General features: G+C 48.9%; 4 protein-coding genes and 1 long non-coding RNA gene across 8 annotated transcripts in view; 4 read left to right on the top strand and 1 right to left on the bottom strand.

The window, feature by feature from the left end:
• Positions 1-27770, top strand: part of LOC138800552 (C-X-C chemokine receptor type 2-like) — a 65002-nt gene extending 37232 nt beyond the window's left edge. The window contains exons 1-2 of one of the 4 annotated variants that reach the window (XM_069982311.1): positions 3077-3160; positions 26092-27770. In XM_069982311.1, coding sequence (XP_069838412.1) covers positions 26100-27143 — 1044 coding nt within the window. In that variant the 5' untranslated portion in view covers positions 3077-3160; positions 26092-26099 and the 3' untranslated portion in view covers positions 27144-27770. Of the gene's footprint in view, positions 1-3076; positions 3161-26091 lie in introns of those variants that run through there. The other 3 variants (XM_069982312.1, XM_069982314.1, XM_069982313.1) reach the window with 3 other exon arrangements.
• A 13247-nt stretch (positions 27771-41017) lies between these two features.
• LOC138801066 (tensin-1-like) lies at positions 41018-197924 on the top strand. Its single transcript, XM_069983506.1, has 4 exons — positions 41018-41282; positions 184266-184380; positions 196737-196774; positions 197886-197924. Exons 1-4 carry the CDS (start codon positions 41172-41174, stop codon positions 197922-197924), a joined length of 303 nt encoding a protein of 100 aa, XP_069839607.1. The 5' UTR covers positions 41018-41171.
• On the top strand, positions 149393-154965 carry LOC138800554 (uncharacterized). The gene is made up of 2 exons (XR_011364477.1): positions 149393-150366; positions 152581-154965. It is a non-coding gene; the product is annotated as an uncharacterized lncRNA (long non-coding RNA).
• A 26-nt stretch (positions 197925-197950) lies between the features above and the next one.
• On the bottom strand, positions 197951-199009 carry LOC138801067 (dentin sialophosphoprotein-like). The gene has a single exon (XM_069983507.1). It carries the CDS (start codon positions 199007-199009, stop codon positions 197951-197953), a length of 1059 nt encoding a protein of 352 aa, XP_069839608.1.
• A 31159-nt stretch (positions 199010-230168) lies between these two features.
• Positions 230169-288358, top strand: part of TNS1 (tensin 1) — a 362619-nt gene continuing 304429 nt past the window's right edge. The window contains exon 1 of the mRNA XM_069982318.1: positions 230169-230650. The gene's annotated coding sequence lies outside the window, so the exon portion shown is untranslated. The remainder of the gene's footprint in view (positions 230651-288358) is intronic.

Here is a 288358-nt window from a genome sequence, read left to right on the forward strand (position 1 = left end):
TATACTCTCCTCATAGGGTCCGTGGGGGGGGGGGGGGGTCACACTATACTCTCCTCACAGGGTCCGGGGGGTCACACTATACTCTCCTCATAGGGTCCGGGGGGGGTCACACTATACTCTCCTCACAGGGTCCGGGGGGTCACACTATACTCTCCTCATAGGGTCCGGGGTGCTCACACTATACTCTCCTCACAGGGTCCGGGGGGCTCACACTATACTCTCCTCATAGGGTCCGGGGGGTGTCACACTATACTCTCCTCACAGGGTCAGGGGGGTCACACTATACTCTCCTCACAGGGTCCGGGGGGTCACACTATACTCTCCTCATAGGGTCTGGGGGGGGGGGTCACACTATACTCTCCTCACAGGGTCGGGGGGGTCACACTATACTCTCCTCACAGGGTCCGGGGGATCATACTATACTCTCCTCACAGGGTCCGGGGGGCTCACACTATACTCTCCTCACAGGGTCAGGGGGTCTCACACTATACTCTCCTCATAGGGTCAGGGGGTCTCACACTATACTCTCCTCATAGGGTCAGGGGGTCTCACACTATACTCTCCTCATAGGGTCAGGGGGTCTCACACTATACTCTCCTCATAGGGTCCGGGGGGGGTCACACTATACTCTCCTCACAGGGTCCGGGGGATCACACTATACTCTCCTCACAGGGTCCGGGGGGTCACACTATACTCTCCTCATAGGGTCTGGGGGGGGGATCACACTATACTCTCCTCACAGGGTCCGGGGGGTCACACTATACTCTCCTCATAGGGTCCGGGGGGGGTCACACTATACTCTCCTCATAGGGTCCGGGGGGTCTCACTATACTTTCCTCACAGGGTCCGGGGGGTCTCACTATACTCTCCTCACAGGGTCCGGGGGGTCACACTATACTCTCCTCATAGGGTCATAGGGTCCGGGGGGTCACACTATACTCTCCTCACAGGGTCCGGGGGGTGTCACACTATACTCTCCTCACAGGGTCCGGGGGGGCTCACACTATACTCTCCTCACAGGGTTTGGGGGGTCACACTATACTCTCCTCACAGGGTCCGGGGGGTCACACTATACTCTCCTCACAGGGTCCGGGGGGGGTCACACCATACTCTCCTCACAGGGTCCGGGGGTCACACTATACTCTCCTCACAGGGTCCGGGGGTCACACTATACTCTCCTCACAGGGTCCGGGGGGTCACACTATACTCTCCTCACAGGGTCCGGGGGGGGGGGGTCACACTATACTCTCCTCACAGGGTCCGGGGGGCTCACACTATACTCTCCTCATAGGGTCTGGGGGGGGATCACACTATACTCTCCTCATAGAGTCCGGGGGGTCTCACACTGTACTCTCCTCACAGGGTCCGGGGGGCTCACACTATACTCTCCTCATAGGGTCCGGGGGGGGGGGGGTCACACTATACTCTCCTCACAGGGTCCGGGGGGTCTCACTATACTCTCCTCATTGGGTCCGGGGGGGTCACACTATACTCTCCTCACAGGGTCCGGGGGGGTCACACTATACTCTCCTCATAGGGTCCGGGGGGCTCACACTATACTCTCCTCACAGGGTCCGGGGGGGGTCACACTATACTCTCCTCACAGGGTCCGGGGGGTCACACTATACTCTCCTCACAGGGTCCAGGGGGGGGGGGTCACACTATACTCTCCTCACAGGGTCCGGGGGGTCACACTATACTCGCCTCACAGGGTCCGGGGGGTCTCACTATACTCTCCTCACAGGGTCCGGGGGGTCACACTATACTCTCCTCATAGGGTCCGGGGGGTCACACTATACTCTCCTCATAGGGTCCAGGGGGTCACACTATACTCTCCTCACAGGGTCCGGGGGGGGGGGGTCACACTATATTCTCCTCACAGGGTCCGGGGGGTCACACTATACTCTCCTCACAGGGTCCGGGGGGTCACACTATACTCTCCTCACAGGGTCCGGGGGGGGTCACACTATACTCTCCTCACAGGGTCCGGAGGGGTCACACTATACTCTCCTCACAGGGTCCGGGGGGGGTCACACTATACTCTCCTCACAGGGTCCGGGGGGGGGGGGTCACACTATACTCTCCTGACAGTGTCCAGGGGGTCACACTATACTCTCCTCATAGGGTCCAGGGGGTCACACTATACTCTCCTCATAGGGTCCGGGGGGTCCACACATAACTCTCCTCACAGGGTTCCGGGGGGCTCACACTATACTCTCCTCATAGGGGTCCGGGGGGGGGTCACACTATACTCTCCTCATAGGGTCCGGGGGGGTCACACTATACTCTCCTCATAGGGTCCGGGGGCTCACACTACTCTCCTCATAGGGTCCGGGGGGGTCACACTATACTCTCCCTCATAGGGTCCGGGGGCTCACACTATACTCTCCTCCTAGGTCCAGGGGGGCGGGTCACACTATACTCTCCTCACAGGGTCCGGGGGGTCACACTATACTCTCCTCACAGGGTTCCGGGGGGTCACACTATACTCTCCTCACAGGGTCCGGGGGGTCACACTATACTCTCCTCATAGGGTCCGGGGGGTCACACTATACTCTCCTCACAGGGTCCGGGGGGCTCACACTATACTCTCCTCATAGGGTCCGGGGGGGGGTCACACTATACTCTCCTCATAGGGTCCGGGGGGGTCACACTATACTCTCCTCACAGGGTCCGGGGGGTCACACTATACTCTCCTCACAGGGTCCGGGGGGTCACACTATACTCTCCTCATAGGGTCCGTGGGGGGGGGGGGGGGTCACACTATACTCTCCTCACAGGGTCCGGGGGGTCACACTATACTCTCCTCACAGGGTCCGGGGGGTCACACTATACTCTCCTCACAGGGTCCGGGGGGTCACACTATACTCTCCTCATAGGGTCCGGGGGGCTCACACACAGGATTACCCCATTACGTCACGGTTGTGGTCACCGTACTCTTCGGCCATGTTGGGCAATTTCCAGGAAATCAGTGATCTGACAGCACCTGGAGATGACGGCTGACGGGCGGTTACACAAGGTGCCCTGGACATGATAAGAGGCAGCACTTCTTAAAGGGATCCTCCAGCCTAGAGGACCAGGAGCAGCACTTCCTCTTCTCAGCATTTCTCCCCGCAGATCGCTGAGGATCAGCAACAGCCGGAGGTGGAGGAGCCATCAGGTGACTGAGACAGGACTGGTATATTCTATAGATTATACATGGTATACAGTACACAGTGTACGTTATATATGGTATATATATATATATATATATATATATAATACAGTGTACATTATATATGGTGTATATATTATTAAGTGTACATTATGTATGGTATATATATATATATTATACAGTGTACATTATGTATGGTATATATATTATACAGTGTACATTATGTAAGGTATATATTATACAGTGTACATTATATATGGTATATGTATTATACAGTGTACATTATATATGGTATATATCATACAGTGTACATTATATATGGTATATATTATACAGTGTACATTATATATGGTATATGTATTATACAGTGTACATTATGTAAGGTATATATATTATACAGTGTACATTATATATGGTGTATATTATACAGTGTATAATATACACCATATATAATGTACTGTATAATATACACCATATATAATGTACTGTATAATATACACCATATATAATGTAGTGTACATTATATATATATGGTGTATATTATACAGTGTACATTATATATGGCATATGTATTATACATGGTGTATGTTATATATGGTGTATATAATACAGTGTACATTATATATGGTATATGTATTATACATGGTGTATGTTATATATGGTGTATATAATACAGTGTACATGTATGGTATATTTTATATCATGTACATTATATATGGTATATATTATACAGTGTACATTGTATATGGTATATGTATTATACATTGTACATTATATATGGTATATATATCATACAGTGTACATTATATATGGTGTATATTATACAGTGTACATTATATATGGTGTATATTATACAGTGTACATTATATATGGTATATATCATACAGTGTACATTATATATGGTATATATCATACAGTGTACATTATATATGGTGTATATTATACAGTGTACATTATATATGCTATATATTATACAGTGTATATTATATATGTATATATATTATACAGTGTACATTATATATGGTATATATATATATATATATATATATATATATATATATATATATTATACAGTGTACATTATATATGGTATATTATAAAGTGTACATTATACATGGTATATATTATACAGTGTACATTATATATGGTATATATATTATAAAGTGTACATTATACATTATATATATATATATATATATATATATATATTATACAGTGTACATTATATATGGTATATATATTATAAAGTGTACATTATATATATATATATATATATATATATATATATATATATATATATATGTATATATATTATACAGTGTAGATTGTGTGGTATATATTATACATGATATATATTTTATACAGTGTACATTAGATATGCTACTAGAAAATGTACCCGGCGATGCCCGGGTATAAAGTGTCAGTGTGTTAATTAGATTTGTTCTAAGGTGCCCAGGAGGCCAAGCTAAAGGTATTGTTTCATCTGAGTTAATCAGTGGAATTAGTGTATACCTGTAGTGTATAGTTGGAGGGGTTCTGTATACCCACAATGTATAGTTTGTAGGGGTCTCGCATATCTGTAGTGCATAGTTGGGGCAGGGCTCCAGACTAAAAAATTTACCTAGGAGCCATTGGCTCCTAACCTGAAAAATTTAGGCGCCAAATAGAATATTTGGTTGCCAACATTTTAAACCATGTAAAATTAATGTTATGTTACATGGGACTTACTGTGTGCAGAGGCCACGGCAGCCTCCTCCTCCTCCTCCTCCTTTAGATTCTTTCTTTTCTTAGTTTGAAAACGTTCAACATGGAAACTTGCAACCTGACAACCATATACAGTCTGACAACCATATCCAGTCTGACTCAGTACTTCAGCCTCACTTGGCTAGCCTTTTAATGAGGCTTACTCTTCTGAACTTGAACTTAAAGGGAACCTGTCGACCCCCGTGCCGGGGTGACAGGCTCCCAACCCCCCGTTAGAGACCCCTATACTCACCTCATCTTCACCCCGCTTCTGAAGATGGCCGGGTCACGGAGATCTCAGCCGCTGCAGCCCGGCGTGCGCTGAGAGATGAGTCCAACGCTCATAGAGAATGACGGGAGAGTCCAGCGCTCCGTCATTCTCTATGAGTGTTGGACTCATCTCTCTGTGTGCGCGCCGGGCTGCAGCGGCTGAGATCTCCGTGACCTGACCACCTCCAGAAGCGGGACCCGGCGCGATGAGGTGAGTATAGGGGGTTCTAACGGGGGTTGGGAGCCTGTCACCCTGGCACGGGGGTCAACAGGTTCCCTTTAAAAGCTTGCAACAGTCTATACATACTGAGCTAGACTTATGACTGCAGCCATAGTGACCCCCCCACAAGATGTGTATATAGATAGATATATCTCTCACCTAGTGACTAATGCAAGTGACCCCCTACAATACAGACACCTGAGGGGCCCTGATAATAATTAATTGTGCATATATCTATCTCCCAGTGTCTGCAGCCAGTTTGCCCTTACACTATAGATTACCCCTCCCCTTATAGATGACCCCTCTCTACCCCCATTATAGATGCCCCCCTCTCCCCCCCATTATAGTTGCCCCCTCCTCCCCCCCATTATAGATGCCCACTCTTCTCCCCCCCTTATAGATACCCCCTCCCCTTATAGATGACCCTCTCTACCCACATTATAGATGCCCCCTCCTCCCCCCTCCATTATAGATGCCCCTCCTCCCCCCCATTATAGATGCCCCTCCTCCCCCCCCATTATAGATGCCCCCTATCTTCTCCCCCCCTTATATAGATACCCCCTCCCCTTATAGATGCCCCCTCTCCTCCCCCATTATAGATGCCCCCTCTCTCCCCCCCTTATAGATACCCCCTCCCCTTATAGATGCCCCCCTCCCCCCCCCATTATAGATGCCCCCTCTTCTCCCCCCCCTCCCCCCTCATAGATGCCCCCTCTCCTTATAGATGCCCCCTCTCCCCCCCATTATAGATGCCCCCTCTCCCCCCCCATTATAGATGCCCCCTCTTCTCCCCCCCTTATAGATACCCCCTCCCCTTATAGATGCCCCCTCTCCCCCCCCCATTATAGATGCCCCCTCTTCTCCCCCCTTATAGATACCCCCTCCCCTTATAGATGCCCCCCTCTCCCCTCCATTATAGATGCCCCCTCTTCTCCCCCCCTTATAGATACCCCCTCCCCTTATAGATGCCCCCTCTCCCCCCCCCCATTATAGATGCCCCCCTCTCCCCCCCATTATAGATGCCCCCTCTTCTCCCCCCCTTATAGATACCCCCTCCCCTTATAGATGGCCCCCTCTCCCCCCCTTGAAGATGGCCCCCCCCCCTTTCCTCTATGCTAAGCAATATTTAAAAAAAACAAACACACAAACTCACCTGACAACCCGCTCCCCCGGCGATCCTCTTCTTCGGACGCTGTCCCCGGCTGATGCGCGGCTGCCGGGGGTGTCCCGTCCTATCCCCGGCAGCGCGGCGCATCAGTGAGCTCCCTGTACGCCGGGGCTGTGACTTCTGACACAGGAAGCGTCTCTGACGTGCGCTTCCAGTGCCGGAAGTCAGGGCCCCAGGCAGCTCACTGATGCGCCGCGCTGCCGGGGATAGGACGGGACACCCCCGGCAGCCGCGCATCAGCCGCGCATCTTAAAGAGACAGCGCGCTGCCGCCGGGGCCAGTCGCAAATGGCGCCCAGATTAATAAATCTGGGCGCCATTTGCAAAACGTCAGTCGCATTGGCGACCATTTTGGTCGCCATCTGGAGCCCTGTGGGGGGGCTGTATACCTATAGTGTGTAGTTGGGGGGTCCTGTATACCTGTAGTGTGTAGTTGGGGGGGCTGTATACCTGCAGTGTTCAGTTGGTAAAGGTCCTGTATACCTGTACTGTATAATTCGGTGGTCCTGTATACCTGTAGTATATAGTTGGTGCTGTATACCTGTAATGTATAGTTGGTGGAGGTCTTGTATACCTGTAGTTTATAGTTTGAGGGTCCTGGATACCTGTAGTGTATAAAATTGGTGGAGGTCTTGTATACCTGTAGTATATAGTTCGGGGTGCCTGTATACCTGTAGTGCATAGTTTGAGGGTCCTGTATAACTGTAGTATAGAGTTGGTGGAGGTCCTTTATACCTGTAGTGTATAGTTTGGGGTCCTATATACCTGTAGTATATAGTTGGTGGAGTTCCTGTATGCCTGTAGTATATAGCTTTGGGGTCCTGTATACCTGTAGTATAGAGTTGGTGAAGGTGCTGTATACCTGTAGTATAGAGTTGGTGTAGGTCCTGTATACCTGTAGTGTATAGTTTTGAGGTCCTGTATACCTGTAGTATATAGTTGGTGGAGTTCCTGTATACCTGTAGTGTATAGTTTGGGGTCCTGTATACCTGTAGTGTAAAGTTTGGGGTCCTGTATACCTGTAGTATATAGTTGGTGTAGGTCCTGTATACCTGTAGTGTATAGTTTTGAGGTCCTGTATACCTGTAGTATATAGTTGGTGGAGGTCCCGTGCACCTGTAGTGTATAGTTTTGGGGTCCTGTATACCTGTAGTGTCCTGTATACCTGCAGGGTCTTATTTACCATTAGGCACCCATGGTCTGGTGCGTAGGGTAGCACCTTGCAGAGGGGCAGTACCCTCCCGTTCAGACTTGCCAGAAAATCTGGTGTCTTTTCGAGGGGGGTATGGCGGTATTGGTCATGTCTGGTATGGTGGTGTTATCCAGTCACAGTATGGCAGTATTGGTCAGGTCTGGTATGGCAGTGTTATCCAGTCACAGTATGGCGGTATTGGTCAGGTGTGGTATGACAGTGTTATCCAGTCACAGTATGGCGGTATTGGTCATGTCTGGTATGGCAGTGTTATCCAATCACAGTATGGCAGTATTGGTCAGGTCTGGTATGGCAGTGACATCCAGTCACAGTATGGCGGTATTGGTCAGGTGTGGTATGGCAGTGTTATCCAGTTACAGTATGGCGGTATTGGTCAGGTGTGGTATGAAAGTGTTATCCAGTCACAGTATGGCAGTATTGGTCAGGTCTAGTATAGCAGTTTTTTCCAGTCACAGTATGGTAGTATTGGTCAGGTGTGTTATGACAGGGTTACCCAGTCACAGTATGGTAGTGTTGGTCAGGTCTGGTGTGGCAGTGTTATCCAGTCACAGTATGGCAGTATTGGTCAGGTCTGATATGATGGTGTTATCCAGTCACAGTATGGCGGTATTGGTCAGGTCTGGTATGGCAGTGTTATTTAGTCACAGTGTGTCGGTATCGGTCATGTCTGGTATGGCGGTGTTATCCAGTCACAGTATGGCGGTATTGGTCAGGTCTGGTGTGGCGGTGTTCTCCAGTCACAGTATGGCGGTATTGGTCAGGTCTGGTGTGTCGGTGTTCTCCAGTTACAGTATGGCGGTATTGGTCAGGTCTGGTATGGCGGTGTTATCTAGTCACAGTATGGCGGTATTGGTAAGGTCTGGTGTGGCAGTGTTACCCAGTCACAGTTTGGTATACCTGTAGTGCCCTGTATATACATGTACTGTATAGATGGAGTAGGGGGTCCTGTATATACATGCAGTGGCGGTCTTTGGCACCAAGCACCCCAAGCGATCGCTTGGGGCCCCCAACATCCAGGGGGGCCCCCACGCCCCGCTGTTGTGCTCAAGACCGCTGGACAGGGCCACTGCCCCGCTCTCTGCTGCCATCTGAACTGTAACTATGAGCACTGATAATGAGCGCTCATAGTTACATGCAGCAGCACTGACAGGGCGGGAGTCATTGGCTCCCTTCCTGTTAGTCACTCGTGTGGCCGCAGGAAGGGTTTTCCCTGCGGTCACAAGTGGCAGGTTTGTCATTGTGGTGCCGGCGCTCCAGTGACATCACTGGAGCATCGGCGCCAGAACAAGGGGAGCGCGGCCTCTTGTGATCGCAGGGTAAAACCCTTCCTGCAGCCACAAGAGTGAAGAGAAGAGGAGACGCCCGGACCCAGGTGAGTATAAGTGTTTGTTTTATTGTGTTATATACTATATGGGAGGGGGAGCACACAGGGGTCTGTTTAACTGGGGGAGCGCACATCAGGGGTCTATTTAAATGGGGGGAGCACACAGGGGGGCTATATGACAGGGGGAGCACACAAGGGGGCTATAGACTACAGGTGCTTCACAGAGCGGTCTCTATACTACTGGGGGCAGCTTACAGGGGGTCTATATACTACTTGGGGCAGCAGAATGGGGTCTATATACAACTTGGATATAGACATCCTGTGTGCTCTTCAAGTGGGGGAGCACACAGGGGGGCTATATACTACTGGGGGAGCACACAGGGGTCTATATACTACTGGTGGGGCACTCAGGGGGTCTATTTACTACTGTGGGAACATACAGGGGGTCTATATACTACTTGCGAGGCACACAGGTGGTCTATATATAACTGGGGGAGCACACAGGGGTCTGTATACTACTGGGGCAGCACACAAGGGGTCTATATAATACTGGTGGGGCACACAGGGGGTCTATATACTACTGGAGGAGCACACAGGGGTCTATATCCAAGTGGGGGAGCACACAGGAGGTCTATATCCAAGTGGGGGAGCACACAGGGGGCTAAATACCCCTGAGGGAGCACACAGGGGGCCTATATACTTGTGGGGAAGCACACAGGGGGCTAAATACCCCTGAGGGAGCACACAGGGGGCCTATATACTTGTGGGGGAGCACACAGGGGGTATATACACAACTGGGGGCAGCACACAGGTGGTCTATATACAACTGGGGCAGCACACAGGGGGTCTATATACTTCTGGGGGTGCACATGGGGGGCTATATATAACTGGGGGAACACACAGGGGTCTATATACTACTGGGGGAAGCAAACAAGGGGTATATACTATTGGGGGCAGCACACAAGGAGTATATATTATTGGCGGTAGTGCACAAGGGGTATATACTACTGGGGGCAACACACAGCAGTCTATTGTTTTGGAACGCGTGTCGAGGGGGGGGGGGGCCCAGAAATAACTTCGCTTGGGGCCCCAGAAATGCTAAGACCGCCCCTGTATACATGTACTGTATAGATGGAGTAGGGGGTCCTGTATATACATGTACTGTATAGATGGAGTAGGGGGTCCTGTATACATGTACTGTATGGATGGAGTAGGGGGTCCTGTATATACATGTACTGTATAGATGGAGTAGGGGGTCCTGTATATACATGTACTGTATAGATGGAGTAGGGGGTCCTGTATATACATGTACTGTATAGATGGAGTAGGGGGTCCTGTATACATGTACTGTATAGATGGAGTAGGGGGTCCTGTATATACATGTACTGTATAGATGGAGTAGGGGGCCCTGTATATACATGTACTGTATAGATGGAGTAGGGGGCCCTGTATATACATGTACTGTATGGATGGAGTAGGGGGTTCTGTATATACATGTACTGTATAGATGGAGTAGGGGGTCCTGTATATACATGTACTGTATAGATGGAGTAGGGGGTCCTGTATATACATGTACTGTATAGATGGAGTAGGGGGTCCTGTATATACATGTACTGTATAGATGGAGTAGGGGGTCCTGTATATACATGTACTGTATAGATGGAGTAGGGGGTCCTGTATATACATGTACTGTATAGATGGAGTAGGGGGTCCTGTATATACATGTACTGTATAGATGGAGTAGGGGGCCCTGTAGATACATGTACTGTATAGATGGAGTAGGGGGTCCTGTATATACATGTACTGTATAGATGGAGTAGGGGGTCCTGTATACATGTACTGTATAGTTGGAGTAGCGGGTCCTGTATATACATGTACTGTATAGATGGAGTAGGGGGTCCTGTATATACATGTACTGTATAGATGGAGTAGGGGGTCCTGTATATACATGTACTGTATAGATGGAGTAGGGGGTCCTGTATATACATGTACTGTATAGATGGAGTAGGGGGTCCTGTATACATGTACTGTATAGATGGAGTAGGGGGTCCTGTATACATGTACTGTATAGATGGAGTAGGGGGCCCTGTATACATGTACTGTATAGATGGAGTAGGGGGTCCTGTATACATGTACTGTATAGATGGAGTAGGGGGCCCAGTATACCTGTACTGTATAGATGGAGTAATGGGTCCTGTATATACATGTACTATATAGATGGAGTAGGGGGTCCTGTATACATGTACTGTGTAGATGGAGTAGGGGGCCCTGTATATACATGTACTGTATAGATGGAGTAGGGGGTCCTGTATATACATGTACTGTATAGATGGAGTAGGGGGTCCTGTATACATGTACTGTATAGATGGAGTAGGGGGTCCTGTATATACATGTACTGTATAGATGGAGTAGGGGGTCCTATATACATGTACAGTATAGATGGAGTAGGGGGTCCTGTATATACATGTACTGTATAGATGGAGTAGGGGGCCCTGTATATACATGTACTGTATAGATGGAGTAGGGGGTCCTGTATACATGTACTGTATGGAGGGAGTAGGGGGTCCTGTATATACATGTACTGTATAGATGGAGTAGGGGGTCCTGTATATACATGTACTGTATAGATGGAGTAGGGGGTCCTGTATATACATGTACTGTATAGATGGAGTAGGGGTCCTGTATATACATATACTGTATAGATGGAGTAGGGGGTCCTGTATATACATGTACTGTATAGATGGAGTAGGGGGTCCTGTATATATATGTACTGTATAGATGGAGTAGGGGGTCCTGTATATACATGTACTGTATAGATGGAGTAGGGGGTCCTGTATATACATGTACTGTATAGATGGAGTAGGGGGTCCTGTATATACATGTACTGTATAGATGGAGTAGGGGGCCCTGTATATACATGTACTGTATAGATGGAGTAGGGGACCCTGTATATACATGTACTGTATAGATGGAGTAGGGGGTCCTGTATATATATGTACTGTATAGATGGAGTAGGGGGTCCTGTATATACATGTACTGTATAGATGGAGTAGGGTGTCCTGTATATACATGTACTGTATAGATGGAGTAGGGGGTCCTGTATATACATGTACTGTATAGATGGAGTAGGGGGTCCTGTATATATATGTACTGTATAGATGGAGTAGGGGGTCCTGTATATACATGTACTGTATAGATGGAGTAGGGGGTCCTGTATATACATGTACTGTATAGATGGAGTAGGGGGTCCTGTATATACATGTACTGTATAGATGGAGTAGGGGGCCCTGTATATACATGTACTGTATAGATGGAGTAGGGGGCCCTGTATATACATGTACTGTATAGATGGAGTAGGGGGTCCTGTATATACATGTACTGTATAGATGGAGTAGGGGGTCCTGTATATACATGTACTGTATAGATGGAGTAGGGGGTCCTGTATATACATGTACTGTATAGATGGAGTAGGGGGTCCTGTATATACATGTACTGTATAGATGGAGTAGGGGGTCCTGTATACCTGTACTGTATAGATGTAGTAGGGGGTCCTGTATATACATGTACTGTATAGATGGAGTAGGGGGTCCTGTATATACATGTACTGTATAGATGGAGTAGGGGGTCCTGTATATACATGTACTGTATAGATGGAGTAGGGGGTCCTGTATACCTGTACTGTATAGATGTAGTAGGGGGTCCTGTATATACATGTACTGTATAGATGGAGTAGGGGGTCCTGTATATACATGTACTGTATAGATGGAGTAGGGGGTCCTGTATATACATGTTCTGTATAGATGGAGTAGGGGGTCCTGTATACCTGTACTGTATAGATGGAGTAGGGGGTCCTGTATATACATGTACTGTATAGATGGAGTAGGGGGTCCTGTATACATGTACTGTATAGATGGAGTAGGGGGTCCTGTATACATGTACTGTATAGATGGAGTAGGGGGTCCTGTATACATGTACTGTATAGATGGAGTAGGGGGTCCTGTATACCTGTACTGTATAGATGGAGTAGGGGGTCCTGTATGTACATGTATTGTATAGATGGAGTAGGGGGCCCTGTATATACATGTACTGTATAGATGGAGTAGGGGGTCCTGTATACCTGTACTGTATAGATGGAGTAGGGGGTCCTGTATACATGTACTGTATAGATGGAGTAGGGGGTCCTGTATACATGTACTGTATAGATGGAGTAGGGGGTCCTGTATACATGTACTGTATAGATGGAGTAGGGGGCCCTGTATACATGTACTGTATAGATGGAGTAGGGGGTTCTGTATACATGTACTGTATGGATGGAGTAGGGGTCTACCAGTTATTACTGTGGATGTTGTGAGGCAGCTTCCCTAGCAACCATTGCTCCCTGTGAAAATGAAAGCAGTAATCCTATTGGTTGCTAAGGCTCCAGCTGCCGTGTCTGCTGCAGCTAATTATATCTCCTGTGTGTGCAGTGAGGAGATTTTCCCATTCATCTCTATGGGGCGCCTCTCTTCCCCCTCCCCCTCCCCTCCTGTACATCTGGCGGGGACGGGACCTTCGCTATAACCTTCCCGGGCACCCAATGTATCTGTGGGCCAAATTTGGGGTCAAACGGTTCAGGCGTTTGGAAGTCTATTTAGGACAGACAGACAGACAGACAGAAGGACAGACAGACTTTCATTTTTATTATATAGATAAATTATACAGTGTACATTATATATGGTGTATATTATACAGTGTACATTATATATGGTGTACATCATACAGTGTACATTATATATATGGTATATATTATACAGTGTACATTATATATGGTATATATTCTACAGTGTACATTATATATGGTATATATTATACAGTGTACATTATATATGGTATATCATACAGTGTACATTATATATGGTATTACAGTGTACATTATATATGGTGTATATTATACAGTGTACATTATATATGGTATATATATTTTACAGTGTACATTATATATGGTATATATCATACAGTGTACATTATATATGGTGTATAATATACAGTGTACATTATATATGGTGTATATCATACAGTGTACATTATATATGGTATATATCATACAGTGTACATTATATATGGTATATATCATACAGTGTACATTATATATGTATATATATTATACAGTGTGCATTATATATGGTATTACAGTGTACATTATATATGGTGTATATCATACAGTGTACATTATATATGGTGTATAATATACAGTGTACATTATATATGGTGTATATCATACAGTGTACATTATATATGGTATTATACAGTGTACATTATATATGGTATATATCATACAGTGTACATTATATATGTATATATATTATACAGTGTGCATTATATATGGTATTACAGTGTACATTATATATGGTGTATATCATACAGTGTACATTATGTATGGTATATATATTATACAGTGTACATTATATATGGTATATATTATACAGTGTACATTATGTATGGTATATATATTATACAGTGTACATTATATATGGTGTATATTATACAGTGTACATTATATATGGTATATATCATACAGTGTACATTATATATGGTGTATATCATACAGTGTACATTATATATGGTATATATCATAGTGTACATTATGTATGGTATATATATATATATATATATATATATATATATATCATACAGTGTACATTATATATGGTATATATCATACAGTGTACATTATATATGGTATTATACAGTGTACATTATATATGGTGTATATTATACAGTGTACATTATATATGGTATATATCATAGTGTACATTATGTATGGTATATATATATATCATACAGTGTACATTATATATATATATATATATATATATATGGTATATATTATACAGTGTACATTATGTATGGTGTATGTATTATACAGTGTACATTATATATGGTGTATATCATAGTGTACATTATGTATGGTATATATACATCATACAGTGTACATTATATATGGTATATATATCATACAGTGTACATTATGTATGGTATATATATATCATACAGTGTACATTATATATGGTATATATATCATACAGTGTACATTATATATGGTGTATTATACAGTGTACATTATATATGGTATATATTATACAGTGTACATTATATATATATATATATGGTGTATATTATACAGTGTACATTATATATGGTGTATATTATACAGTGTACATTATATATATATATGGTATATATTATACAGTGTACATTATGTATGGTATATATATTATACAGTGTACATTATATATGGTGTATGTATTATACAGTGTACATTATATATGGTGTATATCATAGTGTACATTATGTATGGTATATATATATATCATACAGTGTACATTATATATGGTATACAGTACCATACCAGAGATTTCTCGCCGCAGTCGCTCTGGGGGTCTCTCATCATGCTTTTCTTTTACCCCTGGTGAACCCTACACTTACAGATTGGGAAGTTATTTTCAGCAGTTCCCTAATAACGTCTGTTACCGGAATGACTCCTAATAGTCAGGGGGAATCCCACAGACGTCACTTGCTGCATGCTGGGAGTTGTAGTTATGCAGTTGTGGTGCACTGCTGTGAGGCTTGACCGGTCACTTGCTAGATAGTAACGTGGGATGCCACTACTGTAATGGTTGGTCGGAATACAGCTCAACCATAAAGTAGATTGTCGTGACGCCAGTGCCAGGTGGGCACACAGGTATGGGGGCACACCTGCTTTTAGTTTAGGGTGGCTGGCTATTCCCTTTCCCCTGTGGTCGGTGACCTGCCAGGCTGTGAGGGGTTCCCTTGGGTCCTTTTCACGGTGGTCCGGAGTGGAGTTGTGACCCTCCCGGAATATTGGTACCGCCACCCACAGTAAGGGGAGATGACCCAAGGATGGAACAGTGGCGGTGTAGGTGCCGGAACAATAATCACTCAATAATCATTCAATTCTGTGAGAATACTTTATACAACAGCTGATAGCGGACTGTAGACGTGACAGAACAGAATCTGCCCTAGGAGCCATTGGTGTAGAAGAGCTGAGCTGACTTAGTTGCTTGCTGAGAAGTAGAGTGAGCTGAGAACAGTAAAGGGGAGTTTGTGCTGAGAGTTCAGAGTAGTGGAGAGGAGTTTGTTCCGAGAGTCCCAACCCAGGGTACAAGTGTGCTTTGCCGGAACTTTAGAAGAAGAAAAAGAAGTAGAATACTGATAGATACTTGAGAGTAGAAGTATACTTGTGTTCTCGTTTCGACCTTTGTTATCGTGATACCACCTGTTGCCCTACAATGTTCGATAACCCGTCCTATTAGGGTGACACAAGCACCAGACCTTGTTACCTGTGTTGAGCAAGGTGGCCAGATTTACCTGTTAACACCTGCGCTGCGAGATAGAATACATAGGCTTCTCGCAATTTTGCTCTATCCAGATCAGTTCCTTTTGTTATCAGGATACTGTCCTTTCCTTTTAGAAGTGTTCATGGCGTGGGTTGGGGTGATCTCTGACTTGGCCTCTCCTAAGTAGCTTAGCACTGCATACTAGGAATAGGTGTAGCTTTTAAAGAAAATGTCTCATTGTCTCCCATGTGCATCTGTCCACTACCACACAATAGACTAGACTACACTGGACTGACTGGAGGGGGGACCTGGCAAAACCAGGACCCAGCTGGACTACAGCAGGGACCATATTGTCTTGCGTCCTCTCTCCACCAAGACTTGGGTAACACTAACTAAGTGTGGGTGTGTACTTCCTCTCCCCTTGTGACAACTTACTACAGGAGATGTAATGTCCCCTGTGAGTGGAAGAAAAGAAAGTGTAAAGAGAAAAGGAGCACAGAGATAGTTGAAGAGAAGAGAGCTCTCATTGGTGCTCGGATCATAAACAATAACCCCTTGTTCAGTACAGCTGTGCAATATACAAGTGCTTATACAGATAACAGCGACATCTTGTGGTGAAACTTAGGTACTACTTTATTACCACGTTTACATGAAGTACAGGCTTTTGCAAGGGGTGTAAAAACTAATAACACCCATAGTGTGACACCACATATGTAGCTGTCATGGATGTATAGGCTGCACATCGCACCCATGGTTGATACGAAAGCTTGTTCAGTTACATTAAAAACCAACATCAGGTATTTGGTCCTGTGACAGTGGGGTTGCAGGGCCATTCTATGCCCCCCTTCCTTGCTTGCGCTCGCTTTGCAGGGTTGGCGTTCGCTGACCGGCACAGTGTTGTTTAGCATAAGGTACATGAGGCAATGTGGTTTCATCAAATTATATTCTAACCTCTGATGTTTGTTTTTAATGTAGCTGAACAAGCTTTCATGTCAACCATGGGTGCGATGTGCAGTTATTTCTGTCCTCCAGGCTTGTGCATTATATGTATAACTACTATAATACTGCCCCCTATATACAGGAATATAACTACTATAATACTGCTCCTATATACAGGAATATAACTACTATAATACTGCCCCCTATATACAGGAATATACTAATATAATACTGCTCCTATATACAGGGATATAACTACTATAATACTGCTCCTATATACAGGAATATAACTACTATAATACTGCCCCCTATATACAGGAATATACTAATATAATACTGCTCCTATATACAGGGATATAACTACTATAATACTGCTCCTATATACAGGAATATAACTACTATAATACTGCTCCTATATACAGGGATATAACTACTATAATACTGCCCCCTATATACAGGAATATACTAATATAATACTGCTCCTATATACAGGAATATAACTACTATAATACTGCTCCTATATACAGGAATATAACTACTATAATACTGCCCCCTATATACAGGAATATACTACTATAATACTGCTCCTATATACAGGGATATACTACTATAATACTGCTCCTATATACAGTAATATAACTACTATAATACTGCCCCTATATACAGGAATATAACTACTATAATACTGCTCCTATATACAGGGATATAACTACTATAATACCGCCCCCTATATACTGTGATATAACTACTATAATACTGCTCCTATATACAGGAATATACTACTATAATACTGCTCCTATATACAGGAATATAACTACTATAATACGTCTCCTATATACAGGAATATAACTACTATAATACTGCTCCTATATACAGGAATATAACTACTATAATACTGCCCCTATATACAGGAATATACTACTATAATACTGCTCCTATATACAGGGATATAACTACTATAATACTGCTCCTATATACAGGAATATACTACTATAATACTGCCCCCTATATACAGGAATATAACTACTATAATACTGCCCCCTATATACAGGGATATAACTACTATAATACTGCTCCTATATACAGGGATATAACTACTATAATACTGCTCCTATATACAGGGATATAACTACTATAATACTGCTCCTATATACACTAATATAACTACTATAATACTGCTCCTATATACAAGAATATAACTACTATAATACTGCTCCTATATACAGGGATATAACTACTATAATACTGCTCCTATATACAGGAATATAACTACTATAATACTGCTCCTATATACAGGGATATAACTACTATAATACTGCCCCCTATATACAGGAATATAACTGCTATAATACTGCTCCTATATACAGGAATATACTACAATAATACTGCTCCTATATACAGGGATATACTACTATAATACTGCTCCTATATACAGGGATATACTACTATAATACTGCTCCTATATACAGGGATATAACTACTATAATACTGCTCCTATATACAGGAATATAACTACTATAATACTGCTCCTATATACAGGGATATAACTACTATAATACTGCCCCCTATATACAGGAATATAACTGCTATAATACTGCCCCCTATATACAGGGATATAACTACTATAATACTGCTCCTATATACAGGAATATACTACTATACTACTGCTCCTATATACAGGAATATACTACTATAATACTGCTCCTATATACAGGGATATACTACTATAATACTGCCCCCTATATACAGGAATATAACTACTATAATACTGCTCCTATATACAGGGATATACTATTATAATACTGCTCCTATATACAGGAATATAACTACTATAATACTGCCCCTATATACAGGGATATAACTACTATAATACTGCCCCTATATACAGGAATATAACTACTATAATACTGCCCCATATATACAGGGATATAACTACTATAATACTGCTCCTATATACAGGAATATAACTACTATAATACTGCTCCTATATACAGGAATATAACTACTATAATACTGCCCCCTATATACAGGGATATACTACTATAATACTGCTCCTATATACAGGAATATAACTACTATAATACTGCTCCTATATACAGGAATATAACTACTATAATACTGCCCCCTATATACAGGGATATAACTACTATAATACTGCTCCTATATACAGGAATATACTACTATACTACGACATGGAGTGAGAGAAGCTGTTGCACGTATGGCTGACACTAATGCCTCTTGGCTACATACAGTAGAGGATTATAATAGGGGCGTTTCGGGCGGTAACCCGGGGCCCTGAGCTCCTGGGGCCCATGGCCTCCCATAAGGACCTATTCTTTCAGTGGTGTACTGTCTCCTGGCTACATTTCTGCCATGATTTTTACCTGGACAGGTAATGTATATAGTTTAGGCATGGGCTGCAAGGAGATGGGTAACGATGTCCGTGCAGCCCTTGTTAAATGATTATCAGGCCGTGTAATAGGCCCAGTTAATGAGCGCTGATCTAGCTGATTGGCGCTCATTTACACGTATTATTGGGCCCCCATCGGCCCGTGTAATACCACCCTTAGAGTGGGGGTTGGGGGGCCCAGGCTTGGTGAACAGCCCGGGGGCCTATGGTAAAGTTACTCCGCCCCCGGCTACATTTAAAACCCAAGGCCAGGATGTTGGTATATAATTGATCAAACCATATTGCCCCATGTACCAGCGTGCCGGTCTCCTAATACACGAGTACTGGCTGTCAGGGCATGCTGGGAGTTGTAGTTCACTATTCTACTGCATTGATGCTGGGGGTCTATCACCCCTGGGGCAGCTCTGTGCTTTGTATATTGGCGGGTGTGGGGGTCAGCAGTCCCCTCCCCCCAGGACATCACATGACTGACGCTCAGCACAGGGGACTCTTATAAGTGGGAGATGTCAGTGATAAACAAGCTTCGCAATAGGGAAGGAGCCTTACTCCATCTCTGCGGGGGATTACTCCACCGCACTTCTCTATTCTCTCATGACCAGGATCTGCTGTCACGGCTCATTAGTGGGGTCCGACCTCTAATATTCCCAGGCCGCGGGTCCTCTGCATAGTGTGTGCCACAGGGGTCGCTTCTTCCACAGGATCGGTTGAGGATGTGACCTGTGGTCCCACTATCACAGCCTCATACTAAACTGCGGCTTTATGACAGAGCGCCCCCACTATTATATGGACATGCCTGGTACAGCACCCCCACTATTATATGGACATGCCTGGTACAGCACCCCCACTATTATATGGACATGCCTGGTACAGCACCCCCACTATTATATGGACATGCCAGGTACAGCACCCCCACTATTATATGGACATGCCTGGTACAGCACCCCCACTATTATATGGACATGCCAGGTACAGCACCCCCACTATTATATGGACATGCCAGGTGCAGCGCCCCCCACTGTTATATGGACATGCCAGGTGCAGCGCCCCCACTATTATATGGACATGCCAGGTACAGCACCCCCACTATTATATGGACATGCCAGGTACAGCGCCCCCACTGTTATATGGACGTGCCAGGTACAGCACCCCCACTATTATATGGACATGCCAGGTGCAGCGCCCCCACTATTATATGGACATGCCAGGTACAGCACCCCCACTATTATATGGACATGCCAGGTGCAGCGCCCCCACTATTATATGGACATGCCAGGTGCAGCGCCCCCACTATTATATGGACATGCCAGTTGCAGCGCCCCCACTATTATATGGACATGCCAGGTACAGTGCCCCCACTATTATATGGACATGCCAGGTACAGTGCCCCCACTATTATATGGACATGCCAGGTACAGCACCCCCACTATTATATGGACATGCCAGGTACAGCACCCCCACTATTATATGGACATGCCAGGTGCAGCGCCCCCACTATTATATGGACATGCCAGGTGCAGCGCCCCCACTATTATATGGACATGCCAGGTGCAGCGCCCCCACTATTATATGGACATGCCAGGTACAGTGCCCCCACTATTATATGGACATGCCAGGTACAGTGCCCCCACTATTATATGGACATGCCAGGTACAGCACCCCCACTATTATATGGACATGCCAGGTACAGCACCCCCACTATTATATGGACATGCCAGGTGCAGCGCCCCCACTATTATATGTTCAGATATTAGGAAGAGCCCGGCACTCACCAAGTAGATTATGCTTCTTTATTGTAGTGTAGCAAACATATGGTACAAGGACGCATTTCGGCCAAGCATGGCCTTCATCAGCTTAGGGGTGTACACCCCTAAGCTGATGAAGGCCATGCTTGGCCGAAACACGTCCTTGTACCATATGTTTGCTATACTACAATAAAGAAGCATAATCTACTTGGTGAGTGCTGGGCTCTTCCTAATATCTGAACATTTTTCTCACCTCGAGCACCACCGCCACGGAAGTGCCGTCTTCTACATATTTCCCCACTGTTATATGGACGTGCCAGGTACAGCGCCCCCACTGTTATATGGACATGCCAGGTACAGCGCCCCCACTGTTATATGGACATGCCAGGTACAGCACCCCCACTATTATATGGACATGCCAGGTACAGCGCCCCCACTGTTATATGGACATGCAAGGTACAGCGCCCCCCACTGTTATATGGACATGCCAGGTACAGCGCCCCCCACTGTTATATGGAGGTGCCAGGTACAGCGCCCCCACTGTTATATGGAGGTGCCAGGTACAGCGCCCCCACTGTTATATGGACATGCCAGGTACAGGGCCCCCACTATTATATGGACATGCCAGGTACAGATGGGAGAATACTTTACAGCAGGAGACATCAAAGAAAGATGGGAACCCCAGAACTTACCTGGTCGCTGACATCTAAGCCAGTCGTGTGATCGCCTCTGTCTTTCCTAACATACCTGTTAATCATGTCATCTACCAAAAATGGCTCCTAACCCCAGAAAACCTGCCGTAACATCTTTGCCACTAGGTGTCTCCCTTTTCTGCAGTCTGGTGTCCATTGCCTGTTATGAGAAATGTTTCCTTAGTAGCAGGTATGCCAGGACAGAAGAGGTGGTAGCAGGGCTTCTTGTTATATTCAGTAGAATGATAGAGTCTGGACTGGGTTCCTACTGTTCCTGTCATCTATAGTAGTAGAGCCAGTGCATCAGTAACCCCTTCTCCTCCATGTCATCTATAGTAGTAGAGCCAGTGCATCAGTAACCCCTTCTCCCCCATGTCATCTATAGTAGTAGAGCCAGTGCATCAGTAACCCCTTCTCCTCCCCACATGTCATCTATAGTAGTAGAGCCAGTGCATCAGTAACCCCTTCTCCTCCCCACATGTCATCTATAGTAGTAGAGCCAGTGCATCAGTAACCCCTTCTCCTCCCCCACATGTCATCTATAGTAGTAGAGCCAGTGCATCAGTAACCCTTTCTCCTCCCCCACATGTCATCTATAGTAGTAGAGCCAGTGCATCAGTAACCCCTTCTCCATGTCATCTATAGTAGTAGAGCCAGTGCATCAGTAACCCCTTCTCCTCCCACATGTCATCTATAGTAGTAGAGCCAGTACATTAGTAACCCCTTCTCCCCCCATGTCATCTATAGTAGTAGAGCCAGTGCATCAGTAACCCCTTCTCCTCCCCATGTCATCTATAGTAGTAGAGCCAGTGCATCAGTAACCCCTTCTCCATGTCATCTATAGTAGTAGAGCCAGTGCATCAGTAACCCCTTCTCCATGTCAACTATAGTAGTAGAGCCAGTGCATCAGTAACCCCTTCTCCATGTCATCTATAGTAGTAGAGCCAGTGCATCAGTAACCCCTTCTGCTCTATGTCATCTATAGTAGTAGAGCCAGTACATCAGTAACCCCTTCTCCCCCACATGTCATCTATAGTAGTAGAGCCAGTGCATCAGTAACCCCTTCTCCTCCCCATGTCATCTATAGTAGTAGAGCCAGTGCATCAGTAACCCCTTCTCCATGTCATCTATAGTAGTAGAGCCAGTGCATCAGTAACCCCTTCTCCCCCACATGTCATCTATAGTAGTAGAGCCAGTGCATCAGTAACCCCTTCTCCTCCCCCACATGTCATCTATAGTAGTAGAGCCAGTGCATCAGTAACCCCTTCTCTCCCACATGTCATCTATAGTAGTAGAGCCAGTACATCAGTAACCCCTTCTCCATGTCATCTATAGTAGTAAAGCCAGTGCATCAGTAACCCTTTTTCCCACATGTCATCTATAGTAGTAGAGCCAGTGCATCAGTAACCCCTTCTCCCCCACATGTCATCTATAGTAGTAGCGCCAGTGCATCAGTAACCCTTTCTCCTCCATGTCATCTATAGTAGTAGAGCCAGTACATCAGTAACCCCTTCTCCTCCCCCACATGTCATCTATAGTAGTAGAGCCAGTACATCAGTAACCCCTTCTCTCCCACATGTCATCTATAGTAGTAGAGCCAGTACATCAGTAACCCCTTCTCCATGTCATCTATAGTAGTAAAGCCAGTGCATCAGTAACCCTTTTTCCCACATGTCATCTATAGTAGTAGAGCCAGTGCATCAGTAACCCCTTCTTCTCCCCACATGTCATCTTTAGTAGTAGAGCCAGTGCATCAGTAACCCCTTCTCCTTCCCACATGTAACCTATAGTAGTAGAGCCAGTGCATCAGTTACTCCTTCTCCTCCATGTCGTCTATAGTAGTAGAGCCAGTGCATCAGTAACCCCTTCTTCTCCATGTCATCTATAGTAGTAGAGCCAGTACATCAGTAACCCCTTCTCCTCCCCATGTCATCTACAGTAGTAGAGCCAGTGCATCAGTAACCCCTTCTCCTCCCCCCATGTCATCTATAGTAGTAGAGCCAGTACATCAGTGACCCCTTCTCCTCCCCCACATGTCATCTATAGTAGTAGAGCCAGTGCATCAGTAACCCCTTCTCCTCCCCCACATGTCATCTATAGTAGTAGAGCCAGTACATCAGTAACCCCTTCTCCTCCCCCACATGTCATCTATAGTAGTAGAGCCAGTGCATCAGTAACCCCTTCTCCTCCCCCACATGTCATCTATAGTAGTAGAGCCAGTGCATCAGTAACCCCTTCTCCTCCATGTCATCTATAGTAGTAGAGCCAGTGCATCAGTAACCCCTTTTCCTCCCCCACATGTCATCTATAGTAGTAGAGCCAGTGCATCAGTAACCCCTTCTCCTCCATGTCATCTATAGTAGTAGAGCCAGTGCATCAGTAACCCCTTCTCCTCCCCCACATGTCATCTATAGTAGTAGAGCCAGTACATCAGTAACCCCTTTTCCTCCCCCACATGTCATCTATAGTAGTAGAGCCAGTGCATCAGTAACCCCTTTTTCCCCACATGTCATCTATAGTAGTAGAGCCAGTGCATCAGTAACCCCTTCTCCATGTCATCTATAGTAGTAGAGCCAGTGCATCAGTAACCCCTTCTCCTCCCCCATGTCATCTATAGTAGTAGAGCCAGTGCATCAGTAACCCCTTCTCCCCCACATGTCATCTATAGTAGTAGAGCCAGTACATCAGTAACCCCTTCTCCCCCACATGTCATCTATAGTAGTAGAGCCAGTGCATCAGTAACCCCTTCTCCTCCCCACATCTCATCTATATTAGTAGAGCCAGTGCATCAGTAACCCCTTCTCCTCCCCACATCTCATCTATAGTAGTAGAGCCAGTGCATCAGTAACCCCTTCTCCTCCATGTCATCTACAGTAGTAGAGCCAGTACGTCAGTAACCCCTTCTCCTCCATGTAATCTATAGTAGTAGAGCCAGTGCATCAGTAACCCCTTCTCCTCCATGTCATCTATAGTAGTAGAGCCAGTACATCAGTGACCCCTTCTCCCCCACATGTGTACAGTTGGTGAAGGTCCTGTATACCTGTACTGTATAGTTCGGGGGTCCTGTATACCTGTAGTATATAGTTGGTGCTGTATACCTGTGATGTATAGTTGGTGGAGGTCTTGTATACCTGTAGTTTATAGTTTGAGGGTCCTGGATACCTGTAGTGTATAATTGGTGGAGGTCTTGTATACCTGTACTATATAGTTCGGGGGTCCTGTATACCTGTAGTAAATAGTTTGAGGGTCCTGTGTAACTATAGTATAGAGTTGGTGGAGGTCCTGTATACCTGTAGTGTATAGTTTGGGGTCCTATATACCTGTAGTATATAGCTGGTGGAGTTCCTGTATACCTGTAGTATATTTGGGGTCCTGTATACCTGTAGTATAGAGTTGGTGGAAGTGCTGTATACCTGTAGTATAGAGTTTTGGGGTTCCCGTATACCTGTAGTGTATAGTTTTGGGGTCCTGTATACCTGTAGTATATAGTTGGTGGAGGTCCTGTATACATGTAGTGTATAGTTTTATGGTCTTATATACCTGTAGTGTATAGTTTTGGGGTCCCAAATTTGGGGTCAAACGGTTCAGGCGTTTGGAAGTCTATAGAGGACGGACGGACAGACAGACAGACAGACAGACTATATCATATTCTTTTTCTTAATATTACTATTATTATTATTTTATATTATTATTATTATTTATTATTATTAATATTATATGATACTGTTATTGTTATATTTATTATTATATCATATTCTCCTTCTTATTATTATTATTATATGATACTGTTTTTGTTATTATATTTATTATTATATCATATTCTTCGTTTTCTTATTGCTTCTCTTATAGTAGTAATTTTTACCTTGTTTTTCCGGATCAGCAGACAGGATGAGCTATCACGTTGACCTCAGTGGGTACACAGACTCCTCCGAAGCCACCTTCATCCCTGATATTGACACGGCCCCCTGCATGGTTTCGTCACCCATCAATAAGTACGTCATCATGGTGATTTACGCCTGTGTTTTTTTACTGAACATTGTGGGTAACAGCCTGGTGATCCTGGTCATCTGCTACAACAAGCTGAAGAGGTCGTCCACGGACATTTACCTGCTGAACCTGGCCATCGCCGACCTCCTGTTCTCCGTTACGTTGCCCTTCTGGGCGGCCTATCAAGTCAGCGAGTGGGAGTTCGGCATCACCGCCTGCAAGATGGTCTCCATCCTGCAAGAAGTCAACTTCTACAGTGGTATCCTCCTGCTGGCATGTATAAGCGTAGACCGCTACCTGGCCATCGTCCACGCTACAGAATTCTTCACCAAGAAGAGGCACTGGGTGAAGTTCATCGCCATCGCCATCTGGATGGTCTCCTTTGCTCTGTCCCTTCCCACCATTTGGTTTCGAGACGTGTTTCTGACCCCCAGGAGAGGACTTGCCTGTCACGAGAACCTGGAGGAGAACACGGAGAGCTGGTTGATTAACGTTCGGATCGGCCGCCACCTGATGGGCTTCTTCGTGCCGCTGCTGGTCATGCTCTTCTGTTACGGATTCGTCATTAAAACCCTTTTCCAGACCAGAAATAGTCAGAAGCATCGCGCCATGAAGGTCATTCTGGCCGTCTTTTTCGTTTTCCTGACCTGCTGGTTGCCCCACAACATCACTGTCATTGTGGACTCTCTCATGAGGACGAGACACATCAACGAAACCTGCGTCCTCAGGAACCAGCTGGACGCGGCGCTCTCTGTCACCGAGGTCTTCGGCTTCACACACAGCTGCATTAACCCCATCCTCTACGCCTTCATAGGACAGAAGTTTCGCCACAGTTTCCTGTCTATCCTCGCCAGTAAGGGATTTATCAGTAAGGACAGGCTGTCCAGCTATGGCCGGAGCCTCTCCGTCATGTCCTCGTCAGCCCACACATCCACCACCATCTAGAGCTGTCAGTGACAACAAGACTGACAGTCACTACTGAGAGAAAAGGACAAAAACTTACAAAAAACAATGTCACGTGATAGTCAGTCAGACATCAGAGTCGGGTCTATTATAGTCAGACATCAGAGTCGGGTCTATTATAGTCAGACATCCGAATTGGGTCTATAATAGTCAGACATCAGAGTCAGGTCTATTATAGTCAGACATCAGAGTCAGCTCTATTATAGTCAGAAATCAGAGTCAGGATTATTATAGTCAGAAATCAGAGTCGCGTCTATTATTAATAGGTTCCCCACCACTGGTGTAGAGGGCCTGGAGTAAGTAGGAAGGATGATGAAACAATAAGGATCCTAATACAAACATTGCAGATATGAGTTATATATTGAAGATGATGGTCTGGGTTAAACAGAGTAGAAAAGAGAATGGGAATGACTCTGATCAGAGAAGACACCTGTAAATCACTGGATGTAACTGCACTGTAATCACTGGATGTAACTGCACAGTAATGACTCGATGTAACTGCCTGCAATCACTGAATGTAACTGCACTATAATCACTGCATGTAACTGCACTGTAATCACTGCATATTAAGTCGCCATGTGGTAGTCATTTCTCAGACAGGTTGATAAATCTTGGCCTTTGTCTTGTAGCAGTGCTGTCTTTGGCATATATATATATAACAGAAAAAAAGGAAAAATTGGCCGCACATCTATGACTCTATTCACACTGCAGGTTGCACGCTGCTCGTGGCTTAAGTACAGACAAAAAACAGAAAGTGCAACAGCGACTGAAGGGAAGGGGTCAACCCCATGAATGAGGGCCCCCGGTGCTCCATTCTGACCCTGGGTGGGACCATACAGAATGGGGGCTGAGGAGGTTCCAGCCCTTGGACTCCGGTCACTGCTCATGTAAAAGCTCAGCGCTTCCCCCTCCTGTAATACTCTGTGCTGCTGTAGGATGATAATATTACCATACAGCTCTACAAAGACCCCGGGCTGCCGACTGCAGATGTCATCGCTTCTCTAATCATGCCGACTTGACCCCATTACAAACGCTATGTAATTCCCACGTAGACGCCGCCAGACGATCTCTCCGTGTTCTGGGAAGAGACGCTTTACAGAGTTTGGTAATTTTATCAGGGTTGAGGAGGAGGTCAGTCCAGAGCGCGGCGGGGGGCTGCGGCTGGGTGACTCCATCCTCCATACTGTATCTGAACCCCAGATCTGACTGGCCTCCCGCCATGAGCCAGAACGCCACCGTCATATGTAAAACAGTCAGAAGTGGCGGAGAAGCTGTAAGAAAATGCAGTGCTTGCTGCTGGGATAAGAACAGTGTCAGGAAGGAGCCGACCATGCAATAGACATGAAGGAAATGCATCAACTGAAGTTTGCTATGGGGCCCAGCCGTTTCTAGTTAGGCCTCTGATGCGGACACTTATACATCTTCAGCTCTGCTGCATGGGGGGCAGAGACTGCGGCCTAGGCCACATTCTGGACACCCACACCAGCTCCATTCATTTCAACGTCTACTAGTGAGTATATTGCGTCCATTTTAGGGTATGAAGGTTTGATGGGCCGCTCAGGATCAGCGTGTCACATGAGTATTGGTGCGGCTGTCACACACGCACACGTCTCAGGATCAGCGTGTCACATGAGTATTGGTGCGGATGTCACACATGCACACGTCTCAGGATCAGCGTGTCACATGAGTATTGGTGCAGCTGTCACACATGCACACGTCTCAGGATCAGCGTGTCACATGAGTATTGGTGTGACTGTCACACATGCACACGTCTCAGGATCAGCGTGTCACATGAGTATTGGTGCAGCTGCCATGCACACGTCTCAGGATCAGCGTGTCACATGAGTATTGGTGCGGCTGTCACACATGCACACGTCTCAGGATCAGCGTGTCACATGAGTATTGGTGCAGCTGTCACACATGCACACGTCTCAGGATCAGCGTGTCACATGAGTATTGGTGTGACTGTCACACATGCACACGTCTCAGGATCAGCGTGTCACATGAGTATTGGTGCAGCTGCCATGCACACGTCTCAGGATCAGCGTGTCACATGAGTATTGGTGCTGCTGTCACACATGCACACGTCTCAGGATCAGCGTGTCACATGAGTATTGGTACAGCTGTCACACACGCACACGTCTCAGGATCAGCGTGTCACATGAGTATTGGTGCGGCTGTCACACATGCACACGTCTCAGGATCAGTGTGTCACATGAGTATTGGTGCGGCTGTCACACATGCACACGTCTCAGGATCAGCATGTCACATGAGTATTGGTGAGGCTGTCACACACGCACACGTCTCAGGATCAGCGTGTCACATGAGTATTGGTGCGGCTGTCACACATGCACACGTCTCAGGATCAGCGTGTCACATGAGTATTGGTGCGGCTGTCACTCATGCACACGTCTCAGGATTAGCGTGTCACATGATTATTGGTGCGGCTGTCACACACGCACACGTCTCAGGATCAGCGTGTCACATGAGTATTGGTGCGGCTGTCACACACGCACACGTCTCAGGATCAGCGTGTCACATGAGTATTGGTGCGGCTGTCACACATGCACACGTCTCAGGATCAGCGTGTCACATGAGTATTGGTGCGGCTGTCACACACGCACACGTCTCAGGATCAGCGTGTCACATGAGTATTGGTGCGGCTGTCACACATGCAAACGTCTCAGGATCAGCGTGTCACATGAGTATTGGTGCGGCTGTCACACATGCACATGTCTCAGGATCAGCGTGTCACATGAGTATTGGTGCGGCTGTCACACACGCACACGTCTCAGGATCAGCGTGTCACATGAGTATTGGTGCGGCTGTCACACATGCACACGTCTCAGGAACAGTGTGTCACATGAGTATTGGGGCGGCTGTCACACATGCACACGTCTCAGGATCAGCGTGTCACATGAGTATTGGTACAGCTGTCACACATGCACATGTCTCAGGATCAGCGTGTCACATGAGTATTGGTGCGGCTGTCACACATGCACACGTCTCAGGATCAGCGTGTCACATGAGTATTGGTGCGGCTGTCACACATGCACATGTCTCAGGATCAGCGTGTCACATGAGTATTGGTGCGGCTGTCACACATGCACACGTCTCAGGATCAGCGTGTCACATGAGTATTGGTGAGGCTGTCACACATGCACACGTCTCAGGATCAGCGTGTCACATGAGTATTGGTGCGGCTGTCACACATGCACACGTCTCAGGATCAGCGTGTCACATGAGTATTGGTGCGGCTGTCACACATGCACACGTCTCAGGATTAGCGTGTCACATGATTATTGGTGCGGCTGTCACACATGCACATGTCTCAGGATCAGCGTGTCACATGAGTATTGGTGCGGCTGTCACACATGCACACGTCTCAGGATCAGCATGTCACATGAGTATTGGTGCGGCTGTCACACACGCACACGTCTCAGGATCAGCATGTCACATGAGTATTGGTGAGGCTGTCACACACGCACACGTCTCAGGATCAGCGTGTCACATGAGTATTGGTGCGGCTGTCACACATGCACACGTCTCAGGATCAGCATGTCACATGATTATTGGTGCGGCTGTCACACACGCACACGTCTCAGGATCAGCGTGTCACATGAGTATTGGTGCGGCTGTCACACACGCACACGTCTCAGGATCAGCGTGTCACATGAGTATTGGTGCGGCTGTCACACACGCACACGTCTCAGGATCAGCGTGTCACATGAGTATTGGTGCGGCTGTCACACATGCAAACGTCTCAGGATCAGCGTGTCACATGAGTATTGGTGCGGCTGTCACACATGCACATGTCTCAGGATCAGCGTGTCACATGAGTATTGGTGCGGCTGTCACACACGCACACGTCTCAGGATCAGCGTGTCACATGAGTATTGGTGCGGCTGTCACACATGCACACGTCTCAGGATCAGCGTGTCACATGAGTATTGGTGCGGCTGTCACACATGCACACGTCTCAGGATCAGCATGTCACATGAGTATTGGTGCGGCTGTCACACATGCACACGTCTCAGGATCACACACCCCTCATACATTGCACTTTTTCCCTTTGCAGAGGTTTTTTTCCTATATTAACCCTTTAAAGACAGAGCAAATTTCGATTTTTGCGTTTTCGGTTTTTCCTCCTTGTGCATAAAAGGCCATAGCACTTGCATTTTTCCACCTAGAGACCCACATGACCCCTTATTTTTTGCTCCACTAATTGTACTTTGCAATGACAGGCTGAATTTTTGCATAAAGTACACTGCGAAACCAGAAAAAAATTCAAAGTGTGATGAAATTGAAAAATAAAACGCATTTTGTTTATTTGGGGGAAATGTGTTTTTACGCCATTCGCCCTGGGGTAAAACTGACTTGTTATATATGTTCCTCAAGTCGTTACGATTAAAACGATATGTAACATGTATAACTTATATTGTATCGGATGGCCTGTAAAAAATTTAAACCATTGTCAACAAATATACGACACTTAAAACCGCTCCATTCCCAGGCTTATAGCGCTTTTATCCTTTGGTCTATGGGGCTGTGCGAGGTGTCATTTTTTGCGCCATGATGTGTTCTTTCTATCGGTACCTTGATTGCGCATATACGACTTTTTGATCGCTTTTTATTACAATTTTTCTGGATTTGATGCGACCAAAAATGCGCAATTTTGCACTTTGGGATTTTTTTGCGCTGACGCCATTTACCGTGCGAGATCAGGAATGTGATGAATTAATAGTTCGGGCGATTACGCACGCGGCGATAGCAAACATGTTTATTTATTTATTTATTTGTTTACTTTTATTTATAACCTGGGAAAAGGGGGGTGATTCAGACTTTTATTAGGGGAGGGGGATTTTTACTATTAACAACATTTTTTTTTTAACTTTTACACTTATACTAGAAGCCCCCCTAGGGGACTTCTAGTATAAGTGCTTTGATCTCTCATTGAGATCTCTGCAGCATAGATATGCTGCAGAGATCCATGAGATAGGCACTCGTTTACTTCCGGCTGCTGCAGCCGGAAGTAAACGAGTGCCGAGCCGGGGACGGCGCCATCTTGGAGCGGTCCCCGGCCGGCTTCATTTACGGAGATCGCTCCTCCGGGATAACATCCGCCGCCCCGCTCTGAACTCCCTTACCGGCATCAGGGCGTAAATTTACGCCCGATGTCGTTAAGGGGTTAAGAACTAGAAAATGTAGCCGGTGCTGCCCGGGTATAAAGTGTCAGTGTGTTAATTAGATTTGTTCCAAGGTGTCCAGGGGGCCAAGCTATACACTTGTTTGTTTTGTTTAAGGGGAAATTGCCAAGAGCCCTATATACCCCTATATACACTATATACCCCGACAGTTCTGCACTGTTTATGTATACACTGGAGGAAGCCTGCACCATCTAACAGCGGTCTGTGCGGGTGGGATGATGGCGGCCTTTGTCAGTGTGAGTTAGGTTCCTATTCCACGGGCCGAGCAGGGCCCAATCAATGATGTAAACGAGCGCCGCTCTGCTAGACTGGGCTTATTCCACGGCCCGACAATTGTTAGCGATGTCCTTGCAGCATCATACATTACCTGTCAGGACTTCTCCTCCGCTCCGTCTTCCTCCCCAGGTCCCGCAGCGCAGCATCAACTCCAGAGTGGCCTGACTGAGCTGTCAGACCGCTCAGCGAAATCACTGGCCGCGGTTGTCCCGATCTGTGATTGGCTGACGATCTGACAGCTCAGTCAGGCAGCACCAAAGCTGATGCTGCGCAGCGGGACCCCGGGAGGAAGACGGAGCGGAGGAGAAGTCCTGCAAGGTAATGTATGGTGCTTCTCAAATCGCCAGTCGCCCGCCGCGCACCGCTATTCCACAAAGCCATGCGCGGTGGGGGACCGATGATTTTAGGTTTGGGCCTAAATAAATGATCAGCCGATGACACGATCATCGGCTGATCGTCTTATTTATTCCACTGAGCGATAATCTTATTTCTCCGTGGAATAGGCCCCTTATACTCCGGCTGACGAGCTGTAGTGTAAAGCATGGAGGAGGAGGAGCAGAGCTCTAGTGTAAAGCATGGAGGAGGAGGAGCAGAGCTGTAGTGTAAAGCATGGAGGAGGAGGAGCAGAGCTGTAGTGTAAAGCATGGAGGAGGAGGAGCAGAGCTCTAGTGTAAAGCATGGAGGAGGAGGAGCAGAGCTGTAGAGTAAAGCATGGAGGAGGAGGAGCAGAGCTGTAGTGTAAAGCATGGAGGAGGAGGAGGAGCAGAGCTCTAGTGTAAAGCATGGAGGAGGAAGAGCAGAGCTATAGTGTAAAGCATGGAGGAGGAGGAGAAGCAGAGCTGTAGTGTAAAGCATGGAGGAGGGTAGAGTAAAGCATGGAGGAGGAGGAGCAGTGCTGTAGTGTAAAGCATGGAGGAGAAGCAGAGCTGTAGTGTAAAGCATGGAGGAGGAGGAGGAGTAGAGCTGTAGTGTAATATATGGAGGAGGAGAAGCAGAGCTGTAGTGTAAAGCATGGAGGAGGAGGAGCAGAACTGTAGAGTAAAGCATGGAGGAGGAGAAGCAGAGCTGTAGTGTAAAGCATGGAGGAGGAGGAGCAGAGCTGTAGAGTAAAGCATGGAGGAGGAGGAGGAGGAGGAGCAGAGCTGTAGTGTAAAGCATGGAGGAGGAGGAGCAGAGCTGTAGAGTAAAGCATGGAGGAGGAGGAGCAGAGCTCTAGTGTAAAGCATGGAGGAGGAGGAGGAGCAGAGCTGTAGAGTAAAGCATGGAGGAGGAGGAGCAGAGCTGTAGAGTAAAGCATGGAGGAGGAGGAGGAGCAGAGCTGTAGTGTAAAGCATGGAGGAGGAGGAGGAGCAGAGCTGTAGAGTAAAGCATGGAGGAGGAGAAGCAGAGCTGTAGTGTAAAGCATGGAGGAGGAGGAGCAGAGCTGTAGTGTAAAGCATGGAGGAGGAGGAGGAGGAGCAGAGCTGTAGAGTAAAGCATAGAGGAGGAGGAGCAGAGCTGTAGTGTAAAGCATGGAGGAGGAGGAGCAGAGCTCTAGTGTAAAGCATGGAGGAGGAGGAGGATTAGGAGCAGAGCTGTAGAGTAAAGCATGGAGGAGGAGGAGGAGCAGAGCTGTAGTGTAAAGCATGGAGGAGGGTAGAGTAAAGCATGGAGGAGGAGGAGCAGAGCTGTAGTGTAAAGCATGGAGGAGGAGGAGCAGAGCTGTAGTGTAAAGCATGGAGGAGGAGGAGAAGCAGAACTGTAGAGTAAAGCATGGAGGAGGAGGAGCAGTGCTGTAGTGTAAAGCATGGAGGAGGAGGAGCAGTGCTGTAGTGTAAAGCATGGAGGAGGAGGAGGAGAAGTAGAGCTGTAGTGTAATATATGGAGAAGGAAAAGCAGAGCTGTAGTGTAAAGCATGGAGGAGGAGGAGCAGAGCTGTAGAGTAGAGCATGGAGGAGGAGGAGCAGAGCTGTAGAGTAAAGCATGGAGGAGGAGAAGCAGAGCTGTAGAGTAAAGCATGGAGGAGGAGAAGCAGAGCTGTAGTGTAAAGCATGGAGGAGGAGGAGCAGAACTGTAGAGTAAAGCATGGAGGAGGAGAAGCAGAGCTGTAGTGTAAAGCATGGAGGAGGAGGAGCAGAGCTGTAGTGTAAAGCATGGAGGAGGAGAAGCAGGGCTGTAGTGTAAAGCATGGAGGAGGAGGAGGAGCAGAGCTGTAGAGTAAAGCATGGAGGAGGAGGAGAAGCAGAGCTGTAGTGTAAAGCATGGAGGAGGAGGAGCAGAGCTGTAGAGTAAAGCATGGAGGAGGAGGAGCAGAGCTGTAGTGTAAAGCATGGAGGAGGAGAAGCAGAGCTCTAGTGTAAAGCATGGAGGAGGAGGAGCAGAGCTGTAGAGTAAAGCATGGAGGAGGAGGAGCAGAGCTGTAGAGTAAAGCATGGAGGAGGAGGAGGAGGAGGAGCAGAGCTGTAGAGTAAAGCATGGAGGAGGAGAAGCAGAGCTGTAGTGTAAAGCATGGAGGAGGAGGAGCAGAACTGTAGAGTAAAGCATGGAGGAGGAGGAGCAGAGCTGTAGAGTAAAGCATGGAGGAGGAGGAGCAGAGCTGTAGAGTAAAGCATGGAGGAGGAGGATCAGAGCTGTAGAGTAAAGCATGGAGGAGGAGGAGGAGCAGAGCTGTAGTGTAAAGCATGGAGGAGGAGGAGCAGAGCTGTAGAGTAAAGCATGGAGGAGGAGGAGCAGAGCTGTAGTGTAAAGCATGGAGGAGGAGGAGGAGGAGCAGAACTGTAGAGTAAAGCATGGAGGAGGAGGAGCAGAGCTGTAGAGTAAAGCATGGAGGAGGAGGAGCAGAGCTGTAGAGTAAAGCATGAAGGAGGAGGAGCAGAGCTGTAGAGTAAAGCATGGAGGAGGAGAAGCAGAGCTGTAGTGTAAAGCATGGAGGAGGAGGAGGAGCAGAACTGTAGAGTAAAGCATGGAGGAGGAGCAGAGCTGTAGAGTAGAGCATGGAGGAGGAGGAGCAGAGCTGTAGAGTAAAGCATGGAGGAGGAGAAGCAGAGCTGTAGTGTAAAGCATGGAGGAGGAGAAGCAGAGCTGTAGTGTAAAGCATGGAGGAGGAGGAGGAGCAGAACTGTAGAGTAAAGCATGGAGGAGGAGGAGCAGAGCTGTAGAGTAGAGCATGGAGGAGGAGAAGCAGAGCTGTAGAGTAAAGCATGGAGGAGGAGGAGCAGAGCTGTAGAGTAAAGCATGGAGGAGGAGGAGCAGAGCTGTAGAGTAGAGCATGGAGGAGGAGGAGCAGAGCTGTAGAGTAAAGCATGGAGGAGGAGGAGCAGAGCTGTAGAGTAAAGCATGGAGGAGGAGGAGCAGAGCTGTAGAGTAAAGCATGGAGGAGGAGGAGCAGAACTGTAGTGTAAAGCATGGAGGAGGAGGAGCAGAACTGTAGAGTAAAGCATGGAGGAGGAGGAGCAGAACTGTAGAGTAAAGCATGGAGGAGGAGGAGGAGCAGAGCTGAAGTGTAAAGCATGGAGGAGGAGAAGCAGAACTGTAGAGTAAAGCATGGAGGAGGAGGAGCAGAGCTGTAGTGTAAAGCATGGAGGAGGAGGAGAAGCAGAGCTGTAGTGTAAAGCATGGAGGAGGAGAAGCAGAGCTGTAGTGTAAAGCATGGAGGAGGAGGAGGAGCAGAACTGTAGAGTAAAGCATGGAGGAGGAGGAGCAGAGCTGTAGAGTAGAGCATGGAGGAGGAGGAGCAGAGCTGTAGAGTAAAGCATGGAGGAGGAGCAGAGCTGTAGAGTAAAGCATGGAGGAGGAGGAGCAGAGCTGTAGAGTAAAGCATGGAGGAGGAGGAGCAGAACTGTAGTGTAAAGCATGGAGGAGGAGGAGCAGAACTGTAGTGTAAAGCATGGAGGAGGAGGAGGAGCAGAGCTGAAGTGTAAAGCATGGAGGAGGAGGAGAAGCAGAACTGTAGAGTAAAGCATGGAGGAGGAGGAGAAGCAGAACTGTAGAGTAAAGCATGGAGGAGGAGGAGAAGCAGAACTGTAGAGTAAAGCATGGAGGAGGAGAAGCAGAGCTGTAGTGTAAAGCATGGAGGAGGAGGAGCAGAGCTGTAGTGTAAAGCATGGAGGAGGAGGAGCAGAGCTGTAGTGTAAAGCATGGAGGAGGAGAAGCAGAGCTGTAGTGTAAAGCATGGAGGAGGAGGAGCAGAGCTGTAGTGTAAAGCATGGAGGAGGAGGAGGAGAAGCAGAGCTGTAGTGTAAAGCATGGAGGAGGAGGAGCAGAGCTGTAGAGTAAAGCATGGAGGAGGAGGAGGAGCAAAGCTGTAGAGTAAAGCATGGAGGAGGAGGAGCAGAGCTGTAGTGTAAAGCATGGAGGAGGAGGAGCAGAGCTGTAGAGTAAAGCATGGAGGAGGAGGAGAAGCAGAGCTGTAGTGTAAAGCATGGAGGAGGAGGAGCAGAGCTGTAGAGTAAAGCATGGAGGAGGAGAAGCAGAGCTGTAGAGTAAAGCATGGAGGAGGAGGAGCAGAGCTGTAGTGTAAAGCATGGAGGAGGAGGAGCAGAGCTGTAGTGTAAAGCATGGAGGAGGAGGAGGAGCAGAGCTGTAGTGTAAAGCATGGAGGAGGAGCAGAGCTGTAGAGTAAAGCATGGAGGAGGAGGAGGAGGAGGAGCAAAGCTGTAGAGTAAAGCATGGAGGAGGAGGAGCAGAGCTGTAGTGTAAAGCATGGAGGAGGAGGAGCAGAGCTGTAGAGTAAAGCATGGAGGAGGAGGAGCAGAACTGTAGAGTAAAGCATGGAGGAGGAGGAGCAGAACTGTAGAGTAAAGCATGGAGGAGGAGGAGGAGCAGAGCTGTAGTGTAAAGCATGGAGGAGGAGGAGGAGGAGAAGCAGAACTGTAGAGTAAAGCATGGAGGAGGAGGAGAAGCAGAACTGTAGAGTAAAGCATGGAGGAGGAGAAGCAGAGCTGTAGTGTAAAGCATGGAGGAGGAGAAGCAGAGCTGTAGTGTAAAGCATGGAGGAGGAGAAGCAGAACTGTAGAGTAAAGCATGGAGGAGGAGAAGCAGAGCTGTAGTGTAAAGCATGGAGGAGGAGAAGCAGAACTGTAGTGTAAAGCATGGAGGAGGAGAAGCAGAACTGTAGTGTAAAGCATGGAGGAGGAGAAGCAGAGCTGTAGTGTAAAGCATGGAGGAGGAGAAGCAGAACTGTAGTGTAAAGCATGGAGGAGGAGAAGCAGAACTGTAGTGTAAAGCATGGAGGAGGAGGAGCAGAACTGTAGAGTAAAGCATGGAGGAGGAGGAGCAGAACTGTAGAGTAAAGCATGGAGGAGGAGGAGGAGCAGAGCTGTAGTGTAAAGCATGGAGGAGGAGGAGGAGGAGAAGCAGAACTGTAGAGTAAAGCATGGAGGAGGAGGAGAAGCAGAACTGTAGAGTAAAGCATGGAGGAGGAGAAGCAGAGCTGTAGTGTAAAGCATGGAGGAGGAGAAGCAGAGCTGTAGTGTAAAGCATGGAGGAGGAGAAGCAGAACTGTAGTGTAAAGCATGGAGGAGGAGAAGCAGAGCTGTAGTGTAAAGCATGGAGGAGGAGAAGCAGAACTGTAGTGTAAAGCATGGAGGAGGAGAAGCAGAACTGTAGTGTAAAGCATGGAGGAGGAGAAGCAGAGCTGTAGTGTAAAGCATGGAGGAGGAGAAGGAGGAGCAGAACTGTAGAGTAAAGCATGGAGGAGGAGGAGGAGGAGGAGCAGAGCTGTAGTGTAAAGCATGGAGGAGGAGGAGCAGAGCTGTAGTGTAAAGCATGGAGGAGGAGGAGCAGAGCTGTAGTGTAAAGCATGGAGGAGGAGGAGCAGAGCTGTAGTGTAAAGCATGGAGGAGGAGGAGCAGAACTGTAGAGTAACGCATGGAGGAGGAGGAGCAGAGCTGTAGAGTAACGCATGGAGGAGGAGGAGCAGAGCTGTAGAGTAGAGCATGGAGGAGGAGGAGGAGGAGCAGAGCTGTAGTGTAAAGCATGGAGGAGGAGGAATAGCACAGAATAGTAGGATGAAGCAGAGCCGAGTGTGTGGTATAGCAGGATGAAGCAGAGCCGAGTGTGTGGTACAGCAGGATGAAGCAGAGCCGAGTGTGTGGTACAGCAGGATGAAGCAGAGCCGAGTGGTGTGTGGTATAGCAGGATGAAGCAGAGCCGAGTGTGTGATATAGCAGGATGAAGCAGAGCCGAGTGGTGTGTGGTATAGCAGGATGAAGCAGAGCCGAGTGTGTGATATAGCAGGATGAAGCAGAGCCGAGTGTGTGATATAGCAGGATGAAGCAGAGCCGAGTGTGTGATATAGCAGGATGAAGCAGAGCCGAGTGTGTGGTACAGCAGGATGAAGTAGAGCCGAGTGTGTGGTATAGCAGGATGAAGCAGAGCCGAGTGGTGTGTAGTATAGCAGGATGAAGCAGAGCCGAGTGGTGTGTGGTATAGCAGGATGAAGCAGAGCCGAGTGTGTGGTATAGCAGGATGAAGCAGAGCCGAGTGGTGTGTGGTAAAGCAGGATGAAGCAGAGCCGAGTGTGTGGTATAGCAGGATGAAGCAGAGCCGAGTGGTGTGTGGTATAGCAGGATGAAGCAGAGCCGAGTGTGTGGTATAGCAGGATGAAGCAGAGCCGAGTGGTGTGTAGTATAGCAGGATGAAGCAGAGCCGAGTGGTGTGTAGTATAGCAGGATGAAGCAGAGCCGAGTGTGTGGTATAGCAGGATGAAGCAGAGCCGAGTGTGTGGTATAGCAGGATGAAGCAGAGCCGAGTGGTGTGTGGTATAGCAGGATGAAGCAGAGCCGAGTGGTGTGTGGTATAGCAGGATGAAGCAGAGCCGAGTGGTGTGTGGTATAGCAGGATGAAGCAGAGCCGAGTGTGTGGTATAGCAGGATGAAGCAGAGCCGAGTGGGGTGTGGTAAAGCAGGATGAAGCAGAGCCGAGTGTGTGGTATAGCAGGATGAAGCAGAGCCGAGTGGTGTGTGGTATAGCAGGATGAAGCAGAGCCGAGTGGTGTGTGGTATAGCAGGATGAAGCAGAGCCGAGTGGTGTGTGGTATAGCAGGATGAAGCAGAGCCGAGTGTGTGGTATAGCAGGATGAAGCAGAGCCGAGTGGGGTGTGGTAAAGCAGGATGAAGCAGAGCCGAGTGTGTGGTATAGCAGGATGAAGCAGAGCCGAGTGGTGTGTGGTATAGCAGGATGAAGCAGAGCCGAGTGTGTGGTATAGCAGGATGAAGCAGAGCCGAGTGTGTGGTACAGCAGGATGAAGCAGAGCCGAGTGTGTGGTATAGCAGGATGAAGCAGAGCCGAGTGTGTGGTATAGCAGGATGAAGCAGAGCCGAGTGTGTGGTATAGCAGGATGAAGCAGAGCCGAGTGGTGTGTGGTATAGCAGGATGAAGCAGAGCCGAGTGGTGTGTGGTATAGCAGGATGAAGCAGAGCCGAGTGTGTGGTATAGCAGGATGAAGCAGAGCCGAGTGTGTGGTACAGCAGGATGAAGCAGAGCCGAGTGTGTGGTATAGCAGGATGAAGCAGAGCCGAGTGTGTGGTACAGCAGGATGAAGCAGAGCCGAGTGGTGTGTGGTATAGCAGGATGAAGCAGAGCCGAGTGTGTGGTATAGCAGGATGAAGCAGAGCCGAGTGTGTGGTACAGCAGGATGAAGCAGAGCCGAGTGTGTGGTACAGCAGGATGAAGCAGAGCCGAGTGGTGTGTGGTATAGCAGGATGAAGCAGAGCCGAGTGTGTGGTATAGCAGGATGAAGCAGAGCCGAGTGTGTGGTACAGCAGGATGAAGCAGAGCCGAGTGTGTGGTATAGCAGGATGAAGCAGAGCCGAGTGTGTGGTATAGCAGGATGAAGCAGAGCCGAGTGTGTGGTATAGCAGGATGAAGCAGAGCCGAGTGTGTGGTATAGCAGGATGAAGCAGAGCCGAGTGTGTGGTACAGCTCCATCCAGCAGGTGAACACAAAGGGGGAGATTTCTCAAAGGGTGTAAAATTTAGACTGGTGCAAACTGCCCACAGCAACCAATCACAGCTCAGCTCCCACAGCAACCAATCACAGCTCAGCTCCCACAGCAACCAATCACAGCTCAGCTCCCACAGCAACCAATCACAGCTCAGCTTTCCTTTCAGCACTGCCTAAAGCTGTGATTGGTTGCTGTGGGAGCTGAGCTGTGATTGGCTGCTGTGGGAGCTGAGCTGTGATTGGCTGCTGTGGGAGCTGAGCTGTGATTGGCTGCTGTGGGCAGTTTGCACCAGTCTAAATTTTACCCCCTTTGATAAATCTCCCCCAAAGGCTTCCCTGATTCCTGAGCAGGCGGCGGAGAGGTGTGTGACTGCCATGTCAGGTCTGGGAACATCTCTGCCCCCCTGTGACTTCCTGAAGGGAGAGGAGGAGGAGGAGCAGGGAGGAGAGGAAAACAAGTAACTTCCCAGCTGCGTCCCCTCCTATCCCGAGTGCAGCCAGTCTGGAGCAATGGGAAGCCCCCTGCACCCCCACCTGTGACCCCCTCACCTGGAGCCTGGTCACCGCTGAGGGGACAGGTGAGCCCCCCGGGGCAGGCGGCTGCATGGGATGCACTGTGAGCTTCATCTGCTGTGAAGAAGACCCCATCTACATGTCTGTGGACCCCAAAGATGAGCACCCCAGCATGGAGGAGACCACCAGGCTGCTTCCCAAGGTAACGCACAGTGAGCACCACCCTCCAAGGTGGATGTAGCAGAGCTGAGTCGTGTCATCATGACTTGTGCCCGGTGACTAATAAGGCTCCACTACATGAGACTAATGCTACGTTTACACAAAGCCATAATTCGCCCAATCAATCGTTTAACGATTTTGTAGCAACGATTTGGTTTTCATAACGATCAGCGTTTAGGCAAATAAATTGTTCGAAAATGTGTAAGAAAAATCGTTATTGCGATCGTTTTTAAGATCGTTTAAGCCCATCTTTTATATAGGGTGAATCTTTGAAAGACTGTCTACACAAAGCGATCTGCGAATTTTTAGCGAACGACAAACGATGATTTAAGAACATGTTAAAAGATCAAAATGAACGATTTTTCACTCATCGCTTGATCGTTTGCTGCGTTTACATGGAAATGGAACGATTATCGCTTAATGCGTTTTTGCGAAAATTCGCCTGATAATCGTTCCGTGTAAACGTAGCATAACTCACCTCGCTATGGCTTCAGATGTGGCGGCATTGATAACTGATTTAAGGTTTGGCTGCAGTCCTATGTAAATCATCAAACAACATCTTGATATCTCACAGAGTTGTTGGAAATGACTAACTCAGCTCCACTACGCACAGATCTAAGGATACCAGATCTGATACCGCTTTCTTTTTGAACATCCGATAGTGGACTGAGCTAAGCCGACCTGTGTACCTGCAGTCCTATGTAAAACCAGAGATAACACTATGCTAAACAGCAGGTCTCAGCTCTGCTTCATGTATGTAGTGTAGTCGTGTGGTATTGTGCTCTGTCTGACATCCTCACCTCACTGTTTAGGGGGGGGGGATGTCTTGTGAAGATTTCCTCAGGGCTGTGACTGTCAGTCTGTAACTATGTATCGGTTATGGAGCAGGTAGCTTTCTTGGAGGGGTCTGGAGCAGGTAGCTTCTCTTGGAGGGGTCTGGAGCAGTTTGGCGCTTTATTGGAGGGGTCTGGAGCAGTGCGGCGCTCTCTTGGAGGGGTCTGGAGCAGGTAGCTTCTCTTGGAGGGGTCTGGAGCAGGTAGCTTCTCTTGGAAGGGTCAGGAGCAGTATGACACTCTCTTGGAGGGGTCTGGAGCAGGTAGCTTCCAGTAACATAACCAAAATAACGTCCGTTTACTTAGGGCCCCTTTACACACAGTTATGCAATACACAAAAAATACATCTTCAGTGACAGCAGGTGCGGACAGGAGAGCGAAGAATTGGTTGTTGGTGAATCTGAAGAAAGTAGAGGAGCGTCTTCAGGGCCCTGCCCAATGTAGCTATTTACTCTGCCAGGATAGCGTTTAGAGACCGCTTAATGCCCAACAGTGTCGAGGCACCCGTCCTGGGAGGGTAGTACAAGGTCCCTGTGCTGGTTTGAGCTGACTTCCCGAACCTTTCCAGGATAGTCGTGCGTTACCCTGTACTGTGTAGAGAATATCCCTGGTGTGGGCAATGAGTCCTCAGAGGACAGAGCACTGCATGCTACTAGTGTTACTTACATATGGAAAAGAAGTTAAAGTGAATGTAGCATCAGGCCGGTGTCACGGCCGCGGCGGCGTCCCGTGCTCCGGGCCGCCGCCGCGACCTCCCTCCATCTCATGCAGCTGCCGGGGTCCCTGTGCAGGGACCCGGCGCTGCTACATGTTCGGCCCCGGGGGGCGCCTTACCTGGTCCCGCTCCTGCCTCCGTCTGTGCCGGCCGGCGCGCGCGTCCCCGCCTCCTAGGACGCGCGCGCGCCGGCTGTCTCAGGTTTAAAGGGCCAGTCCGCCCCTAATTGGCCAGTTGCACCAATCACTCCCTATTTATTCCAGCCCTGCCCCACCACAGGTGTTGGAGCCTCTACATGCTTCCTTAGCGTTTGGCCCAGCTCCCTGTTGTTCCTGATTCCCGTCCGCTACCTGGTTCCTAGTCCCTGTTCCTGATTCCTATCCGCCACCTGGTTCCTAGTCCTTATTCCTGGTCCCTGTTCCCCTGCGTCACCACTGTTCCGGTGTACAGTCTGTCACCTGCGGTTACGTCCACTGACCTCTGCAGCACCATCTCCTGCCTACTGCTCCTGCCACGCCTCGCCTGCCGTCACCAGCAACCAAGCCAGGGGTAGCGACCTGGGGGTCGCCTGCCGCAGCAAGTCCATCCCGCCTTGCGGCGGGCTCTGGTGAAAACCAGCGGCCCCTTAGACTCCGCTCCCTGGGGAGGTTAGTGCCATCGCTGGTGACGGTCCAATGGATCCACTACTCCAGGCGTTACAGTAGGCTCCAACCATGGATCCCGGCGAGGTGCCTGATATCCGCGAGGTAGCCCGAGTGGTCGCCCTACAGGCTCAACAGATCCAGCAACAGTCACAGCTGATCCAACAACTGACTGCAGCCGTACAGCAGCATACCACAGCTCAGCAGTCATCACCTCCGGCAGCCTCTTCAAAACTACGACTGGCTCTCCCAAGTAAATATGGAGGTGACCCCAAGTTGTGCAGAGGATTCCTGAACCAGTGCACTATGTATATCGAACTTTTAAGCAGTCAGTTTGCCACCGAGCGCTCTAAAGTGGCTTTCATTATCAGCCTATTGGAAGGTCGAGCTCTGGCCTGGGCCACACCACTGTGGGACCGTGATGATCCTGTTGCTGCCAATTACCGAATCTTCCTGGACGAGTTCCGCTCTGTCTTTGAGGAACCTGCCCGTGCGTCTTCAGCTGAGACTGCTCTTCTCAATCTATCCCAAGGTACTTCCTCCGTTGGTGATTACGCCATCCAGTTCCGCACCCTGGCTGCGGAACTAGACTGGAATGAGGCCGCTCTGATTGCCACCTTTAAAAAGGGCCTGTCCAGTCAAGTGAAGGATGTGCTCGCTGCCCGGGACCTGCCTACCTCTTTGAACGAACTTATCCTACTGGCTACCAGAGTCTACACCAGGTTCTCCGAGAGAGAGGAGGAGGTCCGGCAAGGACGGCGTCTGAGTCTGCCCCGTCGCCATCCCCGGCTGGCACCGGTGTTCCAGAATCCCGTGGCTCCTATGTCCCAGTCGCCTCCAGAGGTTCCTATGCAGGTGGAACGTGCTCGCCTGACGACTGATGAGAGGAACCGTCGACTGGACCAAAATCTCTGCCTCTATTGCGGTGGCGCGGATCACTATCGGCAGAGATGTCCCCAACGCCCTCAGCGTCCGGGAAACGCTCGCACCTAGGTCCGGTGGGAGAGGCCTCCCTAGGTGTGAATGCCACCTCTCCAAGGTTGACTATGCCCGTCTCCATCCAGACACCCTCAGGGCAAGTTTTCCAGACTACTGCCCTCATCGACTCTGGCTCTGCTGGCAGTTTCATCTCTGCTTCGTTGGTCCAAAGATGGCGGCTACCCGTTATCCAGCTAGCCCAACCCCGGTCTATCTCTTCGGTTACGGGGGAGATTCTTACCGAAGCTGTGTACAGCCAGACGGCACCCCTAGTCCTCCAGGTGGGCGCCTTACATCAGGAGAAGATCTCCTTCTATGTCTTGCGCCATTCCTCTTCCAACCTCCTGCTGGGTCTTCCTTGGCTGCAATTCCATACCCCTAAGCTGGACTGGAGAACTGGGGAGGTTCTCAGCTGGGGTCAGGACTGTCATAACCGGTGTCTGAGATCTCCTCAACCCAAGTGCTCTACAAGGTCACCTGCTTATGTCAAGCCTCTATCCGGGCTACCGGAGGACTACCAAGACTTTGTCGATGTTTTCTCGGCCAAGGAGGCGGACTCACTACCACCTCATCGAGCCTATGATTGCCCCATAGACCTTCTTCCAGGGGCTTCTCCTCCACGTGGTAGAGAATACCCTCTCTCTGTGCCCGAGACTGAAGCCATGTCCTCCTACATCCAGGAGAACTTACAAAAGGGCTTCATCCGTAAATCCACGTCTCCAGCTGGCGCCGGATTTTTCTTTGTTCAGAAGAAGGACGGTTCCCTCCGCCCATGCATAGACTATCGGGGCTTAAATAAGGTGACTGTTAAGAACCGCTATCCTCTTCCGCTTATTCCTGAACTATTCGACCGTCTTCGTGGAGCTAAGATCTTCTCCAAGCTGGATCTCAGGGGAGCGTATAACTTGGTCCGTATTCGTAAAGGAGACGAATGGAAGACTGCTTTCAACACCAGAGATGGGCACTACGAATATCTGGTCATGCCATTCGGCCTATGCAATGCCCCAGCGGTCTTCCAGGAATTCGTGAACGATATCTTCCGAGACCTCCTCTATGTCTGCGTCATTGTCTATTTGGACGACATTTTGGTCTTCTCCCCGGACCAGCAGACTCATGTGGCACAAGTGCGTCAGGTCCTACGAAGACTACGGCCCAATCATCTATATGCCAAGCTTGAGAAGTGTGTTTTCCATCAGCGCAGTCTTCCATTTCTTGGCTATATCGTCTCCGATCAGGGCCTACAAATGGATCCAGCCAAGCTCGCAGCTGTCCTTCAATGGCCACGCCCTGTGGGACTTAGAGCTATCCAACGTTTCCTGGGCTTCGCCAACTATTACTGGCAATTCATCCCTCACTTCTCTACCCTGGTCGCACCCATAGTGGCTCTCACTAAAAAGAAGGCGGACCCCAGACGTTGGCCTCCAGAGGCCGAACAAGCCTTCAATAGCCTCAAGTCTGCCTTTGCCTCTGCTCCTGCTCTAGTCCGCCCGGATGTCTCCAGGCCGTTTTCTCTCGAGGTCGATGCTTCTTCTGTGGGCGCAGGAGCCGTTCTCTCGCAAAGGGACACATCAGGCAAGACCAGAACCTGCGGGTTCTTTTCTAAGACTTTCTCCCCTGCCGAGAGGAACTATACCATTGGGGACCGTGAACTCCTGGCCATTAAGTTGGCACTGGAGGAGTGGCGTCATCTATTAGAGGGGGCTAAACACCCTGTTAACATCTACACGGACCACAAGAACCTCCTCTACCTCCAATCGGCTCAACGCCTCAATCCCAGGCAGGCTCGGTGGTCCCTCTACTTCTCTCGGTTCAACTATACCATCCACTTCCGTCCAGCCGAGAAGAATCTAAAGGCCGATGCATTATCCCGAGCATCCGATGTCATGGGGCAAGAGGAATCTCCTCGTCACATAATACCTCCCGACCGCCTAGTACCAGTTGCCACTTCTGCTCTGCAGAGACTGCCTCCCGGGAAGACTTATGTGCGCCCCGCACTCCGTAAACGCATCTTGAAGTGGGGGCATTCCTCCTTGGTAGCCGGGCATCCAGGAGCCCAAAAGACCGGGCAATTGATCTCCCGTCACTACTGGTGGCCCAATCTCCCCCAGGATGTCAAGGATTTTGTGGCTTCCTGTGCAGTTTGTGCCAGGAATAAGTCTCCCCGTCAAAGACCTGCCGGCCTACTATTGCCCTTGCCAGTCCCGGACCATCCCTGGCACCACATTGGGATGGATTTTATCACAGACCTACCTCCATCTGCGGGCAATACAGTCATTTGGGTGGTGACGGACCGCTTCTCCAAAATGGCTCACTTCGTGGCCCTTCCTGGTCTGCCCTCTGCTCCTCGTCTGGCTCAGTTGTTCTTCCGACACATCTTCCGCCTGCATGGACTTCCTCTTCACATTGTGTCCGACCGAGGCTCTCAATTTGTCTCTAAGTTTTGGCGTGCCCTCTGCTCGCAACTCCAAGTGAAGCTGGACTTCTCATCGGCCTATCATCCCCAGACCAACGGGCAAGTGGAGAGAGTCAATCAGATTCTGGGTAACTACCTACGTCATTTTGTTTCCAGCCGCCAAGACAACTGGTCCGATCTACTTCCATGGGCGGAATTCTCATATAACCATCTGGACTCGACTTCCACAGGCAAGTCCCCTTTCTATGTGGTCTACGGGCATCATCCTCGTCCTCCTCTGCCTCTCTCTCCATCCTCCGAAGTCCCAGCCGTGGAGGAGTTGTTATCTGACCTGCAATCGATCTGGGAACAAACTCGACAGTCATTACTCAAAGCCTCTGAACGCATGAAGGACCAGGCTGATAAGAGGAGGAGACCTGCCACGAATTTTCTTCCAGGTGACAAAGTCTGGCTCTCGGCCAAATATGTTCGACTCAAGATTCCCAGCTACAAGTTGGGCCCTCGATTCCTCGGTCCTTTCTCGGTGCTAAGACGCATCAACCCTGTCACCTACAAGCTCCGCCTACCCCCCACTATGCGGATTCCGAACTCCTTCCATGTTTCCCTCTTAAAACCAGTGGTCCTGAACCGGTTCTCCGATAAGTCTTCGTTCTCTGCTCCTCAAGCCGTCTCTGACGACGTCTATGCTGTTAAAGACATTCTGGCCATGAAGACTGTCAGAGGGAGAAGGTTCTTCCTGGTGGACTGGAGAGGATTTGGTCCTGAGGAGAGGTCCTGGGAACCTGAGGCTAACATCCTGGACCAAGATCTCATCAAGAGGTTCCTGCAGGCTAGAAAGAGGGGGAGGCCAAAGGGGGGGGGGTACTGTCATGGCCGCGGCGGCGTCCCGTGCTCCGGGCCGCCGCGGCGGCGTCCCGTGCTCTGTGCAGGGACCCGGCGCTGCTACATGTTCGGCCCCGGGGGGCGCCTTAACTGGTCCCGCTCCTGCCTCCGTCTGTGCCGGCCGGCGCGCGTGTCCCCGCGTCCTAGGGCGCGCGCGCGCCGGCTGTCTCAGGTTTAAAGGGCCAGTCCGCCCCTAATTGGCCAGTTGCACCAATCACTCCCTATTTATTCCAGCCCTGCCCCACCACAGGTGTTGGAGCCTCTACATGCTTCCTTAGCGTTTGGCCCAGCTCCCTGTTGTTCCTGATTCCCGTCCGCTACCTGGTTCCTAGTCCCTGTTCCTGATTCCTATCCGCCACCTGGTTCCTAGTCCTTATTCCTGGTCCCTGTCCCCCTGCGTCACCACTGTTCCGGTGTACTGTCTGTCACCTGCGGTTACGTCCACTGACCTCTGCAGCACCATCTCCTGCCTACTGCTCCTGCCACGCCTCGCCTGCCGTCACCAGCAACCAAGCCAGGGGTAGTGACCTGGGGGTCGCCTGCCGCAGCAAGTCCATCCCGCCTTGCGGCGGGCTCTGGTGAGATCCAGCGGCCCCTTAGACTCCGCTCCCTGGGGAGGTTAGTGCCATCGCTGGTGACGGTCCAGTGGATCCACTACTCCAGGCGTTACAGCCGGGCCGACCCACCCCCAGCGGGAGGAAACCCCTGGCCCTCTACGATACAGTTCTATTGATCGCAATGTAGTCGTGTCATATCCATTGCTTCCTTCAGCTGTGCTCAGAATAAAGCATAGAGAAACACAGCAGTGACACCTAGTGGGGAAAACACAGAATACACTCAGACTATATCCCTCTGTGTGAACCTGATAAAGTTACTTTGCACAGGTGCAATAGAAACTTGGTGGCACACCTGTGCTGGGACACTACATGTCCCTTGAGAAAGTCTCAGTGCTGAGACGGAACGCGTGGGGTTCAGCGGACCTTGACATGGACCTCCCTTTATGGTGATACAAACTCTTTTATGGTTAGTCATATATGGCTGAATTTACACTCTGCCACTTCTTGATTAGTACATCTTAGGATATAGGCTCACACATCATGCTTTGCATAGTTCACATTGGTTTTCTGACCTAGCAGCCTGTTCCATAATACCATTGGGGGGGGTCATTACAATTGTTCATGCCGGGGTATCTTTGGGTCTGTGTTCATCTTGCACAGTCCCTTATGTGTTGTGTGTGTTTTAAATGATTTTAATGTGTTTGTTTGGCACCAGTTGTTCTATTTATCAATAAAGATTTCTATATTTCTTAGGCCCCATTCACACGTCCGTGTCAGTTTTTACTGTCAGGAAATCCTGATCAGGAGAGCTCAAATGTCATCAGGATAGTATCAGGATTTCCTGACAGTAATCCGTTTTTACCATCAGGAAACCATCAGGAAAAACCTTCAGGATTTCCTGATGAGATAATATTGTCTAGTATGCCAACATAAATCACAGGTACCCGTGTACCTGGATGGCCACAGGCTGCAGAACTACAACTCCCATCATGGCCTGTCAGCAAGGCATGATGGGAGTTGTACGTCTGCAACCTGGATGGCCACAGACTGCAGAACTACAATTCCCATCATGGCCTGTCAGCAAGGCATGATGGGAGTTGTACGTCTGCAACCTGGATGGCCACAGGCTGCAGAACTACAACTCCCATCATGGCCTGCCAGCAGAGCCATGATGGGAGTTGTACTTCTGCAACCTGGATGGCCACAGGCTGCAGAACTACAACTCCCATCATGGCCTGCCAGCAGAGCCATGATGGGAGTTGTACTTCTGCAACCTGGATGGCCACAGGCTGCAGAACTACAACTCCCATCATGGCCTGCCAGCAGAGCCATGATGGGAGTTGTACTTCTGCAACCTGGATGGCCACAGGCTGCAGAACTACAACTCCCATCATGGCCTGTCAGCAGAGCATGGTGGGAGTAGTAGTCCTAAGGGGTAATCTCACCTGTCCCGGATCCTGCTCTGTCGGGGCCGCGAGGTTGGGGTCCGGGTCAGAGTGCAGTGCTGAGGTCCGGGCAGCGGCGGTGGTCGGAGGTGTGGAGCATCCGGCGGGCGGCCCGGTGGTGAGTTCCCGGTGGGGAGGGGGGAAGAGGGTCAGATGCAAGCCGGTGTTCCGGTGGTGAGCGGCGGCGGCGGGTATGGGGGCGCGGGTGGTTGTCGGGGGCTAGCGAGTACTGTGGGTTAGGCGGCGGCGGCGGCGGCGGGGGGTGGGGGGGTGGAAGGGATCTGCACCGCACTCTGGCCGGCCAGCCCTGTAGTGCCGGGCAGAGTGTGTGGTGCGGTGCGAGGGGGATGGGGGTGTGCGGGTGATCGGACGGCGGCCGGGGCTGGCTCTCTACCAGTCCGGAATCGCGGGCACTTTCCTGATATACATCAGGAAAATGCCCGTGATTCCGGCGCTCCCATAGACTTCTATGGGGGCGTCCGTGCCGGATTTCCGGACGAAAATAGGACAGGATCTAAAAAATCCGGTCCTATTTTCCGGAACGGACACCCTTCCGGAAAAATCCAGAAGGGTGTCCGTGTCTAATGTTAGTCTATGAGTCCGGAAATCCGTCCGGATTTCCTGATAGGAAATCCGGACAGATTTTCCGGACGTGTGAAGGGGGCCTTATACGTAATTTTTTTGATATAGTCTGTTTATTCTGGATGTGCCACCCTTTCTAGTTTATGGCATTCTTTTTCTTGTTTGTGTTGTATATGCTTCCATGCCATATTGGGTAGAGCACCTTCTGTTATCTTAATTAAAAAGGTAGTGCCTTCTCCTTCTGGTTTAAGTAAAGGGACACTACGTGTGTGGTGGGGGGTTCATCTGTTCCATTCTACATCTATCACCAGTCACTCAGCTTTCCCAGGATCCTGTGCGGTCATTCTCTGTTCTGTCCTTTATGCTATGTCCCCCCAATAGGTGTCACAGCTGAGGGTTCGTTATAATGTATCAGCCCAGGCAGTATCCTAGATTGACATAAATTTATCCAGAGCTGCATATTACACCAGCTATGAAGCTGCAGAGTGTGTGACGATGTTTTCATTATATCTGTGGAATTTGTCTGCAATGTCCTGAATACAAAGTCGTCACCCATAATCCTAACAATCATCTGATGTGTGACCCGTCCGCAATCAGGTCATGAGAACATCTAGTAATAATGGGCTGCCCGATCCTCCTCCCACTACAACCACTATAATACTGCCTCCTATATACAGGGATATAACTACTATAATACTGCTCCTATATACAGGGATATAACTACTATAATACTGCTCCTATATACAGGAATATACTACTATAATACTGCTCCTATATACAGGAATATAACTACTATAATACTGCCCCCTATATACAGGTATATACTACTATAATACTGCTCCTATATACAGGGATATACTACTATATACTCCGACACAGTCAGCGACTCTGACATGTGATGATGGCAGTCACTTATATGGTCTTCTTCTATTGTCTTCTCATGGCTGGGTTCTCATTAAACATCGTCTCCAGTAATGCCAACAGTATAAAAGTAAGAAGGACGAGACATGCAGTATACGACCATCTGAGACACCTGAATGCTGATGTCATCTTCTTACAAGAGACACGTCTAACGTCATCTGGACTGTTGTCTGAGGCCCAGAGAGATTGGACATCTGGTCCGTCATACTGGTCACTAGCTGTAGAGCCTTATGCTGGAGTAGCCATATTGTTTAACACCACTGACGTGACTGTACATAGGATGACAGAGGTTGTTATGGGGAGGTGTCTGGTCCTTGAGGTCACTGTCCATAGCAGACGGCTCAGGCTTATTAACATCTATGGCCCACAGACAGTGACTGAAAGGATCCATGTGTTTAATGAGGTGAAGCCATACCTGTTTACCTCTATTCCTGTAGTATTAGCTGGAGACTTTAACGTTGCCCGGTCAGCGGGTGACAGGTCCTCCGGCAGAGCTGTGGTCAGGGACTCTACAGTCTTTAATAACATCATTTTGCAGGCTGGTCTGAGTGATGTGTTTGCACAGGGTGGGAGGAAGCCGAAATTCACATACTGCTGTGGTAACAGGAGGAGTAGAATAGATCTGGCGTTTGTGAATCCTACAGAAACTGTTAGCGGGATGAGTGAGAAAGCCGTCCCATACTCCGACCACCTGGCCTTGTGTTTCTGTCTGGGAGTCGCTAAACGTCCAGATCTCGGTAGGGGGTTATGGAAACTTAATTCCAGCCTCCTGGATGACGTTTATGTCCAGCGTTGTGTTCACTCCCTCTTTCAGAACCAGCTAGAGCGAGTGGACTTCTATGACAACATGGCTGACTGGTGGGAGGATGTCAAGGAGAAGATCCGCTCCCTCTTGAAGAAACTGTCTATTAGGAGAGGGAAGCGTAAGTATGGCCAGTATCTAAGACTGCGCAAAGAATTGGAGTCACTCTATTCGGTGGGTGGGGGTGACCAACAAAGGATTGACCGGCTGAAATCTGAGATAAGGCAGTATCAGTATAGCAGGTATACCTCCCTGGTGGTTGAACGGGATTATGGGTCCTTAGGGTCTCCTGATCCCTATGAGAATTGCCGGGAGCGGGTGGCAAAGAAATTAATCTCTGGTCTCACTGACTCCCAGGGTGTTTTGCAGGAATCTCGGGAGGGTATCTTGGGGGTCGTGAGATCCTACTATACTGACTTGTTTCAGAGGAAGGCTTTGGATAAAGAAAAAGTGACCCAATTCTTGGAGGCAACTCCAGTGCCTGATACTAATAATTTGGACTTTTCTCCTTTGACAGCAGAATTATCGGTGGAGGAGGTCAAAGAGGCCATTGATAAGTTACATCTGAAGAAGGCACCAGGTCCAGATGGTATTACAGCTGAATTCTATAAGAAATTCAGAGACCTCTTGGCTCCAATCCTTGTGGATGTATATAGAAATTGTCTTGAAAATCACCTGATGCCTCCATCCATGAGGGTTTCATCGTTGATTCTGCTGTCTAAAGGTAAAGACCCTAGCAACATCAAGAACTGGAGGCCAATTGCCCTCTTGAATGTCGATAGGAAGATTCTGGCAAAAATTCTGTTTTCTAGATTAGTTTGTTTGTCCCCGGCACTGTTGGCAGGCTGTCAGTATGGCACGGTAAAAGGGCGGAACATCTCTGGAGCGGTGCTCTCCATCAGGGAGATGTTTGAGAGATGTAAAGCCCTTGGGTGTGGGAGATATGTTGTTGGTCTTGACCAGGCTAAAGCCTTTGACAGAGTAGATCATGCGTATCTATGGGCCACTTTATCAAAGTACGGTATTCCGGGACAATTCATAGATTGGCTGAGAACTTTGTACTGTGAGGCTGAGAGCTTTCCTCTGATCAATGGTTGGCAGGGTGGCACGTTCAGGGTAGAGGCAGGGGTGCGACAAGGTTGCCCACTGAGTCCACTGCTGTATGTGTTTGCTATCGATCCGTTCCTGAGATCACTGCAGCGGTGTGGTTTTCAGGGGGTACCGGTCCCCCATTGCTTGCCCCTGGATGTTGTTGCCTACGCGGATGATGTGACTGTAGTGATATCTGAGCCTCGTGAGGTGGAGATGTTGTCTGCAGCCATCAGAAGCTACTCGGAGGCCTCAGGGTCTCTGGTCAAGCTTTCTGGACATTGAATACAGACCCAGATTTTGATCTGCCGCAGTTTGCCAAGGCCTCCACCCATATTAAGATCCTTGGGGTTAAATTCGGGAGGGACGACAATTCCAGAATAAATTGGGAAGAGAAGTTGGATGCCGGAAATGTAAAGGTTCAGCGGTGGAAGAACTGGAGGCTGACCTATAGAGAGTGAATCTCAATGATGAAGACTTACCTGGTCCCCGTCTTCTTGTACGTCTCTGTCGTCTTTCCTTTGCCAGAATCTTTCTCGGCTAGGCTCTTTAGCCTGTTCTTTCAGCTCTTATGGGGGAACAGGTTGAACCCAGTAAAAAGAGGGATAACTTACCTGCAGAGGAGAGAGGGTGGGCTAGATATGTTAAATCCAAGGGTGTTCTTTGACTCCATGTTTCTAAAAGTAAATTTTGGGTCCCTGGACTCAAATAACAGTCCTCTGTGGGTGAATAGTATCAGGGACTGGATATTGCCTTTTGCAGAACCTTGGATGCGAGGCGGCAGTCTCAAGAGGGGCAGATCGACTTGTGGCTTCCTCCCCCAGTATCTGGAGTATGGTATACGATGTCTCAAGAAATGGGTTATAGATAAATCTTTCATAGAGAGTAAAACCAGGAGAGATCTATACTCCAGAGTGTGTAGGACTTTCTACAGTGTACAGCCTATACTTAGGGACTGTCCAACCACAACCCTGCAGGACAGTCTGAGGCTTCTCAATGGTCCGTGGCTCCCCCCTAAGTTCTGGGATATTGCTTGGTTATCATTACAGGGGAAGCTCTTTGTTAGGGGAAACCTAAAGTTCCTCAGTGTGTCAGATCGCATGTGTCCCTTGGGTTGTCAGCAGGAGGAGACTATGGATCACTTCATCTCAGAGTGTTGGGGTGGACGGAAAATCTGGTGTGACATATCCACCAAGCTACAGATCCCCACATTACAGTCACTGAAATACCCGGAAATCATCTATGGGGTCACATCTAATGGGAATAACATCAACCGAGGGACCCTGTATCTGATCATCTCTGTGACCAAGTATTACCACTGGCACACAAGAACGCGAGTCTCCATACATAGTGAGCCATTCAATCACAGCAAAGCCATATCCCTTATTATGTCAGAGCTCAGGTGGATCCTGTTTATGATTATTTATTTTTTCTGATGGAAAAGTATTTTTGTATTTATGTCTGTTTTATATCAATAAAAATTGCCCCCTATATACAGGAATATAACTACTATAATACTGCTCCTATATACAGGGATATACTACTATAATACTGCCCCCTATATACAGGGATATAACTACTATAATACTGCTCCTATATACAGGAATATACTACTATAATACTGCCCCTATATACAGGAATATAACTACTATAATACTGCTCCTATATACAGGAATATACTACTATAATACTGCCCCCTATATACAGGAATATACTACTATAATACTGCCTCCTATATACAGGAATATACTACTATAATACTGCTCCTATATACAGGAATATAACTACTATAATACTGCTCCTATATACAGGAATATACTACTATAATACTGCCCCCTATATACAGGGATATAACTACTATAATACTGCTCCTATATACAGGAATATACTACTATAATACTGCCCCCTATATACAGGAATATAACTACTATAATACTGCTCCTATATACAGGAATATACTACTATAATACTGCCCCCTATATACAGGAATATACTACTATAATACTGCTCCTATATACAGGAATATACTACTATAATACTGCTCCCTATATACAGGAATATACTACTATAATACTGCTCCCTATATACAGGGATATAACTACTATAATACTGCCCCCTATATACAGGAATATACTACTATAATACTGCTCCTATATACAGGGATATAACTACTATAATACTGCCCCTATATACAGGAATATACTACTATAATACTGCTCCTATATACAGGAATATACTACTATAATACTGCCCCTATATACAGGAATATACTACTATAATACTGCTCCTATATACAGGGATATACTACTATAATACTGCTATATACAGGAATATAACTACTATAATACTGCTCCTATATACAGGAATATACTACTATAATACTGCTCCTATATACAGGAATATACTACTATAATACTGCTCCCTATATACAGGGATATAACTACTATAATACTGCTCCTATATACAGGAATATACTACTATAATACTGCTCCTATATACAGGGATATAACTACTATAATACTGCCCCTATATACAGGAATATACTACTATAATACTGCTCCTATATACAGGAATATACTACTATAATACTGCCCCTATATACAGTAATATACTACTATAATACTGCTCCTATATACAGGGATATAACTACTATAATACTGCTCCTATATACAGGAATATAACTACTATAATACTGCTCCTATATACAGGAATATAACTACTATAATACTGCTCCTATATACAGGAATATAGTACTATAATACTGCTCCTATATACAGGAATATACTACTATAATACTGCTCCTATATACAGGGATATAACTACTATAATACTGCCCCTAAATACAGGAATATAACTACTATAATACTGCTCCTATATACAGGAATATAACTACTATAATACTGCTCCTATATACAGGAATATACTACTATAATACTGCTCCTATATACAGGAATATACTACTATAATACTGCTCCTATATACAGGAATATACTACTATAATACTACTGCTATATACAGGAATATACTACTATAATACTGCCCCTATATACAGGAATATACTACTATAATATCTAGCAGACGTATGGCGGTGTAGCAGACAGTATCTTGCAGACGTATGGCGGTGTAGCAGGCAGTATTTAGCAGACGTATGGCGGTGTAGCAGACAGTATCTAGCAGACGTATGGCGGTGTAGCAGACAGTATCTAGCAGACGTATGGCGGTGTAGCAGACAGTATCTAGCAGACGTATGGCGGTGTAGCAGACAGTATCTAGTAGACGTATGGCGGTGTAGCAGACACTATCTAGCAGACGTATGGCGGTGTAGTAGACAGTATCTAGCAGACGTATGGCGGTGTAGTAGACAGTATCTAGCAGACGTATGGCGGTGTAGTAGACAGTATCTAGCAGACGTATGGCGGTGTAGTAGACAGTATCTAGCAGACGTATGGCGGTGTAGTATACAGTATCTAGCAGACGTATGGCGGTGTAGTAGACAGTATCTAGCAGACGTATGGCGGTGTAGTAGACAGTATCTAGCAGACGTATGGCGGTGTAGTGCAAGGACTGGGTGCACTTGTCCTCTGTATTGCTGCAGTCGTCTGTGTAGCGGATGTAGCAGAGCTGAGCCATCGGGTGGGTGTATGTGGAGGCAGGTTGGTGTAACGCCCCTCCTTGCAGATAATATCAGAGAGTGCTTATAAATATTCCTGGCACACTCCTGAGCGGTGGTGGCTGCTGCTGCGGAGAGTCCCCGGGGAGATGCGGTGCACAGACTCCTGCCCTCCGCTTTCCTCCCTGTCTTCATTAGGATTGCTGCTCCTGTGGATGCGGAGCTGGCACTAGCTTGGCATGGCTGAGCACCAGACACTTGTTGGTGTATGGCGTGGCGGCAGCACTGTGGGTGTGCAGGCAGCGGGGGGCTCGGATTCGGCCGGGGCGCTTGGACTAGAGCGATGAGCCCCAGGGGGTCGCCGGATCAGGATCGATGAAGAGGATGAGATGGGATCATATGGCGGCACAGTCCTGTAGACTTGTCACAGTCCTGCCATAAAGTGCATGTGTCCTGGCGCAGTGTGGAGCGGATGGAACCCATGTGACCTCCTGCTCGGTGTCGGCGCAGTGTCGGTACTGGGGCCGCCGAGTCCAGAATGAGCCGCCTGGCACAGTGCTTCACCTGGCTCCTCCGATGGGGAAAATTCTTTTTTATTTGTCTGGTTCCCCTTCATCTGTGTGGGAGCAGTAAGGTGAGTGCTGCAGCATGGTGTCCTGCATAGTGTGGAGCAGAGGCGAGCGCGGGAGGTGTGGCAGAGGCGAGCGCGGGAGGTGTGGCAGAGGCGAGCGCGGGAGGTGTGGCAGAGGCGAGCGCGGGAGGTGTGGCAGAGGCGAGCGCGGGAGGTGTGGCAGGGGCGAGCGCGGGAGGTGTGGCAGAGGCGAGCGCGGGAGGTGTGGCAGAGGCGAGCGCGGGAGGTGTGGCAGAGGCGAGCGCGGGAGGTGTGGCAGAGGCGAGCGCGGGAGGTGTGGCAGAGGCGAGCGCGGAAGGTGTGGCAGAGGCGAGCGCGGGAGGTGTGGCAGAGGCGAGCGCGGGAGGTGTAGCAGAGGCGAGCGCGGGAGGTGTAGCAGAGGCGAGCGCGGGAGGTGTAGCAGAGGCGAGCGCGGGAGGTGTAGCAGAGGCGAGCGCGGGAGGTGTAGCAGAGGCGAGCGCGGGAGGTGTAGCAGAGCTGGTCGGATCACTTACCACAACTCGGAGGTTGTATGACAATGTGTTGTCTGTGTATCTGCCGATTCCCAATGGTTCTCAGGAGGCAATAGCCGGCAGCTATGTCATCTACTCAGCTCTGCTACACCTGCAGACATGCTGTCTTATCATCTGGTAACTGGGGATGGTGGTGCTGGGTCTTGTGGTTCATATACGACCATATATCCAAATTCATTCCTGACATCAATGATTGCTTTATCCTAAGAGGAAATGTAGACTTCAGCTGTCAGGGAATGCTGGGAGTTGTAGTAAACAGCTGCGGAGCCACGGGTTAGGGGACCAGTTGCCTAGAAGGATCCTGTGTGTCTAAGGTATACTGCCCCCTTCCTATGGCTTCATGTGGGGGAGGCTGCAGGAGACAATGGTCAGGCCCCCGCCTGTCCCCTCCTCCTCCCTTACTATATCCATCCCATCTAAACTACAACTCCCATCATAATACAGCAACGCCTGAGAGAGTAACCCTGAAAAACTGCAGGGGCCCAAACACAGGAAACTCTCTGCACCAATGATAATCTGTCCCTGATAAGCACGACCACAAGCTGCATTAACCAACTCCAGAGCCGCAAGCCCCAGCTCCATTCATGAAAATATGTCCTTACACAACATGGAATTTTATCATTCTAAATTCCTTTCTTTTAATTAGCTGGGAAATCGCAGATTATCCGGAGACAAATTCTGATGTTTGGTCAAAAAACTGTGATATCCCCAGATTCAGTAACATTGTAATGCGGCCTCCGAGTCTAATGCATCCTGATACTTCCCGAACCCAGTGACACAGTATAATAGAAGCCGCACCAAGGAGTCTTATGTCATAAAAGTATTACTAATATATAACTACTATAATACTGCTCCTATATACAGGGATATAACTACTATAATACTGCTCCCTATATACAGGGATATAACTACTATAATACTGCTCCTATATACAGGAATATAACTACTATACTACTGCTCCTATATACAGGAATATAACTACTATAATACTGCTCCTATATACAGGGATATAACTACTATAATACTGCTCCTATATACAGGGATATACTACTATAATACTGCTCCTATATACAGGAATATAACTACTATAATACTGCTCCTATATACAGGACTATAACTACTATAATACTGCTCCTATATACAGGAATATAACTACTATAACACTGCTCCTATATACAGGGATATAACTACTATAATACTGCTCCTATATACAGGGATATAACTACTATAATACTGCTCCTATATACAGGACTATAACTACTATAATACTGCTCCTATATACAGGAATATACTACTATAATACTGCTCCTATATACAGGAATATACTACTATAATACTGCTCCTATATACAGGAATATACTACTATAATACTGCTCCTATATACAGGAATATACTACTATAATACTGCTCCTATATACAGGAATATACTACTATAATACTGCTCCTATATACAGGAATATAACTACTATAATACTGCCCCTATATACAGGAATATACTACTATAATACTGCTCCTATATACAGGACTATACTACTATAATACTGCTCCTATATACAGAAATATACCTACTATAATACTGCTCCTATATACAGGAATATAACTACTATAACACTGCTCCTATATACAGGGATATAACTACTATAATACTGCTCCTATATACAGGACTATAACTACTATAATACTGCTCCTATATACAGGAATGTAGCTACTATAACACTGCTCCTATATACAGGGATATAACTACTATAATACTGCCCCCTATATACAGGAATATAACTACTATAATACTGCTCCTATATACAAGAATATAACTACTATAATACTGCTCCTATATACAGGAATATATATACAGGAATTTTGTGTATGAATTGATCAAGCCATACTGCCCCATGTACCTCGTGCCGGTATCTGATACACATGGGTCCCCACACTAAGTCCACACCGTGCCAGTCAGCGGCCACCAACCCCGCAGGCGTGCACAGCCAGGGAACGGGGGCCATGGGACGGCCCTGCGACCCCCATGCCACAGGACCAGACCCAAAAACACCACACCAGAACCCGGCCAGCATCCTGATACTTCCCGAACCCAGTGACACAGTATAATAGAAGCCGCACCAAGGAGTCTTATGTCATAAAAGTATTACTAATATATAACTACTATAATACTGCTCCTATATACAGGAATGTAGCTACTATAATACTGCCCCTATATACAGGAATATACTACTATAATACTGCTCCTATATACAGGGATATACTACTATAATACTGCTCCTATATACAGGGATATAACTACTATAATACTGCTCCTATATACAGGAATATAACTACTATAATACTGCTCCTATATACAGGGATATAACTACTATAATACTGCTCCTATATACAGGAATATACTACTATAATACTGCCCCTATATACAGGGATATAACTACTATAATACTGCTCCTATATACAGGGATATAACTACTATAATAATGCTCCTATATACAGGAATATAACTACTATAATACTGCTCCTATATACAGAAATATACTACTATAATACTGCTCCTATATACAGGAATATACTACTATAATACTTCTCCTATATACAGGAATATACTACTATAATACTGCTCCTATATACAGGGATATAACTACTATAATACTGCTCCTATATACAGGGATATACTACTATAATACTGCTCCTATATACAGGAATATAACTACTATAATACTGCTCCTATATACAGGAATATACTACTATAATACTGCTCCTATATACAGGAATATACGGATATAATACTGCTCCTATATACAGGAATATACTACTATAATACTGCTCCTATATACAGGAATATACGGATATAACTACTATAATACTGCTCCTATATACAGGGATATACTACTATAATACTGCTCCTATATACAGGGATATAACTACTATAATACTGCTCCTATATACAGGAATATACTACTATAATACTGCTCCTATATACAGGAATATAACTACTATAATACTGCTCCTATATACAGGGATATAACTACTATAATACTGCTCCTATATACAGGAATATAACTACTATAATACTGCCCCCTATATACAGGGATATACTACTATAATACGGCTCCTTATATACAGGAGTATAACTACTATAATACTGCTCCTATATACAGGAATATAACTACTATAATACTGCTCCTATATACAGGGATATAACTACTATAATACTGCTCCTATATACAGGGATATACTACTATAATACTGCTCCTATATACAGGAATATAACTACTATAATACTGCTCCTATATACAGGAATATACTACTATAATACTGCTCCTATATACAGGGATATAACTACTATAATACTGCTCCTATATACAGGGATATAACTACTATAATACTGTCCCTATATACAGGAATATACTACTATAATACTGCTCCTATATACAGGAATATAACTACTATAATACTGCTCCTATATACAGGGATATAACTACTATAATACTGCTCCTATATACAGTAATATACTACTATAATACTGCTCCTATATACAGGGATATAACTACTATAATACTGCTCCTATATACAGGAATATAACTACTATAATACTGTATAATACTATAATACAGTACATGTATACAGGGCCCCCTACTCCATCTATACAGTACATGTATATACAGGACCCCCTACTCCATCCATACAGTACAGGTATACAGGACCCCCTACTCCATCTATACAGCACATGTATATACAGGACCCCCTACTCCATCTATACAGTACATGTATACAGGACCCCCTACTCCATCTATACAGTACATGTATACAGGACCCCCTACTCCATCTATACAGTACATGTATATACAGGGCCCCCTACTCCAACTATACAGTACATGTATACAGGACCCCCTACTCCATCTATACAGTACATGTATATACAGGGCCCCCTACTCCATCTACACAGTAAATGTATACAGGACCCCCTACTCCATCTATACAGTACATGTATACAGGACCCCCTAGTCCATCTATACAGTACATGTATACAGGACCCCCTACTCCATCTATACAGTACATGTATATACAGGACCCCCTACTCCATCTATACAGTACATGTATATACAGGGCCCCCTACTCCAACTATACAGTACATGTATACAGGACCCCCTACTCCATCTATACAGTACATGTATATACAGGGCCCCCTACTCCATCTACACAGTACATGTATACAGGACCCCCTACTCCATCTATACAGTACATGTATACAGGACCCCCTACTCCATCTATACAGTACATGTATACAGGACCCCCTACTCCATCTATACAGTACATGTATATACAGGACCCCCTACTCCATCTATACAGTACATGTATATACAGGGCCCCCTACTCCATCTATACAGTACAGGTATACAGGACCCCCTACTCCATCTATACAGTACATGTATATACAGGACCCCCTACTCCATCTATACAGTACATGTATACAGGACCCCCTACTCCATCCATACAGTACATGTATATACAGGACCCCCTACTCCATCTATACAGTACATGTATACAGGGCCCCCTACTCCATCTATACAGTACATGTATATACAGGACCCCCTACTCCATCCATACAGTACATGTATACAGGACCCCCTACTCCATCTATACAGCACATGTATATACAGGACCTCCTACTCCATCTATACAGTACATGTATACAGGACCCCCTACTCCATCTATACAGTACATGTATACAGGACCCCCTACTCCATCTATACAGTACATGTATACAGGACCCCCTACTCCATCTATACAGTACATGTATACAGGACCCCCTACTCCATCTATACAGTACATGTATACAGGACCCCCTACTCCATCTATACAGTACATGTATATACAGGACCCCCTACTCCATCCATACAGTACATGTATATACAGGACCCCCTACTCCATCTATACAGTACATGTATATACAGGACCCCCTACTCCATCTATACAGTACATGTATACAGGACCCCCTACTCCATCTATACAGTACATGTATACAGGACCCCCTACTCCATCTATACAGTACATGTATACAGGACCCCCTACTCCATCTATACAGTACATGTATACAGGACCCCCTACTCCATCTATACAGTACATGTATATACAGGACCCCCTACTCCATCCATACAGTACATGTATATACAGGACCCCCTACTCCATCTATACAGTACATGTATATACAGGACCCCCTACTCCATCTATACAGTACATGTATATACAGGACCCCCTACTCCATCTATACAGTACATGTATACAGGACCCCCTACTCCATCTATACAGTACATGTATACAGGACCCCCTACTCCATCTATACAGTACATGTATACAGGACCCCCTACTCCATCTATACAGTACATGTATACAGGACCCCCTACTCCATCTATACAGTACATGTATACAGGACCCCCTACTCCATCTATACAGTACATGTATACAGGACCCCCTACTCCATCTATACAGTACATGTATACAGGACCCCCTACTCCATCTATACAGTACATGTATACAGGACCCCCTACTCCATCTATACAGTACATGTATACAGGACCCTCTACTCCATCTATACAGTACATGTATATACAGGACCCGCTACTCCATCCATACAGTACATGTATATACAGGACCCCCTACTCCATCTATACAGTACATGTATATACAGGACCCCCTACTCCATCTATACAGTACATGTATACAGGACCCCCTACTCCCATCTATGCAGTACATGTATACAGGACCCCCTACTCCATCTATACAGTACATGTATACAGGATCCCCTACTCCATCTATACAGTACATGTATACAGGACCCCCTACTCCATCTATACAGTACATGTATACAGGACCCTCTACTCCAACTATACAGTACATGTATATACAGGACCCCCTACTCCATCTATACAGTACATGTATACAGGACCCTCTACTCCAACTATACAGTACATGTATATACAGGGCACTACAGGTATACCAAACTGAGACTGGGTAACACTGCCACACCTGATCTGACCAATACCACCATACTGTGACTGGATAACACTGTCATACCAGACCTGACCAATACCGCCATACTGTGACTGGATAACACCGCCATACCAGACCTGACCAATACCGCCATACTGTGACTGGATAACACTGTCATACCAAACCTGACTAATACCGACACACTGTTACTGGATAACACTGCCATACCAGACCTGACCAATACCGCCATACCCCTTCTCGAAAAGACACCAGATTTCCCCCCCTACTCCATCTATACAGTACATGTATACAGGACCCCCTACTCCATCTATATACTACAGGTATACAGGACCCCAAACTATACACTACAGGTATACAGGACCCCAAACTATACACTACAGGTATACAGGACGTCCACCAACTATATACTTCAGGCATACAGGACCCCAAACTATACACTACAGTGTATACAGGACCTCCACCAACTCTATACTACAGTTATACAGGACCCTCAAACTATGCACTACAGGTATACTGGACCCCCGAATTATATACTACAGGTATACAAGACCTACACCAACTCTATACTACAGGTATACAGCACATTCACCAACTCTTTACTACAGGTATACAGGACCCCACAGCTATATACTACAGGTATACAGGACGCCAAACTATACACTACAGGTATACAGGACCCCAAAGCTATATACTACAGGTATACAGGAACTCCACCAACTATATACTTCAGGCATACAGGACCCCAAACTATACACTACAGTGTATACAGGACCTCCACCAACTCTATACTACAGTTATACAGGACCCTCAAACTATGCACTACAGGTATACTGGAACCCCGAATTATATACTACAGGTATACAAGACCTCCACCAATTATACACTACAGGTATCCAGGACCCTTAAACTATAAACTACAGCTATACTTGACCTCCACCAACTATACATTACAGGTATACAGCACCAACTATATACTACAGGTATACAGGACCCCCGAACTATACAGTACAGGTATACAGGACCTCCCTCAACTATACACTACAGGTATACAGCCCCCCCCCAACTACACACTACAGGTATACAGGACCCCCCAACTATACACTATAGGTTTACAGCCCCCCCAACTATGCACTACAGATATGCGAGACCCCTAAAAACTATACATTGTGGGTATACAGAACCCCTCCAACTATGCACTACAGGTATACACTAATTCCACTGATTAACTTAGATGAAACAATACCTTTAGCTTGGCCTCCTGGGCACCTTAGAACAAATCTAATTAACACATTGACAATTTATACCCGGGCAGTGCCGGCTACATTTTCTAGTGTGTGTGTATATATATATATATATATATATATCCCCTAATGTACACCAATATGTAATATATATACCCCAATGTACATCCATATGTAATATACACACACCCATATGTAATATATATATACACCCCAATCTACACCCATTTCAATTTAAGTAAAGTGATCACTTGGCTTATGCTGCACTTTTGGCCGGGTTGAAGATCTTAGACAGCGGCCGTTCTTTGATACATCTGTGTGTCAGAACAGCCGCCGTTTTGCCATGTTGGAGCATGGCCTTAAAGGGGAAATCCAGCCAAAAGGGATCAGCACCCAGTTGATGGATCTGTCGCGGGGGCCCCTATACTCCTAGACAGCTGTGCTCGTAGCGGCCATCTTGGCTGTCCCCCAGCTTCCCTTTGGGTCTGATGCAGATGGGGCTGTATAGAGGATGTTCAGCAGGACACTGCAGAGATCATTGTATGATGTATCTCAGTGTATCACAGCTTAGATACAGAGCAGGTCCTGGGATTCCAGCACCCACCTGGCGCCGACCATTCGCCCCGCAGCCATCTCTGGGAAGGTTCTGCTCTTCTATGGCGCCATGTGGGGCTCATTAGCTGATATCATCTGCAATCTCCCTGAGATCGCAGCTCTGAGGTCCCAACGCCCCTTAATGGTGCTGGAGGGTAAATCCAGCAACGTTCTGAATACAATGGAACCTCTTCTGCAGTGTAGACAATGCTCTGTGAGCTCCAGACTGATACATTGTACATAGCTAGTCCTGCTCTCAGCTGTATCCAGTGTAGACAATGCTCTGTGAGCTCCAGACTGATACATTGTACATAGCTAGTCCTGCTCTCAGCTGTATCCAGTGTAGACAATGCTCTGTGAGCTCCAGACTGATACATTGTACATAGCTAGTCCTGCTCTCAGCTGTATCCAGTGTAGACAATGCTCTGTGAGCTCCAGCCTGATACATTGTACATAGCTAGTCCTGCTCTGTGTCCAGTGTAGACAATGCTCTGTGAGCTCCAGACTGATACATTGTACATAGCTAGTCCTGCTCTGTATCCAGTGTAGACAATGCTCTGTGAGCTCCAGACTGATACATTGTACATAGCTAGTCCTGCTATCAGCTGTATCCAGTGTAGACAATGCTCTGTGAGCTCCAGACTGATACATTGTACATAGCTAGTCCTGCACTCAGCTGTATCCAGTGTAGACAATGCTCTGTGAGCTCCAGACTGATATATTGTACATAGCTAGTCCTGCTCCCAGCTGTTTCCAGTGTAGACAATGCTCTGTGAGCTCCAGCCTGATACATTGTACATAGCTAGTCCTGCTCTCAGCTGTATCCAGTGTAGACAATGCTCTGTGAGCTCCAGCCTGATACATTGTACATAGCTAGTCCTGCTCTGTGTCCAGTGTAGACAATGCTCTGTGAGCTCCAGACTGAAACATTGTACATAGCTAGTCCTGCTCTGTATCCAGTGTAGACAATGCTCTGTGAGCTCTAGACTGATACATTGTACATAGCTAGTCCTGCTCTCAGCTGTATCCAGTGTAGACAATGCTCTGTGAGCTCCAGACTGATACATTGTACATAGCTAGTCCTGCTCTCAGCTGTATCCAGTGTAGACAATGCTCTGTGAGCTCCAGACTGATACATTGTACATAGCTAGTCCAGCTCTGTATCCAGTGTAGACAATGCTCTGTGAGCTCCAGACTGATACATTGTACATAGCTAGTCCTGCTCTGTATCCAGTGTAGACAATGCTCTGTGAGTTCCGGACTGATACATTGTACATAGCTAGTCCTGCTCTGTATCCAGTGTAGACAATGCTCTGTGAGCTCCAGACTGATACATTGTAGATGGCTAGTCCGGCTCTCATCTCTATCCAGTGTAGACAATGCTCTGTGAGCTCTACAGCCTGGAGTGTGAGGGGTTACAGTCCCTTTAAGGGTTAATGCGGCCTCCTGTATATTTATTACCTTCCCGGTCATTGAGGCGACAGTCTCATTAAGGTAAAGTAGAGAGGGGGGGGGGGGGGGTGCGCTGAGTTATCGTCTCATCCGCCATGTCGGTGCCCATCAATCTCCGCTAATTTCCCCACAGGCAGCTTAAAGGGGCTCTCCGCTACATTACCTGATCACAGTGACCTCCTCCTGCTGATCCCAGCAGCACATCCCCTGCAGCGCCCCCACAGGTGAAGCTGAGTATTACACAAATAAGTGTGGAAGGGGTCAGGAGTCCAAAGGGGGGTGTATAAGCGGAGGTTACATTGGGGGAGGGGGGTGTATAAGCAGAGGTTACATTGGGGGAGGGGGTGTATAAGCAGAGGTTACATTGGGGAGGGGGGTGTATAAGCGGAGGTTACATTGGGGGAGGGGGGTGTATAAGCGGAGGTTACATTGAGGGAGGGGGTGTATAAGCGGAGGTTACATTGGGGGAGGGGGTGTGTATAAGCGGAGGTTACATTGGGGGAGGGGGGTGTATAAGCAGAGGTTACATTGGGGGAGGGGGGTGTATAAGCGGAGGTTACATTGGGGGAGGGGGGTGTATAAGCGGAGGTTACATTGGGGGAGGGGGGTGTATAAGCGGAGGTTACATTGGGGGAGGGGGGTGTATAAGCGGAGGTTACATTGGGGGAGGGGGTGTATAAGCGGAGGTTACATTGGGGGAGGGGGTGTATAAGCGGAGGTTACATTGGGGGAGGGGGGGTGTATAAGCGGAGGTTACATTGGGGGAGGGGGGTGTATAAGCGGAGGTTACATTGGGGGGGGTGTATAAGCGGAGGTTGCATTGGGGGAGGGGGGTGTATAAGCGGAGGTTACATTGGGGGAGGGGGGTGTATATAAGCAGAGGTTACATTGAGGGAGGGGGGTGTATATAAGCGGAGGTTACATTGGGGGAGGGGGGTGTATAAGCGGAGGTTACATTGGGGGAGGGGGGTGTATAAGCGGAGGTTACATTGGGGGAGGGGGTGTATAAGCGGAGGTTACATTGGGGGAGGGGGGTGTATAAGCGGAGGTTACATTGGGGGAGGGGGGTGTATATAAGCGGAGGTTACATTGGGGGAGGGGGGTGTATAAGCGGAGGTTACATTGGGGGAGGGGGGTGTATAAGCGGAGGTTACATTGGGGGAGGGGGATGTATAAGCGGAGGTTACATTGGGGAGGGGGTGTATAAGCGGAGGTTACATTGGGGGAGGGGGTGTATAAGCAGAGGTTACATTGGGGGAGGGGGTGTATAAGCGGAGGTTACATTGGGGGAGGGGGGGTGTATAAGCGGAGGTTACATTGGGGGAGGGGGGTGTATAAGCGGAGGTTACATTGGGGGAGGGGGGTGTATAAGCGGAGGTTACATTGGGGGGGTGTATAAGCGGAGGTTACATTGGGGGAGGGGGTGTATAAGCGGAGGTTACATTGGGGGGGTGTATAAGCGGAGGTTACATTGGGGGAGGGGGGTGTATAAGCGGAGGTTACATTGGGGGAGGGGGGTGTATAAGTGGAGGTTACATTGGGGGAGGGGGTGTATAAGCGGAGGTTACATTGGGGGAGGGGGGTGTATAAGCGGAGGTTACATTGGGGGAGGGGGGTGTATAAGCGGAGGTTACATTGGGGGAGGGGGGTGTATAAGCGGAGGTTACATTGGGGAGGGGGTGTATAAGCGGAGGTTACATTGGGGGAGGGGGTGTATAAGCGGAGGTTACATTGGGGGAGGGGGGGTGTATAAGCGGAGGTTACATTGGGGGAGGGGGGTGTATAAGCGGAGGTTACATTGGGGAGGGGGGTGTATAAGCGGAGGTTACATTGGGGGAGGGGGGTGTATAAGCGGAGGTTACATTGGGGGAGGGGGGTGTATAAGCGGAGGTTACATTGGGGAGGGGGTGTATAAGCGGAGGTTACATTGGGGGAGGGGGTGTATAAGCAGAGGTTACATTGGGGGAGGGGGGTGTATAAGCGGAGGTTACATTGGGGGAGGGGGTGTATAAGCGGAGGTTACATTGGGGGAGGGGGGTGTATAAGCGGAGGTTACATTGGGGGAGGGGGGTGTATAAGCGGAGGTTACATTGGGGGAGGGGGGTGTATAAGCAGAGGTTACATTGAGGGAGGGGGTGTATATATACATCTGCATTACTGGCTGTCACATCTGCAGTACTGGCTGTCACATCTGCCGTGTGGTGGCTGTCACATCTGCATTACTGGCTGTCACATCTGCAGTACTGGCTGTCACATCTGCATTACTGGCTGTCACATCTGCAGTACTGGCTGTCACATCTGCATTACTGGCTGTCACATCTGCCATGTTGGCTGTCACATCTGCATTACTGGCTGTCACATCTGCAGTACTGGCTGTCGCATCTGCAATACTGGCTGTCACATCTGTAGTGTGTGTGTGGGCTGTCACATCTGCATTACTGGCTGTCACATCTGCAGTACTGGCTGTCACATCTGCCATGTGTGTGGTGGCTGTCACATCTGCATTACTGGCTGTCACATCTGCCGTGTGGTGGCTGTCACATCTGCATTACTGGCTGTCACATCTGCCGTGGTGGCTGTCACATCTGCAGTACTGGCTGTCACATCTGCATTACTGGCTGTCACATCTGCATTACTGGCTGTCACATCTGCCGTGTGGTGGCTGTCACATCTGCATTACTGGCTGTCACATCTGCCGTGGTGGCTGTCACATCTGCAGTACTGGCTGTCACATCTGCATTACTGGCTGTCACATCTGCCATGTTGGCTGTCACATCTGCAATACTGGCTGTCACATCTGCATTACTGGCTGTCACATCTGCCATGTTGGCTGTCACATCTGCAATACTGGCTGTCACATCTGCAATACTGGCTGTCACATCTGCCGTGTGTGGTGGCTGTCACATCTGCCGTGTGTGTGGTGGCTGTCACATCTGCATTACTGGCTGTCACATCTGCCATGTTGGCTGTCACCAGTGGCTTAGCTATGGTGGTCGCAGCACCCAGCCCGCCAGCGAGGGGGGCCCGTGGCCCCCCTCCTTGCCACCGCACTGCCCTGCAACCTATCCCCTGCGCCCGCATGCGCCCCCGATCGCCTCTGCGCCATTGATTGATCACTCTTGTGAAGCAGTGTTCTCCTTGCGGTCACAAGAGTCGGTGTTGGACGGCCCCCGGCTGATCCTGGCTCCCTGGTGCGTGTGCTGCCCGGGAATCTCGGAGACCCCTCCAGGGAGCCAGGATCAGCCGGGGGCCTCTCCAAAACCACTGAAGAAGAGATGAGAGACGAGCTGCGACGGGAGAGCAAGGTCTTGGGTGAGTTGTGTGCTGATGTTTTTTTTTTTCTTTCTTTGTTTTTATTGGCTTTGTGGGGGACAAGATAAGGGCAAATATAAAAGGACAACACAGGGGGGCCATCCATAAGGGGGGGGGCAACATAAGAGGGGGCAGGTTTAAGGGGACACCAAGGGGGGGGGACAGCACAGAGGGGGCATCTATAAGAGGACAACACAGGGGCAACATATGGGGTAACCAAGGGGGGGGGGACAACACAGAGGGGGCATCTATAAGAGGACAACGCAGGGGCAACATATGGGGGACAACACGGGGGGGGGGCAATATAGGGTGGGATGACACAGACGGGCCATCTATAAGAGGGTGCATCTATATGGGGCACAACATAAGGGGGCAACACAGAGGGGCTATCTATAAGGGGGCAACATAAGGGGGACAACACAGAGGGGCTATCCATAAGGGGGGGCATCTATATGGGGGACAACATAAGCGGGGCATGTATAAGGGGACAACACGGGGGGGGCAACACAGAGGAGCCATCTATAAGGGAGACAACACAGGGGGCCATCTATAAAGGGGACAACATGGGGGGCCATCTATAAGGGAGTGGGGGCAACATAAGGTGGCCATCGATAAGGGAAGGCAACAAAAGGGGGGCATCTATAAGGGGGACAACACAGGGGAGCATCTATAACGGGAGGCAACATAAGGGGGCATCTATAAGGGGAACAACACAGGGACATCTATAAGGGAGTGGGGGCAACATAAGGTGGCCATCTATAAGGGAAGGCAACATAAGGGGGGCATCTATAAGGGGGACAACACAGGGGGCCATCTATAAAGGGGACAACAAAGGGGAGCATCTATAAGGGAAGGCAACATAAGGGGGCATCTTTAAGGGAGACAACCCAGGGCATCTGTAATGGGGACTAGACAGAGGGAGCCACCTATAAGAGGTAATACACAGAGATGGGCAATCTGTAAGGGGCACTACACAGATGGGGGCATCTATAAGGGGGACTACAGAGAGGGGGGCTTTATACTATAGGGGATAAACAGAGGGGACCATCTATAAGAAGGACTACATGGGGGGCATCTACTACAGAGGGACTACACAGAGAGGGGCTGTCAAGGAGATGCACTTGGGGCCATCTATATGGAAGACCAAGCAAGGGGCCATCTACACAGTGGTGGCATATACTATAAGGGGGTCACATACAGTCAGCCTACCCACTAAATGAGGGCACAAAGGGGCCAATACAGATGTGCAGTGTGTAGAGAGATGAGGATGGTGCCAGAGCGAGGAGCCTAATATGTCTGTCTGGCAGATTCTGTGGATTCGTGGCTCGGAGAAGTTCTCATAACGGCCCAGGACGGATGGAGAAGATGATGAAAAGGGAAGAACTCCGATCAGAGAAGACGTCCCCTGTGACTGCACTGTAATGTATATCGTGTACAGAACCTGTGTAGGGCTGGGTCAGCCTCTATATGACTGGATGAGGTGATTTTGGTCTTTGTACAGTGGATGTTATTCAGTAGCAGCGGTGGTGTTAATCAGTATGTGGTGGTATTAGTAAGTATGCAGTGGTATTAGTATGCGGTGGTATTAGTCAGTATGTGGTGGTATTAGTCAGTATGCAGTGGTATTAGTATGTGGTGGTGTTAGTCATTATGTGGTGGTATTAGTCAGTAGCAGCAGTGGTATGTCAGTAGCAGTGGTGGTGTTAGTCAGTATGTGGTGGTATTAGTCAGTAGCAGCAGTGGTATGTCAGTAGCAGTGGTGGTGTTAGTCAGTATGTGGTGGTATTTGTCAGTAGCAGTGGTGGTGTTAGTCAGTATGTGGAGGTAATATTTGTTGCTTAAAATCTGGTACTATGTTTTATTGGATTTGGTCAGTAACAATATGGTGGTGATGGTTGTGGTGTGGCAGTAATATGTCCCCTTGTATACTGGTAATATTGGTCAGTAATAGTATGATTATTTCCTATATACTCCTAAATAATCTTTTATCTATCTCCTATCTATCTATCTATCTATCTATCTATCTATATCTCTATCTATCTATCTCCTATCTATCTATCTATCTATCTATCTATCTATCTATCTATCTATCTCCTATCTATCTATCTATCTCCTATCTATCTATCTATCTCCTATCTCCTATCTATCTATCTCCTATCTATCTCCTATCTATCTATCTATCTATCTATCTATCTCCTATCTATCTATCTATCTATCTATCTATCTATCTATCTCCTATCTATCTATCTATCTCCTATCTATCTATCTATCTATCTATCTATCTATCTCCTATCTATCTATCTATCTATCTATCTATCTATCTATCTATCTATCTATCTATCTATCTATCTATCTCCTATCTCCTATCTATCTATCTATCTCCTATCTATCTCCTATCTATCTATCTATCTATCTATCTCCTATCTATCTATCTATCTATCTATCTATCTATCTATCTATCTCCTATCTATCTATCTATCTATCTATCTATCTATCTATCTATCCCCTATCTATCTATCTATCTATCTATCTATCTCCTATCTATCTCCTATCTATCTATCTATCTATCTATCTATCTATCTATCTATCTCCTATCTATCTATCTATCTATCTATCTATCTATCTCCTATCTATCTATCTATCTATCTATCTATCTATCTCCTATCTATCTATCTATCTATCTATCTATCTATCTATCTATCTATCTATCATCTATCTATCTCCTATCTATCTATCTCCTATCTATCTCCTATCTATCTATCTCCTATCTATCTATCTCCTATCTATCTATCTATCTATTATCTATCTATCTCCTATCTATCTATCTATCTATCTATCTATCTATCTATCTATCTATCTCCTATCTATCTCCTATCTATCTCCTATCTATCTATCTATCTATCTATCTATCTATCTATCTATCTATCTATCTATCTATCTATCTATCTCCTATCTATCTCCTATCTATTATCTATCTATCTCCTATCTATCTATCTATCTATCTATCTCCTATCTATCTATCTATCTATCTATCTATCTATCTATCTATCTATCTATCTATCTCCTATCTATCTCCTATCTATCTCCTATCTATCTATCTATCTATCTATCTATCTATCTATCTATCTATCTATCTATCTATCTATCTATCGTAAGGGATTAGGTAGCAGGAAAGGGTCTCCTGGGGTAGACCGGCACTCTGGCAGGGACACATGCAGGAGTCAGTCCACACCGAGGTTCGGTATAACTGACCGCAGTCAGTTTTATTTCTCAGGTTGTAGTAAAACAAAATAAAACAGCAAAATAAAAGCCTCTGCCTGTCCGGCTCTAAGTAACCATACGGGCTCCTGGCTAACCCAGTGCCGGCCTAGTACCTGGCACCAACAAAACACAATAGCACAGTCCATACAACCTGATGCAGTGTTAGTGCCGGGCTCTCACAGACACTTGGCCTTAGCTCTTTTCCCCAGGGAGAGAGAGAGATGTGAGCACCGAGCAGACTGTTATACGGCCATCACACCTGAGTCCTGATTACTCGGCCTCAGAGGTCTAAGACCCGGACTGTCTAGCTGTGGCCTGGACATCAGCCGCCATTACCAGGCTGCACACCAGACCTACTGCATACATTCTGCATATACATATATACCAGGCTGCACACCAGACCTACTGTATACATTCTGCATATACATATATACCAGGCTGCACACCAGACCTACTGCATACATTCTGCATATACATATATACCAGGCTGCACACCAGACCTACTGTATACATTCTGATAAAACTTGGGGAAATATACACTCACCGGCCACTTTATTAGGTACACCTGTCCAACTGCACGTTACCACTTAATTTCTAATCAGCCAATCACATGGCGGCAACTCAGTGCATTTAGGCATGTAGACATGGTCAAGACAATCTCCTGCAGTTCAAACCGAGCATCAGTATGGGGAAGAAAGGTGATCTGAGGGCCTTTGAACGTGGCATGGTTGTTGGTGCCAGAAGGGCTGGTCTGAGTATTTCAGAAACTGCTGATCTACTGGGATTTTCACGCACAACCATCTCTAGGGTTTACAGAGAATGGTCCGAAAAAGAAAAACCATCCAGTGAGCGGCCGTTCTGTGGGCGGAAATGCCTTGTTGATGCCAGAGGTCAGAGGAGAATGGGCAGACTGGTTCCAGCTGATAGAAAGGCAACAGTGACTCAAATAGCCAACCGTTACAGCCAAGGTAGGCAGAAGAGCATCTCTGAGCGCACAGTACGGCCAACTCTGAGGCAGATGGGCTACAGCAGCAGAAGACCACACCGGGGGCCACTCCGCTCAGCTAAGAACAGGAAACTGAGGCTACAATTTGCACAAGCTCATCGAAATTGGACAGTAGAAGATTGGAAAAACGTTGCCTGGTCTCATGAGTCTCGATTTCTGCTGCGACATTCGGATGGTAGGGTCAGAATTTGGCGTCAACAACATGAAAGCATGGATCCATCCTGCCTTGTATCAACGGTTCAGGCTGGTGGTGGTGGTGTCATGGTGTGGGGAATATTTTCTTGGCACTCTTTGGGCCCCTTGGTACCAATTGAGCATGGTTACAACGCCACAGCCTACCTGAGTATTGTTGCTGACCATGTCCATCCCTTTATGACCACAATGGACCCAACATCTGATGGCTACTTTCAGCAGGATAATGCGCCATGTCATAAAGCTAGAATCATCTCAGACTGGTTTCTTGAACATGACAATGAGGTCACTGTACTCCAATGGCCTCCACAGTCACCAGATCTCAATCCAATAGAGCATCTTTGTGGTGGAACGGGAGATTGGCATCATGGATGTGCAGCCGACAAATCTGCGGCAACTGTGTGATGTCATCATGTCACTATGGACCAAAACCTCTGAGGAAGCTTCCAGCACCTTGTTGTATCTATGCCACCAAGAATTGAGGCAGTTCTGAAGGCAAAATTGGGTCCGACCCGTTACTAGCATGGTGTACCTAATAAAGTGGCCGCTGAGTGTATGTAACGCCTGGAGTAGTGGATCCACTGGACCGTCACCAGCGATGGCACTAACCTCACCAGGGAGCGGAGTCTAAGGGGCCGCTGGTTTTCACCAGAGCCCGCCGCAAGGCGGGATGGACTTGCTGCGGCAGGCGACCCCCAGGTCACTACCCCTGGCTTGGTTGCTAATGACGGCAGGCGAGGCGTGGCAGGAGCAGTAGGCAGGAGATAGTGCAGACAGAGGATAGTAGACATGCTAGCAGGTGGCGGACAGGACTCAGGAACAATGGGAAGGCAGCGGGCAAGGACTAGGGACAAGGACTGGAGACAGGAACAAGGGACAAGGACTAAGGTCGGGAACAACAGGGAGCTGGGCCAAACGCTATGGGAAGCATATAGAGGCTCCAACACGAGGGGCAGGGTACGCTGGGATTTATAGGGAGTGATTGGGTGCAACTACCAATTAGGGGCGGACTGGCCCTTTAAATCTGAGACAGCCGGCGCGCGCGCGCCCTAGGAGGCGGGGGCGCGCGCTGGCCGGCACAGACGGAGACCGGAGCGGGACGAGGTGAGGCGCCCCCCGGGGCCGAACAGACAGCAACGCTGGGTCCCTGCACAAGGACCCCGGCAGCTGCGTGGGACTGAGGGAGGTCGCGGCGGCGGCCCGGAGCACGGGACGCCGCGGCCATGACAGTACCCCCCCCCCCCTTTGGCCTCCCCCTCTTTCTAGCCTGCAGGAACCTCTTGATGAGATCTTTGTCCAGGATGTTAGCCTCGGGTTCCCAGGACCTCTTCTCAGGACCAAATCCTTTCCAGTCCACCAGGAAGAACCTTCTCCCTCTGACAGTTTTCATGGCCAGAATGTCTTTAACAAGGTAGACGTCGTCAGAGACGGCTTGTGGAACAGAGAACGGAGACTTATCGGAGAACCGGTTGAGGACCACTGGCTACAAGAGGGAGACATGGAAGGTGTTCGGAATCCGCATAGTAGGGGGTAGGCGGAGTTTGTAGGTGACAGGGTTGATGCGTTTTAGCACCGAGAAAGGACCAAGGAATCGAGGACCCAACTTGTAGCTGGGAATCTTGAGTCGAATATATTTGGCCGAGAGCCAGACTTTGTCACCTGGAAGAAAATTCGTGGCAGGCCTCCTCTTCTTATCAGCCTGGTCCTTCATGCGTTCAGAGGCTTTGAGTAAGGACTGTCGTGTTTGTTCCCAGATTGCCTGCAGGTCAGATAACAACTCCTCCACGGCTGGGACCCCAGAGGATGGAGAGAGAGGCAGAGGAGGACGAGGGTGATGCCCGTAGACCACATAGAAAGGAGACTTGCCTGTGGAACTCGAGTCCAGATGGTTATAGGAGAATTCCGCCCATGGAAGTAGATCGGACCAGTTGTCTTGGCGGCTGGAAACAAAATGACGTAGGTAGTTACCCAGAATCTGATTGACTCTCTCCACTTGCCCGTTGGTCTGGGGATGATAGGCCGATGAGAAGTCCAGCTTCACTTGGAGTTGCGAGCAGAGGGCACGCCAAAACTTAGAGACAAATTGAGAGCCTCGGTCGAACACAATGTGAAGAGGAAGTCCATGCAGGCGGAAGATGTGTCGGAAGAACAACTGAGCCAGACGAGGAGCAGAGGGTAGTCCAGGAAGGGCCACGAAGTGAGCCATTTTAGAGAAGCGGTCCGTCACCACCCAAATAACTGTATTGCCCGCAGATGGAGGCAGGTCTGTGATGAAATCCATCCCAATGTGGTGCCAGGGATGGTCCGGGACTGGCAAGGGCAATAGTAGGCCGGCAGGTCTTTGACGGGGAGACTTATTCCTGGCACAGACTGCACAGGAAGCCACAAAGTCCTTGACATCCTGGGGGAGATTGGGCCACCAGTAGTGACAGGAGATCAATTGCCCGGTCTTTTGAGCTCCTGGATGCCCGGCCACCAAAGAGGAATGCCCCCACTTCAAGATGCGTTTACGGAGTGCGGGGCGCACATAAGTCTTACCGGGAGGCAGTCTCTGCAGAGCAGAAGTGGCAACTGGTACTAGGCGGTCGGGAGGTATTATGTGACGAGGAGATTCCTCTTGCCCCATGACATCGGATGCTCGGGATAATGCATCGGCCTTTATATTCTTCTCGGCTGGACGGAAATGAATGGTAAAGTTGAACCGAGAGAAGAAGAGGGACCACCTAGCCTGCCGGGGATTGAGGCGTTGGGCCGATTGGAGGTAGAGGAGGTTCTTGTGGTCCGTGTAGATGTTAACGGGATGTTTAGCCCCCTCTAGTAGATGACGCCACTCCTCCAGTGCCAACTTAATAGCCAGGAGTTCACGGTCCCCAATCGTATAGTTCCTCTCGGCCGGGGAGAAAGTCTTAGAAAAGAACCCGCAGGTTCTGGTCTTGCCTGATGTGTCCCTTTGCGAGAGGACGGCTCCTGCGCCCACAGAAGATGCATCGACTTCAAGAGAAAATGGCCTGGAGACATCCGGGCGGACTAGGGCAGGAGCAGAGGCAAAGGCAGACTTAAGGCTATTGAAGGCTTGTTCGGCCTCTGAAGGCCAACGTCTGGGATCCGCCTTCTTCTTAGTGAGAGCCACTATGGGTGCGATCAGGGTAGAGAAGTGAGGGATGAATTGCCGATAATAGTTGGCGAATCCAAGGAAACGTTGGATAGCTCTAAGTCCCACAGGGCGTGGCCACTGGAGGACAGCTGAGAGCTTGGCCGGATCCATTTGTAGACCCTGGTCGGACCCATAGTGGCTCTCACTAAGAAGAAGGCGGATCCCAGACGTTGGCCTTCAGAGGCCGAACAAGCCTTCAATAGCCTTAAGTCTGCCTTTGCCTCTGCTCCTGCCCTAGTCCGCCCGGATGTCTCCAGGCCGTTTTCTCTTGAAGTCGATGCATCTTCTGTGGGCGCAGGAGCCGTCCTCTCGCAAAGGGACACATCAGGCAAGACCAGAACCTGCGGGTTCTTTTCTAAGACTTTCTCCCCGGCCGAGAGGAACTATACGATTGGGGACCGTGAACTCCTGGCTATTAAGTTGGCACTGGAGGAGTGGCGTCATCTACTAGAGGGGGCTAAACATCCCGTTAACATCTACACGGACCACAAGAACCTCCTCTACCTCCAATCGGCCCAACGCCTCAATCCCCGACAGGCTAGGTGGTCCCTCTTCTTCTCTCGGTTCAACTTTACCATTCATTTCCGTCCAGCCGAGAATAATATAAAGGCCGATGCATTATCCCGAGCATCCGATGTCATGGGGCAAGAGGAATCTCCTCGTCACATAATACCTCCCGACCGCCTAGTACCAGTTGGCACTTGCATAGGAACCTCTGGAGACGACTGGGACATAGGAGCAACGGGATTCTGGAACACCGGTGCCAGCCGAGGATGTCGACGGGGCAGACTCAGATGCCGTTCTTGCCGGACCTCCTCCTCTCTCTCGGAAAACCTGGTGTAGACTCTGGTAGCCAGTAGAATGAGTTCATTCAAGGAGGTAGGCAGGTCTCGGGCAGCGAGCACATCTTTCACTCGACTGGACAGGCCCTTTTAAAAGGTGGCAATTAGAGCGGCCTCATTCCAGTCTAGTTCTGCAGCCAGGGTGCGGAACTGGATGGCATAATCACCAACGGAGGAAGTACCTTGGGATAGATTGAGGAGAGCAGTCTCAGCCGAAGACGCACGGGCAGGTTCCTCAAAGACAGAACGGAACTCGGCCAGGAAGATTCGGAGATTAGCAGCAACAGGATCATCACGGTCCCACAGTGGTGTGGCCCAGGCCAGAGCTCTACCTTCCAATAGGCTGATAATAAAAGCCACTTTAGAGCGCTCGGTGGCAAACTGACTGCTTAGAAGTTCGATATGCATGGTGCATTGGGTCAGGAATCCTCTGCACAACTTGGGGTCACCTCCATATTTACTCGGGAGAGCCAGTCGTAGCTTAGCAGAGGCTGCAGGAGGTGATGACTGCTGAGCGGTGGTATGCTGCTGTACGGCTGCAGTCAGTTGTTGGATCAGCTGTGACTGTTGCTGGATTTGTTGAGCCTGTAGGGCGACCACTCGGGCTACTTCGCGGATATCAGGCACCTCGCCGGGATCCATGGTTGGAGCCTACTGTAACGCCTGGAGTAGTGGATCCACTGGATCGTCACCAGCGATGGCACTAACCTCACCAGGGAGCGGAGTCTAAGGGGCCGCTGGTTGCGGCGGGCTGGACTTGCTGCGGCAGGCGACCCCCAGGTCGCTACCCCTGGCTTGGTTGCTAGTGACGGCAGGCGAGGCGTGGCAGGAGCAGTAGGCAGGAGATAGTGCAGACAGAGGATAGTAGACGTGCTAGCAGGTGGCGGACAGTACTCAGGAACAATGGGAAGGCAGTGGGCAAGGACTAGGGACAAGGACTGGAGACAGGAACAAGGGACAAGGACTAAGGTCAGGAACAACAGGGAGCTGGGCCAAACGCTATGGGAAGCATATAGAGGCTCCAACACGAGGGACAGGGTACGCTGGGATTTATAGGGAGTGATTGGGTGCAACTACCAATTAGGGGCGGACTGGCCCTTTAAATCTGAGACAGCCGGCGCGCGCGCGCCCTAGGAGGTGGGGACGCGCGCACCGGCCGGCACAGACGGAGACCGGAGCGGGACGAGGTGAGGCGCCCCCCGGGGCCGAACAGACAGCAGCACCGGGTCCCTGCACAAGGACCCCAGGAGCTGCGTGGGACAGAGGGAGGTCGCGGCGGTGGCCCGGAGCACGGGACGCCGCCGCGGCCATGACAGTATATACTCCATCTACAACCTCTCCACATTGTCTGTTACACTATCTTTCTATCTCCTATTTATCTATCTATCTATCTATCTATCTATCTATCTATCTATCTCCTATCTATCTATCTCCTATCTATCTATCTATCTATCTATCTATCTCCTATCTATCTATCTATCTATCTATCTCCTATCTATCTCCTATCTATCTATCTATCTATCTATCTATCTATCTATCTATCTATCTATTTATCTCCTATCTCCTATCTATCTATCTATCTATCTATCTATCTATCTATCTATCTCCTATCTATCTCCTATCTATCTCCTATCTATCTATCTCCTATCTCCTATCTATCTATCTATCTATCTATCTATCTATCTATCTATCTATCTATCTATCTATCTATCTCCTATCTATCTATCTATCTCCTATCTATCTATCTATCTATCTATCTATCTATCTATCTATCTCCTATCTATCTATCTATCTATCTATCTATCTATCTCCTATCTATCTATCTATCTATCTATCTATCTATCTCCTATCTATCTATCTATCTATCTATCTCCTATCTATCTCCTATCTATCTATCTCCTATCTATCTATCTCCTATCTATCTATCTATCTATCTATCTATCTATCTATCTATCTATCTATCTATCTCCTATCTATCTATCTATCTCCTATCTATCTATCTATCTATCTATCTATCTATCTATCTATCTATCTATCTATCTCCTATCTATCTATCTACCTATCTATCTCCTATCTATCTATCTCCTATCTATCTATCTCCTATCTATCTATCTATCTATCTATCTATCTATCTATCTATCTATCTATCTATCTATCTCCTATCTATCTATCTATCTATCTATCTATCTATCTCCTATCTATCTCCTATCTATCTCCTATCTATCTATCTATCTCCTATCTATCTATCTCCTATCTATCTATCTATCTCCTATCTATCTATCTATCTATCTAGAAACAGGAAAAAGCCGCACATCCAAATGTTCATAGAGCAGGTGCTGTACAGAGTCAGTCCCCTGGCTCGGGGGTCCCCAAAAATATGTAAAGATGTTCCGCAGCACACCAGCATACGTGTAAAAGGTGATTTATTCCAAAAAATACAGAGAAGTACAAAAGATGCTTGATAATGATCTCGTGAGGAGGTCGAAACGTCGCATCTTTTGTACTTCTCTGTATTTTTTGGAATAAATCACCTTTTACATGTATGCTGGTGTGCTGCGGAACATCTTTACATATCTATCTATCTCCTATCTATCTCCTATCTATCTCCTATCTATCTATCTATCTCCTATCTATCTCCTATCTATCTATCTATCTATCTATCTATCTATCTATCTCCTATCTATCTCCTATCTATCTCCTATCTATCTATCTCCTATCTATCTATCTATCTATCTATCTATCTATCTATCTATCTATCTATCTCCTATCTATCTCCTATCTATCTATCTCCTATCTATCTATCTATCTCCTATCTATCTATCTATCTATCTCCTATCTATCTATCTATCTATCTCCTATCTATCTATCTATCTATCTATCTATCTATCTATCTATCTATCATCTATCTATCTATCTATCTATCTATCTATCTATCTATCTCCTATCTATCTATCTCCTATCTATCTATCTATCTATCTATCTCCTATCTATCTATCTATCTATCTATCTATCTATCTATCTATCTATCTCCTATCTATCTCCTATCTATCTATCTATCTATCTATCTATCTATCTATCTATCTATCTATCTATCTATCTATCTCCTATCTATCTATCTCCTATCTATCTATCTATCTATCTCCTATCTATCTATCTATCTATCTATCTATCTATCTATCTATCTATCTATCTATCTATCTCCTATCTATCTATCTCCTACCTATCTCCTATCTCCTATCTATCTATCTATCTATCTATCTATCTATCTATCTATCTATCTATCTCCTATCTATCTATCTATCTCCTATCTATCTATCTATCTATCTCCTATCTATCTATCTATCTATCTATCTATCTATCTATCTATCTATCTATCTCCTATCTATCTCCTATCTATCTATCTATCTATCTATCTATCTCCTATCTATCTATCTATCTATCTCCTATCTATCTATCTCCTATCTATCTATCTATCTATCTCCTATCTATCTATCTATCTATCTATCTATCTATCTATCTATCTATCTATCTATCTATCTCCTATCTCCTATCTATCTATCTATCTCCTATCTATCTATCTATCTATCTATCTATCTATCTATCTATCTATCTCCTATCTATCTCCTATCTATCTCCTATCTATCTATCTATCTATCTATCTCCTCCCTCTGTATACACTGCGCTATTGGGGGTCATCTGCTGTATGTATATGGGCCATGATGTCCTCCCTGTATACTGCGCTATCGGAGGTCATCTGCTGTATGTATATGGGCCATGATGTCCTCCCTGTATACTGCGCTACCGGAGGTCATCTGCTGTATGTATATGGGCCATGATGTCCTCCCTGTATACTGCGCTATTGGGGGTCATCTGCTGTATGTATATGGGCCATGATGTCCTCCCTGTATACTGCGCTACCGCGGGTCATCTGCTGTATGTATATGGGCCATGATGTCCTCCCTGTATACTGCGCTATTGGGGGTCATCTGCTGTATGTATATGGGCCATGATGTCCTCCCTGTATACTGCGCTACCGCGGGTCATCTGCTGTATGTATATGGGCCATGATGTCCTCCCTGTATACTGCGCTACCGCGGGTCATCTGCTGTATGTATATGGGCCATGATGTCCTCCCTGTATACTGCGCTACTGGAGGTCATCTGCTGTATGTATATGGGCCATGATGTCCTCCCTGTATACTGCGCTATCGGAGGTCATCTGCTGTATGTATATGGGCCATGATGTCCTCCCTGTATACTGCGCTATCGGGGGTCATCAGCTGTATGTATATGGGCCATGATGTCCTCCCTGTATACTGCGCTATTGGGGGTCATCTGCTGTATGTATATGGGCCATGATGTCCTCCCTGTATACTGCGCTATCGGAGGTCATCTGCTGTATGTATATGGGCCATGATGTCCTCCCTGTATACTGCGCTACCGGAGGTCATCTGCTGTATGTATATGGGCCATGATGTCCTCCCTGTATACTGCGCTATTGGGGGTCATCTGCTGTATGTATATGGGCCATGATGTCCTCCCTGTATACTGCGCTATCGGAGGTCATCTGCTGTATGTATATGGGCCATGATGTCCTCCCTGTATACTGCGCTATTGGGGGTCATCTGCTGTATGTATATGGGCCATGATGTCCTCCCTGTATACTGTGCTATCGGAGGTCATCTGCTGTATGTATATGGGCCATGATGTCCTCCCTGTATACTGCGCTATTGGGGGTCATCTGCTGTATGTATATGGGCCATGATGTCCTCCCTGTATACTGCGCTATTGGGGGTCATCTGCTGTATGTATATGGGCCATGATGTCCTCCCTGTATACTGCGCTATCGGAGGTCATCTGCTGTATGTATATGGGCCATGATGTCCTCCCTGTATACTGCGCTATTGGGGGTCATCTGCTGTATGTATATGGGCCATGATGTCCTCCCTGTATACTGCGCTACCGGAGGTCATCTGCTGTATGTATATGGGCCATGATGTCCTCCTGTCTGTCTGGCCGTCTGTCTGGTGCACTGCTGTGAGGCTCGACCAGTCACTTGCCAGGTGGTGCTGTGTGACGCCACTGCTGTGGTGGTTGGTCGGGATATAGCTCAGCCAGGTGTTATGTTGTCGTGACGCCAGTGCCGGTTGGGCACACAGGTATTGGGGACACCCCTGCTTTTACTTTAGGACGGCTGGCTATACCCTTTCCTCTGCAGTCGGTGACCTGCCGGGCTGTGAGGGGGTCCCTTGGGTACTTATCACGGTTGTCCGGAGTGGAATTGTGACCCACTCGGATTGCTGGCACTGCCACCCACAGAAAGGGGAGATGACCCAAGGAAGATGCAATTGGTGTGCCGGTGTTAGAGTTCTGTTACCATAAATATACTCGTCTTTACTGCAGAAATACTTAAGGGGTACTCCAGCGTGGGGGCACTTTTCGCTGGGACCGGGGACGAGGTGGCCGAGAGAAAAGACGTCCACTCACCTCCCAGCGGTGGGTCCCATATTGCGGCGCTCCGGTTCCCGGCCGCTTCCGGGTGGATCCTGTCTCCTTGACTGACTGGCTGAGCGGACCTGAGACGTCACGTCTCGGGCAGACGTCAGACACTTGGAAGCGGACGGGAACCGGGCACCGCGATGTGGGACCCGCCGCTGGAATCAGGGAGGTGAGTGGACGTCTTTTCCCTCGGCCACCTCGGCCCCGGCCCCCACGCTGGAGTACCCCTTTAGTACAATAGTAGCCAATAGACATCTGACTTGACAATATACTTTGGACCTGACTGACTGACTTGCGCTGAGAGCTTGTAGAGTAGTACAGCCGTGCTGGCTGGGTTGTGTGCTAAGAAGTAGAGTGAGTACAGAGAAGAGGAGAGGAGGATGTCACAAGTCCCAACCCAAGTAGTACTGTGCTCTGCCGGAACTTCAGCAGAAGTAGTAGAATACTGAAGACATGAATATAGAAGTATACTTGTGCCTGTGTTTGGACCTTTGACGCTATACCACCTTTTGCCCTATAGTGTCGGGTGACCCGTCCTCCTAGGGTGACACAAGCCCTATGTCTCGTTACCTGGGTTGAGCAGAGTGGCCAAATTTACTTGATTACACCCGCGCTGCAAAAGCAAAGTTGCTACAAGCCTATGTACTCTGGATCAGTTCCTCTTGTTTCAGGATACTGTCCTGCACCTTTAGACTCGGCGTGGGCTGGGAGGATCTCTGACTTTGTCCTCTCTGAGAGTGTCTAGCACTGCATAGTGAGTAGAAGTGCTGCTTTCAAGAAAAGAGTGTCCGTGCTTCCCATGTGTGTCTGTCCACTATCACATTCTACACTGGACTCTTCGTCTAACAGGGGACCTGGCATAAGCCAGGGCCCAATGTGACTGCTGTAGGGACCATTCTGGCTTGTGTCCTCTCTGTACAGTGTCCTCTCTGTACAGGAACCATACTAAGACTGACTAAGTGTATGACTACACTTCCTCTCCCCATGTGACAACTTCCTACAGGGTATGTTATAGCTGCTGTGAGTGGGTGAGAAGAGAGTGTAAGAGAAAGAAGGAGAACAGAGATAGGTGGAGAAGAGGAAAGAGCTCTCATTGGTGCACAAATCACAAACAACAATACCCCTTGAGTACTACAGCTGTGCAATACATAGGTACAAGACATACATACTAGCGACATCTAGTGGAAAAACTAAGGTACTCTTGCAATCTGTCTGGTAATCTGGCAATCTGTCTGGTGATCTGTCTAGTGATCTGTCTGGCGATCTGTCTGGTAATCTGGCAATCTGTCTGGTGATCTGTCTAGTGATCTGCCTGGCGATCTGACTGGCAATCTGTCTAGTAATCTGTCTGGTGATCTGTCTAGTGATCTGTCTGGCGATCTGTCTGGTAATCTGGCAATCTGTCTAGTGATCTGTCTGGTAATCTGGCAATCTGTCTAGTGATCTGTCTGGCAATCTGTCTGGTAATCTGGCAATCTGTCTGGCAATCTGTCTAGTGATCTGTCTGGCGATCTGTCTGGCGATCTGTCTGGTAATCTGGCAATCTGTCTAGTGATCTGTCTGGCAATCTGTCTGGTAATCTGGCAATCTGTCTGGTAATCTGGCAATCTGTCTAGTGATCTGTCTGGCGATCTGTCTAGTGATCTGTCTGGCGATCTGTCTAGTGATCTGTCTGGCGATCTGTCTGGCAATCTGTCTGGTAATCTGGCAGTCTGTCTAGTGATCTGTCTGGCAATCTGTCTAGTGATCTGTCTGGCGATCTGTCTGGTGATCTGTCTGGCAATCTGTCTAGTGATCTGTCTGGCAATCTGTCTGGCGATCTGTCTGGTCACCGCTGGGGAAATGAAGGAACACATAGGGCCACATGTATCATCCGGCGGACGGATGATTTTTGGTGGAAAGTACCGATTTGCTTATTATTTTATACGCAAATGGCCGATTTGCAAATAAAATAATCGCAAATCGGCACTTTCCGCCGAGTACGCAAGGGGGCGGAAAGTAGGCGGGAAGTGGGCGGAACGGAGGGCGCGGACTCAGAGTCCGCGCGATTTATCATCCGTTCCGCCCAAATGTACGCCGAAAACCTACTCCAGTCCTCAGCTGGCGTAGGTTTTCGGCGGTGCGCACCGGCGCGCACAGGATTTATGTACAGGCAGTCCGCCTCTACATAAATCCCCTACCGCCGGAGCTGCGGGGGCATTTTTAAGTCCGGCGTAAAAAACGCCGGACTTAATAAATGCCTCCCTTAGTGTCTATAAACAGGAGCGTCGGTCTCCTCCAGAGGGAGAGACACTATAACCGTTGTACACTCCATGGCAGACAGGAGGGTCCTTAACTGGGATGGCACCTAACAACACCCATCTACTTAGAGGGCTGGGCTGTCCAGGCATGCTGGGAGTTTTGGACAGCCCCAGGGGAGCACTGTTATGTGGTATATATGGTCATTTGATGCTCCATGGGCCTCAGGGCAGAATCTATAGCGGGGTCCCTAATGACTCCATATATGAAGCAGAGGGCTATATGGACCCCCAAGTGTCCGGGGCACCAGTCCATAATGTCTGTCCCCCTTACAGTCACATCCATTGGGGGGCCATCATTGGCCTCATATACCTGAACACTCAGTCACCTGCCCCATTCAGGAGGGTGGGAGAGGTTAATGGCCGACCCCATGTGACCTCAGCGGCCATATTGGTTGGAGGGAAACATCCTGTAACTTTGTGACCTAGGAGAACGTCCTTTTTTTACTCCATCCTCAAAAACTGCCAATCTGTGGTTCTCCGGGGCCTCTCCTGGACTATCTCCTTGTGTGTGCTGTAACCACGCGGGTGAGTGGGCGGGCAGGCGGTCAGCAGCTGTGTAAGCATCCAGCGGCCTCTCCGGGAATCAATCTTATTGAGATGGATTTATAGGAATCTCATTTGGATAAAACCAGCACTTGGCACTTTGATGGATTGTTCCTGCGCTCGATGTTCGGGGTGGCACCACCTGTAGATCCTGCCCTGGACGGGTGAAAATCACACAGTGCAAGGCCTAGCAATAGCAGTCTGCTCATGTGCTATATAAAAAACGGGGGAAGAAATTAAAGAGGAACTCCGGCAAAATGGTTTTTCTTCTCAATCAACTGGTGTCAGAAAGTTAAATAGATTTGTAATATACTTCTTCCAGTCTTCCAGGACTTAGAAGCTGCTGTATGTTGTGCAGGAAGTGGTGGATTCTCTCCAGTCTTCCAGTACTTATCAGCTGCAGCATGTCCTGCAGGAAGTGGTGGATTCTCTCCACTCTTCCAGTACTTATCAGCTGCAGTATGTTATAATTGTAATTTACTTTTTCCAGTCTTCCAGTACTTATCAGCTGCTGGATGTTCTGCAGGAAGCGGTGTATTCTCTCCACTCTTCCAGTACTTATCAGCTGCTGTATGTCCTGCAGGAAGTGGTGTATTCTCTCCAGTTTCACACAGTGCTCTCTGCTGCCACCTCTGTCCATGTCAGGACCCGGCCCTTGCAGGAAAGGTTTTGCATGGGGATTTGCTGCTGCTCTGGACAGTTCCTCACATGGACAGAGGTGGCAGCAGAAAGCACTGTGTCAGACTGGAGAGAATACACCACTTCCTTCAGAACATACAGCAGCTGATAAGTACTGGAAGACTGGAGATTATTAAATAGAAGTAAATTACAAATTTATATAACTTTCTGACACCAGTTGATTTGAAAGAAAAAGATTTTTGCCGGAGAACCCCTTTAAAAGCCAATTCTATTAAAACTCATCCACGATAAACAAATAAAACCCAACAACTTAGACATAACAAGAAAGTCAAGTACAGTGGTACCTTGGTTTAAGAGTAACTTGGATTAAGAGCGTTTTGGTTTAAGAGCTCACAGTTTTTCAAAATTATGACTTGGTTTAAGAGCATTGCCTTGGTTTAAGAGCTCCCTGTACTGGGTCAGACTACAGCCCTGTACTCTGACCCAGGAAGTCTCCATCACCTTCCAAATCATAGCAGATCCACTTCAGGCTGGGGCTTACATCAGGGGACAGGACTGTGGAGGTAATCTCTTCATAGCTGTAACTCCTCTCTCTCCGGACAGAGAGTGCTGCATGTATGTGCCCACATCTGCCCTGCTCATTCCTTCCTGCTCCCTGCAGTCTCTTTCCGCACTTGTGTTTCCCATCCTCTCCATTACTGTACAGTCACTTATAATATCACAGATTCTGCTGTTTCTGAATGGTTTTTTTTTATCTATTTTACATGTTATTCAGAATAATAAATCATTATTTTTGGGGTGTGCAACCAATTGTTTGATTATCAATGATTTCTTATGGGAAAATTTGCTTTGGTTTAAGAGTGGATTTGGATTACAAGCATGGTCCCGGAACGAATTATGCTCGTAATCCAAGGCACCACTGTACTGTCATCTCTCAACTAACAAAGTGTAAAAACCCCAGCCCATTGACTGTTAGTGAAATTACATCTTTAGTAACAGACAGACCAAGATGGATGTTGGGGTGGAGCTTAATGCAGAACACCAGACAGTGGGGGTGGAGCCTAGATAGTGCAAAGTGGAAACACAGGTTCTGGGGGTCATCTATAGTAGTAGAGCCAGTGCATCAGTAACCCCTTCTCCCCCATATGTCATCTATAGTAGTAGAGCCAGTGCATCAGTAACCCCTTCTCTTCCATGTCATCTATAGTAGTAGAGCCAGTGCATCAGTAACCCCTTCTCCTCCATGTCATCTATAGTAGTAGAGCCAGTACATCAGTAACCCCTTCTCCTCCCCCACATGTGATCTATAGTAGTAGAGCCAGTGCATCAGTAACCCCTTCTCCTCCATGTCATCTATAGTAGTAGAGCCAGTGCATCAGTAACCACTTCTCCCCCACATGTCATCTATAGTAGTAGAGCCAGTGCATCAGTAACCCCTTCTCCTCCATGTCATCTATAGTAGTAGAGCCAGTGCATCAGTAACCCCTTCTCCTCCCCCCATGTCATCTATAGTAGTAGAGCCAGTGCATCAGTAACCCCTTCTCCTCCCCCACATGTGATCTATAGTAGTAGAGCCAGTACATCAGTAACCCCTTCTCCCCCACATGTCATCTATAGTAGTAGAGCCAGTGCATCAGTAACCCCTTCTCCTCCCCCACATGTGATCTATAGTAGTAGAGCCAGTACATCAGTAACCCCTTCTCCCCCACATGTCATCTATAGTAGTAGAGCCAGTACATCAGTAACCCCTTCTCCTCCCCCACATGTGATCTATAGTAGTAGAGCCAGTACATCAGTAACCCCTTCTCCACCATGACATCTATAGTAGTAGAGCCAGTGCATCAGTAACCCCTTCTCCCCCACATGTCATCTATAGTAGTAGAGCCAGTGCATCAGTAACCCCTTCTCCTCCCCACATGTCATCTATAGTAGTAGAGCCAGTGCATCAGTAACCCCTTCTCCCCACATGTCATCTATAGTAGTAGAGCCAGTACATCAGTAACCCCTTCTCCTCCATGTCATCTATAGTAGTAGAGCCAGTACATCAGTAACCCCTTCTCCTCCCCCACATGTCATCTATAGTAGTAGAGCCAGTGCATCAGTAACCCCTTCTCCTCCATGTCATCTATAGTAGTAGAGCCAGTGCATCAGTAACCCCTTCTCCATGTCATCTATAGTAGTAGAGCCAGTGCATCAGTAACCCCTTCTCCACCATGTCATCTATAGTAGTAGAGCCAGTGCATCAGTAACCCCTTCTCCTCCCCACATCTCATCTATAGTAGTAGAGCCAGTGCATCAGTAACCCCTTCTCCCCCACATGTCATCTATAGTAGTAGAGCCAGTGCATCAGTAACCCCTTCTCCTCCCCCACATGTCATCTATAGTAGTAGAGCCAGTGCATCAGTAACCCCTTCTCCTCCCCACATGTCATCTATAGTAGTAGAGCCAGTACATCAGTAACCCCTTCTGCTCCATGTCATCTATAGTAGTAGAGCCAGTGCATCAGTAACCCCTTCTGCTCCATGTCATCTATAGTAGTAGAGCCAGTGCATCAGTAACCCCTTCTCCTCCCCACATCTCATCTATAGTAGTAGAGCCAGTGCATCAGTAACCCCTTCTCCACCATGACATCTATAGTAGTAGAGCCAGTGCATCAGTAACCCCTTCTCCTCCCCCACATGTCATCTATAGTAGTAGAGCCAGTGCATCAGTAACCCCTTCTCCTCCCCCACATGTCATCTATAGTAGTAGAGCCAGTACATCAGTAACCCCTTCTCCACCACATGTCATCTATAGTAGTAGAGCCAGTGCATCAGTAACCCCTTCTCCTCCATGTCATCTATAGTAGTAGAGCCAGTACATCAGTAACCCCTTCACCTCCCCCCATGTCATCTATAGTAGTAGAGCCAGTGCATCAGTAACCCCTTCTCCTCCCCACATGTCATCTATAGTAGTAGAGCCAGTGCATCAGTAACCCCTTCTCCTCCATGTCATCTATAGTAGTAGAGCCAGTGCATCAGTAACCCCTTCTCCTCCCCACATGTCATCTATAGTAGTAGAGCCAGTGCATCAGTAACCCCTTCTCCCCCACATGTCATCTATAGTAGTAGAGCCAGTGCACCAGTAACCCCTTCTCCCCCACATGTCATCTATAGTAGTAGAGCCAGTGCATCAGTAACCCCTTCTCCCACATGTCATCTATAGTAGTAGAGCCAGTGCATCAGTAACCCCTTCTCCCACATGTCATCTATAGTAGTAGAGCCAGTGCATCAGTAACCCCTTCTCCTCCATGTCATCTATAGTAGTAGAGCCAGTGCATCAGTAACCCCTTCTCCTCCATGTCATCTATAGTAGTAGAGCCAGTGCATCAGTAACCCCTTCTCCTCCCCACATGTCATCTATAGTAGTAGAGCCAGTGCATCAGTAACCCCTTCTCCCACATGTCATCTATAGTAGTAGAGCCAGTGCATCAGTAACCCCTTCTCCACCATGACATCTATAGTAGTAGAGCCAGTGCATCAGTAACCCCTTCTCCTCCCCCACATGTCATCTATAGTAGTAGAGCCAGTACATCAGTAACCCCTTCTCCTCCCCACATGTCATCTATAGTAGTAGAGCCAGTGCATCAGTAACCCCTTCTCCACCATGACATCTATAGTAGTAGAGCCAGTGCATCAGTAACCCCTTCTCCTCCCCACATGTCATCTATAGTAGTAGAGCCAGTGCATCAGTAACCCCTTCTCCCACATGTCATCTATAGTAGTAGAGCCAGTGCATCAGTAACCCCTTCTCCACCATGACATCTATAGTAGTAGAGCCAGTGCATCAGTAACCCCTTCTCCTCCCCACATGTCATCTATAGTAGTAGAGCCAGTGCATCAGTAACCCCTTCTCCCACATGTCATCTATAGTAGTAGAGCCAGTACATCAGTAACCCCTTCTCCTCCCCACATGTCATCTATAGTAGTAGAGCCAGTGCATCAGTAACCCCTTCTCCACCATGACATCTATAGTAGTAGAGCCAGTGCATCAGTAACCCCTTCTCCTCCCCCACATGTCATCTATAGTAGTAGAGCCAGTACATCAGTAACCCCTTCTCCTCCCCACATGTCATCTATAGTAGTAGAGCCAGTGCATCAGTAACCCCTTCTCCTCCATGTCATCTATAGTAGTAGAGCCAGTGCATCAGTAACCCCTTCTCCTCCCCCACATGTAATCAATAGTAGTAGAGCCAGTGCATCAGTAACCCCTTCTCCCCACATGTCATCTATAGTAGTAGAGCCAGTGCATCAGTAACCCCTTCTCCTCCATGTCATCTATAGTAGTAGAGCAAGTGCATCAGTAACCCCTTCTCCTCCATGTCATCTATAGTAGTAGAGCCAGTACATCAGTAACCCCTTCTCCTCCCCACATCTCATCTATAGTAGTAGAGCCAGTGCATCAGTAACCCCTTCTCCTCCCCCACATGTCATCTATAGTAGTAGAGCCAGTACATCAGTAACCCCTTCTCCTCCCCCACATGTAATCAATAGTAGTAGAGCCAGTGCATCAGTAACCCCTTCTCCTCTCCATGTCATCTATAGTAGTAGAGCAAGTGCATCAGTAACCCCTTCTCCCCCACATGTCATCTATAGTAGTAGAGCCACTGCATCAGTAACCCCTCTATAGTTTCAGAGATATGCTGGAGCTCTACGTCTACGTCTATTAGGGTCCTAATACACGGAGCGATGTTTAACGATCAACGACTAACGATAAATGATTACAAACGAAAGTGTTTATCGTTTACCTGAAATCATTCACCATATTACACAGACGATGGTCGTTAGTTACTATCGTGTTTACGACCGTTATTGGGATCGTTACTATGATCGTTATTGGGATCGTTACTATGATCGTTATTGGGATCGTTACTATGATCGTTATTGGGATCGTTACTATGATCGTTATTGGGATCGTTACTATGATAGTTATTGGGATCGTTACTATGATAGTTATTGGGATCGTTACTATGATCGTTATTGGGATCGTTACTATGATCGTTATTGGGATCGTTACTATGATTGTTATTGGGATCGTTACTATGATCGTTATTGGGATCGTTACTATGATAGTTATTGGGATCGTTACTATGATTGTTATTGGGATCGTTACTATGATTGTTATTGGGATCGTTACTATGATCGTTATTGGGATCGTTACTATGATCGTTACTATGATTGTTATTGGGATCGTTACTATGATAGTTATTGGGATCGTTACTATGATTGTTATTGGGATCGTTACTATGATAGTTATTGGGATCGTTACTATGATAGTTATTGGGATCGTTACTATGATAGTTATTGGGATCGTTACTATGATCGTTATTGGGATCGTTACTATGATTGTTATTGGGATCGTTACTATGATAGTTATTGGGATCGTTACTATGATAGTTATTGGGATCGTTACTATGATAGTTATTGGGATCGTTACTATGATAGTTATTGGGATCGTTACTATGATCGTTACTATGATTGTTATTGGGATCGTTACTATGATAGTTATTGGGATCGTTACTATGATAGTTATTGGGATCGTTACTATGATAGTTATTGGGATTGTTACTATGATTGTTATTGGGATCGTTATTATGATAGTTATTGGGATCGTTACTATGATTGTTATTGGGATCGTTACTATGATCGTTATTGGGATCGTTACTATGATTGTTATTGGGATCGTTACTATGATCGTTATTGGGATCGTTACTATGATTGTTATTGGGATCGTTACTATGAACGTTATTGGGATCGTTACTATGAACGTTATTGGGATCGTTACTATGATTGTTATTGGGATCGTTACTATGATTGTTTTTTTGTTTTGTTTTTTTCAAACATGTGTTTATTGTTTTGACACGGGTAATCAGTGTAGACAAAGCATAAAAGTTGTATAGGTACATCAAGAGGAATTACAATCGGTAACAAAGCAATTGTACAGTGAGCATTAACCCAATTACCCCCTACTCCCTCAGCAGAGTCAGTAGATCTACAAAACATCAGCTGGATCCAGTTGTTCAAGCAAATCCGTGTGATATGCTATCGGCCGATGGGGCTAGAGTCTAGTGTATGTAGTAGAGCATTCAGGGTAGGTTAATAAAGACATAAGAATGTAGCACCTCTCTACCGCCTTCTGGTGACTGTGCAACCCAGTCAGAAATATAGGACATGCCTAAACAGATAAACCAAAGAACTATGATAAAAGTAAGTACCCGAACCTTCCCTCCCTCCCCCTCCCTGGCAGTCACCCCTCCCGTTGAAACGTTAGAACTCCCAATCTGCCTCGTAACGCTCCTGTATTATAACAACCAGTACTCCTGAAGTTAGACATCAAGTCATCTATTTCCGTGCGTTGAAAATGAAAGCCAATAAAAGCTCCCCATTTGGTAAAAAACTTCTTGGACTCCCTCTCTTTGTGTCTCAGTGCCTCAACCTTATCATATAATAGGAGTGTGTGGAGGATGGACACCAGTTCCCCCAGTGTGGGGACCTCAGGTTGTAACCAGTGGCGCAATAAGCATTTCTTCGCCGCTAGACCAACAATATGCATCATTTTGGGCCCAGTGGACCCTAAGGTAAGGTCTGGTTGATCCAGCGTGAAGTCATGGAAAATCATTGTGCGTAACTCTAGAGACTATGATTGTTATTGGGATCGTTACTATGATTGTTATTGGGATCGTTACTATGATTGTTATTGGGATCGTTACTATGATTGTTATTGGGATCGTTACTATGAATGTTAGTGGGATCGTTACTATGATCGTTATTGGGATCGTTACTATGATTGTTATTGGGATCGTTACTATGATTGTTATTGGGATCGTTACTATGATCGTTATTGGGATCGTTACTATGATCGTTATTGGGATCGTTACTATGATCGTTACTATGATTGTTATTGGGATCGTTACTATGATCGTTACTATGATCGTTATTGGGATCGTTACTATGATCGTTATTGGGATCGTTACTATGATCGTTATTGGGATCGTTACTATGATCGTTATTGGGATCGTTACTATGAATGTTATTGGGATCGTTACTATGATCGTTGTTGGGATCGTTACTATGAATGTTAGTGGGATCGTTACTATGATCGTTATTGGGATCGTTGCTATGATGGTTATTGGGATCGTTACTATGATCGTTACTATGAATGTTAGTGGGATCGTTACTATGATTGTTATTGGGATCGTTACTATGATTGTTATTGGGATCGTTACTATGATAGTTATTGGGATCGTTACTATGATCGTTACTATGATTGTTATTCGGATCGTTACTATGTTATTGGGATCGTTACTATGATCGTTATTGGGATCGTTACTATGATCGTTATTGGGATCGTTACTATGATCGTTATTGGGATCGTTACTATGATCGTTATTGGGATCGTTACTATGATCGTTATTGGGATCGTTACTATGATCGTTATTGGGATCGTTACTATGAATGTTATTGGGATCGTTACTATGATTGTTATTGGGATCCTTACTATGATTGTTATTGGGATCGTTACTATGATCGTTACTATGATTGTTATTGGGATCGTTACTATGATTGTTATTGCGATCGTTACTATGATCGTTATTGGGATCGTTACTATGATTGTTATTGGGATCGTTACTATGATCGTTTATTGCATCTGATCCCGGCAAAACAATGAACAATGTGCAATTACACTGAACGATTAGTGAACAAATGCGGAACTCGAGCGAACGAATGTGGAATTACAGCGTACGATTAACGATGATTTTAGGTTCAGATCTAAATCAACGATCAACGACATCCGAACCATTTTTCGATCGTTGCCTGCAATTACACAGAACGATTATCGTTTAAATTCGAACGATATAACGATTTTCTGCACGATAATCGTCCCGTGTAATAGGGCCCTTACTCTGTGGATTCCGTGTTTGTTTGACACCTCAGGATTATTGGATTTTTCAGTAATTTGGTAAATTTCCTGCAGTCATGTGATCGCGTTCTCCATTACACTAATGAACTGGTGATTGAATTTCTGAGCAACAGAAGCAGAAGAATCAATCAGCTGCCTGGAAGGTTTAGCTGAAGTTGTGGTATAGACTCGGGGTGTAGGGGCGCCCTCTCCTGCAGGGGATCCCCCATCATACAGATAAGGTATAGACTCGGGGTGTAGGGGCGCCCCCTCCTGCAGGGGATCCCCCATCATACAGATAGATGTGGTATAGACTCGGGGTGTAGGGCACCCCCCTCCTGCAGGGGATCCCCCATCATACAGATAGATGTGGTATAGACTCGGGGTGTAGGGCGCCCCCTCCTGCAGGGGATCCCCCATCATACAGATAGATGTGGTGTAGACTCGGGGTGTAGGGGCGCCCCCTCCTGCAGGGGAACCCCCATCATACAGATAAGGTATAGACTCGGTGTGTAGGGCCCCCCCCTCCTGCAGGGGATCCCCCATCATACAGATAGATGTGGTATAGACTCGGGGTGTAGGGCCCCCCCTCTCCTGCAGGGGATCCCCCATCATACAGATAGATGTGGTATAGACTCGGGGTGTAGGGGCGCCCCCCCTCCTGCAGGGGATCCCCCATCATACAGATAGATGTGGTATAGACTCGGGGTGTAGGGGCGCCCCCTCCTGCAGGGGATCCCCCATCATACAGATAGATAAGTTATAGACTCGGGGTGTAGGGGCGCCCTCTCCTGCAGGGGATCCCCCATCATACAGATAGATGTGGTATAGACTCGGGGTGTAGGGGTGCCCCCTCTCCTGCAGGGGATCCCCCATCATACAGATAGATGTGGTATAGACTCGGGGTGTAGGGGCGCCCCCTCCTGCAGGGGATCCCCCATCATACAGATAGATAAGTTATAGACTCGGGGTGTAGGGGCGCCCCCTCCTGCAGGGGATCCCCCATCATACAGATAAGGTATAGACTCGGGGTGTAGGGGCGCCCTCTCCTGCAGGGGATCCCCCATCATACAGATAGATGTGGTATAGACTCGGGGTGTAGGGCCCCCCTCTCCTGCAGGGGATCCCCCATCATACAGATAGATATGGTATAGACTCGGGGTGTAGGGCGCCCCCTCCTGCAGGGGATCCCCCATCATACAGATAGATGTGGTATAGACTCGGGGTGTAGGGCGCCCCCTCCTGCAGGGGATCCCCCATCATACAGATAGATGTGGTATAGACTCGGGGTGTAGGGCCCCCCCCTCCTGCAGGGGATCCCCCATCATACAGATAGATGTGGTATAGACTCGGGGTGTAGGGGCGCCCCCTCCTGCAGCGGATCCCCCATCATACAGATAGATGTGGTATAGACTCGGGGTGTAGGGCGCCCCCTCCTGCAGGGGATCCCCCATCATACAGATAGATGTGGTATAGACTCGGGGTGTAGGGCCCCCCTCTCCTGCAGGGGATCCCCCATCATACAGATAGATGTGGTATAGACTCGGGGTGTAGGGGCGCCCCCCCCCTCCTGCAGGGGATCCCCCATCATACAGATAGATGTGGTATAGACTCGGGGTGTAGGCGCCCCCCCTCCTGCAGGGGATCCCCCATCATACAGATAGATGTGATATAGACTCGGGGTGTAGGGGCGCCCCCTCCTGCAGGGGATCCCCCATCATACAGATAGATGTAGTATAGACTCGGGGTGTAGGGGCGCCCCCTCCTGCAGGGGATCCCCCATCATACAGATAGATGTGGTATAGACTCGGGGTGTAGAGGCGCCCCCCCCTCCTGCAGGGGATCCCCCATCATACAGATAGATGTGGTATAGACTCGGGGTGTAGGGCCCCCCCTCTCCTGCAGGGGATCCCCCATCATACAGATAGATGTGGTATAGACTCGGGGTGTAGGGGCGCCCCCCTCCTGCAGGGGATCCCCCATCATACAGATAGATGTGGTATAGACTCGGGGTGTAGGGGCGCCCCCCTCCTGCAGGGGATCCCCCATCATACAGATAGATGTGGTATAGACTCGGGGTGTAGGGGCGCCCCCCTCCTGCAGGGGATCCCCCATCATACAGATAGATGTGGTATAGACTCGGGGTGTAGGGGCGCCCCCTCCTGCAGGGGATCCCCCATCATACAGATAGATGTGGTATAGACTCGGGGTGTAGGGCGCCCCCTCCTGCAGGGGATCCCCCATCATACAGATAGATGTGGTATAGACTCGGGGTGTAGGGCGCCCCCTCCTGCAGGGGATCCCCCATCATACAGATAGATGTGGTATAGACTCGGGGTGTAGGCGCCCCCCCTCCTGCAGGGGATCCCCCATCATACAGATAGATGTGGTATAGACTCGGGGTGTAGGGGCGCCCCCCTCCTGCAGGGGAACCCCCATCATACAGATAGATGTGGTATAGACTCGGGGTGTAGGGCGCCCCCCTCCTGCAGGAGATCCCCCATCATACAGATAGATGTGGTATAGACTCGGGGTGTAGGGCACCCCCCTCCTGCAGGGGATCCCCCATCATACAGATAGATGTGGTATAGACTCGGGGTGTAGGGCACCCCCCTCCTGCAGGGGATCCCCCATCATACAGATAGATGTGATATAGACTCGGGGTGTAGGGCGCCCCCTCCTGCAGGGGATCCCCCATCATACAGATAGATGTGGTATAGACTCGGGGTGTAGGGCCCCCCTCCTGCAGGAGATCCCCCATCATACAGATAGATGTGGTATAGACTCGGGATGTAGGGGCGCCCCCTCCTGCAGGGGATCCCCCATCATACAGATAGATGTGGTATAGACTCGGGGTGTAGGGCGCCCCCTCCTGCAGGGGATCCCCCATCATACAGAAAGATGTGGTATAGACTCGGGGTGTAGGGGCACCCCCCCCCCTCCTGCAGGGGATCCCCCATCATACAGATAGATTTGGTATAGACTCGGGGTGTAGGGCCCCCCTCTCCTGCAGGGGATCCCCCATCATACAGATAGATGTGGTATAGACTCGGGGTGTAGGGGCACCCCCCTCCTGCAGGGGATCCCCCATCATACAGATAGATGTGGTATAGACTCGGGGTGTAGGGCCCCCCCTCTCCTGCAGGGGATCCCCCATCATACAGATAGATGTGGTATAGACTCGGGGTGTAGGGGCGCCCTCCTTCAGGGGATCCCCCATCATACAGATAGATGTGATATAGACTCGGGGTGTAGGGGCGCCCCCTCCTTCAGGGGAACCCCCATCATACAGATAGATAAGTTATAGACTCGGGGTGTAGGGGCGCCCCCTCCTGCAGCGGATCCCCCACCATACAGATAGATGTGGTATAGACTCGGGGTGTAGGGCGCCCCCTCCTGCAGGGGATCCCCCATCATACAGATAGATGTGGTATAGACTCGGGGTGTAGGGGCGCCCCCTCCTGCAGGGGATCCCCCATCATACAGATAGATGTGGTATAGACTCGGGGTGTAGGGGCGCCCCCTCCTGCAGGGGATCCCCCATCATACAGATAGATGTGGTATAGACTCGGGGTGTAGGGGCGCCCTCCTGCAGGGGATCCCCCATCATACAGATAGATGTGGTATAGACTCGGGGTGTAGGGGCGCCCCCTCCTGCAGGGGATCCCCCATCATACAGATAGATGTGGTATAGACTCGGGGTGTAGGGGCGCCCCCTCCTGCAGGGGATCCCCCATCATACAGATAGATGTGGTATAGACTCGGGGTGTAGGGGCGCCCCCTCCTGCAGGGGATCCCCCATCATACAGATAGATGTGGTATAGACTCGGGGTGTAGGGGCGCCCCCTCCTGCAGGGGATCCCCCATCATACAGATAGATGTGATATAGACTCGGGGTGTAGGGGCGCCCCCTCCTTCAGGGGAACCCCCATCATACAGATAGATAAGTTATAGACTCGGGGTGTAGGGGCGCCCCCTCCTGCAGCGGATCCCCCACCATACAGATAGATGTGGTATAGACTCGGGGTGTAGGGCGCCCCCTCCTGCAGGGGATCCCCCATCATACAGATAGATGTGGTATAGACTCGGGGTGTAGGGGCGCCCCCTCCTGCAGGGGATCCCCCATCATACAGATAGATGTGGTATAGACTCGGGGTGTAGGGGTGCCCCCTCCTGCAGGGGATCCCCCATCATACAGATAGATGTGGTATAGACTCGGGGTGTAGGGGCGCCCTCCTGCAGGGGATCCCCCATCATACAGATAGATGTGGTATAGACTCGGGGTGTAGGGGCGCCCTCCTGCAGGGGATCCCCCATCATACAGATAGATGTGGTATAGACTCGGGGTGTAGGGGCGCCCCCTCCTGCAGGGGATCCCCCATCATACAGATAGATGTGGTATAGACTCGGGGTGTAGGGGCGCCCCCTCCTGCAGGGGATCCCCCATCATACAGATAGATGTGGTATAGACTCGGGGTGTAGGGGCGCCCCCTCCTGCAGGGGATCCCCCATCATACAGATAGATGTGGTATAGACTCGGGGTGTAGGGGCGCCCCCTCCTGCAGGGGATCCCCCATCATACAGATAGATGTGGTATAGACTCGGGGTGTAGGGGCGCCCCCTCCTGCAGGGGATCCCCCATCATACAGATAGATGTGGTATAGACTTGGGGTGTAGGGACGCCCCCTCCTTCAGGGGAACCCCCATCATACAGATAGATAAGTTATAGACTCGGGGTGTAGGGGCGCCCCCTCCTGCAGGGGATCCCCCATCATACAGATAGAGTACTGCATTGAATCTGCTCCGGATCCCGGACATGTGAATGGACTCACAGCTGAGGGTTTGTTACAGTGTCTCTTGTCCAGGACGTCACTCTTGGGGTTTGATGTCACTGAATCCCAGCAGAGATGTTGGTAACGGAGAAAGCTTCATCAGTGCTGATCATTGTCAGGATCTGCGGGGTCCTAAGGCTGAGCCCCCCCCCCCCCCCCCCCCCCCCCCCCCAACATACAGCAGAGTGTATCAGTCACATACACTGCCTCCTCCTGGGGTTCTGTTACAGTGTATCAGTGAGGGGGTCCTGGGCCTCAGTCACATACACTGCCTCCTCCTGGGGTTCTGTTACAGTGTATCAGTGAGGGGAGTCCTGGGCCTCAGTCACATACACTGCCTCCTCCTGGGGTTCTGTTACAGTGTATCAGTGAGGGGGGTCCTGGGCCTCAGTCACATACACTGCCTCCTCCTTGGGTTCTGTTACAGTGTATCAGTGAGGGGGTCCTGGGCCTCAGTCACATACACTGCCTCCTCCTGGGGTTCTGTTACAGTGTATCAGTGAGGGGGGGTCCTGGGCCTCAGTCACACTGCCTCCTCCTGGGGTTCTGTTACAGTGTATCAGTGAGGGGAGTCCTGGGCCTCAGTCACATACACTGCCTCCTCCTGGGGTTCTGTTACAGTGTATCAGTGAGGGGGGTCCTGGGCCTCAGTCACATACACTGCCTCCTCCTTGGGTTCTGTTACAGTGTATCAGTGAGGGGGTCCTGGGCCTCAGTCACATACACTGCCTCCTCCTGGGGTTCTGTTACAGTGTATCAGTGAGGGGGGGTCCTGGGCCTCAGTCACACTGCCTCCTCCTGGGGTTCTGTTACAGTGTATCAGTGAGGGGAGTCCTGGGCCTCAGTCACACTGCCTCCTCCTGGGGTTCTGTTACAGTGTATCAGTGAGGGGAGTCCTGGGCCTCAGTCACACTGCCTCCTCCTGGGGTTCTGTTACAGTGTATCAGTGAGGGGAGTCCTGGGAGGGGGTGGGGGTCGGGGGTCTGAGGTGTGGGGAGGGGGAGGGGGTGGGGGTCGGGGGTCTGAGGTGTGGGGAGGGGGTGGGGGTCGGGGGTCTGAGGTGTGGGGGTCGGGGGTCTGAGGTGTGGGGAGGGGGAGGGGGTGGGGGTCTGAGGGAGGGGGAGGGGGTGGGGGTCAGGGGTCTGAGGTGTAGAGGAAATACCAGAGAATTACATTTTTTACTCTCTCCCCTAAAAAGTTGCCTGTGTCTGGCAGCAGGAGAGGAGAGGAGGGGAGGGAAGGATTTGGTGTCGCACCGCCCTCTCCTCAGGAGGTGTGAGCCCTCATCTATGTGAGGATGAGGAAAACTCTGAGAGACAGAGGAGGCTGGGGCTGTGATAGAGGAGGCTGGGGCTGTGATAGAGGAGGCTGGAGCTGTAAGGGAGGAGGCTGGAGCTGTGATAGAGGAGGCTGCAGCTGTAAGGGAGGAGGCTGTGATAGAGGAGGCTGGGGCTGTGATAGAGGAGGATGGGGCTGTGATAGAGGAGGATGGGGCTGTGATAGAGGAGGCTGGAGCTGTGATAGAGGAGGCTGGGGCTGTGATAGAGGAGGCTGGAGCTGTGACAGAGGAGGCTGGAGCTGTGATAGAGGAGGCTGGGGCTGTGATAGAGGAGGCTGGAGCTGTGATAGAGGAGGCTGGGGCTGTGATAGAGGAGGCTGGAGCTGTGACAGAGGTGGCTGGAGCTGTGACAGAGGAGGCTGGAGCTGTGATAGAGGAGGCTGGAGCTGTGATAGAGGAGGCTGGAGCTGTAAGGGAGGAGGCTGTGATAGAGGAGGCTGGAGCTGTGATAGAGGAGGCTGGGGCTGTGATAGAGGAGGCTGGAGCTGTGACAGAGGAGGCTGGAGCTGTGACAGAGGAGGCTGGAGCTGTGATAGAGGAGGATGGGACTGTGACAGAGGGGGCTGGGGCTGTGATAGAGGAGGCTGGGGCTGTGATAGAGGAAGATGGGGCTTTGACAGAGGAGGCTGGGGCTGTGATAGAGGAGGCTGGGGCTGTGACAGAGGAGGCTGGGGCTGTGATAAAGGAGGCTGGGACTGTGATAGAGGAGGCTGGGGCTGTGATAGAGGAGGCTGGAGCTGTGATAGAGGAGGCTGGGGCTGTGATAGAGGAGGCTGGAGCTGTGATAGAGGAGGCTGGGGCTGTGATAGAGGAGGCTGGAGCTGTGATAAAGGAGGCTGGGACTGTGATAGAGGAGGCTGGGGCTGTGATAGAGGAGGCTGGGGCTGTGATAGAGGAAGATGGGGCTGTGATAGAGGAGGCTGGGGCTGTGATAGAGGAGGATGGGGCTGTGATAGAGGAGGATGGGGCTGTGATAGAGGAGGCTGGAGCTGTGATAGAGGAGGCTGGGGCTGTGATAGAGGAGGCTGGAGCTGTGACAGAGGAGGCTGGAGCTGTGATAGAGGAGGCTGGGGCTGTGATAGAGGAGGCTGGAGCTGTGATAGAGGAGGCTGGGGCTGTGATAGAGGAGGCTGGAGCTGTGACAGAGGTGGCTGGAGCTGTGACAGAGGAGGCTGGAGCTGTGATAGAGGAGGCTGGAGCTGTGATAGAGGAGGCTGGAGCTGTAAGGGAGGAGGCTGTGATAGAGGAGGCTGGAGCTGTGATAGAGGAGGCTGGGGCTGTGATAGAGGAGGCTGGAGCTGTGACAGAGGAGGCTGGAGCTGTGACAGAGGAGGCTGGAGCTGTGATAGAGGAGGATGGGACTGTGACAGAGGGGGCTGGGGCTGTGATAGAGGAAGATGGGGCTTTGACAGAGGAGGCTGGGGCTGTGATAGAGGAGGCTGGGGCTGTGACAGAGGAGGCTGGGGCTGTGATAAAGGAGGCTGGGACTGTGATAGAGGAGGCTGGGGCTGTGATAGAGGAGGCTGGAGCTGTGATAGAGGAGGCTGGGGCTGTGATAGAGGAGGCTGGAGCTGTGATAGAGGAGGCTGGGGCTGTGATAGAGGAGGCTGGAGCTGTGATAAAGGAGGCTGGGACTGTGATAGAGGAGGCTGGGGCTGTGATAGAGGAGGCTGGGGCTGTGATAGAGGAAGATGGGGCTTTGACAGAGGAGGCTGGGGCTGTGATAGAGGAGGCTGGGACTGTGATAGAGGAGGCTGGAGCTGTGATAGAGGAGGCTGGAGCTGTGATAGAGGAGGCTGGGGCTGTGATAGAGGAGGCTGGAGCTGTGATAGAGGAGGCTGGGACTGTGATAGAGGAGGCTGGGACTGTGATAGAGGAGGCTGGAGCTGTGACAGAGGAGGCTGGGACTGTGATAGAGGAGGCTGGAGCTGTGACAGAGGAGGATGGGACTGTGATAGAGGAGGCTGGAGCTGTGACAGAGGAGGATGGGACTGTGACAGAGGAGGCTGGGGCTGTGACAGAGGAGGCTGGGGCTGTGACAGAAGAGGCTGGGGCTGTGACAGAGGAGGATGGGACTGTGACAGAGGAGGATGGGACTGGGACAGAGGAGGCTGGGGCTGTGACAAAGGAGACTGGGGCTGTGACAGAGGAGGCTGCGGCTGTGACAGAGGAGGCTGGGGCTGTGATAGAGGAGGCTGGAGCTGTGACAGAGGAGGCTGGGGCTGTGATAGAGGAGGCTGGAGCTGTGATAGAGGAGGATGGGGCTGTGATAGAGGAGGATGGGACTGTGACAGAGGAGGCTGCGGCTGTGACAGAAGAGGCTGGGGCTGTGACAGAGGAGGCTGTGACTGTGACAGGAGGATGGGACTGTGACAGAGGAGGCTGGGGCTATGACAGAAGAGGCTGGGACTGTGATAGAAGAGGCTGGGACTGTGATAGAGGAGGCTGGGACTGTGATAGAGGGGGCTGGAGCTGTAATAGAGGAGGCTGGGACTGTGACAGAGGAGGCTGGGACTGTGATAGAGGAGGATGGGACTGTGACAGAGGAGGCTGGAGCTGTGATAGAGGAGGCTGGGGCTGTAATAGAGGAGGCTGGAGCTGTAATAGAGGGGGCTGGGACTGTGATAGAGGGGGCTGGGGCTGTGATAGAGGAGGCTGGAGCTGTGATAGAGAAGGGAGACAGTGTCCACCTCCCTACGGCACTCAATGAGTTAACCCTATACGTTGTTACCTGACCACTATGGAATGGGGCCCCTGATGGATTAGTGTGAGGATCATTCGGCCGTCATGTCCAGCTCAGCATCCCTGTGTGTCCCCCGTCCACACTCGGACCCCAGGATGACCTGGCTCTGCCTGTCCTGTATACTCTGGGTACGTAGCTTCCATTCACTTTGTGCTGTGGTTATGTAGAGATGTGATGTGCACAGACGTAGCAGGGCTGAGTTTGTTATTTGGCTGTACCTGTGTGTTGTCTCTGGTTTTACATAGGACTGCAGGTAAGCTGTGGTATCTTAGCTGTGTAGCTTCAGCTGCTGCTCTGTGGCCACCAAACCCCTGGACGTCTGATGTCCGCCATAACAGGGGACCCTCGGGGGTTAGTCGTCCGCCATAACAGGGGACCCTCGGGGGTTAGTCGTCCGCCATAACAGGACCCTCGGGGGTTAGTCGTCTGCTATAACAGGACCCTCGGGGGTTAGTCGTACTCCATAACAGGGGACCCTCGGGGGTTAGTCGTCGGCTATAACAGGGGACCCTCGGGGGTTAGTCATGGGCTATAACAGGACCCTCGGGGGTTAGTCGTCCGCCATAACAGGGGACCCTCGGGGGTTAGTCGTCCGCCATAACAGGGGACCCTCGGGGGTTAGTCGTCCGCCATAACAGTACCCTCGGGGGTTAGTCGTCCGCTATAACAGGACCCTCGGGGGTTAGTCGTCGGCTATAACAGGACCCTCGGGGGTTAGTCGTCCGCTGTAACAGGACCCTCGGGGGTTAGTCATCCGCCATAACAGGGGACCCTCGGGGGTTAGTCGTCCGCTATAACAGGGGACCCTCGGGGGTTAGTCGTCCGCCATAACAGGGGACCCTCGGGGGTTAGTCGTCCACCATAACGGTACCCTCGGGGGTTAGTCGTCCGCCATAACAGGGGACCCTCGGGGGTTAGTAGTCCGCTATAACGGGAGCCTCGGGGGTTAGTCGTCCACCATAACAGGGGACCCTCGGGGGTTAGTCGTCCGCCATAACAGGGGACCCTCGGGGGTTAGTCGTCCGCCATAACAGGGGACCCTCGGGGGTTAGTAGTCCGCTATAACGGGAGCCTCGGGGGTTAGTCGTCTGCTATAACGGGACCCTCGGGGGTTAGTCGTCGGCTATAACAGGACCCTCGGGGGTTAGTCGTCCGCTATAACAGGACCCTCGGGGGTTAGTCGTCGGCTATAACAGGACCCTCAGGGGTTAGTCGTCCGCTATAACAGAACCCTCGGGGGTTAGTCGTCCGCCATAACAGGGGACCCTCGGGGGTTAGTCGTCCGCCATAACAGGGGACCCTCGGGGGTTAGTCGTCCGCCATAACAGGGGACCCTCGGGGGTTAGTCGTCCACCATAACGGTACCCTCGGGGGTTAGTCGTCCGCAATAACAGGGGACCCTCAGGGGTTAGTCGTCCACCATAACGGTACCCTCGGGGGTTAGTCGTCCGCCATAACAGGGGACCCTCGGGGGATCACTCAGTATGCTCTGGGACCCCGGGAAGGTTTGCCAATATTCATGCTAAAGATGCTGGGGACCCCCAGAAACTGTTGTGACCCTTGTAGCTTAGGTAGCTCTCGTTTTCACCCTTGTGAATGTTCACTAGTCACAAATCACCCGTGAGACCCCCAATGCCTGTTAGACCCCCAATGCCTGTTAGACCCCCTATCACCCGTGAGACCCCCAATGCCTGTTAGACCCCCAATGCCTGTTAGACCCCCTATCACCCGTGAGACCCCCAATGCCTGTTAGACCCCCAATGCCTGTTAGACCCCCTATCACCCGTGAGACCCCCAATGCCTGTTAGACCCCCTATCACCCGTGAGACCCCCAATGCCTGTTAGACCCCCTATCACCCGTGAGACCCCCAATGCCTGTTAGACCCCCAATGCCTGTTAGACCCCCCTATCACCCATGTGAGACCCCAAATGCCTGTTAGACCCCCCAATGCCTGTTAGACCCCCTATCACCCGTGAGACCCCCAATGCCTGTTAGACCCCCAATGCCTGTTAGACCCCCTATCACCCGTGAGACCCCGAATGCCTGTTAGACCCCCCAATGCCTGTTAGACGCCCTATCACCCGTGAGACCCCCAATGCCTGTTAGACCCCCAATGCCTGTTAGACCCCCTATCACCCGTGAGACCCCCAATGCCTGTTAGACCCCCCTATCACCCATGTGAGACCCCCAATGCCTGTTAGACCCCCAATGCCTGTTAGACCCCCCTATCACCCATGTGAGACCCCCAATGCCTGTTAGACCCCCTATCACCCATGTGAGACCCCCAATGCCTGTTAGACGCCCTATCACCCGTGAGACCCCCCAATGCCTGTTATAACCCTATTCCCTGTGAGAGCCCCCCATCGCCAATGACACCCTACCTGTTCACTATTTTCCCTTTATAAGAATAATTGATATTGCCATGCGGACCCCAAGAGAGACTCCCCCAGAACCCTGGTAGTACCCCACATTCACCTGGGCCCCTGATTATAAGCAGGCAGAACATCTGCAGGTGACGTTCTAGTGATGCATGCTCCGCAGTCTGTATCCGAGCTCTTGAGGGCCACTTGATGCTGAGGGGGTCTGAAAGGATGTACTGACCTGTGACCTTCTGGCTGATGAGATACTACAACTCTCAGAATGCCCTGACCTGTGACCGTCAGACTGATGAGATACTACAACTCTCAGAATGCCCTGACCTGTGACCGTCAGACTGATGAGATACTACAACTCTCAGAATGCCCTGACCTGTGACCGTCAGACTGATGAGATACTACAACTCTCAGCATGCCCTGACCTGTGACCTTCTGGCTGATGAGATACTACAACTCTCAGCATGCCCTGACCTGTGACCTTCTGGCTGATGAGATACTACAACTCTCAGCATGCCCTGACCTGTGACCGTCCATCAGATGAGATACTACAACTCTCAGCATGCCCTGACCTGTGACCGTCAGACTGATGAGATACTACAACTCTCAGCATGCCCTGACCTGTGACCTTCTGGCTGATGAGATACTACAACTCTCAGCATGCCCTGACCTGTGACCGTCAGACTGATGAGATACTACAACTCTCAGCATGCCCTGACCTGTGACCGTCCATCAGATGAGATACTACAACTCTCAGCATGCCCTGACCTGTGACCGTTTGACTGATGAGATACTACAACTCTCAGCATGCCCTGACCTGTGACCTTCTGGCTGAGGAGATACAACAACTCTCAGCATGCCCTGACCACTGACCGTCCATCAGATGAGATACTACAACTCTCAGCATGCCCTGACCTGTGACCGTTTGACTGATGAGATACTACAACTCTCAGCATGCCCTGACCTGTGACCTTCTGGCTGAGGAGATACAACAACTCTCAGCATGCCCTGACCACTGACCGTCCATCAGATGAGATACTACAACACCCAGCATGCCCTGAGAGCCACAGATGGGAGGTTACGCTGTATACTGTGCTGTAGGTGTTTATATACTGCCCACATCCTCCACCCTCACTAAAGTGAAATGTGACGGACACGTTGTTTCTTCAGGGGATGTGAGGTAACCACGTCCATTACTGTATCCACATACAGACCATAGGCTGACGCTAAGCTGTCATGGGGTGAATTAGTGGAGATATGGTCCCTATTATTACCCCCGGTTACTCTTACCCCAGTAATTGTTACCCCGGTTACTCTTACCCCAGTAATTGTTACCACGGTTACTCTTACCCCAGTAATTGTTACCACGGTTACTCTTACCCCAGTAATTGTTACCACGGTTACTCTTACCCCAGTAATTGTTACCACGGTTACTCTTACCCCAGTAATTGTTACCACGGTTACTCTTACCCCAGTAATTGTTACCACGGTTACTCTTACCCCCGTAATTGTTACTACGGTTACTCTTACCCCAGTAATTGTTACCCCGGTTACTCTTACCCCAGTAATTGTTACCACGGTTACTCTTACCCCCGTAATTGTTACCACGGTTACTCTTACCCCAGTAATTGTTACCCCCGGTTACTCTTACCCCAGTAATTGTTACTCCCTGTTACTGTTACCCCAGTAATTGTTACCCCGGTTACTGTTACCCCAGTAATTGTGACTCCCTGTTACTGTTACCCCAGTAATTGTTACCCCGGTTACTCTTACCCCAGTAATTGTTACTCCCTGTTACTGTTACCCCAGTTATTCTTACCCCAGTAATTGTTATCTCCGGTTACTGCTACCCCAGTAATTGTTACCCCCAGTTATTGTTACCCCAGTGTCCCACTTACTGTTACCCGATTACTGTTACCCTTGGTTATTGTTACTGTTACCCTGGTATCTCAGTTACTCTTACCCCTGTTACTCTCGGTTATTGTTACTGTTACCCAGGAATCTGTTACTGTTACCCTCGTTACTGTTACCCTCGGTTATTGTTACTGTTACCCTGGTATTTCAGTTACTGTTATCTCGGTTATTGTTACCCCGATTACTGTTACCCTGCCTACTGTTATTCTTGGTTATTATTACTGTTACCCTGGTATCTCAGTTACTGTTACCCCGGTTACTCTTACCCTCGGTTATTGTTACTGTTACCCTGGTATCTGTTACTGTTACCCCGGTTACTGTTATTCTTGGTTATTGTTACTGTTACCCTGGTATCTCAGTTACTGTTACTCTCTGTTATTGTTACCCTGGTATCTGTTACTGTTACCCTTGGTTATTGTTACTGTTACCCTGGTATCTGTTACTGTTACCCTGGTATCTGTTACTGTTACCCTGGTTACTGTTACCCTTGGTTATTGTTACTGTTACCCTGGTTACTGTTATACTTGGTTATTGTTAGTGTTATAAAATGTGGCTCAGGGAAGAAACAGAGTGCTGCACCTCACACCTATGGCTGATACTAGTGCCGCTTGGCTAAATAAAAAACACATCAGAATTTTGTGTATGAATTGATCAAGCCATACTGCCCCATGTACCTCGTGCCGGTATCTGATACACATGGGTCCCTACACTAAGTCCACACCGTGCCAGTCAGTGGCCACCAACCCCGCAGGCGTGCACAGCCAGGGAACGGGGGCCATGGGACGGCCCTGCGACCCCCATGCCACAGGACCAGACCCAAAAACACCACACCAGAACCCGGCCAGCACCGCCGGCGGAGAAGGTTGCCCCCAAGCAGCACAAGTCTGGATAAGGAATTACACTCACCATAACTGCAGCAAACAGAATGGGAAAAAACAGGAGGGATTAAAACCATGTGCACTCAGGTGTCTCCTGCTAATTGCGGTCATGTGGGTCTCACCAGGAGGAGTGCAATACACGGAGAAAAGAGAGAAACAAAATGCGGTTCAGGGAAGAAACAGAGTGCTGCACCTCCAGAGGACCTGCGCGGTGGTACACGGGGCAATATGGCTTGATCAATTCATATACAGACACTCTGGTGTTGATTTTTAATATAGGCCTAGCGGCATTAGTATCAGCCATAGATGGGATGTGCAGCCGTTCCACTCTCTCCAGTTCATGTTAGTGTTACCCTGGTGTGTCTCAGTAACTGTTACCCCAGTTACTGTTATTCTTGGTTACTGTTACCCTGGTGTCTCAGTTACTGTTACCCTCGGTTATTGTTACTGTTACCCTGGTTACTGTTACCCTGGTTACTGTTATTCTTGGTTATTGTTACTGTTACCCTGGTGTCTCAGTTACTGTTACTCTCGGTTATTGTTATTGTTAGTTACCCTGGTATCTGTTACTGTTACCAAGGTTACTGTTACCCTGGTTACTGTTATTCTTGGTTACTGTTACCCCGGTGTCTCAGTTACTGTTACCCTGGTTAGTGTTACCCTTGGTTATTGTTACTCTGTTACCCTGGTATCTGTTACTGTTACCCCGGTTACTGTTACCCTGGTATCTCAGTTACTGTTACCCCGGTTACTCTTACCCTAGGTTATTGTTACTGTTACCCTGGTATCTGTTACTGTTACCCCGGTATCTGTTACTGTTACCCCAGTATCTGTTACCCTGGTTACTGTTACTCCGGTGTCTCAGTTACTGTTACCCTGGTTACTGTTACCCTTGGTTATTGTTACTGTTACTCTTGGTTATTGTTAGTGTTACCTCGGTGTCTCAGTTACTGTTACCCCGGTATCTGTTACTGTTACCCCAGTATCTGTTACCCTGGTTACTGTTACTCCGGTGTCTCAGTTACTGTTACCCTTGGTTATTGTTACTGTTACTCTTGGTTATTGTTAGTGTTACCCCGGTATCTCAGTTACTGTTACCCCGGTATCTCAGTTACTGTTACCCCGGTATCTCAGTTACTGTTACCCTTGGCTCCTCCCCTCAATGTTCCAGAATGTTCCTATAAGTAATGGATGGATCGGTTGTATATTCGCTTCTTCCAGGTTTCCTGTTCCTTCTATATAGGTTTAGGGGGAGGTTCATCACACCTTTAACAGTGAAGCAGTTGCCCATAGCAACCAGTCAGAGCCAGAGTTTGACTTTCATTTTCAAAAAGTCCTCTGAAAGCTGGAGGCTGATTGGTTGCTATGGGCACTGGAATCTGGTTGCTATGGTACCTGCTCTCCCATAGTGTAGTCTCCTGTATCATCTCTACCAGCAGCCATCACTAAGGGGGCTGTGCTCTCTGTACCCCCATAGCAGTGTCCTCCAAACTACAACTCCCATCATGCTCAGGAGCCGGATCCTATAGTGCTGACTGTGTGCTCCCTGGCTTGTATCTAGTCCACAACGGCGGGGGGGGAGGGGAGTCAGTGGTCTCTAATCTGCCGCAGAACTTCAACCCCCATCATGTCTGATGCAGTGTTTCCCAATATGCCCTTGGCTGACAGTGCATGCTGGGAGTTGTAGTCTTTCAGTGGCTGGGGAGCTGCAGATTGGGGTACATTGCCCTTTAGTTACCCCACAGGTATGAGACTGATGTGTACCACCTTTATATGGAAGGGATAAAAGTAGGTGTATAGCGCCCCCATAGAAGATGAGGCCTCCTCTAGCGCCACCTCTATAGAGGTGAATAGTGTCTGTGCCCCAGGGGGGACACAAGGGATGTATACAGACTGCGGCCATGATGGAGGAAACTGGAGGAGGGTTATAAAGAGCGGTGTGTAGGGCGCATGCTGCTCCGGAGGCTGCTGGCCCTGTAAATCTCCCTGATCCTGCCTGTGGTTACAGTGAAAACCACACACTGCCACATTCTCCAGCTCACGTAGCAGCCATGTCTATAGGAAGAGCAGAAGGGCGCCCCCAGTGGTGATGTGACTGCGCTGCTGCTGGAGTGCTCTGTAGTCTTATCTGCAGACTATGAATACAGGCGGAGCGCTCTGCAGGGTCTCACCTCCACATCGGCAGACTATGGATACAGGCGGAGCGCTCTGCAGGGTCTCACCTCCACATCTGCAGACTATGAATACAGGCGGAGCTCTCTGCAGGGTCTCACCTCCACATCTGCAGACTATGGATACAGGCGGAGCGCTCTGCAGGGTCTCACCTCCACATCTGCAGACTATGAATACAGACGGAGCTCTCTGCAGAGTCTCACCTCCACATCTGCAAGCTGTGGATACAGGCGGAGCGCTCTGCAGGGTCTCGCCTCCACATCTGCAAGCTGTGGATACAGGCGGAGTGCTCTGCAGGGTCTCGCCTCCACATCTGCAGACTATGGATACAGGCGGAGCGCTCTGCAGGGTCTCACCTGCACATCTGCAGACTATGGATACAGGCGGAGCTCTCTGCAGGGTCTCACCTCCACATCTGCAAGCTGTGGATACAGGCGGAGCGCTCTGCAGGGTCTCACCTCCACATCTGCAAGCTGTGAATACAGGCGGAGCGCTCTGCAGGGTCTCACCTCCACATATGCAAGCTGTGGATACAGGCGGAGCTCTCTGCAGGGTCTCACCTCCACATCTGCAGACTATGGATACAGGCGGAGCGCTCTGCAGGGTCTCACCTCCACATCTGCAGACTATGGATACAGGCGGAGCGCTCTGCAGGGTCTCACCTGCACATCTGCAGACTATGGATACAGGCGGAGCGCTCTGCAGGGTCTCGCCTCCACATCTGCAAGCTGTCGATACAGGCGGAGTGCTCTGCAGGGTCTCGCCTCCACATCTGCAGACTATGGATACAGGCGGAGCGCTCTGCAGGGTCTCACCTGCACATCTGCAGACTATGGATACAAGCGGAGCTCTCTGCAGGGTCTCACCTCCACATCTGCAAGCTGTGGATACAGGCGGAGCGCTCTGCAGGGTCTCACCTCCACATCTGCAAGCTGTGAATACAGGCGGAGCGCTCTGCAGGGTCTCACCTCCACATATGCAAGCTGTGGATACAGGCGGAGCTCTCTGCAGGGTCTCACCTCCACATCTGCAGACTATGGATACAGGCGGAGCGCTCTGCAGGGTCTCACCTCCACATCTGCAGACTATGGATACAGGCGGAGCGCTCTGCAGGGTCTCACCTGCACATCTGCAGACTATGGATACAAGCGGAGCTCTCTGCAGGGTCTCACCTCCACATCTGCAAGCTGTGAATACAGGCGGAGCGCTCTGCAGGGTCTCACCTCCACATATGCAAGCTGTGGATACAGGCAGAGCGCTCTGCAGGGTCTCACCTCCACATCTGCAGACTATGGATACAGGCGGAGCGCTCTGCAGTATCTGCCCCATAAATGCCGCTATAAACCAGTCAAGCAGATGGAGCGCCTGCCTCGTAAATATATAGTCAGGACTACAAGTGTACATGGAGTGTTTTGTTCTGCCTGTCTTCTGAGTATCCTGTAATTCTTTTATTAGGAAAATATAAAAATTAACAAACAAGGCATATCTGGCCATAACTTAAACATATTAGTAAATTACTAAATTAAATAACAAATATTAATCATAATAAACTATTATTACAGTATAAAAGCAAAACAAAATCACCCTTAAATTTTTGCCACCAAGCCAGCCCAGCATTAATAGTAACTATTCACACACACACAAAAAAAAAAGTCAATCTAGACAATTTAAGCCATAAAACGTAAACTACAAAGCCATCCTCGGCTGTAATAAATAAAGAGAAGCCGCCCTGGCTAGAGAGAGAACAAAAAGAGACTCCCGAACCTGGGTTAAAAATACATATATACATACACACACAGACATCCTTAATACCACCACCTTTAGACCAACACACATGACCACCTAATACTACAAACAATAACCAAACATGAACAAAAAAAAAAAAAAAAAAGCCATCCAGGCGTAACCAAATAAAGCATATAACCACAAATATTGTAAAAACATAAATCAATAAATACTAACTAACTGGTTACTCCAGCACAACGCATAAGCCCGGCTGCCCTGAAAAATGAACACAGAACTTATACAACACCAATAACAGCAAAATAGAACACACAACTCTATCTATTACCCACGTGCCCCACTACCTACCCCTAGACCCCAGTGTGAGCTCAGTTCATGGACTCAAAGTTCAGTCCATTTTTGGTGTCAGCTCCATTCAGCCCACACCTTCCCACAGACCCCGCCCCCCATATCCCCCCTCCCAACCTATTCTGTATCCCCTCATATATACAATACATACAATGACTATAATGTCCATAAAGTTCATATGGCTTATTCAGCTATAACCCTGCCTACACTTATCACATAACATATATTAACATAGCACACCATAATAACATAACACAACAACATTATACAATATTATAATAAGGCCCAAGTTCGGTAGCCTGTAAGCCCTTTATACCTACTGCTGACCAGAAAAACAAAACAAAAATCTAAAGTGGCATGCACCAGCCCTCCACCAGGATTGGAGGATGGCAGACCGGGCACTAGAAATTTATAAACTATCCCTTACTATCTACCCTACTCTCCCCCCTATCTCTAACCCTAAGTTTAAACTGACCCTACAAGCTTTCCCTACCGCTGTCCCTACCTAATCTCTCCCTAACCAGAATTATGGTCTCTCACCCAGTGGGCTCAGTACCTAGGGCACAGCAAAAGAAAAACCTCTCCACAGGAGAGAAGCCCTACTGGTACCCAGCCTGCCATACTCCAAAGACCTGATCTTCCCAAGGTCACCAGTGATGTTCCTACAGATCTCCACCTCGGAGAGGACTCTACGCTGTGTAGATACTAGACACCACGTGTGGTACCTAACCACTAAGCTGACTAGAAATAACGTGCATTGATCTCAGCCACCCAGGTTCCTGAATGCCCCATAAGCCCACTCCAGATAGGTGAGCCTGACTAACTGACTCCAACCTATGGAGGCGCCCACCCTGGTGTAAACCCCTATATTGAAGGGACAATGAAGCAGGAAATAATCCATGCTTTCCAGCGTATTTCCACACTCCTCTCGGGGACACCCCCGATCATCGGAGCTCCTGCACTTCAAGTTGTCCCTTACATATAGCTTCCCCTGGAAGCAGCGCCAGGCCAAGTCCCAAAACTTCTGGGGGATCCTCTTTGAGTTCAAAAGATTTAACCCAACCCTCAGATCCCGACCTGGGCAGTCCCTGAGCGCCAGGGGCTTCTAGAAATGGGTCAACAGAACCCTTTGGTCAAGGAACTTCCTTGACTGAGTCCTGATCTCCCACATTCCCAGACCCCACTGACGTATCATCTTCAGAGTCGGGTTAGCGTAAGCCGGAAGATACTCATGGGGTGTACGAAGGTCCTTCACTCGCCCTCCTGTCTCCCATTCCTGGAAGAAAGGCCGAAACCATTCCCTGCAGGAGAGTACCCACGGAGGAGCCCTCTCTTTCCAGAGGTTTGCGATGTTAGCTTTCAAGAAGGTGTTCACTAAGAACACCACAGGGTTCACCATAGACAAACCCCCAAGTCTCCTTGTGCAGTAGGTAACCTCTCTCTTGACCAGGTTCAGCCTATTCCCCCATAACAGCTGGAAGAACAGGCTGTAGATCCTAGTATAGGAAGCCTCTGGCAAGATACATACACTGCCCAGGTAGATGAACAAAGGGAGCAGGCACGATTTGATCAGGTGTACCCTTTCCCTGAGGGTCAAAGACCAACCCTTCCACTGGTCCACCTTCTGAGCGGCATTCTGGAGCCTACCATCCCAGTTTTTAGTGGGGTAATTACCCTGGCCGAATGTAATGGCTAGGACTTTTGCCGAGTCTTGGGGCCCTGGAAGGGTGCCCAGGAGATCAAACTCGGGATCTCCCCCTCCCTGCCAGAGACTTTCACACTTATCCGGGTTGATGCTGGACCCAGATGCCTCTGAGTAGCGGTCCACCTCCGACATCACCATATCGACCTCCTCTCTCGAGGACACGAAGATAGTGACATCATCAGCGTACGCCACCACTCTCAGGGTGGCTTCTGGCTCCCCCAGGCTCATCCCGACCCCTGCCAATGGTCCACAACCAACCCTCCTAAGGAAAGGGTCGATCGCGAACATATACAACAGTGGGCTCAAGGGACAGCCCTGGCGAACACCAGACCCAACCTCAAAAGAGCGGCCAGACCAACCGTTCACCAGCGGGAAACTCTCTGCCCCTGCATATAACTTAAGCCAATTGACAAAAGTAGCTGGTAGGCCATATCTCCGAAGGACAGACCAGAGGTACTCGTGGTTCACCCGATCAAATGCTTTGGCCTGATCCAAGGACAGCAAGTACCCCTTCCAAAGACCCGCACTACTCCGCTCCACTGCCTCCCCGACACTAAGGACAGCACTTAAGGTGCTTCGGCCTGGAACAGAGCAGTGCTGAGCCTCCGAAAGGAGCCGGGGTGCAAACTTCACCAGCCGATTAAACAGTATCTTGGCCAGAATCTTCCTGTCCACATTGAGAAGAGCTATGGGCCTCCAATTCTCAATACGGCTCGAATCTTTACCTTTTGACAGAAGAATCAGGGCTGACCTCCTCATTGACCTCGGCAGAGTGCCCGAGGAAAGACACTCATTGAAGACCTCAGTCAAGAGGGGAACCAAGAGGTCCCTGAAGGTCTTATACCACTCAGATGTTAAGCCATCTGGACCTGGCGACTTCTTCAGGGCAAGCCCTTCAATCGCCAGTCTAACTTCCTCTTCCCTGATCTCTTCTGCCAAATCATCAAGAGAGGGGTCTACCCCTGGCTCAGGAATGGTTTCAGCCAGGAAACCCGACATCACGTCTCGATCTAGATCCTTCCTCCCCAAGAGGTGTGAGTAAAAGGATCTGACGACCTCCAGGATCCCTGATCTGGACCGGTTCAGAGATCCTGTACTATCAACCAGTCCAGTCACGATCTTACTATTCACTCGAGAGCTGGCGGAAGAACCTCGCAACCCGCTTCTTGAATATCTCCGACCACTCTGACTTACTGCTACATAGGCCCAGTAGAGGTACCTGACTCAGAAGAAAATCCTCAAAGGACTGTCTTACCTCTGCTTCTTCCAGGAGGGACGAATTCAGCCTCCAGTAGCCTCTACCCATCCGGGGGGTCTCTGAAACATTCAGGGAAAACAAAATTAGACAGTGGTCGGAGAACTCCACCTCAACCACGGACACTGCGGAAGAGACGGCTTCCTCCTTTAAATAAAACCTGTCTAATCTAGACCTGCAGCTACCTCGATGATAGGTGAAACCCGCGTGGCCTGAGGGGGTCCGGATGTGGGCATCCTCTAGGCGAGCTTCCCTAACTATGCTGATCAGGGCCATGCTATCATAAGCCAGCTTGTCTTTGGCGCCTCTCCTGTCCTGAGACCTCGTGATGAAGTCTCCACCAAAGACCACCTGCCGACTCGTAAAAAGAAAGGGCTTAAACCTCATAAAAAGGCTTTTACGGTCCCACTTAGTCTGTGGGGCATAGATGTTAATGAGCCGGAGCTCTTGCCCCTTCATGAGGACATCCAAGATCAGGCACCTCCCCATTTCCAACTCGATAACCCGTCTGCATTCTACAGGAGCGGTAAAAAGGACCGCCACCCCACTATACGGCTCAGCCGCAAGAGACCAGTGTGAAGGCCCATGCCTCCACTCTCGCTTGGCTTTTACTAGCAAGGCTTGGTCTGTCAACCTGGTCTCCTGCAAAAACAAAATGTCGGCGTTAATACGACCGAGAAAATCAAAGGCTGCAAATCTAGCCGTATCAGACTTAATGCTGGCACAGTTAATGGATGCCAGAGTCAATGGGGTGAGTGCCGCCATCATGGGTGATCGAGTTGGACAGCCTTGTCTCTTTATTTCCTACCCTTCTTTTTCCCACCTTCCCCATCAGAAGAAGATCCTTTTGCCTTCTCTTTAACCCGCTTTAAATATGCAGACATATCCATACCTAGATCCTCATCTCCTGACCCAGGGGCCACCTGGCCTCCCAAGGAAACTGCCTCAGAAGGAACAGGCTCGGCACCTCCTGGAGACCTCACCATCTCCAAAATCAGTCCCTCAACCTCGGCTTTGCCAAGGGCCGGATACCTATTGGACAGAACGATCAGAGGGGGGTCAGTCAGGCTTTCCTTTGGCACTTGGCCCGCAACACCGGAGGAGGAAGAAGAAGATGCCCAAGGCCCCTTCTGGCTTTGCCTCCTACTGTCGCACTTACGTTTTTCATTTTGCCCTTTCCCACCGTCCTCATCCAAACTTTCATATTGGGAGGAACTGGAGGAAATGGCTCTCTTTGCCTCCTCTTTACGAAGTCTCCTTATCTCTTCATCTAACTGGATATCCTCTAGAGCAGGCATGTCCAAACTTTTTTCGAAGAGTGCCAAATTTGATGAAGTGAACATGTGCGAGGGCCGACCATTTTACATGCTACATGCTATATGCTTTATAACACAGGCAGATAATAGCAAGCTGGATACCTGGGGGGCCGTAAAAGTTCGGAACGCGGGCCGCAAATGGCCCTCCGGCTGGACTTTGGACATGCCTGCTCTAGAGCCTCAGCTGTTCCGGCATCTGGAGCAGGGCCACTGACTACTCCTGCCACCAGGGAACTCCCCAGGTCCCTGCTCCTTCTGCGCTTCTCCTCTCGCCTTAGCTTAGAGGGGGTCTTGCTTTTTACCTTCTTCACTGGCACTAGTGCCCCTTCTCCTCTGCTGGTCCCCTCCCCAGGTGAGGCAACTACAAGGCTCTCCCCATCTTGGGCGGCCGCAGCATTGGAGAATGAGCGTGGACACCTGCTAAATGGGTGACCAAGGTCACCACACAGGTGACAGCGAATCTGGCCACAGGCGGCAGCCAGATGACCCTCCGCACCGCACAATGCACAAATCAGCTTAGTGTAGTTTGCACTAAAGTGGGTGGGATCACCACACCTGTGACACAGCTTCGGCTGCCCCTGGTAAAAGACTTGGATCCTATCGCGTCCGAGGAAGGCAGTGAATGGAATGTGTGCGACAGTGTTGCCTGAACGACGGAGGCGGACGGAAAACGTCCAGGCTCCGGACCAAATACCATGCTCATCCAGATTTTTCTTGGGGATGTCCATCACCTCCCCATACCTGCCTAGCCAGGTCATGATGTCATAGCAAGAAAGTGACTCGTTACGCGTCAGAACGGTCACTTTCTTGACAGAACTCTGACGGGATACCGCCTTTACAGCGAAATCCCGCCACACGGGCTCATCCTTCACCAGCTCGTGATTAGACCAGAAGAGCTCAAGTCCCTCTGGCTTCACAAAGCTGATGTCGAATTCAGAGGTACCGTAGGGGTGGATTAGAGCAAAGATGTCATTTGCCCTGAACCTCATCTGGAAGAGAAGCTCCACCACCTTTGCCCTGGATGGGCACACATCACTGCCTCTCCATACCAGAAGGGCCACGTTCCTACGGCCAACCTCCTGCCCGGGTGTCGGAAGGGACCAGACCACTTCCCCATTATGCTCTCGGAATGCCCCAAGCCCATGTCTTTCTACGTAGAAGGACAGGTCGGCCTCCCGGCCCTCTACTTGGAGCGTTCTGTCTCCTCTCCTCAACGCCTCCAGGAGACGTCGTTGCAAGTTACCTTCTCCTGGATTAAGAGATGAGGATCCCCTAGTTCCCCCAGCAGCGACGTTGGCATAGCTCCTTACTGGAGCTGTCACCACTGGGGGGGCAGCCGGACCATCCCCACTCCCCCCAGCAACCACAGAAGAAACAATAACATCAGCATTAAGTATACCCTGCCTAGCTGGGCTGGACTGGCCTACCTGTAGTCTGGCTGTCTTTATTACATTACCATGAGATATAGCAGATCTGGCATTAGCAGTGGCATCCTTGGCATCCCTGGGCACATTTGACTGGGCAACCGTCTTCCCCTTAACTTGGGGAGATGCAGCATTGCCACCTGTCCGGCCCTCAGCCTCAGCCAGCACTTCTGCCTCAATTTCCTGCACCGCCTGAAGCATGGCTTTATTAATGTCATGTCCATTGGTGTGTACCTGCGGCACCAGACAGGCACCTGACTTAGTGACAGTCTCTTTATCGCTGGCTCCTTCCCCAGCAGAAAGATCCACCAGAGATGTTTCCGCATTTCCGGGGGCACAGACGACCCCTGCTCCTACATAGGAGTTCCCCGTTACAGCAGACACACTCATCGAACTACCTACACCTCCTGGCGACTTAATGTCACTCTTCCCCTCGCCTGCAGAGGAGTGACCTGCAGCACTGCGACCACCGCGAGTGCTGCCCACCTCCATCTCATTGCTCTCGAAGCCTGGACACTCCTCCCCTTGCCTGCAGTCGTCGTCGTTGTCTTCTTTCTTCGCCACTTGTCCTGCAGGTAGACTCAGCTGGGACTCATCCACCCCTTGTGCACTGGGAGATTTTGTAACCAAGTCCTCCAGACTCGCTGTCACAGTGGTCTCTATCTTCATTGAGGAGCTTTTCCCTGAAGACATCGTTCCCCTCCAGGATAACCATCCTCTGCAGCTCCACATCTGTGATCTCCTGCTGCAGAGTCTTCACCTTGGCTGTGAGTCCAGGCTTCTGCTTCTTTGGGGCTGAGCTGGCTCTGTGTTTTGCAAAACTCAGGTCTTCTCTTAACCCCTTCAGTCTCTTTCCCAGCTGCTCATACTCTGCGAGCTTAGCTGAGATCCTGGAACCATAGGTGGCTGCAGACTCCCTGGGCCCCCTGAGACCCCACTGCTCCACCACCTGACTCTCCTGGGAGCCCCTCCGTGCAGCTGCACCTGCACCCCTTCTTGCTCTCACCTTGCTTGTAGGCTCTGTATCAGCAACCTTGCGGCTTCCACCCGTCGCTGGAAGGGCTGGGTCCACATTGCTGCGAACCCTACTGGATCTTCTTACCCCTCCAGCCGGAGCGCTGGCCGGTAACTTACTCTCTACACCCCCCGCCGGCCTTGACCGGGAGGTGGAGGTCAGGGGATCCATGCTGAAGACTCTCCCAGGAAGCTGCCACCTTCCTGGGGAAGCAGGTGGTAAATCAGCCTCTCTCCTCCTGGAAGTCTGGATGTGTGGAGCTCAGGAGCAAACGCAGGCACACCCAGTAATCACACCCTCCAGAGCTGCACTCACTATTCTGCTGGTGAGGTCACTGTGTACATACATTACATTACTGATCCTGAGTTACATCCTGTATTATACCCCAGAGCTGCACTCACTATTCTGCTGGTGGGGTCACTGTGTACATACATTACATTACTGATCCTGTATTATACTCCAGAGCTGCACACACTATTCAGCTGGTAGGGTCACTATGTAAATACATTACATTACTGATCCTGTATTATACTCCAGAGCTGCATTCACTATTCTGCTGGCGAGGTCACATGCGTAAATCATGATAAATGAGGCGCCGGAGGAGGCCAATCCTCCTCCCTGCCTTGCTTTCTCTTGTGGATCTTGTGGCTGTGAGTTTGGGTGATGCCCCCTCAGGGTTGTGTTTGGGATAAGTGAGGGGCACAGTCCGGGGTCTCCGACGCTCCACCTCCTCTTCATCTCTGTCCAGTCCTTGGAGTCAGGCTGGAAGGTGAAGGGTCACCAGTGAGTGACGGGTGGGTCCTGGGCACTGTGTATCTATAGGGTGAGGTCACATGACCACTGTCCCCTCCAGCACCTCCGGCACCTCTTCCTCCTCCTCTTCCTCCCCCTCCTCCTCCGGTCACCATTCTTTTCTGCAGGACTTGGTTTTCTTCCAGCCTTTTTGGGCTCCAAACAGCTAAAAAAAAGGTTGCCAAAGTACTAACAGATGTGAGACGTGAAGTCAGCGCAGGGCAGATCAGGCCGCGCTTACATGATCCCCCCCACCCCTGCCATCTCCATGATGCTGCTCTCCCACTCCCTGCCAACCCACCTGTACCTGACATCCCTCCTGTCCGTATCCCACTCTCTCACCCCCACCTGACATCCCTCCTGTCCGTATCCCACTCTGCCCCCCCACCTGATATCCCTCCTGTCCGTATCCCACTCTCTCACCCCCACCTGACATCCCTCCTGTCCGTATCCCACTCTGCCCCCCCACCTGATACCCCACCTGTCCGTATCCCACTCTCTCCCCCCCACCTGATATCCCTCCTGTCCGTATCCCACTCTCTCCCCCCCACCTGACATCCCTCCTGTCCGTATCCCTCTCTCCCCCCACCTGATATCCCTCCTGTCCGTATCCCTCTCTCTGCCTCCCCCACCTGTACCTGATATCCCTCCTGTCCGTATCCCACTCCCTGCCCCCCTCCCCCACCATTACCTGATATCCTTCCTTTCTGTATCCCACTCTCTGCCCCCCCCACCTGTACCTGATATCCCTCCTGTCCGTATCCCACTCCCCCCCACCTGATATCCCTCCTGTCCGTATCCCACTCTCTCCCCCCACCTGATATCCCTCCTGTCCGTATCCCTCTCTCCCCCCACCTGATATCCCTCCTGTCCGTATCCCTCTCTCCCCCCACCTGATATCCCTCCTGTCTGTATCCCACTCTCTCCCCCCCACCTGACATCCCTCCTGTCCGTATCCCACTCTGCCCCCCCACCTGATACCCCACCTGTCCGTATCCCACTCTCTCCCCCCCACCTGATATCCCTCCTGTCCGTATCCCACTCTCTCCCCCCCCACCTGACATCCCTCCTGTCCGTATCCCTCTCTCCCCCCACCTGATATCCCTCCTGTCCGTATCCCTCTCTCTGCCACCCCCACCTGTACCTGATATCCCTCCTGTCCGTATCCCACTCCCTGCCCCCCTCCCCCACCATTACCTGATATCCTTCCTTTCTGTATCCCACTCTCTGCCCCCCCACCTGATATCCCTCCTGTCCGTATCCCACTCCCCCCCACCTGATATCCCTCCTGTCCGTATCCCACTCTCTCCCCCCACCTGATATCCCTCCTGTCCGTATCCCTCTCTCCCCCCACCTGATATCCCTCCTGTCTGTATCCCACTCTCTCCCCCCACCTGACATCCCTCCTGTCCGTATCCCACTCTCTCCCCCCCACCTGATATCCCTCCTGTCCATATCCCTCTCTCTGCCTCCCCCACCTGTACCTGATATCCCTCCTGTCCGTATCCCACTCCCTGCCCCCCCTCCCCCACCATTACCTGATATCCTTCCTTTCTGTATCCCACTCTCTGCCCCCCCCACCTGATATCCCTCCTGTCCGTATCCCACTCCCCCCCCACCTGATATCCCTCCTGTCCGTATCCCACTCCCTGCCCCCCCTCCCCCACCATTACCTGATATCCTTCCTTTCTGTATCCCACTCTCTGCCCCCCCCACCTGATATCCCTCCTGTCCGTATCCCACTCCCCCCCCACCTGATATCCCTCCTGTCCGTATCCCACTCTGCCCCCCACCTGATATCCCTCCTGTCCGTATCCCTCTCTCCCCCCACCTGATATCCCTCCTGTCCGTATCCCTCTCTCCCCCCACCTGATATCCCTCCTGTCCGTATCCCTCTCTCCCCCCCACCTGATATCTCTCCTGTCCGTATCCCTCTCTGCCACCCCACCTGATATCCCTCCTGTCTGTATCCCACTCTCTGCCACCCCACCTGATATCCCTCCTGTCTGTATCCCACTCTCTGCCACCCCACCTGATATCCCTCCTGTCTGTATCCCACTCTCTCCCCCCACCTGATATCCCTCCTGTCTGTATCCCACTCTCTCCCCCCCACCTGATATCCCTCCTGTCCGTATCCCACTCTCTCCCTCCACCTGATATCCCTCCTGTCCGTATCCCACTCTCTCCCTCCACCTGATATCCCTCCTGTCCGTATCCCACTCCCCCCCCACCTGATATCCCTCCTTTCCGTATCCCACTCTGCCCCCCACCTGATACCCCACCTGTCCGTATCCCACTCCCCCCACCTGATATCCCTCCTATCCATATCCCTCTCTCCCCCCCACCTGATATCCCTCCTGTCCGTATCCCTCTCTCCCCGCACCTGATATCCCTCCTGTCCGTATCCCACTCTCTCCCCCCCACCTGATATCCCTCCTGTCCGTATCCCTCTCTCCCCCCACCTGATATCCCTCCTGTCCGTATCCCCCTCTCTCCCCCCACCTGATATCCCTCCTGTCCGTATCCCACTCTGCCCCCCCATCGGATATTCTTCCTGTCCGTATCCCACTCTCTGCCCCCCCACCTGATATCCCTCCTGTCCGTATCCCACTCCCCCCCACCTGATATCCCTCCTGTCCGTATCCCACTCTCTCCCCCCACCTGATATCCCTCCTGTCCGTATCCCACTCTCTGCCCCCCCCACCTGATATCCCTCCTGTCCGTATCCCACTCTGCCCCCCCATCGGATATTCCTCCTGTCCGTATCCCACTCTGCCCCCCCACCTGATATCCCTCCTTTCCGTATCCCACTCCCCCCCACCTGATATCCCTCCTTTCTGTATCCCACTCTGCCCCCCCCACCTGATATCCCTCCTGTCCGTATCCCACTCTGCCCCCCCCCCACCTGATATCCCTCCTGTCCGTATCCCACTCTCTCCCCCCCACCTGATATCCCTCCTGTCCGTATCCCACTCCCCCCCACCTGATATCCCTCCTGTCCATATCCCTCTCTCCCCCCCACCTGATATCCCTCCTGTCCGTATCCCTCTCTCCCCCCACCTGATATCCCTCCTGTCCGTATCCCACTCTCTGCCCCCCAACTGATATCCCTCCTGTCCGTATCCCACTCGCCCCCCCCACCTGATATCCCTCCTGTCTGTATCCCACTCTCTGCCCCCCCACCTGATATCCCTCCTGTCCGTATCCCACTCTGCCCCCCCCCCCCACCTGATATCCCTCCTATCCGTACCCCACTCTCTGGGCTCTTTTGTTACTCCATTCACTGATGTATTGGGGACAGGCCAGGATCCTCTAGATTTTCTAGACTGGATACAAGTGTAACAGACCCTCAGCAGTGAGTACTCCTAAATCAGCCCAGGGTTTTAACTTCAGGATCTTCCCATTCATTGCCAGTGATCAGAGATGAAGACTTTGTTGAGTAATTGAAGCACAGAGTCTCTGCGGAGGCTGCCAGACCTGTCACTTCATTGTCCCGGGGTTCTGGCACCTCCTCTGTGCCGCTATCTCCTGTGATAGTTGCTTAGTGCTGTAAGTGTGGCAATATATTTAACCCTGAGCCGTGTCCATTATTGGTCCGGGTCGCCGTCCGGATTACTCTCTTTATCTGCACTTTAATGCTTCTACCTGAAAGCTGATGCCGCGGCCTGGAAGGCGTCCAGTGGTCGCAGCCGAACGGCCAAGGGAGCTTCCTCTGCTCTGGAGAAATGTGGACCACATCCGGGCTTCAGCATAGAGAACAACGCACGCCATATGTTTATGTCTATTATACCCAATGATTTTACTACATGTAAAAAGGGCACTCCAGACCAAACTGGGGGGTGGAGCATGACACCATGACGCCAGCTGTGCCTCCTTTGACCCTGCACCAGATATAAGTGGATCAGTATGTGTGGAGTGCTCTTATAAACATATATACAATGCAGTAACCAGTTCAGCTGAGGCATGATGGCCCCATTACCGTGCCCATGGCAGTTCCACCCACCTTCCTGCAGGGTAAACGCCTAAACTGTATGTAATAGCACCAAAAATAACAGCTCAGGATGAGCAGTGACATCAAAGGATGGAGGAGCACGTCCGTCTCCATTGTTACTAAATCCCTGGTTACAGTCTGACACAGATATTTAAGGGGGTCCCAGGTGTATAATGTTAATGTGGGTGGATGCATTCAGATTGATATGTGGGAGAATGTCTCCTGAGAGTCCCCTAATGTAATTACTGGAGAATGACGCCATCTCCTGAGAGTCCCCTCATGTTATTGCTGGAGAATGACGCCGTCTCCTGAGAGTCCCCTCATGTTATTACTGGAGAATGACGCCATCTCCTGAGAGTCCCCTCATGTTATTACTGGAGAATGACGCCATCTCCTGAGAGTCCCCTAATGTAATTACTGGAGAATGACGCCATCTCCTGAGAGTCCCCTCATGTTATTACTGGAGAATGACGCCATCTCCTGAGAGTCCCCTAATGTAATTACTGGAGAATGACGCCATCTCCTGAGAGCCCCCTCATGTTATTACTGGAGAATGACACCGTCTCCTGAGAGCCCCCTCATGTTATTACTGGAGAATGACGCCGTCTCCTGAGAGTCCCCTCATGTAATTACTGGAGAATGACGCCATCTCCTGAGAGTCCCCTCATGTTATTGCTGGAGAATGACGCCATCTCCTGAGAGTCCCCTCATGTTATTACTGGAGAATGACGCCGTCTCCTGAGAGTCCCCTCATGTTATTACTGGAGAATGACGCCATCTCCTGAGAGTCCCCTCATGTTATTACTGGAGAATGACGCCATCTCCTGAGAGTCCCCTCATGTTATTACTGGAGAATGACGCCGTCTCCTGAGAGTCCCCTCATGTTATTACTGGAGAATGACGCCATCTCCTGAGAGTCCCCTCATGTTATTATTGGAGAATGACGCCATCTCCTGAGAGTCCCCTCATGTTATTACTGGAGAATGACGCCGTCTCCTGAGAGTCCCCTCATGTTATTACTGGAGAATAACGCCGTCTCCTGAGAGCCTCCTCATGTTATTGCTGGAGAATGACGCCATCTCCTGAGAGCCCCCTCATGTTATTACTGGAGAATGACGCCATCTCCTGAGAGTCCCCTCATGTTATTGCTGGAGAATGACGCCGTCTCCTGAGAGTCCCCTCATGTTATTACTGGAGAATGACGCCGTCTCCTGAGAGCCCCCTCATGTTATTACTGGAGAATGACGCCGTCTCCTGAGAGTCCCCTCATGTTATTACTGGAGAATGACACCGTCTCCTGAGAGCCCCCTCATGTTATTACTGGAGAATGACGCCGTCTCCTGAGAGTCCCCTCATGTAATTACTGGAGAATGACGCCGTCTCCTGAGAGTCCCCTCATGTAATTACTGGAGAATGACGCCATCTCCTGAGAGTCCCCTCATGTTATTGCTGGAGAATGACGCCATCTCCTGAGAGTCCCCTCATGTTATTACTGGAGAATGACGCCATCTCCTGAGAGTCCCCTCATGTTATTACTGGAGAATGACGCCATCTCCTGAGAGTCCCCTCATGTTATTACTGGAGAATGACGCCATCTCCTGAGAGTCCCCTCATGTTATTACTGGAGAATGACGCCGTCTCCTGAGAGTCCCCTCATGTTATTACTGGAGAATGACGCCATCTCCTGAGAGTCCCCTCATGTTATTATTGGAGAATGACGCCATCTCCTGAGAGTCCCCTCATGTTATTACTGGAGAATGACGCCGTCTCCTGAGAGTCCCCTCATGTTATTACTGGAGAATAACGCCGTCTCCTGAGAGCCTCCTCATGTTATTGCTGGAGAATGACGCCGTCTCCTGAGAGCCCCCTCATGTTATTACTGGTGAATGACGCCTTCTCCTGAGAGTCCCCTCATGTTATTGCTGGAGAATGACGCCGTCTCCTGAGAGTCCCCTCATGTTATTACTGGAGAATGACGCCGTCTCCTGAGAGCCCCCTCATGTTATACTGGAGAATGACGCCGTCTCCTGAGAGTCCCCTCATGTTATTACTGGAGAATGACGCCGTCTCCTGAGAGCCCCCTCATGTTATTACTGGAGAATGACGCCGTCTCCTGAGAGTCCCCTCATGTAATTACTGGAGAATGACGCCGTCTCCTGAGAGCCCCCTCATGTTATTACTGGAGAATGACGCCGTCTCCTGAGAGTCCCCTCATGTTATTGCTGGAGAATGACGCCGTCTCCTGAGAGTCCCCTCATGTTATTACTGGAGAATGACGCCGTCTCCTGAGAGTCCCCTCATGTAATTACTGGAGAATGACACCGTCTCCTGAGAGCCCCCTCATGTAATTACTGGAGAATGACACCGTCTCCTGAGAGCCCCCTCATGTTATTACTGGAGAATGACGCCGTCTCCTGAGAGTCCCCTCATGTAATTACTGGAGAATGACGCCGTCTCCTGAAAGTCCCCTCATGTAATTACTGGAGAATGACGCCATCTCCTGAGAGTCCCCTCATGTTATTGCTGGAGAATGACGCCATCTCCTGAGAGTCCCCTCATGTTATTACTGGAGAATGACGCCATCTCCTGAGAGTCCCCTCATGTTATTACTGGAGAATGACGCCATCTCCTGAGAGTCCCCTCATGTTATTACTGGAGAATGACGCCATCTCCTGAGAGTCCCCTCATGTTATTACTGGAGAATGACGCCGTCTCCTGAGAGTCCCCTCATGTTATTACTGGAGAATGACGCCATCTCCTGAGAGTCCCCTCATGTTATTATTGGAGAATGACGCCATCTCCTGAGAGTCCCCTCATGTTATTACTGGAGAATGACGCCGTCTCCTGAGAGTCCCCTCATGTTATTACTGGAGAATAACGCCGTCTCCTGAGAGCCTCCTCATGTTATTGCTGGAGAATGACGCCGTCTCCTGAGAGCCCCCTCATGTTATTACTGGAGAATGACGCCATCTCCTGAGAGTCCCCTCATGTTATTGCTGGAGAATGACGCCGTCTCCTGAGAGTCCCCTCATGTTATTACTGGAGAATGACGCCGTCTCCTGAGAGCCCCCTCATGTTATTACTGGAGAATGACGCCGTCTCCTGAGAGTCCCCTCATGTTATTACTGGAGAATGACACCGTCTCCTGAGAGTCCCCTCATGTTATTACTGGAGAATGACGCCATCTCCTGAGAGTCCCCTCATGTTATTGCTGGAGAATGACGCCATCTCCTGAGAGTCCCCTCATGTTATTACTGGAGAATGACACCGTCTCCTGAGAGTCCCCTCATGTAATTACTGGAGAATGACACTGTCTCCTGAGAGTCCCCTCATGTAATTACTGGACATTGACGCCATCTCCTGAGAGCCCCCTCATAAATCAGAACAGGACTTCGCTACCGAAGCCAAATCCGTCTCTGCCGCTAATCGCCGCTTAGCCGCTTCGGTGATTCTAGCTTTCCTCCTTCTCCGCTTCTCTGCCTTAGTAGGTGTTAAAGTAGCGCGACTCACCTCCCGGCAAGGAGCTTCAGGAGCGGGCACTGGGGGGTCCTCCCACGACCCCACAGCACTGGCTAGTATGGCATCAATAAGCGAGTTCGGGAGGGAGCCGGCGCCATCTTGAAAAGCCGGCGCTGCAGAAATCGAGGCCCTTGTCTTTTTCCTGGCGGCTGCCGATGCCTTTCTAGATGTGTGCCGCATCCCGGTATGTCGTGGAGGAGTTCCGGTGGTCTCCCGGTGTCAGTCCGGTAGGATAAGTAGAGTAGAAAGTGCTTAATTGTAGCTGAGGACGGAGCTCCGTAGGAACACGTCTGGTCTCCTCAGACGCAGGCCACGCCCCTCCCTGAGAGCCCCCTCATGTTATTACTGGAGAATAACGCCGTCTCCTGAGAGTCCCCTCATGTTATTACTGGAGAATGACGCCATCTCCTGAGAGCCCCCTCATGTTATTACTGGAGAATGACACAGTCTCCTGAGAGTCCCCTCATGTTATTACTGGAGAATAACGCCGTCTCCTGAGAGTCCCCTCATGTTATTACTAGAGAATGACACAGTCTCCTGAGAGCCCCCTCATGTTATTACTAGAGAATGACACCGTCTCCTGAGAGCCCCCTCATGTTATTACTAGAGAATGACTGGAGAATGACACCGTCTCCTGAGAGTCCCCTCATGTTATTACTGGAGAATAACGCCATCTCCTGAGAGTCCCCTCATGTTATTACTGGAGAATGACACTGTCTCCTGAGAACCCCCTCATGTTATTACTGGAGAATGACGCCATCTCCTGAGAACCCCCTCATGTAATTACTGGAGAATGACGCCATCTCCTGAGAGCCCCCTCATGTTATTACTGGAGAATGACGCCATCTCCTGAGAGTCCCCTCATGTAATTACTGGACATTGACGCCATCTCCTGAGAGTCCCCTCATGTTATTACTGGAGAATGACACCGTCTCCTGAGAGTCCCCTCATGTTATTACTGGAGAATGACGCCATCTCCTGAGAGTCCCCTCATGTTATTACTGGAGAATGACGCCATCTCCTGAGAGTCCCCTAATGTAATTACTGGAGAATGACGCCATCTCCTGAGAACCCCCTCATGTTATTACTGGAGAATGACGCCGTCTCCTGAGAGTCCCCTCATGTTATTACTGGAGAATGACGCCATCTCCTGAGAGTCCCCTCATGTTATTACTGGAGAATGACGCCATCTCCTGAGAACCCCCTCATGTTATTACTGGAGAATGACGCCGTCTCCTGAGAGTCCCCTCATGTTATTACTGGAGAATGACACCGTCTCCTGAGAGTCCCCTCATGTTATTACTGGAGAATGACGCCATCTCCTAAGAGTCCCCTCATGTTATTACTGGAGAATAATGCCATCTCCTGAGAGTCCCCTCATGTTATTATGGGCTGTCTCCTGAGAGTCCCCTCATGTTATTATGGGCTGTCTCCTGAGAGTCCCCTCATGTTATTATGGGCCGTCTCCTGAGAATCCCCTCATGTTATTATGGGCCATCTCCTGAGAGCCTCCTCATGTTATTACTGGAGAATGATGCCGTCTCCTGAGAGTCCCCTTATGTTATTACCCACCCACCATTATGCCCCCAGACCACTACAACACCCACCATTATGCCCCCAGACCACTACTACACCCACCATTATGCCCCCAGACCACTACTACACCCACCATTATGCCCCAGACCACTACTACACCCACCATTATGCCCCCAGACCACTACTACACCCACCATTAGGCCCCCAGACCACTACTACACCCACCATTATGCCCCCAGACCACTACTACACCCACCATTATGCCCCCAGACCACTACTACACCCACCATTATGCCCCAGACCACTACTACACCCACCATTATGCCCCCAGACCACTACTACACCCACCATTATGCCCCACACCACTACTACACCCACCATTATGCCCCCAGACCACTACTACACCCAACATTATGCCCCCAGACCACTACTACACCCACCATTATGCCCCCAGACCACTACTACACCCACCATTATGCCCCAGACCACTACTACACCCACCATTATGCCCCCAGACCACTACTACACCCACCATTATGCCCCACACCACTACTACACCCACCATTATGCCCCCAGACCACTACTACACCCACCATTATGCCCCCAGACCACTACTACACCCACCATTATGCCCCCAGACCACTACTACACCCACCATTATGCCCCCAGACGACTACTACACCCACCATTATGCCCCCAGACCACTACTACACCCACCATTATGCCCCCAGACCACTACTACAGTCACCATTATGCCCCAGACCACTACTACTCCCATTATTATGCCCCCAGACCACTACTACACCCACCATTATGCCCCCAGACCACTACTACACCCACCATTATGCCCCCAGACCACTACTACACCCACCATTATGCCCCCAGACCACTACTACACCCACCATTATCCCCCCAGACCACTACTACACCCACCATTATGCTCCTTAGACCACTACTACACCCACCATTATGCTCCAGACCACTACTACTCCCATTATTATGCCCCCAGACCACTACTACACCCACCATTATGTCCTGTACTACAAGGGGAATAATGTGGGCGCTGTAACAGTGTGGAACAATATAGATGGGGGGTTTGTATAGAGGGGATGATGGTGCTGGAGCTGTATAGAGGTGATGATGGTGCTGGAGCTGAGAGCCTATAAGGTTTGTCTGGTAGACGCTGCATAGATGATGCATAGACGACCCCGTACGGTAAGTGGGCCTGTGTGCTTTGAAATGCCAGGGCCGATTTTCAGTCCCAGTCCGGCCCTGCCCTCATGTTATTATGAGCCGTCTCCTGAGAGTCTCCTCATGTTATTATGGGCTGTCTCCTCATGTTATTATGGGCTGTCTCCTCATGTTATTATGGGCCGTCTCCTGAGAGTCTCCTCATGTTATTATGGGCTGTCTCCTCATGTTATTATGGGCTGTCTCCTCATGTTATTATGGGCTGTCTCCTCATGTTATTATGGGCTGTCTCCTGAGAGTCCCCTCATGTTATTATGGGCTGTCTCCTGAGAGTCCCCTCATGTTATTATGGGCTGTCTCCTCATATTAGTATGGGCTGTCTCCTGAGAGTCTCCTCATGTTATTATGGGCCGTCTCCTGAGAGTCCCCTCATGTTATTATGGGCTGTCTCCTGAGAGTCCCTTCATGTTATTATGGGCTGTCTCCTGAGAGTCCCTTCATGTTATTATGGGCTGTCTCCTGAGAGTCCAGTCATGTCTCCTGAGAGTCCTCTCATGTTATTATGGGCTGTCTCCTGAGAGTCCCCTCATGTTATTATGGGCTGTCTCCTCATGTTATTATGGGCTGTCTCCTGAGAGTCTCCTCATGTTATTATGGGCTGTCTCCTGAGAGTCCCCTCATGTTATTATGGGCTGTCTCCTCATGTTATTATGGGCTGTCTCCTGAGAGTCCCTTCATGTTATTATGGGCTGTCTCCTGAGAGTCCAGTCATGTCTCCTGAGAGTCCCCTCATGTTATTATGGGCTGTCTCCTGAGAGTCCCCTCATGTTATTATGGGCTGTCTCCTCATGTTATTATGGGCTGTCTCCTGAGAGTCTCCTCATGTTATTATGGGCTGTCTCCTGAGAGTCCCCTCATGTTATTATGGGCTGTCTCCTCATGTTATTATGGGCTGTCTCCTGAGAGTCCCTTCATGTTATTATGGGCTGTCTCCTGAGAGTCCAGTCATGTCTCCTGAGAGTCCCCTCATGTTATTATGGGCTGTTCCTGAGAGTCCCCTCATGTTATTATGGGCTGTCTCCTGAGAGTCCCCTCATGTTATTATGGGCTGTCTCCTCATGTTATTATGGGCTGTCTCCTGAGAGTCTCCTCATGTTATATGGGCTGTCTCCTGAGAGTCCCCTCATGTTATTATGGGCTGTCTCCTCATGTTATTATGGGCTGTCTCCTGAGAGTCCCTTCATGTTATTATGGGCTGTCTCCTGAGAGTCCAGTCATGTCTCCTGAGAGTCCCCTCATGTTATTATGGGCTGTCTCCTGAGAGTCTCCTCATGTTATTATGGGCTGTCTCCTGAGAGTCCCCTCATGTTATTATGGGCTGTCTCCTCATGTTATTATGGGCTGTCTCCTGAGAGTCCCTTCATGTTATTATGGGCTGTCTCCTGAGAGTCTCCTCATGTTATTATAGGCTGTCTCCTGAGAGTCCCCTCATGTTATTATGGGCTGTCTCCTCATGTTATTATGGGCTGTCTCCTGAGAGTCCCTTCATGTTATTATGGGCTGTCTCCTGAGAGTCCAGTCATGTCTCCTGAGAGTCCCCTCATGTTATTATGGGGCTGTCTCCTGAGAGTCTCCTCATGTTATTATGGGCTGTCTCCTGAGAGTCCCCTCATGTTATTATGGGCTGTCTCCTCATGTTATTATGGGCTGTCTCCTGAGAGTCCCTTCATGTTATTATGGGCTGTCTCCTGAGAGTCCCCTCATGTTATTATGGGCCGTCTCCTGAGAGTCTCCTCATGTTATTATGGGCTGTCTCCTCATGTTATTATGGGCTGTCTCCTCATGTTATTATGGGCTGTCTCCTCATGTTATTATGGGCTGTCTCCTGAGAGTCCCCTCATGTTATTATGGGCTGTCTCCTGAGAGTCCCCTCATGTTATTATGGGCTGTCTCCTCATATTAGTATGGGCTGTCTCCTGAGAGTCTCCTCATGTTATTATGGGCCGTCTCCTGAGAGTCCCCTCATGTTATTATGGGCTGTCTCCTGAGAGTCCCTTCATGTTATTATGGGCTGTCTCCTGAGAGTCCCCTTCATGTTATTATGGGCTGTCTCCTGAGAGTCCAGTCATGTCTCCTGAGAGTCCTCTCATGTTATTATGGCTGTCTCCTGAGAGTCCCCTCATGTTATTATGGGCTGTCTCCTCATGTTATTATGGGCTGTCTCCTGAGAGTCTCCTCATGTTATTATGGGCTGTCTCCTGAGAGTCCCCTCATGTTATTATGGGCTGTCTCCTCATGTTATTATGGGCTGTCTCCTGAGAGTCCCTTCATGTTATTATGGGCTGTCTCCTGAGAGTCCAGTCATGTCTCCTGAGAGTCCCCTCATGTTATTATGGGCTGTCTCCTGAGAGTCCCCTCATGTTATTATGGGCTGTCTCCTCATGTTATTATGGGCTGTCTCCTGAGAGTCTCCTCATGTTATTATGGGCTGTCTCCTGAGAGTCCCCTCATGTTATTATGGGCTGTCTCCTCATGTTATTATGGGCTGTCTCCTGAGAGTCCCTTCATGTTATTATGGGCTGTCTCCTGAGAGTCCAGTCATGTCTCCTGAGAGTCCCCTCATGTTATTATGGGCTGTCTCCTGAGAGTCCCCTCATGTTATTATGGGCTGTCTCCTGAGAGTCCCCTCATGTTATTATGGGCTGTCTCCTCATGTTATTATGGGCTGTCTCCTGAAAGTCTCCTCATGTTATTATGGGCTGTCTCCTGAGAGTCCCCTCATGTTATTATGGGCTGTCTCCTCATGTTATTATGGGCTGTCTCCTGAGAGTCCCTTCATGTTATTATGGGGCTGTCTCCTGAGAGTCCAGTCATGTCTCCTGAGAGTCCCCTCATGTTATTATGGGCTGTCTCTGAGAGTCTCCTCATGTTATTATGGGCTGTCTCCTGAGAGTCCCCTCATGTTATTATGGGCTGTCTCCTCATGTTATTATGGGCTGTCTCCTGAGAGTCCCTTCATGTTATTATGGGCTGTCTCCTGAGAGTCTCCTCATGTTATTATAGGCTGTCTCCTGAGAGTCCCCTCATGTTATTATGGGCTGTCTCCTCATGTTATTATGGGCTGTCTCCTGAGAGTCCCTTCATGTTATTATGGGCTGTCTCCTGAGAGTCCAGTCATGTCTCCTGAGAGTCCCCTCATGTTATTATGGGCTGTCTCCTGAGAGTCTCCTCATGTTATTATGGGCTGTCTCCTGAGAGTCCCCTCATGTTATTATGGGCTGTCTCCTCATGTTATTATGGGCTGTCTCCTGAGAGTCCCTTCATGTTATTATGGGCTGTCTCCTGAGAGTCCCCTCATGTTATTATGGGCTGTCTCCTCATGTTATTATGGGCTGTCTCCTGAGAGTCCCTTCATGTTATTATGGGCTGTCTCCTGAGAGTCCCCTCATGTTATTATGGGCTGTCTCCTCATGTTATTATGGGCTGTCTCCTGAGAGTCCCTTCATGTTATTATGGGCTGTCTCCTGAGAGTCCCTTCATGTTATTATGGGCTGTCTCCTGAGAGTCCCTTCATGTTATTATGGGCTGTCTCCTGAGAGTCTCCTCATGTTATTATGGGCTGTCTCCTGAGAGTCCCCTCATGTTATTATGGGCTGTCTCCTGAGAGTCCCCTCATGTTATTATGGGCTGTCTCCTGAGAGTCTCCTCATGTTATTATGGGCTGTCTCCTGAGAGTCTCCTCATGTTATTATGGGCTGTCTCCTGAGAGTCTCCTCATGTTATTATGGGCTGTCTCCTGAGAGTCCCCTCATGTTATTATGGGCTGTCTCCTCATGTTATTATGGGCTGTCTCCTGAGAGTCTCCTCATGTTATTATGGGCTGTCTCCTGAGAGTCCCCTCATGTTATTATGGGCTGTCTCCTGAGAGTCCCCTCATGTTATTATGGGCTGTCTCCTGAGAGTCCCCTCATGTTTCCGGGGTCCTGATTTCTAGTCTGGGGGTCACCCTGGCGGATTTTAGTTCTCTTTAATAGAAGATTTCCTCTTTGCTCCGCGTTAATGATTTCCTGCGATCACGAGCGATCATTGTAATAAGTCACCACCGCCCCGGGGGACTCAGGACCTTAAGGTGGAGGTGAGACGAGCCTGAGGTCACTGTGTATCCACCCAGGAAAAGCTTAGATACCGCAGCTCAGCTGACTGTATCGCACATTCCAGGCCTGAATCCACCATCTTAGTATCACACATGAGGAGACTTTTGCTGCTCTCCCTTTATCCTTGATTTTTTCCACCGTGTAATCTTCCCGTCCTGCGTCTGGATTTGTAATGAATTCTGCACAGACTGACAGCGCGTCCCATAGAGATCCAGGAATGGACGGCGCTCTTCCTCTCCCCCGGACACTTTATTGGACGGACACCAAGGGAAACAGTGTATGAGCCGAGGAATGGAGAGCCCATCAGATATCCCATGCCTGAGCCCCAGGAGGCTCCATCAGATGGGCTGGAACGATATAACCATATAATAGACAAGGTGACGGGATCCTGGTAAACAGGACTGCACCCCCTGCAGTGACAACTCCCATAGATGCCGCCCTCGTGTGGATCCAGAATCCACTAGAATTACCGGACTTACATGGAGAACAATCCGGATCATCACAGAAGACTCCACCCTGTTCTCAGAATCTCTGCTCCTCGCTGTCATTCTGTAGAAAGCTGCATTGTTTTTGCTGGAGTCATGTGATGATAGGTGCAGGGGCTGTGTCATGTCATGATAGGTGCGGGGGCTGTGTCATCTCATGATAGGTGCGGGGCCTGTGTCATCTCATGATATGTGCGGGGGTTGTGTCATCTCATGATAGGTGCAGGGGTTGTGTCATGTCATGATAGGTGCAGGGGCTGTGTCATGTCATGATAGGTGCGGGGCCTGTGTCATCTCATGATATGTGCGGGGGTTGTGTCATCTCATGATAGGTACAGGGGTTGTGTCATGTCATGATAGGTGCGGGGGTTGTGTCATCTCATGATATGTACAGGGGTTGTGTCATGTCATGATAGGTGCGGGGGTTGTATCATGTGATCATAGGTGCGGGGGCTGTTTCAAGTGATGATAGGTGCAGGGGTTGTGTCATGTGATGATAGGTGCGGGGGCTGTGTCCTCATTATGTATGACGTAACGCATGATGTGTGGGCCCAATCCCCCCCCCCCCCCCCCCCGTAATGTAGGATGTGTGTGCACGGCCCCCTGTAATGTAGGATGTGTGCACAGCCCCCTGTAATGTAGGATGTGTGTGCACGGCCCCCTGTAATGTAAGGTGTGTGTGCACGGCCCCCTGTAATGTAGGATGTGTGCACGGCCCCCTGTAATGTAGGATGTGTGCACGGCCCCCTGTAATGTAGGATGTGTGTGCACGGCCCCCTGTAATGTAAGGTGTGTGTGCACGGCCCCCTGTAATGTAGGATGTGTGCACGGCCCCCTGTAATGTAGGATGTGTGCACGGCCCCCTGTAATGTAGGATGTGTGTGCACGGCCCCCTGTAATGTAGGATGTGTGCACGGCCCCCTGTAACGTGGGATGTGTGTGCACGGCCCCCTGTAATGTAGGATGTGTGCACGGCCCCCTGTAATGTAGGATGTGTGTGCACGGCCCCCTGTAATGTAGGATGTGTGTGCACGGACCCCTGTAATGTAGGGTGTGTGCACGGCCCCCTGTAATGTAGGGTGTTTGCACGGCCCCCTGTAATGTAGGATGTGTGTGCACGGCCCCCTGTAATGTAGGATGTGTGTGCACGGCCCCCTGTAATGTAGGATGTGTGCACGGCCCCCTGTAATGTAGGATGTGTGTGCACGGCCCCCTGTAATGTAGGATGTGTGTGCACGGCCCCCTGTAATGTAGGATGTGTGTGCACGGACCCCTGTAATGTAGGATGTGTGCACGGCCCCCTGTAACGTGGGATGTGTGTGCACGGCCCCCTGTAATGTAGGATGTGTGCACGGACCCCTGTAATGTAGGATGTGTGCACGGACCCCTGTAATGTAGGATGTGTGCACGGCCCCCTGTAATGTAAGGTGTGTGTGCACGGCCCCCGTAATGTAGGATGTGTGCACGGCCCCCTGTAATGTAGGATGTGTGCACGGCCCCCTGTAATGTAGGATGTGTGCACGGCCCCCTGTAATGTAGGATGTGTGTGCACGGCTCCCTGTAACGTGGGATGTGTGTGCACGGCCCCCTGTAATGTAGGATGTGTGTGCACGGCCCCCTGTAATGTAGGATGTGTGTGCACAGCTCCCTGTAACGTGGGATGTGTGTGCACGGCCCCCTGTAATGTAGGATGTGTGCACGGCCCCCTGTAATGTAGGGTGTGTGTGCACGGCTCCCTGTAACGTGGGATGTGTGTGCACGGACCCCTGTAATGTAGGATGTGTGCACGGCCCCCTGTAATGTAGGGGGTGTGTGCACGGCCCCCTGTAATGTAGGATGTGTGCACGGCCCCCTGTAACGTGGGATGTGTGTGCACGGCCCCCTGTAATGTAGGATGTGTGCACGGCCCCCTGTAATGTAGGGGGTGTGTGCACGGCCCCCTGTAATGTAGGATGTGTGTGCACGGCCCCCTGTAATGTAGGATGTGTGCACGGCCCACTGTAATGTAGGATGTGTGTGCACGGCCCCCTGTAATGTAGGATGTGTGTGCACGGCCCCCTGTAATGTAGGGGGTGTGTGCACGGCCCCCTGTAATGTAGGATGTGTGCACGGCCCCCTGTAATGTAGTGGGTGTGTGCACGGCCCCCTGTAATGTAGGATGTGTGCACGGCCCCCTGTAACGTGGGATGTGTGTGCACGGCCCCCTGTAATGTAGGATGTGTGCACGGCCCCCTGTAATGTAGGGGGTGTGTGCACGGCCCCCTGTAATGTAGGATGTGTGCACGGCCCCCTGTAACGTGGGATGTGTGTGCACGGCCCTTGCTGATTTAAATTTTTTTACTTTCAGTTTTCTTTCATTTGTGCGTCTTGAGGCTGCGTTCACACTACGCATATTTCAGTCAGTATTGTGGTCCTCATATTGCAACCAAAACCAGGAGTGGATTAAAAACACAGGATCTGGTCACATAATGTTGTAATTGAGTGGATGGCCGCCATATAACGGTAAATATTTGCTGTTATTTTAGAACAACGGCTGTTATATTGAAATAATGGCCGTTATTTACTGTTATATGGCGGCCATCCACTCAATTTCATCAGTGTGTGAACAGAGCCTTTCTGTGTTTTTAATCCACTCCTGGTTTTGGTTGCAATACTGACTGAAATATACGTAGTGTGAACGCAGCCTCAACTTGTAAATTATTACTTTTTTCTATAGATTTTCTTCACATTTCTTTACTGTCACTTTTCTTGATAATTATTTTACTTGTTAATCTTTTTTTGTGTAGTTATTTAACCTATATTGTAGTTTTTATCTGTGTAGTGATATCCTTATTATTAGTATTATTTTTGTGTAGTCCTTTTACTTTTTAAGTACAATGTAGTAAATCTTCCTTGTTTTCCTATATTAGCCGTTTTTTCTGTTACCTTTTTATTCTTGATTTTTGCTGTTTGTCCTATTTCAAATACGGTAATGTTTGGAGTTTCTTTTGTATTGTGTTTTGTATTGTCTTTGTATTGTCTTTTGTATTGTCTTTTGTATTGTCTTTGTATTGTCTTTTGTATTGTCTTTTGTATTGTCTTTTATATTGTCTTTGTATTGTCTTTTGTATTGTCTTTATATTGCCTTTTGTATTGTCTTTTGTATTGTCTTTGTATTGCTTATTTTATTGTCTTTGTATTGTCTTTGTATTGTCTTTTGTATTGTCTTTGTATTGCCTTTTGTATTGCCTATTGTATTGTCTTTTGTATTGTCTTTGTATTGCCTATTTTATTGTCTTTGTATTGTCTTTTGTATTGCCTATTTTATTGTCTTTGTATTGTCTTTGTATTGCCTTTTGTATTGTCTTTGTATTGTCTTTTGTATTGCCTATTGTATTGTCTTTGTGTGTTTTTGGTGGCATCCGTCTTTAGAGGCAGTTGCGGTGCAGTCGCTGGTGATGATGTCACCGGGGTGTATATTTTTGCTGTTTGTCCTATTTCAAATACGGTAATGTTTGGAGTTTCTTTTGTATTGTCTTTTGTATTGTTTTTGTATTGCCTTTTGTATTGTCTTTTGTATTGTCTTTTGTATTGTCTTTTGTATTGCCTTTTGTATTGCCTTTTGTACTGTCTTTGTATTGTCTTTTGTATTGTCTTTGTATTGCCTATTTTATTGTCTTTGTATTGCCTATTTTATTGTCTTTTGTATTGTCTTTGTATTGTCTTTTGTATTGTCTTTGTATTGCCTTTTGTATTGTCTATTGTATTGTCTTTGTGTGTTTTTGGTGGCATCCGTCTTAAGAGGTAGTTGCGGTGCAGTCGCTGGTGATGATGTCACCTGGGTGTATTCCTTTTGGCTGCGGAGTCGCTCTTGGGCCCCTTCCTCACATCTCGGATTATTTTCCTTGGTTGGCTGATTGGATTTGCTGCTTCGCCGGTTCCTTCCCGGCACGTGAACCGTCCTGTTGCAGCTGCGAGGCGGCGGTGGGAAGGTCTCCTGTTTCTCCTATGGTCCCAGCGGTCTCTCTCTCCTGAGCTCGGTGGGGCTGAGTCGAGGAGTCACCCACATGAAGGTTAATGTGCTTCCTCCGCCAGGCAGCTGCGAGCAGCGAGGGGCGCCGCTAAGGCCAAAGGTGTGAGGAGACAACCAGTGACACTTTTACTGGGCAGCGGCGTCCTGTTAGCGCTATGGCCGCCCGTCTCTGAGGGCAGAACTCTTTCTGATTCCATATTAACCCCTGCTGCTCCAGGCACATAGCTTCTATCCGGGACAAATCCCTGGGCCCAGAGGATTATGCCACCTTTTACCTTCTCATTGTGGAGATCACCAGCTCATAGGCCACGCAATGCCTCCTGGGAGAAAAGTATGCAAATGAGCTCTCCCTTAGAGGGAAGGAAACGGCCTCTCTTGTGGGAATATCGGCCAGTCCAGACAGTATATGCGGTCAGGGCAGAGCGCCCCCTGGGTGTTGGGGGTCTCCACATGGCATGGTGTTATAGTGAGTGGAGGAATGGTCGGGGGGCCAGATCCCTCCAGTCCAGTGGTGGAGGAGCTGCTGCCACCCCAGGTGCGACCTCTGTGGTGTAAGCGGACACCAATCCTGTGACCACTCCATAGTCCGGGATCAGCATCCCAGGGGGAAGTTACTTCAATGGGAATTCCCCAATTATTGGCGTCATCGTGCCCAGGCTGTCATACAGCCAACCTCCTGCAGGGCGGCGCCCATCACAGCTGCCGTCTCATTGCCGCAGCAGCCTCTCCAGGCTCCTCCCCTGGTTAAGGCTCCACCCCCCTCCTTATCATTTATCCATGCAGTGACTCTCTGCAGTGTAAAGCATGGAGCACCCATCTAATCGGTATATATCACATAGCCCCCCGTATACAGCTCTGATATCGTAACAGTATGTCTATATAGTTACAGTATATACCTCTACTACGGGTCCATTTACACAGACAGATTATCTGCCAAAGATTTGAAGCCAAAACCAAGAATAGATTTGAAAAGAAGAGAAATCTCAGGCTTTCCTGTATGACATGATTCCTGTTTATAGTCTGTTCCTTGATTTGGCTTCAAATCTTTGGCAGATAATCTTTCTGTGTAAATGGACCCTTAGGGAGCAGTATTATAGTAGTATATTCCTGTATATAGGGGGCAGTATTATAGTAGTATATTCCTGTATATAGGAGCAGTATTATAGTAGTTATATCCATGTATATAGGGAGCAGTATTATAGTAGTTATATTCCTGTATATAGGAGCAGTATTATAGTAGTATATTCCTGTATATAGGGAGCAGTATTATAGTAGTTATATTCCTGTATATAGGGAGCAGTATTATAGTAGTATATTCCTGTATATAGGAGCGGTATTATAGTAGTTATATTCCTGTATATAGGAGCAGTATTATAGTAGTTATATCCCTGTATATAGGGGCAGTATTATAGTAGTTATATCCCTGTATATAGGGGCAGTATTATAGTAGTACATCCCTGTATATAGGAGGCAGTATTATAGTAGTTATATTCCTGTATATAGGAGCAGTATTATAGTAGTATATTCCTGTATATAGGGAGCAGTATTATAGTAGTATATTCCTGTATATAGGGGCAGTATTATAGTAGTTATATCCCTGTATATAGGAGCAGTATTATAGTAGTTATATCCCTGTATATAGGAGCAGTATTATAGTAGTTATATCCCTGTATATAGGAGCAGTATTATAGTAGTATATCCCTGTATATAGGAGCAGTATTATAGTAGTTATATTCCTGTATATAGGGAGCAGTATTATAGTAGTTATATCCCTGTATATAGGAGCAGTATTATAGTAGTTATATCCCTGTATATAGGAGTAGTATTATAGTAGTATATTCCTGTATATAGCAGCAGTATTATAGTAGTTATATTCCTGTATATAGAGGCAATTTTTATTGATATAAAACAAACATAAATACAGAAATACTTTTCCATCAGAATAAATAAATAAATGATCATACAGTATAACTTATACTTGTACAAAGGAAAATGAAATTATACTAATTGTACCTTAAGTCCATTTTAACTAAAGGGGAAAAGAAAAAGAAGTAAATAAATAAATAATAGCCTCCATGACAATATACAATATACAATACAATACATTAGTCCAGATGGACGTTCCTCCATAATCTGATGTTCTCCCCTTTTTTCCTGACCTCTAGTGCCTGGATCCACCTGAGCTCTGACATAATGAGGGATATGGCTTTGCTGTGATTGAATGGCTCACTATGTATGGAGACTCTTGTTCTTGTGTGCCAGTGGTAGTACTTGGTCACAGAGATGATCAGATACAGGGTCCCCTGGTTGATATTATTCCCATTAGATGTGACCCCATAGATGATTTCTGGGTATTTCAGGGACTGTAATGTGGGGATCTGTAGCTTGGTGGATATGTCACACCAGATTTTCCGTCCACCCCAACACTATGAGATGAAGTGATCCATAGTCTCCTCCTGCTGACAACCTAAGGGACACATGCGATCTGACACACTGAGGAACTTTAGATTTCCCCTAACAAAAAGCTTCCCCTGTAATGACAGCCAGGCGATATCCCAGAACTTAGGGGGGAGCCGCAGACCATTGAGAAGCCGCAGACTGTCCTGCAGGGTTGTGGTCGGACAGTCTCTAAGTACAGGCTGTACACTGTAGAACGTCCTACACACTCTGGAGTATAGCTCTTTCCTGGTTTTACTCTCTATGAAAGATTTATCAATACCCCATTTCTTCAGACATCGTATACCGTACTCCAGATACTGGGGAAGGTGGCCAGGAGTAAATCTCCCCCTCTTGAGACTGCCGCCTCGCATCCAAGGTTCTGCAAAAGGCAATATCCAATCCCTGATACTATTCACCCACAGAGGACTGTTATTTGAGTCCAGGCAACCAAAATTTACTTTAAGAAACATGGAGTCAAAGAACACCCTTGGATTTAACATATCTAGCCCACCCTCTCTCCTCTGCAGGTAGGTTATCCCTCTTTTTACTGGGTTCAACCTGTTCCCCCATAAGAGCTGGAAGAACAGGCTAAAGAGCCTTGCCGAGAAAGATTCTGGCAAAGGAAAGACGACAGAGACGTACAAGAAGACGGGGACCAGGTAAGTCTTCAACATTGAGATCCGCTCTCTATAGGTCAGCCTCCAGTTCTTCCACCGCTGAACCTTTACATTTCCGGCATCCAACTTCTCTTCCCAATTTAACCTGGAATTATCGTCCCTCCCGAATTTAACCCCAAGGATCTTAATATGGGTGGAGGCCTTGGCAAACTGCGGCAGATCAAAATCTGGGTCTGTATTCAATGTCCAGAAAGCTTGACTCTTCTCAAGGTTGACCAGAGACCCTGAGGCCTCCGAGTAACTTCTGATGGCTGCAGACAACATCTCCACCTCACGAGGCTCAGATATTACTACAGTCACATCATCCGCGTAGGCAACAACATCCAGGGGCAAGCAATGGGGGACTGGTACCCCCTGAAAACCACACCGCTGCAGTGATCTCAGGAACGGATCGATAGCAAACACATACAGCAGTGGACTCAGGGGACAGCCTTGTCGCACCCCTGCCTCAACCCTGAACGTGCCACCCTGCCAACCATTGATCAGAGGAAAGCTCTCAGTCTCACAGTACAAAGTTCTCAGCCAATCTATGAATTGTCCCGGAATACCGTACTTTGATAAAGTGGCCCATAGATAAACATGATCTACTCTGTCAAAGGCTTTAGCCTGGTCAAGACCAACAACATATCTCCCACACCCAAGGGCTTTACATCTCTCAAACATCTCCCTGATGGAGAGCACCGCTCCAGAGATGTTCCGCCCTCTTACCGTGCCATACTGACAGCCTGCCAACAGTGCCGGGGACAAACAAACTAATCTAGAGAACAGAATTTTTGCCAGAATCTTCCTGTCGACATTCAAGAGGGCAATTGGCCTCCAGTTCTTGATGTCGCTAGGGTCTTTACCTTTAGACAGCAGAATCAACGATGAGACCCTCATGGATGGAGGCATCAGGTGATTTTCTAGACAATTCCTATATACATCCACGAGGATTGGAGCCAAGAGGTCTCTGAATTTCTTATAAAATTCTGCTGTGATACCATCTGGACCTGGTGCCTTCTTCAGATGTAACTTATCAATGGCCTCTTTGACCTCCTCCACCGTTAACTCTGCTGTCAAAGGAGAAAAATCCAAATTATTAGTATCAGGCACTGGAGTTGCCTCCAAGAATTGGGTCACTTTTTCCTTATCCAAAGCCTTCCTCCGAAACAAGTCAGTATAGTACGATCTCACGACCCCCAGGATACCCTCCCGAGATTCCTGCAAAACACCCTGGGAGTCAGTGAGACCCGAGATTAATTTCTTTGCCACCCGCTCCCGGCAATTCTCAACCCATAATCCCGTTCAACCACCAGGGAGGTATACCTACTGTACTGATACTGCCTCATGTCAGATTTCAGCCGGTCAATCCTTTGTTGGTCATCCCCACCCACCGAATAGAGTGACTCCAATTCTTTACGCAGTCTTAGATACTGGCCATACTTACTCTTCCCTTTCTTAATAGACAGTTTCCTCAAGAGGGAGCGGATCTCCTCCTTGACATCCTCCCACCAGTCAGCCATGTTGTCATAGAAGTCCACTCTCTCAAGTTGGTTCTGAAGGAGGGAGTGAACACAACGCTGGACATAAACGTCATCCAGGAGGCTGGAATTAAGTTTCCATAACCCCCTACCAAGATCTGGACGTTTAGCAACTCCCAGGCAGAAACACAAGGCCAGGTGGTCGGAGTATGGGACGGCTTTCTCATTTATCCCGCTAACAGTTTCTGTAGGATTCACGAACACCAGATCTATTCTACTCCTCCTGTCACCACAGCAGTATGTGAATTTTGGCCTCCTTCCACCCTGTGCAAAGACGTCACTCAGACCAGCCTGCAAAATGATGTTATTAAGGACTGTAGAGTCCCTGACCACAGCTCTGCCGGAGGACCTGTCATCTGCTGACTGGGCAACGTTAAAGTCTCCAGCTAGTACAATGGGAATAGAGGTAAAGAGGTATGGCTTCACCTCATTAAAGACATGGATCCTTTCAGTCACTGTCTGTGGGCCATAGATGTTAATAAATCTGAGCCGTCTGCTATGGACAGTGACCTCAAGGACCAGACACCTCCCCATAACAACCTCTGTCATCCTATGTACAGTCACGTCAGTTGTAGTAAACAATATGGCTACTCCCGCATAAGGCTCTACAGCCAGCGACCAAAAGGACGGACCAGATGTCCAATCTCTCTGGGCCTCAGACAACAGTCCAGATGACGTCAGATGTGTCTCTTGTAAGAAGATGACATCAGCATTCAGGTGTCTCAGATGGTCGTATACCGCATGTCTCGTTTTTCTTACTTTTATACTGTTGGCATTACTGGAGACGATGTTTAATGAGAACCCAGCCATGAGAAGACAATAGAGGAATACCATATACGTGACTGCCATCATCACATGTCAGAGTCGCTGTCTCTACCGCCAGTCTCCATATCTGACTGTGTCGGAGTCTCTATAGTGGGGGTTTTCTTTTTTGTGCGGGGGAGCCCTGTGTCCTCTTCACTCTCTTTGTCAATCCTTTCTAATTCTTTCTCATAGTCACCATCTGATTCTGAGAGGACATCATATCTATTGGATAAGACCATGATTCCATCAATGGTAGTGACCTGTTTCTTGGCCCTCTGGCCTGCGCTGGGACTCTCCTCAGGTTTTCGGGAGGACGGGTCTTTTTTCTTCCTCTTATTGCACTTAATTTCCTCACATACAGATGGTGACATAGAGGAGACCGTCTGTGGCTGCTGTTGGTCTGAGGTGGCCTCTATGGGTGCTTGTACCCCCTCTGTGCGTCTCTGTACCCCCTGTGTGTGTCCCTGCACCCCCTCTGATGATGGACCTGGTGTTACATTATCTGACCCCTGCTGGACCTCCTGTCTGGTCAGTACTGTCCCTGATATTAGAGCCTCCTCCTCTGAGACGTCTGTCGCTGCCAGCAAGTCCTGGTCAGGGAGATCTCCACATATGTTGTGCCAGGCATCTGGGCATTCCCTGTGCGGGTGGCCAATCCTACCACATAGGTTACAGCGGATGTTCTTGCAGATAGAACTTGGATGGCCGACCTCCCCACACAGGTTGCACCTCAGCACCGTGCACACACTCGCCACATGACCCAGTTTACCACATTTGAAGCATTTCCTGGGCTGCCCCGGATAGAAACAGACCCCCTTCTCTCTCCCAATGAAGAAGGAATTGGGGAGATGCAGCGTGATGTTATTATGCTGTCGTAGTTTCACCAGTGCCCGCCACCCTTCAGTCCAGATACCATCATCATCACGGGCTTTGGTGAGGTCAGACATGAGGTCACAGTGTCGCCTGAGCCATACCACTATATCCTGGGGGGGAACAGACTCATTCCAGAAGATGATATTTACCGTGGCCGTATCGGGCTTAGAAATGGGAATGAGGATGAACTTATTCCAGCCCTCTGTGTCCCTAAACCTGGGAAACTGCGCCCAAAACCGATCCAGACTGGACATGAGCTTAAAGCTAACGTCATAGCCCTGTCTGTCTGGAAGGTTTATTACGGCCAGGATGTCGGCTGGTGAGAACCCCATCTGGTGGCACAGGAGCTACTGGATCACTAGTCTCCTAGCAGGGAGGTCTTCCATCTGGTGGCACAGGAGCTCCCGGATGACTAGTCTCCTGGCAGGGAGGTCTTCCATCTGGTGGTACAGGAGCCCCCGGATGACTAGTCTCCTGGCAGGGAGGTCTTCCATCTAGTGGTACAGGAGCCCCCGGATCACTAGTCTCCTGGCAGGGAGGTCTTCCATCTGGTGGTACAGGAGCCCCCGGATGACTAGTCTCCTGGCAGGGAGGTCTTCCTTGTTGCCCTTATGTTTGAACCTCACCACGTTCCTCCTCTTAAACGCCTGGCCGGTATAATGGGCATCGGGGGTGAATGATGGAGCACCCCGACTCCAGGCGTTTCTGGGGGGTTCCTGACGGGGGGCACTCTCAGGGGGTTTAGGGTGAGGATCTGTACTAGAGGGGGCAGCCTCAACATGTGGGGGTAATGGGGGGAAATCACATGCAACATTATTTTTAACCTCCTCCACCCCATCAACCATGGCATCATCAGATGGTTCCATCTCCCACACAGACTGCGTATCCCCTCCAACCCCTGACCCCTCAGGTACACCATGACCACCACTACTGTCCACAGTATGACACCCAGATAATTGTCCACTGTCCTGCTGCTGTGCAGTGTTGGCTGGGACTTGTGGTGCCAATGTTGCTTCTCCTGGGACTTGTAGTCCATGTGCTGCTGTCTGAGGGTTATGTACACCATGATTAACATTACTGTCCACAGTCTCACACACAGATGACTCTCCACACTCTCCAATGTCCTGCTGTTGTACAGTGTTGGCTGGGACTTGTAGTGCATGTGGTTGTCCCTGCTGGTCTTTTTTCTCCTTCTGGAACACAAAGCTTGGGGCCTGCAGGATGACACGGGGCCCTCGCTGGGACATAGACGCAGCGTCTGAGGGTCTGGACTGGGATGATACAGTCTGAGCTTGGGCAGCAAAGCGTTCCTGGTTATGATAAGTCTCAGCCAGAGGCCCCATCCTCTCCAGGACACAGTCCATCTCCCTCACCACATCAGCCAGCTCAACGCTCAGGGAGTGCAGCTTAGCATCATACAAGGTGTTACTCTCAGGGTGGACAGTTTTTAGATTGTATATACAGTCTATTTGTACTTGCAGCAGTTGCTTATGGTGTTTTAGCTCCCCCATCCTCCTTACCAGACCTGGGATCTCCTCCGCCATCTGCAGCTCAGGTGCTCTCTCTGGCTCCTTCTCTGCTGGTGCTGCTGGTCTCTCTGGCTCCTTCTCCTCAGGTGTAGGCCTCTGTGGTCTCTCTGTCTCCTTCTCCTCAGGTGTTGGCCTCTGTGGTCTCTCTGTCTCCTTCTCCTCAGGTGTAGGTCTCTGTGGTCTCTCTGTCTCCTTCTCCTCAGCTGTAGGTCTCTGTGGTCTCTCTGGCTCCTTCTCCTCAGGTGTAGGTCTCTGTGGTCTCTCTGGCTCCTTCTCCTCTGGTGTAGGTCTCTGTGGTCTCTCTGGCTCCTTCTCCTCAGGTGTAGGTCTCTGTGGTCTCTCAGGCTCCTTCTCCTCAGGTGTAGGTCTCTGTGCTCTCTCTGGCTCCTTCTCCTCAGGTGTAGGCCTCTGTGGTCTCTCTGGCTCCTTCTCCTCTGGTGTAGGTCTCTGTGCTCTCTCTGGCTCCTTCTCCTCAGGTGTAGGCCTCTGTGGTCTCTCAGGCTGTTTGCAGTCACCTGGTTCCTGCTTTGCTGCAGATCTGGTCTTGCTGTAAAGGGCCCCCCTTTATAAAAGGGGGACACACGGGATTGCGCCCCCACCCCCCTTTTTAGTACAAGTTTGGTTTTACATGTATGTGGTAGTTGTTCTCTCCCCCCCCCCCCTTCTTTCTATTCCTACAGGTACCACAAGCCTTGGAGATTCTGCTTAGCAACAGCCAGCGTTGTGATTGGTGATTACAGCTGTGTGGGAATACAGTGAGCTAAAAATAGAAAGGTGCCCTCTGTTTGGATTGGTCAGCTGGCTGAGAGCGGGAGATTTGGAATGGTATTTATAGGGGAGCCGGCTCTCAGCTGTGTCAGTCAGAGTAGCTGTACAGAAGAAGCTGCTCCCACCCGCCCTCCCTTATGTAAAGGGCCCCCCTTTATAAAAGGGGGACACACGGGATTGCGCCCCCACCCCCCTTTTTAGTACAAGTTTGGTTTTACATGTATGTGGTAGTTGTTCTCTCCCCCCCCCCCCTTCTTTCTATTCCTACAGGTACCACAAGTCTTGGAGATTCTGCTTAGCAACAGCCAGCGTTGTGATTGGTGATTACAGCTGTGTGGGAATACAGTGAGCTAAAAATAGAAAGGTGCCCTCTGTTTGGATTGGTCAGCTGGCTGAGAGCGGGAGATTTGGAATGGTATTTATAGGGGAGCCGGCTCTCAGCTGTGTCAGTCAGAGTAGCTGTACAGAAGAAGCTGCTGTGCTGTGTACTGCTGGTTTCTGTGAAAGAGCTAAGGGCACACTGGGCTAGAGCGGTGCTTGTAAGCATAGCAAGGCTGTTAGTGTGTCCCTGTAAAAGAGCTTCAGCAGTACCTGTCACATAGCTAACAGGTTTCAGCAGCTGCCATAGTCGGTATAGAGAGCCTTCTCACTGAGCTTATCCGGAGGGCAGAAGGAGCTGGAGGTGAAGCATGGCTGAGGCGGTGTCTAGCAGAGCCGGTGTCCGAGGAAGTTGCTCCCTAGCGTATGGAGGAAGAGGAGAATTGTGTGCCGTATACTGCCCCCTAGAGACCTGGAGGTATTACAAGAGGCGAGTGCTGCGGAAGACAGGAGGCATAGAGGAAGAAGCAGCCGGGGGGAGCGGCCATATAAGCGGAGTAGGAGCAGTAAGAGAGCTGATTCAGCTCCCCTCCCGCCGCCCCCTTCTGGCAGTACCCCCGGCACATCGCCATCATAGCCGAGGTTCCCATAGGAGCCGCGGTGCAGCCTCCCCACAGATGACCGCGCCCCCACCGGTGTCCGCAGCCCCGCAGGTGACCGCAGCCCCGCAGGTGTCCGCATCCCAGCAGAGTGCCGCAGAGGAGTTTACACCGCAGCAGATCCGTGGAGAGGAGTCAGCAGCTGTGGGTGAGAACATCAATGTGGGTCCTGTCCCTGATGTGAGCATGAGTGATTTGTTTGCCAATGATGCTGTGAAAAAGTTTTGTGCCCTGGTAGCTAAAGGGTTTAATAGCAGTCCATCGCTGGCTAATGTGTGGTCTCAGAGTACGATTGCTGTACCTAATGTGTCAGTTCCAGGTTCAGAGCGCTCTGCTTCTTGTAATACGCCAGTGATTGAGAAGTATGCTGGTGTGCCTGAGATTTGTGTTAAAGAGGCTCTAGCCTGTGAGCAGAGCGCTCTGCTTCTTGTAATACGCCAGTGATTGAGAAGTATGCTGGTGTGCCTGAGATTTGTGTTAAAGAGGCTCTAGCCTGGGAGCAGAGCGCTCTGCTTCTTGAGATTTGTGTTAAAGAGGCTCTAGCCTGGGAGCAGAGCGCTCTGCTTCTTGAGATTTGTGTTAAAGAGGCTCTAGCCTGGGAGCAGAGCGCTCTGCTTCTTGTAATACGCCAGTGATTGAGAAGGTGCTGATGTGCCTGAGATTTGTGTTAAAGAGGCTCTAGCCTGTGAGATGTCACCGCTTGGCTTCCACTTACAATTATGTGTGAAGGAAAAAATCTGGATGGGTGAATTTGTAGATGTGATGTCATTGCTACCTGCTAGTAAGGATGTGTTGGTGAAGCGTACAGATGATAAACCTGATGATGTTAAAAAGTCACCACCTCGTTCTATTTTTAACTGGTTACATGCTTATTAAACCATCTATTGTGCTGTAGTGGGAGAGAAGCGCCCTGAGCTGTGTTCCTCCTTATTTCAGCACATGGATAATATATTAGAGGCATACCGCAGTTTTGGCGGTATGGCCTGGTTTAACTATGATGAAATGTTTGAGCCTGGAAAGAATGTTGCTCATCTCGCCAGGTTCCCAGACAGGCAGAAAGCTGAATTGATTATTCATGGGTTCTCAATTGGCTTTGATGTTCCGCCTTAGGATGGTTTAGGATGCGTGGTGGTGGACAATTTAAAATCTGTGTCCTTGCATGAGGCCGTGGTTAGGGACAAAATAATGAAGGAAATTCGGGAAGGGAGGGTTGCGGGACCTTTTTCTGCACCCCCCTTTCCTAACTTTCGCATCTCCCCCTTAGGATTGGTCCCTAAAAAGGAGCCAGGGGAGTACAGGTTAATTCATCATTTATCTTACCCGTTGCACTCTTCCTTGAATGATAATGCAGATAAATCTTTGTCATCAGTTTCTTATGCTTCATTAAATGACGCTGTAAGAGTTATTCGTGTTTTTTGGTGTTCGGGCCCTGTTAGCTAAATGTGATATAAAGTCTGCATTCCGTTTGTTACTGGTTAATCCTGAAGGTTTTAGTTCACTTGGCTTTTGTTTTGATAATAATTATTACTTTTATCGTTGTTTACCAATGGGTTTTACTCTTTCATGCTATTACTTTGAGTTTTTTTTTTTTTTTTTGCAACGTTTCTGCACTGGATGGTGAATTATGGGGTACCGGATGGTGCCGTCGTTCACTACCTAGACGATTTTCGGTTTATTGGTTTATTGCCGTGTCACTGTTTAGAGTTTCTAGGTATCACATTGGATACAGTGAGAATGGAATTCAGTTTAAAAGTTATCCAGATTAAAATGCGCATTGAAGTGTATGTTACAGAAAGTTAAGGTGACTTTAAAGGAATTGCAATCAGTTTTAGGTTTGTTGGCTTTTATTATGCGTGTCATTCCTATGGGTCGTATATTTTCTAAGAGACTCTATGCAGCTACTGCTGGTTTAAAATCTCCCCGTGCTCACATCCGCCTTACCAAACCGGTTAAGGAGGATCTGAGCATGTGGTTGGAGTTTGTATCTACTTTGAATGGTCATTCTGTCTTTTTACCGGAGTTTGTAGAGTCTGATGCTATTGCTTTATATACTGATGCGGCGAGTGCTCACGGTTACGGGGCTTATTTTGCTGGACAGTGGTCAGCTGAGCCTTGGCCTGATACATGGGTCCAGGCTGGTGTATGGAAGAATATTGTTCTGTTAGAATTATTCCCGGTGTTATTAAGGTCTGATAATAAAGGAGTCATTTATGCAGTGAATTGCCTGTCTTCAAAATCAGCCATGGTTATAAAATTGTTACGCCACTTAGTATTGTACTGTATGTCTAATAAGATCTGGCTAAAGGCTGTACATTTACAGGGTAGTAAGAACACTATAGCTGATTCTTTATCTCGTGGTCAGTTTGCAGATTTCCGGCGTCTGGCTCCGGAGGCGGTGGCTGTGGGCACTGCTTGCCCAAATCACTTGTGGTCGCTGATCTGGGACTAACAGCGCAGCTAATTAGGAAGTCAGTGGCACCTCGTACTTGGACTGCCTATGCAGTTGCATGGTCCCAGTGGAAGTCTTTTGTTTTTCCTTACAGGAGCACCATCTACAACATGATGTGTGGTTGTCATTAGCTTTTGTAAATATGTTAATTGCTAAACAGCTTTCTCACTCTGCTATAGTGAAATCTTTGTATGGTGTTTCGTTCTTTTTTAAAATTCTGGGTCTGCATAGTATTTCTAGTTTTTTCCTTATTAAACAGGTTCTTAAAGGTTACAAAAAGGGACGTGTCTCTCCAGATGTGCGTGGCCCTATTACTATTGATCTGTTATTAAAGTTACATGAAGTTTTACATATTGTTTGTTGCTCTAGTTTTGAGGATGTTTTGTTTAAAGCATTATTTTCATTAGCTTTCTTTGGCGCTTTTCGCCTGGGTGAGTTAGTATCATTTAGTAAAACCTCTCCCTCGGGCTTGTTGTTTTCAGACATTTCTATTAGTTTTGGCGTTTTATGTGTTTTGTTAAGATATTCTAAAACTGATCAGCTGGGTAGGGGTTCGCTTGTAAAGTTAAATACATTTAGTGGCTCTGTAGTTTGTCCAGTACAGTGTATGGCGGCTTTTCTTGCTGTTAGACCTGCTATTGATGGTATTCTATTTATACAACAGGATTTGTCTTTTGTTACTAGGTACCAGTTTAACAGGGTTCTTAAGTTGCTTTGCGGAGCTAGGCCTCTCTGAATTGCGTTTTACCAGTCACTCTTTCAGGATTGGCGCGGCAACTGAGGCCGCTGCAGCAGGGTTGGACGAGCAGTTGATTAAGCGTTTGGGCAGATGGGACTCTGATCGCTTTAGATTATACATTTAGTCCTGGTTTAGTTCACTAGTAATTATCTTCTTTTCTTTCAGGTAAGAGTAGGCGTGTATGGATCCTAGGCCACTCATTTGTGGTATGGGCTTCCAAGAGAGCTGAGCGGCATAATTATGGGGTAAACCTGAGTTTTGACTTGGAGCAGTTTGAGGTGCAGTGGTTCGGGTATAGTGGTCTCCGGTGGAGGGAAATATATGCCATCCTGCATAGTCTAGCCTCAGCTCTGCCCCCCCCGGATATTTTAATTATACACGCCGGGGGCGATGACATAGGAAAATTAAAAACTCTGGACTTATTGTGGAGATCAAGAGGGATCTGTCGTTGTTTAAATGTATTTTTTCCTGAGTGTATTTTAGTTTTTTCTGAGATCATTCCTCGTCTCTCCTGGATGCGCAAAGGACTGTACTTCTACGAAAAAATTAGGAAGCGTATTAACTTTGCAGTGTCTAAATTTATCCCCTCTCTAGGTGGCCTATCATTTAGGCACCTGGACCTTGAGGGATATTTACCCGGCCTTTATTGGTCTGACCTCGTGCACCTATCCGACATTGGGTCAGACATTCTAAATGCCAATTTTCAGTCAATTATAGAATTGGGTGCCGTGGCACTGTTGGAGGTGGGGCCTGGTCAGCTTCTCTGACCAGGCAGGTGGGGTATTGTCGCCCTGCTCTCAGGGCGGGCATGTCCTTCTGTTAAGCTATGGCTCGGTTATTTATTTATTGATTTATTTATTGATTAAATTATTTGATTATTTATGATATTGGTGCTTAACAGTGTATTTGCTTACCCTTATTAAAGTGCCACGGCCTTTATATTCCAAATGCTTGTTAGTCTTATTTCAGGGGGGGTATTGGGGGCTGCATTTCCGTGTAAAGGGCCCCCCTTTATAAAAGGGGGACACACGGGATTGCGCCCCCACCCCCCTTTTTAGTACAAGTTTGGTTTTACATGTATGTGGTAGTTGTTCTCTCCCCCCCCCCCCCTTCTTTCTATTCCTACAGGTACCACAAGTCTTGGAGATTCTGCTTAGCAACAGCCAGCGTTGTGATTGGTGATTACAGCTGTGTGGGAATACAGTGAGCTAAAAATAGAAAGGTGCCCTCTGTTTGGATTGGTCAGCTGGCTGAGAGCGGGAGATTTGGAATGGTATTTATAGGGGAGCCGGCTCTCAGCTGTGTCAGTCAGAGTAGCTGTACAGAAGAAGCTGCTCCCACCCGCCCTCCCTTATGTTCAAGGACTTTGTCGTGGCACTTTGATAGAGGGGGTATTGTCGCCCTGCTCTCAGGGCGGGCATGTCCTTCTGTTAAGCTATGGCTCGGTTATTTATTTATTGATTTATTTATTGATTAAATTATTTGATTATTTATGATATTGGTGCTTAACAGTGTATTTGCTTACCCTTATTAAAGTGCCACGGCCTTTATATTCCAAATGCTTGTTAGTCTTATTTCAGGGGGGGTATTGGGGGCTGCATTTCCGTGTTCAAGGACTTTGTCGTGGCACTTTGATAGAGGGGGTATTGTCGCCCTGCTCTCAGGGCGGGCATGTCCTTCTGTTAAGCTATGGCTCGGTTATTTATTTATTGATTTATTTATTGATTAAATTATTTGATTATTTATGATATTGGTGCTTAACAGTGTATTTGCTTACCCTTATTAAAGTGCCACGGCCTTTATATTCCAAATGCTTGTTAGTCTTATTTCAGGGGGGGTATTGGGGGCTGCATTTCCGTGTGACCCACCATCCTGGAGACCATCACCTGCTGCCTGATGTTCTCCTGCAGGGTCTGTCTCTCCAGAGATGTCCTCTTCTGTCTGGGTGCAGGAGTGGGGGGCTGTGCACCTGCTGCTTCTCCTGTTTGTCTCACCATGCACTCACTTTGCTGACTTGGCCTTGGGCTTCCTGCTGCTGCTGCTGTTTTCTCACTGACTTCCATCTTGTTATCTTTCAGTTTACTTGTGCTGCTTACGTTCTTTTCATTACTGGAAACTTTGGGATTTTCATCCACCTTAGAATGCTGGGAGTTGTCTCCCAGTGTAGGCCTTGGAGCCTGGGCCTCGCTTGGGGAGCTTCCCCACCCAGGGTGGCCCCGCCCTGGGCTTTCTCCAGGCATGAGAGCAATGCAGGAGAGCTACCAACACACGTCCTCACAGGTAGGAGGCAGTATTATAGTAGTTATATCCCTGTATATAGGAGCAGTATTATAGTAGTATATTCCTGTATATAGGGGCAGTATTATAGTAGTAATATCCGTGTATATAGGAGCAGTATTATAGTAGTTATATTCCTGTATATAGGAGCAGTATTATAGTAGTTATATCCCTGTATATAGGGAGCAGTATTATAGTAGTTATATTCCTGTATATAGGAGCAGTATTATAGTAGTATATTCCTGTATATAGGAGCAGTGTTATAGTAGTTATATCCCTGTATATAGGAGCAGTATTATAGTAGTATATTCCTGTATATAGGAGCAGTATTATAGTAGTATATCCCTGTATATAGGAGCAGTATTATAGTAGTTATGGTGTATAAAATAGAAAATAAGTCCAAGCACTCACCGGATGAAGGGATCTCTTTGTGCGTTTATTCAGACATCACAGGGAGGGAGCGGTGGCAAGGGTGCGGGAGCGTGTAGCAGACAACTGTTTCGCGCCTCAGCGCTTTGTCAAGTCTTACATCACTACCGGGGGAGGGTAGTTTAAATAGGTTACATCATGCATATGCAAATAGTATTCAAAATAGGTGAAAACAAAAAATGTGTTACATACAAGTACAAATTATCTCACAAGAAAACACTCCAATCATTCCTCTCATTGAGGCCATTGGGACCGGTCGCATCTAGAGTGGCAATCCATGTTGCCTCTCTCCTGAGGAGGTACTGATGCCTGTCTCCTCCCCTATCAGGTTGATCCACCTTCTCTAAGCCCAGAAAACGCAGGGAGCTGGTGTCACCTTTGTGGACAGAATTCACATGCTCTATAAGGCGGGGAACGCCTTTCCCAGTCCTAACTGAATAGGCATGCTCTTTGTACCTGGTCCACATCGGGCGTTTAGTTTTGCCAATGTAGAAGCGGTGACACGAGCATACAAGCGCATAGACAGTGTAGGGGGTTCTACAGGTGATGAGGCTATCGATATAGCAGTCTACTCCATTAAGGTTAATATAAGCAGTAGGAATAAGCTGCGGGCAGTACTTACAGCTACCACATCTTTTATTTCCTGTCAGAGGAGCTCTGGTGAACCACTCATCTGCCGCTTTTTTCTTTTTGCACGTATTCACATTGAGCTTATCTCCAATGGTGCGGTTTTTGCGGTATGTGATGAGGGGTCCCTGAGCTGCAATCTCCTTCAGGTCATCGTCCTGTTCCAGGATGTGCCAATGTTTCCAGATGGCTTTAGTGATGCACTGATTCAGCGGTGAATTTTGAAAAACAAAAGAAAACCTATTTAACCCTTTCTGTTGTGTGGTCTTGGATCTCAGTAGGTCTGATCTGTTCAGCATATTGGCCCTGGTTCTAGCTTCACTAATAACCTGTTCTGGATATCCCCTTGCTGAGAGTCTTCTCTCCATATCTGCAGCCTGTACAGCAAATGATTGATCATTGCTATTGATACGTTTAAGCCTCACTAGCTGGCTGAATGGAATGGAGTCTTTAATGCGTGTGGGGTGAGAGCTAGAGTAGTGCAAGATGGAATTGCATGCGGTTTCTTTTCTAAACACTGAGGTGTGCAGTGTGTTATCCACTACGTCCACCTGGACGTCCAGAAACTCAAGGGATCGGTTCCCTATCTTATATGTGAAGACCATGTTCACACTATTCACTTCATTAAGGTAGGTGACAAAATCAATAAATTTACTTTCTTCTCCAACCCACACAACGAAGACATCATCCACAGCTGAAGTTAGTTGCCAGCTGAAGATTTTCAGCTGGCAACTAACTGTGCAAAAAAACAAAAAGAAACAACGCCCTAAAAAAAGATACTCGGAATATTGGACCACAGAATCTGACACCAGCGCGTCCGACGAGCCCACTACCAGCACGACAGCAGGAAGAACCAATACACCCCAGAACCCAAGAAGCGGCCCTTTAGGCGAAAAACACGGAGAGGAGGCAGGAAGGCACGATTCCAGAGAGAAAAAAGACAGCAGAAAAGAAGGCTACAGGAAGCAAGTAACCTGGAAACATTAAATGAAAAGCCGAATGTCATAAACATCTCTGGAGTACCCCTGCCCCCTGAATGTGAACAGCTACTTAGCAAGGGCCTTAATTATGGCCTCACAGAGGACTTTTCTCCTACAACATTTGATGTTGACATGTTCAAATGTGTACGCAAAGTCAATCTTACTAAACACTTCTCTGTTAATAAAAGTCACAATAAGCAGCAAACCAGAGGCGAGTCTCGCTGTACAGTGGGTCCTTTGGGATTCCAAGTCCCAGCAGAATTTAATGTGCAGGAGATTGAATGTACACGTTTTTTGGCCGGGTATGAAGAAGCAGTCAGCTCCACCACTGAAGCAGTGTTTATGGGGGGCAACAAATCTAAATTTTGTCCCCAGGTTACCCCAGGGGGAGCCATTGACACCTTTCATAAGTCGGTAGTACAGGAAGTAAAGGCTCTCGTGTACCCCAAGGCGACCAAAAACTTGTCTAAGGCGGAAGATAGAGCACTCAAGTGGCTCCGCAATCGCCCTGACCTTATAACAAAGAGGGCTGACAAAGGGGGGGCAGCTGTCGTAATGTCGCGCTCGTACTACATAGAGGAAGCTCAGAGGCAATTAGGCGATCGCCGTACATATAAACTCCTCACAAAAAATCCCATACCCAAGATCCATGAGCAATTACGTAGCCTCTTGCTCAAGCACAGCAGTACTGGAGCAATCGACAAAAAAACAGCTGAGAAGTTACTCCCCCCGACACCCCGAGCGCCCAGGTGGTATTTCTTACCAAAAGTCCACAAAAATCTGGACAAACCACCTGGGCGCCCAATCGTGTCCGCCATCGGGTCCCCTACCGAATTCCTGTCCCAATACCTGGACTGGTCTCTTAGACCCCTCCTAGCCGAAACACTTGGCTATTTAAAAGATTCCGGAGATTTCATAAACATGCTGGACTCAGTGCACTTCTCTGATGACTGTATCCTGGCCTCAGTCGATGTGGAAAGCCTCTACACCCGCATCCCTCATGATGCGGGTGTAGAGGCGATCGACTGGTTCCTATCTAGGACAGACCAGTCTCAAGCCTATAGAAATTTTGTGAAAGAAGGACTTTACTTTATTTTGCGTAACAATGTCTTTATGTTTGAGGACCAATGGTACGGGCAGGAGATCGGTACTGCTATGGGCACGCCGGTCTCCTGCACGTACGCAAACCTCTTTTTGGCCAAGCTGGAAAATGACTATGTATTTAACACTCGCAACCCACACATCGGAAGCATCAGGGCGTATTTTCGTTATGTGGATGATGTCTTCGTTGTGTGGGTTGGAGAAGAAAGTAAATTTATTGATTTTGTCACCTACCTTAATGAAGTGAATAGTGTGAACATGGTCTTCACATATAAGATAGGGAACCGATCCCTTGAGTTTCTGGACGTCCAGGTGGACGTAGTGGATAACACACTGCACACCTCAGTGTTTAGAAAAGAAACCGCATGCAATTCCATCTTGCACTACTCTAGCTCTCACCCCACACGCATTAAAGACTCCATTCCATTCAGCCAGCTAGTGAGGCTTAAACGTATCAATAGCAATGATCAATCATTTGCTGTACAGGCTGCAGATATGGAGAGAAGACTCTCAGCAAGGGGATATCCAGAACAGGTTATTAGTGAAGCTAGAACCAGGGCCAATATGCTGAACAGATCAGACCTACTGAGATCCAAGACCACACAACAGATAGGGTTAAATAGGTTTTCTTTTGTTTTTCAAAATTCACCGCTGAATCAGTGCATCACTAAAGCCATCTGGAAACATTGGCACATCCTGGAACAGGACGATGACCTGAAGGAGATTGCAGCTCAGGGACCCCTCATCACATACCGCAAAAACCGCACCATTGGAGATAAGCTCAATGTGAATACGTGCAAAAAGAAAAAAGCGGCAGATGAGTGGTTCACCAGAGCTCCTCTGACAGGAAATAAAAGATGTGGTAGCTGTAAGTACTGCCCGCAGCTTATTCCTACTGCTTATATTAACCTTAATGGAGTAGACTGCTATATCGATAGCCTCATCACCTGTAGAACCCCCTACACTGTCTATGCGCTTGTATGCTCGTGTCACCGCTTCTACATTGGCAAAACTAAACGCCCAATGTGGACCAGGTACAAAGAGCATGCCTATTCAGTTAGGACTGGGAAAGGCGTTCCCCGCCTTATAGAGCATGTGAATTCCGTCCACAAAGGTGACACCAGCTCCCTGCGTTTTCTGGGCTTAGAGAAGGTGGATCAACCTGATAGGGGAGGAGACAGGCATCAGTACCTCCTCAGGAGAGAGGCAACATGGATTGCCACTCTAGATGCGACCGGTCCCAATGGCCTCAATGAGAGGAATGATTGGAGTGTTTTCTTGTGAGATAATTTGTACTTGTATGTAACACATTTTTTGTTTTCACCTATTTTGAATACTATTTGCATATGCATGATGTAACCTATTTAAACTACCCTCCCCCGGTAGTGATGGAAGACTTGACAAAGCGCTGAGGCGCGAAACAGTTGTCTGCTACACGCTCCCGCACCCTTGCCACCGCTCCCTCCCTGTGATGTCTGAATAAACGCACAAAGAGATCCCTTCATCCGGTGAGTGCTTGGACTTATTTTCTATTTTATACACCGTACTGCCCTTGTCTCTGTTCGAGCACCGCGGCTACTTACCAGTGCAGTTTATTAGCCCTTAATCCGACTCCAGCGCACAGCTACTGATTGAGCAGTATTCAGACAGTGCCGGCACCTGTATCTTCCTGAAGCATTATAGTAGTTATATTCCTGTATATAGGAGCAGTATTATAGTAGTATATTCCTGTATATAGGAGCAGTATTATAGTAGTTATATTCCTGTATATAGGAGGCAGTATTATAGTAGTATATTCCTGTATATAGGAGCAGTATTATAGTAGTATATTCCTGTATATAGGAGCAGTATTATAGTAGTTATATTCCTGTATATAGGAGCAGTATTATAGTAGTTATATCCCTGTATATAGGAGGCAGTATTATAGTAGTAATATCCGTGTATATAGGAGCAGTATTATAGTAGTAATATCCCTGTATATAGGAGCAGTATTATAGTAGTTATATTCCTGTATATAGGAGCAGTATTATAGTAGTTATATTCCTGTATATAGGAGCAGTATATAGTAGTTATATCCCTGTATATAGGGAGCAGTATTATAGTAGTTATATCCCTGTATATAGGAGCAGTATTATAGTAGTATATTCCTGTATATAGGGAGCAGTAATATAGTAGTATATTCCTGTATATAGGGAGCAGTATTATAGTAGTTATATTCCTGTATATAGGAGCAGTATTATAGTAGTTATATCCCTGTATATAGGAGCAGTATTATAGTAGTAATATCCCTGTATATAGGAGCAGTATTATAGTAGTTATATTCCTGTATATAGGGGGCAGTATTATAGTAGTATATTCCTGTATATAGGAGCAGTATTATAGTAGTATATCCCTGTATATAGAAGGAGTATTATAGTAGTTATATCCCTGTATATAGGAGCAGTATTATAGTAGTATATTCCTGTATATAGGGGCAGTATTATAGTAGTATATTCCTGTATATAGGAGCAGTATTATAGTAGTATATTCCTGTATATAGGGGGCAGTATTATAGTAGTTATATCCCTGTATATAGGAGCAGTATTATAGTAGTTATATTCCTGTATATAGGAGCAGTATTATAGTAGTTATATCCCTGTATATAGGAGCAGTATTATAGTAGTTATATTCCTGTATATAGGAGCAGTATTATAGTAGTATATCCCTGTATATAGAAGGAGTATTATAGTAGTTATATCCCTGTATATAGGAGCAGTATTATAGTAGTATATTCCTGTATATAGGGGCAGTATTATAGTAGTATATTCCTGTATATAGGAGCAGTATTATAGTAGTTATATTCCTGTATATAGGAGCAGTATTATAGTAGTTATATTCCTGTATATAGGAGCAGTATTATAGTAGTTATATTCCTGTATATAGGAGCAGTATTATAGTAGTATATTCCTGTATATAGGAGCAGTATTATAGTAGTTATATTCCTGTATATAGGGAGCAGTATTATAGTATTATATTCCTGTATATAGGAGCAGTATTATAGTAGTTATATTCCTGTATATAGGAGCAGTATTATAGTAGTTATATCCCTGTATATAGGAGGCAGTATTATAGTAGTAATATCCCTGTATATAGGAGCAGTATTATAGTAGTAATATCCCTGTATATAGGAGCAGTATTATAGTAGTTATATTCCTGTATATAGGAGCAGTATTATAGTAGTTATATCCCTGTATATAGGAGCAGTATTATAGTAGTATATTCCTGTATATAGGAGCGGTATTATAGTAGTTATATTCCTGTATATAGGAGCAGTATTATAGTAGTTATATTCCTGTATATAGGAGCAGTATTATAGTAGTTATATCCTTGTATATAGGAGCAGTATTATAGTAGTTATATTCCTGTATATAGGGAGCAGTATTATAGTAGTTATATTCTTGTATATAGGAGCAGTATAATAGTAGTTATATCCCTGTATATAGGAGCAGTATTATAGTAGTATATTCCTGTATATAGGAGCAGTATTATAGTAGTATATTCCTGTATATAGGAGCGGTATTATAGTAGTTATATTCCTGTATATAGGGGCAGTATTATAGTAGTATATTTCTGTATATAGGAGCAGTATTATAGTAGTATATTCCTGTATATAGGAGCAGTATTATAGTAGTTATATTCCTGTATATAGGAGCGGTATTATAGTAGTTATATTCTTGTATATAGGAGCAGTATAATAGTAGTTATATCCCTGTATATAGGAGCAGTATTATAGTAGTTATATCCCTGTATATAGGAGCAGTATAATAGTAGTTATATCCCTGTATATAGGGAGCAGTATTATAGTAGTATATTCCTGTATATAGGAGCAGTATTATAGTAGTTATATTCCTGTATATAGGGAGCAGTATTATACTAGTATATTCCTGTATATAGGAGCAGTATTATAGTAGTTATATCCCTGTATATAGGGAGCAGTATTATAGTAGTTATATTCCTGTATATAGGAGCAGTATTATAGTAGTTATATTCCTGTATATAGGAGCAGTATTATAGTAGTTATATTCCTGTATATAGGGGCAGTATTATAGTAGTTATATTTCCGCATAGCAATGAAAGCTGTTAAACTGCTGGCCTTCAGGCTGCATTTAGGATGTACAGAGGTATCGGCTACAGGAATGTTCTTTTTTTAACATTGGGTGTGCAGGTACTGTCGGTTGTGCCTGCAAATCGATTAGCCTTTCACTTCAGTGTGTAGTACGGCCGCCGATGCACATTACATTGTGTGAACAGCTTTTATCTCTGGACGTTGTTCAATGAACAGCATCCGAAAGTAAAAGGCAGGTACATTATTCTTAAGAACGGGCATTGACATAACGCTGTGCGAACACAGCGAGCGGCAGTGCATTGAATTCAATACAATGCCACCACTGCAGTAAAGAACGGACGCTGATTCCATTGCAATCAGTGTCCGTTCTTTACTCAAAAATGACATTGTGTGAATATAGCCTATAAGAGTTATTGTATAAGTAATTGCCCCTGTACTAGTGTTTGCTCCCGCCGTGTGTACGGGGTAATTATATTGTTACAGCTGTGTATAATGCCTTTCTAGTTGTCCGCTGAGGAGTTTCCTCCCATGACACATCACTTTGTAGCGACGTTATAGACTTTGTTCCAGGGTTGTTCGCTCTTATATCAGTCGGCCATACTATTAGATGTTTGTTGGGTTAGAGGGATTTTCTGGCTGTCTCAGTGAGTCGCGTTATGCGCATTTATTAGATCATAGTAATAAGTGACAGGAAGCTCTTTTCCATCTATTATATTCTATATGTTTGCATATAAGTAACTAGACTCTTTTCTATCATGGGACTGATCCAAAGCTCCACAGTCCCCTCTCAGTCGTGTAAAGATCGGATACATTAGTGATCAGTCATCAGCAGCTTGTTGATGGTTTCCATGGTTTGCCATTTTATTTAGCCAATAATGCAATAAAGCCGCCCCAGGGATCAGTCAGTGTATGTGTGGTGTATGGAGAGTGGGGTCAGTGTGTGGTGTATGGAGAGTGGGGTCCGTGTGTGGTGTATGGAGAGTGTGGGGTCCGTGTGTGGTGTGTGGGGTCAGTGTGTGGTGTATGGAGAGTGGGGTCCGTGTGTGGTGTATGGAGAGTGGGGTCCGTGTGTGGTGTATGGAGAGAGTAGGGTCAGTGTGTGGTGTATGGAGAGTGTGGGGTCCGTGTGTGGTGTGTGGTGTATGGAGAGAGTAGGGTCAGTGTGTGGTGTATGGAGAGTGGGGTCCGTGTGTGGTGTATGGAGAGTGGGTCCGTGTATGGAGAGAGTGGGGTCAGTGTGTGGTGTATGGAGAGAGTGGGGTCCGTGTGTGGTGTATGGAGAGAGTGGGGTCCGTGTGTGGTGTGTGGTGTATGGAGAGTGGGTCCGTGTATGGAGAGAGTGGGGTCAGTGTGTGGTGTGTGGTGTATGGAGAGTGGGTCCGTGTATGGAGAGTGTGGGGTCAGTGTGTGGTGTATGGAGAGTGTGGGGTCAGTGTGTGGTGTATGGAGAGTGGGTCCGTGTATGGTTTATGGAGAGTGTGGGGGTCCGTGTGTGGTGTGTGGGGTCAGTGTATGGTGTATGAAGAGTGTGGGGTCAGTGTGTGGTGTATGGAGAGTGGGTCCGTGTATGGTTTATGGAGAGTGTGGGGTCCGTGTGTGGTGTGTGGGGTCAGTGTGTGGTGTATGGAGAGAGTAGGGTCAGTGTGTGGTGTATGGAGAGTGTGGGGTCCGTGTGTGGTGTATGGAGAGTGGGGTCCGTGTGTGGTGTATGGAGAGTGGGGTCAGTGTGTGGTGTATGGAGAGTGTGGGGTCCGTGTGTGGTGTGTGGGGTCAGTGTGTGGTGTATGGAGAGTGGGGTCCGTGTGTGGTGTATGGAGAGAGTGGGGTCCGTGTGTGGTGTGTGGTGTATGGAGAGTGGGTCCGTGTATGGAGAGAGTGGGGTCCGTGTGTGGTGTGTGGTGTATGGAGAGTGGGTCCGTGTATGGAGAGAGTGGGGTCAGTGTGTGGTGTGTGGTGTATGGAGAGTGGGTCCGTGTATGGAGAGTGTGGGGTCCGTGTGTGGTGTGGGGTCAGTGTGTGGTGTATGGAGAGTGTGGGGTCAGTGTGTGGTGTATGGAGAGTGGGTCCGTGTATGGTTTATGGAGAGTGTGGGGTCCGTGTGTGGTGTGTGGGGTCAGTGTATGGTGTATGAAGAGTGTGGGGTCAGTGTGTGGTGTATGGAGAGTGGGTCCGTGTATGGTTTATGGAGAGTGTGGGGTCCGTGTGTGGTGTGTGGGGTCAGTGTGTGGTGTATGGAGAGAGTAGGGTCAGTGTGTGGTGTATGGAGAGTGTGGGGTCCGTGTGTGGTGTATGGAGAGTGGGGTCCGTGTGTGGTGTATGGAGAGTGGGGTCAGTGTGTGGTGTATGGAGAGTGTGGGGTCCGTGTGTGGTGTGTGGGGTCAGTGTGTGGTGTATGGAGAGTGGGGTCCGTGTGTGGTGTATGGAGAGAGTGGGGTCCGTGTGTGGTGTGTGGTGTATGGAGAGTGGGTCCGTGTATGGAGAGAGTGGGGTCAGTGTGTGGTGTGTGGTGTATGGAGAGTGGGTCCGTGTATGGAGAGAGTGGGGTCAGTGTGTGGTGTGTGGTGTATGGAGAGTGGGTCCGTGTATGGAGAGTGTGGGGTCCGTGTGTGGTGTGGGGTCAGTGTGTGGTGTATGGAGAGTGTGGGGTCAGTGTGTGGTGTGTGGGGTCAGTGTATGGTGTATGAAGAGTGTGGGGTCAGTGTGTGGTGTATGGAGAGTGGGTCCGTGTATGGTTTATGGAGAGTGTGGGGTCCGTGTGTGGTGTGTGGGGTCAGTGTGTGGTGTATGGAGAGTGTGGGGTCCGTGTGTGGTGTGTGGGGTCAGTGTGTGGTGTATGGAGAGTGTGGGGTCCGTGTGTGGTGTGGGGTCAGTGTGTGGTGTATGGAGAGTGTGGGGTCAGTGTATGGTGTATGGAGAGTGGGTCCGTGTGTGGTGTATGGAGAGTGTGGGGTCAGTGTGTGGTGTATGGAGAGTGTGGGGTCAGTGTGTGGTGTATGGAGAGTGTGGGGTCAGTGTGTGGTGTATGGAGAGTGGGTCCGTGTATGGTGTATGGAGAGTGGGTCCGTGTATGGTGTATGGAGAGTGGGGTCAGTGTGTGGTGTATGGAGAGTGTGGGGTCCGTGTGTGGTGTGTGGAGTCGGTGTGTGGTGTATGGAGAGTGTGGGGTCAGTGTATGGTGTATGGAGAGTGGGGTCAGTGTGTGGTGTATGGAGAGTGTGGGGTCAGTGTGTGGTGTATGGAGAGTGTGGGGTCAGTGTGTGGTGTATGGAGAGTGGGGTCCGTGTGTGGTGTATGGAGAGTGTGGGGTCCGTGTGTGGTGTATGGAGAGTGTGGGGTCCGTGTGTGGTGTGTGGGGTCAGTGTGTGGTGTATGGAGAGTGGGGTCCAAGTGTGGTGTATGGAGAGAGTGGGGTCAGTGTGTGGTGTGTGGTGTATGGAGAGTGGGTCCGTGTATGGAGAGTGTGGGGTCCGTGTGTGGTGTGGGGTCAGTGTGTGGTGTATGGAGAGTGTGGGGTCAGTGTATGGTGTATGAAGAGTGTGGGGTCAGTGTGTGGTGTATGGAGAGTGGGTCCGTGTATGGTTTATGGAGAGTGTGGGGTCCGTGTGTGGTGTATGGAGAGTGGGGTCAGTGTGTGGTGTATGGAGAGTGTGGGGTCCGTGTGTGGTGTGGGGTCAGTGTGTGGTGTATGGAGAGTGTGGGGTCAGTGTATGGTGTATGGAGAGTGGGTCCGTGTGTGGTGTATGGAGAGTGTGGGGTCCGTGTGTGGTGTATGGAGAGTGTGGGGTCAGTGTGTGGTGTATGGAGAGTGTGGGGTCAGTGTGTGGTGTATGGAGAGTGTGGGGTCAGTGTGTGGTGTATGGAGAGTGGGTCCGTGTATGGTGTATGGAGAGTGGGTCCGTGTATGGTGTATGGAGAGTGGGGTCAGTGTGTGGTGTATGGAGAGTGTGGGGTCCGTGTGTGGTGTGTGGGGTCAGTGTGTGGTGTATGGAGAGTGTGGGGTCAGTGTATGGTGTATGGAGAGTGGGTCCGTGTGTGGTGTATGGAGAGTGTGGGGTCAGTGTATGGTGTGTGGGGTCAGTGTGTGGTGTATGGAGAGTGTGGGATCAGTGTGTGGTGTATGGAGAGTGGGGTCAGTGTGTGGTGTATGGAGAGTGTGGGGTCAGTGTATGGTGTATGGAGAGTGTAAGGTCCGTGTATGGTGTATGGAGAGTGTGGGGTCAGTGTGTGGTGTATGGAGAGTGTGGGGTCCGTGTATGGTGTATGGAGAGTGTGGAGTCAGTGTGTGGTGTATGGAGAGTGTGGTCCGTGTGTGGTGTATGGAGAGTGTGGGGTCAGTGTGTGGTGTATGGAGAGTGTGGGGTCAGTGTGTGGTGTATGGAGAGTGTGGGGTCCGTGTATGGTGTATGGAGAGTGTGGGGTCAGTGTGTGGTGTATGGAGAGTGTGGGGTCCGTGTATGGTGTATGGAGAGTGTGGAGTCAGTGTGTGGTGTATGGAGAGTGTGGTCCGTGTGTGGTGTATGGAGAGTGTGGGGTCAGTGTGTGGTGTATGGAGAGTGTGGGGTCAGTGTGTAGTGTATGGAGAGTGTGGTCCGTGTGTGGTGTATGGAGAGTGTGGGGTCAGTGTGTGGGGTCAGTGTGTGGTGTATGGAGAGTGTGGGGTCAGTGTGTGGTGTATGGAGAGTGTGGTCCGTGTGTGGTGTATGGAGAGTGTGGGGTCAGTGTGTGGTGTATGGAGAGTGTGGGGTCCGTGTGTGGTGTATGGAGAGTGTGGGGTCAGTGTGTGGTGTATGGAGAGTGGGGTCAGTGTGTGGTGTATGGAGAGTGTGGGGTCCGTGTGTGGTGTATGGAGAGTGTGGTCCGTGTATGGTGTATGGAGAGTGTGGAGTCAGTGTGTGGTGTATGGAGAGTGTGGTCCGTGTGTGGTGTATGGAGAGTGTGGGGTCAGTGTGTGGTGTATGGAGAGTGTGGGGTCCGTGTGTGGTGTATGGAGAGAGTGGGGTCCGTGTGTGGTGTATGGAGAGTGGGGTCCGTGTGTGGTGTCTTGAGAGTGTGGGGTCCGTGTGTGGTGTCTTGAGAGTGTGGGGTCCGTGTATGGTGTATGGAGAGTGTGGTCCGTGTGTGGTGTATGGAGAGTGGGGTCCGTGTGTGGTGTATGGAGAGTGGGGTCAGTGTATGGTGTATGGAGAGTGTGGGGTCCGTGTGTGGTGTGTGGGGTCAGTGTGTGGTGTATGGAGAGTGTGGGGTCCGTGTATGGTGTATGGAGAGTGTGGGGTCAGTGTGTGGTGTATGGAGAGTGTGGGGTCAGTGTGTGGTGTATGGAGAGTGTGGGGTCAGTGTGTGGTGTATGGAGAGTGTGGGGTCAGTGTGTGGTGTATGGAGAGTGTGGGGTCAGTGTGTGGTGTATGGAGAGTGGGGTCAGTGTGTGGTGTATGGAGAGTGTGGGGTCCGTGTATGGAGAGTGTGGGGTCCGTGTGTGGTGTATGGAGAGTGGGGTCCGTGTGTATTGTATGGAGAGTGGGGTCCGTGTGTATTGTATGGAGAGTGTGGTCCGTGTGTGGTGTATGGAGAGTGGGGTCCGTGTGTGGTGTATGGAGAGTGGGGTCAGTGTGTGGTGTATGTGGGTTGTATGGAGAGTGTGGTCAGTCAGTATGTGGGGTGTATGGAGTGTGGGGTGTATGGAGTGTGGGGTGTATGGAGCGTGGGGTGTATGGAGTGTGGGGTGTATGGAGCGTGGGGTCAGTCAGTATGTGGGGTGTATGGAGTGTGCGGTCAGTCAGTATGTGGGGTGTATGGAGTGTGGGGTGTATGGAGCATGGGGTCAGTTAGTATGTGGGTTGTGTTGAGTGGGGGGTCAGTCAGTATGTGGGGTGTATGGAGTGGGGTGTATGGAGAGTGGGGTCAGTCAGTATGTAGGGTGTAGGGAGAGTGGGGCCCCAAAGGGTCAGTCAGTATGTGGGGTGTATGGAGAGTGGGGCCCCATGGAGTCAGTATGTGGGGTGTATGGAGAGTGGGGCCCCCACATGCTCTGACTTTCCAGATGTCGGAAACATGACATATAATTCCTCCGCCAGGAACCAATCTGGGAGTTTCCTACAAGACACAATAGTCAGTAATGCCGCCCAGATGTTCCTGACGCATCGGAGATCAGCGCTGAGCGGAAAATCCTGCAATTCTGTCACATAATGTAATATGAGAGAAAGCATTGAACAAGCTGCTGATGGCTGATCACTAATGTAGCCGATTGGTTGCTATGGGAGCTGTGATTGGTTGCTATGGTAGTTGTGATTGGTTGCTATGGGAGCTGTGATTGTTTACTGTGGGAGCTGTAGTTGGTTGCTGTGGGAGCTGTGATTGGTTGCTATGGGAGCTGATTGGTTACTATGGTAGCTGTAGTTGGTTGCTATGGGAGCTGTAGTTGGTTGCTGTGGGAGCTGTGATTGGTTGCTATGGAAGCTGTAGTTGGTTGCTGTTGGAGCTGTGATTGGTTTCTGTGGAGCTGTGATTGGTTGCTATGGGAGCTGTAGTTGGTTGCTGTGGGAGCTGTGATTGGTTTCTGTGGAGCTGTAATTGGTTGCTATGGGAGCTGTGCTTGGTTTCTATGGGAGCTGTGATAGGTTGCTATGGAAGCTCTTCTTGGTTGCCATGGGAATCAGCAGTGGAAACCTCCCCGGCTGTTCAGGACCTTCACACTCACCTTCCCGGCACCTGGTGCCACATTTGGGGGCAGTGGTGAAGCGTTGGGGTCTGTAGAGGACGGTCGTGCATTGACTCCTCTCCCTTAGATATTCTTACATATAGAGAGTGATACACAACCATCACGGCCAAACGTCCGGCCCAGCTCTGCTACATCCCCATGTGTTACACCATATAACAGTGTGTAGTATAATAGCCCCCCCCCCCCCCCCCAACTCCGTCCAGATGTCATTAATAAGGGAAATCGCATCCAGAGCACTTGGGTGGGCGCAGACAAAGGAGCGGAAGAGGCGGCTGCGGGGGTCCGGGGGGAGGGGTCCTCCTCTGATGAATGAAACCACATGGCCACCATACTGGCTGATATACTCTTCACATTGTTACCATATATAACATCTCTAATTGCTGCCAGTGAATGGAAATCTCCTTCTCTATGTTCTAGTATCACCTGGTACAGACCTGACACCTTATTACAGCTGTGTCCAGTACAGACCTGACACCTTATTACAGCTGTGTACAGTACAGACCTGATACCTGACACCTTATTACAGCTGGGCCCAGTACAGACCTGATACCTGACACCTTATTACAGCTGGGCCCAGTACAGACCTGATACCTGACACCTTATTACAGCTGTGTCCAGTACAGACCTGATACCTGACACCTTATTACAGCTGTGTCCAGTACAGACCTGATACCTGACACCTTATTACAGCTGGGTCCAGTACAGACCTGATACCTGACACCTTATTACAGCTGTGTACAGTACAGACCTGATACCTGACACCTTATTACAGCTGTGTACAGTACAGACCTGATACCTAACACCGTATTACAGCTGTGTCCAGTACAGACCTGATACCTGACACCTTATTACAGCTGTGTCCAGTACAGACCTGATACCTGACACCTTATTACAGCTGTGTCCAGTACAGACCTGACACCGCTACCTGACACCTTATTACAGCTGTGTCCAGTACAGACCTGATACCTGACACCTTATTACAGCTGTGTACAGTACAGACCTGATACCTGACACCTTATTACAGCTGTGTCCAGTACAGACCTGATACCTGACACCGTATTACAGCTGTGTCCAGTACAGACCTGACACCTGACACCTTATTACAGCTGTGTCCAGTACAGACCTGACACCTGACACCTTATTACAGCTGTGTCCAGTACAGACCTGATACCTGACACCTTATTACAGCTGTGTACAGTACAGACCTGATACCTGACACCTTATTACAGCTGTGTCCAGTACAGACCTGACACCGCTACCTGACACCTTATTACAGCTGTGTACAGTACAGACCTGATACCTGACACCTTATTACAGCTGTGTCCAGTACAGACCTGATACCTGACACCTTATTACAGCTGTGTCCAGTACAGACCTGATACCTGACACCTTATTACAGCTGTGTACAGTACAGACCTGACACCTGACACCTTATTACAGCTGTGCCCAGTACAGACCTGACACCTGACACCTTATTACAGCTGTGTCCAGTACAGACCTGATACCTGACACCTTATTACAGCTGTGTACAGTACAGACCTGATACCTGACACCTTATTACAGCTGTGTCCAGTACAGACCTGATACCTGACACCTTATTACAGCTGTGTCCAGTACAGACCTGATACCTGACACCTTATTACAGCTGTGTCCAGTACAGACCTGATACCTGACACCTTATTACAGCTGTGTCCAGTACAGACCTGATACCTGACACCTTATTACAGCTGTGTCCAGTACAGACCTGACACCTGACACCTTATTACAGCTGTGTACAGTACAGACCTGATACCTGACACCTTATTACAGCTGTGTCCAGTACAGACCTGACACCGCTACCTGACACCTTATTACAGCTGGGCCCAGTACAGACCTGATACCTGACACCTTATTACAGCTGTGTCCAGTACAGACCTGATACCTGACACCTTATTACAGCAGTGTCCAGTACAGACCTGATACCTGACACCTTATTACAGCTGTGTCCAGTACAGACCTGATACCTGACACCTTATTACAGCTGTGTCCAGTACAGACCTGACACCTTATTACAGCTGTGTCCAGTACAGACCTGATACCTGACACCTTATTACAGCTGTGTCCAGTACAGACCTGATACCTGACACCTTATTACAGCTGTGTCCAGTACAGACCTGACACCTTATTACAGCTATGTCCAGTACAGACCTGATACCTGACACCTTATTACAGCTGTGCCCAGTACAGACCTGATACCTGACACCTTATTACAGCTGTGCCCAGTACAGACCTGATACCTGACACCTTATTACAGCTGTGTCCAGTACAGACCTGATACCTGACACCGTATTACAGCTGTGTCCAGTACAGACCTGATACCTGACACCTTATTACAGCTGTGCCCAGTACAGACCTGACACCTGACACCTTATTACAGCTGTGTCCAGTACAGACCTGACACCTGACACCTTATTACAGCTGTGTCCAGTACAGACCTGATACCTGACACCTTATTACAGCTGTGTCCAGTACAGACCTGATACCTGACACCTTATTACAGCTGTGTCCAGTACAGACCTGATACCTGACACCTTATTACAGCTGTGTCCAGTACAGACCTGACACCTTATTACAGCTGTGTCCAGTACAGACCTGATACCTGACACCTTATTACAGCTGTGTCCAGTACAGACCTGATACCTGACACCTTATTACAGCTGTGTACAGTACAGACCTGATACCTGACACCGTATTACAGCTGTGTCCAGTACAGACCTGACACCTTATTACAGCTGTGTCCAGTACAGACCTGATACCTGACACCTTATTACAGCTGTGCCCAGTACAGACCTGACACCTGACACCTTATTACAGCTGTGTCCAGTACAGACCTGATACCTGACACCTTATTACAGCTGTGTCCAGTACAGACCTGACACCGCTACCTGACACCTTATTACAGCTGTGTCCAGTACAGACCTGATACCTGACACCTTATTACAGCAGTGTCCAGTACAAACCTGATACCTGACACCTTATTACAGCTGTGTCCAGTACAGACCTGATACCTGACACCTTATTACAGCTGTGTCCAGTACAGACCTGACACCGCTACCTGACACCTTATTACAGCTGTGTCCAGTACAGACCTGATACCTGACACCTTATTACAGCTGTGTCCAGTACAGACCTGACACCGCTACCTGACACCTTATTACAGCTGTGTCAAGTACAGACCTGATACCTGACACCTTATTACAGCTGTGTCCAGTACAGACCTGATACCTGACACCTTATTACAGCTGGGCCCAGTACAGACCTGATACCTGACACCTTATTACAGCTGGGCCCAGTACAGACCTGATACCTGACACCTTATTACAGCTGTGTCCAGCACAGACCTGATACCTGACACCTTATTACAGCTGTGTCCAGTACAGACCTGATACCTGACACCTTATTACAGCTGTGTCCAGTACAGACCTGATACCTGACACCTTATTACAGCTGTGTCCAGTACAGACCTGACAGCGCTACCTGACACCTTATTACAGCTGTGTCCAGTACAGACCTGATACCTGACACCTTATTACAGCTGTGTCCAGTACAGACCTGACACCTTATTACAGCTGTGCCTAGTACAGACCTGACACCTGACACCTTATTACAGCTGTGTCCAGTACAGACCTGATACCTGACACCTTATTACAGCTGGGTCCAGTACAGACCTGACACCGCTACCTGACACCTTATTACAGCTGGGCCCAGTACAGACCTGACACCTGACACCTTATTACAGCTGTGTCCAGTACAGACCTGATACCTGACACCTTATTACAGCTGTGTCCAGTACAGACCTGATACCTGACACCTTATTACAGCTGTGTCCAGTACAGACCTGATACCTGACACCTTATTACAGCTGTGTCCAGTACAGACCTGATACCTGACACCGTATTACAGCTGTGTCCAGTACAGACCTGACACCTGACACCTTATTACAGCTGTGTCCAGTACAGACCTGATACCTGACACCTTATTACAGCTGTGCCCAGTACAGACCTGATACCTGACACCGTATTACAGCTGTGTCCAGTACAGACCTGATACCTGACACCTTATTACAGCTGTGTCCAGTACAGACCTGATACCTGACACCTTATTACAGCTGTGTCCAGTACAGACCTGATACCTGACACCTTATTACAGCTGTGCCCAGTACAGACCTGATACCTGACACCTTATTACAGCTGTGTACAGTACAGACCTGACACCTGACACCTTATTACAGCTGTGTCCAGTACAGACCTGATACCTGACACCTTATTACAGCTGTGTCCAGTACAGACCTGATACCTGACACCTTATTACAGCTGTGTACAGTACAGACCTGACACCTGACACCTTATTACAGCTGTGTCCAGTACAGACCTGATACCTGACACCTTATTACAGCTGGGTCCAGTACAGACCTGATACCTGACACCTTATTACAGCTGTGTCCAGTACAGACCTGATACCTGACACCTTATTACAGCTGTGTCCAGTACAGACCTGATACCTGACACCTTATTACAGCTGTGTCCAGTACAGACCTGATACCTGACACCGTATTACAGCTGTGTCCAGTACAGACCTGACACCTGACACCTTATTACAGCTGGGCCCAGTACAGACCTGATACCTGACACCTTATTACAGCTGTGTCCAGTACAGACCTGACACCTGACACCTTATTACAGCTGGGCCCAGTACAGACCTGATACCTGACACCTTATTACAGCTGTGTCCAGTACAGACCTGATACCTGACACCTTATTACAGCTGGGTCCAGTACAGACCTGATACCTGACACCTTATTACAGCTGTGTCCAGTACAGACCTGATACCTGACACCTTATTACAGCTATGTCCAGTACAGACCTGATACCTGACACCTTATTACAGCTGTGTACAGTACAGACCTGATACCTGACACCGTATTACAGCTGTGTCCAGTACAGACCTGATACCTGACACCTTATTACAGCTGTGTCCAGTACAGACCTGACACCGCTACCTGACACCTTATTACAGCTGTGCCCAGTACAGACCTGATACCTGACACCTTATTACAGCTGGGTCCAGTACAGACCTGATACCTGACACCTTATTACAGCTGTGTCCAGTACAGACCTGATACCTGACACCTTATTACAGCTGTGTCCAGTACAGACCTGATACCTGACACCTTATTACAGCTGTGTCCAGTACAGACCTGATACCTGACACCGTATTACAGCTGTGTCCAGTACAGACCTGATACCTGACACCTTATTACAGCTGTGCCCAGTACAGACCTGATACCTGACACCTTATTACATCTGTGCCCAGTACAGACCTGACACCTTATTACAGCTGGGTACAGTACAGACCTGATACCTGACACCTTATTACAGCTGTGTCCAGTACAGACCTGATACCTGACACCTTATTACAGCTGTGTCCAGTACAGACCTGACACCTGACACCTTATTACAGCTGGGCCCAGTACAGACCTGATACCTGACACCTTATTACAGCTGTGTCCAGTACAGACCTGATACCTGACACCTTATTACAGCTGGGTCCAGTACAGACCTGATACCTGACACCTTATTACAGCTGTGTCCAGTACAGACCTGATACCTGACACCTTATTACAGCTATGTCCAGTACAGACCTGATACCTGACACCTTATTACAGCTGTGTACAGTACAGACCTGATACCTGACACCGTATTACAGCTGTGTCCAGTACAGACCTGACACCTTATTACAGCTGTGTACAGTACAGACCTGATACCTGACACCTTATTACAGCTGTGTCCAGTACAGACCTGACACCTGACACCTTATTACAGCTGTGTCCAGTACAGACCTGACACCTGACACCTTATTACAGCTGTGTCCAGTACAGACCTGATACCTGACACCTTATTACAGCTGTGTCCAGTACAGACCTGATACCTGACACCTTATTACAGCTGTGTCCAGTACAGACCTGACACCGCTACCTGACACCTTATTACAGCTGTGTCCAGTACAGACCTGATACCTGACACCTTATTACAGCTGTGTACAGTACAGACCTGATACCTGACACCTTATTACAGCTGTGTCCAGTACAGACCTGATACCTGACACCTTATTACAGCTGTGTCCAGTACAGACCTGACACCGCTACCTGACACCTTATTACAGCTGTGTCCAGTACAGACCTGATACCTGACACCTTATTACAGCTGTGTCCAGTACAGACCTGATACCTGACACCTTATTACAGCTGTGTCCAGTACAGACCTGACACCGCTACCTGACACCTTATTACAGCTGTGTCCAGTACAGACCTGATACCTGACACCTTATTACAGCTGTGTCCAGTACAGACCTGATACCTGACACCTTATTACAGCTGTGTCCAGTACAGACCTGACACCTGACACCTTATTACAGCTGTGTCCAGTACAGACCTGACACCTGACACCTTATTACAGCTGTGTCCAGTACAAACCTGATACCTGACACCGTATTACAGCTGTGTCCAGTACAGACCTGATACCTGACACCGTATTACAGCTGTGTCCAGTACAGACCTGATACCTGACACCGTATTACAGCTGTGTCCAGTACAGACCTGACACCTGACACCTTCTTCCTACAGTATATAGCCATAGGGATTGGTGGATGTGTCATTTCATATCTTGGCCAGTCTGGATGTTTGGGAAAGCTGGGTGAGCTGCCTTGTCTTCCTGCAGAGCTGTAATCGTTGTGAATGTCACCCACATAGGCTGGGATGTCTGCAGGGAATCATGGTGGGGGTCATAGTCCTACATCTCTTCTCTCCTGAGCTCTGGTGGTGAAAACAAGAGCTGTTAATATGGAGGAGTGTGCTGCCCCCTCATGGTCATAGGTGGAGTAGCAGCTAGACTCAAAAGATGTGCCTGCTTTACGCCAAGGGAAAACCCCACACCCTGCTCACCTGATGGGTGGGCAGGGGGGCACGGCAAGGTGGGCATGGGCTGGGGCTTCCTCCTATGCCTGATTGTGTTCGTGGACTTGCTGGTGAGAATCGTTACAGCTTTGACCCCCATACAGCTTTGACCCCCCATACGGCGGTGACCCCCCATACACCAGTGACCCCCATACAGCTGTGACCCCCCATACAGCGGTGACCCCCCCCCCATACAGCTGTGACCCCCATACAGCTTTGACCCCCCATACGGCGGTGACCCCCCATACACCAGTGACCCCCATACAGCTGTGACCCCCCCATACAGCGGTGACCCCCCCATACAGCTGTGACCCCTATGCAGCGGTGACCCCCCCATACAGCTGTGACCCCTATGCAGCGGTGACCCCCCCATACAGCTGTGACCCCCATACAGCGGTGATCCCCATACAGGTGTGACCACCATACAGCTGTGACCCCCATACACCAGTGACCCCTATACAGCTGTGACCCCCATACAGCGGTGACCCCCCCCATACAGCTGTGACCCCCATACAGCTGTGACCCCGATACAGCGGTGACCCCCATACAGCGATGACCACCATACAGCTGTGACCCCCATACAGTGGTGACCCCCCTATACAGCGGTGACCCCCCATACAGCGGTGACCCCCCCATACAGCTGTGACCCCCCATACAGCGGTGACCTCTATACAGCGGTGACCCCCCATACAGCGATGACCCCCATACAGCGGTGACCCCCATACAGCTGTGACCCCCATACAGCGATGACCCCCATACACCTGTGACCCCCATACAGCTGTGACCCCCATACAGCTGTGACCCCCATACAGCGGTGACCCCCCTATACAGCGGTGACCCCCCCATACAGCTGTGACCCCCATACAGGTGTGACCCCCATACAGCTGTGACCCCCATACAGCGGTGACCACCATACACCAGTGACCCCCATACACCTGTGACCCCCATACAGCGGTCACCCCCCCATACAGCTGTGACCCCCATACAGCTGTGACCCCGATACAGCGGTGACCCCCCCATACAGCGGTGACCCCCATACAGCGATGACCACCATACAGCTGTGACCCCCATACAGCGGTGACCCCCCTATACAGCGGTGACCCCCCCATACAGCGGTGGACCCCCATACAGCTGTGACCTCTATACAGCTGTGACCCCCATACAGCGGTGACCCCCATACAGCTGTGACCCCCATACAGCTGTGACCCCCATACAGCGGTGACCCCCATACAGTGGTGACCCCCATACAGCTGTGACCGCCATACAGCTGTGACCCCCATACAGCTGTGACCCCCATACAGCGGTGACCCCCATACAGTGGTGACCCCCATACAGCTGTGACCCCCATACAGCTGTGACCCCCCATACAGCAGTGACCTCTATACAGCTGTGACCCCCATACAGCGGTGACCCCCATACAGCGGTGACCCCCATACAGCTGTGACCCCCATACAGCTGTGACCCCCATACAGGGGTGATCCCCCCATACAGTGGTGACCCCCATACAGCTGTGACCCCGATACAGGGGTGACCCCCCATACAGCTGTGGTGTGGCTGTAGATCCTGCAGGACTCCATTATTTACATCCCATCAGTCCTGCTGTAGTGCAGCCTGCTAGATGTGTAGATACAGAATGGCCCCCACATCTATCACATTGCCATACATTTACCTAAAGGGGAACTCTGGACAAAATCTTTTTCTTCACAATCAACTGGTGTCAGAAAGTCATACAAATTTGTAATTTACTTTTATTTAAAATTCTCCAGCCATCCAGTACTTATCAGCTGCTGTATGTGTGGTGCTGTATGGTGGATAGTCGGCTTCACTCTCCCCTGTGTGGGTGGCAGTGCCAATAGTCCGGGTGGGTCATCTCTCCACTCCGGACCACCGTGATAAGTGCCCAAGGGACCCATCACAGCCCGGCAGGTCACCGACCATTGTGGAGCAATACAGCCACACACTAAAAGCAGGTATACCACCACACCTGTGTGCTGAGTGTGTGTAGGTGCCGGTGTGTGTAGGTGCTGGTGTGTGTAGGTGCTGGTGTGTGTAGGTGGCGGTGTGTAGGTGCTGGTGTGTGTAGGTGCCGGTGTGTGTAGGTGCCGGTGTGTAGGTGCCGGTGTGTGTAGGTGCCGGTGTGTGTAGGTGCCGGTGTGTGTAGGTGCCGGTGTGTGTAGGTGTCGGTGTGTGTAGGTGTCGGTGTGTGTAGGTGCCGGTGTGTGTAGGTGCCGGTGTGTGTAGGTGTCGGTGTGTGTAGGTGTCGGTGTGTAGGTGTCGGTGTGTGTAGGTGCCGGTGTGTGTAGGTGCCGGTGTGTGTAGGTGTCGGTGTGTGTAGGTGCCGGTGTGTGTAGGTGCCGGTGTGTGTAGGTGCCGGTGTGTGTAGGTGCCGGTGTGTGTAGGTGTCGGTGTGTGTAGGTGTCGGTGTGTGTAGGTGTCGGTGTGTGTAGGTGTCGGTGTGTAGGTGCCGGTGTGTGTAGGTGCCGGTGTGTGTAGGTGCCGGTGTGTGTAGGTGTCGGTGTGTGTAGGTGTCGGTGTGTGTAGGTGCCGGTGTGTGTAGGTGCCGGTGTGTGTAGGTGCCGGTGTGTGTAGGTGCCGGTGTGTGTAGGTGTCGGTGTGTGTAGGTGTCGGTGTGTGTAGGTGTCGGTGTGTGTAGGTGCCGGTGTGTAGGTGCCGGTGTGTGTAGGTGCCGGTGTGTGTAGGTGCCGGTGTGTGTAGGTGTCGGTGTGTGTAGGTGCCGGTGTGTGTAGGTGCCGGTGTGTGTAGGTGTCGGTGTGTGTAGGTGCCGGTGTGTGTAGGTGCCGGTGTGTGTAGGTGCCGGTGTGTGTAGGTGCCGGTGTGTGTAGGTGCTGGTGCAATAATCACTGAGTCCCAGTAGAATAAATAATACAGGATAACAGGGTGACGAGTGACGTCTGAGATACAGACTGGAGTTCTCTGAATCTGTGCTGAGAGATGCTGAAGTGCTGGTTTAGTTGAGTAGAGTAGAGAGAGATTAGAAGAGTGGAGAGGAGTTTGGCGTGAGAGCCCCAACCCAGTGCAGTAATACGCTCTGCCGGAACTTGTGAGAAGAAATACTTGAAGAATACTTGTGCGCCTCTTTCTTCCTTCGAGGGTGACACAAGCCCCAGTCTTGGTTACCTAAGTTAAGCAAAGTGTCCGAGCGTGTCCCAGTGTCACCTGCGTTGTGAGATAGAGTACGTAGACCTTGACTATGGCTGCTTTGCTCTGTCCAGGTCAGTTCCTCTGTCTAGGATACTGTCCTGAACTGTATAGAGATGTTCTCGGCGTGGGCTGGGGTGCTCTCTGACTTGTTCTCCTTAAAGGGGTAGTGCGGTGTAAAACATTTTTCTCCCATTCTGACCCTTTGCCAAAGTTATACATCCCCCCATATGCTTCCTGTACCAGAATGGTCGTTTCCCTGACTTTGAGCCCCCTCTCCAGCTGCACAGGAAACCCTGTAGTTCTGAAAATCTCTCCGACTGTCGTCACATAGATTTCCCTGTCCTCCATCTTGTGCCAAACGTCAGAGAAGGTGGAATGTGAGTGGGCGGTGCTGGCAGTGAGACAGTCTCTTCTTATTGGTCCCCTTCAGGGCTAATTTAAATATGTGGGCGTATGAATTCTTATTGGTGTAGTAGTAGTGAGCAGCAGCCCGATTCTAACCCAGGTAGAATAGCTGCCGGCTAATGTCTGTCATCTCCCTGTATGTACACAGGGGCGGTCTTGGCATTTCTGGGGCCCCAAGCGAAGTTATGTCTAGGGCCCCACCCTCGACACGCGCTTCAAAACAATAGACCGCTGTGTGTTGCCCCCAGTAGTATATACCCCTTGTGCGCTACCGCCAGTAATATATACTCCTTGTGTGCTGCCCCTAATAGTATATACCCCTTGTGTCCTGCCCCCAGTAGTATATACCCCTTGTTTGCTTCCCCCAGTAGTATATAGACCCCTGTGTGTTCCCCCAGTTATATATAGCCCCCCGTGTGCTCCCCCAGAAGTATATAGACTTCCTGTGTGCTGCCCCAGTTGTATATAGACCCCCTGTGTGCTGCCCCCAGTTGTATATACCCCCTGTGTGCCGCCCCACTAGTATATAGGCCCCCTGTGTGCTACTTCAGGGGTATTTAGTCCCCCTGTGTGCTCCCCCACTTCAATATAGACCTCCTGTGTGCTCCCCCACTTGGATATAGCCCCCCTGTGTGCTCCCCCACTTGGATATAGACCCCTGTGTGCTCCTCCAGTAGAATATAAACCCCCTGTGTGGTTCCCTCAGTAGTATATAGACCCCCTGTGTGCCCCACCAGTATTATATAGACCCCTTGTGTGCTACCCCAGTAGTATACAGACCCCTGTATGCTCCCCCAGTTATATATAGACCACCTGTGTGCCTCACAAGTAGTATATAGACCCCTGTGTGCTCCCCCAGTAGTATATAGACCCCCTGTGTGCCCCACCAGTAGTATATAGACCCCTGTGTGCTTCCCCAGTAGTATATAGCCCCCCTGTGTGCTCCCCCACTTGGGTATAGACTTGGGTATAGACCTCCTGTGTGCTCTCCAAGTTGTATATAGACCCCAGTAGTATATAGACCCCTGTGTGTTCCCCCAGTTATATATAGCCCCCCGTGTGCTCCCCCAGAAGTATATAGACTTCCTGTGTGCTGCCCCAGTTGTATATAGACCCCCTGTGTGCTGCCCCCAGTTGTATATACCCCCTGTGTGCCGCCCCACTAGTATATAGGCCCCCTGTGTGCTACTTCAGGGGTATTTAGTCCCCCTGTGTGCTCCCCCACTTCAATATAGACCTCCTGTGTGCTCCCCCACTTGGATATAGACCCCTGTGTGCTCCTCCAGTAGAATATAAACCCCCTGTGTGGTTCCCTCAGTAGTATATAGACCCCCTGTGTGCCCCACCAGTATTATATAGACCCCTTGTGTGCTACCCCAGTAGTATACAGACCCCTGTATGCTCCCCCAGTTATATATAGACCACCTGTGTGCCTCACAAGTAGTATATAGACCCCTGTGTGCTCCCCCAGTAGTATATAGACCCCCTGTGTGCCCCACCAGTAGTATATAGACCCCTGTGTGCTTCCCCAGTAGTATATAGCCCCCCTGTGTGCTCCCCCACTTGGGTATAGACCTCCTGTGTGCTCTCCAAGTTGTATATAGACCCCATTCTGCTGCCCCAAGTAGTATATAGACCCCCTGTGTGCTGCCGCCAGTAGTATATAGACCCCTCTGTGAAGCCCCAGTAGTCTATAGCCCCCTGTGTGCTCCCCCTGTTATATAGCCCCCCCTGTGTGCTCCCCCCATTTATATAGACCCCCGATGTGCGCTCCCCCAGTTAAACAGACCCCTGTGTGCTCCTCCTCCCATATAGTATATAACACAATAAAACAAACACTTATACTCACCTGGGTCCGGGCGTCTCCTCTTCTCTTAACTCTTGTGGCCGCAGGAAGGGTTTTCCCTGCGATCACAAGAGGCCGCGCTCCCCTTGTCCTGGCGCCGATGCTCCAGTGATGTCACTGGAGCGCCGGCACCACAAGGACAAAGCTGCCACTTGTGACCGCAGGGAAAACCCTTCCTGCGGCCACAAGAGGGACTGACAGGAAGGGAGCCAATGTCTCCCGCCCTGTCAGTGCTGCTGCATGTAACTATGAGCGCTCGTTACGAGGGCTCATAGTTACAGATCAGATGGCAGCAGCGAGCGGGGCAGCGGCCCTGTCCAGTGGTCTTGAGCACAAGAGTGGGGCGTGGGGGCCCCCCTGGATGTTGGGGGACCCAAGCGATCGCTTGGGGTGCTTGGTGCCAAAGACCGCCACTGTATGTACATACAAGCTCTGCTGGATTACAGCGTCCTCCTGGTGTAGCAGAGATGAGTATCACTACAGGAACATTGCAGCGCTGTAGTGAATGTACATTGCCTGGCTTCTCGGCGGCCGGAGAGGACAGGTGGGGCTGTCAGCAGAGTGATGGATGCGGGGGAAGGGGGGGGGGGGGGCGATGGGGTGTCTCTGGAGGGGGGGCGATGGGGTGTCTCTGGAGGGGGGGGGGCGATGGGGTGTCTCTGGAGGGGGGGGGGGTCTCTGGAGGGGGGGGGGCGATGGGGTGTCTCTGGAGGGGGGGGGCGATGGGGTGTCTCTGGAGGGGGGGGGTCTCTGGAGGGGGGGGGGGGCGCTATCCAGGGGAAGTTCGGCAGCGGCAGGGGGCAGAGTGATGTGGCACATATAAGCTCGGGATTACAGCATCTCCCTGATGATGTAGCAGAGCTGAGTATCACTACGGTGCTGCCATGCTCCTGCAGCACACTTACCTCCAGGACCATGGCAGCACTATAGTGATACACCAGGAGGCGGCTGTCATCCAGCAGAGCTTGTGTGTACATACAGGGAGATGACAGACATTAGCCGGCAGCTATTCTACCTGGGTTAGAATCGGGCTGCTGCTCACTACTACTACACCAATAAGAATTCATACGCCCACATATTTAAATTAGCCCTGAAGGGGACCAATAAGAAGAGACTGTCTCACTGCCAGCACCGCCCACTCACATTCCACCTTCTCTGACGCAAGATGGAGGACAGGGAAATCTATGTGACGACAGTCGGAGAGATTTACAGAACTACAGGGTTTCCTGTGCAGCTGGAGAGGGGGCTCAAAGTCAGGGAAACGACCATTCTGGTACAGGAAGCATATGGGGGGATGTATAACTTTGGCAAAGGGTCAGAATGGGAGAAAAATGTTTTACACCGCACTACCCCTTTAAGTGTTTAGCACTGCATCTTGTCTGTAATGGCTTTAGGAAAGTAAGTCTCTTCGTTCTCCATACGTGTCTGTACACTACAGCTGGTCTGTCCCGGACAAGGAACCTGGCTAAGTTCTGCAGGGATGCCTGATCTGTGTGTCCTACTCCTCAGAGACTCAGAGAAGAACTGAAGTGTGTATCTATACTTCCTCTCCCCATGTGACTACTTCCTACAGGGTGTATGCAGCAGCCTCTGTGAGTGGTGGAGAAGAGAGTGTATAGAAGAGAAGAGGGTTGAGATAGGTAGGAAGGAAAGAGTCCCTCTCATTGGTGCACAGAATCACAAAATACAAAAGTAACCCATAAATGACTACAGCTGTGCAATATACATCAAATTCTTGAACATAACAGTGACATCTTGTGGTAAAACCTGAGAATACAACTTCATTACTACCTTAGGGATAACTTTGCGACAGGTGCCTTAACTAGAAACACCCGTGGTGGGACACCACATATGTCCTGCAGGAAGTGGTGTATTCTCTCCAGTCTGACACAGTGCTCTCTGCTGCCCCCTCTGTCCATGTCAGGAACTGTCCAGAGCAGCAGCAAAAACCTCTCCTGCTCTGGACAATTCCTGACATGGACAGAAAGGGCAGCAGAGAGCACTGTGTCAGACTGGAGAGAATGCCCCACTTTCTGCAGGACATACAGCAGCTGATAAGTACTGGAAGACTGGAGATTTTATAATAGAAGTTATATACCCATCAGGTGATTGTGAAGAATAAGATGTTGGGCGGCTGGTTGTGATAATGGAGAGCGGCGTCTGCCACTCTTCTCTCTCTTCTATATAGAATATCCTTTGACCTCTTTTTGCTTTGTTGCAGCCTGAAGACCTGGAGGGGCAGACCTGTCACACCTTCAAGATAAAGAACTTCAAGAAGGTGAAGTCGTGCAGCGTGTGTAAGCAGGCCATCACCCGGGAGGGCAGCGCTTGTCGAGGTGAGTGGACACCATTGGCCAACACATAAACAGCGCCTCTCCTGTCCGCTGGTCACATGTGGTGCTGCAGTCTGGTCCCGTCCCCATCAATAGAGCTGTAATGCTAGAAACATCCTGAGTACAGGTGGGGGGCGCCCCCTGGTGGGTGGTATAGCGGAGGTGGCGCGCTGCTGGCAGGTAATAATAGTCGCTGTGTTGGTGAGAAGCTCCGGATACAATAAGGAGCGGCGGCAGCGAGAGACTCCGAGCGTAGACACAGATCAGGTGTGAATATAACCCAACCCTGAGAGGTACAGGGCAGTGACACTTGGGGTACAGGGCAGTGACACTTGGGGTACAGGATAGTGACACAGGGGTACAGGGCAGTGACACATGGGGTACAGGATAGTGACACATGGGGTACAGGATAATGACACATGGGGTACAGTGCAGTGACACTTGGGGTACAGGGCAGTGACACTTGGGGTACAGGATAGTGACACAGGGGTACAGGGCAGTGACACATGGGGTACAGGATAGTGACACATGGGGTACAGGATAGTGACACATGGGGTACAGGATAATGACACATGGGGTACAGAATAGTGACACTTGGGGTACAGTGCAGTGACACTTGGGGTACAGGGCAGTGACACATGGGGTACAGGGCAGTGACACATGGGGTACAGGATAATGACACATGGGGTACAGGGCAGTGACACATGGGGTACAGAATAGTGACACTTGGGGTACAGGGCAGTGACACATGGGGTACAGGGCAGTGACACATGGGGTACAGGGCAGTGACACTTGGGGTACAGGGCAGTGACACATGGGGTACAGGGCAGTGACACATGGGGTACAGGGCAGTGACACTTGGGGTACAGGGCAGTGACACATGGGGTACAGGGCAGTGACACTTGGGGTACAGGATAATGACACATGGGGTACAGGGCAGTGACACTTGGGGTACAGGATAATGACACATGGGGTACAGGGCAGTGACACTTGGGGTACAGGATAATGACACATGGGGTACAGGGCAGGGACACTTGGGGTACAGGATAATGACACATGGGGTACAGAATAGTGACACATGGGGTACAGGGCAGTGACACATGGGGTACAGAATAGTGACACATGGGGTACAGGATAATGACACATGGGGTAAAGGGCAGTGACACATGGGGTACAGGATAATGACACATGGGGTACAGGATAGTGACACATGGGGTACAGGATAATGACACATGGGGTACAGGGCAGTGACACATGGGGTACAGGGCAGTGACACATGGGGTACAGGATAATGACACATGGGGTACAGGATAATGACACATGGGGTACAGAATAGTGACACATGGGGTACAGGGCAGTGACACATGGGGTACAGAATAGTGACACATGGGGTACAGGGCAGTGACACATGGGGTACAGAATAGTGACACATGGGGTACAGGGCAGTGACACATGGGGTACAGAATAGTGACACATGGGGTACAGGGCAGTGACACATGGGGTACAGAATAGTGACACATGGGGTACAGGATAATGACACATGGGGTACAGAATAGTGACACATGGGGTACAGGGCAGTGACACATGGGGTACAGAATAGTGACACATGGGGTACAGGATAATGACACATGGGGTACAGGACAGTGACACTTGGGGTACAGGGCAGTGACACATGGGGTACAGGACAGTGACACTTGGGGTACAGGGCAGTGACACATGGGGTACAGGGCAGTGACACATGGGGTACAGGACAGTGACACTTGGGGTACAGGGCAGTGACACATGGGGTACAGGATAGTGACACATGGGGTACAGGGCAGTGACACATGGGGTACAGGATAATGACACATGGGGTACAGGGCAGTGACACATGGGGTACAGGGCAGTGACACATGGGGTACAGAATAGTGACACATGGGGTACAGAATAGTGACACATGGGGTACAGGATAATGACACATGGGGTACAGGGCAGTGACACATGGGGTACAGGGCAGTGACACATGGGGTACAGGGCAGTGACACATGGGGTACAGGATAGTGACACTCTGGGTACAGGATAGTGACACATGGGGTACAGGGCAGTGACACATTTGGTACAGGGCAGTGACACATGGGGTACAGGACAGTGACACCTGGGGTACAGGGCAGTGACACTCGGGGTACAGGATAGTGACACATGGGGTACAGGGCAGTGACACTCGGGGTACAAGATAGTGACACATGGGGTACAGGGCAGTGACACATGGGGTACAGGATAGTGACACATGGGGTACAGGATAGTGACACATGGGGTACAGGATAGTGACACATGGGGTACAGGACAGTGACACATGGGGTACAGGGCAGTGACACATGGGGTACAGGACAGTGACACATGGGGTACAGGATAGTGACACTTGGGGTACAGGACAGTGACACATGGGGTACAGGGCAGTGACACGCTGACACATGGGGTACAGGGCAGTGACACATGGGGTACAGGGCAGTGACACCTGGGGTACAGGGCAGTGACACATGGGGTACAGGGCAGTGACACATGGGGTACAGGATAGTGACACATGGGGTACAGGATAGTGACTCTCGGGATACAAGATAGTGACACATGGGGTACAGGATAGTAACATTTGGGGTACAGGATAGTGACACATGGGGTACAGGGCAGTGACACATGGGGTACAGGATAATGACACTTGGGGTACAGGGCAGTGACACATGGGGTACAGGATAGTAACATTTGGGGTACAGGATAGTGACACATGGGGTACAGGGCAGTGACACATGGGGTACAGGGCAGTGACTCTCGAGATACAGGATAGTGACACATGGGGTACAGGATGGTGACACATGGGGTACAGGATAGTGACACTTGGGGTACAGGATGGTGACACTTGGGGTACAGGATAATGTCACTTGGGGTACAGGATAGCGATTTTTGGGGTACAGGATAATGTCACTTGGGGTACAGGATAGTTATTTTTGGGGTACAGGATAATGTCACTTGGGGTACAGGATAGTTATTTTTGGGGTACAGGATAATGTCACTTGGGGTACAGGATAGGGACTGTCGGGGTACAGATATTGATCAGATTGGTTGTGTGCAATTGGTAATTTATAGTCGGGGGTCTCATCGCCCCGGATGTATCTGATCTCTATGGAGGAAGCGTCCGGCCCCATAGCTCAGTAGTGTCAGCCATCTTGCTGCTTTACCATGTAGCAGAGTTGGAGCGGTCGCCTCTCTGACCTTTGTGTTTGTTGTGCAGATGATTGGGTGCAGTTCTGGAATTCTCCATTAGATGTCACTGTTTCTCCTCTGTAGACACGTGCACCCATCCTTACTGACCTGGTGATGGCCGTAGAGGCTGATCCTGTGATGGCCGTAGAGGCTGATCCTGTGATGGCCGTAGAGGCTGATCCTGTGATGGCCGTAGAGGCTGATCCTGTGATGGCCGTAGAGGCTGATCCTGTGATGACCGTAGAGGCTGATCCTGTGATGACCGTAGAGGCTGATCCTGTGATGGCCGTAGAGGCTGATCCTGTGATGGCCGTAGAGGCTGATCCTGTGATGGCCGTAGAGGCTGATCCTGTGATGGCCGTAGAGGCTGATCCTGTGATGGCCGTAGAGGCTGATCCTGTGATGACCGTAGAGGCTGATCCTGTGATGGCCGTAGAGGCTGATCCTGTTATGGCCGTAGAGGCTGATCCTGTGATGGCCGTAGAGGCTGATCCTGTGATGGCCGTAGAGGCTGATCCTGTGATGGCCGTAGAGGCTGATCCTGTGATGGCCGTAGAGGCTGATCCTGTGATGGCCGTAGATGCTGATCCTGTGATGGCCGTAGAGGCTGATCCTGTGATGACCGTAGAGGCTGATCCTGTGATGGCCGTAGAGGCTGATCCTGTGATGGCCGTAGAGGCTGATCCTGTGATGGCCGTAGAGGCTGATCCTGTGATGGCCGTAGAGGCTGATCCTGTGATGGCCGTAGAGGCTGATCCTGTGATGGCCGTAGAGGCTGATCCTGTGATGGCCGTAGAGGCTGATCCTGTGATGGCCGTAGAGGCTGATCCTGTGATGGCCGTAGAGGCTGATCCTGTGATGGCCGTAGAGGCTGATCCTGTGATGGCCGTAGAGGCTGATCCTGTGATGGCCGTAGAGGCTGATCCTGTGATGGCCGTAGAGGCTGATCCTGTGATGGCCGTAGAGGCTGATCCTGTGATGGCCGTAGAGGCTGATCCTGTGATGGCCGTAGAGGCTGATCCTGTGATGGCCGTAGAGGCTGATCCTGTGATGGCCGTAGAGGCTGATCCTGTGATGGCCGTAGAGGCTGACCCCGGGACACACAATATGAGCCCTTGTACTGGATCCGTGCGGAATTGTGGTAGTAAAGTGATTGTGAGCAGTGAAAATGGATTCCTTGTCCTGGAGGTCACATCACGGATTCTTCGGTCTTGGAATTTCTAATTTTGATAACAATTTCTGACATTCTGCAATTATCCAGGCTACCTGTCTATCCTCAGCTACCTGTCTATCCTCAGCTACCTGTCTATCCTCAGCTACCTGCTCATCCTCAGCTACCTGTCTATCCTCAGCTACCTGCTCATCCTCAGCTATCTGTCCATCCTCAGCTACCTGTCTATCCTCAGCTACCTGCTCATCCTCAGCTACCTGTCTATCCTCAGCTACCTGCTCATCCTCAGCTACCTGTCTATCCTCAGCTACCTGCTCATCCTCAGCTACCTGTCTATCCTCAGCTACCTGTCTATCCTCAGCTACCTGCTCATCCTCAGCTACCTGCTCATCCTCAGCTATCTGTCCATCCTCAGCTACCTGTCCATCCTCAGCTACCTGTCCATCCTCAGCTACCTGCTCATCCTCAGCTACCTGTCTATCCTTAGCTACCTGCTCATCCTCAGCTACCTGCTCATCCTCAGCTACCTGCTCATCCTCAGCTACCTGCTCATCCTCAGCTTCCTGCTCATCCTCAGCTACCTGCTCATCCTCAGCTATCTGTCTATCCTCAGCTACCTGCTCATCCTCAGCTACCTGCTCATCCTCAGCTACCTGCTCATCCTCAGCTACCTGTCTATCCTCAGCTACCTGCTCATTCTCAGCTTCCTGCTCATCCTCAGCTAGCTGTCTATCCTCAGCTACCTGCTCATCCTCAGCTACCTGCTCATCCTCAGCTACCTGCTCATCCTCAGCTATCTGTCCATCCTCAGCTACCTGTCTATCCTCAGCTACCTGCTCATCCTCAGCTACCTGTCTATCTTCAGCTACCTGTCTATCTTCAGCTATCTGTCCATCCTCCGCTACCTGTCTATCCTCAGCTACCTGTTCATCCTCAGCTACCTGTCTATCCCCAGCTACCTGTCTATCCTCAGCTACCTGCTCATCCTCAGCTACCTGTCTATCCTCAGCTACCTGTTCATCCTCAGCTACCTGTTCATCCTCAGCTACCTGCTCATCCTCAGCTACCTGCTCATCCTCAGCTACCTGTCTTTCCTCAGCTACCTGTCTATCTTCAGCTACCTGTCTATCTTCAGCTATCTGTCCATCCTCCGCTACCTGTCTATCCTCAGCTACCTGTTCATCCTCAGCTACCTGTCTTTCCCCAGCTACCTGTCTATCCCCAGCTACCTGTTCATCCTCAGCTACCTGCTCATCCTCAGCTACCTGCTCATCCTCAGCTACCTGCCCATCCTCAGCTACCTGCCCATCCTCAGCTACCTGTTCATCCTCAGCTACCTGCCCATCCTCAGCTACCTGCCCATCCTCAGCTACCTGCCCATCCTCAGCTACCTGCTCTGGGTGGAGTAGAGGGGTGGGGGTGCAGGGGGATCTGGGTGGAATGGAGGGGTGGGGGTCCGAGGGGATCTGGGTGGAATGGAGGGGGTGCGGGGGCATCTGGGTGAAGTGGAGGGGTGGGGGTCTGAGGGGATCTGGGTGGAGTAGAGGGGTGTGGGGATGGGTTGATCTGGGTGGAGTAGAGGGGTGGGGGGATGGGTTGATCTGGGTGGAGTAGAGGGGTGGGGGGGTGTTGGGCCGGGGTTCTCCATAATGACTGAGGAGATGGAGGAATGTGAGTGGGAATGTGGAGTTTACAGATCACGCTCCTCCACTTCCAAACAAGGCCTGGAAGGATCCGCAGCCGCCGCCGCACGTTCCCTCCACATCGCCCTTTATGGCCCGATCATCTGACTGCACATTAACCCCCGCTCTGCTGGGGGAGCACCAGGCTGCTGATTAGCGCATTTTCTTTGCAGCAGCCACTGACGCAGCCTGACGCCATTATCCCCCAGGGGGCGCTCTGGCCATGCTCACACTCACTTCTTTCCACACCTAATGGTTTCTGGGAGACAGGAGACCACAGAGCCATTCCCATCCCACATTTATAGGGGATCTCCCCCCAGAATAGGCAACCCCCGACACGCATCCCGCCACTGAATAGAAAGGTAGCCACTAATGATGGACAGGTAGCCACTGAGGATGGACAGGTAACCACTGAGGATGGACAGGTAGCTGAGGATGGACAGGTAACTTCTGAGGATGGACAGGTAACTTCTGAGGATGGACAGGTAACTTCTGAGGATGGACAGGTAGCCACTGAGGATGGACAGGTAGCCACTGAGGATGGACAGGTAACCACTGAGGATGGACAGGTAGTCACTGAGGATGGACAGGTAGCCACTGAGGATGGACAGGTAGCCACTGAGGATGGACAGGTAACCACTGAGGATGGACAGGTAGTCACTGAGGATGGACAGGTAGCCACTGAGGATGGACAGGTAGCCACTGAGGGTGGACAGGTAGCCACTGAGGATGGACAGGTAGCCACTGAGGATGGACAGGTAGCCACTGAGGATGGACAGGTAGCCACTGAGGATGGACAGGTAACCACTGAGGATGGACAGGTAGTCACTGAGGATGGACAGGTAGTCACTGAGGATGGACAGGTAGCCACTGAGGATGGACAGGTAACTACTGAGGATGGACAGGTAGCCACTGAGGGTGGACAGGTAGCCACTGAGGATGGACAGGTAACCTTTAATTATGAACAGGTAGCCACTAATGATGGAAAGATAGCCACTGAGGGTGGACAGGTAGCTGAGGATGGACAGGTAACTTCTGAGGATGGACAGGTAACCACTGAGGGTGGACAGGTAGCCACTGAGGGTGGACAGGTAGCCACTGAGGATGGACAGGTAGCCACTGAGGGTGGACAGGTAGCCACTGAGGATGGATAGGTAGCCACTGAGGATGGACAGGTAGCCACTGAGGATGGACAGGTAACCACTGAGGATGGATAGGTAACCACTGAGGATGGACAGGTAGCCACTGAGGATAGACAGGTAGCCACTGAGGATGGACAGGTAGCCACTGAGGATGGACAGGTAGCCACTGAGGATAGACAGGTAGCCACTGAGGATGGACAGGGCCTCCTCTCTATCCCCTGGGCCTCCTCTCTATCCCCTGGGCCTCCTCTCCATCCTCAGGGCCTCCTCTCCACCCTCAGGGTCTCCTCTCCATCCTCGCGGCCTCCTCTCCATCCTCGGGGTCTTCTCTCTATCCCCTGGGCCTCCTCTCCACCCTCGGGGTCTCCTCTCCATCCTCGCGGCCTCCTCTCCATCCTCGGGGTCTTCTCTCCATCTTTGGGGTCTCCTTTCCATCCTCGGGGTCTTCTCTCCATCCTTGGGGTCTCCTCTCCATCCTCGGGGTCTTCTCTCCATCCTTGGGGTCTCCTCTCCATCCTCGGGGTCTTCTCTCCATCCTCTGGGCCACCTCTCCATCCTCGGGGTCTTCTCTCCATCCTCAGGGTCTTCTCTCCATCCTCTGGGCCACCTCTCCATCCTCTGGGCCACCTCTCCATCCTCTGGGCCACCTCTCCATCCTCAGGGTCTTCTCTCCATCCTCTGGGCCATCTCTCCATCCTCTGGGTCTTCTCTCCATCCTCTGGGCCACCTCTCCATCCTCGGGGTATTCTCTCCATCCTCAGGGTCTTCTCTCCATCCTCTGGGCCACCTCTCCATCCTCTGGGCCACCTCTCCATCCTCTGGGCTACCTCTCCATCCTCGGGGTCTTCTCTCCATCCTCAGGGTCTTCTCTCCATCCTCGGGGTCTTCTCTCCATCCTCTGGGCCACCTCTCCATCCTCTGGGTCTTCTCTCCATCCTCTGGGTCTTCTCTCCATCCTCAGGGTCTTCTCTCCATCCTCTGGGCCACCTCTCCATCCTCTGGGCCACCTCTCCATCCTCGGGGTCTTCTCTCCATCCTCTGGGCCACCTCTCCATCCTCGGGATCTTCCCTCCATCCTCTGGGTCACCTCTCCATCCTCGGGATCTTCCCTCCATCCTCTGGGCCACCTCTCCATCCTCGGGGTCTTCTCTCCATCCTCTGGGCCACCTCTCCATCCTCGGGGTCTTCTCTCCATCCTCTGGGCCACCTCTCCATCCTCTGGGCCACCTCTCCATCCTCTGGGCCACCTCTACATCTTCTGGGCCACCTCTCCATCCTCTGGGTCTCCTCTCTATCTTCAGGGTATCCTCTCCATGTTGGGTGATGGAGACCGCTTCTGTGTGTCATATATTCGTATCTTGTGTTGATTGGGTTTAATCTCACTCTCACTCCTGCCCCCTAATGTCCGGGGTAACCCCAGTCATGTGACATTAGTATACAGCAATGGCTTCAGGTACCCTATCCTTACTGCCCCCTAATGTCTGGGGTAACCCCAGTCATGTGACATTAGTATACAGCAATGGCTTCAGGTACCCTATCACTACTGCCCCCTAATGTCCGGGGTAACCCCAGTCATGTGACATTAGTATACAGCAATGGCTTCAGGTACCCTATCCTTACTGCCCCCTAATGTCCGGGGTAACCCCAGTCATGTGACATTAGTATACAGCAATGGCTTCAGGTACCCTATCACTACTGCCCCCTAATGTCCGGGGTAACCCCAGTCATGTGACATTAGTATACAGCAATGGCTTCAGGTACCCTATCACTACTGCCCCCTAATGTCCGGGGTAACCCCAGTCATGTGACATTAGTATACAGCAATGGCCGTCACCCTGCATGGATGTTTGCGGTTCCCTTCAGGAAACTCTCACAGCCGTAATGAGCTCAGAATATGAGCGAACGGCACGGAGGAGCTGACAATCTCGATAACGCTGCCCGTCCATCATTCCCCGAAGACTGACCTCACCTGTTAACGCCATCTACACTGCTGAAGACTGAGGAAGGAGAATGGAAACCCGCCTGATACAGGGGGGTCTAGTGTAGTTACACAGCAACAAGGGAATCTACACAAAGAGACTGCGTTATGTCTCCTGTATTGTACTCCAGAGCTGCACTCACTATTCTGCTATGTACAGGACCTGCCCCCTGCTGGTGACCATTGTGTGACCCCTGGCAGTCCTGGCAGTGTCCCCTGCAGGATGGGGGTCAGTTCTACATCTGGTGGGGCAGGGATGGCGCTGTATATGTCACTGTGTGGCGGTGACGCAGTATATATGGACAGGAGCTGCGGATGTAGCAGAGCTCAGATAATTGCAGCACTAATTCAATCCCAACGTTCCACTCAGAGGAAGCTGCTAAAAAAAGATCAGCACAGGAGAAGCGGCATTAACCCCTGAGCTGCTGCCACTGGCGCGCGGGGGGCGGAGTCGCGGCTCTGGACTGTCATCGGGTTACAACGTACCTTACTTACTGTACTTTTTCATATTGACATAGTTGGTGGAGGCCACAAAGGTGCAGTAAGCGGAGTGCGGCGCGACGTGTGACCTCTGACCCTGTCACAAAAATAAACGGTGCTGGACGCAGCGCAAAAAGAGAGACCAGTGTGGAGTGTCCAGACCCGGCAGACAGGACGCTGTATTTGCTGTACTGTTCCTTTAAGAACGCACAGTGAAATAACAGGAGCTGATTGTTGCGCTTCCTCTGCTCTTGTGAGGCGCCGTCTCTGTTCCTTTTCCGCTCAATAATAACAATCTGGAAAAGTGATTGTGGCCAAAGTGCTGCTCCACCGCCACCTGCACCCAGCGCCACCTGCACCCGCAGCCACCTGCACCCAGCGCCACCCACCGCCACCTGCACTCAGTGCTACCCGCAGCCACCTGCACTCAGTGCTACCCGCAGCCACCTGCACTCAGTGCTACCCGCAGCCACCTGCACTCAGTGCTACCCGCAGCCACCTGCACTCAGTGCTCCCCGCAGCCACCTGCACTCAGTGCTACCCGCAGCCACCTGCACCCACCGCCACCTGCACCCGCAGCCACCTGCACCCAGCGCCACCTGCACCCGCAGCCACCTGCACCCAGCACCACCCACAGCCACCTGCACTCAGTGCTCCCCGCAGCCACCTGCACCCACCGCCACCTGCACTCACCGCCACCTGCACCCACAGCCACCTGCACCCACACCCACCGCCACCTGCACCCAGCGCCACCCACCGCCACCTGCACCCGGAGCCACCTGCACTCAGTGCTACCCGCAGCCACCTGCACTCAGTGCTACCCGCAGCTACCTGCACCCGCAGCCACCTGCACTCAGTGCTACCCGCAGCCACCTGCACTCAGTGCTACCCGCAGCCACATGCACCCACCGCCACCTGCACCCGCAGCCACCTGCACTCACCGCCGCCTGCACCCACAGCCACCTGCACCCACACCCACCGCCACCTGCACCCAGCGCCACCCACCACCACCCACCGCCACCTGCACCCGGAGCCACCTGCACTCAGTGCTACCCGCAGCCACCTGCACTCAGTGCTACCCGCAGCTACCTGCACCCGCAGCCACCTGCACTCAGTGCTACCCGCAGCCACCTGCACTCAGTGCTACCCGCAGCCACATGCACCCACCGCCACCTGCACCCGCAGCCACCTGCACTCACCGCCACCTGCACCCGGAGCCACCTGCACCCACACCCACCACCAAGCACCACCACCCACCGCCACCTGCACCCGGAGCCACCTGCACCCACCGCCACCCACACCCGCAGCCACCTGCACCCGGAGCCACCTGCACCCACCGCCACCCGGAGCCACCTGCACCCACACCCACCCACAGCCTCCTGCACCCACACCCACCGCCACCCGCAGCCAAAGCCACCTGCACCCACCGCCACCCACGCACAGCCACCTGCACCCACCGCCACCTGCACCCACCACCCCCGCAGCAACCTGCACCCACTGCCACCCGCAGGCATTGGCACCACCACCTGCACACACCTGCATGATATGTGTGTATGACGTGTGTGTATGATGGGTGTATGATGTGTGTGTATGATGTGTGTGTATGTGAGACGTGTGTATACGATATGTGTGTATGATATGTTTGTATGATGTGTGTGTATGATGTGTATATGATATGTATGTATGATGTGTGTGTATGATGTGAGACGTGTGTGTATGATGTGTGTGTATGATGTGTGTGTATGATGTGAGACGTGTGTGTATGATGTGAGACGTGTGTATATGATATGTGTGTATGATATGTTTGTATGATGTGTGTGCATGATGTGTGTGTATGTGTGTATGATATGTTTGTATGATGTGTGTGTATGATGTGTGTGTATGATGTGTGTATGATATGTGTGTATGATATGTGTGTATGATATGTGTGTATGATGTCTGTGTATGATGTGTGTGTATGATGTGTGCATGATATGTGTGTAAGATGTGTGTGTATGATATGAGACGTGTGTATATGATGTGTGTATGATGTGAGACGTGTATATATGATGTGTGTATGATGTGTATGTATGATGTGTGTGTATGACGTGTATGTATGATGTGTGTGTATGACGTGTGGGTATGATGTGAGAAGTGTGTATATGATATGTGTGTATGATATGTTTGTATGATGTGTGTGTATGATATGTTTGTATGATGTGTGTGTATGATATGTTTGTATGATGTGTGTGTATGATATGTTTGTATGATGTGTGTGTATGATGTGTGTATGATATGTGTATATGATGTGTGTGTATGATACTGTATGTGTGTATGATGTATGTGTATATGATGTGTGTGTATGATGTGAGATGTGTGTGCGCGGGTGCAGGGGTCCCCATATTATATATGATGTGTGTATGATGTGTGTGTGATGTGTGTGTGATGTGTGTGTGATGTGTGTGTATGATGTATGATGTGAGATGTGTGTGCGGGTGCGGGTGTCCCCATATTATATATGATGTGTTATACTGTAGGCGGGTATGTAGTAGTTTTGTTACAATGTATCAGTGCTGATCATACTACAGTGTGCATCACCAGCTGCAGCGCCCCCCACTGGCCGCAGCCTCCACTGCAGCTTCTCAGGATTTGGAGACTTTGTGGTAATTTGATCTTTCTCTTTTCTCTTTCAGTCTGCAGATTGTCCTGTCACCGCAAGTGTGAGGCCAAGGTAAGGAACCCTGTTATTACTGATCCTATGATGTCACCTGTTATTACTGATCGAATGATGTCACCTCTGTTACTACTGATCGTATGATGTCACCTGTTATTACTGATCGTATGATGTCACCTGTTATTACTGATCCTATGATGTCACCTGTTACTACTGATCGTATGATGTCACCTGTTATTACTGATCGAATGATGTCACCTGTTACTACTGATCGTATGATGTCACCTGTTATTACTGATCGTATGATGTCACCTGTTATTACTGATCGTATGATGTCACCTGTTATTACTGATCGAATGATGTCACCTGTTATTACTGATCGTATGATGTCACCTCTGTTACTACTGATCGTATGACGTCACCTGTTATTACTGATCGTATGACGTCACCTGTTACTACTGATCGTATGATGTCACCTCTGTTACTACTGATCCTATGATGTCACCTCTGTTATTACTGATCCTATGATGTCACCCCTGTTATTACTGATCGTATGATGTCACCTCGGTTACTACTGATCATATGATGTCACCTGTTATTACTGATCGTATGATGTCACCTCTGTTACTACTGATCGTATGATGTCACCTCTGTTATTACTGATCGTATGATGTCACCTCGGTATTACTGATCGTATGATGTCACCTGTTATTACTGAACCTATGATGTCACCCCTGTTATTACTGATCGTATGATGTCACCTCGGTATTACTGATCGTATGACGTCACCTGTTATTACTGAACCTATGATGTCACCCGTTATTACTGATCGTATGATGTCACCTCGGTATTACTGATCGTATGACGTCACCTATGTTATTACTGATCGTATGACGTCACCTCTGTTATTACTGATCGTATGACGTCACCTCTGTTACTACTGATCCTATGACGTCACCTCTGTTACTACTGATCGTATGATGTCACCTCTGTTATTACTGATCCTATGACGTCACCTCTGTTACTACTGATCCTATGATGTCACCTCTGTTACTACTGATCGTATGATGTCACCTCTGTTATTACTGATCGTATGATGTCACCTCTGTTATTACTGATCGCAGTGACACAAGCAGGGAACACCCATTGTTCCCTGAACCTTCTGCAGCACAAGTCCCAGAGATCTCCTTGTCTCCTGGTCACATGATGTCTGTGCTGCATATTCTCACCTCCTCATCCTAAGGGACAATTAGTTTCTATTATTCTGTCTTTTTTTTTGTCAGCATCATCCTCGGTGTTGTCAGTGTCAGCATCATCCTCACTGTTGTCAGCATCATCCTCGGTGTTGTCAGCGTCATCCTCAGTGTTGTCAGTGTCATCATCATCCTCGCTGTTGTCAGTGTCAGCATCATCCTCACTGTTGTCAGCATCATCATCCTCGGTGTTGTCAGTGTCAGCATCATCCTCGGTGTTGTCAGCGTCATCCTCAGTGTTGTCAGTGTCAGCATCATCCTCGGTGTTGTCAGTGTCAGCATCATCCTCTGTGTTGTCAGTGTCAGCATCATCCTCACTGTTGTCAGCATCATCATCCTCGCTGTTGTCAGTGTCAGCATCATCCTCGGTGTTGTCAGTGTCAGCATCATCCTCACTGTTGTCAGCATCATCCTCGGTGTTGTCAGTGTCAGCATCATCCTCGCTGTTGTCAGTGTCATCCTCGGTGTTGTCAGTGTCATCCTCAGTGTTGTCAGTGCCATCCTTGTGGTTGTCAGTGTCAGTGTCATCCTCGGTGTTGTCATTGTCAGCATCATCCTCGGTGTTGTCAGTGTCAGCATCATCCTCGGTGTTGTCAGTGTCAGCATCATCCTCACTGTTGTCAGCATCATCATCCTCGCTGTTGTCAGTGTCAGCATCATCCTCGGTGTTGTCAGTGTCATCCTCGGTGTTGTCAGTGTCATCCTCAGTGTTGTCAGTGCCATCCTTGTGGTTGTCAGTGTCAGTGTCATCCTCGGTGTTGTCATTGTCAGCATCATCCTCGGTGTTGTCAGTGTCACTGTCATCCTCGGTGTTGTCAGTGTCAGCATCATTCTCGCTGTTGTCAGTGTCAGTATCATCCTCGGTGTTGTCAGTGTCATCCTCGATGTTGTCAGTGTCGTCCTCGGTGTTGTCAGTGTCATCCTCGCTGTTGTCAGTGTCACTATCATCCTCGCTGTTGTCAGTGACATCCTCACTGTTGTCAGTGACATCCTCACTGTTGTCAGAGACTTTGTGTTGTTGTCGTTTGCTCGTTGTCATTGTTGTAGATTTGTGTTTGTTGATTTATTACTTTGAAAAGTTTAATATAAAATATAGAAAATCTATAAATAATCTGATAATAAATTGGAGATCGGTAGATGATGGGGCCGAGGGGAAACCAGCGGAGCGGTAGATGATACAGACGAGGGGAAACCAGCGGAGAAGAGACAGCGCTTCCTACTGTAAAAAGAGTCCGTGCAGCCTCATGTAAGAGCCTGAAACCCCCCCCGTAATTCTCAGACGTAGAATAATAGTCATACACTGCTGGTAATGGAGCATCAGGGTGTGAATCAGCCTCATCAGCCGCGTTTAGGATAAGCCGCGTCCAGGACAAGCCGCGTCCAGGGTCTGCCGCGTCCAGGATAAGCCGCGTCCAGGACAAGCCGTGTCCAGGGTCAGCAGCGTCCAGGATAAGCCGCGTCCAGGGTCAGCCACGTCCAGGATAAGCCGCGTCCAGGGTCAGCCACGTCCAGGATAAGCCGCGTCCAGGGTCAGCAGCGTCCAGGATAAGCCACATCCAGGATAAGCCGCGTCCAGGATAAGCCGCGTCCAGGGTCAGCCACGTCCAGGATAAGCCGCGTCCAGGGTCAGCAGCGTCCAGGATAAGCCACATCCAGGATAAGCCGCGTCCAGGATAAGCCGCGTCCAGGGTAAGCCGCATCCAGGGTCAGCCGCGTCCAGGGTCAGCAGCATCCAGGATAAGCCGCAGCCGCGTCCAGGGTCAGCCGCGTCCAGGGTCAGCACCTTTTTTTTTTTTTTTTAAATGCCGCCCAGTTTACCGGAGCAGGGAGTCCAGCCCAGCAGCCAGGGGGCGACAGAGAGTCCAGCCGGGTGTGGGGGTGGGGGAGACAAAGTCCAGCCCAGCCCTCTTCCTGGAGGGGAGATATAAAAGCCGGGAGACCCCCGGAGAGGGAGATATAAAAGCCGGGAGACCCCCGGGGAGGGGAGATATAAAAGCCGGGAGACCCCCGGGGAGGGGAGATATAAAAGCCGGGAGACCCCCGGGGAGGGGAGATATAAAAGCCGGGAGACCCCCGGAGAGGGAGATATAAAAGCCCGGAGACCCCCGGAGAAGGAGATATGAAAGCCGGGAGACCCCCTTGGAGGGGAGATATAAAAGCCGGGAGACCCCCGGGGAGGGGAGATATAAAAGCCGGGAGACCCCCGGGGAGGGGAGATATAAAAGCCGGGAGACCCCCGGGGAGGGGAGATATAAAAGCCGGGAGACCCCCGGGGAGGGAGATATAAAAGCCGGGAGACCCCCGGGGAGGGGAGACATTTCTCGGTTTTCCTCTGTGGCATCTAGTTTTGGACGCTTGAACCTTACAGATTAACCCTCCGGCATCTGGATGACATTTCCATACACAAGTCTCTAGTTACCTCCAGAGCTGCACTCTCCCAGCTGTTGTGATTGCCGTAGACTGCTGCCTGTGGCCACTATGTAGTCTGTGCAGCAGCAGTATTCTGAATGCAGCTCTGGATACAACTACAAGTAACTACATCCTTATGTATGTGGCAGGGGGCTCATTATGTAATAGAGGGATCAGTATTTTGCAGGGGGCTCAGTATGTGGCAGGGGGCTCATTATGTGCCAGGGTGTTCAGTATGTAGCAGGGGCTCAGTATATGGCAGGGGGCTCAGTGTGTGGCAGAGGGTTCAGTATGTGAAAGGGGGGTCATTATGTGGCAGGGTGTTCAGTATGTAGCATGGGCTCAGTATGTAGTAGAGGGTTCATTATTTGGCAGGGGGCTTATTATGTGGCAGACAGTTTACTGACAGGCTACTCACACATGAAATGCTAATGAAGATTTTTCCACGGTCTTCTCATTGATACGGGCAGATTCCAAGAAAGAATGTAACTGAGGATCAGGCCGCCAGGATATCCCAGAGACTGCACATGTGCCCCTATCCACACCCAGTGGCTTCATGGTCCCCAGCCCACCATGTGTACACCGATCAGCGTGTCGTCCATAACCAGGAACATCCTCTTGTTCTGCGTCCAGGCTGCGCCACCCAGTAGATTAATGGGAGGCCTGAGGTGACTGGTGATTCATGGGACGCAGCGCTGTTCTCTCCTACATCGTAAAAAACAAGAAGGAAACTACAAGTTTCCATTGGTTTTGGATCTTTGGTGCCTCCTCTTGGGTTTAGTGTAAAATTCCTGGACGGCCGCACCCTGTGATCAGATGGTGACCCGTCCAAAATCCTGCCCAAATTTTCCAGTCCTCAGTGGTGGAGGCGGCTGTTTCCCGTAAATCCTGTAAAATGTTATCCGATAATTTACAGTGTCATTATATATTATGGGGGTGAACAGTACAGTGGCCCCCAAAGGGGAGGATTAGTCACTGGCTCCTGAAGGGGAGGATTAGTCACTGGCCCCCGAAGGGGAGGATTAGTCACTGGCCCCCGAAGGGGAGGATTAGTCACTCAGCCCCTCAGAGCTCCTGCTCCTCCAGATCCCGGCTTGGGCAATCCTTGAGCGCTAGTGGCATTTGGAAATAAGCTGACAGGACCCTCTTGTCAAAGACTGGGTCTTACTACTACATAGGCCCAGTAGAGGTACCTGACTCTGAAGAAAATCCTCAAAGGACTGTCTTACCTCTGCTTCTTCCAGGAGGGACGAATTCAGCCTCCAGTAGCCTCTACCCATCCGGGGGGTCTCTGAAACATTCAGGGAAAACAAAATTAAACAGTGATCAGAGAACTCCACCTCAACCACGGACACTGCGGAAGAGACGGCTTCCTTCTTTAAATAAAACCTGTCTAATCTAGACCTGCAGCTACCTTGATGATAGGTGAAACCCGCGTGGCCCGAGGGGGTCCGGATGTGGGCATCCTCTAGAAGAGCTTCCCTTACTATGCTGATCAGGGCCATGCTATCATAAGCCAGCTTGTCTTTGGCGCCTCTCCTGTCCTGAGACCTCGTGATAGTGTTGAAGTCTCCACCAAAGATCACCTGGCGAGGGCTTAATCCTCATAAAAAGGCTTTTACGGTCCCACTTAGTCTGTGGGGCATAGATGTTAATGAGCCGGAGCTCTTGCCCTTTCATGAGGACATCCAAGATCAGGCACCTCGCCATTTCCAACTCGATAACCCGTCTGCATTCTACAGGAGTGGTAAAAAGGACCGCCACCCCACTATACGGCTCAGCCGCAAGAGACCAGTGTGAAGGTCCATGCCTCCACTCTCGCTTGGCTTTTACTAGCAAGGCTTGGTCTGTCAACCTGGTCTCCTGCAAAAACAAAATGTCGGCGTTAATACGACCGAGAAAATCAAAGGCTGCAAATCTAGCCGTATCTGACTTAATGCCGGCACAGTTAATGGATGCCAGAGTCAATGGGGTGAGTGCCGCCATCATGGATGATAGAGTTAAACAGCCTTACTTATTTACTTTTTCCCTTTCTTCTTACCCCCCTCCCCATCAGAGGATGACCCTTTAGACTTTTCTTTAATCCTTTTCAAGGATGTAGACAAATCCATCCCTGGATCCTCGTCTCCAGACCCTGGGGCCACCCGACCTCCTGAGGAAACTGCCTCTGGAGGAGCAGGCTCGGCGCCCCCTGGAAGCTCCTCCACCTCCAAACCCCTTCTCCAAGGGTCTGGTACCTATTAGATAGAAATCCTATTAGGATTTAGAGGAAGCACCAGACTTCCCTTGACCCTGCCTCCTTTTGCCACACTTAGGTCTTTCATCTTGCCATTTCCCACCATCCTCATCCAAACTTTCATATTGGGAGGAACTTGAGGAAACGGCCCTCTTGGCTTCTTCCTTACGAAGTCTCCTCATCTCTTCTCCTAACTTGGCATCCCCCAGAGCCTCAGCTGTTCTCTCTGAGCCAGCGCCAGGAGCAGGACCACTGACTACTCCTGCCACCAGGGAACTTCCAGGGTCCCTGCTCCTTCTGCGCTTCTCCTCTCGCCTGAGCTTAGAGGGGCTCTTGTTTTTCACCTTCTTCACTGGCCCTGGTGCCCCTTCTCCTTTGCTGGTTCCCTCCCCAGGTGAGGCAATCTCAAGGCTCTCCCCATCCTGGGCGGCCACAGCATTGGAAAATGAGTGTGGACACCGGCTAAACGGCTGACCAAGGTCACCACACAGGTTACAGCAAATCCGGCCACAGGTGGCAGCCAGATGACCCTCCTCACTGCACAATGCACAGATCAGTTTAGTACAATTTGCGCTAAAGTGGGTGGGATCACCACACTTGTACCACAGCTTCGGCTGTCCCTGGTAAAAGACTTGGATTCTGTCGCGACCCAAGAAAGCAGCCGATGGTATGTGTGTGACAGTGTTCCCTGAACGTCGGAGATGGAACCAGACCATATGCAATGCTCATCCAGATTTTTCTTGGGGACATCCGTCACTTCCCCATACCTGCCTAGCCAGGTCATGATGTCATAACAAGAAAGTGACTCGTTACGTGTCAGAACGGTCACCTTCTTGACAGAACTCTGACGGGATACCGCCTTTACAGCGAAATCCCGCCACATGGGCTCATCCTTCACCAACTCGTGATTGGACCAGAAGAGCTCAAGTCCCTCTGGCTTCACAAAGCTGATGTCGAATTCAGAGGTACCGTAGGGGTGAATCAGGGCAAAGATGTCATTCGCCCTGAATCTCATCTGGAAGAGAAGCTCCACCACCTTTGCCCTGGATGGGCACGCATCACTGCCTCTCCATACCAGACGGGCCACGTTCCTACGGCCCACCTCCTGCCGGGTGTCGGAAGGGACCAGACCACTTCCCCATTATGCTCTCGGAAAGCCCCAAGCCCATGTCTTTCTACATAGAAGGACAGGTCGACCTCCCGCCCCTCTACTTGGAGCGTTCTATCCCCTTTACGCAAAGCCTCCAGGAGGCGTTGTTGTAAGTTACCTTCCCCAGGGTTTAGAGATGAGGATCCCCTAGGACCCCCAGCAGTGACATTTGCATAGCTCCTGGAAGGAGCGGCCACCGCTGGGGGGGCAGCCGGACCACCCCCACTCCTCACAGAAACATTAGTAGAAATAATATATACATTGACATGGGCAGAATCAGAATCATCAGTGGACACAACATTGGAAGTCATATCCCCCTGCCTAGCTATACGGGTGTAATCTGGCTGGTTTTAGTATATTTCTGCTGCTGCTGGCTGTCACGCTGGCATCCCTGGCATCCTTGGGCTCATGGGACTTTGCAGCAGTCCTCCCTTTGAGAATTTGGGAGGAAGCTACTTTGCCACTGTGTTTGCCCTCAGCCTCAGCCAATACCCCTGCTTCAATTTCTTTAACAGCCAGCAGCATTGCTAGGTAGGTATCATCCACACATTTGTCAAGTCCCTGCTCCTGCTGTACCAGTCCGGTAGCTACCGAGGTGTTTTTTTGTGAAACGCCAACAGTTTTTACTTTATCTTTAGCTCCGCCCCCAACAGCCCCACCGCAGCGCTGCAACTGAGCAGGGACAGGCACCGCGGATGAAGCTGCTGAGAGCGTCGCACCAGACGCCTGGACACTCCCCCCTCCGCCTGCAGAGGAGCATCTCTCAGCGCCAGACCCACTGTGGGAGCCGCCCGCTCCTTTGTCTCCACTGCTGCCCGGCCGCCCGAGCTCCACACCAGCCCTTGGTGCCTGGGCACTCCCCCCCTTGCCTGCAGAGGAGTGCCGTACACCACCAAAGCCCCCTGGTTGGAGGCATGCCACCTTGTCCGCAACCTTGTCCGGCCTTTCGGCCGCCCCTGCACTTGCACCAGCCTCACTACCTTGACAAGTGGGGCTGGCGCTCTCCGCCATCTTTACTGTTTTCTTCCCGGTGTTCTGGCCCCGCTCCACATTTGTAGAAGCAGGGACGGGCAGATCACCGGGGGCTGCTCCCTGAACTGACTTTGCAGTCGGCTCAGAGGGCACAAAAGGGACATAAACAAGAGTTACTTGCTGTGATGGTTTCTTTTGGTCTTTTCTTCTTTGCAACTTTGTCTTCTCCCAAGTCGTCTCCAAAACTGAAATTATCCAGGTGCACCGGGGACTCCATGCTGACTATTTGGGCCATCAGCGCACCTCCGCCATCCTCCTCCTCACCAGCACTTTCATCTGATGATGGTAACGCCACCTGTGCTGCAGGAATGCTGGATTGGGACGTGTTCACACTCTGCACAGGCTGTGATTCAGCTTCCCCACTTGCTGCCACAGAGACCTCAGCTGATTCAGCTTCCATGTCTTGCTCATCATCATCATCATCATCATCATCACCACTGCTCTCTTCATCTGCAGAGCAATCACTCTCATCCTCCTCTCTCTTTGGGGATTTCATTTTGGCAAATCTGTCCTCATTCAGTAGTTTTTCCCTGAAGACATCGTTCCCCTCCAGGATAACCATCCTCTGCAGCTCCAGCTCTCTCACCTCCTCCTGCAGAGTCTTCACCTTAGCTGTGAGTCCAGGCTTCTGCTTCTTTGGGGCTGAGCTGGCTCTGTGTTTTGCAAAACTTCAGGTCTTCTCTTAACCCCTTCAGTCTCTTTCCCAGCTGCTCATACTCAGTGAGCTTTGCAGCTATCCTGGTGCCATAGGTGGCTGCAGACTCCCTGGGCCCCCTGAGACCCCACTGCTCCACCACCTGACTCTCCTGGGAGCCCCTCCGTGCAGCTGCACCTGCACCCCGTCTTCCGCTCACCTTGCTTGCAGGCTTTTCCTCCACATTAGGAGCCTTGCGGCTTCCACCAGTCGCTGGAAGGGCTGGGTCCACATTGCTGCGAACCCTACTGGATCTTCTTACCCCTCCAGCCGGAGCGCTGGCCGGTAGCTTACTCTCTACACCCCCCGCCGGCCTTGACCGGGAGGTGGAGATCAGGGGATCCATGCTGAAGACTCTCCCAGGAAGCTGCCACCTTCCTGGGGAAGCAGGTGGTGAATCAGCCTCTCTCCTCCTGGAAGTCTGGATGTGTGGAGCTCAGGAGCAAACACAGACACACCCAGTAATCACACCCTCCAGAGCTGCACTCACTATTCTGCTGGTGAGGTCACTGTGTACATACATTACATTACTGATCCTGAGTTAAATCCTGCATTATACCCCAGAGCTGCACTCACTATTCTGCTGGTGGGGTCACTGTGTACATACATTACTGATCCTGTATTATACTCCAGAGCTGCACTCACTATTCTGCTGGTGGGGTCACTGTGTACATACATTACTGATCCTGAGTTACATCCTATATTATACTCCAGAGCTGCACTCACTATTCTGCTGGTGGGGTCACTGTGTACATACATTACTGATCAGGGCAGTTTCTAGGTAATATTAACTACAGGGGGAATCTTGATAAAAGTGCCCCCCCCTTGCTTGAGTGAAGTTGGGGGGGGGGGGGTTGAGGGGGAGTTGTTGCAAGTAAGAAGCAGTGTGTGTATTGTGGCATAAAGCAGTGCTTCCCAACCTTTTTCAACTTGAATAAAAAAGTCATTCAATCACTCACATCTTCTTGGACCTGAGGCCTCACTTTCCTCTCCATCAGGCCCGGACCTCCAGGAAGATTTCTTGTAGCTACAATTCATGTCTTCTGAACCTGCCAGATAAACATCTCAGGCTCCGCACTTTTCTAGCAACTTCTACTTTTTTTGTTTCATGTGCAGTAAAGTCAATAGGTATGTGGGTTGCCCCCTGCATATAGGATGCCCTGTTGTGCCCTCATATAGTAATAATGTCCCCTGCTATGACCCCCAAATAGTTATAATGTCTCCTGCTTTGCCCTCATATAGAAATAATGTCCCCTGCTGTGACCCCCCCAAATAGTTATAATGTCTCCTGCTTTGCCCTCATATAGTATAATGTCCCCTGCTGTGCCCTCATATAGTAATAATGTCCCCTACTCTGTTGTGTCCCCCATATAGTAATAATCCCCCTGTGCTCTTCCATAGTAATCCCCCCCGTGCTCTCCCCATAGTAATCCCCCCGTGCTCCCCATAGTTATCCCCCCAGTGCTCTCCCCATAGTAATCCCCCTGTGCTCCCCCCATAGTAATCCCTGTGTGCTCCCCATAGTAATCCCCCCTGTGCTGTCCCCATAGTTATCCCCCCAGTGCTCTCCCAATAGTAATCCCCCCTGTGCTGTCCCCATAGTTATCCCCCCCTGTGCTCCCCCCATAGTAATCCCTGTGTGCTACCCCATAATAATCCCTGTGTGCTACCCCATAGTAATCCCCTCTGTATTGTCCCCATAGTTATACCCCCTGTGCTCTCCCCAGTTATCCCCCCAGTGCTCTCCCCATAGTAATCCCCCCTGTGCTCCCCCCATAGTAATCCCTGTGTGCTCCCCATAGTTATCCCCCCAGTGCTCTCCCCATAGTAATCCCCCCTGTGCTGTCCCCATAGTTATCCCCCCCTGTGCTCCCCCCATAGTAATCCCTGTGTGCTACCCCATAATAATCCCTGTGTGCTACCCCATAGTAATTCCCTCTGTATTGTCCCCATAGTTATACCCCCTGTGCTCTCCCCAGTTATCCCCCCAGTGCTCTCCCCATAGTAATCCCCCCTGTGCTCCCCCCATAGTAATCCCTGTGTGCTACCCCATAGTAATCCCCTCTGTATTGTCCCCATAGTTATACCCCTTGTGTTCTCCCCATAGTAATTGCTCCCGTGCTGACCCCATAGTAATCCCCCAGGTCAGCGGCGTCCGTGTGGGGGGGTTGATATGGTGGCGGGCTGGTCAGGTGAGCACCAGTGGGTGCTGAGTAAGGTCCCGGGGGTGCCAACAGCGCCCCCTAGCTGTTGGTGCCCCGTGCGGCACTAGAAATGGCCCTGTTACGGATTCTGCGTTACATCCGCTATTATACTCCAGAGCTGCATTCACTATTCTACTGGTGGAGGACATAGAGCAGGGATGAAGGAGTGCAGCAGTTGAGGGGTTAATGCAGCAGTGTGGGAGGCCCCATCTGGGAGCCATTAGCGGTGTGATGCCCATCTCAGGCTGTTCTCAGGGTAATGTGCTGAACCCTCTGGAGGAAACATCAGGGTCACTATGGTTATGAGAACTGAGCTCTGTCTCCTCCCTGATGTGGTGGGCGGAGCCTCCGGCAGTGACATCATTGTCTCCTCACTGTTGTGGTGGGCGGAGCCTCCGGCAGTGACATCATTGTCTCCTCCGTCTCTGTAATTGGTATCGGAAATGCAGATTTGATGGGAAATATCGGTCACATTTCCAGCTTAATGACAAAGACATTTCATGTTATCAGACTTCTAGAATCTTCTTGATCTTTACAGCAGTATCGTATGGAGGCAAAGCTGCTGCAGAACCTCATCCTACACCTCAGCTGCTGCAGAACCTCATCCTACACCTCAGCTGCTGCAGAACCTCATCCTACACCTCAGCTGCTGCAGAACCTCATCATACTACACCTCAGCTGCTGCAGAACCTCATCATACACCTCAGCTGCTGCAGAACCTCATCCTACACACCTCAGCTGCTGCAGAACCTCATCATACACCTCAGCTGCTGCAGAACCTCATACTACACCTCAGCTGCTGCAGAACCTCATCATCCTACACCTCAGCTGCTGCAGAACATCATCATACTACACCTCAGCTGCTGCAGAACCTCATACTACACCTCAGCTGCTGCAGAACCTCATCATACACCTCAGCTGCTGCAGAACCTCATCATACTACACCTCAGCTGCTGCAGAACCTCATCATATTACACCTCAGCTGCTGCAGAACCTCATCCTTCACCTCAGCTGCTGCAGAACCTCATCCTACACCTCAGCTGCTGCAGAACCTCATCATACACCTCAGCTGCTGCAGAACCTCATCCTACACCTCAGCTGCTGCAGAACCTCATCATACTACACCCCAGCTGCTGCAGAACCTCATCCTACACCTCAGCTGCTGCAGAACCTCATCCTACACCTCAGCTGCTGCAGAACCTCATCCTACACCTCAGCTGCTGCAGAACCTCATCATCCTACACCTCAGCTGCTGCAGAACCTCATTCATACACACCTCAGCTGCTGCAGAACCTCATCATCCTACACCTCAGCTGCTGCAGAACCTCATCATCCTACACCTCAGCTGCTGCAGAACCTCATACTACACCTCAGCTGCTGCAGAACCTCATCATCCTACACCTCAGCTGCTGCAGAACCTCATCCTACACTTCAGCTGCTGCAGAACCTCATCATCCTACACCTCAGCTGCTGCAGAACCTCATCCTACACCTCAGCTGCTGCAGAACCTCATCCTACACCTCAGCTGCTGCAGAACCTTATACTACACCTCAGCTGCTGCAGAACCTCATCATACACCTCAGCTGCTGCAGAACCTCATCATCCTACACCTCAGCTGCTGCAGAACCTCATCCTACACCTCAGCTGCTGCAGAACCTCATCATACTACACCTCAGCTGCTGCAGAACCTCATACTACACCTCAGCTGCTGCAGAACCTCATCATACACACCTCAGCTGCTGCAGAACCTCATACTACACCTCAGCTGCTGCAGAACCTCATCATACTACACCTCAGCTGCTGCAGAACCTCATCATCCTTCACCTCAGCTGCTGCAGAACCTCATCATACTACACCTCAGCTGCTGCAGAACCTCATCATCCTACACCTCAGCTGCTGCAGAACCTCATCATACTACACCTCAGCTGCTGCAGAACCTCATCATACTACACCTCAGCTGCTGCAGAACCTCATACTACACCTCAGCTGCTGCAGAACCTCATCATCCTACACCTCAGCTGCTGCAGAACCTCATCATCCTACACCTCAGCTGCTGCAGAACCTCATCATACTACACCTCAGCTGCTGCAGAACCTCATCATACTACACCTCAGCTGCTGCAGAACCTCATCATACTACACCTCAGCTGCTGCAGAACCTCATCATACACCTCAGCTGCTGCAGAACCTCATCATCCTACACCTCAGCTGCTGCAGAACCTCATACTACACTTCAGTTACTGCAAAAGTTTCATATGAATGGGCTTATGGTGCACAGGATCCCTCTAACAGCTCAGTAAGGGGTTCTGCAGCAGCTACAGTGTTGATCCTCCTGTATATTAGCAGTCTCCTGATAACAGTTCAGATTAGGTTCAGGTTTAGTTTATGCAGGAAGAGCAGAGAACAATGAGCGGCAGTGATCACCGAGTAATCTGATCAGGAAGCAGCCGGTTACCATGGAAAGTATAATGTGCGGGGGGGCACTGCGCCCTGTATATACACAGCGTGGATCAATCATGGAGGACGATTAATAACAGATCAATAAAATGATGGCGACTGTGTGCCCGGAGCCCGACCACCAACCCCTCATCGTTCAGAGGAAATATGTGTGAACTCCAGAGACTGGAAGCTGATATATAATGAGAGTGTTATATAGTGGTAGTATTATATAGTGGTAGTATTATATAGTGGTAGTATTATATAGTGGTAGTATTATATAGTGGTAGTATTATATAGTGGGAGTATTATATAGTGGGAGTATTATATAGTGGTAGTATTATATAGTGGTAGTATTATATAGTGGTAGTATTATATAGTGGTAGTATTATATAGTGGGAGTATTATATAGTGGTAGTATTATATAGTGAGAGTATTATATAGTGGTAGTGTTATATAGTGGGAGTATTATACAGTGGTAGTATTATATAGTGGGAGTATTATATAGTGGGAGTGTTATATAGTGGTAGTGTTATATAGTGGGAGTATTATATAGTGGGAGTGTTATATAGTGGGAGTATTATATAGTGGGAGTATTATATAGTGGGAGTGTTATATAGTGGTAGTGTTATATAGTGGGAGTGTTATATAGTGGGAGTGTTATATAGTGGGAGTGTTATATAGTGGGAGTGTTATATAGTGGGAGTGTTATATAGTGGTAGTGTTATATAGTGGGAGTGTTATATAGTGGTGGTATTATATATTGGGAATGTTATATAGTGGTAGTATTATATAGTGGGAGTATTATATAGTGGTAGTATTATATAGTGGGAGTATTATATAGTGGGAGTATTATATAGTGGGAGTATTATATAGTGGGAGTATTATATAGTGGTAGTGTTATATAGTGGGAGTATTATACAGTGGGAGTATTATATAGTGGGAGTGTTATATAGTGGTAGTATTATATAGTGGGAGTATTATATAGTGGGAGTATTATATAGTGGGAGTATTATATAGTGGTAGTATTATATAGTGGGGGTATTATATAGTAGGAGTATTATATAGTGGTAGTATTATATAGAGGGAGTATTATATAGTGGTAGTATTATATAGTGGTAGTATTATATAGTGAGAGTATTATATAGTGGTAGTGTTATATAGTGGGAGTATTATATAGTGGGAGTGTTATATAGTGGGAGTGTTATATAGTGGGAGTGTTATATAGTGGGAGTGTTATATAGTGGGAGTGTTATATAGTGGGAGTATTATATAGTGGGAGTGTTATATAGTGGTAGTATTATATAGTGGGAGTATTATATAGTGGGAGTATTATATAGTGGGAGTGTTATATAGTGGGAGTGTTATATAGTGGTAGTGTTATATAGTGGGAGTATTATATAGTGGTAGTGTTATATAGTGGGAGTGTTATACAGTGGGAGTATTATATAGTGGGAGTGTTATATAGTGGGAGTATTATATAGTGGGAGTGTTATATAGTGGGAGTGTTATTTAGTGGGAGTATTATATAGTGGGAGTGTTATATAGTGGGAGTGTTATATAGTGGGAGTGTTATATAGTGGGAGTGTTATATAGTGGGAGTGTTATATAGTGGGAGTATTATATAGTAGGAGTATTATATAGTGGGAGTGTTATATAGTGGGAGTGTTATATAGTGGGAGTGTTATATAGTGGGAGTATTATATAGTGGTAGTGTTATATAGTGGTAGTATTATATAGTGGGAGTATTATATAGTGGGAGTGTTATATAGTGGGAGTATTATATAGTGGGAGTATTATATAGTGGGAGTATTATATAGTGGTAGTGTTATATAGTGGGAGTATTATACAGTGGGAGTATTATATAGTGGGAGTGTTATATAGTGGTAGTATTATATAGTGGTAGTATTATATAGTGGGAGTATTATATAGTGGGAGTATTATATAGTGGTAGTATTATATAGTGAGAATATTATATAGTAGGAGTATTATATAGTGGTAGTATTATATAGAGGGAGTATTATATAGTGGTAGTATTATATAGTGGTAGTATTATATAGTGAGAGTATTATATAGTGGTAGTGTTATATAGTGGGAGTATTATATAGTGGGAGTGTTATATAGTGGGAGTGTTATATAGTGGGAGTGTTATATAGTGGGAGTGTTATATAGTGGGAGTGTTATATAGTGGGAGTATTATATAGTGGGAGTGTTATATAGTGGTAGTATTATATAGTGGGAGTATTATATAGTGGTAGTATTATATAGTGGGAGTATTATATAGTGGGAGTATTATATAGTGGGAGTGTTATATAGTGGGAGTGTTATATAGTGGTATTGTTATATAGTGGGAGTATTATACAGTGGTAGTGTTATATAGTGGGAGTGTTATACAGTGGGAGTATTATATAGTGGGAGTGTTATATAGTGGGAGTATTATATAGTGGGAGTGTTATATAGTGGGAGTGTTATTTAGTGGGAGTATTATATAGTGGGAGTGTTATATAGTGGGAGTGTTATATAGTGGGAGTGTTATATAGTGGGAGTGTTATATAGTGGGAGTGTTATATAGTGGGAGTATTATATAGTAGGAGTATTATACAGTGGGAGTATTATATAGTGGGAGTATTATATAGTGGGAGTGTTATATAGTGGGAGTGTTATATAGTGGTAGTGTTATATAGTGGGAGTATTATATAGTGGTAGTGTTATATAGTGGGAGTGTTATACAGTGGGAGTATTATATAGTGGGAGTGTTATATAGTGGGAGTATTATATAGTGGGAGTGTTATATAGTGGGAGTGTTATTTAGTGGGAGTATTATATAGTGGGAGTGTTATATAGTAGGAGTATTATACAGTGGGAGTATTATATAGTGGGAGTGTTATAAAGTAGGAGTATTATATAGTGGGAATGTTATATAGTGGTAGTATTATATAGTAGGAGTATTATATAGTGGGAGTGTTATATAGTGGGAGTATTATATATTGGGAATGTTATATAGTGGTAGTATTATATAGTGGTAGTATTATATAGTGGTAGTATTATATAGTGGGAGTATTATATAGTGGGAGTATTATACAGTGGGAGTATTATATAGTGGGAGTATTATATAGTGGGAATGTTATATAGTGGTAGTATTATATAGTAGGAGTATTATATAGTGGGAGTGTTATATAGTGGGAGTATTATATATTGGGAATGTTATATAGTGGTAGTATTATATAGTGGTAGTGTTATATAGTGGTAGTGTTATATAGTAGGAGTATTATATATTGGGAATGTTATATAGTGGTAGTATTATATAGTAGGAGTATTATATAGTGGTAGTATTATATAGTAGGAGTATTATATAGTGGGAATGTTATATAGTGGTAGTATTATATAGTAGGAGTATTATATAGTTGGAGTACTATATAGTGGTAGTATTATATAGTAGGAGTATTATATAGTGGGAATGTTATATAGTGGTAGTATTATATAGCAGGGCATTATTCAGGACTGTTGTACTTGTACGTTATTATTGATAAATGACCCCCAGTGAGGCACAGGGCTGATGTAGTAAAGAAAATAGTGAGGGTAAAGTGGTGTTAGATACACCTGTACCTCGTATCCCAAGGTTGTAGTCCTCTTTCTGAGCGGGATACCCGTGATGAATGAACCCACCCCTCTGAATACTATCCAAAATATTATTTATTCCAGGATATTCGGTACAATTCAGCTCACAGGCTGTTCACACACCCAGTCCTGTGCAGGACACCAGGTGGACGCTTGGGTGTGTGAACAGCCTGTGTGCTGAATTGTATATATATAAGGCACAGGGCTGAACCCATCGCCAGAGGTCTGGAGTTCCCCTTTAAGCCCCTCTCCCCTGAGTCTCCTTTCTTCAGCCGCTGACGCTCCGCAGATACAATGTAACAACATTTTTCCATCCTCCTCAAGAGCCTGACCGGCGACATAAGTGCCTGGACGAGTGGGCCGCAGGAATGTCCACAGCTGAGACTTTGTGCCCTCGTGTCGGCTCAGGAAAGGCCAATAGGTGGGAGGCCGAGGTCATCTCCTTTACAGCTGGACTCGACTTAGAGGAATTATTACATTCAAGGTGACCCGAGTGCAGAGCAGCCCCACAGACCTCCAGCCTCCTGATGGTTTCCTGCTCCCCAGCTCCCTGATAGTTTTCTGCTCCCCAGCTCCCCAGCCTCCTGATGGTTTCCAGTTCCCCAGCCTCCTGATGGTTTTACTGCTCCCCGGACCTCCAGCCTCCTAATAGTTTCCTGCTCCCCATCTCTGCGGCCTCCTGATGGTTTCCTGCTCCCCAGCCTCCTGATGGTTTCCTGCTCCCCGGACCTCCAGCCTCCTGATGGTTTCCTGCTCCCCAGCCTCCTGATGGTTTTACTGCTCCCCGGACCTCCAGTCTCCTAATGGTTTCCTGCTCCCCGGACCTCCAGCCTCCTGATGGTTTTACTGCTCCCCGGACCTCCAGCCTCCTAATAGTTTCCTGCTCCCCATCTCTGCGGCCTCCTGATGGTTTCCTGCTCCCCAGCCTCCTGATGGTTTCCTGCTCCCCGGACCTCCAGCCTCCTGATGGTTTCCTGCTCCCCAGCCTCCTGATGGTTTTACTGCTCCCCGGACCTCCAGTCTCCTAATGGTTTCCTGCTCCCCAGCTCTCCGGCCTCCTGATGGTTTCCTGCTCCCCAGCCTCCTGATGGTTTCCTGCTCCCCGGACCTCCAGCCTCCTGATGGTTTCCTGATCCCCGGACCTCCGGCCTCCTGATGGTTTCCTGATCCCCGGACCTCCGGCCTCCTGATGGTTTCCTGATCCCCGGACCTCCGGCCTCCTGATGGTTTCCTGATCCCCGGACCTCCGGCCTCCTGATGGTTTCCTGATCCCCGGACCTCCGGCCTCCTGATGGTTTCCTGATCCCCGGACCTCCAGCCTCCTGATGGTTTCCTGATCCCCGGACCTCCAGCCTCCTGATGGTTTCCTGATCCCCGGACCTCCAGCCTCCTGATGGTTTCCTGATCCCCGGACCTCCAGCCTCCTGATGGTTTCCTGATCCCCGGACCTCCAGTCTCCTGATGGTTTCCTGATCCCCGGACCTCCAGCCTCCTGATGGTTTCCTGCTCCCCAGCTCTCTGGCCTCCTGACTATGGTCTCCAGTCTTCAGTCCCTCCAACGTCCCCTCCCCTGGCTTTACACTGCAGCTCTGTTATTCCTTTTGAATTTAAAGGGGTTACCCAGGCTTTCTCCCAGAAACACTCCACCCTTGTCCTCAGTTGGGTTTGGATTTTGCAGATCTCTTTTATAGAAGTGGATGGAGCTGATTTTCAATACCGCAACCAACCTGAAGAAAGGGGTGGCACTGTTTGTGAGGCTGCTCTGGCAGGATGATGGGGGTTGTAGTCTGAATGTATAGCTGTAGTGCGGCTGGTCTGGCAGGATGATGGGGGTTGTAGTCTGAATGTATAGCTGTAGTGCGGCTGGTCTGGCAGGATGATGGGGGTTGTAGTCTGTGTGTAAAGCTGTAGTGCGGCTGGTCTGGCAGGATGATGGGGGTTGTAGTCTGTGTGTATAGCTGTAGTGAGGCTGCTCTGGCAGGATGATGGGGGTTGTAGTCTGTGTGTAAAGCTGTAGTGCGGCTGGTCTGGCAGGATGATGGGGGTTGTAGTCTGTGTGTATAGCTGTAGTGAGGCTGCAGGGACATATATGGAATCCTGGAAATATTCCGGTAAACATGTGACGTCACCGGCCGGCGCTGCTGTCAGACACGTCCATGTGCCGGCGATTCTGGACATTTTTCATCTATTTTTAGCCTCAGACTGTGAATTCGTATACAGCGGCCTGTGCACAGAGCAGACAATGTAAACCATGGCGGCCCACCCCCAGACCGGACCCTCACAATAACACATGATGTCACAGCAGAATAGTGAGTGCAGCTCTGGGGGATGAGACAGGATGTAACAGCAGAATAGCAAGTGCAGCTCTGGAGGTTGAGACAGGATGTAACAGCAGAATAGTGAGTGCAGCTCTGGGGGATGAGACAGGCTGTAACAGCAGAATAGTGAGTGCAGCTCTGGGGGATGAGACAGGATGTAACAGCAGAATAGTGAGTGCAGCTCTGGGGGATGAGACAGGCTGTAACAGCAGAATAGTGAGTGCAGCTCTGGGGGATGAGACAGGATGTAACAGCAGAATAGTGAGTGCAGCTCTGGGGGATGAGACAGGATGTAACAGCAGAATAGTGAGTGCAGCTCTGGGGGATGAGACAGGATGTAACAGCAGAATAGGGAGTGCAGCTCTGGGGGATGAGACAGGATGTAACAGCAGAATAGTGAGTGCAGCTCTGGGGGATGAGACATGATGTAACAGCAGAATAGTGAGTGCAGCTCTGGAGGGTGAGACATGATGTAACAGCAGAATAGTGAGTGCAGCTGTGGAGGATGAGACATGATGTAACAGCAGAATAGTGAGTGCAGCTCTGGAGAATGAGACAGGATGTAACAGCAGAATAGTGAGTGCAGCTCTGGATGATGAGACAGGATGTAACAGCAGAATAGTGAGTGCAGCTCTGGATGATGAGACAGGATGTAACAGCAGAATAGGGAGTGCAGCTCTGGAGGATGAGACAGGATGTAACAGCAGAATAGTGAGTGCAGCTCTGGATGATGAGACAGGATGTAACAGCAGAATAGCAAGTGCAGCTCTGGAGGTTGACCCAGCTCTATTGGTGGATGGTCACTTGGGCACTTGTCACGGTGGCCAGGAGTGGTGTTGGTAGAGTCCAGTGACTTCACCATCCTGCAGCTTTTATCCTCCACCCTGCGGCCTCCATCCTGCAGCCTCCATTTCTCCTCCCTGCAGCCTCTGTCCTTCACTCTGCGGCCTCCATTCTCCCTGCAGCCTCAATCCTTCCCACTGCGGCCCCTGTCCTCTACCCTGCGGCCTCTGTCCTCCACCTTCCATCCTGCAGCCTCTGTCCTCCACCTTCCATCCTGCAGCCTCTGTCCTCCATCCTGCAGCCTCTGTCCTCCACCCTGCAGCCTCTGTCCTCCACCTTCCATCCTGCAGCCTCTGTCCTCCACCTTCCATCCTGCAGCCTCTGTCCTCCACCCTCCATCCTGAAGCCTCTGTCCTCCACCCTCCATCCTGCAGCCTCTGTCCTCCACACTCCATCCTGCAGCCTCTGTCCTCCACCCTCCATCCTGCAGCCTCTGTCCTCCACCCTCCATCCTGAAGCCTCTGTCCTCCACCCTCCATCCTGAAGCCTCTGTCCTCCACCCTGCGGCCTCTGTCCTCCACCCTCCATCCTGAAGCCTCTGTCCTCCACCTTCCATCCTGCAGCCTCTGTCCTCCACCCTCCATCCTGCAGCCTCTGTCCTCCACCCTCCATCCTGCAGCCTCTGTCCTCCACCCTCCATCCTGAAGCCTCTGTCCTCCACCCTCCATCCTGCAGCCTCTGTCCTCCACCCTGCGGCCTCTGTCCTCCACCCTCCATCCTGCAGCCTCTGTCCTCCACCTTCCATCCTGCGGCCTCTGTCCTCCACCTTCCATCCTGCAGCCTCTGTCCTCCACCCTCCACCCTGCAGCCTCTGTCCTCCACCCTGCGGCCTCTGTCCTCCACCCTCCATCCTGAAGCCTCTGTCCTCCACCCTGCGGCCTCTGTCCTCCACCTTCCATCCTGAAGCCTCTGTCCTCCACCCTCCATCCTGAAGCCTCTGTCCTCCACCCTGCGGCCTCTGTCCTCCACCCTCCATCCTGAAGCCTCTGTCCTCCACCTTCCATCCTGCAGCCTCTGTCCTCCACCCTCCATCCTGAAGCCTCTGTCCTCCACCCTGCGGCCTCTGTCCTCCACCTTCCATCCTGAAGCCTCTGTCCTCCACCCTCCATCCTGAAGCCTCTGTCCTCCACCCTGCGGCCTCTGTCCTCCACCCTCCATCCTGAAGCCTCTGTCCTCCACCTTCCATCCTGCAGCCTCTGTCCTCCACCCTCCATCCTGCAGCCTCTGTCCTCCACCCTCCATCCTGCAGCCTCTGTCCTCCACCCTCCATCCTGAAGCCTCTGTCCTCCACCCTCCATCCTGCAGCCTCTGTCCTCCACCCTGCGGCCTCTGTCCTCCACCCTCCACCCTCCATCCTGCAGCCTCTGTCCTCCACCTTCCACCCTGCGGCCTCTGTCCTCCACCTTCCATCCTGCAGCCTCTGTCCTCCACCTTCCATCCTGCAGCCTCTGTCCTCCACACTCCACCCTGCAGCCTCTGTCCTCCACCCTGCGGCCTCTGTCCTCCACCCTCCATCCTGAAGCCTCTGTCCTCCACCTTCCATCCTGAAGCCTCTGTCCTCCACCCTCCATCCTGAAGCCTCTGTCCTCCACCCTGCGGCCTCTGTCCTCCACCTTCCATCCTGAAGCCTCTGTCCTCCACCCTCCATCCTGAAGCCTCTGTCCTCCACCCTCCACCCTGCGGCCTCTGTCCTCCACCCTCCATCCTGAAGCCTCTGTCCTCCACCTTCCATCCTGCAGCCTCTGTCCTCCACCCTCCATCCTGAAGCCTCTGTCCTCCACCTTCCATCCTGCAGCCTCTGTCCTCCATCCTGCAGCCTCTGTCCTCCACCCTCCATCCTGCAGCCTCTGTCCTCCACCCTCCATCCTGCAGCCTCTGTCCTCCACCCTCCATCCTGAAGCCTCTGTCCTCCACCTTCCATCCTGCGGCCTCTGTCCTCCACCCTGCGGCCTCTGTCCTCCACCCTCCATCCTGAAGCCTCTGTCCTCCACCTTCCATCCTGCAGCCTCTGTCCTCCACCCTCCATCCTGCAGCCTCTGTCCTCCACCCTCCATCCTGCAGCCTCTGTCCTCCACCCTCCATCCTGAAGCCTCTGTCCTCCACCCTGCGGCCTCTGTCCTCCAGCCTCTACCCTCCTTCCTCCTGTTTGCAGATATTTGTTCTTTTGTTTGCTCGGTTTCTCGAGTTAATGGCTTTTCTGTAGAATATTAAACACGATGGGCGCCGCGCCAGGACAGATGCTAAACGCCAAGATTTCTACGTCCGAACACTCTGTCCTGCGCCAAACCCAAGAAGCCAGAGCCGTGTCAGAGCCATGGTGGGGGTGATAGTGTGATCACGTGTATCTAAGCCTATTATGTGTGGTACTATCTGCTGCACTGCTGTATCTAATCCTATCACTTCCACTGAGCCAATATCTAAGCCTGTCTTGTGTGATACTGTTAGTTAAAGGGGTACTCTGGCGAAAATCTTTTTCTTTCCAATCAGCTGGTGTCAGAAAATTATATAGATTTGTAATTTACTTCTATTTAAAAATCTCCAGTCTTCCAGTACTTATCAGCTGCTGTATGTCCTGCAGGAAGTGGTGTATTCTCTCCAGTCTGACACAGTGCTCTCTGCTGCCACCTCTGTCCATGTCAGGAACTGTCCAGAGCAGGAGAGGTTTTCTATGGGGATTTGCTGCTGCTCTGGACAGTTCCTGACATGGACAGAGGTGGCAGCAGAGAGCACTGTGCCAGACTGGAAATATACCACTTCCTGCAGGACATACAGCAGCTGATAAGTACTGGAAAATTGAAGAGAATATGCCACTTCATGTAGGACATACAGCAGCTGATAAGTACTGAAAGACTGGAGAGTTTTAAATAGAAGAAATTACAAATCTCTATAACTTTCTGACACCAGATCATTTGAAAGTAAATAGTTTCACTGGAGTTCCCCTTTAAGCTGCAGAATCTAAAACTGTGTGCTCCTGTCTACTGAGCCAGTGTATCTAAGTCTACCATGTGTGATACCAGCTGCTAAACCTTTGCATCAAACATGACAACTGGTGTATCTAAGCATTAGTATCAGCCATAGGTGTGATGTGCAGCCGCTCCTCTCTCTCCATGTCGTATTATAGTATTATATCCCTGTATATAGGAGCAGTATTATAGTAGTTATATTCCTGTATATAGGGGCAGTATTATAGTAGTATATTTCTGTATATAGGAGCAGTATTATAGTAGTTATATTCCTGTATATAGGGGCAGTATTATAGTAGTATATTCCTGTATATAGGAGCAGTATTATAGTAGTTATATCCCTGTATATAGGAGCAGTATTATAGTAGTATATCCCTGTATATAGGAGCAGTATTATAGTAGTTATATCCCTGTATATAGGAGCAGTATTATAGTAGTTATATCCCTGTATATAGGAGCAGTATTATAGTAGTATATTCCTGTATATAGGAGCAGTATTATAGTAGTATATTCCTGTATATAGGAGCAGTATTATAGTAGTTATATTCCTGTATATAGGGAGCAGTATTATAGTAGTTATATTCCTGTATATAGGAGCAGTATTATAGTAGTATATTCCTGTATATAGGAGCAGTATTATACTAGTATATTCCTGTATATAGGAGCAGTATTATAGTAGTTATATCCCTGTATATAGGAGCAGTATTATAGTAGTTATATCCCTGCATATAGGAGCAGTATTATAGTAGTTATATTCCTGTATATAGGAGCAGTATTATAGTAGTTATATTCCTGTATATAGGAGCAGTATTATAGTAGTTATATTCCTGTATATAGGAGCAGTATTATAGTAGTATATCCCTGTATATAGGAGCAGTATTATAGTAGTATATCCCTGTATATAGGAGCAGTATTATAGTAGTTATATTCCTGTATATAGGGGCAGTATTATAGTAGTTATATCTCTGTATATAGGAGCAGTATTATTGTAGTTATATTCCTGTATATAGGAGCAGTATTATAGTAGTATATTCCTGTATATAGGAGGGAGTATTATAGTAGTATATTCCTGTATATAGGAGCAGTATTATAGTAGTTATATTCCTGTATATAGGAGCAGTATTATAGTAGTATATTCCTGTATATAGGAGCAGTATTATAGTAGTATATTCCTGTATATAGGAGCAGTATTATAGTAGTATATTCCTGTATATAGGAGCAGTATTATAGTAGTTATATTCCTGTATATAGGGAGCAGTATTATAGTAGTATATTCCTGTATATAGGAGCAGTATTATAGTAGTTATATCCCTGTATATAGGAGCAGTATTATAGTAGTATATTCCTGTATATAGGAGCAGTATTATAGTAGTTATATTCCTGTATATAGGAGCAGTATTATAGTAGTTATATCCCTGTATATAGGAGCAGTATTATAGTAGTTATATTCCTGTATATAGGAGCAGTATTATAGTAGTTATATCACAGTATATAGGAGCAGTATTATAGTAGTTATATTCCTGTATATAGGGAGCAGTATTATAGTAGTTATATTCCTGTATATAGGAGCAGTATTATAGTAGTATATTCCTGTATATAGGAGCAGTATTATACTAGTATATTCCTGTATATAGGAGCAGTATTATAGTAGTTATATCCCTGTATATAGGAGCAGTATTATAGTAGTTATATCCCTGCATATAGGAGCAGTATTATAGTAGTTATATTCCTGTATATAGGAGCAGTATTATAGTAGTTATATTCCTGTATATAGGAGCAGTATTATAGTAGTTATATTCCTGTATATAGGAGCAGTATTATAGTAGTATATCCCTGTATATAGGAGCAGTATTATAGTAGTATATCCCTGTATATAGGAGCAGTATTATAGTAGTTATATTCCTGTATATAGGGGCAGTATTATAGTAGTTATATCTCTGTATATAGGAGCAGTATTATAGTAGTTATATTCCTGTATATAGGAGCAGTATTATAGTAGTATATTCCTGTATATAGGAGGGAGTATTATAGTAGTATATTCCTGTATATAGGAGCAGTATTATAGTAGTTATATTCCTGTATATAGGAGCAGTATTATAGTAGTATATTCCTGTATATAGGAGCAGTATTATAGTAGTATATTCCTGTATATAGGAGCAGTATTATAGTAGTTATATTCCTGTATATAGGAGCAGTATTATAGTAGTTATATCACAGTATATATGGAGCAGTATTATAGTAGTTATGTTCCTGTATATAGGGGGCAGTATTATAGTAGTATATTCCTGTATATAGGAGCAGTATTATAGTAGTTATATTCCTGTATATAGGAGCAGTATTATATTCTAGTATACAGGGGGCAATTTTATGAAGACAGTTATTTGTTATTGGATTTTGCGGTATACAGATGTGAGAACAATTAGATCACGGACAGTCGGCTCCTGTAACCTGATTGGATTCACCTTTACACGTCAGAGATGTTTTTGGGTCACTCAGAAGAGTTTGGCCTTTCCGGCAGCTGTATAGACCTTTCCTGAGCCGACTGTGTGTGACACCACTTAGTGACCACTCGGGGTTAGACGAGATCCGGTGTTTTACTTCTTACATCTTCTTATGGGTTTTGCTCATACATTTAAGTCATAATCTTAATAGTGAATGTAGAAGAGAGAGCGGACTGAGCCCGTGCGATGAGGAGTATGGATGGTGGAAAGCCTCCCTCAGAGCAGCAATCATTAATAACATCCTATGTGTCCTATAATAATGATTACGTACCTGACATTCTCTTGTTAAAGGGGCACTCCCACATTTACTACCCTGCTGTGTATCTCGTTTACGTGTCCTGGGTGGGAATTTTGGTCACAAATCACCTGGCTGCTATCCTCTAGATACAGCACCACACTTGTCTATGGGCTTTCATTGATATTTCAGCTGAGCTCCAGTGACGTGAATAGTTGTAGTACCAAGCACATCCCCTGGATTGGTGTGGCGCTGTGCTTCCTATGACTGACATATCAGTCACCATATTGTTTGTCACCCATCTTGGAGTTGTGGCTGGGGTTCATTATATCCCCCCATATCAGGACGGTGACGCCATATCTGCCACCATCTCATCCTTCTTTTTATAGCTTTTTCGTTATTCTGACCGTGTATAGAAACATTATGGATGGACCCGGCCCCTTTAACCCCCGCAGCCCCCGGCCTGGAATATACATTACCTGCTCGGCATCGCGGCTGTGTGCAAGGCTTCCGGCTTTTCTCAGTCCCCATCAGCCAATCAGTGCTGCCGTTTCCCCCTCCTTACCCCTCTTTGCTGGGACAGGTGATGTAAACAAGTCCCTGGCAGGCTGTATCTGCAACATTGTAGCTTTTTTGTGATGCTGGGAGGGGTAATATGTTGACGATCTCATTGGGACTATCCCTTCCAGTGTAGTGTCCCATCACGGGTGTTACTGGTCTATACACCCCTCGCAAAAGCCTGTACTTCAAGTAAAGTTGTAATAAAGTTATATCTAAGTTTTACCACTAGATGTGGCTACTATTTGTATAAGCACTTGTATATTGCACAGCTGTAGTGAACAAGGGGTTATTGTTTGTAATCTGTGCACCAATAAGAGCTCTCTTCTCTTCTCCACCTATCTTTATTTTCCTTTACTTTCTCTGCACTTTCTTCTCCACCACTCACAGAAGGTATTACACACCCTGTAGGAAGTTATCACATGGGGAGAGGAAGTACACACCCACACTTAGAAGTCTTATCCAAGTCTTGGTAGAGAGAGGACGCATGACAAGACGGCCCCTGCTGTAGTCCATTATTCTGCTTTTTCTCCGACCCTGTGATAAATCAGATCCTAGCATTCCTTTTATCCAGCATCTGATAATCTGCAGTCAGCGGGTGGATTGGTTGCAGTTGCACCTGATCCCTCTGGTTGCCCATTAACACAAGCCGTATCGCCTCACCCAGATTTCCTAGGAGCCGATATACAGCCAACATTATAGGAGCAGTATACTGTTCATGATGTCACCCAGCTTTCCCAGGAGCTGATATACACCCAACACTATTAGAGCTGTATACTGTTCATGATGTCACCCAGCTTTCCCAGGAGCTGATATACACCCAACACTATTAGAGCTGTATACTGTTCATGATGTCACCCAGCTTTCCCAGGAGCTGATATACACCCAACACTATTAGAGCTGTATACTGTTCATGATGTCACCCAGCTTTCCCAGGATATTCAAACACTATATAAGTCATGCTGAATGATCTGGTGGTTGCGCTGAGTAATCTGGTGGTCATATTTAGTGATCTGGTGACCAGGTGCTGAATGATCTGGTGGTTGCGCTGAGTAATCTGGTGGTCATATTTAGTGATCTGGTGACCAGGTGCTGAGTGATCTGGTGGTCATACTTCGTGATGTGGTGACCAGGTGCTGAGTGATCTGGTGGTCATACTTAGTGATCTGGTGATCAGGTGCTGAGTGATCTGGTGGTCATACTTATGATCAGGTGCTGAGGGGTGACCTGTCTGGTGACAGGGCACATGGCGCGGCATCTCTCTTGTTATTGGAATATGGAGGAATTTCCCGCGGGGTCGGATACTGCGGAGATTCCTCTCCCTGGTCTCCTAGAGGTCAGAATGTGTCCCGGAGGAGGCAGGTGCTCAGCGGGGGTCTCATCACCCTATATGCTATATACCTCCTGCCACATTCAGAGGCTGAAACCCTGTGCAGACCCAAAACTTCTCATAACTGACCAGCGGGGGTCCGAGCAGCAGAGCTCACAGAGCATTGTCTGCCGACCTCACAGAGCATTGTCTGCCGACCTCACAGAGCATTGTCTGCAGTGCTCACAGGGCATTGTCTGCAGAGCTCACAGGGCATTGTCTGCAGCGCTCACAGGGCATTGTCTGCAGCGCTCACAGGGCATTGTCTGCAGCGCTCACAGGGCATTGTCTGCAGCGCTCACAGAGCCATGTCTGCAGACCTCACAGAGCATTGTCTCTAGCGCTCACAGAGCATTGTCTCCAGCGCTCACAGAGCATTGGCTGCCCTGGAAATCATTGCAGCGAAATATTAGGGCCCTGGTTCTGGACGTTGCTCTGTTGTCTTGTGTCCGTTCAGAGGGATGAGACTGATGATGTATTTGCACATTTCTTGTGTTGGGATTTTTAGATGATCATTTAGGACCTTGTATATTATATATCTGTCTCAGAAACCACAACACTTAGGCCCCTCCCCCTTTTCTAACCAATAGATAAAAATGACAACTATAGCAAAAAGTTGTGAAACAATTGAGCAAACGCTTGACAACTCGCACCTTGTTTGACATTTAAAAAAATCGTATTTTCCTCCCCCACTAATATAACAAATAATTCAACTATGTAAATAGCCAAACATAAAGGGGGCAATTTATCAGCCCCTCCCCCCTACACCCACTGATCTCAGTACCTGCAGCATCATAAACAGGGAATACCCACTGATCTCAGAACCTGCAGCATCATAAACAGGGAATACCCACTGATCTCAGAACCTGCAGCATCATAAACAGGGAATACCCACTGATCTCAGAACCTGCAGCATCATAAACAGGGAATACCCACTGATCTCAGTACCTGCAGCATCATAAACAGGGAATACCCACTGATCTCAGTACCTGCAGCATCATAAACAGGGAATACCCACTGATCTCAGAACCTGCAGCATCATAAACAGGGAATACCCACTGATCTCAGGACCTGCAGCATCATAAACAGGGAATACCCACTGATCTCAGGACCTGCAGCATCATAAACAGGGAATACCCACTGATCTCAGAACCTGCAGCATCATAAACAGGGAATACCCACTGATCTCAGGACCTGCAGCATCATAAACAGGGAATACCCACTGATCTCAGAACCTGCAGCATCATAAACAGGGAATACCCACTGATCTCAGAACCTGCAGCATCATAAACAGGGAATACCCACTGATCTCAGAACCTGCAGCATCATAAACAGGGAATACCCACTGATCTCAGAACCTGCAGCATCATAAACAGGGAATACCCACTGATCTCAGGACCTGCAGCATAATAAGTAGAAAACACCTTGTCCAGGTGCTGTCTCTCTCTCTCTCTCTGTATACCTCAGGTAATCTCTCAGCCCCGGCGCTCTCTCTCTCTCTCTGTATACCTCAGGTAATCTCTCAGCCCCGGCGCTCTCTCTCTCTGTATACCTCAGGTAATCTCTCAGCCCCGGCGCGCTCTTTCTCTCTCTGTATACCTCAGGTAATCTCTCAGCCCCGGCGCGCTCTCTCTCTCTCTGTATACCTCAGGTAATCTCTCAGCCCCGGCGCTCTCTCTCTCTCTCTGTATACCTCAGGTAATCTCTCAGCCCCGGCGCTCTCTCTCTCTGTATATCTCAGGTAATCTCTCAGCCCCGGCGCTCTCTCTCTCTGTATACCTCAAGTGATCTCTCAGCCCTGGTTCTCTCTCTCTTTGTATACCTCAGGTAATCTCTCAGCCCCGGCGCTCTCTCTCTCTGTATACCTCAAGTAATCTCTCAGCCCCGGCGCTCTCTCTCTGTATACCTCATCTCTCAGCCCCGGCGCTCTCTCTCTCTCTGTATACCTCAGGTAATCTCTCAGCCCCGGCGCTCTCTCTCTCTGTATACCTCAGGTAATCTCTCAGCCCCGGCGCTCTCTCTCTCTCTGTATACCTCAGGTAATCTCTCAGCCCCGGCGCTCTCTCTCTCTCTGTATACCTCAGGTAATCTCTCAGCCCCGGCGCTCTCTCTCTCTCTGTATACCTCAGGTAATCTCTCAGCCCCGGCTCTCTCTCTCTCTCTGTATACCTCAGGTGATCTCTCAGCCCCGGCGCTCTCTCTCTCTCTGTATACCTCAGGTGATCTCTCAGCCCCGGCGCTCTCTCTCTGTATACCTCAGGTGATCTCTCAGCCCCGGCGCTCTCTCTCTCTGTATACCTCAGGTGATCTCTCAGCCCCGGCGCTCTCTCTCTCTGTATACCTCAGGTAATTTCTCAGCCCCGGCGCTCTCTCTCTCTCTGTATACCTCAGGTAATCTCTCAGCCCCGGCGCTCTCTCTCTCTCTCTCTGTATACCTCAGGTAATCTCTCAGCCCCGGCGCTCTCTCTCTCTGTATATCTCAGGTAATCTCTCAGCCCCGGCGCTCTCTCTCTCTCTGTATATCTCAGGTAATCTCTCAGCCCCGGCGCGCTCTCTCTCTCTCTGTATATCTCAGGTAATCTCTCAGCCCTGGTTCTCTCTCTCTCTGTATACCTCAGGTAATCTCTCAGCCCCGGCGCTCTCTCTCTCTGTATATCTTAGGTAATCTCTCAGCCCCGGCGCTCTCTCTCTCTCTGTATACCTCAGGTAATCTCTCAGCCCCGGCGCTCTCTCTCTCTCTCTGTATATCTCAGGTAATCTCTCAGCCCCAGCGCTCTCTCTCTCTGTATACCTCAAGTGATCTCTCAGCCCTGGTTCTCTCTCTCTCTGTATACCTCAGGTAATCTCTCAGCCCCGGCGCTCTCTCTCTCTGTATACCTCAGGTAATCTCTCAGCCCCGGCTCTCTCTCTCTCTCTCTATACCTCAGGTAATCTCTCAGCCCCGGCGCGCTCTCTCTCTGTATACCTCAGGTAATCTCTCAGCCCCGGCGCTCTCTCTCTCTGTATACCTCAGGTAATCTCTCAGGCCCGGCGCACTCTCTCTCTCTCTCTCTCTCTGTATACCTCAGGTAATCTCTCAACCCCGGCGCTCTCTTTCTCTCTATATACCTCAGGTAATCTCTCAGCCCCGGTTCTCTCTCTCTCTGTATACCTCAGGTAATCTCTCAGCCCCGGCGCTCTCTTTCTCTCTATATACCTCAGGTGATCTCTCAACCCCGGCGCTCTCTCTCTCTCTCTGTATACCTCAGGTAATCTCTCAGCCCCGGCGCTCTCTCTCTCTGTACCTCAGGTAATCTCTCAGCCCCGGTTCTCTCTCTCTCTGTATACCTCAGGTAATCTCTCAGCCCTGGCGCTCTCTCTCTCTCTCTCTGTATACCTCAGGTGATCTCTCAGCCCCGGCGCTCTCTCTCTCTGTATACCTCAGGTGATCTCTCAACCCCGGCGCTCTCTCTCTCTCTGTATACCTCAGGTGATCTCTCAACCCCGGCGCTCTCTCTCTCTTTGTATACCTCAGGTAATCTCTCAGCCCCGGCGCTCTCTCTCTCTCTGTATACCTCAGGTGATCTCTCAGCCCCGGCGCTCTCTCTCTCTATACCTCAGGTGATCTCTCAGCCCCGGCGCTCTCTCTCTCTGTATACCTCAGGTAATCTCTCAACCCCGGCGCTCTCTCTCTCTGTATACCTCAGGTAATCTCTCAGCCCCGGCGCTCTCTCTCTCTCTGTATACCTCAGGTAATCTTTCAGCCCCGGCGCTCTCTCTCTCTCTGTATACCTCAGGTGATCTCTCAGCCCCGGCGCTCTCTCTCTCTATACCTCAGGTGATCTCTCAGCCCCGGCGCTCTCTCTCTATATACCTCAGGTGATCTCTCAGCCCCGGCGCTCTCTCTCTCTCTGTATACCTCAGGTAATCTCTCAGCCCCGGCGCTCTCTCTCTCTCTGTATACCTCAGGTGATCTCTCAGCCCCGGCTCTCTCTCTCTCTGTATACCTCAGGTGATCTCTCAGCCCCGGCGCTCTCTCTCTCTGTATACCTCAGGTGATCTCTCAGCCCCGGCGCTCTCTCTCTCTGTATACCTCAGGTAATCTCTCAGCCCCGGCGCTCTCTCTCTCTGTATACCTCAGGTGATCTCTCAGCCCCGGCGCTCTCTCTCTCTCTCTGTATACCTCAGGTGATCTCTCAGCCCCGGCGCTCTCTCTCTGTATACCTCAGGTAATCTCTCAGCCCCGGCGCTCTCTCTCTCTGTATACCTCAGGTGATCTCTCAGCCCCGGCGCTCTCTCTCTCTCTCTGTATACCTCAGGTGATCTCTCAGCCCCGGCGCTCTCTCTCTCTGTATACCTCAGGTAATCTCTCAACCCCGGCGCTCTCTCTCTCTGTTTACCTCAGGTGATCTCTCAGCCCCGGCGCTCTCTCTCTCTGTATACCTCAGGTAATCTCTCAGCCCTGGTTCTCTCTCTCTCTGTATACCTCAGGTAATCTCTCAGCCCCGGCGCTCTCTCTCTCTGTATACCTCAGGTAATCTCTCAGCCCCGGTGCTGTCTCTCTCTCTCTGTATATCTCAGGTAATCTCTCAGCCCCGGCTCTCTCTCTCTCTGTATACCTCAGGTAATCTCTCAGCCCCGGCGCTCTCTCTCTCTCTCTGTATACCTCAGGTAATCTCTCAGCCCCGGCGCTCTCTCTCTCTGTATACCTCAGGTAATCTCTCAGCCCCGGCGCTCTCTCTCTATATACCTCAGGTAATCTCTCAGCCCCGGCGCGCTCTCTCTGTGTACCTCAGGTGATCTCTCAGCCCCGGCGCTCTCTCTCTCTATACCTCAGGTAATCTCTCAGCCCCGGCGCGCTCTCTCTGTGTACCTCAGGTGATCTCTCAGCCCCGGCGCTCTCTCTCTCTCTGTATACCTCAGGTAATCTCTCAGCCCCGGCGCGCTCTCTCTGTGTACCTCAGGTGATCTCTCAGCCCCGGCGCTCTCTCTCTCTCTGTATACCTCAGGTAATCTCTCAGCCCCGGCGCGCTCTCTCTGTGTACCTCAGGTAATCTCTCAGCCCCGGCGCTCTCTCTCTCTCTGTATACCTCAGGTGATCTCTCAGCCCCGGCGCTCTCTCTCTCTGTATACCTCAGGTGATCTCTCAGCCCCGGCGCTCTCTCTCTCTGTATACCTCAGGTAATCTCTCAGCCCCCGGCGCTCTCTCTCTCTCTCTATACCTCAGGTAATCTCTCAGCCCCGGCGCTCTCTCTCTCTGTATACCTCAGGTAATCTCTCAGCCCTGGCGCTCTCTTATTGGCAGTCCGCTGGCAGTCAGGGGGTTAATAGACAGGAAGCCAGCTGCATGTAGAGTTTGTATTTTATAACATGTGGAAGAGACGACTGTGCTGTGCTGCTGCTGTGGCCCCTCCTCCTCCCTCCACCTCTCCCAGCTGTGCCCCCTCCCACCTGGCCGCAGCCCCTCCTCCTCCCTCCACCTCTCAAAGCTGTGCCCCCTCCCACCTGGCCGCAGCCCCTCCTCCTCCCTCCACCTCTCCCAGCTGTGCCCCCTCCCACCTGGCCGCAGCCCCTCCTCCTCCCTCCACCTCTCCCAGCTGTGCCCCCTCCCACCTGGCCGCAGCCCCCCACCCCTGCCAGGGCTGCTCTCCTCTCTGGGTGTTTGCTGTGATTTCCCCCTCCTGGATTCCATGCCCTGTAAGGCTGCAGACATGAGTGGGGTGTGGAGAGGAAGAGGAGAAACAAGACTGCTGAGGCAAATGGCTGCAAGGCTCTGAGCCCCCTCCTCCCTCTCACAGCACCAGCCCCGCTCACACTCAGCACCAGCCCCGCTCACACTCAGCACCAGCCCCGCTCACACTCCTGCGCCCACTGCCCTGTCCTGGGATCTCTCTGCTCTTCTGCCTTGTTGCAGCTTTGTTTGTGACACTTTGGATGTGTCTTGTACCTCAGCCCCCACCCCCTGGCATCTCTGACACCCCCCATCTCTGACACCCCCCTGGTATCTCTGCGCCCCTCCACCCCCTCCATCCAGGTGAGCACAGGACCAGGACCCACAACTTTGGATTTTCCCCGTTAAACTTTGGATTTATACAAAAAGGAAAACTCATCGGGACTGACGGAGGCACCTGAGGAGGTGAGAACGGGGGCTACGGGAGGGGTGACAGGGATGGGGGTCATCCACTACATGGCGGAGTCCACGACTATGGGATGGGGGTCATCCACTACATGGCGGAGTCCACGACTATGGGATGGGGGTCATCCACTACATGGCGGAGTCCACGACTATGGGATGGGGGTCATCCACTACATGGCGGAGTCCACGACTATGGGATGGGGGTCATCCACTACATGGCGGAGTCCACGACTATGGGATAGGACATGGTGACTCAGGTAGCAGAGACAAGTTTGCCATTGTGCCCCGGTGCCACCACCTGTTGTTGTTTGCTGTAAGTGTCACATTGTACAACAGAAACAGCTGGATGAGCAACCCGGCACTGCTACATCCACTCAGGAACAGCGCTCACTGCTAGATCCACTCAGGAACAGCGCTCACTGCTACATCCACTCAGGAACAGCGCTCACTGCTACATCCACTCAGGAACAGCGCTTGCTGCTAGATCCACTCAGGAACAACGCTCACTGATAGATCCACTCAGAAACAGCGCTCACTGCTAGATCCACTAAGGAACAGCGCTCACTGCTACATCCACTCAGGAACAGCGCTCGCTGCTAGATCCACTCAGAAACAGCGCTCACTGCTAGATCCACTAAGGAACAGCGCTCACTGCTACATCCACTCAGGAACAGCACTCACTGCTAGATCCACTCAGGAACAGCGCTCACTGCTAGATCCACTCAGGAACAGCGCTCGCTGCTAGATCCACTCAGGAACAGCTCTCACTGCTAGATCCACTCAGGAACAGCGCTCGCTGCTAGATCCACTCAGGAACAGCGCTCGCTGCTAGATCCACTCAGGAACAGCGCTCACTGCTACATCCACTCAGGAACAGCGCTCGCTGCTAGATCCACTCAGGAACAGCGCTCACTGCTACATCCACTCAGGAACAGCGCTCACTGCTACATCCACTCAGGAACAGCGCTCGCTGCTAGATCCACTCAGGAACAGCGCTCGCTGCTAGATCCACTCAGGAACAGCGCTCACTGCTAGATCCACTAAGGAACAGCGCTCACTGCTACATCCACTCAGGAACAGCGCTCACTGCTACATCCACTCAGGAACAGCGCTCACTGCTACATCCACTCAGGAACAGCGCTCGCTGCTACATCCACTCAGGAACAGCGCTCGCTGCTACATCCACTCAGGAACAGCGCTCGCTGCTAGATCCACTCAGGAACAGCGCTCGCTGCTAGATCCACTCAGGAACAGCGCTCGCTGCTAGATCCACTCAGGAACAGCGCTCGCTGCTAGATCCACTCAGGAACAGCGCTCGCTGCTAGATCCACTCAGGAACAGCGCTCGCTGCTAGATCCACTCAGGAACAGCGCTCGCTGCTAGATCCACTCAGGAACAGCGCTCGCTGCTAGATCCACTCAGGAACAGCGCTCGCTGCTAGATACTGACAGCTTCATGGGAGACATGGTGGGTGAGAAGAGTTACCAGACATTATACAAGCCAAACTGGCCGAATGCTGCGAGCGATGCTCCTGTGATACATGTGATGGGATACACTGCTGTGATACATGTGATGGGATACACTGCTGTGATACATGTGATGGGATACACTGCTGTGATACATGTGATGGGATACACTGCTGTGATACATGTGATGGGATACACTGCTGTGATACATGTGATGGGATACACTGCTGTGATGCGTGTGATGGGGTACACTGCTGTGATACATGTGATGGGATACACTGCTGTGATACATGTGATGGGATACACTGCTGTGATACGTGTGATGGGGTACACTGCTGTGATGCGTGTGATGGGATACACTGCTGTGATGCGTGTGATGGGATACACTGCTGTGATACGTGTGATGGGATACACTCCTGTGATACGTGTGATGGGGTACACTGCTGTGATGCGTGTGATGGGATACACTGCTGTGATACATGTGATGGGATACACTGCTGTGATACGTGTGATGGGGTACACTGCTGTGATGCGTGTGATGGGATACACTGCTGTGATACATGTGATGGGATACACTGCTGTGATACATGTGATGGGATACACTCCTGTGATGCGTGTGATGGGATACACTGCTGTGATACATGTGATGGGATACACTGCTGTGATACATGTGATGGGATACACTCCTGTGATACGTGTGATGGGATACACTGCTGTGATACGTGTGATGGGATACACTGCTGTGATACGTGTGATGGGATACACTGCTGTGATACGTGTGATGGGATACACTCCTGTGATGCGTGTGATGGGATACACTGCTGTGATACATGTGATGGGATACACTGCTGTGATACATGTGATGGGATACACTCCTGTGATACGTGTGATGGGATACACTGCTGTGATACGTGTGATGGGATACACTGCTGTGATACGTGTGATGGGATACACTGCTGTGATACGTGTGATGGGATACACTGCTGTGATACGTGTGATGGGATACACTCCTGTGATACGTGTGATGGGATACACTGCTGTGATACGTGTGATGGGATACACTCCTGTGATACGTGTGATGGGATACACTGCTGTGATACATGTGATGGGATACACTGCTGTGATGCGTGTGATGGGATACACTGCTGTGATACGTGTGATGGGATACACTGCTGTGATACGTGTGATGGGATACACTGCTGTGATACGTGTGATGGGATACACTGCTGTGATACGTGTGATGGGATACACTGCTGTGATACATGTGATGGGATACACTGCTGTGATACGTGTGATGGGATACACTGCTGTGATACGTGTGATGGGATACACTGCTGTGATACGTGTGATGGAATACACTGCTGTGATACGTGTGATGGGATACACTGCTAGGATACGTGTGATGGGATACACTCCTGTGATACGTGTGATGGGATACACTGCTAGGATACGTGTGATGGGATGGATGTAAGGAATCTGGTCCAGTGGATGACAGGCAGTGGTGGGCGGCTGACCAAAAACCAAAAAGTTTCTTTTTAATAATTAAAGGTCCCGAAATTCTTAATATTGTAACATTTATGGTAAATATTGTAACATTTATGGTAAATATTGTAACATTTATGGTAAATATTGTAACGTTTAGGGTAAATATTGTCAGGTTTGTATCAGGTTTGTGTAAATCATCAGGTTTGCATGGTCTTGTGGGGAGTAGCCTTTGTATGGCAGTTTTGTGCGGCGTGCAGCCGGTTGGGTGGTGCGTGTTACATACATGTCACCAGACCAGGATGAGACGTGACCTCCGGTGTTTGTGTTGTAGTGTTGGTTGCTGACATGTAGTTGTGATCATTTACTGCAGGTAAATCTCGCTGACGGCCATTGAGCTATGAAACAAGTTGCAGCGTCTGCCCCGGGACGTTGTCCGTGTGAGGAGGTCAGATGAGATGTGGCAGAGGCCAATATGTGAGATAAAGAAGCGGCAGAAATGGTGTCAGATGTAGGAGAGTTAGGGTGCGTTTACACAGAAAGATTTATCTGACAGATTTTGGAAGCCAAAGCCAGGAATGGATTTGAAAAGAGGAGCAATCTCAGTCTTTCCTTTATGGCCTGATCCCTGTTTATAGTCTGTTCCTGGTTTGGGCTTCAAAGATCTGTCAGATAAATCTGTCTGTGTAAATGCACCCTTAGGCTGGGTTCACACTATGTATATTTCAGGCTGTATTTGGTCCTCATGTCAGGTCCTCATAGCAACCAAAACCAGGAGTGGATTGAAAACACAGAAAGGATCTGTTCACATATGTTGTAATTGAGTAGATGGCCGCCATATAACAGTAAATAACGGCCATTATTTCAATACCACAGCCGTTGTTTTAAAATAACAGCAAATATTTGCCATTAAATGACGGCCATCCACTCAATTACATCATTGTGTGAACAGATCCTTTCTGTGTTTTCAATCCACTCCTGGTTTTGGTTGCTATACAGCCTCAAATATACAGCCTCAAACATACAGCCTCAAATATACGTAGTGTGAACCTAGCCTTAGGGTACGAACACACACACCGTATACGCAGCAGATTAGATCTAAATAACTGAACACAGCATCAAATCTGCTGCGTATCTGCTGCGTATCTGCTGCGTATCTGCTGCATATCTGCTGCGTATCTGCTGCGTATCTGCTGCGTATACGTCGTGTGGGTTTGTACCCTTAGGGCTCGTTCCCACTGAGCAAAAGCAGCTGAATTTCTGCGCTGAATCAGCGCTGAAATTTCAGCCGTTAAAATAGGTGCAGAGCTAATTTCCATTGTGTTGAATGGAAATTCTGCTCTGCAGTTCACACAGTGGAATTTCCGCACTGAACTAATCCGCTTTCCGCCAGAAGAATGAACATGTTCATTCTTCCGCTAGCGGAAGCCTATACAAATCAATGGGGCTCTGATTTTCTGTTTCAGCGCGGATTCAGCGCGGATTCAGCGCGGAATACAAGCGTAATACAAGCGGAAATTACTCGCTGAATCAGCGCGGAAATGGGGAAAAGGGGGGGGAGGAGGATTCTAGTATATGTTCTGGTATAGTCTAGTTTACTCGCCAAATACTCGCTGAATTTCAGCGCTGAATGCATGCGGATTCAGCGCGGATTCCTCGAGTATTCCGCGCTGAATTTGTCAAGAGCTGATTACGAGCTGAACACTTTCCTAGCAGAATACGCAGGGATTCTGCTTGCATTCTGCTTATATTCTGCTCGGAATTCAGCGTCAGTTGATTTCAGGCGGAAATATTTCCTTGCGTAATCCGCTCCTTTTGCTCTGTGTGAACGTAGCCTTAGGCTGGTGTGGTGTGGAGTTGTCATCGTTGGGTTGGTTGGGTTCACATGTGGTTTTTTGGGGGGGAGGGGAGGGGTTACTAATATTTAGCCAAAACACAGAAAAAGGTGCAAATCTTTCCATTATAATTTTTCTCTGTATGGTGTCTGGAGAGCACACAGGACGGGTGTTACCAGCACTGCAGAGCTGAGTCTGTCCTGTCTGAGAGCACACAGGACGGGTGTTACCAGCACTGCAGAGCTGAGTCTGTTCTGTCTGAGAGCACACAGGACGGGTGTTACCAGCACTGCAGAGCTGAGTCTGTCTGAGAGCACACAGGACCGGTGATACCAGCACTGCAGAGCTGAGTCTGTCTGAGAGCACACAGGACGGGTGTTACCAGCACTGTAGAGCTGAGTCTGTCTGAGAGCACACAGGACGGGTGTTACCAGCACTGCAGAGCTGAGTCTGTCCTGTCTGAGAGCACACAGGACGGGTGTTACCAGCACTGCAGAGCTGAGTCTGTCCTGTCTGAGAGCACACAGGACGGGTGTTACCAGCACTGCAGAGCTGAGTCTGTTCTGTCTGAGAGCACACAGGACGGGTGTTACCAGCACTGCAGAGCTGAGTCTGTCTGAGAGCACACAGGACGGGTGTTACCAGCACTGCAGAGCTGAGTCTGTCCTGTCTGAGAGCACACAGGACGGGTGTTACCAGCACTGCAGAGCTGAGTCTGTCCTGTCTGAGAGCACACAGGACGGGTGTTACCAGCACTGCAGAGCTGAGTCTGTTCTGTCTGAGAGCACACAGGACGGGTGTTACCAGCACTGCAGAGCTGAGTCTGTTCTGTCTGAGAGCATACAGGACGGGTGTTACCAGCACTGCAGAGCTGAGTCTGTTCTGTCTGAGAGCACACAGAACCGGTGATACCAGCACTGCAGAGCTGAGTCTGTCCTGTCTGAGAGCACACAGGACGGGTGTTACCAGCACTGCAGAGCTGAGTCTGTCTGAGAGCACACAGGACGGGTGTTACCAGCACTGCAGAGCTGAGTCTGTCTGAGAGCACACAGGACCGGTGTTACCAGCACTGCAGAGCTGAGTCTGTCTGAGAGCACACAGGACCGGTGTTACCAGCACTGCAGAGCTGAGTCTGTCTGAGAGCACACAGGACGGGTGTTACCAGCACTGCAGAGCTGAGTCTGTCTGAGAGCACACAGGACCGGTGATACCAGCACTGCAGAGCTGAGTCTGTCTGAGAGCACACAGGACCGGTGTTACCAGCACTGCAGAGCTGAGTCTGTTCTGTCTGAGAGCACACAGGACCGGTGTTACCAGCACTGCAGAGCTGAGTCTGTCTGAGAGCACACAGGACCGGTGTTACCAGCACTGCAGAGCTGAGTCTGTCTGAGAGCACACAGGACCGGTGATACCAGCACTGCAGAGCTGAGTCTGTCCTGTCTGAGAGCACACAGGACCGGTGATACCAGCACTGCAGAGCTGAGTCTGTCTGAGAGCACACAGAACCGGTGATACCAGCACTGCAGAGCTGAGTCTGTCCTGTCTGAGAGCACACAGGACGGGTGTTACCAGCACTGCAGAGCTGAGTCTGTCTGAGAGCACACAGGACGGGTGTTACCAGCACTGCAGAGCTGAGTCTGTCTGAGAGCACACAGGACGGGTGTTACCAGCACTGCAGAGCTGAGTCTGTTCTGTCTGAGAGCACACAGGACGGGTGTTACCAGCACTGCAGAGCTGAGTCTGTCTGAGAGCACACAGGACGGGTGATACCAGCACTGCAGAGCTGAGTCTGTCTGAGAGCACACAGGACGGGTGTTACCAGCACTGCAGAGCTGAGTCTGTCCATCTGAGAGCACACAGGATGGGTGTTACCAGCACTGCAGAGCTGAGTCTGTCTGAGAGCACACAGGACCGGTGTTACCAGCACTGCAGAGCTGAGTCTGTCTGTCTGAGAGCACACAGGACCGGTGTTACCAGCACTGCAGAGCTGAGTCCGTCTGAGAGCACACAGGACCGGTGATACCAGCACTGCAGAGCTGAGTCTGTCTGAGAGCACACAGGACGGGTGTTACCAGCACTCTAGAGCTGAGTCTGTCCTGTCTGAGAGCACACAGGACCGGTGTTACCAGCACTGCAGAGCTGAGTCTGTCTGTCTGAGAGCACACAGGACCGGTGTTACCAGCACTGCAGAGCTGAGTCTGTCTGAGAGCACACAGGACCGGTGTTACCAGCACTGCAGAGCTGAGTCCGTCTGAGAGCACACAGGACGGGTGTTACCAGCACTGCAGAGCTGAGTCTGTCTGAGAGCACACAGGACGGGTGTTACCAGCACTGCAGAGCTGAGTCTGTTCTGTCTGAGAGCACACAGGACCGGTGTTACCAGCACTGCAGAGCTGAGTCTGTCTGAGAGCACACAGGACCGGTGTTACCAGCACTGCAGAGCTGAGTCTGTCTGAGAGCACACAGGACCGGTGATACCAGCACTGCAGAGCTGAGTCTGTCCTGTCTGAGAGCACACAGGACGGGTGATACCAGCACTGCAGAGCTGAGTCTGTTCTGTCTGAGAGCACACAGGACCGGTGTTACCAGCACTGCAGAGCTGAGTCTGTCTGAGAGCACACAGGACGGGTGTTACCAGCACTGCAGAGCTGAGTCTGTCCTGTCTGAGAGCACACAGGACCGGTGATACCAGCACTGCAGAGCTGAGTCTGTCTGAGAGCACACAGGACCGGTGTTACCAGCACTGCAGAGCTGAGTCTGGTCTGTCTGAGAGCACACAGGACCGGTGATACCAGCACTGCAGAGCTGAGTCTGTCTGAGAGCACACAGGACGGGTGTTACCAGCACTGCAGAGCTGAGTCTGTCTGAGAGCACACAGGACGGGTGTTACCAGCACTGCAGAGCTGAGTCTGTCTGAGAGCACACAGGACCGGTGTTACCAGCACTGCAGAGCTGAGTCTGTTCTGTCTGAGAGCACACAGGACCGGTGTTACCAGCACTGCAGAGCTGAGTCTGTCTGAGAGCACACAGGACCGGTGTCACCAGCACTGCAGAGCTGAGTCTGTTCTGTCTGAGAGCACACAGGACGGGTGTTACCAGCACTGCAGAGCTGAGTCTGTCCTGTCTGAGAGCACACAGGACCGGTGTTACCAGCACTGCAGAGCTGAGTCTGTCTGAGAGCACACAGGACCGGTGTTACCAGCACTGCAGAGCTGAGTCTGGTCTGTCTGAGAGCACACAGGACGGGTGTTACCAGCACTGCAGAGCTGAGTCTGTCTGAGAGCACACAGGACGGGTGTTACCAGCACTGCAGAGCTGAGTCTGTCTGAGAGCACACAGGACCGGTGTTACCAGCACTGCAGAGCTGAGTCTGTCTGAGAGCACACAGGACCGGTGTTACCAGCACTGCAGAGCTGAGTCTGTCCTGTCTGAGAGCACACAGGACCGGTGTTACCAGCACTGCAGAGCTGAGTCTGTCTGAGAGCACACAGGACCGGTGATACCAGCACTGCAGAGCTGAGTCTGTCTGAGAGCACACAGGACCGGTGTTACCAGCACTGCAGAGCTGAGTCTGTCTGAGAGCACACAGGACCGGTGTTACCAGCACTGCAGAGCTGAGTCTGTCCGTCTGAGAGCACACAGGACGGGTGTTACCAGCACTGCAGAGCTGAGTCTGTCCTGTCTGAGAGCACACAGGACGGGTGTTACCAGCACTGCAGAGCTGAGTCTGTCTGAGAGCACACAGGACGGGTGTTACCAGCACTGCAGAGCTGAGTCTGTCTGAGAGCACACAGGACGGGTGTTACCAGCACTGCAGAGCTGAGTCTGTCCGTCTGAGAGCACACAGGACCGGTGTTACCAGCACTGCAGAGCTGAGTCTGTCCTGTCTGAGAGCACACAGGACGGGTGTTACCAGCACTGCAGAGCTGAGTCTGTCCTGTCTGAGAGCACACAGGACGGGTGTTACCAGCACTGCAGAGCTGAGTCTGTCCGTCTGAGAGCACACAGGACGGGTGTTACCAGCACTGCAGAGCTGAGTCTGTCTGAGAGCACACAGGACGGGTGTTACCAGCACTGCAGAGCTGAGTCTGTCTGAGAGCACACAGGACGGGTGTTACCAGCACTGCAGAGCTGAGTCTGTCTGAGAGCACACAGGACCGGTGTTACCAGCACTGCAGAGCTGAGTCTGTCCGTCTGAGAGCACACAGGACCGGTGTTACCAGCACTGCAGAGCTGAGTCTGTCCTGTCTGAGAGCACACAGGACCGGTGTTACCAGCACTGCAGAGCTGAGTCTGTCCGTCTGAGAGCACACAGAACCGGTGATACCAGCACTGCAGAGCTGAGTCTGTCCTGTCTGAGAGCACACAGGACGGGTGTTACCAGCACTGCAGAGCTGAGTCTGTCCTGTCTGAGAGCACACAGAACCGGTGATACCAGCACTGCAGAGCTGAGTCTGTCCTGTCTGAGAGCACACAGGACGGGTGTTACCAGCACTGCAGAGCTGAGTCTGTCCTGTCTGAGAGCACACAGGACGGGTGTTACCAGCACTGCAGAGCTGAGTCTGTCCGTCTGAGAGCACACAGGACGGGTGTTACCAGCACTGCAGAGCTGAGTCTGTCTGAGAGCACACAGGACGGGTGTTACCAGCACTGCAGAGCTGAGTCTGTCTGAGAGCACACAGGACGGGTGTTACCAGCACTGCAGAGCTGAGTCTGTCTGAGAGCACACAGGACCGGTGTTACCAGCACTGCAGAGCTGAGTCGGTCAGATGTAGTGCCAGTCGTATTATACTGAGATATCTGTGTCTGATTTTCAGGTACCGCTCTCATTGTATAAGCATGGTGTTAAATGACCATGTCAGCTCTGCTACATATAAACGGCCGAGACACATGGTGAGAACGCTGCGTCTGGTGACCAAAGTCATTGAAGCAATGAGGATACAATATCAGGGTAACAATGTATAAATCACTACTGATCGACGCTGATCACATGATACCTGACACCTGCATGGTGTACTCATCGTATCCTCAGGTATACAGCGCCAACATAGTATTACACTTCATGAACTATACCACTCATCCAGAGGCTGCCCGGGCATGCTGGGAGTTGTAGTTCTCAGGTGTGATTCTCTGTACGGATACAACATGGACACAATGTCATCATAGCTGATAATAACATATATCGTATCGTCTACTGTGTGACGCTTAATGGGCCTGTGAGGACAGTGTCAGCTAGTGTTCTCTGCTATCAGCCAATACTGAGCGGCCTGTAATGTATATATCCTGTATATAGGGGCCTTTCCACCATTTTTTAAAATAATTAATTTTATAACTTTACCCTCACTGATTAAAGGTTAAATCTCCATATTTTTGATAGGTCATGACAGATATCTGAAGAAAAAAAATGTAACCTGTTTGTGGGTGTCTGAAGAGCATGACTAATGATAATGGGGCATATGGTTATTTGGGGTTATTGCCAGCTGACTGTTCTGCGATTTGGTCTGTATTATTATACTTCTACTTAACAACCCCAGCTTGTAACACCTGTAACAAAAAAGATACAAAAGTTTATGCTGTGATCTATGTACAAAACCCTTTGGTGAAAGTAAGGCTATGGACATGGTAGTTAACAACATTAAATTGTTTAAGGTTTTTGAAATTTCTTTCATCCTTAGTTCAGTGTTACGGGTATTACACACTTACTGTTACGGGTGTTACCATTCACACTCGTAACTCCCGTAACATAAACACGCACATGTTTGAAGCCATTCTACTCCTGTTAGGCTAGTTATTGGATGGATATTTTATTTAACACAATCACCATTGTTTTCAGCAGTGGTCATTTATCATTTTTAAAGCAAAATATGATGGCTGGTAAAAGAGCGGTGCTGTCTCTGGAAGAAAGTGGCCACGTTTTTGTAGCGCTGGACAACTCCTATAAAAGTGTAATGAACAGTAAATAATTTTTATACTCACCATAAAATAGTTAGAAATGAAAGTCATAAAAATGCACTATAATGGTGTGTTCACACCTACAGGATCTGCAGCAGATTTCATTTAAATAACTGAACACAGCATCAAATCTGCTGCAGATCCTGTAGGTGTGAACGCACCCTTAAAGAGAAAACAAAAATACATGAGATATTACTGAGTAAAAAAAGAAACTGGTTGTCTGAGGTAATATAGCCGCAAGTATCATATAAGTGGAGTAAGTGCATTACATATATTGTGTTATACCCCCGCATAGAGCAACCTAAGAGAACTGGGTATTAGTAAGAGTGAGAGATTCAGAGCACCGGGCCCAGTCAGACGTAACTGAGGGATAACAATTACTTTTCCGTGCATGAAAAAGTTCCATTTGATAAGACCGACCGACTAACCTAAGAGTCACTAACATTAGGAGTGCAGGGAAGTATCCATGTTTTTGCTATAGTAACCTAGCTGCCAATATGATATGACTGACCGCTATTCTAGCTGCCAATATTATATGACTGACCGCTATTCTAGCTGCCAATACTATATGGCTGACCGCTATTCTAGCTGCCAATATGATATGACTGACCGCTATTCTAGCTGCCAATATTATATGACTGACCGCTATTCTAGCTGCCAATATCATATGACTGACCGCTATTCCTGCTGCCAATATTATATGACTGACCGCTATTCCTGCTGCCAATATCATATGACTGACCGCTATTCTAGCTGCCAATATGATATGACTGACCGCTATTCTAGCTGCCAATATTATATGACTGACCGCTATTCTAGCTGCCAATATCATATGACTGACCGCTATTCCTGCTGCCAATATTATATGACTGACCGCTATTCCTGCTGCCAATATCATATGACTGACCGCTATTCTAGCTGCCAATATTATATGACTGACCGCTATTCCTGCTGCCAATATTATATGACTGACCGCTATTCTAGCTGCCAATATTATATGACTGACCGCTATTCCTGCTGCCAATATTATATGACTGACCGCTATTCCTGCTGCCAATATTATATGACTGACCGCTATTCTAGCTGCCAATATTATATGACTGACCGCTATTCTAGCTGCCAATATTATATGGCTGACCGCTATTCCTGCTGCCAATATTGTATGACTGACCGCTATTCCTGCTGCCAATATTATATGACTGACCGCTATTCCTGCTGCCAATATTATATGACTGACCGCTATTCTAGCTGCCAATATTATATGACTGACCGCTATTCTAGCTGCCAATATTATATGACTGACCGCTATTCTAGCTGCCAATATCATATGACTGACCGCTATTCTAGCTGCCAATATTATATGACTGACCGCTATTCTAGCTGCCAATATTATATGACTGACCGCTATTCTAGCTGCCAATATCATATGACTGACCGCTATTCTAGCTGCCAATATCATATGACTGACCGCTATTCTAGCTGCCAATATCATATGACTGACCGCTATTCTAGCTGCCAATATCATATGGCTGACCGCTATTCTAGCTGCCAATATCATATGACTGACCGCTATTCCAGCTGCCAATATTATATGACTGACCGCTATTCCTGCTGCCAATATTATATGACTGACCGCTATTCTAGCTGCCAATATTATATGACTGACCGCTATTCCTGCTGCCAATATTATATGACTGACCGCTATTCTAGCTGCCAATATTATATGACTGACCGCTATTCCTGCTGCCAATATTATATGACTGACCGCTATTCTAGCTGCCAATATTATATGACTGACCGCTATTCTAGCTGCCAATATTATATGACTGACCGCTATTCTAGCTGCCAATATTATATGACTGACCGCTATTCCTGCTGCCAATATTATATGGCTGACCGCTATTCCTGCTGCCAATATTATATGACTGACCGCTATTCTAGCTGCCAATATCATATGACTGACCGCTATTCCTGCTGCCAATATTATATGACTGACCGCTATTCCTGCTGCCAATATTATATGACTGACCGCTATTCCTGCTGCCAATATTATATGACTGACCGCTATTCTAGCTGCCAATATTATATGACTGACCGCTATTCTAGCTGCCAATATTATATGACTGACCGCTATTCCTGCTGCCAATATTATATGACTGACCGCTATTCCTGCTGCCAATATTATATGACTGACCGCTATTCTAGCTGCCAATATTATATGACTGACCGCTATTCTAGCTGCCAATATTATATGACTGACCGCTATTCTAGCTGCCAATATTATATGACTGACCGCTATTCTAGCTGCCAATATTATATGACTGACCGCTATTCTAGCTGCCAATATTATATGACTGACCGCTATTCTAGCTGCCAATATTATATGACTGACCGCTATTCTAGCTGCCAATATTATATGACTGACCGCTATTCCTGCTGCCAATATTATATGACTGACCGCTATTCTAGCTGCCAATATTATATGACTGACCGCTATTCCTGCTGCCAATATTATATGACTGACCGCTATTCTAGCTGCCAATATTATATGACTGACCGCTATTCCTGCTGCCAATATTATATGACTGACCGCTATTCTAGCTGCCAATATTATATGACTGACCGCTATTCTAGCTGCCAATGTTATATGACTGACCGCTATTCTAGCTGCCAATATTATATGACTGACCGCTATTCTAGCTGCCAATATTATATGACTGACCGCTATTCCTGCTGCCAATATTGTATGACTGACCGCTATTCCTGCTGCCAATATTATATGACTGACCGCTATTCCTGCTGCCAATATTATATGACTGACCGCTATTCTAGCTGCCAATATTATATGACTGACCGCTATTCTAGCTGCCAATATTATATGACTGACCGCTATTCCTGCTGCCAATGTTATATGACTGACCGCTATTCTAGCTGCCAATGTTATATGACTGACCGCTATTCTAGCTGCCAATATTATATGACTGACCGCTATTCTAGCTGCCAATATTATATGACTGACCGCTATTCCTGCTGCCAATATTGTATGACTGACCGCTATTCCTGCTGCCAATATTATATGACTGACCGCTATTCCTGCTGCCAATATTATATGACTGACCGCTATTCTAGCTGCCAATATTATATGACTGACCGCTATTCCTGCTGCCAATATTATATGACTGACCGCTATTCTAGCTGCCAATATTATATGACTGACCGCTATTCTAGCTGCCAATATTATATGACTGACCGTTATTCTAGCTGCCAATACTATATGGCTGACCGCTATTCTAGCTGCCAATATTATATGACTGACCGCTATTCTAGCTGCCAATATTATATGACTGACCGCTATTCCTGCTGCCAATATTATATGACTGACCGCTATTCTAGCTGCCAATATTATATGACTGACCGCTATTCCTGCTGCCAATATTATATGACTGACCGCTATTCTAGCTGCCAATATTATATGACTGACCGCTATTCTAGCTGCCAATATTATATGACTGACCGTTATTCTAGCTGCCAATATTATATGACTGACCGCTATTCTAGCTGCCAATATTATATGACTGACCGCTATTCCTGCTGCCAATATTATATGACTGACCGCTATTCTAGCTGCCAATATTATATGACTGACCGTTATTCTAGCTGCCAATACTATATGGCTGACCGCTATTCTAGCTGCCAATATTATATGGCTGACCGCTATTCTAGCTGCCAATATTATATGACTGACCGCTATTCTAGCTGCCAATATTATATGACTGACCGTTATTCTAGCTGCCAATACTATATGGCTGACCGCTATTCCTGCTGCCAATATTATATGGCTGACCACTATTCTAGCTGCCAATATTATATGACTGACCGCTATTCCTGCTGCCAATATTATATGACTGACCGCTATTCCTGCTGCCAATATTATATGACTGACCGCTATTCTAGCTGCCAATATTATATGACTGACCGCTATTCTAGCTGCCAATATTATATGACTGACCGCTATTCCTGCTGCCAATATTATATGACTGACCGCTATTCCTGCTGCTAATATTATATGACTGACCGCTATTCCTGCTGCCAATATTATATGACTGACCGCTATTCCTGCTGCCAATATTATATGGCTGACCGCTATTCTAGCTGCCAATATTATATGACTGACCGTTATTCTAGCTGCCAATATTATATGGCTGACCGCTATTCTAGCTGCCAATATTATATGGCTGACCGCTATTCCTGCTGCCAATATTATATGGCTGACCACTATTCTAGCTGCCAATATTATATGACTGACCGCTATTCTAGCTGCCAATATTATATGACTGACCGCTATTCTAGCTGCCAATATTATATGACTGACCGCTATTCCTGCTGCCAATATTATATGACTGACCGCTATTCCTGCTGCTAATATTATATGACTGACCGCTATTCCTGCTGCCAATATTATATGACTGACCGCTATTCCTGCTGCCAATATTATATGACTGACCGCTATTCTAGCTGCCAATGTTATATGACTGACCGCTATTCCTGCTGCCAATATTATATGGCTGACCGCTATTCCTGCTGCCAATATTATATGACTGACCGCTATTCCTGCTGCCAATATTATATGACTGACCGCTATTCCTGCTGCCAATATTATATGGCTGACCGCTATTCCTGCTGCCAATATTGTATGACTGACCGCTATTCTAGCTGCCAATATTATATGACTGACCGCTATTCTAGCTGCCAATATTATATGACTGACCGCTATTCTAGCTGCCAATATTATATGACTGACCGCTATTCCTGCTGGCGGGAGGGGGGGGGGGGATACCTGTGGGATTGAGAAAACACACAGCTAAAGCCGGGTCGGGGTGTAAACTCTTTTTGGCTCTGGCTGATATAATATCATAGATTTCTAACCAAAAGGAGTATATAACTGGAGAGACGCACCACATGTGACAGCAAGAACCTTATAGGCCACAACCTCTCCAACACTGCCCAGGGTAATGCTACGTTTACATGGAGCGATAATTTGCCCAATCGATCGTTTGACGATTTTGAAGCAACAATTTGGTTTTTATAACGATCATCGATTAGACAAATAAATCGGTCGAAAAATCGTTAATGCGATCGTTTTTAAGATCGCTTAAGCCCATCTTTTACATAGGGTGAATCTTTGAAAGACTGTTTACACGAAGCGATCTGCGAATTTTTAGCGAACAATAAATAACAATTTTAGAACATGTTGAAAGATCAAAATGAACGATTTTTTGCTCATTGCTTGATCGTTTGCTATGTTTACACAGAACGATTATCGCTCAAATGCAATCGTTATTGCGAAAATTCAAACGATAATTGTTCCGTGTAAACGCAGCATAAGTCAGGTCTATTTTGGAGATGTGAGAAAGGGTAAGATACGATCTTAGAACAATCTCCCATTGTTTAATCCCTTTAGACAAATGTTTAGTCCATCCCCGTCTCTCCCCATTCAGTGACGGTATAAGAGGGTTGTCATTCTAATTCCCATTTATTACAGTAAGAAGGTTTATCCTCGTTATTAAGCCTCATAAGTGCCCCATAGCATTTAGAGATCCTAATATGACATATTTATTATCCTTCTGGCCCAGTTAATGGGATTTGCATTGCCTTAACAGTAACAATTTCAAGTTTAACATCTAAGATACAAATGTAAAAAAAGACTTTTTTTTTAGTAAATGTGTTTAAAAAATTTCCCCCCACTCCTAAATATTTTAAAAACATATAAAAGGGCTATTAGTGGCTTAAATGTGTCTAAAATTGAGAGTATTACTTTTAGAAATCACAGGAGACTGAAAACATTTGAACTATGTAACACCCGTAACATTTCATGTAACACCCGTAACATTTCATGTAACACCCGTAACAGTCTAATTATGTTTTTTGTAAAGAAAATTTTAATTATGAAATAAAAATAAATATCTAATATTATAGTATGGGATCTTAACTTCAACCAGTAAAAAAAAAAGCATAATAATTGTCCAGTTAGCAGAGTTTGGAGCTTTTCTTACTCCTGTCAGGATGCTAGGTCTTTTTTACGTAACGCCCGTAACACCTACTTAAACATTTTTTTTTAACAGTTTATTAAAAAAATTCAATTTAACAACGTAAGTTAAAAATATACATTAAGACGCATCTGTATATACCATAATAACAAATGTAATATATGTCCTTTTATTTGTACATTTTAAAGGACAACTCCTGCGGGACCCCCCCCCCCCCCCCATACTCACATCCCTCCGGTGACAATCGCCACTTGATTCGCCGCCGTTCAGCGATGTCTCTCACTGCCGGGTCCTGGGGATGGAAAAGGCTGCCAGTGCACTTGCTCACCGGCAGCCTTTTCATTGGCTGGAGCGCATCACATGACTTCCAGCAAGCTCAGCCAATCAGGGGGTCCGAAGGTGGGGGAAGGGGGCCAGACCAGGTATTTAACCACATTACAAAGTTATATAACTTTGTAATGTGTGTTAAATAAGCAAAAAAAAAATTTCGGGGGAGTTGTCCTTTAACCCTTTGAGGACCAGACCCTAAATGACCCAGTGGAAGGAAGGAAATTTTGATCTTAGTGTTTTCGTTTTTCCCTCCTCCCCCTCTAAGCGCTCTCAGTTCTCTATCTACACGGCGTGTGGGGGCTTATTTGTTACAGGAGCAGTTGTACTGTGTAACTGATGGAACCCCAAATATATTATGTATGAGGGAACCCCCCAAATATATCATGTATGAGGGAACCCCAAATATATTATGTATGATGGAACCCCAAATATATCATGTATGATGGAACCCCCAAATATATTATGTATGATGGAACCCCAAATATATTATGTATGAGGGAACCCCAAATATATTATGTATGATGGAACCCCAAATATATTATGTATGATGGAACCCCAAATATATTATGTATGACGGAACCCAAATATATTATGTATGATGGAACCCCAAATATATTATGTATGAGGGAACCCCAAATATATTATGTATGATGGAACCCCAAATATATTATGTATGATGGAACCCCAAATATATCATGTATGATGGAACCCCAAATATAATATGTATGACGGAACCCAAATATATCATGTATGAGGGAACCCCAAATATATTATGTATGATGGAACCCCAAATATATTATGTATGATGGAACCCCAAATATATTATGTATGAGGGAACCCCAAATATATTATGTATGAGGGAACCCCAAATATAATATGTATGATGGAACCCCAAATATATTATGTATGAGGGAACCCCAAATATAATATGTATGATGGAACCCCAAATATAATATGTATGAGGGAACCCCAAATATATTATGTATGATGGAACCCCAAATATATCATGTATGACGGAACCCCAAATATATTATGTATGAGGGAACCCCCAAATATATTATGTATGAGGGAACCCCCAAATATATTATGTATGATGGAACCCCAAATATATCATGTATGATGGAACCCCAAATATATTATGTATGAAGATATAAATAGGTGAGATCGTAAATAAGAATGCAATATGGTGACGTTTGGGGGGTTCCTGTGTCTACGTAATGCACTATATGGTAACAGCGACATGACACTATTATTCTATAAGTCTGAACACAACCATATGCAGGTTACACAGATTCTCTAATGTTATAGATTTTTTTTATGAAATCCTTTTTTTTTTGGCAATTAGTTAATAATAAAATGGGACTATTCTGACGCTTATAACGGTTTTATTTTTTCACCTACGGGGCTGTATGGGGTGTCATTTTTTCCACCATGATCTCTAGTTTTTATTAATACCAAATTTGTGAAGATCGGACGTTTTGATCACTTATTGATTTTTTTTTATATATAATGTAACATAAAATCGGTAATCTGCGCACTTTTTCCCTCTTTTCGTCTACGCCATTTTGTTATATTTTAATAGATCGGACAATTACGCACGCTACGGTATATAATATTTTTATTTATTTATATATGTTTTATTTATATAATGGGAAATGGGGGTGATTTAGACTTTTATTGGGGGAGGGGCTTTGGGGTTGTGTGTTAGTGGTTTTAACTTTTTTTTTTACACATTTTAAGTCCCTTTGGGAGACTTGTACATATATAACTTTTATTATTCACACTGATCATTGCTATGCCATAGGCCTAGCATTGATCAGTGTTATCGGTGCTCTGCTGATTGAGCCTGCCTGTGGCCATAGGCCTAGCATTGATCAGTGTTATCAGCGTTCTGCTGATTGAGCCTGCCTGTGGCCATAGCATTGATCAGTGTTATCGGCGCTCTGCTGATTGAGCCTGCCTGTGGCCATAGGCCTAGCATTGATCAGTGTTATCAGCGTTCTGCTGATTGAGCCTGCCTGTGGCCATAGCATTGATCAGTGTTATCGGCGCTCTGCTGATTGAGCCTGCCTGTGGCCATAGGCCTAGCATTGATCAGTGTTATCAGCGTTCTGCTGATTGAGCCTGCCTGTGGCCATAGCATTGATCAGTGTTATCGGCGCTCTGCTGATTGAGCCTGCCTGTGGCCATAGGCCTAGCATTGATCAGTGTTATCGGCGTTCTGCTGATTGAGCCTGCCTGTGGCCATAGGCCTAGCATTGATCAGTGTTATCAGCGTTCTGCTGATTGAGCCTGCCTGTGGCCATAGCATTGATCAGTGTTATCGGCGCTCTGCTGATTGAGCCTGCCTGTGGCCATAGGCCTAGCATTGATCAGTGTTATCAGCGTTCTGCTGATTGAGCCTGCCTGTGGCCATAGCATTGATCAGTGTTATCGGCGCTCTGCTGATTGAGCCTGCCTGTGGCCATAGGCCTAGCATTGATCAGTGTTATCGGCGTTCTGCTGATTGAGCCTGCCTGTGGCCATAGGCCTAGCATTGATCAGTGTTATCAGCGTTCTGCTGATTGAGCCTGCCTGTGGCCATAGCATTGATCAGTGTTATCGGCGCTCTGCTGATTGAGCCTGCCTGTGGCCATAGCATTGATCAGTGTTATCGGCGCTCTGCTGATTGAGCCTGCCTGTGGCCATAGGCATAGCATTGATCAGTGTTATCGGCGTTCTGCTGATTGAGCCTGCCTGTGGCCATAGGCCTAGCATTGATCAGTGTTATCGGCGCTCTGCTGATTGAGCCTGCCTGTGGCCATAGCATTGATCAGTGTTATCAGCGTTCTGCTGATTGAGCCTGCCTGTGGCCATAGCATTGATCAGTGTTATCGGCGCTCTGCTGATTGAGCCTGCCTGTGGCCATAGGCCTAGCATTGATCAGTGTTATCGGCGTTCTGCTGATTGAGCCTGCCTGTGGCCATAGGCCTAGCATTGATCAGTGTTATCAGCGTTCTGCTGATTGAGCCTGCCTGTGGCCATAGCATTGATCAGTGTTATCGGCGCTCTGCTGATTGAGCCTGCCTGTGGCCATAGCATTGATCAGTGTTATCGGCGCTCTGCTGATTGAGCCTGCCTGTGGCCATAGGCCTAGCATTGATCAGTGTTATCGGCGTTCTGCTGATTGAGCCTGCCTGTGGCCATAGGCCTAGCATTGATCAGTGTTATCGGCGTTCTGCTGATTGAGCCTGCCTGTGGCCATAGCATTGATCAGTGTTATCGGCGCTCTGCTTATTGAGCCTGCCTGTGCAGGCTCAGTGACCAGAGCGCCGATCGGACTGCACGGAGGCAGGTGAGAGACCTCTGGCGGTCCATTTTAACGATCGGAACCCGATCTGTAAGTGACAGGGGACTCCCCCTGTCACTTAAACGCTGCAGCGTTTAAGGAGTTAATGGCACGCTGAAGCACGATCACTGCAGTGTGTCTTTAATGGTGAGGTGCCGGCCGGTGATTGCAGCCGCCCCCACCTGCTCCTCGGTATGGAGATAAATCACTGAGGTGAAGCCGGAGGAATGTACAGTATCTGCAGATCTCAGGATCCCTCACCTGAGGCAACATGTCAGGCGGAGTGCGGCGTCTGTCTGCATAGGAGATCCCAGAAGATCCTGTCCATATCCGACCATCTATCTCATCTACAAGGACAGTCGTGTCACTGTATACATACATTACTGATCCTGTATTATACCCCAGAGCTGCACTCACTATTCTGCTGGTGAGGTCACTGTGTACATACATTACTGATCCTGTATTATACTCCAGAGCTGCGATCACTATTCTACTGGTGGGGTCTGACTGACTGCCGAATTACACTGTCCGATAAGTGACTGACTGCCAAATTACACTGACCGATTAGTGACTGACTGCGGAATTACACTGACCGATTAGTGACTGACTGCGGAATTACACTGTCCGATAAGTGACTGACTGCCGAATTACACTGTCCGATAAGTGACTGACTGCCAAATTACACTGACCAATTAGTGACTGACTGCGGAATTACACTGACCGATTACTGACTGACTGCCAAGTTACACTGACCGATTAGTGACTGACTGCCGAATTACACTGACCGATTAGTGACTGACTGCGGAATTACACTGACCGATTACTGACTGACTGCCAAGTTACACTGACCGATTAGTGACTGACTGCCAAATTACACTGACCGATTAGTGACTGACTGCGGAATTACACTGACCGATTAGTGACTGACTGCGGAATTACACTGACCGATTAGTGACTGACTGCGGAATTACAATGACCGATTAGTGACTGACTGCGGAATTACAATGACCGATTAGTGACTGACTGCGGAATTACACTGACCGATTAGTGACTGACTGCCGAATTACACTGACAGATTAGTGACTGACTGCCGAATTACACTGACCGATTACTGAGCCCCTCCATGTGCGGTGGTTATTACATAGAGAGTCCCTTGTGGGCAGAGCCCCTCCATGTTCGGGGGTTGTCCTGGATGGCACTGTCCTCTGATAGGTGACACTGCTGGGGGCTGTACACATCACCACGTCCTCCATCTCGGCCCCCGCACTGGGAAGCAGTGACTCAGTCTGTCTGTGGAGTTGTCTCTGCATTCTGGGGTCTCCTCTAAGTAATTGGCGGGTGGGGGGGGGGTGAGATTGTTACCTGGTGGGGGGTGGGGGGTGGGGGGGGGGCCGGGTGACACCTGGGGAAGGTTGGAGCCGACAACGCTGGGAACATTCTGTGTTTGTTAAATTTCAGAAAAAAAATTACTTTGTGAGATTTTATACAAGAAGCCGGAATCCCTGTAAATGTCTAGAAACTTCCGTCCTTAATGTCCAAGGCTGAATCCTGTCATGTGTGGGAGCTACTAAATCTATCTCCCATCTATCTATCTATCTATCTATCTATCTATCTATCTATCTATCTATGTCCTATCTATCTATCTATCTATCTATCTATCTATCTATCTACTATCTATCTATCTCCTATCTATCTCCTATCTATCTATCTATCTCCTATCTATCTATTACCTATCTATCTATCTATCTATCTCCTATCTATCTATTACCTATCTATCTATCTATCTATCTCCTATCTATCTATCTATCTATCTCCTATCTATCTATCTATCTATCTATCTATCTCCTATCTATCTATCTATCTATCTATCTCCTATCTATCTATCTATCTATCTATCTATCTATCTCCTATCTCCTATCTATCTATCTATCTCCTATCTCCTATCTCCTATCTATCTATCTATCTATCTATCTCCTATCTCCTATCTATCTATCTCCTATCTCCTATCTATCTATCTATCTCCTATCTATCTATCTATCTATCTATCTATCTATCTCCTATCTCCTATCTATCTATCTATCTATCTATCTATCTATCTATCTATCTCCTATCTATCTCCTATCTATCTCCTATCTATCTCCTATCTATCTATCTATCTATCTATCTCTCTATCTATCTATCTCTCTATCTATCTATCTATCTCCTATCTATCTATCTCCTATCTATCTCCTATCTATCTATCTATCTATCTCCTATCTATCTCCTATCTATCTATCTATCTATCTATCTATCTCCTATCTATCTATGTCCTATCTATCTATCTATCTATCTCCTATCTATCTATCTATGTCCTATCTATCTATCTATCTATCTATCTATCTATCTATCTCCTATCTATCTATGTATCTATCTATCTATCTCCTATCTATCTATCTATCTATCTATCTATCTCCTATCTATCTCCTATCTATCTATCTCCTATCTATCTATCTATCTATCTCCTATCTATCTATCTATCTATCTATCTATCTCCTATCTATCTATCTATCTATCTCCTATCTATCTATCTATCTATCTATCTATCTATCTATCTCCTATCTATCTATCTCCTATCTATCTATCTATCTATCTCCTATCTATCTATCTATCTATCTATCTATCTATCTATCTATCTATCTATCTCCTATCTATCTATCTATCTATCTATCTATCTATCTATCTATCTATCTCCTATCTCCTATCTATCTATCTATCTAAACGTCCAGTATGAAGTGCACTCTATTCAGACCGGTGCAAGGGTGCCAGCAGCTGGAGACCGAATCCACGTCTCCCCGTAAATAATCAAAGAATTCCGCAGCACAACCGTATGGTGAAAAAATCCAAAATTGTGTTTATTCCATTTCAGTAGAAAATTCCATGCAACGTTTCTGTCTCTTCTCGAGACCTTTCTCAAGCATGGATGCTTGAGAAAGGTCTCGAGAAGAGACAGAAACGTTGCATGGAATTTTCTACTGAAATGGAATAAACACAATTTTGGATTTTTTCACCATACGGTTGTGCTGTGGAATTCTTTGATTATCTATCTATCTATCTATCTATCTATCTATCTATCTATCTCCTATCTATCTATCTCCTATCTATCTATCTCCTATCTATCTATCTATCTATCTATCTCCTATCTATCTCCTATCTATCTATCTCCTATCTATCTATCTATCTATCTATCTATCTATCTATCTATCTATCTCCTATCTATCTATCTCCTATCTATCTATCTATCTATCTATCTCCTATCTATCTATCTATCTCCTATCTATCTCCTATCTATCTATCTATCTATCTATCTCTTATCTATCTCCTATCTATCTATCTATCTCCTATCTATCTCCTATCTATCTCCTATCTATCTCCTATCTATCTCCTATCTATCTCCTATCTATCTATCTATCTATCTATATGTAGAAATCCCCACAGCACTCCGGATTGGCAAAAAACAAACGTGGTTTATTGCATAGTGTAACAGCACACAATAGTCAAAATCCGGAGTGCTGTGGGGATTTCTACATATATTCAAGTTGAAGCCGTGGTCTCGGCCACCCGCTGGCACCCACTTCGGGATATCTGGTAGTGCTGCTCCAACATACAAGTTTTCTATCTATCTATCTATCTATCTATCTATCTATCTATCTATCTCCTATCTATCTATCTATCTATCTATCTATTTCCTATCTATCTATCTATCTCCTATCTATCTATCTATCTATCTATCTATCTATCTCCTATCTCCTATCTATCTCCTATCTATCTATCTATCTCCTATCTATCTCCTATCTATCTCCTATCTATCTCCTATCTATCTCCTATCTATCTCCTATCTATCTATCTATCTATCTATCTATCTATCTCCTATCTATCTATCTATCTATCTATCTATCTCCTATCTATCTATCTATCTCCTATCTATCTATCTATCTATCTATCTATCTCCTATCTATCTATCTATCTATCTATCTATCTATCTATCTATCTCCTATCTATCTATCTCCTATCTATCTATCTATCTCCTATCTCCTATCTATCTCCTATCTATCTATCTATCTATCTATCTATCTATCTATCTATCTCCTATCTATCTATCTATCTCCTATCTATCTATCTCCTATCTATCTATCTATCTATCTATCTATCTCCTATCTATCTATCTCCTATCTATCTATCTATCTATCTCCTATCTATCTATCTATCTATCTATCTCCTATCTATCTATCTATCTCCTATCTCCTATCTATCTATCTATCTATCTGCTATTTACTTTTTATCTATCTCCTATCTATCTATCTATCTATCTATCTCCTATCTATCTATCTATCTCCTATCTCCTATCTATCTATCTATCTATCTATCTGCTATTTACTTTTTATCTATCTCCTATCTATCTATCTATCTCCTATCTATCTATCTATCTATCTATATATCTATCTATCTATCTATCTCCTATCTATCTCCTATCTATCTATCTATCTATCTCCTATCTATCTATCTATCTATCTATCTATCTCCTATCTATCTATCTATCTATCTCCTATCTATCTATCTATCTCCTATCTATCTATCTATCTCCTATCTATCTATCTATCTATCTATCTATCTATCTATCTCCTATCTCCTATCTATCTCTCTCCTATCTATCTATCTATCTATCTATCTCCTATCTATCTCCTATCTATCTCCTATCTATCTCCTATCTATCTATCTATCTCCTATCTATCTATCTCCTATCTATCTATCTATCTATCTATCTATCTCCTATCTATCTATCTATCTATCTATCTATCTATCTCCTATCTATCTATCTCCTATCTATCTATCTCCTATCTATCTATCTATCTCCTATCTATCTCCTATCTATCTCCTATCTATCTATCTATCTCCTATCTATCTCCTATCTATCTATCTATCTATCTATCTATCTCCTATCTATCTATCTCCTATCTCCTATCTATCTATCTCCTATCTATCTATCTATCTCCTATCTATCTATCTATCTATCTCCTATCTATCTATCTCCTATCTATCTATCTCCTATCTATCTATCTCCTATCTATCTATCTATCTATCTATCTCCTATCTATCTATCTATCTATCTCCTATCTATCTATCTATCTATCTATCTCCTATCTATCTCCTATCTATCTATCTATCTATCTATCTATCTCCTATCTATCTCCTATCTATCTATCTATCTATCTATCTCCTATCTATCTCCTATCTATCTCCTATCTATCTCCTATCTATCTCCTATCTATCTCCTATCTATCTCCTATCTATCTATCTATCTATCTCCTATCTATCTATCTATCTATCTCCTATCTATCTATCTCCTATCTATCTATCTATCTATCTATCTCCTATCTATCTATCTATCTATCTATCTATCTATCTATCTATCTATCTATCTCCTATCTCCTATCTATCTATCTCCTATCTATCTATCTATCTATCTATCTATCTATCTATCTCCTATCTATCTCCTATCTATCTATCTATCTATCTCCTATCTATCTATCTATCTATCTATCTATCTCCTATCTATCTATCTATCTCCTAACTATCTATCTATCTATCTATCTATCTCCTATCTATCTATCTATCTATCTATCTATCTATCTATCTATCTATCTCCTATCTATCTATCTCCTATCTCCTATCTATCTATCTATCTATCTATCTCCTATCTCCTATCTATCTATCTATCTCCTATCTATCTATCTCCTATCTCCTATCTATCTATCTATCTATCTATCTATCTCCTATCTATCTCCTATCTATCTATCTCCTATCTATCTATCTATCTCCTATCTATCTATCTATCTATCTATCTATCTATCTATCTATCTATCTATCTATCTCCTATCTATCTATCTCCTATCTATCTATCTATCTATCTATCTATCTATCTATCTATCTATCTATCTCCTATCTATCTCCTATCTATCTATCTATCTATCTATCTATCTCCTATCTATCTATCTATCTATCTATCTATCTATCTATCTATCTCCTATCTATCTATCTATTATCTATCTATCTATTATCTATCTATCTATTATCTATCTATCTATCTATCTATCTCCTATCTATCTATCTATCTATGTAAAGGAAAATCCACAGCACTCCCGGATTTGTGAAAAAACTTCTAACTGGTGTTTATTTCAGTGTTTCATCACATACAGCAATCGTGAGACGTAACGTTTCCGCAGCCGTCTGCCACCATTTTCAAGCGTGAAATCTCTTACAAACAATTTATACATCATCAGGTGCTACAATTGGTTACTAGATAATTACAAAGTGGATACAGCTGTGGGTTTAGGTCACTCGGGGTTCCTCTCCACCCCGTCATTTCCATATGCCATACCTCCCAACCGTCCCGGTTTCAGCGGGATGGTCCCGATTTGGGGGTGATGTGTCGATGTCCCGGGAAGGTTCCCCTGTGTCCCGCCGCCCCCCCTGTGTCCTGCACGCATCACTGAAGCCATCTGACAGTGTGAGCGGCTCCTGCGGCTGCTGACAGTGTCAGGTGGCTTCAGGGATGCGGTTAGCATAAGCAGGGGGCTTCTGGAGCAGACAGCCGGCCTCACACACAGCTCAGCTGCTGCCCCGCGGTACCTGCTTTCCTCTTCTCTCCTCTTCTCTCCTGTCTGCTGCCCCGGAAGCTCTCTGCCCCAGCCCCGCGGTACCTGCTTTCCTCTTCTCTCCTGTCTGCTGCCCCGGAAGCTCTCTGCTCCAGCCCCGCGGTACCTGCTTTCCTCTTCTCTCCTGTCTGCTGCCCCGGAAGCTCTCTGCTCCAGCCCCGCGGTACCTGCTTTCCTCTTCTCTCCTGTCTGCTGCCCCGGAAGCTCTCTGCCCCAGCCCCGCGGTACCTGCTTTCCTCTTCTCTCCTCTTCTCTCCTGTCTGCTGCCCCGGAAGCTCTCTGCTCCAGCCCCGCGGTACCTGCTTTCCTCTTCTCTCCTGTCTGCTGCCCCGGAAGCTCTCTGCTCCAGCCCCGCGGTACCTGCTTTCCTCTTCTCTCCTGTCTGCTGCCCCGGAAGCTCTCTGCCCCAGCCCCGCGGTACCTGCTTTCCTCTTCTCTCCTGTCTGCTGCCCCGGAAGCTCTCTGCTCCAGCCCCGCGGTACCTGCTTTCCTCTTCTCTCCTGTCTGCTGCCCCGGAAGCTCTCTGCCCCAGCCCCGCGGTACCTGCTTTCCTCTTCTCTCCTCTTCTCTCCTGTCTGCTGCCCCGGAAGCTCTCTGCCCCAGCCCCGCGGTACCTGCTTTCCTCTTCTCTCCTGTCTGCTGCCCCGGAAGCTCTCTGCTCCAGCCCCGCGGTACCTGCTTTCCTCTTCTCTCCTGTCTGCTGCCCCGGAAGCTCTCTGCCCCAGCCCCGCGGTACCTGCTTTCCTCTTCTCTCCTGTCTGCTGCCCCGGAAGCTCTCTGCCCCAGCCCCGCGGTACCTGCTTTCCTCTTCTCTCCTGTCTGCTGCCCCGGAAGCTCTCGGCCCCAGCCCCGCGGTACCTGCTTTCCTCTTCTCTCCTGTCTGCTGCCCCGGAAGCTCTCTGCCCCAGCCCCGCGGTACCTGCTTTCCTCTTCTCTCCTGTCTGCTGCCCCGGAAGCTCTCTGCCCCAGCCCCGCGGTACCTGCATCCCTCTTCTCTCCTCTTCTCTCCTGTCTGCTGCCCCGGAAGCTCTCTGCTCCAGCCCCGCGGTACCTGCTTTCCTCTTCTCTCCTCTTCTCTCCTGTCTGCTGCCCCAGAAGCTCTCTGCTCCAGCCCCGCGGTACCTGCTTTCCTCTTCTCTCCTCTTCTCTCCTGTCTGCTGCCCCGGAAGCTCTCTGCTCCAGCCCCGCGGTACCTGCTTTCCTCTTCTCTCCTCTTCTCTCCTGTCTGCTGCCCCGGAAGCTCTCTGCTCCAGCCCCGCGGTACCTGCTTTCCTCTTCTCTCCTCTTCTCTCCTGTCTGCTGCCCCGGAAGCTCTCTGCTCCAGCCCCGCGGTACCTGCTTTCCTCTTCTCTCCTCTTCTCTCCTGTCTGCTGCCCCGGAAGCTCTCTGCCCCAGCCCCGCTGTACCTGCTTTCCTCTTCTCTCCTGTCTGCTGCCCCGGAAGCTCTCTGCTCCAGCCCCGCGGTACCTGCTTTCCTCTTCTCTCCTGTCTGCTGCCCCGGAAGCTCTCTGCCCCAGCCCCGCGGTACCTGCTTTCCTCTTCTCTCCTGTCTGCTGCCCCGGAAGCTCTCTGCCCCAGCCCCGCGGTACCTGCTTTCCTCTTCTCTCCTGTCTGCTGCCCCGGAAGCTCTCTGCCCCAGCCCCGCGGTACCTGCTTTCCTCTTCTCTCCTGTCTGCTGCCCCGGAAGCTCTCTGCCCCAGCCCCGCGGTACCTGCTTTCCTCTTCTCTCCTGTCTGCTGCCCCGGAAGCTCTCTGCCCCAGCCCCGCGGTACCTGCTTTCCTCTTCTCTCCTGTCTGCTGCCCCGGAAGCTCTCTGCCCCAGCCCCGCTGTACCTGCTTTCCTCTTCTCTCCTGTCTGCTGCCCCGGAAGCTCTCTGCCCCAGCCCCGCGGTACCTGCATCCCTCTTCTCTCCTGTCTGCTGCCCCGGAAGCTCTCTGCCCCAGCCCCGCGGTACCTGCATCCCTCTTCTCTCCTCTTCTCTCCTGTCTGCTGCCCCGGAAGCTCTCTGCTCCAGCCCCGCGGTACCTGCTTTCCTCTTCTCTCCTCTTCTCTCCTGTCTGCTGCCCCAGAAGCTCTCTGCTCCAGCCCCGCGGTACCTGCTTTCCTCTTCTCTCCTCTTCTCTCCTGTCTGCTGCCCCGGAAGCTCTCTGCTCCAGCCCCGCGGTACCTGCTTTCCTCTTCTCTCCTCATCTCTCCAGTCTGCTGCCCCGGAAGCTCTCTGCTCCAGCCCCGCGGTACCTGCTTTCCTCTTCTCTCCTCTTCTCTCCTGTCTGCTGCCCCGGAAGCTCTCTGCTCCAGCCCCGCGGTACCTGCTTTCCTCTTCTCTCCTCTTCTCTCCTGTCTGCTGCCCCGGAAGCTCTCTGCTCCAGCCCCGCGGTACCTGCTTTCCTCTTCTCTCCTACAGGCTGCCACGGCTGCTGGTGACGTCACAGGTCAGGGACAGGTCGGAGAGAAGAGGAAAGCAGAGACTGCAGGGCTGGGGCTGGAGCTGTGTGCCAGGCTGCCTGCTCCTCTCCTGCAGTGTCCCTGACCTGTGACCAGCTGGGATCTGACTGCTCCTGACTAGGTGAGTATATGTATTTTTTTTATTTTCTGTCAGGGATGGGTCTGCAGTGGGATTACTACATTGGGATGAACTGGGATTACTACCATAGGATTAACTGGGGGAGGGGGATTACTACTATAGGATTAACTGGGGGAGGGGGATTACTACAATAGGATTAACTGGGGGAGGGGGATTACTACAATAGGATTAACTGGGGGAGGGGGATTACTACCATAGGATTAACTGGGGGAGGGGGATAACTACAATAGGATTAACTGGGGGAGGGGGATTACTACTATAGGATTAATTTGGGGAGGGTGGATTACTACAGTGTGTCCTAGGGGGAGGGGGATTACTACAGTGTGATTAACTGGGGGAGGGGGATTACTACAGTGTGTCCTAGGGGGAGGTGGGTTACTATATTGTGTTCTATGGGGAGGGGAGGTTACTACAATGAGATATGGAGGCACAGAGGGGTCTGTACCATATGGGGGCACAGAGGGGTCTGTACCATATGGGGGCACAGAGGGGTCTGTACCATATGGGGGCACAGAGGGGTCTGTACCATATGGGGGCACAGAGGGGTCTGTACCATATGGGGGCACAGAGGGGTCTGTACCATATGGGGGCACAGAGGGGTCTGTACCATATGGGGGCACAGAGGGGTCTGTACCATATGGGGCACAGAGAGTTACTGTGAAGCAGATGAAGATAATACTGGAGACAGGAGCCTAAAATGTTTGTTTCGCAGATGGCCGGAGAGGTTTTTAAGATGGCCGTGCATGATGGCGAAGAAACACAAAAGTGATCAACAAGAGAAGACGTCCCCTGTGAGTCACTGAATAACTGCACTATAATCACCTATAAGGTCTGCAGGTGTATGGTCTAATCTACCGCTATATGGTCAGTGCTGAGTGTAATAGGTAATGCGGGCGTGGCACATTGCCGTGACTGTCCCTCTTTCCTCCGAGCAAACGTTGGGAGGTATGCATATAAATTAGGTGTTTGTGCGGATTCAGAGTGAATAGTGCTGACAAACAGCATGAAACAAGATGGCTGAAAAGCCGCCGTACACAGAATGTCCATAATAATGTGCAGGTAGTATATATCCTCTCATCGGATGACGACACTCACCACCTTCCAGCCACATCCCATGACAGTGTGACCAAACATGCAGCGGCCATCTTGGAATCAGGTGATCATGTCACATGACCCACTGCTATGCTTCCTGGTCTCCCAGGCAACCGATGTTAACAGAGAGCAGATCACATGACGGAGTGTTCCGCCTCCTGGTCGCCTAGGTAACCTCACTAACAGAAGCTCCTACCAGCTGCCAATCATCATCAGAACCTCACCTCGAAATCCAGAGCAGAGACCTCACTGCCAGAGTCCAGAATTGGGGTGTCCAGTAGTCATCGCCCCCATATGGAGTCCGCACCTCAGGTAAGAGACCTCCAGCCTGCAGCGTGTCACCACTCAGGTCCATTATGGGAAGTGTAAAAAAACGCACAGTGTGAATTCCCTCCAAACGGAATATGCTGGTTCAGCAGAAGAACAGGTCAAAGTGATAATAATAAAGAGGTAGAGAGCGGTCACAGAGTCCTAACTGCATGTGGTGGCTCCTTCATCCGCAAGGTCTAAAAAGGTAGAAAAAAGAAACAAATTAATCCCCACAAATATCAGCTATTTGCCAGCTATTTGCCAGCTCTATGGCAGCTGTGTGCACAAGTCATGGGCAGGTGGAGGAAGGCTCTGATGTCCATCGCACCTGTCACCTAATGCCTCCAGCTCCTACATCCAGTCTCATTCTCGTTATTGAGCAGCGTTAGTCTGTCACCTCCGTATTCTAGTGGGGATTCTGTCCATGACCTTTAGATCCTTCTCCGAATGTCTCATTTCTACACAATGTTTGGATACGGGTAATGGTGCGTTTACACAGACAGATTATCTGCCAAAGATTTGAAGCCAAAGCCAGGAGTGGATTTGAAAAGAGGAGAAATCTCAGTCTTTCCTTTATGACCTGATCTCTGGTTACAGTCTGTTCCAGGTTTTGGCTTCAAATCTTTGGCAGATAATCTGTCTGTGTAAACGCACCATTACCCGTATCCAAACATTGTGTAGAAATGAGACATTCGGAGAAGGATCTAAAGGTCATGGACAGAATCCCCACTAGAATACGGAGGTGACAGACTAACGCTGCTCAATAACGAGAATGAGACTGGATGTAGGAGCTGGAGGCATTAGGTGACAGGTGCGATGGACATCAGAGCCTTCCTCCACCTGCCCATGACTTGTGCACACAGCTGCCATAGAGCTGGCAAATAGCTGGGAAATAGCTGATATTTGTGGGGATTAATTTGTTTCTTTTTTCTACCTTTTTAGACCTTGCGGATGAAGGACCACCACATGCAGTTAGGACTCTGTGACCGCTCTCTACCTCTTTATTATTATCACTTTGACCTGTTTTTCTGCTGAACCAGCATATTCCGTTTGGAGGGAATTCACACTGTGCGTTTTTTTACACTTCCCATAATGGACCTGAGTGGTGACACGCTGCAGGCTGGAGGTCTCTTACCTGAGGTGCGGACTCCATATGGGGGCGATGACTACTGGACACCCCAATTCTGGACTCTGGCAGTGAGGTCTCTGCTCTGGATTTCGAGGTGAGGTTCTGATGATGATTGGCAGCTGGTAGGAGCTTCTGTTAGTGAGGTTACCTAGGCGACCAGGAGGCGGAACACTCCGTCATGTGATCTGCTCTCTGTTAACATCGGTTGCCTGGGAGACCAGGAAGCATAGCAGTGGGTCATGTGACATGATCACCTGATTCCAAGATGGCCGCTGCATGTTTGGTCACACTGTCATGGGATGTGGCTGGAAGGTGGTGAGTGTCGTCATCCGATGAGAGGATATATACTGCCTGCACATTATTATGGACATTCTGTGTACGGCGGCTTTTCAGCCATCTTGTTTCCTGCTGTTTGTCAGCACTATTCACTCTGATCCGCACAAACACCTAATGCATATGGAAGTGACGGGGTGGAGAGGAACCCCGAGGGACCTAAACCCACAGCTGTATCCACCTTGTAATTATCTAGTAACCTGATGATGTATAAATTGTTTGTAAGAGATTTCACTTGCACGTTTGAAAATGGCGGCAGACGGCTGCGGAAACGTTACGTCTCACGATTGCTGGATGTGATGAAACACTGAAATAAACACCAGTTAGAAGTTTTTTCCCAAATCCGGGAGTGCTGTGGATTTTCCTTTACATATGTATCCTAGTGATGTCACGATAACAGAATTTTGAGTTCGATACCAATACCAACTTTTTTTTTCAATGCTCGATACCAATTCGATACTTAATAAATTATATTTTTTTTTAAAAACCCACAAGAGTAGAGACCCCCCCCGACTGTCAGGTCTGTACGAACCATATTACTTTATAAATAAAGTTTCCATTATTTAAAATAAATGTTCTTAAAAAAAAATAGCCCTATTCTGATTCCTAACATGGCTGTGGGGCAATCTGTAGTTTATTTAGTAGCACGTTTTTATGTGGGAGTGAATTTGGTGGTTTCTCCGCTTGCACCATTTACCGTGCGTCATCAGGAGGGTGATAATCTTATAATATGCACAATAACACTTCAGCTATCAGGGCGATGGTGGGGGTTGTTGTCATGTAACACACACTTCAGCTATCAGGGATGATGGGGGTTGTTGTCATGTAACACACACTTCAGCTATCAGGGATGATGGGGGTTGTTGTCATGTAACACACACTTCAGCTATCAGGGATGATGGGGGTTGTTGTCATGTAACACACACTTCAGCTATCAGGGATGATGGGGGTTGTTGTCATGTAACACACACTTCAGCTATCAGGGCGATGGTGGGGGTTGTTGTCATGTAACACACACTTCAGCTATCAGGGATGATGGGGGTTGTTGTCATGTAACACACACTTCAGCTATCAGGGATGATGGGGGTTGTTGTCATGTAACACACACTTCAGCTATCAGGGCGATGGTGGGGGTTGTTGTCATGTAACACACACTTCAGCTATCAGGGATGATGGGGGTTGTTGTCATGTAACACACACTTCAGCTATCAGGGATGATGGGGGTTGTTGTCATGTAACACACACTTCAGCTATCAGGGCGATGGTGGGGGTTGTTGTCATGTAACACACACTTCAGCTATCAGGGATGATGGGGGTTGTTGTCATGTAACACACACTTCAGCTATCAGGGATGATGGGGGTTGTTGTCATGTAACACACACTTCAGCTATCAGGGGGATGATGGGAACTGTAGTCATGTGATACACTTCAGCTATCAGGGGGATGATGGGAACTGTAGTCATGTGATACACTTCAGCTATCAGGGGGATGATGGGAACTGTAGTCATGTAATACACTTCAGCTATCAGGGGGGATGATGGGAACGGTAGTCATGTAATACACTTCAGCTATCAGGGGGATGATGGGAACGGTAGTCATGTAATACATTTCAGCTATCGGGGGATGATGGGAACTGTAGTCATGTAATACACTTCAGCTATCAGGGGGATGATGGGAACTGTAGTCATGTAATACACTTCAGCTATCAGGGGGATGATGGGAACTGTAGTCATGTGATACACTTCAGCTATCAGGGATGATGGGGGTTGTTGTCATGTAACACACACTTCAGCTATCATGGGGATGATGGGAACTGTAGTCATGTAACACACACTTCAGCTATCAGAGGGGATGATGGGAACTGTAGTCATGTAACACACACTTCAGCTATCAGGGCGATGGTGGGGGTTGTAGTCATGTAACACACACTTCAGCTATCAGGGATGATGGGGTTTGTTGTCATGTAACACACACTTCAGCTATCAGGGGGATGATGGGAACTGTAGTCATGTAACACACACTTCAGCTATCAGGGGGGGGTGATGGAAATTGTAGTCATGTGATACACTTCAGCTATCAGGGGGATGATGGGAACTGTAGTCATGTGATACACTTCAGCTATCAGGGAGATGATGGGAACTGTAGTCATGTAACACACACTTCAGCTATCAGAGGGGATGATGGGAACTGTAGTCATGTAATACACTTCAGCTATCAGGGGGGATGATGGGAACTGTAGTCATGTAACACACATTTCAGCTATCAGGGGGGGTGATGGGAACTGTAGTCATGTAATACACTTCAGCTATCAGGGCGATGGTGGGGGTTGTAGTCATGTAACACACTTCAGCTATCAGGGGGATGGGGGTTGTTGTCATCTAACACACACTTCAGCTATCAGGGGGATGATGGGAACTGTAGTCATGTAACACACTTCAGCTATCAGGGGGGATGATGGGGGTTGTAATTGCACTATTCCAGCTGGATTCGGGCGGCAGAGAGGTAGTGCTGCTTTCTGTATACCTTACTATCTGTCTATCTCCTATATAGATACATAGCAGGGGAATGGTCTGCAGCCCTGTACGCTGACCCAGGAAGTCTCCCTCACCTTCCAAATCATACCAGATCCACTTCAGGCTGGGGCTTACATCAGGGGACAGGACTGTGGAGGTAATCTCTCCATAGCTGTAACCCCTCTCTCCCCGGACAGAGAGCGCTGCATGTATGTGCCCACATCTGCCCTGCTCATTCCTTCATGCTCCCTGCAGTCTGTCAGCCCTTGTGTTTCCCATCCTCTTCATTCCTGATATAATGTGTCTGCACTTACACTCAGCTACAAACACTGCTCCTATAATATGCCTGTACTTACACTCAGCTATACACACTGCTGCTATAATGTGCCTGCACTCACACTCAGCTATACACACTGCTGCTATACTGTGCCTGCACTTACACTCCGCTATACACACTGCTGCTATAATGTGCCTGCACTCACACTCAGCTATACACACTGCTGCTATAATGTGACTGCACTTGCGCTCAGCTATACACACTGCTGCTATAATGTGCCTGCACTTACACTCAGCTATACACACTGCTGCTATAATGTGCCTGCACTCACACTCAGCTATACACACTGCTGCTATACTGTGCCTGCACTTACACTCAGCTATACACACTGCTGCTATAATGTGCCTGCACTCACACTCAGCTATACACACTGCTGCTATACTGTGCCTGCACTTACACTCAGCCATACACACTGCTGCTATAATGTGCCTGTACTTACACTCAGCTATACACACTGCTGCTATACTGTGCCTGCACTTGCACTCAGCTATACACACTGCTGCTATAATGTGCCTGCACTTACACTCAGCTATACACACTGCTGCTATAACGTGCCTGCACTTACACTCAGCTATATACACTGCTGCTATAATGTGCCTGCACTTACACTCAGCTATACACACTGCTGCTATAATGTGCCTGCACTTACACTCAGCTATACACACTGCCGCTATAATGTGCCTGCACTTACACTCAGCTATACACACTGCCGCTATAATGTGCCTGCACTCACACTCTGCTATACACACTGCAACTATAATGTGCCTGCACTTACACTCAGCTATACACTCCTGCTGTAATGTGAGAATCCACCACTTCCTTCAGGACATACAGCAGCTTATAAGTACTGGGAGACTGCAGAGAATACACTACTTCCTACAGAACATACAGCAGCTGATAAGAACTGGGAGACTGGAGAGAATACACCACTTCCTGCAGGACATACAGCAGCTGATAAGTGCTGGGAGACTGGAGAGAATACACCAATTCCTGCAGGACATACAGCAGCTGATAAGTGCTGGGAGACTGCAGAGAATACACCATTCCTGCAGGACATGTCCATAGGTTGCGTCTGGTATCACAGGTTAGAACGTTTTTTATGGCTCCTAAAAGTTACAGGTCAGGTCCAATGTAAGGGGACCACCTCTGACCTAGTCTGTTATAGGGGTACTCTGGCCGTATGACCCATCCAGTCCTGGGACCCCCACCTGTCAGACGTTCAGAGCCTTATGTGGCACCACGTATTGCAATTACCTATTAATAGTTTAAAGGTTTAACTGATCAGATGTGAAAACTCTGAAGTAAAGTGGAGTTCTCCTTTATACATCAGGTGCATCAGCTACGTCCGGTACTTTCGCTTTAAGCGTTGCCCACGGATAGAACAGCGCTGGGGAGGGGAAGCTGTTGTTGCCGTCCCTTTTTTGTACCGCGGACGGTTTCCTGTATACGGCGCGGCTCTATTCCCGACCGGCGGTGAGGCACCTGATGGGACCTTCACTGTAAATCTATAAAGGAGCAGTATTATAGTAGTTATATCCCTGTATATAGGAGCAGTATTATAGTAATATATTCCTGTATATAGGAGCAGTATTATAGTAGTATATTCCTGTATATAGGAGCAGTATTATAGTAGTTATATTCCTGTATATAGGAGCAGTATTATAGTAGTATATTCCTGTATATAGGAGCAGTATTATAGTAGTATATTCCTGTATATAGGAGCAGTATTATAGTAGTATATTCCTGTATATAGCAGTATTATAGTAGTATATCCCTGTATATAGGGAGCAGTATTATAGTAGTTATATCCCTGTATATAGGAGCAGTATTATAGTAATATATTCCTGTATATAGGAGCACTATTATAGTAGTTATATTCTTGTATATAGGGGGCAGTATTATAGTAGTTATATCCCTGTATATAGGAGCAGTATTATAGTAGTATATTCCTGTATATAGGGGGCAGTATTATAGTAGTATATTCCTGTATATAGGAGCAGTATTATAGTAGTTATATTCCTGTATATAGGGGGCAGTATTATAGTAGTATATTCCTGTATATAGGAGCAGTATTATAGTAGTTATATCCCTGTATATAGGAGCAGTATTATAGTAATATATTCCTGTATATAGGAGCACTATTATAGTAGTTATATCCCTGTATATAGGAGCAGTATTATAGTAGTTATATTCCTGTATATAGGAGCAGTATTATAGTAGTTATATCCCTGTATATAGGAGCAGTATTATAGTAGTTATATCCCTGTATATAGGAGCAGTATTATAGTAGTATATTCCTGTATATAGGAGCAGTATTATAGTAGTTATATCCCTGTATATAGGGAGCAGTATTATAGTAGTTATATTCCTGTATATAGGAGCAGTATTATAGTAGTTATATCCCTGTATATAGGAGCAGTATTATAGTAGTTATATTCCTGTATATAGGAGCAGTATTATAGTAGTATATTCCTGTATATAGGAACAGTATTATAGTAGTTATATTCTTGTATATAGGAGCAGTATTATAGTAGTATATCCCTGTATATAGGAGCAGTATTATAGTAGTATATTCCTGTATATAGGAGCAGTATTATAGTAGTTATATCCCTGTATATAGGAGCAGTATTATAGTAGTATATTCCTGTATATAGGAGCAGTATTATAGTAGTATATTCCTGTATATAGGAACAGTATTATAGTAGTTATATCCCTGTATATAGGAGCAGTATTATAGTAGTTATATTCCTGTATATAGGAGCAGTATTATAGTAGTGTATCCCTGTATATAGGAGCAGTATTATAGTAGTATATTCCTGTATATAGGAGCAGTATTATAGTAGTTATATCCCTGTATATAGGGAGCAGTATTATAGTAGTTATATTCCTGTATATAGGAGCAGTATTATAGTAGTTATATCCCTGTATATAGGAGCAGTATTATAGTAGTTATATCCCTGTATATAGGGAGCAGTATTATAGTATATTCCTGTATACAGGGAGCAGTATTATAGTAGTTATATTCCTGTATATAGGAGCAGTATTATAGTAGTATATTCTTGTATATAGGAGCAGTATTATAGTAGTATATTCCTGTATATAGGAGCAGTATTATAGTAGTTATATTCCTGTATATAGGAGCAGTAGTATAGTAGTTATATCACTGTATATAGGAGCAGTATTATAGTAGTATATCCCTGTATATAGGAGCAGTATTATAGTAGTTATATTCCTGTATATAGGAGCAGTATTATAGTAGTTATATCCCTGTATATAGGAGCAGTATTATAGTAGTTATATTCCTGTATATAGGAGCAGTATTATAGTAGTATATTCCTGTATATAGGAGCGGTATTATAGTAGTATATTCCTGTATATAGGAGCAGTATTATAGTAGTATATTCCTGTATATAGGAGCAGTATTATAGTAGTATATTCCTGTATATAGGAGCGGTATTATAGTAGTATATTCCTGTATATAGGAGCAGTATTATAGTAGTATATTCCTGTATATAGGAGCAGTATTATAGTAGTTATATCCCTGTATATAGGAGCAGTATTATAGTAGTTATATCCCTGTATATAGGGAGCAGTATTATAGTAGTATATTCCTGTATATAGGGGCAGTATTATAGTAGTATATCCCTGTATATAGGGAGCAGTATTATAGTAGTTATATCCCTGTATATAGGAGCAGTATTATAGTAGTTATATTCCTGTATATAGGAGCAGTATTATAGTAGTATATTCCTGTATATAGGAGCAGTATTATAGTAGTTATATTCCTGTATATAGGAGCAGTATTATAGTAGTTATATCCCTGTATATAGGAGCAGTATTATAGTAGTTATATTCCTGTATATTGGAGCAGTATTATAGTAGCTATATTCCTGTATATAGGGGCAGTATTATAGTAGTATATTCCTGTATATAGGAGCAGTATTATAGTAGTTATATTCCTGTATATAGGAGCAGTATAATAGTAGTTATGGTTCAGGGAAGAAACAGAGTGCTGCACCTCACACCTATGGCTGATACTAGTGCCGCTTGGCTAAATAAAAAAACACATCAGAATTTTGTGTATGAATTGATCAAGCCATACTGCCCCATGTACCTCGTGCCGGTATCTGATACACATGGGTCCCTACACTAAGTCCACACCGTGCCAGTCAGTGGCCACCAACCCCGCAGGCGTGCACAGCCAGGGAACGGGGGCCATGGGACGGCCCTGCGACCCCCATGTCACAGGACCAGACCCAAAAACACCACACCAGAACCCGGCCAGCACCGCCGGCGGAGAAGGTCGCCCCCAAGCAGCACAAGTCTGGATAAGGTATTGCACTCACCATAGCTGCAGCAAACAGAATGGGAAAAAACAGGAGGGATTAAAACCATGTGCACTCAGGTGTCTCCTGCTAATTGCGGTCATGTGGGTCTCACCAGGAGGAGTGCAATACACGGAGAAAAGAGAGAAACAAAATGCGGTTCAGGGAAGAAAAAGAGCGCTGCACCTCACACCTATGGCTGATACTAGTGCCGCTAGTAGTAGTTATATATATATATTTATTTATTTATTTATTTTTTTGCTAAACTACCCCTTGAAGGCTGTAGTTGTATGATGAGAGTTGTAGTCATTGGTTGGTGAATGTGGTTTTGGGTGAAGGAAATCTCTGAGCTGATGATGTAGCGGTTATAACCTGAGCAGGATCGGCAGCAGCACAGAGGATTTCAGGAGCAGCATTAGTTGTAGTATTGCGGAAGAAGGGGCAGAGACCTATGTACATAGCTGTGTTAGATTTCCTGCAGCTCCCTCCTCTCCTGTCTGAGTGGCCGGTGTGTGTGTGGGTGCTGCTGGTGTTTGTGGGTGCTGCCGGTGTGTGTGGGTGGGTGCTGCCGGTGTGTGTGTGTGTGTGTGTGTGTGCTGCCGGTGTGTGTGTGGGTGTGGGTGCTGCCGGTGTGTGTGGGTGGGTGCTGCCGGTGTGTGTGTGTGTGTGTGTGCTGCCGGTGTGTGTGTGTGTGTGCTGCCGGTGTGTGTGTGTGTGTGTGGGTGCTGCCTGTGTGTGTGTGTGCTGCCTGTGTGTGTGGGTGCTGCCTGTGTGTGTGGGTGCTGCCGGTGTGTGTGGGTGCTGCCGGTGGGGCACATGATGCTCAGGTGTGTGTGACAATAGTGGTGCGGCTGCCAGGACTTCTCCCGGGCTCCGGCTGCTGCTGCGCTCCTCCTTTTCCTTCCGTGAATCCATCAGCGATCAGCAGAACACAATGCGGCCGTGTTCCTGTGGAGCCGGGAGATGTTTTGGGTTAGAAGACAGGGCGTCCCCGAAATAAGAAAAACATGTGATGCGAAAGGCTTCTCGCCCGCCAGATACACGGACGCGGCGTGTATCACATTCTGCTATCTCCGCTATTGAGCTGCTGCGCATTTCATGGCCAAAGGATTTCATCAGGGTCCAATTATTGTGTTAGAAACAATGTATCACCAAAACCCGCCGGGGCTGAATGTTCTCACCTGCTTCCTGTCCACAGCAAAATAAAAGGAAACCTCCACTTAAAGGGGTACTCCGGGCCGGTTTCAGAAAGTGCTAGAGATCTGTAACTTTTATTAAAAAAATAAGAGAACTTCAGTCTTCCAGTACTTACCAGCTAGTGTATGTCCTGCAGTAAGTGGAGTATTCTCTCCAGTCTCCCAGTTCTTATCAGCTGCTGTATGTCCTGCAGGAAGTGGTGTATTCTCTCCAGTCTGACACAGTGCTCTCTGCTGCCACCTCTGTCCATGTCAGGAGCTGTGCCCGCTGATATAGTGTAACAGGCTGAGGAGAGCTGTGCCCACTGATATAGTGTAACAGGCTGAGGAGAGCTGTGCCCGCTGATATAGTATAACAGGCTGAGGAGAGCTGTGCCCGCTGATAACAGGCTGAGGAGAGCTGTGCCCACTGATATAGTGTAACAGGCCGAGGAGAGCTGTGCCCGCTGATATAGTGTAACAGGCTGAGGAGAGCTGTGCCCGCTGATATAATGTAACAGGCTGAGGAGAGCTGTGCCCGCTGATAACAGGCTGAGGAGAGCTGTGCCCGCTGATATAGTGTAACAGGCTGAGGAGAGCTGTGCCCGCTGATACAGTGTAACAGGCTGAGGAGAGCTGTGCCCGCTGATACAGTGTAACAGGCTGAGGAGAGCTGTGCCCGCTGATACAGTGTAACAGGCTGAGGAGAGCTGTGCCCGCTGATATAGTGTAACAGGCTGAGGAGAGCTGTGCCCGCTGATACAGTGTAACAGGCTGAGGAGAGCTGTGCCCGCTGATATAGTGTAACAGGCTGAGGAGAGCTGTGCCCGCTGATACAGTGTAACAGGCTGAGGAGAGCTGTGCCCGCTGATATAATGTAACAGGCTGAGGAGAGCTGTGCCCGCTGATACAGTGTAACAGGCTGAGGAGAGCTGTGCCCGCTGATATAGTGTAACAGGCTGAGGAGAGCTGTGCCCGCTGATATAGTGTAACAGGCTGAGGAGAGCTGTGCCCGCTGATAACAGGCTGAGGAGAGCTGTGCCCGCTGATACAGTGTAACAGGCTGAGGAGAGCTGTGCCCGCTGATATAGTGTAACAGGCTGAGGAGAGCTGTGCCCGCTGATACAGTGTAACAGGCTGAGGAGAGCTGTGCCCGCTGATACAGTGTAACAGGCTGAGGAGAGCTGTGCCCGCTGATATAGTGTAACAGGCTGAGGAGAGCTGTGCCCGCTGATATAGTGTAACAGGCTGAGGAGAGCTGTGCCCGCTGATACAGTGTAACAGGCTGAGGAGAGCTGTGCCCGCTGATATAGTGTAACAGGCTGAGGAGAGCTGTGCCCGCTGATATAATGTAACATGCTGAGGAGAGCTGTGCCCGCTGATATAGTGTAACAGGCTGAGGAGAGCTGTGCCCGCTGATAAAGTATAACAGGCTGAGGAGAGCTGTGCCCGCTGATATAGTGTAACAGGCTGAGGAGAGCTGTGCCCGCTGATATAGTGTAACAGGCTGAGGAGAGCTGTGCCCGCTGATATAATGTAACAGGCTGAGGAGAGCTGTGCCCGCTGATACAGTGTAACAGGCTGAGGAGAGCTGTGCCCGCTGATATAGTGTAACAGGCTGAGGAGAGCTGTGCCCGCTGATACAGTGTAACAGGCTGAGGAGAGCTGTGCCCGCTGATATAATGTAACAGGCTGAGGAGAGCTGTGCCCGCTGATACAGTGTAACAGGTTGGAGGAGAGCTGTGCCCGCTGATATAGTGTAACAGGCTGAGGAGAGCTGTGCCCGCTGATATAGTGTAACAGGCTGAGGAGAGCTGTGCCCGCTGATATAGTGTAACAGGCTGAGGAGAGCTGTGCCCGCTGATATAGTGTAACAGGCTGAGGAGAGCTGTGCCCGCTGATACAGTGTAACAGGCTGAGGAGAGCTGTGCCCGCTGATATAGTGTAACAGGCTGAGGAGAGCTGTGCCCGCTGATACAGTGTAACAGGCTGAGGAGAGCTGTGCCCGCTGATACAGTGTAACAGGCTGAGGAGAGCTGTGCCCGCTGATATAGTGTAACAGGCTGAGGAGAGCTGTGCCCGCTGATATAATGTAACAGGCTGAGGAGAGCTGTGCCCGCTGATATAGTGTAACAGGCTGAGGAGAGCTGTGCCCGCTGATACAGTGTAACAGGCTGAGGAGAGCTGTGCCCGCTGATATAGTGTAACAGGCTGAGGAGAGCTGTGTCCGCTGATATAGTGTAACAGGCTGAGGAGAGCTGTGCCCGCTGATACAATGTAACAGGCTGAGGAGAGCTGTGCCCGCTGATACAGTGTAACAGGCTGAGGAGAGCTGTGCCCGCTGATATAGTGTAACAGGCTGAGGAGAGCTGTGCCCGCTGATATAGTGTAACAGGCTGAGGAGAGCTGTGCCCGCTGATATAATGTAACAGGCTGAGGAGAGCTGTGCCCGCTGATAACAGGCTGAGGAGAGCTGTGCCCGCTGATATAGTGTAACAGGCTGAGGAGAGCTGTGCCCACTGATATAGTGTAACAGGCTGAGGAGAGCTGTGCCCGCTGATATAGTATAACAGGCTGAGGAGAGCTGTGCCCGCTGATAACAGGCTGAGGAGAGCTGTGCCCACTGATATAGTGTAACAGGCCGAGGAGAGCTGTGCCCGCTGATATAGTGTAACAGGCTGAGGAGAGCTGTGCCCGCTGATATAATGTAACAGGCTGAGGAGAGCTGTGCCCGCTGATAACAGGCTGAGGAGAGCTGTGCCCGCTGATATAGTGTAACAGGCTGAGGAGAGCTGTGCCCGCTGATACAGTGTAACAGGCTGAGGAGAGCTGTGCCCGCTGATATAGTGTAACAGGCTGAGGAGAGCTGTGCCCGCTGATATAATGTAACATGCTGAGGAGAGCTGTGCCCGCTGATATAGTGTAACAGGCTGAGGAGAGCTGTGCCCGCTGATAAAGTAGTAACAGGCTGAGGAGAGCTGTGCCCGCTGATATAGTGTAACAGGCTGAGGAGAAACTGTGCCCGCTGATATAGTGTAACAGGCTGAGGAGAGCTGTGCCCGCTGATATAAGTGTAACAGGCTGAGGAGAGCTGTGCCCGCTGATACAGTGTAACAGGCTGAGGAAGAGCTGTGCCCGCTGATATAAGTGTAACAGGCTGAGGAGAGCTGTGCCCGCTGATACAGTGTAACAGGCTGAGGAGAGCTGTGCCCGCTGATATAGTATAACAGGCTGAGGAGAGCTGTGCCCGCTGATATAGTGTAACAGGCTGAGGAGAGCTGTGCCCGCTGATATAGTGTAACAGGCTGAGGAGAGCTGTGCCCGCTGATATAGTGTAACAGGCTGAGGAGAGCTGTGCCCGCTGATACAGTGTAACAGGCTGAGGAGAGCTGTGCCCGCTGATATAGTGTAACAGGCTGAGGAGAGCTGTGCCCGCTGATACAGTGTAACAGGCTGATGAGAGCTGTGCCGCGCTGATACAGTGTAACAGGCTGAGGAGAGCTGTGCCCGCTGATATAGTGTAACAGGCTGAGGAGAGCTGTGCCCGCTGATATAGTGTAACAGGCTGGAGGAGAGCTGTGCCCGCTGATATAGTGTAACAGGCTGAGGAGAGCTGTGCCCGCTGATACAGTGTAACAGGCTGAGGAGAGCTGTGCCCGCTGATATAGTGTAACAGGCTGAGGAGAGCTGTGCCCGCTGATACAATGGTAACAGGCTGAGGAGAGCTGTGCCCGCTGATACAGTGTAACAGGCTGAGGAGAGCTGTGCCCGCTGATATAGTGTAACAGGCTGAGGAGAGCTGTGCCCGCTGATATAGTGTAACAGGCTGAGGGAGAGCTGTGCCCCGCTGATATAATGTAACAGGCTGAGGAGAGCTGTGCCCGCTGATAACAGGCTGAGGAAGAGCTGTGCCCGCTGATATAGTGTAACAGGCTGAGGAGAGCTGTGCCCGCTGATACAGTGTAACAGGCTGAGGAGAGCTGTGCCCGCTGATATAGTGTAACAGGCTGAGGAGAGCTGTGCCCGCTGATATAGTGTAACAGGCTGAGGAGAGCTGTGCCCGCTGATACAGTGTAACAGGCTGAGGAGAGCTGTGCCCGCTGATATAGTGTAACAGGCTGAGGAGAGCTGTGCCCGCTGATACAGTGTAACAGGCTGAGGAGAGCTGTGCCCGCTGATATAGTGTAACAGGCTGAGGAGAGCTGTGCCCGCTGATATAGTGTAACAGGCTGAGGAGAGCTGTGCCCGCTGATACAGTGTAACAGGCTGAGGAGAGCTGTGCCCGCTGATATAGTGTAACAGGCTGAGGAGAGCTGTGCCCGCTGATACAGTGTAACTGGCTGAGGAGAGCTGTGCCCGCTGATATAGTGTAACAGGCTGAGGAGAGCTGTGCCCGCTGATATAATGTAACAGGCTGAGGAGAGCTGTGCCCGCTGATACAGTGTAACAGGCTGAGGAGAGCTGTGCCCGCTGATAAAGTGTAACAGGCTGAGGAGAGCTGTGCCCGCTGATACAGTGTAACAGGCTGAGGAGAGCTGTGCCCGCTGATAGAGTGTAACAGGCTGAGGAGAGCTGTGCCCGCTGATATAAGTGTAACAGGCTGAGGAGAGCTGTGCCCGCTGATACAGTGTAACAGGCTGAGGAGAGCTGTGCCCGCTGATATAGTGTAACAGGCTGAGGAGAGCTGTGCCCGCTGATATAAGTGTAACAGGCTGAGGAGAGCTGTGCCCGCTGATATAGTGTAACAGGCTGAGGAGAGCTGTGCCCGCTGATATAGTGTAACAGGCTGAGGAGAGCTGTGCCCGCTGATACAGTGTAACAGGCTGAGGAGAGCTGTGCCCGCTGATACAGTGTAACAGGCTGAGGAGAGCTGTGCCCGCTGATACAGTGTAACAGGCTGAGGAGAGCTGTGCCCGCTGATACAGTGTAACAGGCTGAGGAGAGCTGTGCCCGCTGATACAGTGTAACAGGCTGAGGAGAGCTGTGCCCGCTGATATAGTGTAACATGCTGAGGAGAGCTGTGCCCGCTGATATAGTGTAACAGGCTGAGGAGAGCTGTGCCCACTGATATAGTGTAACAGGCTGAGGAGAGCTGTGCCCGCTGATATAATGTAACAGGCTGAGGAGAGCTGTGCCCGCTGATACAGTGTAACTGGCTGAGGAGAGCTGTGCCCGCTGATATAGTGTAACAGGCTGAGGAGAGCTGTGCCCGCTGATACAGTGTAACAGGCTGAGGAGAGCTGTGCCCGCTGATATAGTGTAACAGGCTGAGGAGAGCTGTGCCCGCTGATATAGTGTAACAGGTTGGAGGAGAGCTGTGCCCGCTGATATAGTGTAACAGGCTGAGGAGAGCTGTGCCCGCTGATATAGTGTAACAGGCTGAGGAGAGCTGTGCCCGCTGATACAGTGTAACAGGCTGAGGAGAGCTGTGCCCGCTGATATAGTGTAACAGGCTGAGGAGAGCTGTGCCCGCTGATATAGTGTAACAGGCTGAGGAGAGCTGTGCCCGCTGATACAGTGTAACAGGCTGAGGAGAGCTGTGCCCGCTGATATAGTGTAACAGGCTGAGGAGAGCTGTGCCCGCTGATATAGTGTAACAGGCTGAGGAGAGCTGTGCCCGCTGATATAATGTAACAGGCTGAGGAGAGCTGTGCCCGCTGATATAGTGTAACAGGCTGAGGAGAGCTGTGCCCGCTGATATAGTGTAACAGGCTGAGGAGAGCTGTGCCCGCTGATATAGTGTAACAGGCTGAGGAGAGCTGTGCCCGCTGATATAGTGTAACAGGCCGAGGAGAGCTGTGCCCGCTGATACAGTGTAACAGGCTGAGGAGAGCTGTGCCCGCTGATATAATGTAACAGGCTGAGGAGAGCTGTGCCCGCTGATATAGTGTAACAGGCTGAGGAGAGCTGTGCCCGCTGATATAGTGTAACAGGCTGAGGAGAGCTGTGCCCGCTGATATAGTGTAACAGGCTGAGGAGAGCTGTGCCCGCTGATATAGTGTAACAGGCTGAGGAGAGCTGTGCCCGCTGATATAGTGTAACAGGCTGAGGAGAGCTGTGCCCGCTGATATAGTGTAACAGGCTGAGGAGAGCTGTGCCCGCTGATACAGTGTAACAGGCTGAGGAGAGCTGTGCCCGCTGATATAGTGTAACAGGCTGAGGAGAGCTGTGCCCGCTGATATAGTGTAACAGGCTGAGGAGAGCTGTGCCCCGCTGATACAGTGTAACAGGCTTGAGGAGAGCTGTGCCCGCTGATATAGTGTAACAGGCTGAGGAGAGCTGTGCCCGCTGATATAGTGTAACAGGCTGAGGAGAGCTGTGCCCGCTGATACTAGTGTAACAGGCTGAGGAGAGCTGTGCCCGCTGATACAGTGTAACAGGCTGAGGAGAGCTGTGCCCGCTGATACAGTGTAACAGGCTGAGGAGAGCTGTGCCCGCTGATACAGTGTAACAGGCTGAGGAGAGCTGTGCCCGCTGATATAGTGTAACAGGCTGAGGAGAGCTGTGCCCGCTGATATAGTGTAACAGGCTGAGGAGAGCTGTGCCCGCTGATATAGTGTAACAGGCTGAGGAGAGCTGTGCCCGCTGATAAAGTGTAACAGGCTGAGGAGAGCTGTGCCCGCTGATACAGTGTAACAGGCTGAGGAGAGCTGTGCCCGCTGATATAGTGTAACAGGCTGAGGAGAGCTGTGCCCGCTGATATAGTGTAACAGGCTGAGGAGAGCTGTGCCCGCTGATAACAGGCTGAGAGAGCGTGCCGCTGATTAACAGGCTGAGGAGAGCTGTGCCCGCTGATACAGTGTAACAGGCTGAGGAGAGCTGTGCCCGCTGATAGAGTGTAACAGGCTGAGGAGAGCTGTGCCCGCTGATATAGTGTAACAGGCTGAGGAGAGCTGTGCCCGCTGATATAGTGTAACAGGCTGAGGAGAGCTGTGCCCGCTGATATAATGTAACAGGCTGAGGAGAGCTGTGCCCGCTGATACAGTGTAACAGGCTGAGGAGAGCTGTGCCCGCTGATACAGTGTAACAGGCTGAGGAGAGCTGTGCCCGCTGATACAGTGTAACAGGCTGAGGAGAGCTGTGCCCACTGATATAGTGTAACAGGCTGAGGAGAGCTGTGCCCGCTGATATAGTGTAACAGGCTGAGGAGAGCTGTGCCCGCTGATACAGTGTAACAGGCTGAGGAGAGCTGTGCCCGCTGATACAGTGTAACAGGCTGAGGAGAGCTGTGCCCGCTGATACAGTGTAACAGGCTGAGGAGAGCTGTGCCCGCTGATATAGTGTAACAGGCTGAGGAGAGCTGTGCCCGCTGATATAGTGTAACAGGCTGAGGAGAGCTGTGCCCGCTGATATAGTGTAACAGGCTGAGGAGAGCTGTGCCCGCTGATACAGTGTAACAGGCTGAGGAGAGCTGTGCCCGCTGATATAGTGTAACAGGCTGAGGAGAGCTGTGCCCGCTGATATAGTGTAACAGGCTGAGGAGAGCTGTGCCCGCTGATAAAGTGTAACAGGCTGAGGAGAGCTGTGCCCGCTGATACAGTGTAACAGGCTGAGGAGAGCTGTGCCCGCTGATATAGTGTAACAGGCTGAGGAGAGCTGTGCCCGCTGATACAGTGTAACAGGCTGAGGAGAGCTGTGCCCGCTGATATAGTGTAACAGGCTGAGGAGAGCTGTGCCCGCTGATATAGTGTAACAGGCTGAGGAGAGCTGTGCCCGCTGATATAGTGTAACAGGCTGAGGAGAGCTGTGCCCGCTGATATAGTGTAACAGGCTGAGGAGAGCTGTGCCCGCTGATATAGTGTAACAGGCTGAGGAGAGCTGTGCCCGCTGATATAGTGTAACAGGCTGAGGAGAGCTGTGCCCGCTGATATAGTATAACAGGCTGAGGAGAGCTGTGCCCGCTGATATAGTGTAACATGCTGAGGAGAGCTGTGCCCGCTGATATAGTGTAACAGGCTGAGGAGAGCTGTGCCCGCTGATACAGTGTAACAGGCTGAGGAGAGCTGTGCCCGCTGATATAGTGTAACAGGCTGAGGAGAGCTGTGCCCGCTGATATAGTGTAACAGGCTGAGGAGAGCTGTGCCCGCTGATATAGTGTAACAGGCTGAGGAGAGCTGTGCCCGCTGATACAAGTGTAACAGGCTGAGGAGAGCTGTGCCCGCTGATATAGTTGTAACAGGCTGAGGAGAGCTGTGCCCGCTGATATAGTGTAACAGGCTGAGGAGAGCTGTGCCCGCTGATACAGTGTAACAGGCTGAGGAGAGCTGTGCCGCTGATATAGTGTAACAGGCTGAGGAGAGCTGTGCCCGCTGATATAGTGTAACAGGCTGAGGAGAGCTGTGCCCGCTGATATAGTGTAACAGGCTGAGGAGAGCTGTGCCCGCTGATACAGTGTAACAGGCTGAGGAGAGCTGTGCCCGCTGATATAGTGTAACAGGCTGAGGAGAGCTGTGCCCGCTGATATAGTGTAACAGGCTGAGGAGAGCTGTGCCCGCTGATACAGTGTAACAGGCTGAGGAGAGCTGTGCCCGCTGATATAGTGTAACAGGCTGAGGAGATCTGTGCCCGCTGATATAGTGTAACAGGCTGAGGAGAGCTGTGCCCGCTGATAACAGGCTGAGGAGAGCTGTGCCCGCTGATACAGTGTAACAGGCTGAGGAGAGCTGTGCCCGCTGATACAGTGTAACAGGCTGAGGAGAGCTGTGCCCGCTGATACAGTGTAACAGGCTGAGGAGAGCTGTGCCCGCTGATATAGTGTAACAGGCTGAGGAGAGCTGTGCCCGCTGATATAATGTAACAGGCTGAGGAGAGCTGTGCCCGCTGATATAGTGTAACAGGCTGAGGAGAGCTGTGCCCGCTGATACAGTGTAACAGGCTGAGGAGAGCTGTGCCCGCTGATATAGTGTAACAGGCTGAGGAGAGCTGTGCCCGCTGATACAATGTAACAGGCTGAGGAGAGCTGTGCCCGCTGATATAATGTAACAGGCTGAGGAGAGCTGTGCCCGCTGATAACAGGCCGAGGAGAGCTGTGCCCGCTGATATAGTGTAACAGGCTGAGGAGATCTGTGCCCGCTGATACAGTGTAACAGGCTGAGGAGAGCTGTGCCCGCTGATATAGTGTAACAGGCTGAGGAGAGCTGTGCCCGCTGATACAGTGTAACAGGCTGAGGAGAGCTGTGCCCGCTGATACAGTGTAACAGGCTGAGGAGAGCTGTGCCCGCTGATATAGTGTAACAGGCTGAGGAGAGCTGTGCCCGCTGATAACAGGCTGAGGAGAGCTGTGCCCGCTGATACAATGTAACAGGCTGAGGAGAGCTGTGCCCGCTGATATAGTGTAACAGGCTGAGGAGAGCTGTGCCCGCTGATATAGTGTAACAGGCTGAGGAGAGCTGTGCCCGCTGATACAGTGTAACAGGCTGAGGAGAGCTGTGCCCGCTGATATAGTGTAACAGGCTGAGGAGAGCTGTGCCCGCTGATACAATGTAACAGGCTTAGGAGAGCTGTGCCCGCTGATATAGTGTAACAGGCTGAGGGGAGCTGTGCCCGCTGATACAATGTAACAGGCTGAGGAGAGCTGTGCCCGCTGATATAGTGTAACAGGCTGAGGAGAGCTGTGCCCGCTGATATAGTGTAACAGGCTGAGGAGAGCTGTGCCCGCTGATACAATGTAACAGGCTTAGGAGAGCTGTGCCCGCTGATATAGTGTAACAGGCTGAGGAGAGCTGTGCCCGCTGATATAGTGTAACAGGCTGAGGAGAGCTGTGCCCGCTGATATAATGTAACAGGCTGAGGAGAGCTGTGCCCGCTGATATAGTGTAACAGGCTGAGGAGAGCTGTGCCCGCTGATATAGTGTAACAGGCTGAGGAGAGCTGTGCCCGCTGATACAGTGTAACAGGCTGAGGAGAGCTGTGCCCGCTGATACAGTGTAACAGGCTGAGGAGAGCTGTGCCCGCTGATACAGTGTAACAGGCTGAGGAGAGCTGTGCCCGCTGATATAGTGTAACAGGCTGAGGAGAGCTGTGCCCGCTGATATAGTGTAACAGGCTGAGGAGAGCTGTGCCCGCTGATATAATGTAACAGGCTGAGGAGAGCTGTGCCCACTGATATAGTGTAACAGGCCGAGGAGAGCTGTGCCCGCTGATATAGTGTAACAGGCTGAGGAGAGCTGTGCCCGCTGATATAGTGTAACAGGCTGAGGAGAGCTGTGCCCGCTGATATAGTGTAACAGGCTGAGGAGAGCTGTGCCCGCTGATACAGTGTAACAGGCTGAGGAGAGCTGTGCCCGCTGATACAATGTAACAGGCTGAGGAGAGCTGTGCCCGCTGATACAGTGTAACAGGCTGAGGAGAGCTGTGCCCGCTGATATAGTGTAACAGGCTGAGGAGAGCTGTGCCCGCTGATAACAGGCTGAGGAGAGCTGTGCCCGCTGATATAGTGTAACAGGTTGGAGGAGAGCTGTGCCCGCTGATACAGTGTAACAGGCTGAGGAGAGCTGTGCCCGCTGATACAGTGTAACAGGCTGAGGAGAGCTGTGCCCGCTGATATAGTGTAACAGGCTGAGGAGAGCTGTGCCCGCTGATACAGTGTAACAGGCTGAGGAGAGCTGTGCCCGCTGATATAGTGTAACAGGCTGAGGAGAGCTGTGCCCGCTGATACAGTGTAACAGGCTGAGGAGAGCTGTGCCCGCTGATATAGTGTAACAGGCTGAGGAGAGCCGCTGCGTTGCATTGTGGGAGATGTAGCTTCCTGCAGACTCTCCCTTCCCGGCTGGCAGGACATTCCTGTGCAGATTACCCCATAGAAGCTGCTGGTATTTAAAGTGGATTTAGAGGAATGTAAACAGAGGAAAGCGGCGGGGGGGGGGGGGGGGGGGGTCAGGGAGAGTGGGCCCAGGAGGGGGAGGCAGCGTGCGCCACGTGCCCCTGATAACTTATTCTTATCCTGGGGCAAATTCACACGGGGCAGAATCCGTGCAGGGGTAAAATCTGCAGTGGATGAAATTGTGCAAAACCTGTCTGTGCTCAGCGGGTGCTGCTGCCCCCTGTACCTGCCCCATCACCTGCTGCTGCCCCCTGTACCTGCCCCATCACCTGCTGCTGCCCCCTGTACCTGCTCCATCACCTGCTGCTGCCCCCTGTACCTGCCCCATCACCTGCTGCTGCCCCCTGTACCTGCCCCATCACCTGCTGCTGCCCCCTGTACCTGCTCCATCACCTGCTGCTGCCCCCTGTACCTGCCCCATCACCTGCTGCTGCCCCCTGTACCTGCCCCATCACCTGCTGCTGCCCCCTGTACCTGCCCCATCACCTGCTGCTGCCCCATCACCTGCTGCTGCCCCCTGTACCTGCCCCATCACCTGCTGCTGCCCCCTGTACCTGCCCCATCACCTGCTGCTGCCCCCTGTACCTGCCCCATCACCTGCTGCTGCCCCCTGTACCTGCCCCATCACCTGCTGCTGCCCCCTGTACCTGCCCCATCACCTGCTGCTGCCCCCTGTACCTGCCCCATCACCTGCTGCTGCCCCCTGTACCTGCCCCATCTCAGAGGTCAGATCATATAGGGGGTCTATAGGGTTATCAGAGGGCTGAAGCCCTGATCTTCATTTCTATCTGTGCAGTGTGTGTGTGTGTGTGTGTGTGTGTGTGTGTGTGCACAGTATGTGTGTGTGTGTGTGTGTGTGTGTGCACAGTATGTGTGTGTGTGTGTGCACAGTATGTGTGTGTGTGTGTGCACAGTATGTGTGTGTGTGTGTGTGTGTGTGCAGTGTGTGTGTGTGTGTGTGCACAGTATGTGTGTGTGTGTGTGTGTGCACAGTATGTGTGTATGTGTGTGTGTGTGTGTGTGTGTGCACAGTATGTGTGTGTGTGTGTGCACAGTATGTGTGTGTGTGCAGTGTGTGTGTGTGTGTGTGTGTGTGCAGTGTGTGTGTGTGTGTGCACAGTATGTGTGTGTGTGTGCACAGTATGTGTGTGTGTGTGTGCACAGTATGTGTGTGTGTGTGTGTGTGCAGTGTGTGTGTGCACAGTATGTGTGTGTGTGTGCACAGTATGTGTGTGTGTGCAGTGTGTGTGCACAGTGTGTGTGTGTGCACAGTGTGTGTGTTTGCGCACGCCGCCTGTGTAAATGTCCGAAGTGCTTGTTTATCCACCAACAGGTCCCATGTGACACGTCAGCGGCAGCCGGGGACTCCCACGCTTTTTCCATTCTCCTCACCTGCAGGATTACCAGTATAATGTGCGGGGGGAGGGGGACCGGGGGTGACTCTATATAATTACCACTCAGGTGTGTGTTGTGGTGATGGTGTTGCAGTGTACAGGGCAGGTGTGTCTAGTGGTGGTTTATACAGTGCACAGGACAGGTGTGTCTAGTGGTGGTGGTACAGGACAGGTGTGTCTAGTGGTGGTGGTACAGGACAGGTGTGTCTAGTGGTGTTACAGTGTACAGGACAGGTGTGTCTAGTGGTGGTGGTGGTGTTACAGTGTACAGGACAGGTGTGTCTAGTGGTGATGTTACAGTGTACAGGACAGGTGTGTCTAGTGGTGGTGGTGTTACAGTGCACAGGACAGGTGTGTCTAGTGGTGGTGTTACAGGATACAGGACAGGTGTGTCTAGTGGTGGTGTTACAGGATACAGGACAGGTATGTTTTCTCCATACAGAACTGCCCCACACTGTGTGAATAGTGACAGCCTATACTATGTGAATAACATCAGTAATCCTGGAGCAGCCCAGGCCTGAGAGTCCCAACCCAAGTAGTACTGTGCTCTGCCGGAACTTTAAAAATAGAATAGGTAGAATACTTGAGAGTAGAGAGAATACTTGTGCCTGTGTTCTGACTTCGTTGTCTTTACACCACCTATTGCCCCAGTGTCGGGTGACATGTCCTAGAGGGTGACACAAGCCCCAGACCTTGTTACCTGGGATGAGCAGAGTGGTCAGAGTTTCCTGGTTACACCCGCGCTGCGAGATAGAGTACCTAGGCTTCTAGCAACTTTGCTCCATCCAGATGAGTTCCTTTTTCTTCAGGATACCGTCCTGCACTTTTAGACTTGTTTAGACACGTCGTGGGCTGGGATGTCCTTTCTAAAAGTGTCTAACACTGCATAGTGTGTAGAAGTGCTGCTTTCAAGAAACTAGTGTCCTTATCTCCCATGTGTATCTTTTCACTAACACACCTCAGACTACACTGGAGTACTGACTACGTGTAACTACACTATCTCTCCCTATGTGACTACTTTCTACAGGGTATGTAATACCTGCTGTGAGTGGGTGAGAAAAGAGTGCAGGGAAAGGAGGAGAAAAGCTGATGGTGGAGAAGAGGAAAGCGCTCTCATTGGTGCACAAATCACATACAACAATAACCCTTAGAGTACTACACCTGTGCAATACTTAAGTATACAGTATCTATTCTAGCGACATCTAGTGGCAAAACTAAAGTACGACTACATCACCACTTTTAGAGTACAGGCTTTTGCGAGGGGTGTATACACTAGCAACACCTGTGGTGGGACACCGCACATAGAGAGATATATGTGTATAGAAGTCTGTGTGTGTACATAAGTCTAAGGGGGAGATTTATAAAAGGGTCTAAATATACACCTGGTGTAAACTACCCACAGCAACCAATCACAGCTCAGCTATTAGCTCAGGTAAAATATAAGAGGAGCTGTGATTGGTTGCTGTGGGCAGTTTACGCCAGGTGTATATTTAGACCCTTTTATAAATATCCCCCTATGTGTGTATAAGTCTATGTGTGTGTGTGTGTATATATATATATATATATATATATATATATATATATATGTGTGTGTGTATAAGTCTGTGTGTGTGTATAAGTATACGTATATGTGTGTATATATATGTGTGTACAAGTCTATGTGTGTGTGTGTATATATATATATATATATATATATATATATATATGTGTGTGTGTCTATAAGTCTGTGTGTGTGTATAAGTCTACACTACCGTTCAAAAGTTTGGGTCCCCCAAACAATTTAGTGTTTTCCATGTAGTCGCACTTCTTCACCACCAGACGTTGTGAAATGAATAGAAAATAGAGACAAGACATTGACAAGGTTAGAAATACTGATTTGTATGGGAAATAACATTGTTCTTCCATCACACTTTGCTTCCGTCCCAGAATCCTCCTTTTGCAGCAGTTCCAGCATTGCCCACCTTTGGCATTTTAGCTATTAATCTGTTGGGGTAAGCTGGAGAAATTGCCCCCCACGCTTCTAGAAGCAGCTCCCACAAGTTGGATTGGTTGGATGGGCACTTCTGGCGTACCATACGGTCCAGCTGCTCCCACAATGGGGTGGTGATCTGGTGACTGCGCTGGCCACTCCATTCCCTATGATAGAATACCAGCTGCCGCTTCTGCTGGAAATAGTTTTCGCACAATTTGGAGGTGTTTAGGGTCATTGTCCTGTTGTAGGATGAAATTGGCTCCAACCAAGCGCTGCCCACTGGGTATGGCATGGCGGTGCAGAGTGATCGCCTTCCTTATTCACAATCCCTTTTACCCTGTACAAATCTCCCACCTTACCAGCACCAACCCCAGACCATCACATGACCTCCACCATGTATAACAGATGGCGTCAGGCATTCTTCCAGCATCTTCTCATTTCTTCTGCGTCTCACAAACCTTCTTCTTTGTCATCCAAACACCTCAAACTTGGATTCATCCGTCCACAACACTTTTTTCCAGTCTTCCTCTGTCCAATCTCTGTGTTCTTTTGCCCATCTTAATCTTATTCTTATATTGGCCAGTCTCAGATATGGCTTTTTCTTTGCCACTCTGCCCCGAAGCCCAAAATCCGGCATCCGCCTTTTCACTGTAGATGGTGACACTGGTGTTTTGCGGGTACTATGTAATGAAGATGCCAGTTGGGGACCTGTGAGGCGTCTGTTTCTCAAACTAGAGACTCTAATGTGCTTTTCTTCTTGCTTAGTTGTGCAACGCGGCCTCCCACTTCTTTTTCTACTCTGGTTAGAGCCTGTTTGTGCTGTCCTCTGAAGGGAGTAGTACACACCGTTGTAGGAAATCTTCAATTTCTTAGCAATTTCTGGCATGGAATAGCCTTCATTTCTAAGAACAAGAATAGACTGTCGAGTTTCAGATGAAAGTTCTCTTTTTCTGGCCATTTTGAGCGTTTAATTGACCCCACAAATGTGGTGCTCCAGAAACACAATCTGCTCAAAGGAAGGTCAGTTTTGTAGCTTCTGTAACAAGCTAGACTGTTTTCAGATGAGTGAACATGCTTGCACAAGGGTTTTCTAAGCTAAAATTATTATGTTAATTTGTTTTCCCTGGCATCACAACATATGGGGTAAATTCGCCCCTGCGAGCCCCTGGGACAAAGGAATATTTAATGAAAAAATAACAATAAAATTTTAATCCCCTCCTCCATGAGGTATAAATAGGCTCCACCTCCCCCTAGACCTCAGTCTAATTATAAAGAAACATAAAACACAGGGAGGGAGTCTTGTGATGCCAATGGGTCTCAGGGAAAACAAATTAACATAATTTTAGCTTCCCTTACATCCCATTGGCATCACAACATATGGGGAATTAGCAAGCATTATCCCCAAGGGGCGGGTTTTTTATTACCTCCGCATTAAGAACAGATCTTGCAAAGGTTGTTCTTGACAAGAAAGAAGTATCCAGCCTGAAATATCTCACAAAGGTAGTCAAAGACGACCAGGTAGCTGCCTGGCATATGTCCTCAAGTGGCACAGCGGCACGCTCTGCCCAAGTGGAGGCCACAGCTCTAGTAGAGTGAGCCCTTGTAAATTTTGGTGGATCCACATCTGCAGAGGAGTAACATAAGGCAATGGAGTCACAGATCCATCTGGATATTGAAGGTTTTGAAGCCTTCCTCCCCTTATTCTTTACTGCGAAAGGGATAAAGTAATTCTCGTCTTTACGACAATCACCTACTCTATGTAGATAGATTCTGATAGCTCTGGATACGTCCAATAAAGAACGATCCAAGTCTTCTTCAGATGATCCAGTAGGAGAAAATACAGGCAATACTATAGGCAAATGAAGCCACCATAGGCAGGAATCCTGGAAGGAACCATAATAATAATAATAATAATAATCATTTTTATTTATATAGCGCCAACAGATTCCGCAGCACTTTACAATTCTGGAGGTACATACATAGACAAAAAATCGACATTACAGAGATACATATAATTATCCATACATGAGGAGTGAGGTCCCTGCTCACATGCATCAGCTTACATAACCTTGTCTTGGGAAAAAATCACGTATGGAGGTGCGGAGCCAAGGGCTTGAAGTTCTCCAACTCCCTTAGCAGAGGTAATGGCTAGTAAAAGAGAAACTTTCAATGTTAACTTGAAGTCTACTTCCTCCCAAGGCTTAAAGGGAGGAAGACACAGGCGTCTCAACACAAAGGATAAGTCCCATGGGTCTACCTGCTTTACCAGGTTAGGCCTAGTCTAGCCTTAACAAAATTCTTACCTCCAAGATCTGAAAGAAACGTGAGTTTAGGTGTGCAGAGAGGGCTGCTATCTGCACCTTGATGGAACTAGGTTTTAATCCTTTATAGAAGCCTTCCTGTAAAAACTCCAATGACTGTGGAGTAGAAGGTTTAAGTCCATCAATACTCCTGCTCGCACACCAATCTTGAAAAATCTTCCAAATCCGTGCATAAGATTTATTTGTAGTGCTACTACGAGCTTGAGAAAGGGTATACTATACCTTCTCAGAAAAACTAGAGTCCAATACGGTCCTCTCAGTCTCCAAGC

Source organism: Dendropsophus ebraccatus, chromosome 9, assembly GCF_027789765.1.
Source record: "Dendropsophus ebraccatus isolate aDenEbr1 chromosome 9, aDenEbr1.pat, whole genome shotgun sequence".
In the NCBI taxonomy this organism is placed as follows: domain Eukaryota; kingdom Metazoa; phylum Chordata; class Amphibia; order Anura; family Hylidae; genus Dendropsophus; species Dendropsophus ebraccatus.

Bases quoted from the DNA above. Each gene is read 5' to 3' on its own strand.
- LOC138801066 (XM_069983506.1), top strand. From the start codon at position 41,172: ATGGGATGCACTGTGAGCTTCATCTGCTGTGAAGAAGACCCCATCTAC. The intron at 184,381-196,736 runs GTGAGTGGACAC...TTTCTCTTTCAG, and splicing joins GGAGGGCAGCGCTTGTCGAG to TCTGCAGATTGTCCTGTCAC. The intron at 196,775-197,885 runs GTAAGGAACCCT...AACCTTCTGCAG, and splicing joins ACCGCAAGTGTGAGGCCAAG to CACAAGTCCCAGAGATCTCC.
- LOC138801067 (XM_069983507.1), bottom strand. From the start codon at position 199,009: ATGACAACGAGCAAACGACAACAACACAAAGTCTCTGACAACAGTGAG.